Source organism: Gallinula chloropus (genome assembly GCF_964237585.1).
Source record: "Gallinula chloropus genome assembly, chromosome: 3".
In the NCBI taxonomy this organism is placed as follows: domain Eukaryota; kingdom Metazoa; phylum Chordata; class Aves; order Gruiformes; family Rallidae; genus Gallinula; species Gallinula chloropus.
Genome location: NC_140087.1, coordinates 22,791,796 through 23,080,153, shown reverse-complemented (window position 1 = coordinate 23,080,153; position 288,358 = coordinate 22,791,796). Strand labels below are relative to the sequence as shown.

Below are 288,358 nucleotides of genomic sequence, written 5' to 3'. Positions count from 1 at the left end.
AAAAGGAGGCTGCTATGGATCAGATGATTTTCCTCATCAGTGATCGGGGACGGACTTTGCATTCCTTCATTAGTGCCCTTCTGCACTTTTGGCTGGAACTCCACACCCACACACAAAAAAAAAAAGAAAAAAAAGGAAATCAACCCTCAAACCACACGCCACCAAAAATCACAGATAAAACCTTGCAGATTAGTTATTGTGGGTCATTCAGTTTTAAGTTTTAACATCTTGATCCCCTCTACAAACTTCCATCTCCATTTCCTTCCCCCCTTTGGGATCCATCCAGATGCCTACTCAAATACCTGCTGGCGCCAGAGGAAATTCTCCTGTAACAGATACCCTGTGATGTAAAACCAATATTTTGTTTCCAGGGTCATCCCTTTCACACCCCCACAGATCCTCTTGCTTCACCAACCTGCCTCTTGGTCAAGCCAAAACATGAGAAATTGTGAATCCGAAGGGTGGGATTTCGGAGCAGTTTAATAGGCTTGGTGATTGCTAACCCCCACATTTCCTCAGCTTCCTCCTCCTGTTGTGGTAGCCTCATCCAATAATTTATGTCTGATTAACAGGCTGCTGGGCAGACCCTTCTGCTCACAGTTCAGCAAAGTGAGAGAAAGAGTAATTTAACCTGACCTAAAGTGTTCGTGGTGATCAGATTGGTGACACCTTTTAAGATAGGCTAATACCCAGTACGAAGGTCTAATAAACTGAAGAATCCTCTTTCAGGGCTACAGTGCGAGTGAGTGCATCAGAATCCAGTCCTAGGTAAAGTTAATTAAAAAGTAGGTTTTGGTATTGCTCATGTGCGAACAAAAAAGCAGAAACATTTCATTTGTGATGGCATCTCATTGCTTCTTTAAGGAATCATGTTGAGAATAATAAATGAGTCAGTGTTTGGAACTGGATCAAGAACTTTTTGGTTGGGGTCTTTGTCCCGTTCTACTTCTGTTTTCTATGTGCTCTCTGACTGTTCATACACTTTATATGATTATCAGCAAATTGCTTTATATTAATGTATTGCAATATAATGAGCTTTGTTATTCGGCATATGGGATGCATGAGAAGGAGGTCTTTGGAGAGGACCAAAAATAAGCACTCTATTAAAGTGACATTTTATGTGCTCATTTCCATTTTTAACCTAATAATACATAATGTCGGCAGTATCTCCAGGTTGATAGTTGAAAAAAACAGTTAAGACTATTTATATAAATTCGATAATCCTAGATCTATGTAAGTTTAATGAAGCTAAGTGCAAGGATAATATAACAAGTGCTCATTTCAGGTCCCTGTAATTGGATTGCAAATGAATTTTATTCAAGAAACTTAGTCTTTTAAAATTTTCCTCATGAAGGACGCAAACAGAATAGCTGACTTTTTTCTCCTTTCAATCTTTTTAAATAAAAAATAAAAATAATATACCAAGAATTGCCAGCAACTGAAAAAAAAAAGAACCCATACAAAATGGCTGCATGTAAGACTTTGCTGTGGAGTGAGCAATTTATTGTGTGAGAAATTTGTCATCCAAAATCCTGCAGAATATGCCAGAATGCTTGTCCACTTCTTTAAAAAGTCTCTTCCATTCTGACATAATATATTGCATAAAGTGCAGGAGAACAAGAGTAAAAATGTGTTTTTTTAATGATTAAGGACTGATCTTGTTCCAATTGAGTCAGTGGCAAAACTCCATGGATTTGAGCTGAATATATGGGTGTAGATAAGATGTTGTTTACTGTGCTCTTGCTTTTTCTGAGAGCAAAATGTAAATGAAATATATTTCTTGCACAAATTATATTATCCCGAGTCATCTGCTGACTCCTACTTAAAACAGAGCAGAGGGGGCTCTACACATTCTCCAGGAGCTGCAGGCCCTTGTATCTGTGCAGCCTTAAGGACACTCTTGCCACTGTGTGAACTGCCTGTTGCACTGAAAAGGAGTTAACACAGTCATGGAACAAGAGCTCATCAGGTTTTGCTTGTATTTATACGTGAGTGTAACATTAGTAAGTTCTCCCTGCCTTCTTTCAGCCGCAGTTGCAATTTTTTAAAAATTATTTTTTATTTTTAAAAAGTAACTGTGTGGTCTTGCTTGGTTTTAACAGGCAGGGGAAGCGCAAGGTTTTCCTCCATGCACCACTTTTGATCTGGGAAATGAGCAGAGGGAGCTGAGCTATCATCGACTGAGCTGCAGCTCGCTCCTCAGCAACTGGGTGGGCACCAGCCAAAAAGAAAAAAAGAGCTAGAGAAATAAACAGCCTTGAGTCAGGTTGTGCTCGCATCAGCCAGGTGATGCACGTGGTAGAGATGGACAGAGCTGGTGCCAGTGGTGGAAATTATTCCTTCCAAGGAAGAGAACAGGAGCTGAGAAAGCACTGTGTCTCTGCAAGTCCTCAATTTTCATTAAAAAACCCACCTCTTTGGGAGGTAAAACTTCCAGTTTGCACGTCTTAGACTCGAGACTCAGCCAGTCCCTTGTAAGATGGAAAGCCAGAATTTGTGGAGAGGGCTCTCATTTTTTTTTAACAAAACCTTTGGAAGGCAAACAAACCATCTGACATTGTTGACTGCTTCAGTGGCACCTAAGAGCTTCAGTGGCACGAAACGTTAGTCAGCTTGTATAGTGTTTTACCAGCAGAGACGGATCTGCATTAACACAATAATTACCCCTGAAACAGGAGGTCGGGAACAGTGCTGCAATTGCTGTAGAGCAATGTTATTAGGAAGTGTGAAGGAGTACAAGGGAGTTGTTTATGATAACCTGAGCAAATTATTCCTAAATTGTTGGGAGTACGATTTGTCAGCCCACCAGGTAAAAAGTGCAAGGCAAAGTGAATCAACGCGGTTGCCCCCTTCCCTCTCTGGCCCATCCTGGGGGGTGATAGAGCATAACAGTGTTGGCTTTGACATTATTAGGTTATCCTGAAAATAAATCACTTTTGAAAAGGTGAATAATTGGATGGAGCTTAGTGCTGACAAGCAAAAGGTTGGAGGCGGGGGGGATGGTGGTAAGGGGGAGAGGGCAGGGGGGCTGTGGTGTCAGAGATGAAAACCCATTCCAGGAGGCCACCAGCATGTGAGGAGCTGGAGGTCTCATTCTGGTTTGTGCTTTGGCACATGAGTGCAGGTTTTTTCGGTCTGATAAGTATCAAACTGCATTTATGGTTTCTGAAACTATTTTTGATCCAGCAGAGAAATGAGACATACCTTCTCATGTAATCTAAACTGTGAAAGGTATACCTCTGCCCAATAAAATTAAAAGGTAGTAAATTTTGTCCCTATAAAAGGAAATCCCCACTTTTCCCAACATTTAGCTAATCTGTGGATTTCACTGCCATAACTGGTCATCAAGATAATATATTGTGGCTGGACTTTTTAAAGAGCTAGATAATTTTATGACCATCAGCAACATCTGTAACGATGCAAGCAAAGATCATGATAATGGTAATCTGACCTCATACTTTACTGCATAGAATAACCCACTTTTGAGACACAGGAAAGACAGGATAATTGGATAGTTATCCAGTGGGTGGGTTTATACCTTCTTCTGATACCTAAGAGACAGGGCACCATTAGACACAAGGTACCAGACTATTTGCTTGTATCTACTCCCACCAAAGACAATGGCAATATTTCAAGTGTTTGATGTGAACTTGAACTTCATGTAGACATGTCTGAAGGTTCGATGCCAATAATGGGCTGTATTTTGTTATTTTTGTGATGAAAATGTAATAAGGTCAATCTGTCATTCCTGGAAGGTTTTCTGAATGCGAGTGCTGTGGTTCTGGCTCTGTGTTGGCATTTAAAATATAGTTTCTCATCCTAATGTCCAGACATTTGCGATGTGATCATGAGGAAATCACGTATAGCTGCATTACACATTAGCTTCCCCTCTCAAAATGAGTGTTAGAATAGGTTTTCTTTCATCCAGTGGCTTTCTGTCCCATCAATTCCATCTTAGCTTGGTTAGATGAGGACTCTTACAGCAATTTATACAGTATCTAACATAAAGACAGAGCTTTCATCCTGAATTTGTTTGGGGCTTACTCATGAAAACTCTCCATTGCAATCAATGGATTTAATTTTGATCTTCACAACTTTCAGAGGTATGCCCAGTGGGTTTGTGGTACTAATCTACTCTATATCTTCACTGCTTAGGGAATACACTATGTTTGGGGATTGAAATAGTGGAAAGGATCCTGAAAATGCAGTTCCAAGCAGTGTAAAAATCCATCTCCTTTTTTCTTATTATCTTCTATCAGGTACTTAAGGGACATTTAGAAATTTTTCTTCCAAGACTTCCCTTCCCAAGTACCCTCATAAATGTCACAGTTCTTCACTGTGCACGCCAGTGTTTGTAGAGATGGGAACACAACGGGCAGAGTAACAGGGGATGTCGGGGAGTTGAGTGAAACATCCATGTCTTTTCCCAGCCTTTATAACATTTCTGAGCAAGTCCTTCTCATTCAGAAAACGCATGACAGGGAATTTATGACAGGAAAACACCAACAGATGAATGGGCCATATGCCATCAGCTTTTAAGGCTCCACAGAAGTCCACAATGAGCCCTCCACTGGTGAAACCCTTATAAAGCAGTGCACTTTGCAACCCTGTACAAGCTTCTTCCTCATGCCAAACCCTGTGGTGGCAGACCCACTCAAAGAGATCCTCACCACCCTCTTCACAGCTTCGTTCTGTCTTCCTCCCTGCAGCTCAGGAGTACAGGGTCTGCTCTGCTGTGATGGGTCAACTGTTTGGGTGGCTGTGCACCCAACCAGATTTGTCACAGCGCCTGCTTTCAAAACAGCGGAGAAAGATAATCTCTTTTCTTGATTTTTTTTTGTTGTTTTGTTTTGTTTTCACAGAATCACAGAATTGTAGGGGTTGGAAGGTTTTTTTGTTTTGGTTCGGTTTGGGTTTTTTTGTTTTTAAAATCAGACCATTCCCCGTGTCTGGTTTGGAGTTCAGCCACCCCAGCTGTCAAATGGGCATGACTGAGGGGAGGTAACCCCTGTCAAGAAAAGAAGGAGTCCCTTAATGCTTCTCTGCTTTTAAACATTCTGTGCCCTGGAAAAACACCCTCTTGTTAGATAAGGAGCAGCCCAGAAAAGTACCATCCAGGAAAAAGGGAGGGATATTTCAGGCTAGGCTGCTATTCTCATAGAGCTATTCAAATTCATTATCACTCCATGATACAATCAGTCCTATATAGTTATCAGGATTGGGGCTGTTTTCCTTTTCTGCCGCTGACAAATAGGCCAAAGTAAACCAGATCACTGATAAGACAGACCCCTGGGAAGATGTTTTGCCACACTTGATGCATGGATTTTTGTTCATCACTCAGATGATTTTGTCTTGCAGCATCTGTTTATTTTCCATCGTCTTCAATTGCCCTAGTTTGAAAGCAGCCTGTAATAGAATAGGATTTATGCTATGATTTGCAAACACTGAACTTTTTATTTAAGCAGACTTGAAGACTATAAGGCCAAGAGAGGCCTTTGGTATCCTCTTGTCTGACCTCTGCTACAACCCAGCCCATTAGCTCTCTCTGACTTAATTCTTGTTTGGTCTATCTACTGGAAAAACATCCAGTCCCAATTTAAGAATGGTCAGTGGTGGAGAGAATTCATCACAACTCTCCATGAACTGTTCTTATGGTCAATTACCCCGTCTGTTAGAAAATTTCCATCGTACTTTGGTTTAGATTCGCTGAGCTTCAACTCCCAGCCGCTGGCTCTCATCCTTGCTGTGCCTTTGTAACCCTAGGCTTCCATCAAGAGCCAGCTCAGAGAATGGGGTGGTAATTAGGCACGTATGTATCACCCAGAGATATTTTTAGTCGGCTTGCCTCCTGAGCAGGAATGGGGCCTGAACAGAGAGTCATGTAAAGGTTTTCTGAGGAATGGATTATAAATTGCTATCATTCTGTGTTTACATCTGTTGCCATCTGAATTACAGGCATATGATTTTCCAGTACCTGTGGAAATGTATCTCCCGCTAGATGGTTTTCAAGGATTACTGGGTAAATATTTAAATGAAAAAGGCCTGTTACCCAAAACTGCAGATGAACCACATTTACCATTGTTGTTAACGGAATTAAACCAAAATATTTTATTTGCAAAGAGAATTCAGCAACTAAGAGAGGCCAAGTGAATTCAGTTACCTTACTATTGATGTTGCGAACTTAAGAATTAGAGTTGACAAAAGGATTTTAGGTCTGTTTCTGAAAGGTGTTTTCATGATATTACAGGATGCTTCTCTGACATGATGACTGCTTTCCTGAAGATGCCTCACAATTTGCCTTTTTAATTCTACTCTTTGACAGTATTATGTAACTTTGCCCTTCTGGGGTAACATCCATTAGCACCATATGACATTTGCTTCAGATGATGCTTTCTGATCTGATTACATGTAGTATTTTCATTTTCTGGTTACATATAATGTTTTCATTTCCCAGTTATTGTCGCAATCCCTGGACTTTGGATTCGCAGTGAAGCATAACTCTATAATCCTTTATAGCATTACCTCTTCTTTTGGTCTGTTTTCCTAGTTCAAAAAGCCAACAGTTTTGTGAGGGCCAGGGTAAGAACAAAAGAGCTGTCAGGGATTGGTTGCCTTGCTCTGGTTGCCATGGGGACATGGTGTACAGGGTAGATATGATGTTTCTTATCAGATCCAGGGGTGGGCATTCAGACCTCTTTACTCTCATGCATAGCTGTCCCCAGGTGCGAAGAACTGCTTTCCTCATAGCGCTTTTGTGTCACTTAGTCCTGCTAGCTCATGAGGCCAGGACAGACCGGGAGTTGGATCCAGGAAGCTTTCCCCAGTGGATTATGCCATCAGTCAGTGAAGAATTGGTAAGGCATGAGAAAATGCCCTGTGTCATGTGTCTTCTCCCACACAGAGTAAGGAGAGTAGCTGACCGAGGAGGGAGCTGTGCTGGGTTGACGCCAACGGGGAGTTTCCCTTTGCAGACAGTGAATTTTCAGTAGCTATTTATGATCAGCCCACATTGGGGTTGGGAAGAGGAGAACCTGGCCTGTAGGTTGATCATGCTGAGACTTCCATGAAGATAAACTGGGTACTCCAGAGGCAATCCACCAGCATAACTGAGCAGACAGCTTGGTGTGAGAGACTAAATCTGCATCCAAGTGAAGACAGCAGTAAAAGCCTTTTGTCACCTTTAGGACTCAGTTGTAGTCCTACTGTTCTAACCACTAGCACAGTTTTTCCTTTCAGTGACACTTGAAAACAGCCTGGTGCTGGGGATGAAAACATTTAAATAGAAAGCTAATATGAATTTAGCTAATTTGCAATGTAACCCAGTAGAGGTTCCAGCTAATGATGTTAGATCATTCACTGAGAATCCCTGTGTTTCCATCTGTGTGATGGAGATGCAAGAACAGTTTACTTTTTAAAGTCACAATGGGATGGTTTGGGTTTGTTTTTTGTCAGTCAAGTTGATGCAGTAGGAGTTAATACTACATGTGAATGAACAATAATTATTATGTTCTGCAGTTATATGTTCCAGTGTTTTTTGTTTGTTTAATAATTTTCTGGAATAGTTCACAGACATTGGCTCCCGTTGTCCAAATATTTCATTTAGATTCAACTTTATAGCTGTCCTGAAATGTAACTGGTCATCTGGCCGAAACCAGAATGCAGCCAATTAAATTCACAGGAAAACATTAATCTGAGATGAAGAATTCAGAGCACATGTGTGCAATCATTCCTCCTTTTACGTATGCGTTCTGTTCTTCCCCTGCTTCTGCTCTCCCAGCTCCCACCTCCTGCTTCTTGTTTCACCGGTCGAAGGAGAGCGTGCCAACTCTAACAGCACTGTCCGAGGGAAAGGAAAATTAACACCAGCTTTGCTTTTTGTGCATTCAGGACCCAGTCCAAAAAGGCCACTAGAGTGAATGTGAGTTTTTCTCCTGCTTTTACCAGGCCTGGGATCTGGCCCAAGTGTTGCATTGCTAACATGTATCAGTGCAGGGTGTGAGGATAGAGGGGGCAGGAGTAGGGGCGTGTGTGGCAATGAATGAGCTGTGGGCTGGAAGGGGAGAACGAAATGGAGAGGGAAGGCTCACAGGAACTGGTGGGGAGGAGAGGGGAAGTTGGACAAGCTGGGAGCAGGGGTCTGGGACCATGAGGACATGCTCTGTTGGGTTGGGGGGTGAGGCTGGTCTCTCTGCTGTCTGTAACACTGACAATATGTATTTCTTGTCTCCTTGTCCCTTCTGTCTCATTCTGCAAAAATTGTCACAGCTCTGCTGCAAACTTCAGCCAAGGAGAGATATGTACTGTGGCTGCAAGGGTGTTAGGCTCTTCTAGCAAATCAAGTTGGGGTCACCCTGCTTCCATGTCCTGGCATCTTAGGACAGGAATGGAGGTGATGCTTTTCCAAAGAAGGGATTGCATAAAAAAAACAAACAGAGTTATGTCAGAAGGGCATCCGGGTGACAAAGATAAGCATTTACCATCCAGGAAATACCATAAAGAGTGGTACTTGCACTCTCATGTTGAATGATAGTTGTGCAGTGCAGGATGGGGTAATCTCCAGGATTTAGGCATAGCAAAAGGTTGTAAATGGGTAATAAATAATGTGTTGGAGTCTAATGCCTAGTTAAAGTTCATTGAAAAAGATATTTCATCCACTGACTGTACCACAATGCTTCTAAGTCATGCTGGGTCCTAGGTTTCCAAAATCAAGAATCTAGCTGTTAAACAGATACTTATGTATTTGCCCCCCTTTTCTAGGGTGCATGGTTCCTAGGCTGGACTTGCAAAAGCACAGAAGTCTCAGCAAGAGTCTTGGCATTATTTGAGCTTAAGAGGCATTATAAAAATGGAATTTGCATTGGCAAAGCAGATCCTGGGGTTTTTTTGTGAGGCCTGACACCCTCTGGGCGTTTGGTTTCTCATCTTTAACTGTGAGTAGTTACATTGCTGACCTAGGGGTGAAGTTCCACAGTATGACATTTCAGTGACTCTCGGGGTCAGAAGTGATCTGTACATGCATGGAAAGCTGTTTGAGTGTAATAAAGTGCACAGATTTATATACACTTTTAAATGTGTACATATGTGCCTATGCCATATATAGTATTCATGAATGTATAGAAAGGCTATACTATCCCATCCATAAGGCTCTATGTGAAATGAGGCACTCTTCCATAATAATACCATGATCACATTCGGCACTTTTTATAACACCCTTATTGATGCACACAAAGAAATGAGGTTGAATGGGGAAATAGATTATCTTCTCAACACCAGAGGGAGCCCATCTGGGATATCATCCACTTGTTGGCAAAGCGAGCATGCTTTATTGTGAATATAACCTCCAAATATTTCTCTTTCTCTCTCTCTCTCTGCATTTGTGTGTGTGTCTGCATGCACACACTTATGCACACACACATATGTGCACACTGAGGTTCTATCAATCACTACAGATCTACACCAGTTACACACCCACGTGTGTGTGTGTGTGTATATGTATGTGTATAACCAAAGCTGCACGATGTAGTGTGGTTTATGCTTTTTGTTTTGATTTGGTTATTTAATTCATAATTCAGTTGAGATCTGAGATACAAATGCTAAGTAGTTTTTTGGCTTGATGTCATACAAAGTTTTAACACAATGCTTTTGCTTATGGCCTCCAGCCAATGTGTATGCCTTGCACGTCATTTCTGGATGCTTTCAGGAAAGAATGTGCAGAATTGCATTTATTTTTTGGCATTATGGGCTGTATGAAAGCTACTTTAATGCTTATTCTAGGCCAGCTATTCAAAAAAATGTAATACTACTTGAATTTTATAAACAAGAGTTTAAACAGGGCTGGTTTATGTTATTGTTACTTAAATTTTACAATGAAGAGGCAACATACTGACTATCAGAAGTCAAACTCAGCTTTTGTTTCCTAGAAAATATGTAAGTTACAGGTATGTTGAAAGCTTTTCTTCCTGTTGAGCCCAATAATTTCTGGCAGAAAGCATACAAGTTATGAGCAGTATGCAACTCTCATTTAGTTAGAAGTTTTGCGGTTGGTTTCAAAGGAAGACAAAATGTGAAGGACTATTCATAGGACAAAGCTACTTAGACTGTAGAAGTAAGCATCTGAGGCACATGGTCTTCATTTTCACATCTCTACAGATGTGAAATGCCTATCAGTAAAAGCTTTCTGACTGGTCCTCTCTGCAGTATGACAAGAAAAGTATGGTTTTAGTAACTACATACAAAATTGAATGTTCCAGCAGCAAAAAAGAGAGATGACTGGGGGGTAAATGCCTTGGCATGAAACAAAGTTGATCCATATTCAGTACCTGAAAACTAGTGTCTAGGAGCTGGGATGTGGACCTCAGTCTGGACATACCTTCTCCATTTCAGAAGCTTCTCCAAAACTGCATCGTAGCTGCTGACCTTTTCCTATAGTCATAGTTTCCGTCACAGTTGATGGCACCATGAGTACAATCATTTCAGAGAAATGTCACAGCAGATGCTAAAACTGGAGGGTATTTGGGGATGAAAGTTGTGAATGTTCAACCAGTTGGCCTTCACAGCTTTGTCCTGGCAAACCTCTTGTCTCGAAAGAAGGAAGGAAAAAAATTCCTCAGGATCTTTGGATTAAAACTCTATGATGCCCCTCTACTCTCAACCCAAAGTGAGCAGCATCTTCTCATCTTCAGGTTTTGGCTTGCTTAAAGGAACATTCCTGTAAAATACAACAGACAGGGTCTGCTCTAACTTACAGCTGTCTGCAGGCTTCTTAGCAACCAGCAGGCCGGACTGCTAGCTTTCCCATATGTGTTCATTCTTCCTTCAATCCAGCCCTTGGCAGAAACTAAGGCTCAAAGGAAAGAAAAGCAATGGCTTGAAGTGATCCTATTCAGAGTAAGTTTGTTCTCCTTCAAGCAGCCTAGGGAGCCCACAGCAGAAAGGAAGGCTAGTAAGAGTCCCAGCTTGGTCTGGTGACATAGATAGGGTGAATCATAGAGTATACCGAGTTGGATCCCATAAGGATCATCAGCTCCACACAGGGCCAGCCAAGTCAGAGCACGTGACTGAGTGCATCATCTAGATGATTTTTGAACTCAGACAAGCTCAGTGCTGTGACCACTTCCCTGGGGAACCTGTTCCAGTGCCTGACCACCCTCTCAGTAAAGAACATCTTCCTAATATCCAGCCTAAACCTCCCCTGTCGCAGCTTCATACTGTTTCCTCAGGTTCTATCACTGGCCACCAAAGACAGGATATCGGCGCCTGCCCTTTCACTCCCCCCATCAAGAAGCCACCGACCACGAGATCTCCCTTCTGTCTCCTTTTCTCCAGGCTGAACAAGCCAAGGGACTTCACCTTCTCCTTGTAAGACTTCCCCTCCAGACCCTTCACCATCCTGCAATGTGGCAATAAATATTAAAAGCCAAGAAATTCAGTGAATGATGTTGTATGAAGTGAAGAGTCCTTCGGACGTAAGGAGTGATGAAAAGCATTGGAATAGTGTGGACCATTTGGTTGGGAGAGGGACAGGTCATGCTAAAATATTTATTAAACATAAGCTCTAGTAACAGCTTTAAAATGCCAGCTATTCAATTGATATTGCAGTGACTTTCAAGTGTGAATATAATTAGCTTTGCAAGAAAAAAAAATGAGGTAAGCAAACATTATGCTTAAGTACATCCTTCAGTGATTATGGGTCAGGATAGCTGTGCTAACTCAAGTTTATTGATTTAGAAAAAAATACTGACATTTTAAAATTTTCCTGTGAACAGGTGAAAAAATCAGCTGGAATAACATCACATACACATATAAGTCAGAACACAGTATGTTTAGTTATACCAGTTGAAGAAACGATTGGAATAGTTTTGCGTAGTGTGAAAAGGACCAAGAGCTCCTCCTTTGCCTTAAAAAGTTCCCAAATCCAGGAACTTTAGTTTTTGATTAAACCAGATTAAGTATTTTTTCTTATAGTTGAATGTGAAGATTGCAGGAAGAAATATAATGGGAATGTTTGTTACTGTCTGATCCAAAAAGTACTATTAATCAGAAAGGTTTGGAGTCAAATGAACAGCTTTGTGTGCTTCCTCTGAATTTCCAAGCTGGATATGCTTGACATTTTATAGAATATTATTACTCTGATTTTTTGAATGTTTGATGATTTTACAGTTTCTTAGCTTCCTGTCCTCTCAACTTATTTTCTAAGCTGCTATTGCTGCTCCCTGTCTACCTCCACACTAACTTTGAGGTAACAACTCTAAATCTCAAAATTGCAAGGGAGTTGGACTAAATGATCTTCAGAGGTCTCTTCCATCCCCTGTGAGTCTGTCAATCTCTGTTGAATTCAGCACTAACCACTTCATAATCTATTTCAGGAAAAGGAGAGACTTCTGTTGAAAGAAGACTGGGGGATCCTCATCAGTGATGGCTTTTAGGGACCTGTTGAGCAAGCCAGTGTCTGGAATGTAATTGAACCTGTACTTAGGCAGGGGAGTGTTGCAGATTCTCTCCAGTGAACCCTTTGATTCTTGAAATACTGTCTATCATTTGAAATATAAAGAAATAGTTAAATTTCCCCCCTTTTTTTTTTGTAAAATGTCACAATTTCTGTGTCTTGGAAGCACAGCTAAAAATCTGTTTGGTGACGCATCATTCTGCTACACTGCAAGTTTTTCTTTTTTTGGAATAGCTGCTGAAGAAAATTTTCACTTGATGTTTTTGTATAATGATGCTGTTGCTGACTTCATTAAATCCTCTGACACTTTGCCAAAGGATTAACCTTTGGTAATCAAACAGAAAATAGCAGAGATCTTGCTCTCACTCAGGCTGGCTGCTCCTTATCAGGTGCGTGCAAGACGGACAGCATGGCAATACAGTCTGAGAAGGTCTGAAAGTCTCGCAATCCTGGATGCATAAGCAGCACTAAAATACAATTTGAGTAGAATTTTTATGTACCATAATAGCAATTCAAGCACATAAACAGCCTTTAAGGCTTTGTGTGAGAGTTCAAGTCATATCAAATCTGGGCAGGCCAGCAAGAGGGGATGCACTGGCCATTAGCAAAAGGGAGTTAACAAGTGATGAAGTCAGGAATGTGCTGATGTCTTTAAGCTGAACGAGGAGGATAAAATGTGGGAAGTCACAGCTTTGTAGAGATGAAGACACTTGTTGGGTTAATTTATTGGGGTGGGGTGTCTGCACATTGAGGGGAGGAAAGGAGCTTCATTCAGTACACAGCTAAGGTTTGAGCAGCAGCTACAAAGGATTGTGGAGCTAGGAGAAGGACAGACCAACGTGAGGTGCAGCTCAAACTGGCAGGGAGCCAGAGAAACCTGTCAGATATTTGTGAAAATAGGCTGCAGCTGCTAGTGCTAGCAGTGCTTCACCATGTAAGCAGCACTCTGGGCCTGAGTGAGACCTCACACTGGCCGTCCTCACAATGTCTGACAGGGCTCTGTCTGCCACAGGTCTCACATGTGGGCCTTGCTTTCAATATCATAGAATGCTGTGCAACAGGCTTCTCACAGTGTAGCATCTCCCCTGGCCTGACAATGGCAGGTGAAAGGACTTGATGCAATTTCTCTTGAGGCCCTAAATGCCTGTTCCTGCTCACAGAATTAGAATAAAGCTCTTCTCCCTGACTTTTGGCTCTGCAGCAGTTAATTACACCGTAAGTTACATGCACTGATATTAAGGTGTAGAGATGACTGCTTTGTTTGACCAAGTAATGGCCATTCACCTTATGCTCAAGCAGAATTTAAAAATTGTGATTGTTCTTTTTTTCAGTCCAATACTGTTTCTCCTTCCACCTCTTTCCTGATTTCCTTTAAAACAGTTGGAAACATTATACTGATAACCTTATCCCGGAGCTTAATTTTCCAGATAAATTTGGGGGAGGAAAAGAGTTTTCAAAACCAGTTTCTCTGGAAATCTGACTGCTTAAATATGTATTTCAAAATTAACCCATCCACAGGATTGCTTGGCTTAACAAACCTAGATTTAAGATCCACCTTCAGGAAGGATAATCTTATATTTGGGGAAAAACGATAAGTTTGGGAGACAAGATAAGAAGTCATCATGATTTGGTTCAGATTGCACAGTAACATCTGGAAAGCAAAAGACTTACAGGTGATTTGATTTTGACTTTTAACTTTTATTATATTTTAAAACTGTTATTACCTGGTAATATTTAAACTATTAATGTCCATTATTTTATAATTTTAGATGCTTTAAAATTAAAATACTCTGAGGAAGTTCCAACATATCATTGTGACCTCAGGTAAGCACCACTAAAGCACAAGTTTTATCGTGCCTTCTCTCAAAAATGCCTGTTTGTTTTCAAGAGGAAGAAAGGAGAGTAAGCATCATGGGTTATTTGTTGTTTTGCTTCTTAACTTAGTCCAAAATATTAAGATAAAGCATCATCTAGACTTACAAAAACTTAAGCGTCTGTATGCAACATTACTTTTTGTGCAAGCCTGGATACAGCAAGTGTTCAGCACGGATGGCTCTGCCCATCCTAAGAGTTTCCATCTCTCGGTTGCCCCTGGGATGAATTTGATAGTTACTTACCCTGGGAAGGAAGAACAAAGCATGCTGAAGGTAAAGGCAAGGATTCTTATTTTAAAATTCAAAGTTAGGAAATAAGTCAAAGAGGGGTTGCATTTCACTGTTATTCAGTGGTCACGTATTGCAGCTATTTATGAACATTTTATAATACCCTAATAAAAGTCAGGAGCTTTACAGACTGTGGAGATGAGTCCTGGCATTGAAGCCTCAGCTGGGATGTATCATAATACCTGATTTACACTAGCTGAAAGTCCCTAGTTTTGGATGAGGCTCAGATGTTTCACCTCAACCCTATGTCAGGCCCTAAGAGCTACTTTGTACATTTATAAACTTATCTAAATGTGACTAATGACATTTCCACATGCCCATCATTGAATGTGTTCCCTCTCTCTTTCAAACTCTCTCAAGGTGGAGGAGGGGAAAATACAGGAGAGGGCTTCTTGCCTTTTTTTTTTGGTGTAGGCTGCCAGAGGGCATGGTCACGAAAACGTGGCTGGAGCTCCTCTGCCCAGTTTTAGAGTGGAAAATAAAGGGGAATCTGGATGCAGAAGCATAAGAAGGTGAAATGCTTCCTTTGGTTTCTTCTTGTGGTTTGGGGGGGGAGTGGTGGTGGGGTTTTTTTTTTCCCTTTTAAGCATCTAGTCTCCTTGAACTGAAGGACTGATGTTTTTATCTCCATTTTTCCCTCCACTCCATCATGCAAAGAGTTATTCCAAAATCACTTGGCAGCCTCAAGACAAGCTATTTCCTAACCCTCAAAATAACTCTTGTTTTGAATAGTTCCTAACTCCTTAAAAATGCATGCGAGTGTATGTATGTTTTGCATGGGAAAGAGAACTTACAGTAGAAATACGGTTATTGACTCTTAAATTCCTGCCACAATCATTATTAAATTTGGACTAGTTCTGTGTGCAGAATCCTAGACATGAATCAGTATGTATTTGAGGTAGAAACTGTGCAAGCACTAAGGAAATGAGCAGTCCTACTACAAAATTTCTGTCAACTAGGCAGAAAGGGTGAGTCTGTTAGATCCCCAAGTGTAAGCAGGGAAGAGAGTATTTTTCCTCACTACACACTGAAAAGGCCTTTTAAACCCTTTTGGCTGTCAGCCACATAAACAGAAACACCAAGGCTGACCTACACAATTAAAAATCAAATCATGGGGGTGCAGTTTGCCTGGTTTTGCTTGACAGCTTTGTTTCACTAAGGTCAGTGCGTGTTGTTGAGCTCTTCCAGTACCTTTCATCTGCTTGTGAACTGCTTGAGCACGGACTTGCTGGGAGGTTTCTTCCTAGCATTGGTCAGTAGTAAGCTTGGTAGCTTCATTTACACTATTTTTAGTGTACATTTGTACACATTTGTAGCCGCTGTCTGCTGCTTTTCCTGAAAATGGAAACAACTTTGGTATTCATTTCTGAAAACTCACCAGAGGCATTACAGCAGAAGAAATGGTACCAGTGAAGCAGACCTTGGAAAGAAATGCATGATGAAATCTGTGCATTAGCAAATAAGGCTGGCTTTTTCTAGATCTATATAGAGCATTTCTTGTTTTTTCCAAAGAATAATATATCTGGATAACCCTACCAACACTTGCATAATAAAAAATATCTCCTCTCTTTAGGGCAGTAAGTGGAGAGATTCACTGCTAGAGAATGATGGCATGATAATAACATTCAGAAATTGAATATTTCTCAACTGGTTATTGTCTACTTCTTAACCTAACTCCTTCTACTTGGAGACAGCCTGGGGATTCCCAGCCTGCCTTCCCTGGAGGGAGCTCTGAAAAGCTCTCATTGCTTTTCTTCATCTAAGCTTTTTACTGTCTGAGTCCATTCACCCTGTTCTCCTTTGTGAATCCTGAAGAACTTGGAAGACCTCCACACGGCTTCAGAAGAGACAGGCTTCCACGTGTGTTAGGGTGCTTTACAAAAGCACATTTAAAAATTAGCCTTATTGCTGCTTTTAGCAGATCTCCAGCCTACAGATTGTGTATGTCTAATCAGCTGCTTTGAATTCACTGATGAATAAAATGTACTTGTGTTATGCAAATGCTAATGACATGCTAAGGCCAGTTCAGATTTTAAAAATCAATAGAAGGTAGAGCCAACTAAGTAAAAGAAAAGGACAGGAAAAGCAGCAAGTGATAAGCAAGTATTTGACTGTGATACATCACATCACTGGACTGGAAAAGTTGAACCCTTTGACCTCTGGAAGTCTGTTCCAACCTGAATTATCCTAAAAATATTTGGCTTTCTCATCCTGCAGGATTTCCTCCTAAGTAAAATGCTCGTTTAATTTCTTCATTTTGTCTTTCTGTAGTTCTCAAAAGCCAGCACCTCTGCTTGCTCTTGGCTTGCCTTGCTTTCCAGCACTGCAAGTACAGCAGTAAAACCATTCCCCTCTCTGTACATAACTTGGGCAAGGATTGGATACTTAAAGTAGATAACAGATTTGATGAAGAAATTCAGAAACACAAAACTGACAAATGAAATAAACAAGTTTATCTTATTTCCTGCATGGAAGCACATAGAGGAAAGTTTCAAAGGAAACAACTTTCAAGCAGCAGATCATGCAAGAACATGTGATTTAAATGAGTTTACAAAGTAAGATTTAAATATAGGGTTTTAAGTGGGCCGGATGACATCTACTCAGTTCTTTAAAGGTTCTGGACCATTTTGTTTAATGACAGAAATTATTTAACTTAATAACTTTGTTTTGTTAAACCAACTGAAATATAATAAAGTTTAAAAGAACAAAAAACAAAATCCCAACAAATTAAATCCATCAACACCCAGCAAAGAAGTCCCAGACTATTAGTCAGTCTGGGCCATTTAAACTAACATAAAAATAAATTAGGAATTAAGCAATGGAGATATCAAATCAAGACCAGGCCAATTATTAGTCTCCCTTCTTTGAACTCTGTTCTGATTATGATGATTTTACCTCCTGGAACCACATCGAGCAGTGGCATTACACAATGGATGGCAGAACAGCACTCTTGATGAGCAGAAGCTGTATTTTCAGAACTCTGTGGATTATTTACACAAGCCATAAACCAGGTCCTATTTCAGTTCTTCTTAACTTGTGGAGTATATCTTACAGATAGAGGACCAAGAAACTCAAAAGCATCATGAGAAGGCAACAGCACGGTGTGAGTGAGGAGCAGGCTGAGCTGTCTCTAGTGAATGCTTAGGATGGTTTAAAATCGAGGCATCATCCAGCCATGGATGTAGGTCTTTTTCAGTTCCAGCTATCTTAAAGGAGATGGGATCTGCCCTTGCAGCTCACCACCATTTTCTGCTAAAAGGTATGCTTCCTTCAGGTCTTTTTTTGGCCCATTTTGTGTGAGCACTTCCTATATATGTGAAACTTATCAGTTTTATTTTGGCTGTCCTAAGTAGTTCTGAGTGAGGACAGTTCAGTGAACAGCCTGCCATCTCCTGTGTAGGACTGAGCACTGGTTGCAGTGGAGCGATGGCAAGGATTTGGGAATAGGTTGGAACTGTCATCCCTGTAGGGAACAGCTGAAGCTGTTCTGAAGCTGAAGGAGGAGTGTCTATGGCGGTATTTGTTGTGATAGGGACTTCGACTGACCCTCATACAGACCTGCAGCAATTCCACAACAAAAATTTAAGTATTTAAAAGACTGGGAGATTTCACAGTGAGAGATAAATCAACAACTAAAAAGAAATCCAGAAGACAAAACAAAAAGGAAGGAAAAATATGCAGTTCATGAACTCTGGCTTTCACAGCAGTTGAGATTTTTCCTGGAGCTGTGTTCAAAAAAGGGACAATGCAGGCACGTCCCTTCTAGTAGTGGACCCACCACAAGTGAAGAAAGATTGGGCAGCTGTTGGCACATCTCAAACTTCTTTTCCCCGGGATACCCATGGAGAGTTTGAGTGATAGTAGTGTTCCTCAGCTGAAGGGCTTCTTGGCCTCTCCCTGGTCTTTACAAAGAACTTTCAGTGTACTTGATTGGATCTTTCTGAAGAGCTATGGACAAATCAGTTCCAGCAGGACAACGTGGGAGCTATACAACTTCATCTGTTTGGGTTCAAATGTGGCTTCCTTTGTTATTGCCTATTTTGAGCAAATTCCTACTGAACCAAAACTGGAAGATTTCTCTCTTTATATCATAACATACATGTCTGTGATCTTCCCCTCCAAGTAGCAAACATGTAGACACTGAACAACCGCATTCCTGAAGGAGCCAAGATGGTTTTATCTGAGTGACAAGCTCCAGGGATGATAGCACACTGCCAGGTTATGTAAGGTCCAGTTCACATATCCAATTAAAAAGAAGGCTTTTTTCAACAACTGACCACTTAACGTTCATTTATCAGCAAAGATAAAAGTCAGCGACCCAGAGAGCTGACAATCATCTTTCCATTTGGAAGGCAGCATTGCATCAGACAGACAATCTTCTGGAGTCTTTCTCAGTACAGAAATGCTACTTTAAATTTTCTAAGATGAAATGCAGTTAAAGAAGTAAATTTATCTCACCCTGGTGTATTACTGCTCTCACCATGCGTAATGTTCATTTCCTCTCCTGGAATCCTGATGTGCAGCAGCAGGTTATACAGCCCTGGCTTCTGTGAACCCATTGGCTTCACTTAGGATACACATCTTCATTTTCAACAATGTTGTCATGTTCCTTCCTAATCCAGGCCACTGTGTCTGCTTACTAACTAATAGGAGGTATTTCCTTAGGACAGTTCTTGTCTTCATTAGTATGTTTGCTGGTTTATCTCAGACCTGCCAAAATAAAGAATGCATAATAAATTTCAGAATAAAAGCCCTGGACTTTATAAACCTTCATCCTTACAATGAAGAAGTAATATCTTGGGTTTTGACCTCTTACGTTCTCTTTTGGAGGCACAGTTTGAACTTGCCAAGAACCGGAACCTAAGCATTCGTTAACTAATTAAGATTTAGTATCATCAGACAACAAATGAGCTCAAATCATTACTTGTCCCTTTGCCCCTCTTGTGCCTGTCTTCCCCTCCAGGTGCCATGCTTCTGCTGTGAATCCAATGACTGAATGGGTCAGGCCACACTTTAGCCCTTAGCAATCTCCTTAAAGGATTCACTGCAGAGACCTGGGTGGATAACACGATAGGTAGCATTTGTCCTCTGGAACGCAAAAGCTGGTACAGTCACAGTGTGTAGTAAAAAAGCACTGTTAAAATAAACTAAGAAACCTTGATGATAACACCAATAGCAACTGGGACACATGGAGTTTTAATGAGGAAACGCTAAAATAGGCTGTGACAGCTCGGTCCTGTAGTCCTGTGCTAAAAGGCACTCATCTCACAGCCAACGGAAATGTTACCTGATGGAGGACTGTGCGCTCCAGTATGACATCAACAGCGTTCTTGATATTTATAGTCCTGTAAATTATGGATACGCAGTCATTTATCTTTCCTGGAGCAGATTCAAACCTGGCGTAAGCTCGCTAGGCTTGCAGCTGGGTAGACTTGGCCCTCTTTCTCTTACACAGATCCTACTCCAGGAAAGCACTTAACTCTTAAGGATGAGAATAATCTGATTATTTTTGCTGGAACCTGCACATTTGATTCTAGGCATGTATTAGACCTAAATGGCCCTTGTCAAAGATGTGAGCATTCAGTTAACCCTTACTGATAAATAAAAATATAATTATTCCTAATTGCATCTGGAACTTTCGGCTTTGGATGCAACCATTTTCTTTTTTCTTCACACTGATACTAGCACACAAAAGCAGCTAGATGTCTCACTAGAACAAACTCTGAAAAACCTTTCTTGACTAAGATCAGTTAGAGAGTCTTTGTTACTAAATACATTTTCCCCCAATTCACAGCTTAAAGCTTCAGAATATTAAAAAAGAAAATTAAAAAATCACCAAGAAACTTGTCGGGGTAGAAAATCAGTGTTACTGTCCTATTTCAATGTAGACTGTTCTGAAGTATGTAGGGAAAAATCACCTATTGTCATTTGGATTGTTTTACTGCTCCAGTCCATTCTGTACAGCATGTAACACAAGGAAGTGAAAATCTCTCTGAAAAGAGCAGTTACTGTTTTATGTGAAGCTCCGTGCACTCACAATTGTACTCAGAAATCTCCACCGAAGGAGGACTTTAGCTTTCCATCTTTCTATTGACTGCAATCAGTATTGCATCAGGTTTTAAACAATGGGTACAATTATGCTACTCCTTTACTAGCTAGCCAGCTTGCTCTTATTGACCTTTAAGAAATAAATACGCGGTCATTAAACAACCTAACAGCTCTGAGAAGTGGTTTCACCCCCAGAGTCATGCTTTAGGATGGCTAATGAATAAAGAGCTTATCAGAATCTTTGTAACATATTAGAAACATTCTCCAGAATACCTATAAAATTCATTAGAGACTAATGACCTGTGCTGAAGCCTGATAAGACAGAAGCTTAGGAAGGGGTTGAGAAAAGCATGATCCATCAGAGTAATGGAAATCAAGGGTTTGGAGTAGAAGAGTACTGAGTATGCAGATAGGGAGCATTTATATTTGGAAAACCAGTGAAAGGGAAAGAAAAAAAAGAGTTTCTCATGAGCTACAGAAAAAAAAACTTAGAATTTTTAATGCTGCAAGAGAGCTTCAGCACTGAATTGTATAGTCTTTAGGCTGTATCTTTATTGTTAAGTAAAAGAGGGTCAGGAATCTAAGCAGTATGCACAAACCGGTGTCTGCCCAGCTCAGGGCTCGTTCGCTCTGTGTAAGATGGACAACATCCACACAACATAAAAGTTCTGTGGGTCCCCTATGGCCCTGATATACAAATGTCCATTTTGTATATGTTTTTACATTTTAGGAGTCCCAAACATAGTGATGGCCACCTGGCTAGTGCTTTAGAGCATGAAGGGGCAGGCAGGAAGGCAGGCAGGCAGGGTATACCCTGAGACATTTAGAAGTGGGTCCTGGAGGCTGACACAACTGTACTGGCAGAACCCTGGAGTGAGCTTTCACTGGAACCATCTAAAACCAAAACTAGAGATTGAGCAGTTAAATCGTGTGGCCTGCGCTCATCTTACCTGCTGGCCATCAGAGACCAGTCACAGCTGAGTGTCCTGCAATAAACTATAACCCTAGCTATGTAACTCAGTAAGAATGAAATCTGGTGGGTTTCTTTTGGGGTTTTTTTTTGTGCATAGCATAATGATGCCTCTCTGGAAAGGGAGCATGTGCATTCATAAGCCCATGAGTGGGATTGCACTGACTGATATGAATGCAGCCTTTTTACACCGAATATTAGGTGTGGATCTAAACCTTAGGCAGAAGGTCAAGGCAGAGGGCAACCTATAAAGCCTCCTTAAAATAAGGGAACAGAGGTGGTTCATAGGTCTTTGCCTGTCTCTCTGTATGGGAATTAACTACCTTTCTTTGCTGCCAATGGAAGAAGAAAGATTTATTAGCATTGGTGTATGTCTGAAAGTAGATAGAAATGCCAAGAATGAAAGCTTAAAATTGTAAGATGCATGAAAATGTGGAAAGTGAGGCGAGATCATTAAAAGCACATAGTTTGTGTGTATATATAAAACTGTAAAATAAACATAAACAATGTCTAATCAATAGCGTTTACGGGGATAAACAGCAAATGAAGAGTAATTTTTCTACTCCACTTTTAAATTAGGAAGAAAATACAGCTTGGAATCACTAGTAGTTTTCTGATTCACTGTATTTTTTATTTTTTTGTATTTTGTATTTATCTGCTACTATAACTAGGTGACATTGCCTTACATGCTTTGAGGTCTCCAAGATTCAAAGGTACAATTGGCTTACAAATTACTCTTTGCTACTATAAGAATTATTCTGGTTAGTGTTAATGAGAGCTGTTCTTATTGTAAGCTATCTCTAGAAGTGGTTTCTTGATAGCAGTGCCAAACTTCACAAGTAGTGAAAACACCAGGTTGGCACCATTAAGAAGCGATGAAATTACACAGAGCTGAGATCCAGATGCAATTTCAAAGCCAAGTGGGGGTTGTGGTTTTGAAAACTGAAACTAAACAAACCCTCAACTAATCAAGATTTTAATTACACCCTGTTGCCCCTGCTGTTTCCTATGTTTCTATCAGTGGTGCTGACTAGACATAGAGGTGCAGTGACTTCCCTCTGAGATTCATGTCCATCAGCAGTCTTGCTACTGTCAGTACAAACAATCAAACTTTATTTCTGTGTTTTCCATTTTCCGTGCAGAGAGAGTGAGCCCTTCAGATATTAATGATTTTCTTGATTTCTAGATGTAATTTTTTTCTTCCCTAAGTAAAACCTTTCCCACAGAAATACCAATTTTGAGAATACCCTGCAGGCACTGTGACATCAAGAGATTTCAGTCTGGCGTAACAGAGGTTCTAGCTGCATGTACACCAAACCAAAATAATGCAGAACTACCAGGGAAGCCAGCAGTGCTGCCCCTGCTGCTTGACTAAAAAAATTAAAACAGTGTAATTTGGTTGGATTTCTGTTGGTACAAAAAGTGAAGGTGAGGGAGTAGAACAGGACTGGTATATTTTCAGCTGTGACCTCAGCTAACGTGGCTCAAAACATTAAAGTGAACATAAAGCAAAGGCCTCAGAAGAGGTTTTAGCTTGTTCCGTTAGAAACCAAATCCTGAGTATAGTGGGAGTTCAAAACAATAACTTGTGCCAGTTGGGCCCTTCCCCCTCCTCCCCCTTTAGTGTCACAAAGACATTCATTAAACGAAAGGACACACTTACACTGCCAGTTTTCAGTTATGATTAAATCTTCATGCAGCCATCCAGGACCTGTTTCTGAGAACATGAAGTAAACAACATTTGCCCCGGTGTGTTGCAAAGGGAAGTGGTTAATGCATTAAAGAAATGACTGTGGGGTTTGAATTGATTTTGACTTTCTTCTCCACAAACAGATACCTGTAACACAGTACAGGCACTGGCCACTAAGTGCAGAGGTGTCTTTGGTGAGATTTGTGATGCCATGGCATTTCTTTTAAGGAATATGTAAGGTGTGAATATGAATTCTTGACAAGCAGCATTTGAAGTGGTGATCAATTTTCATTAGTAAAGTTCCCTACTATGTCACATGCTATTTCATTTATTTAATCAGCTTGATTGGCTAAATTCATACCTCTGACATAAATTCTAGCTATGAAAAGAGGTATTGGCTCATTGATTTTATGTTCCTTAGGCTGCTCAGGTTTTGGTTTGGAAAACATGTTTTTCGATGTTTAAAGCAACAAAATTCATAAATTGCAGTTCCTGTCTGATTCTTGTTTTGGCATAAACAACACTAAGAGTATATGCTGGCCAAGCCATGTGACTGACTGTCTTAAGCTGAAATATGTTCCTTGTGTGAATCCTTCTCCACTAACACAAATGGTAAGAATCTTTTGACTAGAAGAGAGCCAAAATTTATTCCTGACCTTTTTATATGATTATTGCTATAAATAGATTAAATGTGATTTTTTTTTCTGTGTTTTAATTATCAGGATATTGAAACTGCAATTTTTGAATCTGCTTTGTGTCCAGATGCCTGGAAGAGCCTGAATCCTGCTGAAACTTCATGGCCCATGAATGCAGATAGCAAAGGGCCAGGATCACAGCCCCAGGGTTCAGTTTGTGCAGCAGCTAATCCCACCCACAGCTGTACTGACACCAGCAGTAAGGGTTGCAAACCTTCATCTGAAAGTTTTCTGGATATTTTGTGGGAATTAATTAATTTGATCCTCCCATTTCTCTCCTTTCTTTCTTTCTTTCTTTCTCTTTCTTTCTTTCTTTCTTTCTTTCTTTCTCTTTCTTTCTTTCTTTCTTTCTTTTCTTTCTTTCTTTCTTTCTTTCTTTCTTTCTTTCTTTTCTTTCTTTCTTTCTTTCTTTCTTTCTCTTTTCTTTCTTCTTTCTTTCTTTTCTTTCTTCTTTCTCTCTTTCTCTCTTCTTCTTCTCTCTTTCTTTCTTCTTTCTCTCTTTCTCTCTTTCTCTCTTTCTCTCTTTCTCTCTTTCTCTCTTTCTCTCTTTCTCTCTTTTCTCTCTTTCTCTCTCTCTCTCTTTCTCTCTTTCTCTTTCTCTCTTTCTCTCTCTCTCTCTTTCTCTCTTTCTCTCTCTCTCTCTTTCTCTCTTTCTCTCTCTCTCTCTCTCTTCTCTCTCTCTCTCTTTCTCTCTCTCTCTCTCTCTTCTTTCTCTCTTTCTCTCTTTCTCTCTTTCTTCTTCTCTCTCTTTCTCTTTCTTTCTCTCTTTCTTTCTCTCTTTCTTTCTCTCTTTCTCTCTTTCTTTCTTTCTTTCTTTATTGTGCTCAATTAACTTAAAAAAAAGTCTGTGTTCTTGAAATTCTGTTTATATTTGAAGTCTTTCAAAAAACTGCAGAACCCAAAACTCTCTCATACCACAGCTGGGTACACTGCGTAGCAATCCAGCCTGCTTCCAAGTTGAGGGTGTAATGATAAATTCCATTTTTCTAGAAGAGAACCTCACTTTCCCCAGTACCTCTGATATTCATTCATGATGACAGAGGGATGCAGACCAGCTTCAAACCCACTTTGCTCTCATTTATTGGAGCCAACTTCTTGGGATTTGTACAGATAGTCTTTGGGCATGATTTTATTAAGAATATTTGAGGTCCAAATCCACCAGGAGAAGCAAGGGAGTGCTTTTAGCCATTGCTGAAATCTAGTGAGCTCTTTTCTGGGCATCTTTATACCAGGTGCTGCAGAACCAGCTGATGCAGCTGGCTACAGAGAGACATGTTAGATTACTTTGAGCAGTACAACTTGGTGTAATCACACTAGGTGGGGTCCCCAGACAGTATGTTTAACCACGATCTATTTAGCTGTGCTTCAAATGGTGTAGCTGAACAGCTTACATTTCTGGAGCTAGTACGGTCAGCTCTAGGGCATCTCTGTATTGACTGCAACAGGAGGATATGTCCTTAACTGCTTTCTTTTATTAAATATAAAGCAAATTATAAACAGTGAAGGAATATTGAGATACTTTTATAAGAGAGAAATTAAATAGTCACAAGAGTAGAGCCAGAGGAGTCGCTGAGTCCTGACAAGTATGAACATTACTCCCTGCAACCTGCTGCCCATGCAGCACAGCTGTTCGGTCCAGTCTATCATGAGTACATGCTTAAGTCTAAGAAACAGCAAACTCTGGATTGCAAATTGTTTAGTTGCATGTCACAGGAGCTGCAAAGTAATGATTTAGTAGAATGACTTTGCTATTCATTTGTGATCTCTCTAAAAAGGCATTTCCTAGCCTCTGTCCCTTGAAGGGCACAACCTTACCCAAGCCTGAAGTCATGCATGCTCTGCCATGTGAGAACTTATTGGTAAGCCCAGCACAAAAATCAGACAAAAGTATAATCTTTTTTAAAAAATCTACCCATATCTTGGTCTAGAGATTTTCTAGTAACCCACTCTTAGGTGCAATTGCAAGCATGAGATTGACAGCAGAGATTTGACTGACATCCCAGCCGTATGTAAAGGTTTCTGTGAGTCCTTTCCAATAGGTCATGAACTATCCTCTCCTGTCACATCTACTCATCCACAGGACAGTATACCAATACAAGTAATTTCAAATTAAGACTCCCAGTCTTTTCTGGCTGTATAGCTTAAGTTCCAATGCAAAATGTACAGAACACCCACGTAACCCATGGCTTTTAGATCTCAAAGTAAATGTTTTCACATAATCATGGATTGCATCCAAGCAAATGTCTGTAAGATGACATTTCTGGAAGCTTTTGCATCTTTACATTATATTTAGTTTACACAATATACTGTACAACTGGAAAAAATGGCCATATGAGCCAGACCAACATTTGACCTCTTGTAGAGTGCCTTTGAGAACAGGCTATTTCTCTACCCTCCTCTACACTAACACCTTTTACATCAGACAATTTCCAAATCAGGAATTTCTTTGAAGTTTCTGGTCTTTCTTCCATAGTTTACTTTTCAAAACATCACAAGGCCAGTGGAATTCTTGTATTCATGTGCTGGGGGCCCCCATGCAATCCAGCCTAGATCAGAGTTTCCTTCTCTTCTTTATGTCCACCTTATTTTCCTTTCTCTCTAAGGCAGTCCTGTTGTAGCTTGGGTTTCTGGGAGTCCACAGAGTTTCTGGGTGGAGTCAAAGTTTGGACCTTCTGGCCCTACCATCAGGCAGCCTTTTTCCTGGAGGCACCATCCACTGTGTTTCTCAACAGAGCTCAGCACGGCCATCGCGTTGGAGCACCCTCAGTGTAAAGGGAGAGGGGATGCTCATCCCTGTAAAGGCCCCCAGTTCCACATGAAATTGATCCAAAAACATTTAGGGGAAGGGAACCAACACATTTCTACTGGAAATGTATCAAAGGGCAAAATTCAGCGCCTTCTATCATCTGGCTTTCTAATACTATACATGCTGTTTCCAGGGCTTCTGTCAAAACAGGCAGCGAGCTGTGTTCTTTGTGGGAACTGCTGTTAGGAGGGCATGACAGAGGAAAATAATTTCCTTTTGAGTGCTTTCGAGTATCACATGGAGCCTGATCCAGAGCCCACTCCAGGCATTGGCAGTCCTGCCAGAGGGACTTTAATGCTCTTTGTATCAGGCTTCAGCCTACTCACACATCAGCAAAATGATTTTTTTTCCTGTCACTAGTTTTACAGAAACTGCTGTGGTGCCATCTGGGTACAAGAAGAGAGTATATCCATTTCCTGAGCACAGGTAAAGGGATGTTTTTTTTTTTTTTTTCTTATTTGTTTTTAGATGCTGTGAAATCCAAAGATGCAAGAAGACCCAGTTCTCACTCCGCTCAGATATATGAAAGCACAGTTTATCCTTAATTTTTATAACTTGTTTTTAATTTTTTCCTATGTTTCTCAAATATATTGTTTAGTAAGAAGAATCAGACAGATGGGGCAGAGATCACTGTCATTTTCAGATTACCTTTTTTTCCTGCCATGCAGCACTCCCTGGCTTGCACGAGATGAGATGTCTTTCTGATGGGAACTGTGACTTACCTTGGTCAAAGGAAGAGCAGCAAGGAGAAGTAGAAGAGTTGGATGAGACAGCAAGGAGCAGATACGAGAAGGTGAGTAACAAGTAAAGAAGTTAGCTTTCCAAGAAATTAATTTACTATAGTGCTTCTCAGAATAAGGTGGTGAGTGCTTTTTTACTTGGTTTCTACATCAGATTTGCACATACATCCATGCTTGCAAACTGATAATTCTTGAAATGAATGTTACCTTCCATGGTTGGTCCTTGTTTTATCCTCTGTCTCTTCATTACCAGACTCAACTACTCCTTACAGAGAGGCTGGTGGGACAAGGTCCCAGGACAAGGTATCAGTTGTCCACATCTCTGCGTGAGACACATCAGCACAGGGTCCCTAAAGCCAGCTGATCCAGGTGCATCATCCCAAGCAAACGATCAAGTACTTTACACCTCGGGATGAACTCAGGACGGGTGGGTAAGTGAAGCTCTGTGCTTTGCGTGATGCAGTAGCACAGTCTGGATGCTGATGGCATCCAGGCCTAACCTAGCACCACAGTGTGGCCGTAGTAATCTGTGACCCACTTGTGCAGGGAAGTAAATTGGTAGCAATGAAGCAAATTATATTGAAATACACCCCTCTGTCTCCAGCAGGACAAAGCAGGTGAAGGGGACACTTGTGCTGCTTCTATACATGCTCCAGCTGTTCAGATAGAGAAGACCCAGGAGTGGCTGAGAGAGGATTTGTGTTGTCAAGTGGGTTCTTCAATGTCCCGTGAGAGACAAGGTCAGGTGTCTGAATTCTCCTCAGGAGTTGCATAATGCCATTTCTTTTCTCTACCTAATCAACTATTTCATGAAACTTGAATATTTTTGAGTTTTTGGTCCCTGTGCTGCTGCTGCTGCTCAGTAAATGTTGATTAAAATTGGTAAAGGGTTTAACAGGTAAGGACATGGGGTCAGGCAGAGAGGCACACATGCTTGCGTGTGCACATACACAGAAAAACAATATATGGTATAAAGTTATAAACCTCTTCTTAGAAAGACTGGCAAAAATGGATTTCACTTCCTGAAGCTAGAGATCCAATATTGCTCACAGCAAATAAGCTCGCTCCAGCAAGGAGGCAAGAGTAAAACAATAATTATGCTATGATTCCTCTCCAGTAAACATGCAAATTAAAAATTTCTTTGAAATTTTTAAAAAAGTAAAACTAGCAGGCCTCTTGAAGAGAACACAAGGAAGAGACAGTGTTAGAGACACCAGTTGTAGTCAAGACAGGGCTTTTAGGGAGATGGAGTATTTATAAACTGCCCTATAAACTGATAAGACTGTATGCTCTTTGCTACATCCCAGGGACCACAAAGGGTAACATGAAGTTTCCCACTGAGCTATTTGTCAGTGTAAGCGAATGTTTAACAGGAAAATAAAATAGCTATCAACCTTTAAAATAGGCTTAAAAACTTTAAAGTAATGGGTGCCTTTAAAAACTTCAGGAGTGGGTTCTTTATGGGAAACTCAGAATTAAAAAAAAATGTTTGGAGTAAAGTCAAAATGTTATGAGCAGTGCTCTGCAGTAATGACACATATCAGCAGTATTTGTAACCAGAAGAACAATGTGATAAATTTTAATCGCAAGGGACCAGGCTTTGTGGGAAGTGCCTAATACACAGACATCCTTTATAGGTTTCCAGTTATGACCTATGTCTAAAAGACATTTTAATGATAACTAAAGAAAGTAGATGGATTGTCTTCCCAGAGTGTTGAAGGTCCTGTTTGTTGTCATCCGCAGCTTCTATAAAGACCAGAGATTTTCAAAGGTACTCTTCTGTCCTGCTATCAGCATGCAATACCGCAAGGATGGGACTATCTAAGATAAAACATGCCAGAGACATGTACTCCTCAGGATTTCCTGTGGGAGTCTGACCAAAAGAAGGCAATATTAATAAATATAAATTCTGGAACACTATTATCACCAGAACCGTGTCATGTAGTTTACCCTTGAATTCTTATAACCCCTCTAGTTTTCTCAGGCAGTTCAGGCATTTAACTGCAACTGGTCAGAGTGTTAGACCTCCCCACTGGGACAATTGTTTTCAATTACATTAAAGGCTCAAAGACTTTGATAGACATGCCAAAGCAAGGAGTTCAGCTTGCTGAATGTTTTAACTCTTTGAACTAATGTGGGATCTGGGAGTCCCCCTACTCTTGGGCCTTGAAAATACATAAAAAATAGATGCAATCTGGAAGCAGATTAGTGCCAAAAATATGTAATAGTCCTCCCTTTGAGGATGCTGTTGCCCTTTTTATTTTCACTTTCTTGGAAGTGGTAGTTAGAGGGAGCATAACAAACATTGTTTTTCTTGAGGAGGATGAACTAGGCCTGTGAATAAAATGCCAGTCAAGTACAACCTTCATCAAATATCTAAAGTTAATTTGCCTGTTTTTCAGATCTTCAGAGCTATCTTTTGTTTCTGTGGTCCTCATCAGGGGCATTTCTTAGAAGAGAAGTGAAAATACCAGTGCTTGGTGGCTGGTTTGTTGCTCCTAGAAGGAAAAAGAAACAGAGAGCAAGAAAAAAAAGTACCTTAAAATATGTTGATCTCATGGGATTTTTTGGGCACAGCCTGGTACAGCACGCAGCATAGTGTATAATACTGTTCTGCTCACAGGAACCTCCAGGACACCTTCTCTTTAAGGTTTATTTTTCAGAAATTTCTCTAAATTGCTCAGATTACACAACCATTTGGGCACTCTCTGCCTCTACAGACTAACACTCAGTTTTGTCTAAACAGGCAGTTGTTTCAGAAACACAGGCAGGCATTATTTCTGTAACAGTCCTGCTTTATGCTGAGTTCTTACTAACACAGGGGCAGTGGCAGCACTTCGATCTCGCGTGCTTTGGGATTGTCTCTGCTGGCTCCTGCTAGCTCTGCTTCCTTTCCAACACAGGGCATACCACTGAAAGTCAATAGCAAAAGGCAGTTCACATCAAGTCATACTAACTCCATGGATCAGTAGTTTCTAGGCAGGAAACATGGTTTAAAAGGCAGCTGTGAGTGGGTGGATCACACTCCAATATTGTATCTCAGCTTTTTTGAGAATATCTTTCTTCATAATTTACTAGGAAAGAGGTGATTAAATCTCTGCAGAAGTACATTTGCAATAGACTTTGTCCTACTCATTCCAAAGGAAAACTAGAGCCTGCCTTTCAGGCAACATGATATTTTTGCCGATCAAATCAGAGTGTGCTATTCCTTTTGATGAAAAGAGCAGTGGAAAGCAACTAAAAGCCTAGCCCTAAATAAATGTAATACACATAAATGCTTTCAGAAAGGAGCTTTCATGATTTTTGCTTTTACAAAGATCCTACGAACTCGGTGAAACATAAACAATACCTCATAATGAAACACTGCTATTACAAAGCTGACATCACATCTGACTCAAAGCATGACTTTTTGATTGGGATTAAATTAGTTTATTTGAGGGTTTTAGTATAACTCTTCAGTTATCGAGAACAAAAGATAAACATAACAAACATAACATTTATCTTGCAACTAAAAATGCTGATAAGTATCATTTAGAGAGTTAAGAAATCTCTCTTTTTCTTAAATTATTTGTATGATACATTGAGAGCATTGTGTGTATTGAAAGTTGACTGCTATATATGTTAAGGAGATCAGCCGTCCCTTGTTGTTTATATGGGGCTTTGTACAGTGCAGAGAGGGGAAAAATAATTTTAAAAAATAAATAAATCATGCTCACATGCCTAAAAATCCACAAGTCAGGACCTGGGCATGAGAAATTTATTTTTGCATTAACTAGCTTTCAGACTAATTTGAGAACATTCAATTTAGGCTGCTGAGAATAGTGATGGACTCTTACAAAAGCTTCAGGTACGCTGATGGTTGAAAACGTGCGAATCCCCCAACAGCAATTTATGGTTAGAGCTCAGTCCAGTCAGTAGCTCTGGCTATGTTATTAGAGTCCTGGTTATATTCATATCTGTATTTGCTCTGCAAGTTAAGTGTTGCGGTGGGCAAAAACGACCTTTCATAAGTCACGTGTTAAGCAAACGAATGAATCTTTACCCAGTGAGGAGATCAAACTTACAATCCTGGTGCCAAGACTGCACTTCTGGATTCATTCAATGCTTCTGAAACTGTGCTAGGGAGTCCTAGCATTGTCAAAATACAAAAATAGAGGTATGCTCTCAGATTATAAAACCCAGAAAATTTGCTTCCTGAGTTGTGATTGCATGAACCCTGCACCCAAAAATGAATCACTTTCAGGGGTGGAGTGACTCAGTGGTAAAGATTTCCAAATTATGCAACTACCTAAGAGTTCCCTTAAGTATATAGGATCAGTTTTAATACTCATATCCCAGGAAACCTTGCCTCTAATTACTCAAATGTTATGAATCAAATGCAGGTATCTAATGTGCTTGCTGAACGACTAATAAGATCCTTACAAGAAAGGAAGAATTATATGAGATGCGGTCAATGCTTTGTATCAATGTGTGAAATGCTCACTTCTCTGTCCTTTAATTTGGAGAGACCACAGTATGACTAAAACTTATTAAACCCAGGATTTCTTCAAATAACCTTTTAAATGGTTCCTCCCAAGAAAGAGCCTAACCGAACTAATTTTCCTGGTGGATGATCCAAAAGGAGAAAAATCTCTGAAATCTATTGTCCAATTATATTATAATTGCTTTTTATAATTATTTGCTACCTTTAAAATCTGTAACACAAAGAAAGAAGGGCAGAAATTTGTAAGCAAGTAAAGCACCTGAGGTGAAATTGAATTAAAGGTAAACTCAAGCAGCCAAATCTGCAATTAAGTTCTCCTGGCTTTGAGGGAGTCGTCAGCCTGAGGACAAACACTGGCTAGCTTGGTGCATAGTGCTTATCCTAGTGCGTCAGATCTAAGGTGATGTTTGTTTATGTCCAAATAGGCTGGCTGTTATTTTAGCCTATCCATACTAAAAATATGAGAGAAAATATCTTAAATGTTCAAAATACTAAGAAAAACTGGTAATTTGGGTAAGGTTGCCCATAGTAGACATAGATTTCTATCTTCTTTGCTGTATATGCTGAAACATGGAACTACACAATGAGGGGTTAAATAGTAGTGGTGCAGATGCAGCTGGGTCATGTTATGCTAAAAGGACCAGCTGATGGGCATAAAAGGATTTAGAAAAAGGAAAAGGAAATAGATGAAATTGTATTGAGTGCTGGTAGGGAGGGTCTGGATTTTTGTTTAGGGGGAATTTTGTTTAGGCTTTTGTAGGGACTTCAGATAGCAGAGGGAGTTTACATTTTTTGGCTGCTCACTGTGCTGATATTTTTAATTGGCTTTAAATTCTAGAAATCTGTAAGAGCTAGTGTTGTGAAGATGCATTTGCAATTGTATACTTAGGTGTGCAAGCATGATGATAAACTTTTATAGGTAGAGTTTTCTTGTTCATAGGTGAGAGTGATAGTGGGGTAATCTGATCTAGGATTGTAGTAGTATGGGGCTGACATGTCCAGAAAAATGATGAGGAAAGAAAATGGAAGATATCAAGGAAAAGTCTCCAGAGTTGGTCTTGGAGGAGTTTCTAGCTCTTACTTTCTCTTCTGTGAGCTTCCTTATGCCATAGAGGACCTGGTAGGGGTTTTAACAGCATGTAGATAATAATCTACCTCTTAAGCTACCTATCTTCTCCTGGACTGTTAGGGGTAAACTTAGAGAGCTGTGTAATTGAGAACCTCTGAGTTACCTTCTCCTTTTCCTCACGAAGGAAGAAGCCTGCTGGGAACACTGAGTCACGTATTTTTGTTTGGTTTGGGAAGATGGGAGGAGAAGTGGGGAGCAAGTCAACATCTGTATAAATAAATATGCTGTCATGGTCTGCTCATCCAAAGTGTAGCTATGCTCATTCTTCGAAGGGTTAACTGGTTCGATAAAACCCAGAGCTTCTGAGGGATATGAATACTGCAGTGGGATGGAGATGCTCTTGACTTAGTTTAATACAGGTTAATTCAAGCCCTGCTAGCTGTTCACAAATGGACTAGTCACAGCTTCCAAGTGTTGCTTTGCAGCTCATATCAAGCTTTATGCCATCAGAGCTCTTCATTAGATCAGCATCTCTGTGCTAAGCTAACAGAGAGCATTGCCCTGCCTGAGCAGCATGTTTCTCTTAACCTAATTCTTGGTTTGTGTATTTAACTGGACTAGGTGGCTGGAGGGAGCTAGTCTTAGAGTCAGCCTAGAGGTGGTACAGTAGGGGTACTGGGCTATAGCGTTCTTGCCCATCCTGCTGTCCCTCAGCTTTAAAGTAATGCTGTGAGGGGGTGGTTTTGTTTTGTTGTTTTTTTAAGATAGCCTTGTACCAGAGTCACCAGTCAGAAAGATTTTCAGATGGTTAAAAAAACCCAAATGACCCCAAACCACAAAAACAATACCCCCCACAAAACCCCTGCAGATCAAGTTTTTGCTCTTGCCTTATGTCTTTCAGCAAAGAGACAGAGTGTCCTCTCTGTTCTTGCTGAAGTTCGTCTTGTCTTCAGACCAGGATTCATAATGCCCTCTCTCCTAAAGAGTCTCTGACTACACCTGAGCTGATAGTTTGTATGTGGGAAAAACAAACATACTGCTGGACAAAACAGGCTTCTCCTTCCAGAAGAGGGCCATGAAGATGATCAAAGGGGTGAAGCACCTCTCCTGTGAAGACAGGCTCTGAGAATTGGGCTTGTTCAGCCTGGAGAAGAGAAAGTGACCCAATTCCAGTGTACGGATACTTAAAAGGGTCTTAAAAGAAAGTTGGAGAGGGATTGTTTGCCAGGGAGTGTAGTGATAGAACAAGGGACAGCGGCTTTAAGCTGAAAGAGAGTAAGTTTAGATTAGACGTTAGGAAGAAATTCTTTACTATGAGGGTAGTGAGGCCCTGCCTAGAGAGGTTGTGGAAGCCCCATCCCTTGAGATGTTTAAGGCCAGGTTAGATGGGGCTTTGGGCAACCTGGTCTAGTGAGGGCGTCCCTGCCCATGGCAGGGGTGTTGGAGATAAATGATCTTTGAGGTCTCTTCCAACCCAAAGCGTTCTATGATTCTATGAAAACCCACTCCTTGGCATGCAATGGGGACAACAGGGAACACTGGGATGGCTGAACTCCCTTACGCCATTGCAGGGTAGCTGGGAGTGGTCTCTGGCATACCCATGCCTGAGAGGAGAGGGGTATTTTTAGCTGGGTCAGGGCCTGCAAATGGCCAGGAGCATCTCTAACAACAGCTTGGCTGACCAGACTTGTGTCTGCAGGAACTGTCCTTGGCTTTAATTTGCTAATGTAGATATGTCCATGTAATTAAGGGCACAGACTGTAGGGTCGTCGTGAGCTTTGTGTGGCTCTGGTAGTCCATACTCCTGCACAGCTGTGTAACTTGGGGCAAGCAAGCTCATTGTAAATGAGGCTGACTTGCTTTAGCATCTCCCTTGCAGCAGAAGCAGTGTCTGACACTACATTATGCTGCTTAATTCTGCATTTACAGATGCTGTCTTTGGCAGGGACATGGAGATTGAAGGGACTGAGACAGACAAAGTGTTTGCAGGCAGCTACCTGCTTGTGGAATGCTGACATCAACAGTTACAGTTGACATATCCTGGACCCAGATTCAATGAAATGCACATTGGCTTATTACAAAGTTTGTGAGAGGTTAGAGTCATGACCCTGTGCTTTAAATCCATCTGGAGCATATATCCAAATTCCTTCTTGCTCTGATAACTCAGTATTTATTACAGTCCTAATAGACCTCCTGTTCTGTGGCTTCTTCCTTCAAGATCATGAGCCTATGTAACGGTGCTGCCAGGGGGATGTTCTCCTCTACCTCTGTTACTCTTAGCCCTTTTTCAGCTCACTCTTTGGGACTGCACTTACTGTTTTCCCACAGGACAGCGTTTAATTGCTCCTTGACTGACCTTCTGCCTTGTCCCAACAACTTTGCCCCCGAGGTCATTTCACCAATTCATTATTCTCAGTGGAAGAGAAAAAAGTCCTTCCTAACGCCTCAGCTTTTCTCCCTATTATTGCAGAGTTGAATACAGAGAATGGCATAGTTATTTATCATCACCTTTTAAATATCAGGTAGCAAAGTGTTCCTTGGAAATAATGACTTGAGAAACCTTCCACCACACTATACTTAGAAACTCTCTCTCTCTCATGTACAGGAATAGGTTAAACTTGATATTTTGCACAGGCCTAAATATTGTGCTGTGTCATTCAGTGTTTTCCTTTTCCCCATTGCATCATTTGCTTTAAAAGGAACAGGACAGTACAGCCAATTCAAATCTCCGTTCTTCAGAGGAAAAATAACAGTACTTTGCAAAGCGATGTATTTTTAAAGGTTCACAAGCCTACTGGTTCATCACGCAGATGATGTGTGTAGTACTCTCCTGAAATCAGGTGATGCTGTCCATGTTTCTTAGCAAACCATTAAGGAAAAAAGCAAATAGTCCTGGCCATAGAAATTGTTTAACCATTTCTACAGGAGCACTTCTCCATAAGATCAGAGTCACGTACCTTCCCTTCTCACCAGCAATGTTAATGTGTTTTACGTGCAGCCTGTTTTGCCTAGCACTAGGTTCATTTGTGTGGTGGGATGGCATCAGTTCGCTCTTTTGAGGGAATTTCCTTTCTAACTTTGCTCATTTGTGCAGCTTTCCTTTTACAAATACATCACTCACTGGAAGTTTCAAGGCAATATTTGTAAAAGGTCTTCAAAATAATGATGAATGACTCAAATGAGCATTAAAAAATAAATAAATTCAGTAACAATTCATCAAGATTACCAACTAGAAGTGTATTTCATCCAGCTAATATGTGGAACACGTCACCCTGGCATAGATAAATCACGAATCAGCCAAGGGGTTAGTTAGGGCTTTCAGTTTCTGATAGGCCAGCTTACTAAATGCTGGCTTTCTGAAGAAGTAAGGATCGAGGGGTTATTTCTTTTTTAAATCATAATAATTGACTCTGGGGTGAATATAGTATCAGGGAAAGTATAGTTTTCTTTCTATCACAATGAAAGAGGACCTGAAACTGTTCTTACACAGTATTTTTCTTTCTTTTGGTGAGAAAAAAAGAAGACCCAGAATAAGAATGCAATGAAGATCTCTCTCAAGTGCAGGGCTATGATCTGTAAGAAAAAGCTCTTCCTGTGGGCAAGTGAAGGGGATGGAGATTTACACTAAAATAAACACCGAAGTAGGGTCTTGTGTTGGACGTATTGACAGGGCTGTGGGCACTGGCTTTAAAATGTTTCATCCTGAGTATCCAGTGTCTCCCAGAAGGACGTGCACTAGGAGGAAGTGTGAGGTTAAGAATTCATTGAGATTGGACAGATAATCGAAAGGCTTGGGTAGACAGCCTGAAATTCATTATGAGAGCATATCCCGGGGGTCACCAGAAACATCCTATAAACACCAGTGAACTTTTCTGCAGTCCAGAGCTACGGGAGCGAGCGTGGTGAGTCATGAGACATCTTCTCCTCTATGCGCTCACACCAAGGGGGAGAAAGAGGAAGATAATGATGGGTGGTCTCTGAAGTGGTTAGAAATGTAGGTTCCCAACCTTTTTTAAAATGTCTCCAAACTGACTATCTAATATGATCTGATTTCCCAAATAGAAAATCAAGCATTCTTGAAATTATGCCTCCATTAAATCAGGTTCATGAGTACCTTTCAAGTTGAATAATCAAAATTCCTCAAATTTCCACCCATTTCTTAGCAGTCTAGCAAAAACCACACACTTATGCACGTGTACACCAATACCCTTTTAATGATTAGGAATGAAGGAAACCACATGAATACAGAGAAATAGAAAACCTGGAGTGAAAGAAGGGTCATAGGATGGTGATGTAAAAATCAAAGCAAAATTATTTTGTATTTCAGTCAATGCTTTGATTTCCATGTCCTATCCTGTTCTGAGTGACTCACTGAAAAAGGAATTAAGTGCCTTAAGATCTTAGGAATCTTGTCCAGTAGTGTAAGCAGACATCATCTTGAGTAACAGAGCTTATGTGCAAATCCTGGACCAAGCATCTGTGATGCCTTTGATTCTGAACACCCGCCTCAGCTTCCTTTCGAAGAGTTTTGTGTGTTTCAACTTTGTCTTGCCATTGTTTGTAACGCTTTTTCATTTGCATAAGTGTGTTGTGAGTTAAAAAAACAATTATGCCTCAGTGCTGTAGTGGCATAGGAAATAGCAATGGAAGAAATCTATTCTAAGAAGTGAAATGACTGTTCTGTAGTCTGGGTGGCACATAATCTTCAAATCACCTGAGCTTTGATCTTGAAGGCTCCTCGTACAACTGTAATTCTGCTGGATGCTGTGGAACAGCTTTATTTCTGAATATAGTGTAAAATGTTAAGCATGTGCAGAAGTGTTTGTAGGAGTCAGGTCTAATATCAGAAAGCACTTTTGCAACCACAAACCTGAAAAAGTGCAATGGAAAATAAATTCACATCACATTTGTTCAGGTCTGAATCACATGCCACTTAGATTGTTCCTTTTGCAACCATCTGCCAATTTTGTGTCATCTTGTACAGGCTTTTCATCTGAAAGTTCAGTTTTGCAAGTACAAGATGTGGGAGCTAAGATGATATATTGAGGCATATAAGTAATCAGGAAAAAATGCAGTTCAGCCCATGTATTCTTTGGAAATATGTATAAATATTTACAAATTATAGAGTTAAATCCAACTCATTTTGTAAATGAAGGGATATTCTGCTTTTTTTTATGGGAAACTTCAAAATCCAGGAAGCATGGGAGAATGAAATCTTTTCCAAGGGACATTCATAAACTCTCATAAAATCGAACATCATGCAGACTTCAACCTTTCTCCTATTTTCATTGTGTGCACGCCTACGCATCCGTGCGTTTGGGGAAGCAACTTTCATACAAGAACCTTGTTTTTTTCTTCTTTTTCGCATTTACCAATTGCTTTGTAAACAACTTAAAGAGACTGGTGAGGGACTGCTCCGTAGATATGATAGCACATCTGCAGCACAGGCAGTTAAAGTCAACAATTAATTAATTGTTAAGGTCTCTGTTCATCCAAACGTTTGGCTCTGTATTTACTGCATGATTCATGGCTTATGATCCCTGGTTTCCAGAGAACTCAAAAGTCTGGTCCTCCATTTCAACCCTGCCCCTGCTTCCCATTTTACCCTTCCCTTCCCGCACCCAACTGCAGAGGCGCACAACTGCCTAACGGTGCTTTATGGCAAACGGCCCACCCATGCGACCCGCACACCCGCTCAGCACGCTTGGCAAATGCAGGCAATGCTCTGCCAAAGTCTCTGAGACAGAAAGCCCTCCTTGCCTGGTGCCTGTAATTCACTGGCAGACAAGTATTTACCAAACAAACGAGGCGCACACAGAAGCACATGCGATCATCTTTTGTGTTGCTGGATTTCGGTAGATTAGGCTTTAAGCCCTCGGCGTAAAACAGTGGCTGTCGGTTGTAGAAAACAAGTTTTATATCAACCTGTATGAATTTCCTCGGTCCTCTGGTCAAGGGAGGCTCTGACAGTCCGGGAGGCACTTAGTGTCCCGGTTTGATTCCAAGCATCCAGATAAGAAATGTCATAGTGATGTGCTCCAGTTGCCTCCCAGGGAAAGATCTGCTATCTTCCCGCGTATAGAGGATAAAGAGAGATCATTACATTTACAGGGAACCAAATTTATAATATATATGCACCAAAACCTGTAGTCTTAGGTAAATTCTTAAAGAAAGCTGTTCTTTCAATAAGGTGTGTCAACAAATTGCAGCATCAATAGCTAGAGTTAAAGCGTTATTTGTGCATTAATATTTTTATTATTACTAACTTGTAAGGCTCCCTTGGAGTCTAACAGCAGAACATTAGAAGTGTCTAGCAAAATAACAAGTGCCTATCACTGAATAATTAAAGTCATCACTAAAGAAACAAAATGTAAAACCATAAACAAGCCTTGAACAAACAAGAAATAATCAACGCACGATGATAAAGGGAACCAAAACATCTGGCTTCTCTGCCAGAAAGCTTCTACAGATGTGTTCTGATGTATGATAAGAAGAAATAACATTTCAGAGTCGCAGGCCCTCAGTGAGGTTCCCGCCTTCCTCTGTGGTTAAGTCACGGGGAGGTGCAGCCAGCTTTGCTCTTGCTGTTGATCTCAACAGCCCTCCTAGTGAATTGCTCAGATTTTTGAGGGTTATTTTTGGTGTGTGGGGCTGAATCTGTTGTGGCTTCATGCATGAAGTGACAGAGGAAACTGTGCTGTTTGGTGCTTCCTTGGGGCACTCCCTTCATTTCCAGGTCCAGGCTGCTTCTAAAAGCAGCCATATAACAAAGCCCAAACTTTGCCAGAGTAATCCAGTTTTGATGTCGCAGATGGGGAAAGGCTAATTGTTTTGGTATATCTTTTTGTCTTGAATTTCTGTATCTGAAAGGGACAAAGAGTTTAGTAAAAAAACTACTTAATACTATTTCATAGATAGAAAGGTTCTCCTCACCTTATCCTCAGATACATACTTTCAGGCTCAGCTTGCAATTTACAAGTAGTTTCCAGATGACAAACTTCAGTAACCTGCATATCCAGCTGCCATTCATCCAGGCATTCTATTGGAGGTTCCCATGAGTTAGTAACAGTAACTTCATAAGGTGTTACCTGAATTAAAAAATATAATTGCTTCAGAATCAGGTGGCAGGTTGGTAGATGAAGATTCACTGCAATGATATTTAAAAAAAAATCAGAAAAAAAGGTAAGACATCTTGTTTTATTCATAAGAAATTAATAGAGCTGACTGTGGATGCTCTACCTTTTCTGCTGTATCTGCACAGTTTTGCTTATGGCAGGACACACAAGAAGTTGCTTTAAAGTAAAAAAAATACCTGGCTGACTGCTGCAAAGATCATTTGTCAAGAGAAGAATGCTGTGGAGGGAAACTCTGACCTCTAAACCTGCAGCAACAACAAAAGCTAGTGTTTTAAAAAGTTATTTTGAAGCCTAAATAAACCTTGACAGAATCCCCTTAAACTTCTTTTTCAGTGATTAATTTCCAACTAGGGAAATATTGACTCTGAGAGAAAATGAAAATATTTCCATCTTCTTTCTCTTTAACACTGCATTATAAGATCATTTGACCTACTAGATAGAGTGGAAAATCACTATCGGTCTTGATGTTATTAGATGGATCAGGTTTCACATCTCTCTCCCTGTTCTCCTTTGCTTCCCTGGTATCAGCGTGTCATCTTCCCCGCTCCCTCCCCTTCAGTCTGGCTGGAGGAGGCAGAGCCCTTGGTGCTTGCATTGCCTGGAAGGGCAAGGGAGGGCTGTCCTTTTTCGGGGATGATTGTGAAGATACAGGGGCTGATCAGAGGAAGGCCATAAGGAAAAAATGCGCCTTGCCCAAGATATTAAATGTGCACGGTTACGGTTACTCACCTTTGCACTGGCTATATTCCCTGTGGGGTGGAATGGTCCGTTTCAAGAATCACAGCCACTTGTCCCATCACACACACTCCCTCCCTGTTTCCCCGTAGATCTCTGCTTGTGGGCTTCACTAGATGCTACACATGCCACAGGAATCTTCCAGAGGGTTTTTGATCACATAATGCCTGTGCATACCTGTATACATCACCCTCAGATTTAATAGGAAGGTAAATATACCACAATTACTAGCCCAAATTATCCATTTTTACCTGCCATTCATACCTTTGGATGCAACAGGTGCCTACAGAGTTGCACAGCAGGACTGCCTCTATCCCCTACGCAGTGCTTTGAAGTGCACTTACTGCCCCCTGAAAGGTGAAGGAGTGAGGAGAGGAGGTGACCAGCTGGAGAGAGACAGGGACTTCCTGGCAGAGGAGCCAGCTTGAACACAAAATCTCTGTGATTTATTATTGAAAGTCTTCTTCAGAAGGTAACCCACACTAAATTTCCTAGAATGGCTACAGCCATTGCTCAAAAAAATAATGGTCACAGCCTCTGTGTATATCCTATTACTTATTTGGCTTCAGAGACATATGGGAGACAGAGCATCTTCTATAGAGAATGTATGTTTGATCCTTGCAGTTTCCAACAGCATTAGCCAATTCAAATAAGATGAAGAACAATTTAAAAAAATAAAAAGGTTTCTAAATCAGATCTCTGTGTCAAAAGACACATAGAGAAAACATCAATGAACCCCAAGGAATGTCCTCCCAACTGTCCTTGGAAGGATATCATCCATAGTTTGTTGCTTTAGTAAAGGTGGTTGTAAACTACTGTGTGACACTGCCCTGAGGATTTGCCTCACCATCTGCCCTTCCTGCAGTAGCCTTCTGAAGGAAAGAATTGTTTGGTTTTGTATGAATCAGAAGAAGAGCTGAAGTTAAGGATTCTTGTAAAGGCAGGAGAAACTAGTGATCACCAGATACTAACTGCTTAATACATTCAGTCCTCCACAACACACACTGTGGCCATCCAGCTGAATTCATGTGTAGATAAGTACATAGAAAAATAAATATTCTGTTACAGAATATTGGAGTGAGGATGAGCCACTGAGTTCCTTTCATGGCTATCAACCAAAGCAAGTCTTCCCAGTGCTCACTTCTTCCCAGACTTGGGTCATTAAGATAGGGTACAATTTATGAAATCTTTCATTTGGAGGACTTTTTGATTAGCCTCCCATCCATCAGCCTGTTCCTAGGCACTTGCATTCGACGTATAGATGTTAAAATTGCACATTTCTGGCTCTTTTAGAATATTTTCATGTTACTTTTTACAGATTATAACATCACTCTTACCATATCTCTGTTTCTCATGGGTTATGATTGTTAGCTGAGTAACAATCTTGACCATTTCAAGAATAAAGGAGAGTTTGATGGAGTTTACTGTGCAGTAGGCATCAGAAGTTTGAAATGTTAACTACTCACTGGAAGGAGAACAGTCAAATCCTGCATTACTGAGAGCTTCCCAGCTTAGCTCCATTGATTCCAAGGCTGGAGTGCCAACTTACAGACCATAGTGCAAAGGTGCCAAATCTGTTAAATAAAAGCTGGATCAAATTAAAAGTTTGCACTTTCCTGACATATATAAATGTATGCTAAAAATAGAGCTCTTTTTCATTTTATCAGTCTCCAGCCAACAGCTTCTGGTGATTTGGCTGTACGCTGCATAAGGATACATACATGAAGAGTTAATGAACTTGACAAGACTGAATAAATATTTGTTTAGACTTGCACATAGGCCCCAACTGAAGTTTTTTTTAGGCCTATTAGCCAGCCTAAGTCCAGAGCAGAGACTTTTAGTGGGACTGTATTTCTTTACTCTCATCCCTCCACTTCCACTGTGCTCACCCCTCTCCCGCACTTCAGGGTTCCCAGAGGGTGTTTCAGAAGAAGATTCTCTTTTCTTTTGACTTCTTATAGGATACAGGTGGCAACTTCCATTGTTTCCCTTTGAAGGCAGTCAGCCCTCAAAGAAAGCATTACCAGGGCTAAGATCTGGCCAACCTCCACAAGCAGCAGCAGACACAATCCCTTATTCAGGCAGCTGTCACTCCACCAGCTTTCAGTGTTTGATATTTGGAATGAATGCAACCTTCTAAAACGTTCCATTAACCAGACACTGCAAGACCTTTTCAGCTCACATCTTGATTCACTTCAAAGCTTTCCCATTCACATTTATAAGCGTAAATAGGTTTTTTTTTTTTTTTCTTTTTTTATCAACGAGTTTTCCCCTTTTCTCTGTAAGGGACCAGTCCTTCTACAGGACAACGGGCTAGCAGCCACTGCTCTGCAATGGACCCTCTCAGTGTGCTTCAGTTTTGCCCTGACAAGAATTAGTAAGGGGAAGAAATGTTTTACCCAAAACAAATTACTCTAGTCCCCTCTGTTTCCCAGAATAAGGTTTCCCCATAACATATGAAACTGCCTGGCAACACTGTGCCTTAGTGGGGGTTTCAAGATGAGACAGAGATGAATGAGGGCAGGGTAGTCCTGCCAGACTGTACGGGAATCTGAAAGGAAAAGAAGGAGTTTCCTTTGCGATAAGGAAATCAGAGCATGCCCAATGCAACTTATCATTCTGCCTAGTTAGAGAGGGGAGCAAGGGATGGTCAAACCAGATGGAACAATGCATATGAGGAAATACTCGGAGCCGGATGCTGAGCTGGCAGGAACCAATATAGGTCCACTGGAGGAAACCAGTTGATTTATATCAGGCCTGGATGCAGAATTAGGATGGGGTATTCAGAGCTGAGATTTACTATTGAAAATTGACAGTTTTGTGGGGGCAGGAGAAGAAGTCCTGCCAAATAATTCACAGAAGAAGATTGGGATAACTTGTGCTCTGAGTAAAGCCAAACTACACACATGTTCTGCAGTTTCAGATGTGCCAAATTCTGGAGCTCTGTATCTCCCATTTGCAAATGTCAAAATGCAGCAATGATGTTTTTTCTTAAATAGCTACTTAGATGTTAAAAGCATTTGACAACTGATTTATCCTCACAATGGCTGTTGGGTTCATTATCTTCCTACCTCAAAACCTGACATTTTGGTAAAATAGTAGATTACCTGATGGGACCACACAGCAAGATGGATATTCTTGTTTGCCAACAGGATGTTTCTTCTTCTGGGCCCAATGTACCAGACCATTTTTTTAATGAAGATATCACACTTATGCATAAGCTCTGCTATGTGCATGAATTGTTAACACAGCCATAGCAGCTGCAGTAAGCACCTGAGGGGGGAAAGCAAGGGTAGCCACCTCTCATGTACATCTATTGCCATTGCATGTTTATTGAAATAATCTTCATTGCTTGCTTCTATAAAAGTTAAGCACATTTTACTGGAAGAAGTAGTATTTTTCATTAGATTGCTATAAAAGGAGCTCCTGTAGCTGGAGAAAACAGAAAAGCTCTTCAAGATAGCAGCTTCAGCAGTGCTGCAACTGTTTTTTTGAGACAGACACAGCAGACTCCAAGCTACATACAGGCTGGGAGTTACTGCCCTACCTTCTGAGAGTTAAAACTTGCTGCATGCTTTCCCTCTTCATCCCATATCTCCCTTCTAATCTGTTCTCCTGTCTTTACTGCTTCTCCACTACCTATTCTTCACAGCCAGCTGACTTGCCTTGTCCACCTTTGTTTCATGTATGTAGATGAGGCACACTGGAGCAAGTGTGATTTCCCTTAGGAAACACGGTACTGCAGTGGTTGCAGCCTACAGGGTATTTTATGTCTGAGAGTAAAGCTTAGTTCCTCTTTCTGCCTCTTTCATAGGGAGCTTGGCTTTCAGAGGGTGACCTCATTGCATCTTCATGTCTGCACCTGTAGAAGCAGCTGAAACTCAGAAGATACTATACATTTTCAAGCCAGTTTATCCCAAATCCCTTGCAAAGACTTATGCAGTTTGTGCACTCTGGATTTTTTTAGTTTGTTATTTTATTACTGCTATTGGTAGTATTACAGGTATTGTACTATTGTATTGTTGCATCCCAGGACTCCAAACCAAAGTAAGTTGTTTCTTGGGTTGGGTTTTTTTTTCAGTAGACATTGTGTAAATAAAAATCAAAAAGGCTGTTGCAAAAGCAAAATACTGTAACTCCTTCATCTACTCAGTAACAAGAATAGTAACAAAGCAAATTACTTTTTAATAAGTTATAGTAATTGCCCTTCTTTTTCTGATCACTCCTGTTGAGATATGTAAGCATTCTGCCATGAATGAGAATGAGGAAGGATTTACTAAAGAAAACCTCAAGCTGTTAAAAGAGATGCGGGGTATGTAGAAGGCAAGATAAACAACAGTGCAGCCAGCTTCATGTGTTTGTGGTGCTACTAAACTTGCCTAAAGAGACTGTGTTGACAAAAATAAAAATAAAAATAAAAAGAGAGGGAAAAAAAGAACTTATTTTTTCTCTCATTTGCTTATAATTTAAAATGAATCCTAACAGGGATGGAAGAGTTGAGGTCCAACCAAACAGTGACAACATCTTGTGTTGTCAAGGGCACATCTCCAGTCTGGAGCTGAGGATATTCTTTGTCACAGCAACAGGTCATCCCAGATAGGGCAACAAAAGGCCTAAATGACAAGACAAAATGGGAGGAGAAAGTGTATCACTGAGGTGTATCCTGACCACCCCTCTGCTTAGAAGAGGAGGTTGCATGTCATGGAGAAAGACAAGGGGAGGGTGAGTAGAGGAAGATGGGTTTCTCCTCCTTCCACTAGTAGGGGTAGTGCAGGGGAAAGCAGAATCAGCATACATACAAGAGGCAGAAGCTGGGGGATGTGGCATAAAGTTACAAATGGGACAGATTTAAAAAAAAAGAAACTGAGCCCCTTAAATCCAACAGGCTTAAGAAGGAGTCCATTACCCTGGCACAGGGGTGAGCCCACAGTCATCGGTGTATTCTTCTCCTCTGAAGCAGCTTCTCCGGCAAGGCCTTTATTTACTACTTTCTAAAACCATAAGGAACCTGAACTATGTCATTTCTACTTGCTAATTTAACCACACTAAGTTCACAGAAAGCATTTTGTACGAGGGACATGACCTGGCTTGTTAGCACCACATGTTGTAAGATACAGAAAAGGATCTTTCATACTTCAGAAGTCTTGTTTCTCAATTGCCGGTCTCTTACTTTTTAACTTCTTTGCCGTTTTGAATGGATTTCAAAACAAATCAACAGACACATAGAGTCTTTGGTTATTTTTGGCCAGAATTGGATAAATGAATAGTCCGGAAAGTTTCTGACATTGTGCCAAATGTCTATGTGCCTAAAGTTTGAGAGTCATGTTTTCCAGGAAACCTTGAAGTTTGCCGAGATTTATGTTTTTGATATTGTCATCCATTACTGTATTCAAAGGAGTTGTCTGCATAAAGGTTGATAGAGGGCAGTCAAACCTTTTGCACTGAACAAATTATATCATTAGGTGTCTGCCTGTGGGTCAACTTGTTCTCAAGCCCCAAAAACTAAACACAGCTGAGATCTAAATCCCCTGACAAATGAAGCCTGTGAGCAAGGATCATGAATAACATATGGCAAATGGAATTTCCAAACACCGCGCTGCCATACAATATACACCTGATAAATGGTTGTCTACAGTGATGCTGTTGAAAAAGGCACTTGATGCAAGCCTCATGCATGGCAGAGAAATATTAACAGAATTTTACAAGACATTTCAAAGTTAGCAAGGCATCTATCCAAATGTGTTGTCTGGTCCTCCCTTTCACAAGTAAGGGCACCATCCTTGTTTTCTTCAGGATGGGAATGAAGAGAAGTATTGATTTGACTTGTCACACCAGAAGCTGGTTGGGGTAAGGAGTGTTCAAATAAGAATACAAGTTATAGTAGGGACAAGAAAGAAAAGGGGAAGATGAAGGACAGCAAAATATTACACAAGATTAACTTCTGTGTGCATTTGAGGCCACAAAAATGTAAAGATTACATGCACTATCTTAGAGAAACAGTAAACAATTTTGTCTGGTTAAATAAAAATATGAACACACAAACCACTTTCCCTGGTCATCTAAAATGCAGCAAACTCTGGGGCAAACCCAAAGATGGACAGCACACAAACCAACTGATTTTGGTAAAAAAAAGCATGGGATGCCGCATCTAACCCCATCTGGGCAGCAATAGTCCCAAAATCAGAACTTGTCACATGGAATTTAGCCAGGACCTAGAGCAGTGCTCAGAAAGTGACAAGGAAATCTTTTGACCAGAGGCAGGTTTAAATGGATAGTATGTTTTTTTTTGTCGCTGGGTTGGTGTTTTTTTCTGTTTGGTTTGGTTTGGGTTTGGCTTTCATTTGCTTGCTTGCTTGCTTGTTTGTTTTGGTAATGATTTCTGAAGTTGTTAGTAACCATGGTATCCTTTGCAAATTTATCTCTCTGACCAGTAAGAGAGAGCTTCTCCTCAGAGTAACCTCTTAAGCCATCTCCACCCTAACTAAACATATGGACGTGCACAAATATATGTGTTTGTTACTGCTCTCTTAAGATGCTACATGAGATCCAGACAAATAACATCAACAACAGGTTATTTTTAGAAAAGATGTCCAAAGAATTAATGGGTTTTTATTGAATTAAAATAATATTTTTAGCTAAGAACAGAAATTGTGGGATGATTGGGATGTTCCATTTTCAAAATTCTGTGTTTGCGGCACTTTGTCTGGAAAGAATTTATTTTCAAACATGAACTAAAGATAATAATTAGGAAGAGATTAAATAGTGCCAGGGAGTGAAAGCACACCTACTGAAATTATTTTTTTTCAGTTGCAAATAATTTTCAGTTTTTCATTACAGTGATAAAAGTGGAAAATAGGAATTCTTTTTGTTTTGACTCCAAATTATCATTTTCTGAATGTACCGATTCCCCTTTAAGAAGGTCTCTCCCTTCTATTAATAGAAGAGGAAAATAGATTAATATGTTTCTAAGCCTCATCCAGTTCATTTTATAACCCTGTAAGCAGTTTGTAAGCACCAAAGAGGAAGTGGCACAAGGCAGAAGTGTTGGGAGAGAACAGCTTTTCCTTAAGCCAAAATTGCCACCAAGAATGCTGGAAAAGGAACCGTGAATCCATGGGTTGCCTCTGCCAGCTTGAACTGGCCACTTAACTAAGGTTAATGGGTTAAAGCTGCGGTCATGTAGTAAGAATCACCATCACTGTGAGACCAAAGTTACAAGTAAGTCTGGCTGTTAGGTGTCAAGTTCAGCTCTCACAGATTGCCCAGTGTGGTCTGAGAGCCAAATTTTCAGATGTTCGTCCGCACACAGAATAATGCACATGTCACTCAGGGTCTGTGCTTGCTCAGACAACACCTCCATTAAGGCTTCAGAAGAGAGATTTTCCTGCCTAGGGGTCATGTGGAGTCTGTAGCGGGGCTGGTGTGTAGTTCGGGGCACGGCTAAGCACAGCACCATTCACAAAAGGCAATGTGTTAAGAAGGTAACAGTTTAAGACTCACTAATTGCATGAACCTAATTCTAATACTCACACTTGTTGCTGCTACTCATTTTTGCTGTTTGACCCGAAATGCACGGGTGTGCGGGTCAGGATTGCTTGGAGAAATCCTACAGTCAGTCTGCATTATGTAGGAAGTCAGACGAGATGATTGTAACACTTCTTTCAAGACAGAAAAATTCATGACGCTATTAGATCTTTTGTTGAACTGAAGTCTAAGTGATAAGCAAAATTAATAGATTTCTGGATTTCTCTGGGTGGTCCATCCATAACATGGGAATATATGTGCTTCTCCGCTCTGATCCTCTGATCTGCTTGTACATGCGACATATATGTGTGTGTGGACCTTATGCCAATAAATAAATATCTTTAGTCTCAGTCTGATTGTTTAAAAACTCCATAGAAGAGTGAGGGAATATGCTTTATGTATTAATTTTGTACATGAAAGTAGTTCTTAATCAAATTAGCCATTCTAGAGAAAAAAGCACCCCTTTGCATTTCAGACGGAGACATTTCCATGAGTTCATGAAATTCATCTCTGAAATGTTGCTCAGAGTTGCAAAGAAGCTGAGTGCTGAACATGTCTTCTGTGCATGTTTCTTTTTAGCTTGTTCCTGGCTCTATACCATCACGTTTTCTTCGCAGGAAACATCTATGCTAAACATCACTGTCAATTCTAAGACAAGAGACACATTCAAAAGCACATGGAAGCTTTTTTGTTACCATAAGTTGCCCGCAGAGGGTCCATTCATTCTGTTTGCTTGTTCCACTGTGTAATAGCTCAACTCAAGTATCAACAAGATAAGCTTTTAAAAGCAGAATATTCCCAGCTGTTGCGGTCAGGCAGCAGCAGCAGGTTCCTATCTGAGGACAGCAGAACAATCCAGTGCACCCGCAGCGATGGCAGTGTCGAGGGGAAGCATGTGTTCTCTGTACACAGTAGCGAAGGGTCCAATAGACAGCAATTAGCACCAGCAGAATGAAGATGAACGGTCATATACATAACCTTAATAAAAATGTCACAGAAGAGAAATCTCACACCATATGGATCCATGCTGAACTTTTTTTTTTCCTTTTTTTTTTTTTTTTTTGGTTTTTAGGAGCAAGACAGCTCCATTTCTTTATAGTCTTTTGCATTAATTTCTCTCCCTGTTTTTTGCAGCTTTCTTCCTACTTAAGCAGAACGGGGCTGCTGTTTCACACAATAAAACAATGGAAAATAAGGTTTTCATTTCTGTATTTTTATATACCCACTCAGTCTCAGATTTCCAACAAAAGTGTCTCCGACTCAATGTCAGCTGCCCAAGTAGATTATTTTGAAAATCATTAGACCTCATTTCCAATCACTTTTGAAAACGGCTACACCAGAATTTGCAAGACTTTATTCCTGCCAAATTAGCTTGTTCTCAGGTCTGCTCTGTGTATTTTGGAGAAGGCAAATAATATATATTTCATTATTGTAAATATCATAGTTACAATGATATTAAATGGCCTTTAAATTACTTTAGCAAAAAGGGTTTGAAGTAAGCAGCTGCTTTAAGGACATCTTGGTGATGTCATGTCCATTTTTTCACTGCAAAATATAAAATCTCAAGATGGGGAAGAAAAATTATAATGGGATGCTGGAGCAGGAAGAAAATCCTTCCCAAAAGAGTTTTGCGCTTATTCTTTCCAAGTCGTTTTTTCATCTTTCACTAATCAAAAAAAGGACATTATTGAGACTTTACAAGCTCCATTCGAGGTCTGAAAGCAATCGGGTTTGTTTTTTTCTGACTTTTCTCGGCTCACAGTAGTAATTCTCCTGCCCTCAGAACGTAGCTGTGAATTTGTTGATTACATTAATAGAAAGTAGAGCTGGAGAGGACCTCTTGAGGTCTTCTAACCACACCCTTGCCATACACAGGATTGGCTATTCATAGCTGTGGACTTTGGCAGAAGGCCTTCAGTGAAGGAGATTTCACCATCTCCATCCTTCTCCAGGCAAGAAAGCTCACCGGTCTCTTATTTCTAAAACTAGAAAGTTATTCAAATGTTAAGGAAAATGCATCACCCATTTTGCGAGTAAGGCTCGTCTCTTTTTCTTATATGCACACAGGAAACAGATTCTTTCCCTCTTTGTGATAGCCCCTTACATACTTGCAGACTGTTGTCATGTCTCCCTCTCTCTTCTCTAGATTAGACAGAATTCTTCTGTGCCACCTCCATATCTTCTGCATCCATAGCGATGTTTTTCAGACTTCTGACTATTCTACTTGCTCAACTCTGGACTCTGTTTTTATAGCTTTCTTGAGGTATCTTGCCCAGGGCTGGAGGCAGTACTCCAGCTGAGACTGTATCGGTGCTGAGGTAGGACAGAAGGATTATTTTCCATGTCTTGCAGACTACATTTTTGCAGATGCATCCTATCTTTTTTTTTTTTTTCAATAGAAAAGAGCCAATTTGCTGTCTCCTAACTCCTTTGGTTCTCCAAGGAAGAGACTGACATGCCAATAAAATGACAGGCCATGACTTGAAAACACACACAAGACAGAGATCTTGCAGAAAATGCGACCATTTTGCACAGGATCCAGTCCTTCCAACACTGAAGTTATGCGAACCATTTTACTCATGGGAGAATTCCCACTGAAATCAGCGATCATTCTCATGCATGCAAACTTTGGTCACATAACTAATGCTTGGGGGATTGGGACCAGGCTATTTCAGAGAAAACACAATGAGATAATGAGCCTGAAATTCTCCTGCCTCTCGTGCCGCCCATTTTCTGCTAATCCCGCTTAGTATTTCTAAGGACAGGGACATGAGTGGACAGGGAGGCCTTGGAAAAGTTACTGAAAAATTTCTTCCAGGAAAGCAAATTTAATAAATCTTAATTTTAAGAACAAAAATATTATTATCTCAAGGAACAAAGCAGAGTACAGAAATACCTGCAGGAGTATAGACAAATGCTAGTATGAAATCCCATCTTCCCCTTAGTCCCCCTGGTTTAGCTTTAGTGATGACAGCAATCCACTTACAGCATGCACTAAGCTGTGACTATCTTCTTTTAACTGCAGTCATACTGCCATATACCTCTCTAAACAGAAGGGAAACGGATGCATGCTTACAAAAATTGTCTTTGACAATTTTAAATGGAATGAATAATGAATCAGTCTGGCTCAAAAGCCATAGAAGTCTCTCTCACTTCCCCAACCCTTTACTACACACTCCCTCCGTGATCTGAACATTAACTCTTAGGGACTATTGACTTAGCATGATTCAGGGGTGGCTGGTTTGCATCAATATTTCTAAAATCCCTCTTATTATCTTGCATATGTCAAAGTTTGATAAGAAGGAAGAAGGATGAAGCTATTTATAATTCAGAATGACTGTTACCAAAAGGTATTTAAAACCAAGTCACAGCAAGTCAGAGTTTACTTTTAAATGAGCTTAAACAAAAGACACAGTTTGAAAACAATTAGTAAATCTGACAAAATTAACTTTGACCTTACAATCTTAGAAATGCCAACACATCTTTTCTTCCAGTGTCAGCGTGCATGCGTGTCTTGTGTGTGTGTATTTTCAGCGGTGCGGTAATTTCACAGCACGGAGTCATACTGAGATTTAACCCTCTGGCAAGAATCATGCTTCACTGCTCAGGAGCTCTCCTTTGGGGGGATGTGCTATTTCATTGCCCTGTTATGCTGGAAATCCATCTGTATGGACAAGCCAGATTAGTGTTTTGTTATTTTCATTGCTTCTGGTAATCAGGCGTGGCCTCCCATCCCAGCCTTTTGGTAATTCTCTCCTCAGCTCACAGAGGAGTGCCTTTTCAGGTTTCTTACTAATTTCTCTTAGTCTTCCTCAAAAAGCCAAAACCCACCTAGGTGAAAATGTAAACTCTTTACCTTCCACTCAGACTGCCAAAAGGAAATTTTAATGCTTTGGTAGGCACAGAAAGATGTGTGAATGTGTCAGCCTGTTAAGCCAGGTGGCAATTTCCTTTCTCTCTGAATTTACCAGTCCAGCCATTGATACATCCTTCCCAACTGGTACCTGTGCTTTCCTCTTCTTGTCCAGATGCCTGCAGCTTTCCCTGGTGAGAGCACTTTGCGTGTCCTCCCTCCAGCAGGAGACAGTCCTTCCCATAATCTGAGCAGACCCAGCAGCCAGGTCTTCAGCTGGGCTGAGACAGCTCCAAGGAGCAGGTGGGACCAGAGTCTTCCTAAGTTCCTTTCCTTCCTAAGCGATCCTGTGACATCTACAGAGCAGCCTCTGCAGCCAAACTGCCATTAGTCTGGGGGATCTGAGGGAACAGCTGGAATGTCTCTTCTGGTCATCATAGTCTGGGGATCTTCCTTGCCATCTTCCTCAGCAGACTGACTGGCTGCATCCTGAGCAGGCACACACTACCTCCATGGCCTCTTTATTGGGATATTCCCTTTCTCATGCAATGTTTCAGTCAGTCATGCTGGGTAGGCTTCAGTTCTCACCACTGCCTTAACTGATAGAGGCTGGAAACATACTGTTTAGCTTTGGCTTACTAGGGTGAAGGATCTGTAAACATGGTCCCCAGAGCTGTAGAATCACAGAATCAGAGATTGGTTTAGGTTGGAAGGGACCTTCAAAGGTCATCCAGTTCCAACCATGGGCAGGGGGACATCTTCCACTAGGTCAAGCTGCTCAAAGCTCCATCCAACCTGGCCTTAAACACATCCAGTGATGGAGCATCCACAGCTTCTCAGGGAAAATTGTTCCAGTGCCTCAACACCTTCAACATAATTTTTTGCCCCTTGGCCTATCACTACAGTCTCAGATAAACACTCCCTCCCCAGCTGCTCTGTAGCCCCGCTTTAAGTACTGGAAGGTTGCTATAAGGTTTCCCTGGAGCCTTCTCTACAGGCTAAACAAGTAGTTTTTTACTGAGGGTAGCACAGACTTGAATAACTTTTTGTCATGCAGAAGAACCCACCACCCACCTTCCTAGACTTTCACATATTCCCTCTTTCCACACTGAAGGATACCAGGCATCTGCCAGCTGAGCTGTCTGCCATCTGTCCCCAGCCATCTTTATCAGCCTGCTCATCACATTTTGAAGTATATTCCTTGATCATTGTCCTTCCCTGGACATGTTAGTGAGATTGCAGTGGGTGTGTGGACCTAGTTTGTTCATTGCTGGCTAGCAAAAGGTAAGTGCCTCAGATCCATTACTCTGAGAGCTTAATTTCTGAATACAGTATGCAATTAATGTAATCTATGAAAATCAATTGCCAGCTTTCATTTGTAATTGCTTTAAAACATGCCATTTATATATGTTGCTTTAGTCTTGATGGCAACTGTAGTTCTGATCTTTTGAGATAGAAAATGAACTTTCATGTAGGCTTTAGAAAAATCCAGTGTGCAGCCTGGTTGTGAAGGTTAGTAATCAATTTAAAGATTAACCTATTAATTCCAAATTAATTAGACTTTGCATTCAGTCCAAAACTACATTTATCCATGTAGTGATACTCACTTGTTAATGTCTCTGTTGAAAAGTACTATCCCACCTGGCTCTACTTATCTTCAGAAGACAGTTTTGGAATATGGGCTTTCATTAAAAAAAGAAAAAGAAAAGAAGTCACCCTTTATGGCACTGAAAATGATTCTGAGAACCTGAATGAAAGTATGACAGCTTGCCTTCCACAGCCTGGAGACACTGTAAAGCTATAGCCATGCTGCACGAACCGCTTCATTCATCTCTGCCTTTGCTTTGACTCACTCATTTGTTATTTATTTACACACTATAGGCCAGACGCTCTCCTGTGCCAGGGTTGCACTCAGTGCTGTTTGGGAATGGGTCATAAGGAAGTCATTACGGCTCTCCCCGGTTCCGTGAGCGCTCCTGGCCGCCACACGGTGTGCCTGGTTGCCAGGCATCCTGCGCTAGACCTCGAGCCAGGGTCTTAATGCTGCATTAACTTCAGTGAGCCTTAGGGATAGATATGCCAAAACTGTGGGACATGATTCTTTTCCTTTGAGCATGCAACCTTGAATGAAGGTGGCCTCGTTTTGTAAAGCTGAGCTTTCTGAGCCTTCCTGGTGCTTGATATAGGAAAATTCAGGCTGGTTTTGATGAAGATATTTAATCCAAATACCAATGCAGAATTATACGTAGCTGCCTGTGATGGAAAATAATTCACAGCTCCGTTTCACAGAATCACAGAATCACACAAAAAGACCTTTGAAGATCATCAAGTCCAACCATTCCCATCCTATGCTAAACCATACCCCTAAGTACCTCATCAACCCTTTTTTTGAACACATCCAGGGAAGGTGACTCAACCCCCTCCCTGGGCAGCCTGTTCCAGGCCCTGACAACTCTTTCAGTAAAAATTTTTTTTTCTAATAGCCAATCTGAACCTGCCCTGGCACAGCTTCATGCCATTTCCCCTTGTTCCATCTCCTGTCACCTGGCTGAAGAGACCATCACCCACCTCTCTACAACCTCCCTTCAGGTAGTTGTAGGTGGTGATAAGGTCTCCCCTCAGCCTCCTCTTCTCCAGGCTAAACACCCCCAGCTCCGTCAGCCATCCCTTATATGTTTTGCCCTCCAGCCTCTTCACCAGCCTGGTTGCCCTTCTCTGCACTTGCTCAAGGACCTCAATGTCCTTTTTATGGTGGGGAGCCCAGAACTGCACACAGTACTCAAGGTGTGGCCTCACCAATGCCGAGTACAGGGGCACAATTACCTCCTTAGACATACTGGCCACACTGTTTTTGATACAAGACAAGATGCCATTGGCCTTCTTGGCTGCCTGGGCACACTGCTGACTCATATTCATCCTGCGGTCAACCAACACCCCCAGGTCCTTCTCTTCCTGACAGCTCTCCAGCCAGTCTCCCCAAGCCTGCAGCGCTGCATGGGGTTGTTATGTCCCATGTGCAGCACTCTACACTTGGCCATGTTAAACTTCATCCCATTGGTCTCAGGCCATTGGTCCAGTCTGTTCAGATCCCTCTGAAGAGCCTCCCTATCCTCTGGCAGATCAACATTTCCTCCTAGTTTAGGGTCATCTGCAAACTTACTGAGGGAGCATTCAATCCCTCCATCGAGGTCATTGATAAAGATGTTGAATAAGTCTGGACCCAGGACTGAGTCCTGGGGGACGCCACTCATGACCGGCCTCCAGCTGGATTTAGTTCCGTTCACCACCACCCTTTGGGCCCAGCCATCCACCCAGGTTTTAACCCCAGCTGAGGGTCCACCTGTCAAGGCCAGTGGCAGCCAGTTTCTCAGTCAGAATGATGTGAGAAACCGTGTCAAAGGCTTTACTGAAGTCCAGGGAGACCCCATCCACAGCCTTCCCCTTGTCCATTAAGTGGGGCACCTTGTCATAGAAGGTGATCAGGTTAGTTTGACAGGATCTGCCTTCTGTAAACCCATGTTGACCAGGCCTGATCTCCTGGCCATCACTCATGTGCTGCATGATGGCTCCCAAGATGACCCTCTCCATGATCTTCCCCGGGACTGAGGTCAGACTGACAGGCCTGTAGCTCCCCGGATCCTCCTTCCGGCCCTTCTTATATATGGGGGTTTGTTCAATGCTTGGCACAACCGAGCCGAGGGCTTTCAGGTAATTCTGTAATATAAATACCACTTGTACAAAAATGGCATTGGAAGACTCTTCCCAAGATAAAGGTTAAAAGTTATATCAGGACAGATACCACTGCTGGAAACTCTTTCTTCCTCCCTCTTGTTTGGGAGCGAGCACCACTGCTCATGCTTTTTCTGTACAGCTGTGGGGCGTTAGAAGAAGAGCCTGGAGAGCTGCTGCTACAATCTGAGCTTGTCCCACCCTCTTCTGACACTCTAGGACAGTGCCTGGTCACCATGGGATCCTTCTTTAGTTGGAGGAGAAGTATATCTCAAGATAGCAACTCCAGCCACTTGAGTTCATCACTTACTTTAAAGGGAGCTGAAAAGAGCTTGGATCCTAACATATGGGATTCTGTGAAGTGTCTAAGGTTAAGTGAATAGGCTTTTTAACTATTTATCTACATGTCTGAATACCCTGAATACTCTTACAGAAAGATAGTGATGAATTTCCCCCTGTGACTTTCTTTGTGAACTAACTTAAATGTTTATTTTCCTGATTGTTTATTGTCCCACAAATGTTAAATTATTCTTACAGCACACCTGGTCAGTGGCAGGACCTACTGGACAGGCAGGGAACTGAGGCCCCAGGGATCGAAACTCATGAGTTTCCACTCATCTTCAGGGCCCAGTGTGAAATACCCAAGTCCTGATTTTTCTGGTTGGTTCTTCTTTCTTTTTTATTCCTTTCACAATGAGTCAGAAATCGCTCAGCTCACCTGTAGAGAGACCTTTGGTGTCTCCTCAAGCATCCATGGCAGCAATCGTGGCAGAAGCCATATGGTCACATGCTACCACAAAATGTGTGTGAAGCTAATTATCTCAGCTGTACTGTCCCTCAGTCAAGTATAGCTCATAAGCCAAGGGACCAGGGAAGTACTGGTTAATGATGTCATTCACCTGCATAGATGGATGTACATGCAAACACGCATGCGCAGGTATGTAGTGCTTACTCACCAGTCTCATTTACTCAGAAAGCATGTATTTACCAACCTGCTGCAAGGTACAAACACAGGGGAACCTAACTGAAGTTTCACAGACCACCTTACTTCTAGCATTTTCTACTGTCTGGCTGCTGGGTGGGTACAGTGACAGTTTTACATGTATTTTTGTGAAGTTCAAGTGCAGAGGCATCCCTACTTCACATTGCAAAACCTCTGAAGTACCAAGCTGAGACTAATATAGTTTGATGTGTGTCTGCTTTTTGGAGACTACTTTCACTGTGTATACTTGAGCTATTTGTGTTAGCAGAGGAACCGACATAACTCGTTGCTTTTTATTTTCCTTTTGGACTACTATTAGCAGAGGGTGAGATAAGTGCCTTGCCAGTGGGTTTCAGAAATATTTATCTAAGGCAGTAGGATAGTAAACCTCCATTCAATTCGGTTCCACCCCAGCTTCTGAAGTCCTTTCTCTTCTCAGTTTCTTTGCTTAAATAGTCCTTATGCATTCTATCAGCCCCCTGTTTCCCCTACAGCACCAACCTTTCTTTCTGTTCATTGATTCTCAGGCTACATTTCCAAGATCTTTATCCAGTCTTCCTGCCACAGTGAGAGCCTGAGACAGAGTGTGTCATGGATCCCACCTGGAGCTCAGGCCACACCATGCATGGAGCAGCATTGCTGAGCAGCTTACTAGTGTTATTGGGCAAGGTGCATGGGTCAGCTGCATTCATGGGTTGTGTAGAGGTCAAAATACATAGTGAGGATTGATTTTGAGAAAATTTTAGCTGCTAAAATCAAACTGTGTATTCAGTGCACTTAACCTGCTTTTTCAAAGCAACAGAATCAGGTTAGATTTGAGTCAAAGCAGAAAATAGTACCTACGTGATTAGCACAAACAACCCCTTCCCTGTTAAGTTGGAAGTGTCTTCTGGAAAGCATGGGACCATTTGGAGAAGAAGTTGCCAACATTAAAAAAGAGAAAGAAAGACTGAAACAATACATGCTTTTCCCCCAGTGCCTGGCTCAGAAATGTCTGAAGTGTTTTGCTGCATTGAGCAAATAAAGATCAGCTTTAGGCATAATAAGAGTACAGTGAGTTACAGTCTGACAAGCTATAAGCAACCAGAGACAGAATTAGAGATCTCAGTAACATTCACGGGAGATGCACAGCTTCACGTCTGATAACAGGTCCTGTGATGAACATGATGATGCTTCCCTTAACATCAGCAAACAGGTGGGCTGTGCCCACAGGAGACAGCAAGTTCCAGATGTGTCTCAATGCAGGTGTCACTTGCTGCTGTGCAGTGACAATACACATGGTGTCAGTGCATGCTGGCTCATGGCCAGTAGGGATCCATCAGGCTCTTCACACAGAGTGGAGGCACAGATTGAATCATAGAACCAGAGAATGCGTTAGGTTGGAAGGGACCTTTGAAGGTCATCTAGTCCAAACCCCCTGCAATAAGCAGAGACATCTTCACTAGATCAGATTGCTGAGAGCCTCATTAAGCCTGACCTTTAATATCTTCAGGGATGGGGCCACCACTGCCTCTCTGGGCAACCTGTTCCAGTGATCCACCACCCTCATAATGAAGAACTTTTTCCTAATATACAACCTAAATCTTCCCTTTTTGAGTTTAAAGCCATTATCCTTCATCCTGTTGCCACATGCCCTCATGGAGATTTCTTCACCAGCTTTCTTATAGGCATCTTTCAGGTATTGAAAGGTTCATGTAAGGTCCCTCCAGAGCCTGCTCTTCTCCAAGCTGGACAAGCCCAACTCTCTCAGCCTGTCTTCATAGGAGAGGTGCTCCAGCCCTTTGATGAATTTTGTGGCCCTCCTCTGGACAAGCTCCAAGAGGTCTATGTCCTTCTTGTGGTGAGGGCTCCAAAGCTGGACACAGTACTACAGGTGAGGTCTTACCAGAGTAGAGGGGCAGAATCACCTCTCCCTATCTGCTGGCCACACTTCTTTTGATGTAACCCAGGATGTGGTTGGCCTTCTAGGCTGCAGATGCACATTGGTGGCTCATGTCCAGATTGCTTCTCATCTTCCTCAGCCTTCCTCCCCCAGGAGACTTGATGTAATGTTATCATTAGTAGAATTTCAGAGAGAAGAAACTGCACACTCTTGGTCTCTCTTGGAAAGGCACTGAAGTCCAAGACGATCCATTCTCACTGCTTTAAGCTTTCTGAATCAAAAGTCCATCTCATCCTGGGATGAAACTCAGAACCACGTCAGAGACGATGGCCCTAAGATGTCTCACAACCTCACAGCAGATCAGTAATACAGAACTTGTGTTCATGTGCTTCCACCTTATTTTAACCGTCTCTCCTGGATGCTTATTTCTGTAGCCAAAGAGGAGAAGTGAGCTCCTCCAGAAAGTCATTCAGCCCAACTCAGGCAAGCAAACCAGCTAATCCCTCAGCACAGGCAGTCCTGCCTTTACCTCTCACTGAGACCTGAGCCAGGTACATTTCTTTTTGTGGCCACACCTGTCTTAGAAACTTCAGTAAAGAGAACCGATTGCAAAATGTTTCTCAGGTTTAGTTTTTCTGAAGGAGGCATTTGTACCTAGCAGAGCTCCTGCCATGGAAGGTGTGCCAGTCTCCACCAGCACTGTACCACTGATTATACCAGCCCTGCCTGGCTGGGCCATCCTGCAGGTATCATTAATATTTCTGAAGAATTGTTTCCTACGGTGGGAGCGAAACACATTTGTTGCCTCGGGTGGCTCCCAGAATGTAAATCATATGGTAACCCCACGTAAATGCCTTATAGAGCTTTTAATGAACTGTATCCCATAGGTGAAAGCCAACAGCAATATTAGAAATGGTGTTTATTTTATAGCCTAGAAACTGCATTTTAAATGCTAGTATAGGTTTATATGACAGTTCTATTAAATATAAAATTACCCATAACAAAGAAAGCCCTTTACATCTACTTTTATCTGTGCCTAAATGGCATGGCCAGCTCTGCAGTTCCTCAAATGAGACATTTTTAGAACTTTATTTATGTTACAGCCATAACAAACTAGCAACTAGAAAACTATAATGGGCACAAACTGCTAATAAAAATGAGATTGTTGAAAAATACTTCTTAATAGCAATTTACAAAAGATCCTGATAAAACAGAACTGAGGATCTGTTTCCCTGGACGCTTGCCACTGCTGTAATCACAGCCATTTGGCAACAGGTACTCCCCCTCTTCCATCTTCTGTGACCATTTCCCTCTGAGCCTGCTGAAAGCCAAGTACCTTGAGGTTATTCCCTTTCCCTGCCATTAAGCTGTTGGTGCCTACTAAGGTGCCAGATGCACCCGCAGGGTGTCCCCTTCTCTCCCCTCCTGAAGAAGGAGGCATCTCAAAGACTTTATCACTTGCACAGTGAGGAGCAGAGTCTGTTGCAGACGTGCAGAGGGTGCCCAGGTTCCTCCTGAAACCTGCATCACTTCTCTGAGACGCTGATCTGTTTACACAAGCCAGCTAAGATGAGCAGGTCAAGCTCTCTGTTTACAGACAGAAAACTATTTTGCCCTGAGCTCAGTAACAGCTCCCCAGGAGAAAGTTTGGGAGTTGAACTCATTTCTTCCTCAGGACAACTTTTGTGGGGTTTTGACACTGCCATGTGGCCACTTGTGTGATGTCAGGGGGAAACTTCCTACCACCCAAGGAAAAGAGGCTTTCTTCCAGATGTGCACTTGTTTGCAATGGATGTACTCGCTATCCAAGGGAGGCAAGGGCAAGGCAACACATTCAAGTAAAGGTCAAAGTCCTTGATCTGATCTTTTTGCAGGTAGTGATGAATATCCTTGAAAATGGATTGATGTCTTAGCCAGCATTGTATCTACCTAAGGAGGAAAAACCCCTGCTTATGAGCTGTCATAACCCATGGAAAACAATCAAGTTTTAGAAAAAAATAGAAGTTTTTAGAAAGGAATCAGCAAGGGCTGAAAACTCCATTCAACGTATTGGAAAGAAGATGGTGATAGCGAGAGGACAGAATAAATCGCAGTGTCACTTAAGACATGCACTGGAAGTTAGGTGTTCATGACGCTGCTTTAGGTTTATAGAGTGAGAGATGATCCAATCTCCATAAAAAGCAAGATTTAAAACAGTGTGGGAAGCCACTTACCCAGCCTCCTCAAGGAGGCTGCCAGAAGCACTAGAAACAATACCCATGTGCCAGGAGTCTCAACCCAGATCCCTCCTGACCGGACTCACAGCTTTCTGCGATCTTACACTCCAACTCATCCATCATCTTGGCTCCTAGTTCTCTTTGCAATTGCCTTTACAAATGCAATGCATTATGTCCTCCAGTTTATTATTATTATTATTATTATTATTATTATTATTATTATTATTATTATTATTATTATTATTATTATTATTATTATTAACAACAAACAGATTTGGCAGCATAGCCTGACTATTTGGAAGAGAGTGTACAGAGGTTGAGGAAGAGCTTTGGCAGTACAGGTACAGGTAGACGTGGAGGTGCACACACAGATTCAAGTATAAATACAAGTGACGGCTTTTCAGTGCGCTGCAAGGCTGTATCAGTGCTGGGATTTGAAAAAGGCTCAGTTCATTGTACCTTTACAGCTGTCAGCATAAAGGGGTACCCTTCAGATAGACGACTGGCTGGCTTTTGCACCAAAAATGAAAAATTTGGCCAAAGAGTAAAGAAAAGAGACAAAAAAAATATATATTAAACTCCAAACAAAATTATGACAGTGAAAGTGGCAGGAACTGCAGAGGCAGCATCTGTTCAGGGCTGGGTCAATCACAGTGTGCCAATTAGCCTGGCTGGTGGGTAGCAAGGCTTCCTCTGTAAATGCAGACAAACATTTCTCCTTTTCTTGTTTCTGCACTGAGAGAACCAAGGAAAATAACTCAAGCATTTCCCCTGAAAAAGTTTAGCTTGCTTGAACATTAGCATGGTTTCACAGCCTGTTAAGTGATCCAGTAACAGAGGACCCTAGTTTATTTGAGCTGATCCTAAGGGAATTGGCAAAAGAGAAAGAGTAAGCAAAATTTGGGTTGCTTTAATCTCAGAGGTAGTCAATAAGAATACTTGTGTGAGAAAGACAAGTAAAATCTGACCCAAAGAAAATACATTTGGCAAATTCATGTAAACCGGAAAGTCAGTAGCAGCTATTGAGAAATCATAGTCATATTTTTAAGTCGTCCTGCTGAGGATTGCCTTTAACCACATCTCCCCTCCCCTTTCTCTCTCCCCCTTCTCCCAGACTTTTGTACCAAGTACTTAATTGTGAGTAAAATATTTGTACTGGGAAGACATCAAAGGCACTGATTTTAGAAATTCAATTTTATATAATGCAAGACCCCTGAACTTTAAAGAAAGTTCATTTCATCAGCTATCACTAATCATCTGTGAGTCTGGTTCTCTACCAACTAAAACATCGTATTATGAATAATGGATTTTCCCCACATCTGAAGTGTAAGAATAATTACAAATATGAATACGAGCAATGATAATGCTTTGTGTGACTGTTTTCTGATTTGGCAATGAAGTGCAGAAATAAAGCAATAGTTTTGCTTTAAAAAATTGGGTACAGCAAAAATGTGTAAAACAAGTACTCGGTGAGTTTTTTGGACATCTGTTCTAGCTGTTATTTCTTTGAATCTTCCTCCTCCACTGCTTTTCACCTCCGATGTCTCACCTGAAGTGTGGCGTAGGAAAGTGTGTAGGTCCCGCTGGCAGAGATGAAAGGCCCTCTACTCCCACCTCCCTGGGCGCAAGGTTGTGAACACTTCAGGAAATGAGCCTCTCGTGTGATTACAGCAGCTTCATCTTTACCTGAAGTGATGTGGTTAGAACATGGGAGGGTCACCCTGAACTGAGACCTGCTGTGTTCCTGCTGCCTTCAGGGAAAGGAAATGGTCTTGGAAACATCCGTCACTGACAGAAGAAGAGAGCTTTCCTCCTTCTTTTCCAGGAGAAGAAACAGAGAGATACATGCCATGCATACACGCTGAGCATGATCCTTCACTGGCTGATAAAATTGCATTTAGGTCAAGAGTAGCCAGGTCCAACATGTCTCAAAATAGATACAATAGAGACCAGAAAAAGCAATTTAAAATTAATAGGACTGTATACTTTATGTAATGAAAGGATGGTTATACAAGACTTCTCAAAAAGGAACAGAAGGGATTTAAAATACAACCTTGATCAAAAGCTGGAGTTATATTTTCTACATGTAAAGAGTAATCTCTTTCTTGGATGACAGAAATAAGAAAAATCAGTAGTGCAAGAAGGAAAATGAGTCAATACTGCAGAAAGGAGCATATTGCTCCCTTCTCATCTGCGGCAAGCTGGTTTTCAAATGAAAACCAAACGACAGCTGCTCCCAGAGATGTAAAAGCGTAATTTGCAGTAAAATCAAAGGAACATTCCTATATCTCCTGGAGATACCCCATGCACAGCAGAAATGAACAGCAAAATTAGGTACTCCCCATTCTATGTGATGATGGCAAACCTGCTGCTGTAAGAACTGGCATTTCATTGGTCACCGAGTGCACTGATTCTGTCGTATATATTTTCAGATCTCTCTAGTCATATAAATCTGTTTTTTATCATTAACATCAGCCAGAATGGGAAACTACAGGAAGAAAATTGCACTCTCCATTCATCTCCCAAATCAGAATTGTGTTGATATTGTTTTCCCGGCCAGCTCTGGACCATGTATTTGGTTGTCTTCTACAACTTCAGAGATCTCCGTTATAAAATCCCACTTCAAAGTAACAGACACGAGTGAGAGATTTTCTGTTAACATTTGTGGCCTTTGTTTTACAATGCTTTTATATTCTGAAGGTACTCAGGTAGTGTGCACATCAATATTTTCAATGCTCTCCAGTTTGTGGACCCCTGAAAGTTTTCATGTGGAAATATGGATAACTGCATAGACTACTTAAGCTATTCATATTTGGCTATAGGGGTTATTTTTCATAGCTACCTTTTGCAGATCTCACAGTAACCTTCTATTCCATGGATCTTCAAGAGTTTTCTGACCTCATGTTAAAACTCAGGTCCTACACTGGTAATGAACAAACACCAAAAGATTCAGGTTGCATTAATTTAAGCACATTGAATCTGAATATGTTGCAGAGCCCTGTGTGTCTGGAGGTTCTGAAGAAAGAATAAGTCGTCACTTTTAAATTGGTTAACAAACATTAGGGAAAACACTATCAGTCATTTTTTGTAACTACAAAATACAGTAAGAAATATTTCTCTGGCACTTGCAGACCATGGAAGTTTACAAAGACTGAGTTATCCTGTCTTGCACTTCAGAATGACGTCTAGTTGCATTATTTTTAGAAACTAGACCAAAAATAAGAAGAATATTATCATATGTATACAACAACTTAGACAAACCCTCCTCCCCTTTTTAAGCTTTTTAGAGAGTTAGACATGAAGATCTTAGGTTAAGCATTAAGAGGATTAAGGATTAATCCAAGTCATTCTCAAATCCTTTTTCAAAACCAAGAATGAGCAGATCGGAGTGAATTTTATTCTAAACACTTAAAGAGGATGCCCGTTGTAACCACTGCAAGTGATACAGAATGAAGAAGGTCAGCTACAAGGTATCTCTAAGTTCTTCCTTCTTCAGAAACTGCACTTGTATTGAAAATGTATAAACATATATTGTGTTTATACAGTCAAATGGCTTCTCTCCTAGGAGATCATGGCTTATTTAAGGCCAGGAAGAAGTTATTAGGGAAAGAAAAAAAAAAAAAAAAGAAAAGAAAAGAGCAAATCTCTTGACCTGGTAGCACATTTAAGCAGCTAAGACTAGATTTCAGCCATCACGATTCAAAGCACTGTTTCTTAACTCCTAGATTGTACCAAAAGGGTGCATTAGTCATATTGTGGCACTGTAACCAGATGAAATCACAAAAGTTGTGTGACAAGGATGACCCTAAAGGCTGGGCCTTTAGAGCTGCATGGTTAAGTCCTAAAAACAATTTGTTTGAAAGATCTGGCTTTCTGGAACATGCATAAGCTTTCTTAGAAGTGCCTGGTAGCAGTCTTCCTTTTCTAGATCTACAGAGGAACAATCTGATGATATTTAAAAAATTTTAGCTTAGTTTTCTGCTAACTTGTATCTGAACCCCCCAATGCAAAATTACATAGATGGACAGGACCTGAGGACCAGCAGAATGCTTGTGGGCTCTTGCTGCCACGTGTTTCACCTTTGTCAAACGTCTCATGTCTATTTGTCTTTTACACAACCCAGCCAGATGCTCCATTGCTGTCCCTGCAGGGTAGCTGTGTCCCTGGCTGAGGCTCACAGCCTGGCTGACAGCGTGGGCTTTATCAGCATCTCCTCCTTCTCACCACTCCACTTTTTAACTAATGGTTAAAAAACAGGGGAGGAAAAAAAAATAAAAGCCTTAGTAACTAGCTGGGGAAGCTAATAAAGGTCTGAACTATTACCTCTCCTCCCAAAAGATGCAAACTAAACCACCCATTGATCTGGGAGGAACTCATTAGAAAGCCAAAACCAAGAGCAACAAATCATGGAAAACATCTGCAAGTGACTTCAGCTGAAATACACAATGGGAGGGTTTTCTGTGTCCCACATAGCCCAGAGTTCAACTTTAACCAAAAGCAGGGATTGCTCCTGGGCGAAGACCACCACCTCTGCTTCAGTGCCTTGAAGCATTGGGGGTTCAGGGCTCATGCATCAACGCGTCATTCTCAGCACGCGCAAAAAAATCCTGCTATCTACTGGGTCACCGAGGAATATTCTCTCAGTAGTGAGGGGCTGCTTTCTGCAAGAGTATTTTTAGAATTGCAGAAAGAAAAGTTGAAGGTAAGATGGCTGTGTACAGGGAAAGATTATATTCCAATAATCACTTCAAAGAGAATGGAGGGGGAAGGCATGTTTCTAATTTCTATACAAAAACAAAGGAAGTAATTTCTTTCAAGGTTTTTTATTTGTTTTTCAAATTGCACTGTGCTCAACTTTTAAAATAATAATCATTCTTGACAGCCATTTAATAATTGTTAGTGATCTATAGCTTTATTATAAAGTACTCATCTAATGATGTATTTCCTTTACCCTAAGGGCCAAGTACAAAGCGGGGAAATTATCTCGGTGATACTTTTAATAACTTCCTGTGGGATTGCAAACTCTAGCTGAAGCTGTCTCTGCAAAAGAGTTAATCATGTAATTTCACAGATTAGACAACACAGGGTTACTAATGAGAAACTTCAGTTCAGTGATAAACTCTTTTTTTTTTTTTTCCAAGAATATTTTGAGAGGCCTGTAACCTTTGGCTGACACCCAACGAGGCTATTAGTTTAACCATGGGATGCACTACCAAATGTACAAGAGTCAGCAGAACTTTTCCTTCTGAAAATTGCTCGTAACCCTCTGTGAAGAAACCTTTGAAAACCCTGAAGGGATAGATGTAAGGGAAAAAACAGGCAAAAAGGGGCTGGCTTATCGGCTTCCGATAATTGGCACAGCTTCAGCTTCCAGTTTCTTTTCAACAACGTCCGCTCACTATAGCAACCCCGGATCCCATTTAAATGTCATGCTGCCCTCTGTTCTATAAACATGTATCATCCATCACTAAATATTTAGATCTGAATTGTTGGAGCTGAGTTCTGTGCCAGGGGTAAGGGGATTAATTCCTTTCAAGGCCCTCACATGATGGATTTTTCACTGAAGTAAACATCCGAGAAGAGCTCACACTACGGCCATAAAATATATAAATAAAGTTTAAAGTTTAATTAAGTCAACATTATTTAAAGTGGTTGTCATATTTTATGGTGAACTCTTCATGTTTATTTTGTATGACTCCTCATAAATAGTCTCTCCCCTTCAGACGAAAGGCATGGCTGGGTTAAAGTTAAGGGTCCCATGTGTGGTACGGGAAGGAGGATCTCCTGGGCTTGGGGGGATCTGAAATGCTCCGTATCGGGCCTTCTGCTATCTTGTGTCTTCCTAATGAGCTGAGATGTTGTGCAGACACAGGAAAAGCATGGTGAAGTTTACAACAGACGTGACACAGGGAAGTCTTTTGAGTGGCTATCTGGGTTTGGCAGAGAGAGGGACACATCCTGCCTGCTCCTAAGGCTGCTGATGCCAGGTTGGCAGGCACTGGGGAAGGAGACAGGGCTCAGAGGCAGCAGGTTGACACAGGCAATCCCTCCAGTCTCTGTCAGCACGTGCATTGCACTGATCACTGGGAGAGATCTGGTGCTGCCCCTACTCATCTCACATCCCTTCCTTCTCCCTAAACAAGTTGCCCAACCCAATGAGATGTACTGTTGAGAGGAAAATGACATGATGTCATTATGTAGCCTAATCCTTTGCAACAGCAAGAGTAATTTTAAAAGTGAAAAAAAAAATAATCAAAGAGATTGCTAATCAACAGTTCCTGTAGGGAGGTTTTGCAATGCCCTGATAAAGACTTCTGGATAATTAGGTAAGTGCCTGAGCAAGGAAGAGTGAACCAAATGCTAGAGCTCCGGGTCAAACCCGGAGAAAACTTGCATTCAGCTTCTGCACTCCCTCAGCTGCGGTGGGCAGCTCCAGCCCACGCTCTGCCTCCACTCCCCCACTGCACATCAATGGTGGGTAACATCTCAGTTAAGGGGCTGGTTATTGGGGAGAACATAAAACTGTTGTGAGGTGCTCATGTTGTTGCAGGATGTGTGCTGTGTAATACTGAGGCTTCTTTTTTTCTCTCCTTCTCATGATTTTCTATGCCCATGAAAGGGGACCAGAAGTGTTGCCAGGACAGTAGAGCTCAAAGACAGGATCAGGAGCAGAGGTATTAGCTGTGATAAGAGTTTGTCACAGATCTCCTATGTGACTGAGAACAAGACATATTTCATATTTCTTTTCCTTACCGATAAAACTGGAGTAACGGCTTTTTATCGTATTCAACCTGTTTCAAACATAAAGTTCCTGCAGCAGGGTGGGTCTTTTACACTGTGTACACAGTGCTTACACCAAAAATGTCCAGTCTCTGGAAATAGTCATCTATAGCTGTTACCATGTTGCAAACACTGAAGCAGGAGTAGAGTGTATTCCCCCATTTGGTTCGAGTTACCCTTCTTTGAACAGCTTTTTCTGCAAACATGTGAGAAGAGCCAGAAGAAACATAGGTGGACACTTCTCCTGAAGCTACTCATGCTCATTCGTTGTGTGTCTATTTACAAAGTAAACATATATGTGTGTATGCTCGTCTGTATACACACACACACACACACACACACACACACACACTCTTTACTGATTCTCAAGTATCTGAGAGAATATATATATATATATGTATATATTTAATCTATGAGCACGGACACATTTGTTCAAGTTCAGAAGTGTCAGGCATGCGATCTGTTCATGAGGGAAAGCACGAGGCATGTTTGTCCAGACAGGGCACATACTGAAACTCAAACCAGACTGAACAGAATTTACCAGACAGTAAATTCTCTTTCTAGAAAACGAAGCCACAGCCATACGATGAAAGATCCCTCTGCTTTCACTCTGTATCAGTACTGATTATGTTGCACCCAAATCTTTAGCATTAGGTAACACGATCATTCTGAAGGTAGCATGAAGTTTAATGAGGTCTTAATCTACATGACAGGTTAAAAGCTATGAGAGTTTCTAAGGCTCTATGTGGTATAAATGGAGTGCAAGCTAATATTATTCGATAAGATAGGAAGAGGCCCAGCTGAAGGGAAAGCATTTTCCTACAGGCTCTGGACTTTGGTTAGAAATGAAACTGTTAAAACTAAAATCACAGAAGACAGACAGACAGGAAAGAAGAAGGAAGAAGGGAGGGAGGAAGGAAGGAAGGAAGGAAGGAAGGAAGGAAGGAAGGAAGGAAGGAAGGAAGGAAGGAAGGAAGGAAGGAAGGAAGGAAGGAAGGAAGGAAGGAAGGAAGGAAGGAAGGAAGGAAGGAAGGAAGGAAGGAAGGAAGGAAGGAAGGAAGGAAGGAAGGAAGGAAGGAAGGAAGGAAGGAAGGAAGGAAGGAAGGAAGGAAGGAAGGAAGGAAGGAAGGAAGGAAGGAAGGGAGGGAGGGAGGGAGGGAGGGAGGGAGGGAGGGAGGGAGGGAAGGCAGCTCCATCATTCCAGAGAAATAGAACAGTTTTGAAAAAACTAGAGAAGGAAAAACATTTAGTTTGAACTCATTCACAAACAGTAATAATTTGTCAAAAATCAGTTAAGAAGTGACACCTATATGGGGTTATAGGTGGTCAAATGTCACCAGTGATACTTTTAATGACATGGAGTGAAATTCAGCCTGTGCAAAGAGCTAGCACTAAGCTTGTTCATCTCGTAAGCCCTGTCCCTTCTGTTTGCCATCCAGCAAAAGCTGCTTGTGGGGTTCCAGACTTCCTTTCTGAGCTGCCAGAACTGGGAAATGGCAGACAGGTCTGACTGCAGTGCTATTTCACATGCCAAGGAAGTATGGCAATGGGCAACGAGATTCATGTCTCATAACAGCTTCTTCTGCACTTCCCTTGTGGGGGTTCCCACCTTCAGGGCCACAAAATCATCACCCTCACCATCCAGGGACTCACGTGCTGGAAATGCCCCGCAGAAAGGACTAAGCAGGACTGGCATGTGGGCATTGCTTTAAGCCTCGCTTCCTGATGTGGGGATGGACTCAGCTCCCAAGCCTCTGGCCACACTTCTGACAAGTTGTGTTTTACTCAATCATGCTGCCTTCCAAAGGCCAGCCAGATAAGCCATCCATAATATATACTATTAGTGTTATATTCCCCTCTTCTCATCTCTTTTCACTGCCTAAGTTTTCACATGCTTTGGCTAGCAGCACAGCAGAGGCATGGTGTTTCTCCTGCTGTTGGTTTTATGTTTATGCATGAAAAAATTTGGTTGCTTAGTTTGTATCCTCAGGTACCATCAAAGCTGAGTGCTTAATGAAGTATTAATTCAATTTCTGAAATAGTAGAGGTGGGAAGAAAATACCTCAGAAGTTATTGATACAGACAATGTAAAAGCAAAACAATGTACTATTTCACTAGTATTTTTATTAGTATTGGGAGGGGAGGCATGTGGAATTTACAAGAAAATTAATATCCTAACTCAATGCCATTTCTGATCAGTCAAAAGTTTTCCCCACTGCTCCTTTGGTGGCAGGCATTGGATAAGCCAATGCCTTGTTCAATCAGGAACAACAGTGCCTGTTAAGAGAACAATCCCCTGGAAGGGAGGATGGGCTCAAGTAATTGCTTTTCCTGACAGGAACACAAAGCTACCAGATGGGGAAGTGATGATTAGATAGTCTCTTTGCCCAATTAATATTGAATTTATAGAACTGTGTGAAATAGCTCCAGGAAGGGAGACTGATGACGACTTAGAGCCCTCAGTTTGGCATAAATGCTTGTTGGCTGTGCTGTGGACTTTAGCTTTCTCTTTTTCCTTAACCAGAAATGTGATCATTGTCAAACACGCTGTATGTATTTGTGCAGAAATTTTTAGTTTTGACAGATCAACAGTTTTTAACAACAAAATAAAACAAAAAAGCATTTTCACTGGCAAATTCTTGAGCAGCCCTAGCAGCCAATGCTCCCAGAATTGCCTTTAAACAGCCAAATCATTCCCACAAGTATGAATGTGCAGTTCCAGCTACTTTAATGGAATTTGCATGTGTATATCAAGGGGCAGAATTTGGCTCTTGGTCTGAAACACGTTGAGCACTTTTTAAAGAGAAACTCATTTAGCAGTGATGTAAGTCTTTGCAGTTTCCTTGTTTTGTCTATGCAAGATTCCAGTTTTATAAAATGGTATGAATACATGAAATGTATTTACATTTGGCTCTTATAGCAGTATGCAACTGTCTAACAAGTCAGTTGAGAACATCTCGGTTAATTTATGTTTACCAAAACAGTTACCCATCAATTGTAATCCTTTTATTCCAGTAAAAATTATTATGATTCTCTGTACTCCCCTTTTTTTTCTGATTTCACTGCTTTCATGCCAAGGGAATTCCAGTGCTTTCAGTAAAGCTACCCTGGCATACAACTGATGAAATGAAATAGTAAATCAGACACTGTGGAAGAAATCCTAGACCATTGAACTTAGTGGGAATTTTACCTTGATTTCAAGGGAGCAACATTTTCATTGTAGCTCTTTAAAATAGTAGGTGTAAAATAAAATTAATATCTCAGTCATAGTAGCCAGATACGCACAGTAAAATTATTGCTTCATTTCTCCGAATACAGAAATAACACGGAACTTTTAATCCTGATTTTTCTTCTAATTCTTGCTGCTAGGTATAATTTGGGCTACAAATACTTCTGGAGAGATCGTTCAAAAAGGTATAAACAAGGTAGCTTGAGCATGAGCCTTATGCAAGGCATCCTGAAGTCAGTTTGGTGTAGTTGACCTAGATATTTCTTCAAGAGGAGTGAAAATAAACAGTGACGTGAAGTGTTTGGGTTTTACTTGTTTTTTGGCAAACAACCTGGCCCTGATTCACCTCTCACTTAATTGTGTAAGTGCTATAAACGATAAAGTCAGATCTCATCATCTGGAAATAATAGAAGAATTAAAAAAAAATACTTTGGAAATTGTAATGGGGTCTTGACCACGAGAATGCAACCTTGTAGTTCATCGGCTGAAGTATTTCTGGTAGGAACTGGCTTTCTCCAAGGTAGTGGCAGGAGTTTGTCTGGTGTCCTTTGACCTCATCTATTTTTGACTACCTGTGACCAGACTCACATGCAGGGGAGAAGACCAGAGAAAAGCTTATGGAGGGATTAAGAGCTCACTGAACAGGCCTATCAAAGGGTGCACAGCGGATCCTGTCTTAGAAGACACCAGAAGACCTTGGCATGGTTCAGCAATACAAAGAAATCTGAGGGAGGACAAGGTTACCTTACACAAATAGATGAAGGAAGAAAGGAAAAAACACTAGAAAGAGGACAAGTTTAAACAGATGAAAAATATTGACACAAGGAGTCCAGGAATCAATTCAGGCTTGAAGGCAGAAGGTGGCTTCTGGGTCAGGTTTCCATGTAGACAGCAGATTAAAAATGGGAAGGTTCAAGGTGAAGCCTAGTGTGTGCACTGACTGTAGAAGATGGAGCATGTGAGAATGGGGATTCAGTCTGTGGCACAGGAGTACCCTTTTAGTCCCAAATCCCTCTGCTCTAAATGAGGAGTAGTTCTGCTGAAGACCCCATTTCCCAAGGCTGGTAATAAGGAAGGGTGTATCATCTCCTCCTGTATGAAAAATCACTTCAGTGACTTTGGTCTTGTATCTGGGTAGTCTCAGAAAACCTGTCTGTCACCAGAGGGTGAGCAATTCATAAGGGAACAGGTATGTCCACCCGCATGCATGGTCCGCTCCTCTTTGTATCTGGGATGCCTCATATAAAAAGTGTTGACAGCTCCAGTAGGGATTTTACAAGAGATTGCCATTCATATTCCACTCGGACCAGAAGATCCACATGGGAATATTTAATATAAACAGTAATAGTTTCCCACATCTTTGTTTAGAGAATAGTCTGAGGATTTCTAAACTTTAGGATCATATTCATTCCAGAAGAATGGTTTCATTTATAGCAGTATAAATCTTTCCTTTACTTAAATAATGATTTTTTTTTGCTTATATCTGAATACTTAAACACAATATTCAGGTAGTCAGAATGCAGTGGGAAGTGCAGGTAATACCCACCTCATCTAGTTTTACTTTACAGCGAAAGATGAGATCTGCAGGGATGTTAGCAATCTATGATTATAGTGTGAGACCTGCCAGACTTCCAGGAAACACATCGGGATTTGGGTTTGTTTGGTTCTTTTTAATAAAGCAAATTAAGAAAAGATTTCCCTTTGATTTCAAGATTGGACTGCAAAGAAATCCAGGGCTGAAAAATTAAAGTGCTACTTCCAGCTGATCTGGGCTCCCTATCACAGAGAGCTTGGTACTCTTGAAAATCCAGCCTTGGCACTAAGTGCTCAGGAAGGAGCTGTTAGATCCCGAGCTGTTTGAAGCATCTGCTCCGAAGTGTCCAAAAGACCATTTCTCTTAGCTTGCCTTTGGGGTATTTTAAATGCCTTTTTGGCCTACTTAGCACTTTTAAACATTCCTAACCTCCTCAATAAAGCCTACCGCTATATCACGCTTGTCACTACTAGCCACAATCTGATATGGCACATGCAACCTCTCTCTTGGAATTGCTAAATGGAGGGGAGGGAAGGAGAAGCTTTCTTTCTGTTAAGAGATAGCCATACACTGTTGCTGACTTCCAGTATTCACGCGTCAGGCTCACAGATTACTGTGAGCCTGGAATACCTTTATATCCTCCCGCTTGCCTGCTGATGTCTGAGATTCTGATGTTCATACATGTCAGCTCTTCTCTGCAGCCGTGTGGGCTTGAGTGCACCAGAAACGAACAGTTGCTGGATAGGGGAGTGCTGTGTACGAGCTGCTGTTCATGAATCATTTCCCCACTCGCACGTATCTGTATTCCGAGTTGCTATTCCTATATCCATGCACTCAGGGTAAGTTTAAGCAATGCTGACGCTCTCTCCTGGCACATGGCTTGGACGTTTGTGGCCCATTGAGTTCCTGGAAATAGCAAGGATGGATGAAAAATAGAGGTCACAAGCCACCGCAAAAAGCAGAGCCCGTTCTTTCACAGCTATAGTTAATCCTTCAGAAAATAACTGCTACCTGGAGCTAATGGCGGGAAATTTTGCTAAAATTTCCAGCCAGTGAGTTCTGAAGAGAAAATGAACTCAGGGAAAATGTCAAACAAAATTGAAACATCATAACCTTAACAGCTGTATGCGCCTTGGCAGGGGCTTTTTAACGCATAGTGTTCCTCACATTCATTTATCACTCTTTTAAGAAATGAATGATGACATAGACTGTACTACAAACCAATTGTTCCAAAGTGGTAAGTGTACACGGTCATCCAGTGTAAGAGAGAAAGTCAGGAGCAGGAGAAGAGCCAAACACTCTTCTATCTGTACATCATAAAATTATGAAAAGGGAACCTCTTGTTCAGAAGACTGAGGGAGAAGGCTCTCTTACATGCTTTCTGGAAGGTTTCTTTCTGGGAGTTAACAGAAATACACTTTCATCTCTTAGTTTTCTGCTACTGGATTGGTCTTTGATGTCAGGAGGAAGGGACCAGAGGCATTAGGACATAAAGAGCCTCTTCTTTTGCCAGGTAAACTACAGAAACTAGGATAGATACACAAAGGGAAACAGCTCAGGATGACTGACTGGTGTCTTCCCTCACTAGTGCAGTCATGAAAGAGAACTAAATTTAAAGTACGTTACTTCTACTTCACATTAAATAGTTCATTCTTTACAAAGAAAGCATCAGATCTTGTAAAAGGATGTTTTACATGAAAGGGACCAGAAATATTTTCTTGAGCATACAAGGTTGAGTTATCTGATTTATCCATTTCCTGGAATTGATGAAAGATGGAATAATACAGCTTTGTGATATTTTGTAAGAACTAAAAAAAACCCAAAAATCCCCAATAAGTAAACTAAGTCTATTCAGTTAGGTGATTAGACTTATTACATAATGTCAGAGCTGGAGTAAAAGAGTTAACTGCCAATTAATTAATATCATTAATATTTACTTTTTCAGTAATCAAGTGTGTTGTTGGTGCCAAGGGCAAAAAGCCAAAGTAGAAGGAAGCGTTCACCAAAGGAGCTACTTTATGAAGTTTGGTTAGTATCAGAATTGACTGGTGTCAAACTTCCTTTCTGAAGAGCATCACGGCAATTATATTCCCTTTCTGTACTTGTTTCACCATCTGAAACTGTTGTTTTATTGTAGTTTGCAGTGAGTAAAGTATCTCTGTATTCAGAAACTCTTTCTCTTGATCATGGGCTTGATAAGTTTTCATAACGGGGCTTAGCCAGTCTGTTTGGTTTTATGCTTCCCTTCTGCAGCCTCTCCCCTTACTCTCTGCTCTGGCCTCTTAACAACTTTTACTCCGAGCACACCAGTATTTATGGTGTGCCCTAAAGGACAGTGCCCCTTAAAAATATATTCATAAAAGTTAGTACAATCCTCAAGTACAACGAGTTCAAAAGAAAAACAGTCTGGAAATGAGCTTCGAGATGAATGCTTTAGAGTCATTATCTGAGGTACACTGGCAGTCTCTAATGAGACATTTGTAATTTAATTTTGTCATGGAGAGGCTATAAATTTCCCCCGGAGCCCACATCCAAGTTGTTTTTATAATGAAGATAAAGTAACACACATACCAAAAAATCTTTTGAATACACTATAACTTCTTCCAAAAAGATAAAGAGGGCCTATATCCTATTTATGTCACTATGCTCGGTTGCGTAACAGAGCTTACAACAAGTAGGATAGAGGGCAAGAGTCAGTCTATGATCATTTAATACTGCATAATTCTTTACATTTCTCTTTTAATCATATGATAATTTTGGGGCGACCAGTTCATAACAGTCCTAGAAAAGAAGAAGAAAAATAACAGGATTGTGAAGGGTTGTTCTACAGAATCTTTATATGGGATTATGTTGCATTTGATGTTTCCCCTGAGAAAGAAAATGTTCTAATACTGAATGACTAAGCCACTCCTGGGTCAGATAGAGAATGGTAAAGACTTGTGTGCCTCAGTCAATCCCAAAGTGCTGCCTACTTGCTCCAATTTCCTAAATAAATTAGGACAAGCATGGTTTTCAGATATAGAAATAAGATTGTGCAATACCCTATATTGATGATGCCCAGTGAACCCTCCGGATCCTACAGCAGGAGTGGTGTATTTATGTCACTTGGAGATTTAAGCAGGTTTTTTTGTGCTGTAGTTGTGCCATTGAATTGTGCTGGACATAATCTCCAATGAAGAGAGAGGAGAACTTACTATTCTTATTGGAGAACTTTCTCATTTTGAAAATTATTTAAAATGAAAGCAGCTTTTGAAATAAAACTTACACAGATATGTAAGCATTCATTATGCAAAAGTAGAACATATTAACTGATAATGGGAGACACTTTCTGCCCTAGGAAGGTGAATATTTTTATCCATAAACAGCAATTTTTTGTTTAACCAAAGAAAAAAAACCACAATGACCATCGAAAATATTTATTTTATCAAAAATGTGGTTTAGTGAGATCCTTTCCAAGCTCCATAGACAGCATGATAATATTTATTACGTAACTAATTTGCTATTCCAGAAAGTACATACAGATTACTGTAAGGCACTACTGAAACCTGAAACAAGAGATAATGAAGTCATTCTGCACAGGGCTACATGAAAACTGATCAGGAAAGATTGACCATTTTGGTCTGATTCTTCATTGCCTAATGCCTTCTGGAGTCATTTGCAGGCACGTATGGGGAATACGAAACTGAGGAATGCAATCGTGACCGCTGTATTTCATATTAACTTTTAGCAAAAATAGAGGAATAGACATCCTAGTCAGTGCAATGTATTAGGCCTCACATTGCAGTAGCTGAACGAAATTTTATGGCTTTAATTTTACAGGAAGTTAGGCGAGACAATGCAATTGCTTCTTCAGGCCTTAAAAGTCCAGGAACCATGAAGTAAATGACTGCATTGGGTCCAAGTCAATGGCAAGTGAAGTTCTACTGCAGCTGGAAGGGATAGGAATTTGCAGGAAATACAGTACAGTATACACCAGAAAAGGAATGGGTTGTTTCAAATAAAAAGTTGTGTGACTTGTTGCTAATTCCAAAGGAAGACATAACAGCTTGCAGATGAGGCACGGGCTGTAAACTATTCAGGATGACTTTCTTGCTCAGAGGGTATAATTAAAAGTATGAAGCAAACTGCCAAAGTCTACAATAGAAATTAATAGCGTACATCAGGTCAAAAGGGATCTGGACTTATTCTGGGAGAAGAGACAGTGCACAGCTGTTAGCTTGATTTTTTAAGGATGAAGATAATCAGTTACTATATGAAATGACTGATATTTCCTGGGCATGTTCTGCTAGGATTTAAAGTCTTCTCCTGGACCTTCATGTATCATTGTTTCATTCTGGCAGCTGCATCCATCCAGGAGCAAATGTCTTCCATTGACTGGAAATGTGTATTGTAGAGTAAAACTCCTGTAGTTACCAGAGAAAATACCTCGGTGTGAAGGAATTTTTGCATTTTTATAATGACATAATTCAGAGCAGGCAGAAAAAAGGACCACCACTGGGAGACTTGTCCCCTCTTTAATCATCATGACAGCGCCTAGATCTGGGAGCATGTATCTACACACGTCCATGCAAATAATACCCAAACAATTACATACACCTTTCAAGTCTCACCAGCTATATGGTCTCTGTAGTGTAATGTATCATGTAAAAACTCAGAAGTCAAGGGGACAGGGCTGGGGGTAATCTGATCAAACCGTACCACAACTGGCCATGAATCTCACCTCAGGAAGTCACCCAGCCAAGCCTGAAAGCACAGTCATCTGATGGGCTTAGAGGCAGGCACAGGTAAAACTGAAGGGCTTCAGAAAATCTGAGGCTCACAAACTTTTTGAATGCTGTAATCCTCCCAGTCATACAGTACCACTCAGACATTTCATTATCTGTAAAGGAGAGGATTACCACTTCTGTGACAATTATGAAATCACCAGAACAACCGATGTGACTTTGAGGAGTGTATTTCCACGCTGCTGCTACAGGAGACCATATGCTCTAAAGGAGGAAGTACTAGGGTGAGAAGAGATTATAAGCATTTGGGTTTACTGGAATAATTGTTGGAGCCCTCTGTATTAGGCTGAGCTCCCTTTTCTTTTGGGCTGCAAATAGCTCCTGTGCCCCTTCAGCAAGGCTCTCTTCATGCAACATGAGCAATGGGCACGGAGGAATTTGTGAGGCTGGATTGCACCCACTCTTTCCACCCTCAGTAACATGGAGCACTTCCAAACCAGGGAGGCCCAGTCTGGAAGCTGAAGCTTTTTTAGATCTTGGAGAAGTTACCTGGGACACTGACTGTGGTCTGACATGAAACCTGCTTTCCCTAGAGCAGCAGCACAAAGATGGTCCAAGGTTTTCTCGGAGCTTAGATCCAGTGCAAAGAGGCAGTAGCTACTTCTGGCTTAGCCCCAAATTTACAGGGCCCTGGGAAAAGAAAAGTAGCATGCGGACACAGCTCCTGTGGCTAATCCTGGTGCCATGCAGCCACTCTATTTGATACCTCTTTACTCAGAGGAGTTTGTAAAATTTAGGTCGAATCAGTATCCTACCTATATATGGAAAAGAACCATGGATAACCAGTTTTGCTCCTAGGCTTTTTTCAGCATAGTCTGAGTCACCCTCATTAGATGTAGGAGCAACAGAAATAGAAATTCTCCCTGAAATAGACCCAGGGAAGTTATCATAGCGTCAGCCTTCTCTCCACTCCCTCCCAAGTTTTTCTAGGTACTGCATAAATTCAGCAGGAGATTATCCATACCTCAAAGGGTTTTTAATCTAAATATTATCAGAGATTTAATAGCAGTTCAAATGTTCCACAGTTTTCCAGCTTCGCATACCACATGCATTACTTGTGGTGCAGGCCTGTTTAGAGCAACTTGAAATGCACAGGTGAAGAAGCCTATGAGGCTGGCTAGCTTGTACAGCCACTCGATGCTCATGGGGACTGATTTTTAAGGGACTTCCTGACGTGTGTGATGTGCTTCTGTCCCTATTTTTAACATCTGCTCACCAGTTCTTCGAATACACCATATCTGATTGGAAGAAGCCACCTCAAAGGGGCAAACAGCAAAAACGACAAAGTGTGTTGTCAGTTTTTGGGTGGGTGGCTGATCTGTGGCTGTTACTGATGAGCACACCTACACTGGCTTTTAGTGAACATGGTTGGCTCGGATCAATCACCCTTACAATCCTTGCCCTTCCTATCCTTGCTCTGTTCTCAGAATGTCACTTGTACACGTGACACCAAGCAGTGTGTGTGTTCCCCTGATTTCCATTTGTCATTCTTCATTTCCACGGTGCTCAGCGAATTATCTTGTATAGTTCAGGACTGACCCCTCCTGAGACAGGTAAGATCTAGATTTCCTTCGGAAAGTCTGGCAAGCTTTCCACTAACTTGAACAGATCTGGGATCAATTTCTCATTGCTGGGATTTTGAGGGGATTGTGGTTTATTTCTTTGGTTGGCAACAAAATATTGAACATTATTTATGTTATATTTCCTGTTCATTACGTATTTATGGAACATCTTCATAGAAAATAATGCCTTAGGATGAATTTTTTCAATAAACTTTGGTGCTTTCTTCAATATACTGTTCCTTGTTTTGAGGGACATCTTCAATGGAAATTGTGCAAGCCTTTCTTCTGCACTGAATTTGCCAAATCAACGAACAAAAACCCAGAAAAACTTGAAAAGGGATACTAAAGTACTGCAAAAACAATGAATGTTTCCCTGGTCTTGCTCCTGTTTCGGCTCCAAACACTTTGGCAAATCCTGTATCTTAAACACCTGGCCCACTGCCTTGGCTGAAGAGAGATGTTTTTGTGTATGAGGCCTCCAGGTTTCAAAATTTTTGTCTCAGCACCAGCTGGTCTTGGTGGTTCATTGATCACACATCAGTAAAGATCCTACCAAGTCCTCTAGTACTTTAGAAAACCTTGCAGTGAGAGATTTCTCCAGATGTGGTTAATGCTCCCAAATGATCAGAGGGAACATCAGTCCTGTTTTATGGAGTTGGTCTTGTGTGACAGTAGAACTTCACTTGCAGAGACTAAATTACATGTATTAAACCTAACTTGGAAATACTTGATTTTGGTATTCTGATATTTGGGTTTGCAGTTCTTTTAAAACAGGATTTTGGATATGTAATTTTTATTTTCTTTTTACAAAACTTCTATGGTTATTTTGTCCCATTGTGCTAGTTTATGGACAGCACAGAAAAGTGGAATAATTCTGTAAAAGCAGTCCTGGGACCATAGTCCAACAGGGCAGGGCTCTGAGACTGTGATATCCACTAGAATGCTCTCATCTGTCTTTTCTTCTGAAAGGGTGATGCCCATCCTCTTTCAATTTACAGGGCTATCTTTCCTCATCCATTTTAAGCATAATTGGGGCTCCTATATTCCTACCTGAGACTTTTCAGCCTAGAAATATGCTTCTCCCAGGAGATGTCTGATCTGCAGATAGAGTACACACATTCACTAAATCAAAGGCTTTTAACGTATGTCAGACTATGAGCATCTCTCATGTGAGGAAAGGCTAAGAGCGCTGGGTCTGTTTAGCCTGGAGAAGACTGAGAAGGGATCTGATCAATGCTTATAAATACTTAAAGGGTAGCTGTCAAGAGGATAGGCTCAGACTCATCTCAGTGGTGCCCAGCGACTTGACAAGGGGCAACGCGCACAAACAGGAAGGCAAAAGTTCCATCTCAAGAGGACTGGTGCATTTGCTCTACTCCTGCACTTCCCAGGAGGCTCGGGGCTCTGAAGCATGAAGCAGTAAGGTAGGGAGCACAGAGCTGCTTCCCTTGGCCTGCCAGATGCTCAGGAATCTTGAACAAATCTAACATCCCCTACTATTCTTCCTAAACAAGATTTCTGAGTGGTAAGACATTTTTCATGGTGATTCTGCCCACTGCAGTGCTCCGAGCCTGCTTGCTGGGCTGACATTTTTGGGGAGTTGTTGGGCTGTGCCTCAGCTCCTTGGCTCCTCCTGCATGACTGGGGCTTGCAGGTTTCTGATCCTGTGGTACAAAAGCCACTGAAGCTCCTGGTAGCTTTCTAGTTGCTTCTCTGGGGTGGGCATTATGCTGGTTGTCAGCAGCATGGGAGTTTGTCCATTTGCCAAGAGCGCAGGAAGGCTGCAGGAGGAAGAAAGCAGAGCTAATGTGCATTGCTCTGTTTCTATGTTTCTTCCACATGATTGCTGGCAGATGTGACCCGTGACAAATCTTTGAAATATGGCTGTGCGGACAGAGATGGGATAGATCCAAGGGTAAAAAGCCTGTGCTCGGGAGATGCTGCAGTGTGACAGATTGCATGAGTTCAGATGTATCTCTCTCCCATCTCATGTTTGCCATTGCTTACTTAGAGGAAAGCAGAACTGCTGAGGAGGTGGGCTAGGCAGGGCTTATTTCCTTGCTCCTGAAATCTATGGAGTGGGGAAACACATGCTAGTCCAAACACCAAGGCTCTCCTAACAATATGGATCATTTGAGACTGAGAAGTGGAGCTGAAATGACAGAGATAGTTTGTGCCAGAAGTGCATTTTTTGTGAATGCTGGAATCCTGACATTCCTGGCTAGCCCAGTATAAATATGGCCACCCAAGTGCTGTGGCATTATTTGAGTTCATCTGCTGAATAGCTGTTATGTGGTTTCTTTGGCAGCCCAGTGATTCCCTGAACTTACAGAAACCCGTGGCCCCGCTCTCAATGGCTGCTGCATGGGGGCCAGTGCTACAAAAAACCCCAAACATGCCCTGCCAAAGCATACGGGGCCGCGCATCCCCTTCTATGTGCAGCTCAGTAACAGGGCTTGAAGGAAAGCTTGTGCGTGCACCCCGTGCCAGAGCTGGCCTCCCTCCTCCCTGCCTGCGTGGCTGCAGCGAGGCCCAACCTGGGAATCGATTTCTCCATCCTCGCTCTTAAAACACAAGCAATTTCTCACAACTGCAACCAGAGGAAGAGGCAGCACATTTGTATTAAGTTGGCACTTGGTGTGCTTATGCTTTGTTTCTGAAAATGACACTGGGCACATTAGTAGTGCGGGACAAAGTTCAGTTTGCATGATGCAAAGAGGGCTGTGGGGGATGGTGACCTGGAGGTCGATACTGAGGCTCCTCCCTGGGAATTTTTTTCTTTTAATATTTGAAGCTTGTTGTAATCTGGTCCCTCCCAAGGGAAATAATTTGCTCTGCTCAATGCATTTTATAAGGTCCTAAAGGAAGCTTTTGCTTTGCTGGAACAACAGAGAGGAGGAACTGCAATATCCCACAACAGTAAAGAAAACGTCATTGCTTTCCCTTCAGATACAAGGCAGGATTTCTCTAGAAGGGAAGGAGGAAGCCTCTTTTCTAGCAAGCTATGGAAAAAAAAATAACAAAAAAATCACCAGAAATGCAGTGGAAGCACCGTACAAGGAGCACACAGGCCCTAGCCCTCCTTCAGATGCTTGCCCAAGGTTTTTGCAGCACTCAGGAGCATTTTAGTCTCTCTAGCCATAATATACGAGTCAAATATCAACCCACACTGTTCTTTTGGTTTGTGGATTGCATTACCACACTGTCACACACACACACACACAGGTTTTATATAGCTTAAAGCAGCGTAGAAACACGGGAGCAAAGGAAGCAGGGAGTTTCACTGTCTCAGATGAAAATTTCCAAACTATCAAAATGATTTAGAAATGTAACTCCCATTTACTTTGGGCCAAGTCAATTAACCTGAAAGGACCAATGTGTCCTTGAGACTAAACCACTTCAGGCACCCAAAGAAAGATCATTTAACCCTAGTTTTGGGGTCAGCACTGCAGCATGCCCTTCAGAGGCACCCGCTTTTGTGCATCAGGCTTGTATTTGTGAGTTGCTTGGGCACAAATGAATCCTGTTACTCAGCCAGTCTTTAGCTGGGGTGGGGGGTATATAATGTCCCGTGTTAAAGCCTCCACATGCAGGAGGGGATGCTAGCAGGGAGCTGTGACAGCTCTTGTGTCCATTCTCACAGTTCCCCTGGCTGGAGCAGGGCCAGCCTTTCTCACCGCCCATTACCTTGCTCAGTCCAATCCCGCAGCACTTTCTGTTTGTTTAACACTGTCCAGCAGCGTTGAGATAACAGGGATGTTGCTGAAGAGAACGGGGCCAGCTTGGGGCCGGCCTTGCAGGTTTCCAGTGCCAAATGAATCACAGCCCAGGGGTACTTCAAACACTCTGGATTCCCAAGTGGCTCGAGTTGTCCAACACTGGTGGGTCAGGACACAACTGCAGGTTGCTTTTGGAGCTCTGGGATGCCTGCTCATCACCTAGCCATTAGCAAAGTCTAGACTGATTTCATCTCAGGGCTGTGCTGGCCACCGAAATCCCAGTCAGTGTAGAAAATGCTCTCCTGCTCAACGGGAATCAAAATGAGCATGTCAAAAATACCACATGTGTGCACGCATGCTTGCACGTATGTAAGGACGTGTATAAACTTTCCCTCTGGGAGCTGTGTTGGGGATGGAAAGGTTTGCAGGCCCTGCAACAGAGCAGTGCCGTCAGGCAAGAATAAAATAGGAAAGTGCAGCAGCTGCAAATCCTCATACAACATCTCACTTAAAATGTCATGTGTGCTACTTGGTTTAAATTGTCACCCCTCCAGCAACCACAAACAATGCAGAAACAGCAGATGTGTTTTCTATTTAGAATTAAACAGTTTATCTCAACCACTGTCATTGTTACAGAGGGAAAATAAATAAATATCCATGTTAATGTAAACTTCAAAAGGTACTTTCTGGCATGAATGGCTATTCCGAATCCAGATTTTACTGAGAAAAGTAGGATTTGACCACAGATATTTTTTATTTTTTTTCCCCAATAAGGATGCTGGCAGCTCAGCATGTAGTAAAACTTAGACTGGTCAAAAAGATTTTTTGGCCAGATATAGCATCCAATAACTCATGTCATTTAGACTTAATGGTCCAGAAAATTTAAGTAAACATCATAAATGTCTTTTGTTATTCAACTTTCCATTCAAACATTTTGTTTAACTCTTTCTTAATGGAGAGTAAAGATGACACTTCAGGCACATATTTACCTACGTGATATTTACCCCGCAGCACCTCCTTCACCAGAACCCAGCCGTGTAAAACTACGACATAACCCTAGAACCACCTCGTTGAGATTTAAAGATTTGTCACAGTCGCAGCCTAGGCAGGAAGAATAATAGCTGGTCTGAGCATGTTCTCTGGAGAAGTAAGCTAATGCTGAATTTGACCTTTAGAGGTCAAGGTCAATTTATTGTACAACTCTTAGTTTTATAAGTCTATCACTTTGTACTTTGTAGGGGCAAGCACCATCTTCAGTAAGACTGAATATTGGAATCTTTTTTGTTTTTAAGAGCAGACGCTATTTGTAAAGGGTGCTGTTGAGTGAAGTGGTTGGGGTAGGTCTTAGGAAAATACAGTCTTTTTTTTTTACAAAAAGCAAAAGTACAGCTTCATTCAGTCATCGGTGCCCTTTTACATTGATGCTTACATTTAAGATACAAAAACAAAGCAGAACTCTGTCTAGTTGCAAGGATATTTTGGCTAAACGAAGCTTGATTTGTTTCCACAGCCCAAGGAAGGTTGCAAAGCTGAATATGACTGCGTTCTTCTTTGTGTGTGACATGGCCTTCACCAATACCTTTCCTGTGTTTGATTTGCAGCCAGTATTTTAAGGCCTCACCAGCCAGCTTATTTCCAGATTTTATATTTTTACAAAGATTTTTTTGTCTTTAGGCAAACAAGCACATAAATGCTCCTGTAATTCTTCCTGCCTGCAATGGGCAGAAGGGTACACATGACCAGCAATAACCTGTAAAGCCTTAATTACCCGTAGTTAATTTATGGTCCTGTAACATGTTCAATTCAGCACTTGTGTCTCCACAACTGTCCTACAGAGTCTTGTAACTCTGCAGCACTTCTCTGTGGCTAACTAGATGTCTGCAGATGACTCAGTCACTGGGACAGGCCCCAGGTCAGTGTTAGCATTTTAGAATGGCTACGAGCTGAAGAGGATACTCTGCCACACCCATTCTCCAAGTCTCTCTAAGAAAGGAGCATTTTGAGAACTGCATAGAAGGGATCATTAATTCATCTGGGTTTGATGGTCCAAGGGTTTGACAAGCAGCGCACAATCAAGATTCATCAGTGTGAAATCTTAGCACCCCTTTTCACACCACAGAGCTGATATAGTTCTGCTGCCCTGTCTTCAGACAAGATCACTCTCTAATGTTTGGAGAGAAGGAACAGGAAGCTCTCCCTCTGGATAAGATGACAGGCAACTGGGACTAGTTGAGTGTTGCGTGGGGATTCCCTCATTGCCTCTCTATGCAATTGCCTCTAAATGTGAGATTAAATTACAGCCCTTAATTAAATTAATACAATGGTCAATGTAATTTCTGTGTGTGAGGTACAAGCACTTTAGCTTTTCATCTGACTCTGTTAGTTATCCTGAGGAGAAGTAACATGTAAGTAGGAGAGGACAGAGCTGGTTCACAGAATCACAGAATCACAGAGCGTTAGGAATTGAAAGGGACCTAGAAAAGATCCCCCCTGCCAGAGCTGGAACATCTAGACTACGGAATTCCAAGGAATCATAGTTCTGATCTCATCTCTGGTACACAGTCATCGGGTTGACTCGGTGGAAATCCTTTGGAATTACATCATCAAGGCTGAGACTGGCACTGGACATCTCTGTTAATGATTTTCTGCCAGCTGAGCCGATGTGGGCATTACAGTTCTGTCTGTCTTGACTCCTCTTCTGGTTTATGTGGCTTGAATGTAGATCAGAAGGACTTTTCCAAATGTAGCATTGCACCTAAACAGTTTTCTGGAGCAGCAATTTTGGATCAACATTCCTGAATAATCCGTAAGCAAACACTTTTAATGTGCAATAACAATATCTATGTGGGGAGTTACACAGAAATAGTTACTGTGTTTAGTTTCCCACCTGCATTTATGGAAAGCTAATTTTCAAGTGGAGATGATCCCCAGGAGGTTATGTATTTATCTGGAAGAGGAAACACATTCCTTTATTATAAGACTGAACTTGTGTAATTGAAGGAACATGTAATACTAATGGAATGGATGGAAATGTCTTACTAAATGGGACCTGGAGAGCTTAATTAAGCTCATCATTGAACAAGTAAGGCCTTTAGTTCTTAATATAGCTTGGAGTGTTCATACCCGCTGAACATCCATACAGTCTCCCAGCAACTGGGTTACATATTTGCATATATAACCTGTTACTCTGAGCTATAGCTTGGAAATACTTTTATACTTTTCCCCCATACATATTAATATTATTCTGCCTCTCAAACTTTATTTATTGACTAAATATAGCATGCAAACACTTTCTTTCAGACTTATATTAATATTATACTGCCTCCCAGCCTTTATTTATTGACTACAGTGTGAGTGAAAGCAGAGTGTGGAAATTACAACTGAAGAGACAATTTTTTAATGTTTTTTAAAATGCTTCTTCAGAATTTTAAATCAATTTGCAGTAACCTGGACACTTGAATTTTAAGCCAGTATAATTTTCTTGCTGCTTGCTCTTATTTTCAGACAGCCTTATTTGAAATAATTTTAGGCCATTACTGGTCAGGGATCTTGAGGTCAGACCAAGAAACTTTCTAAAGCAATAAGAATTTTGTACTAAAACAATGCTATCAGATAGGAAAAGTAATTGCTAATATTATCTACGTGTCAGGGAGCATGGATAAGTTCTTACAACATTGCTTTGGCAAAATGGATTTGCTTCCTTACCATGGGAATCATACAATGATTTCTGTATTTAGAAACACAACCAGATTCTGACTCAACTGTTTTTGTTTAATAAAGGGAAAACACCTTTTAAGAGCTAGAGAATATGTAACAGCAAATTATCTGATTTGATTCTTCTACTTTATGTGAGCTGCCTATAAATACAAATTATTTGCCGAGGCTACTTTATTTTCTTAGAGTGTTTGCTACATCAAAATATGCAATTATTTATGCCTCATATAGAGCTTATTTGAAGTATTTAAGCTGTGTTGATAACATTGATTGAATGAATACTGTTCATATTCCTGGTTTCCAAGACTGATACAATCAAACACGCAGTGTGGTTCATTATTCTCTGACATCAAATAACACATCTACTATTGCTTTTATATCCTCTTCCCTCCAAGCATGGATGGTAGCAAATTTATTCAACAGAAAAAACATGACCATAAAGGTATCCAAACTTCATCTCAAGTTAATTCAGTTTTATTTAAGTGTCTACACAAACAAAATAATTGGTAGTGAGCCTGTAGCTCCAGGAAGTACTCCCTGTGTCCCAGCACAGGGCATATTCCTCTATGCAGGTCACTCATGTTTTGTTGAAGTCATGACAAATAGCTAAAGCTACCCGTGAGGCAGACTTTAGGGGCAAATCTTCATTATTCAATTTAATATTATTTATTTTGTTTTTAATAATTTTGCCTATATCTTAAAGTAGATTTAAGTATTAGGATTCCCAAAATGCCTTCTCTAAACTATTTTCTTTCCAGTGACTGACCGTCTTACGGTAAGGCCAAGAACTGCTTCACCAGTGCATTGTTATTTCTCAGCAATCACAGGTGCTTCCCACTGGGGAAGACAAGCTCTGCAGCCTCATGCCAGTAATGAAATAACTGCTTAAAATTCTGGTTTCTTCTGAATCCTGCACCCTGCCTGACTCATCTTGCAGCCTTGTCCCCGGTTTCAGCTCTCAGTATGTCCCATTCAGGGACTATAAACATCCTTCTTGTACAGGGCTGACAACAGCCACTGCTCTCCTTGCTAGTGTCTCATAGCCAAAGGCATTTTGTTCAGGAAAATAAACTTCCCTTACATTGGAGCGGCTGCTCAGCCAAGGCAGAGAGAGTGGAGCCCTGCGCACTTCTGAGCAGTAGAAATGTGGCAGGACAGCAGGTGGTCAGAAGCAGCATCACAATTTAACAGCACACTGGGTATCTACTCCCTCCTCCTAAAAGAAAAACAAACCCTCAACAGGGAACATAATTTCATTCTGATTTCCTGTACAGACAATTTAAAATAAATTAATCCAGAGATTTTCAGAGCTCCTTTTCCTCAGCCAGTGATGAGAAAAAAAAAGGGTTGTGACCATCTCATCTAGCCACTTGCCCTTATGACAGTAAAATTGCTGGGTTCACAATGGAGGAAAAGGTTCTTTTGGAGAAAAGGGAAGATGAAAGAACTCAGTGGAGGTGAAGGTAGGGAAGGAGAGGAAAGAAGAAAAGAGAGACTTTGAAGACTAGTGTTAAAAAAATACTTCACTGTCAGAGATGAAAACCAGGGACAATGCACATGGTGATGCTGCTTGCCACCCTAAGAATGATATATGGTAATCAAATGATCAAATCGTATCAAATGATTGGATGGACTAAACCAGCACAGCACAAGGACACCACTGGGCTGGCTGTCATTTATGACTGGCAGCTCAGGGGCATTAAGAAACCTAAGACAACACTGACACTTTCCTGAGTTAATTCAGTGATAAGCAAATTCTAACTTGACTGCTTAGATTGAAAATAAAATAATTATTGTCAAGATTAAACAGTCAAGTGTCTCAGAACAAAGGTAACCTTCACGTGAATTTCCTTCAAAGTACAGATGGGAAAGGAAGGAATCTCTGGCTGTGAACAGCGAAGAATGGAGCTGCCTCAGATCTCAGTCAAGAGAGGAACAAGTTTCCTTTGCCACCTTGGCTTTTTTTTGTGTCTGTTGCAGGTGAGCAGGGGAAGGTGGTTTATTTGACAATACCTGCTGGTAGTTTGCCCTGGGGTTTTCTCACTGATTTGTCATTCCCAAACCTTTTAAGGGCCTCTTCTGGCTGATGCACTCGGCACATACTTACGGATGCAGTTACATTTAAGAGATGACAACAGCAGCATATGTAACTAGTGCAGCCACGGAAAATAGTTTTTCTCAGCTTACTGTATGGTCTGGCCATCCTTTTGCTCCTCAGCACCTGGCAAAGCCATCGCCACTGTGGGAAACATTAGCAACAGCCACAGGAGCCATGAGAGTTTAGGTGCAGTGTTAGCATGATGTTCTCTGTCTCTGATTTACACAGGAAGGTTGGTCTCAAACTGTATTTAGAAGTATATGCAACTAATGAGCATGACGATGGAATGAAATATTTAGGGTGGCTGTCCTGACTGGAATGTTTTCCATAATGAAATGAATATCTGTAGTTGTTCTTTTCATCTATGTGGTTCAAATTTTCATGGTTGAAGTTATCAACCATCCCATCCAAGGTACGGCCATGAGCCTCAGTATATTTTTGGCTGGGGTATTGTGCAACGGACTGTGGGGTACCCAGTCTCTACAAACCAAGAGCCAAGTCTAAGTATGGATGACTTCTCTGGGACATTGTCCTAGTCTGAGAGATGTTGCCTGTTCCTGTTTTTTACGTACAGGTGCTCTCATTAGAGACAGTAAAATCTTGGAAGAGTGAAAGAACTGTTAATTCCCATCCTGATTGCCTCTTCAGCTTTAACCTGGAGCACTCCAGCTGGGGTGAAAGGCCTGTTCAGTGTCCTGCCTTCAGAGCTTACTGGAACCTGTTCAGTTTTTGAAAAGCTCAGGAAAAAATACTGTCTCATTGCAAACTAGACCATTGAGGGACACAAAAATTATAAGATGAGCTGACTTTGACTGAACTTGGAATACTTATCTCCCACTTACTTACTAATTTCCACATGCTACTATTAATTTCACCATTCCTTTACATACATAGTGTAGAACACTAAGTGGCATCATTAAGTAAAAGCTAACGAAGCCAATGACATTGCATACTCTGCACACAATTACCTGCGTAAGAATGACTTGTTATTTCTCTGTGCTTATGAAATACAAATCATCTTTCCATCTGGGTAAAGCAGTCTGGGACTCAAGAGTACAGAGCTCCTTGAATTGGCATGGAAAATAAAAAGGAAGGGGAGAGAGGCCAGAGGAAGTAGTCCAGTGCTGTTTAGTCACAGCGGCAGCAGCCATCCCACAGGAAGTATCTCCAGCCAAAAGAGAGAGGGGTGGTCCCCCTTCCACTACTCTGACCCTTGCAGTGTTGCAGACCTGTCTTGCAGGGTGTTAGAGCCAAGGAATATGCTGCTGAAGAAAGCCTGAGACGTTGGAGCGAAGCAGTGAATCACACACTGCGATTGCATTTGCACTGGGCAGCGGTCCGGCAGGCTTGGTGTGCTGCCTTCGAGGGGGCTGACACGGTGCAGATGGGCAGCAAGCACACACCTTTCAAAACCCCGATCACAGCCAGCACGGCAAACTTCGCTGCTCCTTCAGCACACCATGATTTCTTCACTGCAGCCTCCCTTCTGGTTCAATCAGACACAGTATGCTAACCAAGTGAAGCATTTCCACTCATCACGTACTAACACAGCCAGCGTTAGACACAACAGTCGGCCAGATACAGATGGCCACTTCCAACCGAACTCGACCATGGGCTTTGTCCCGCGCTTAGAAGGAGGAGGATTCTTCAGAAGTGTAGCAGGGCCAAACTAAGCCAGTGTTTGGTTTTTAAAAGGAAAGCAAAATTATGCAGATGTAGAATTTTGGGAGGCCAGATGGATTGTATCTGGAAGTGTTTATCATTTTTAATATTTTGAAACCAGATGTTGATGCGCAGACATTGCTGGTTGGAGCCATAGGAAGCTGTGTTAGAAGGACACTCTCTAACCTTTGTTAAGAAATTACAATGTTTTGATCCAGTTAAGATCAACTATTAGTACAAAACTGGCCAACCACTGCTGAAAGCCGTTAAAAAAATAGGAAACAGATGCTCAATAGAAAGAAAGCTATCAGCCAGAGCATTCCTGATCTTTTTATAAAATGTAAACTTAAATACTTTATGTGTCCTTTAATGAACTGCTATGGAACAACTTTAGTAGTCAAAACATTTCACAAGATTACACAAATGCAATTTGTCATTTATTAATATTTCCACAGAAGTGGTGTCCCTGGGGGAAAGGGCACAAAGGTGGCACAAGCCAGGTGATAAATGTAAAGCGTTTCTGTGACAAGAACTCAACGCAGATCTGATACTCGTAAGACTGATGGCATTTTGATTGGAAGAAAGCAACAGCTTTTATCCCTCAAATAGACTGTGGCTGTGGGGGAAGGAACAGCTATATCTACACTATGTGGCAACATCTATAAATATTAACAAGTATATGATAATTGATCATATTTGCGGGAAGGACAACCACAGCAGTGCTCAGAAACTGGGCAGAGCAGAGATTTTCCTGTTGAAGCCCATTGTGTCATTAACACTGAAGGATTAACTCTGCTTTGCAGGGTTTTTTTTCACTCCCTTGCAAAGCTGAGCAATCTGGTCCTGCCCTGTTTTCTTAGCTGAGAGTGGTGATGAGTGGCAGATTCATACTAGTCCAGTGCCTGCTGCCCTCCTCAGAGCTGTGACTTCTGTGTCAGAGAAAGAATGGAAATGGACCAAGACCCCGGAGTAAGTAAATTGTCTGACAACCAAGTCTTCCTTTCTTTCTGTAAAATGAGGATAATAATGGTTCCTATCTCACACTATGTTGTTGCTTTAATGCAGACTAATAAAGGCAATCATTGCCAAGTGACTTTGAAATTCAGTGGAGCCAGAAAAGCATCCTTTCCTTCAAACCACATTACTGATTGACTTGCTACTTCGAGCAGTTTGGACAGCTGGATCCTACCCTCATGAGGACAATACAAGCAAGTTAAAAATGGAAAGACATCTTGAAGTTATTTCTTAATGTGCTCTGGAAACCGGGGCAGAATGATCCTTCCTTACAGCATGGCTCGTTTGCAAAACACTTTTAGAGAACATTCACATTGCTGCCTGTCCTGCCCACCTTGCGGCTCTGCCCCTGCTCTCTAGGGTGGGACAACAGTTGCAAGCAATCCATGGGATAGAGGAGGTAACCTGATCTACGTGGTCCTTCTGGGTTTCCTTCGTCATCTAAATGACCCTGGGGAAAGGTAAACTCAACAGTCATAGACACATAGACTGAACAAAGTACAAAGTGATTTGAGACAAATTTAGATTGAGTAGAAGAGCGTTCAGAATAAGATTATTTAGTCTCTTCCTTGGGCACACAGGCTGGGCTCAGTGACCCTAGTCCTTGGCCGTCTGTACCTTAGGTAATGAGTCCCGAGGTAACTCAGACCCTCCATCCTATGGCATAATCATGGGAGGAACTGACCACCTAACGGAGGGTTTCTTAGAGCTGCTCTCTTGTTCTGAATTGTTCCGGTTGATTCACATTTAAAAAATGCAGTTTCTCAAACACAGCAGCAGTAGTTTGTTAAAACATTGGACTCAATTGCTGCACAACCAACATAACGCTCCCCAAGTTCTCCTTTCCATTTAGCATGGCCTTTAGTGTTTACCACATGAATACAGCGCAACCACAAACTGGATTATATTTTTCCTTTGCCTTTTCCCCAGATTAGATGCGATTTGCACATGGGGCAAAGGGATGGGATACCTCCTTTGCGTGTATTTTAGCAACCAAATGGTTTAGTCTTTTGTTCACAAACAAGCTGCTGCTTCTCTTCTCCCGGTCCTTGTTTTTGGAGGCTATCCCACATTTCAGCTCATGCTAACCAGAACTATATTACATCTGGCACTGTCCCTGTGATTGCTCAGGCAGCTGGAACAAGTTAGATTGCATTGTTTCCTATGACTTCCCCTTGCATATCAGTTGCCATTACTCCACCTCTGCTGGAGCACTTTTCCATCTATGTTCTCTCCTTCTGTTCTCTGCAAACTGCCAGAAGATTTCACTCTTCCTTCATTTCCACTGTGAAGTACATAGCAGGCCAAATATCCAAAAGCAGATGCTAAGGAAAATGTAGTATAGCTTTTGGAGCAAAGCAATACAGATTATAGTAAACGCTACTGTACAGCTGCATTTGGGCCCGTCCCTGTTAAATATGGGCACTTCTCTTTCCTGAGGGAGGACAATGTGAGATGCTCTTCAGTCATTCTTTCTTTAGTTTACAAATCTGAACACTTCCAAACAGTGGCATAACCCCCCAGATCCACTGCTCGTGTAAAGCAAAAGTGATGTTAGCAGGAAGGCTTTGGCAGACAATAACTGTGAGGGGAAGCTCCCCAAGATCCCTTTCCTTATATGAAGTGCTCTTTATCTAAGGACTGCTGATGTGAAGATATATCCCTGTACATCCAGCCTGGGTAAGCCAACTTCTCTCTCCTCTCTGAGACCTGGGAATGAACGAGACAACTGGTCCCATTTCTGTGATGAGACACAGCCTCATGTTTCCCTTGTGCCATCACAAGCAGCTCACTCCTTCCCTGCCAGGTGTGCCTGCTGGCACCAGGCTGGGACCCAACCCTGGTGGGCTTTGCAGCCGGTGCTGCCACAGTTCAAGTTACTGTTGCCCTGCAGCACCCGTCTAAAAGCCACTTCATCACCCCAATCCACGCCTCTGGATTATGGCATGGAGCTGCCACATAGGATGGTGTTTTTTCCTGGCAACCTTGTGAGCTGTGGGCTGGCAGATGGAATTTCTAATCACAAACATTTATGATTACAAAAGAAAGAAGTCCAATATAGCATTTGATGTAGCATGGGTAATGTGGAAGACATATACATTTTTCATAGAGTACAGATATGCTCAACCATTAATGTCTGGTCCAGATTTGGATTACTATTGTTTATTTGTTAAGTGCCAACAATGTGCTCAGAGCTGTAGAAGACTCAAAATGAAGACAATCCCAGCTCTAAAGAACTTGGATCTGAAAGTCTCCAAAAGTCAGAATAGGGTTTAGATCAGGTGTTCCAGTTCAGGCTCATCCCCATTATGAAGTGGTGATGAAAAAATCCAGATGCTTAATAAATAATTGCTGCGTTTTCTTGTAAAAAAGTAACATTTATTGTAAGTGACTAATTTTTCTAATGAATATTTTGGAAGTGACGTTCATGTGGAGAAACTATAAACTGCAATAAATTGCACAGGGGTTGCCTGATGTTTCTGGGGGCTAAAGAGAATGGAAACTCTTGGCCAAGATGATGAAAAACTTTAAGACAAGCCAAGGAGTGAGTGCCGACATGGTGTAATCTTAGGCATCCATTAAAGGTTTCAGGCTACATTATCTGTGTAAGTGCTGGACAGATGTGGACTGAAGCACCAGAGCCTGTTACAACAAATAAAAGTTAAGGCTGTGAGAACAGCAGAATGAATGTTTTTATATACATTGAGAACTGAAGATCTCTCTCTCTCTCTAGCCATTCTTCCTGAAAAAAAAGAGAAAAAAAAAAAAAAGAAAAAAGAAGATGCACAAGAAGGGTGACCTACTCTTTCCAAGGGAAGTACAGAGGAATTTCAGGTAGGAAGGGGTTAATTTTCTGGTGGGTATGGTTGGGCTTTAAAGGCTCAGTTCTTTGCCCAAAGCGCATCAAGGCTGTGTACTGCATTGCTCATGTATGAGATGAAATACGCAGCCATGGAAGAGTGTCACACCGTGTGTGTGTGTGTATCTGTGTGTGTATGCACACACATACACATGCACAGGCAGCTTTTACCTTCCCCTAAACTTGCACCTCTTTTCCTGTGGGACTCTGGGCCTCAAGCACCTTGCATTTAACATAGAAAACACTCACAGTAGTTGACAGGAGGGGCTCATTTATTAGTTGTGTAACCTGCTTCAACCAGAAGCAAAGCCCTAGGTTTTCCAGCCTTAAACATTCTCCTCCTTTTTACTACTCCCATGACAAATAAATCCAACTGACACACGTGGCACGATCCGACGCCCAGGGAAAGTTCCCATTGATTTCCTTACCCTTTAGATCAAACTATCACCAGATAGAGAATGACTTAAATTGAAGTAAGAATTATTGTTAAAACCCCAAATCCATCACTGTTTTCTGCGTGTCAGGGGAGAAAGCAAACACCTGTTCTCCATAATTTTATTCCAAGTCTGTGTGAACATTTTGTTCAGCTTGTTTTTCCTCCCATATTCCCTTCTCTCCACGTCTCCCCAAACTGGTCACCTCTGACGTTGCATTAACATAACTAATCTCTGGGTGGAAAAATTACATTCCATCGCGGATGTCTCCAGCCCCAAAGCAAGGGTGAGTGACACACCTGTGTACTAGACCTACTGGGTTGTTTAGCGCAGATAATAAATGAATGGACACGATTTGTTCAAGGAATGTGTACAATTACAGGCAAATACTGTAAACTACTCAAAAGCCTTTCTACCGGGACGGATCCTCCTGTCTTTACTCAGACAAAATTCCCACCACTTTCCTGTCTAAACACGACCTTATTTGCAGAGCAGGTTTATCGTAGGCAGTCGGAAGGGAAAAGGGGAAGGGGAGAGGTGTTGCTGGTGCTGTTGCGCCGAGAAGCCGGGCTGAGGTGGAGATAAAGACCGGGATGACCCCTGGTGCTGCCGCGGGGAATTGCCGGCCCTCCGCCCCGCTCCCAGCTCCGCTTCCACCGGCGTCCCGCAGGCGGCCCGGTGCGCCGGAGCAGCGGCGGGCGCGGGGGGTTCAGGCACGGGCAGAGCGCAGAGGGGCTTTTTGGGGCCTCTTGCCCGAATTCACTTGGAAAAAAAAGTGAGAGCATTTGCAAGCTCTGGTTTTCTCGAAGTGGAGCGGCATTTTTACCAGCTAAATGTAAAGTTGCGTGAATTTTTGCCAACTGCCAGCACGTATTGGGGTTGGTTTAGAGGAGAAAATGATGCCATTGCGTCCTTTAAATGCCCTCCTCCTCCAGGAAAGAGATCCAAGTGAGCGCTTAGAGGGTGCAGGCTGGAAGAAACGCAGGAAATTTTCTGATTCCTGTCTACCTTGCTGTTAATGGTGGTGCCTGGTATGGCCTGTGATAGCCTACTCAGTTTTCAGCAACAAGTCTTTTTGCATGTCTCCCAAGACCCCTGTTCCACTTGAGTTTGTCTCCCTGCATCACATCCGTCTCGCTGTGCTTTTACATCATCGCGTGACCGCCTGGGCAGCCCGGAGCATGACCCACTCCCGCTGGATGCTTGGCAGCATGCGGCCAGTTCTCCAACCCCCCCCTTATAACCCAAACGTGAGCGTGAATCACCCCTGGGACCCCAGGTACATCAGCCCTTCGCCGCGCTGCATCCGCGGGAGATGCGGGTACAGAGCGCCGCGCCCGTCAGCGCGGTGTCGGGAGATGGCAGTGTCTCCCCGACGACGGCTGCCCCCCGGCACAAACCGCAGCCACAGCCAGCGTTCATCTTGCTGTCCCTCGCAATACGCTCAGCTACGCGCTTGTACAGCCTCTGCTCGATAAGCTGGCGCTGGGAGGGAAACTTGGTGGCTGGAGGCTGGAGAGCAGCAGCACGTCCAGCCTGCGGCACTTGCTGAGCTAGAGTGACGAGTCGGCTTTGCCACGCAAAAGAGCATCATCGCTCCCTCTTCCACCGCCTTCAGGCTGCCTGCACACCCTGCTGCCTCTGCCCATGGGATGGGGATGAGTCAGGACCTACACAGGCCAAAGACAGGCTGGAATAGCTCCTCTGCACTGGTGACACCAGTCTGCTCATGGTATCCATTGTCAGACCAACACAGAAAGCTTTGGAAGTTCCCTTCAGGTGGTGGTTAGCTGAAGGCAGCAATTGCTGCTGCCCAGGGTACAGAGGAAGGAGAAGCTGGCACAAGGCAGGCACACGAGCAGCACCTCCTGCCTTTCGCAGCAGGCAAAATGCAACTGGTGTAACAAGGTAAATGCTTGAGCAGCACGAGGTTCACGTTCCCACCCAAACTTTCCCATAGTTCAGGTGCTGAGAATCACAGTGTGAGCAGCCGCAGAAATCTCTGCTTCCCACACATACATGAAAAAAGGGGGAAATAAGGATAAATAGCATACTGGAAATATTCATGGGCCTCACTTTTATAGGCAAGAACAATGGCATAGCTGTTGACCTCTCACCCATCATGGCTTATCTCTGCTACCAGGGGCTGAGTGATACAAGAGATAACTCGTGTCTCTCAGAGGGTGTTCAGTGTGAGGCAGAAAGGGAGGCTGGCATTCTTCATCTCAACACCAGTCCATGGATGAAGACTTTCCAGCAGCACAGCAGTTCAGGAACAGCTCCTATGCTGAATGCCACTGCAATAGATGTCTCCCAAGACCCCTGTCCCAGCTTCTCCTATCCCAGTTTTATTCCAAGAGCTCTTTGTGCACCTGATTTGATTAGGCAGTGAGAAGAGGCCATACTTCCCAACATCTTCTCCTTTAGCATCTCTCCTCTCTTAGCTGGTCCCCTGTCTTATGCCCTCCCCTACATCCCATAGGTCCCAGGGACTTAAAAGGTGAAGGGGCAAGGGTCCCTGGGACCCTCTAGTTTATTTTTTCTTTAACAAGGACAATAAAAAACTTTCTGCAAAGGTCTTTCCTTCCTCCCTGGAATTATTTTTCAAAATCAGGAAATTTATCTCTGGATTTGTCTTTTTTTAGTCCATATTGTCTCCCCAGACTTTTCAGGACTCTTATATAGATAGTCCAAATCACCTTTGAGAAAAAGAACTGGTATTTTCTGTCCAACATTAGTAACACTCGTCTGTCTGAGACTAATAGTCTGCCCAGAAGGAGAATGGGTGCAGTAGCCAGTGCTTACATTCATGGTTTTTCTGGTGTCTGAGATGGTGTGAAGCATTTCACAAAACCCTGTGCAGCATTATGTTATTAAGATCAGTTCTACTTCCAAAATGAAAAGCTGTAACCTGTTTGTCATTCGTGTCAGCTTGTTTGTGCCAGGGGCTGAACTGTGGGACCCATAAAACATCCATCCCAAACCCGTACGGGTGTCTTCCATTGGGGCAGTTGTTGAGAAGTCTGTTACATCCTACGGATGCAAACTCTAGTCTATGTTTTAGAAATCTAGGTTTCTGCTTTTATCACTAAGTTTCAGTTAACTCCTGGAATAAATTGGACAATGGGAAAACATGGCAACAATTATGAATTTTTGGAAGGAACTCTGGATGGATTTGCAACACTACATCCCGCATTGGTTTGCTGTTCTTTCTACCAGTTTTATCAAAATGCTGAGTAGTGATAAAGTCTTCAAGAAGTCACTATAGCTAGAAAACTTTGAAGAGAGGCATTTTGTACTACTCTGTTTTTCAGGAAATGAGTATATGTAGCTTCACATCTTTCCTCAGCCCAACAGATGCTCTCAATCAATTAAACTGGTTATGCTGAAAGATGTAATGGCACTGGCAAAGCCTTTTGGAGACCATCAACTACTGTGAATAATGCGATGATTAACCCTACTATTTGAATGGCTGAGGTCCAAGGAATTTGAGGGTATCAGATACCTATGAGTTTGGCCCATCAGCTCCATTTCACTTCTCCTAGAATGAATCAATACAGAGAGAATTTGTGACCTCAAATAGGTATCTAAAAGAAGACAGTGTCACAGCTTGCTTAAGGTTGCCAGCATTTTGTTTTGCACAGAGATGAAGGGCATGGGAACGCTGGTTCTTTTTTTAAGCCAGGGAGTCTGCAAGAACATTTTGCAGATAGCTAAATTAGCCACTCTCAGTATGCTATGATCTCAGTAGAAAGGAAACTCATTCACTGAAAATACCGTGTTTTTCTCCTGGCTTCTTTGAAAATCCAGTCCTGGCTCCAGAGATCTCATGGAATATCTTCTGGGAATGTCTCTATGGCCAACTCATTGCCTTGTTAAGCACGGGGTGATAAAGTTACAGAGATCCCAATCTGCCCATTTATCTCTGCCTGTTCTAACATGTTGAGAGACGGAAAAGCCCCACACGCTGCAGTGCAAACTCTTTGGACCACGCTCCTGTCACCTCTGAAAGCTCTTCTGTAGGCAACAATAGGTCTGGTCTGTTTTGCTGATAAATTACATGATTTTCCTGAAACATAAATTTGGCTTACAGCAGAAGCATTTGCCTGGCTGAGAGGTGTACTGTAACAGCAAATGTGCTTATTGGATTGTCTAACATCTCTGAAGTCATCGTCTTCCGGCCGAGGCCAAAAGTTATGGTGCACATGTCTCCCCTCATCTCTCAAGCAAATCACAAGACTGCTTACACAACTCTGAGAAAACTTCCCTGCAGATAGCATGCTACGGAGCTGACACTTCTGTAATGTTACACATATGTGATCTCAGTTTATTGGATGACCGTCAGCTTTTGAGATAGCAATTCCAGGAGGTTTTCTCAAGTAACTCTCTCAGACACTGGCTACCTCTCAGTAATGGGCCATGCAGTGTAATCGTCTTTTCAAGTGGCCTCTAAAACATTATTGCCACATCCCAGGGAAATGTCCGAGTAGTCCCAAAGGTCAACTAGTTCTGAGGTGAAATGAATTTTTAATCCCTCACCCCCTCCCCCCACAACTTGCTCAACCATTGTGAAAAGGTTATTCTTTGGCATCCCTCAGACTTAGACTGTAAGGGCCATCGTCAGACAGCTGGAATTCTGTTTAAATCCCTGGATCCAATGTTCTTTATTGACTGGAAGGAACTAGCACACACATCAGTTGAAAGAAGTGGCTAGCATTGCTTTTAAAGAGAAAATAGTAATCTTGAGATAATACAAGTGCTTGATTAGAATTAAATAGAAGAAAGACCATTTTAAAATGCACAATATTTTCAAAACAGTCTAGAAAAGTGTGTTAGGGATTAGCAACGAAATAAATTGCAAAAATACTGTATGAATGGAGATGCACCATCAGGAAGGGGTGAGAAGCAGCACAATATCTAAATGTCATTTCAATTATCCCAGGCATCTTTGCTGAATGCACAGCTATGTGCTACAGGGTGCGCAAGATAATTAACCACGTGAAAGGTGGGAGAAGGTAGCATGGGCCAGAAAAAATATGGTGTTATTGCCAAGTATCTCTACCCTTTTCTGACATACTGTGGCCACTTGACTGAAGTAGGCAATAATTATTATTATTTTACTTTCCCTATATAACACAGTTCTTCCCCACAATATTGTGCAGGCAATACCAAATAAAATTAGAGAACAAATTCATAAACAGAAAGGTAGATGTTTTCAAAACAGTTATAGCTGACCTGTAATTTTGACTGCCAAGTAGAGTTTTGAGGGAAAAAGCATAGTAAGTTTCAGAACAGATTGGGGGTTTAGATAATGAATAATAATGCCATCAATTACATCAGTGCAGGTAGTTAGTTATACAAGTTCCCATACCTTTCTTAAATCAGAAGCTGCTGAAAGACTGGAAGAAACTTGTTCACAGAGCATGGCCTCTTCACCTTTCCTGAAAGTTTTTTTGCCTTTTACTCATCTCATGCTTTGTGTCTCATTAGAGATAGTTTCTCAGTGGACAACTGATGTAATGATTTCTGTGTTTTAAAGAGAACAGCAGAAGAAGTCTTTTGCAGGTGAGATCAGTTTATCTGAAGAGATGGCTGCAAGTAAGCAAGTGGAGAGTGGCCATTCCCACAACTACAGGTTTGGGACTGACGATGGTGTCCCAAGCATCTGCTTACATCCATAAAAAACAAGACAACCTTTTTTTTTTTTTTTTGGTCAGCCTTATTACACTTAAGAAGCTAAAAATACATGACCAAGCATGGCTTTTCCAAACTAGGCATTAACGTTATCTAGCAGTCGGTGGCTGTGAAAGGGGAGTTATGTGATCAGCCGTGGAAAGGTAAGCTGGACCATGAGAAAAAGCTCCACATTGGGAAATAATCTACACCCTGAAAATCACTGAGGAACTTTGCACTAAGTACAAAGGTGGAAAAACAGGAAAGAAGGGTGTTGGCCAGGAGGACATTACAGAGTCTGCATGCTCTGTCGTTCAGTTTGCTGGTTTTAACCAAGAAAATATCAACATATCTGTTTTATTGCTGACAGTTCTAATAAGTCCCAAAAGTGTGACAAGAGTTCTGGCTTCTTCTCTTCATTACGTTATCCTGAAATCCACCATGATAAAAGCCCTGAAACCATTGTTTCACCAAATACAAAAGGCACCATGCAGACAGACTGTCACTTTTCTCCTGTGAGAGTCAAGACAGAAATTTCAAAAAAAGACTTCCAGTTACAAGGCTGGGAGTATAAGGTGATGATGTATCAGGGCAAAATTTATCAGAGATGAAGAAGTTCACCCTCTTTTAATTCAGATATATGCCAAAACTACCTCATCCTCTTAAAGCTGTTTTAAAGGACCTGTTGTCACAGTGTCCAATGGCTGCTTTCTATAGCCAGATACTTTGTGATGTGCTGTTATATCACCTCAGAGATCACTGCTATAGCATCACGGCAGGGATCACTATCACTGAGTCTTCATATCAGAGATAAGATTCCTTTATTACCTCAGCAGTCAGTTTGAGTGTCAAGTGTCTGTACCTTTGCATATCTGGACACAGGGGCTGCCAGCTCTGAGATCTACAGATGCAAGAAAAGACATTAGGCTCAGGATTATAAAGGGAGTTACAAGGAAGCTTGAAATTACCCAGCAGCAATGACATCCAGATGAAGTGAAAGACAACATGTTCTCCATATGTTTTCTAGCAATAATCACGGAGTTGATTCTGATGGTGGTTCAGCAGCAGGGGAGACAGGAGATGGCTACCAATTACACAGCTGACAACACCAAGCTGTGTGGTGCAGTCGACACACTGGAGGGAAGGGGTGCCATCCAGAGGGACCTCGACAGGCTTGAGACATGGGCCTGTGTGAACTTCATAAAGTCAAATAAGGCCAAGGGAAAGGTCCTATAGTCAAGGCAATCCCAAGCACACTGCAGGCTGGGAGGAGAATGGATCGACAGCAGTGCTGAGAAGGGCTTGGGAGCATTGGTGAATGAGAAGCTCCATTTTGGATTTAGCACCAAGTAAAATGAGGTTAACCTGGGCCATGTGATTCATATCCTGTCATGCTGTGCCACCATAGATCACTTCGTTCCTCAGTTAACTATATGTTAGAACAAAGTAACAGTGCCTTTCCACAGGGTAGAAGCGAGCTGTGCCTCTCTCCCTGAAAGCTTTCCTTAGGCTTCCTCAGCAGCAGAGCACCACATGTCGGGGGACCTCATTGCAGCCTTCCAGTATCTGAACAGACCATATAAACTGTAGGGGAATCAACTTTTTAAAAGGGTAGACAATGTCAGGACAAGGGGGAATGGATTAAAGCTAAAGGAGGGAAGGTTTAGATTAGATATTAGGGGGAAGTTCTTTACAGAGAGAGTGGTAACGTGCTGGCACAGGCTGCCCGGAGAGGCGGTGGATGCCCCATCCCTGGAGATGTTCAAGGCCAGGTTGGGCAACCTTGTGTAGCTCCAGGCCTGGAGGTTGGTGTCCCTGCCTGTGGCAGGGGGGTTGGAGCTCTGTGATCCTTGGGGTCCCTTCCAACCCAGACCTTTCTATGATTCTATGATGTCTTGATGGGGAGTCCCATGAAGGGCTTCAGCTTGTTGGGAAACTGCATGATTCCCTTTTTAGGGTAATTTAATACACAGGGAAAGAAAAGAAAGGAAAATTTCTGTTTGTTAAATACCAACCAGTCAGATTCTACCTGCCTACTCTGACTGCTGTTTTCTGCAGGATTTGTGAGAATAACCATGCTGGGACCCAGCACTGAGCAAATGTGCCAGCAGAAGGCTAAGATCAACCATCTCATCAACACCTCTGAGCAAACCTCTGTGAACACAGTGATGGGGGTTGGTGTATTTCAGAGTGTGGGAACCAGCAAACTGTAGGAAGTTAAACTTTCTGCTTCCAGCTTTTTGCAGCAGCACAAAAAGGACCAGTGGCACAAAAGGGACCAGCAGCACTTCTGTGGTGGTACCGCTGGTGTGAATGGGATTTGGTTGAACAGTACAAGGGACCTGTAGCAGTGGTACCCACCTGCCAAGGGTTCCCTTTCTCTATCCATGCTGCCACGTGCCTGGGGGCTGACTCTTTCCCTGCGTGTGCCCCACTGCCACAGCTGCCAGCAGCAAGGGGGAAAGCTGCTGTGAAATGTGATTTATGGTGAATTTGGACTTACTGTTGCATGGCATTCCAGCAGCTAGACTCCACAGCATCTTGTGGAGAGATTTCTGCGTGATGAATAGAGTGAGAAAGGCCAGGAAAATGGTATTATTATAACACTACATAAATATGTTTTTTTTCATTTAACATTAAACCACCTGATTTCCTTTAACATTGTAAACATGTCACTTTATTAGGTCTGGGAGAGCTGATGAATTTAAAGTAATTTTCAGCAAACAAGTGGCAGCCTTTCTGCTTTTTAAATGGAGGTGAAGGAAGGAAACCTCTATCATGAAAATATATGGAGGAATAAAAGGGACGGGAAAAAGCTGTCACCTGCTCTGAAGTTTCCTGTAGAGAGGGGAAGAGCCACCCAGGTGATATTGGTGGAAAACAGTTAAAAAATTGGGGAAATACGGGATATAATCTCCTTGAAACAGTTGGCACAGTCTCTATGTTTTGTAGCTAATAAATTTAGCTTTCAGGAGGAAATTCAAATAAGCTGCATTTGCTATTTTTTAAGAATGAAAGTGAATGCATTAATTACATACAATGTTACCATCTGCTAAACAAGGCAATTTTGGCCAGGGCTTGGCAATTTCTTCCTGGACATGAAGTTTAAAAACAAGGCTTTTCAACCATAAAATTACTGCCTTGTAAAAGGACAGATAAATGTCTAAGCAAGCATCTCATTACTGTCAGAGCAATGATTTGTTGTTTCATTTTACTGTTGTGCTTTCCTGGTTATTAGAGTGACGGTTGAGTCAGCCTTTCCATTATAAATACAAACTGCTTTTAAGGAACGGGAGTTTAAACAGTGAAGAAAACTCTCTCTGAGCATTTAGGTAAAGTGAAAAAAAAAGAATAAAAACACGAACAAGTGCTTGGATAACTTGTGGGCTGAGCAGTTCTTGACTTCTTGAGGACTCAAATTAGGTGTTGGGTTTTTTTCTCTGTGAATTGGTTCCTCCCAGCTAGAACCCCTATTCCACTAAAAGGCAATGTAGTCTAAGAAGAGCATAAAACCAACTCAGAGATAATCAGCAAAGTACAAGGAGTTGTACTCCTTGCTCCCTGGGGCCTCACCCCAGGTGTGATGCTGCCCAGGATATTGCCCTCTTCCCATGGAGATGGTGGCAAGTGAGCCTGTGGTGGGCAAGACGAGGGGCCAGGTGGGATGGGTGGGCAGCCACCTTGACAAGGGGCCTGGGCAGGCTTGGCTCTTTCCCTTCTTAAGTGGCCCTGCGGGAGGGGTGATTACATGGCCCTCGTTTTAGCCACCAAGAAGTTCAGTGTTAAATATGAGTATGTCCTTCATCAAGACTATTCAGGGCTTGTGATAAACCCCTCATTTTAGCTCCCAGTGAGTAATAGGAGAAGTTGGGATTTGCTAATTACTTTACCTCCATCAGCTGCCATGTGTCAGTGGCCTGTGGTGACTGCTGAGAACAGGATTGCATTTCATAAATCAGTGTCCATATGCTGTTTGAGAGGAGTACCCCTCCATGTTTGGCTTCATTCTCCTCCCTCTCTCATTTTTTTTCTCCTTGTTTTGTTTTGCTTTAAGTATGAGTGATCAGGAGGCACAGATGTCATTAAGGGTTTGTGGTAAATGCCCCTTTGCATGGGCTGCAGAAGTGTAACACATGGCCCAGTCATGGCTCCTACCATAAACCCATATCAAACTAAAAGATTTCCATGGGAGAAAGAGCATTTGAAGCTGATGAGCTCTTGCAAAGTTAGCATTATAGGCTGCTCAAGGGATGTGCTGGTGCCACCCACGGCACCAAACCTCCCCAGCACACAGATGTGCAGCCTTGCTCTGACAGAGGAACTGCTCCCGTGCATAGCGGCAAGGGTGGCAAGGACAGCCTGTGAAGACCTTGTCCTCCTTGAACAGGGGTTTGGAATAAAGGGGATAGGATCAGGTACTGCAGGGATACACCAAGCTACACCAGAAGCTCCTACACCCTGTGGCTAAAGCAGTAGCTAAAACGCATTTCAGTGGTGCTCTCTTGTTTCTGGGCAGCAGGAATGAGTTGGGTTTGGAGAGACTAAGCTGGCAGCTTGACCAGCACCTCCAGTTGTGTTTGAAACCTTTCCTATGCAAAACACAGCTTGAAGGTGACAGGTCAGGACTGTCTGAAGGAGTTGGCACAGACAGACCCATGCAAGTCCAGGAGACATCGTGCCTCTAGAAGCAAGTTTTTCAGCTGAAACAAGTCTCACGGGGCAATATGCAGGCGTTTGTCACCGGGACAGCACTCTGTGTGAGTGAAACAGAATGTGCATACGCTGTTAAATACCACACTCAGAAGACACCCATTTCAGTCTTTGTTCACTACTTCCCATTCCCTCCAAATAAACTGTTTATTCCAGGAGAAAAATAATATATATATACACACTGATAAATAAATGAAAACCATCTTCTTAGCCCATTAGTGTGTTGCAATGGTGATGGATGAAATCAGCCGCAGCTGATTGTTACTGAGGTTTCTCTGTAACAGCTAACTATTTCCTGGAGAATTAATTTATTTAACTGTCTACATGAGGCTGTGAGCTGCCATGCCCTCATGGATTGCTAAAAGCAAACAGCTCAGCTGCCAAATGGCTGGGATGGCTTTTATGTGCTTGGGTGGTACTTTTCAGAAGGCTTGCTAGGTTCTCTGATAAACACTCACATCCTGGTACCTCACATGAGGAGGAGGATCTTGGGCATGTGGGCAATCTTGATGGGACCTCAGGTGGGCCTGGTGTCTTGGGGCAAATGAGGTGCTCCTCTGCAAACTGGTTACAAAGGGGCTGGGAAGTGGATGTGAGATGGTGCTGGGGTGGGAAATGGAGATGGGATGTTGCTGGAGTGGGGGATGGAGATGGGATGGTGCTGGGGTTTGGGCTGTGGAATGGAGACAAGGTTGGGGCAGTTTTCCAGGAGCCATGCAAGATAGGCAGGAGGTGAAAAGATATGGCCCTGCCTGTCTCAGCCAGAGATCAGGAGTTAGACCTGCTGAGACCTAATCTAGCAGTTCTTCAGCAGCAGCTTTCAGATTTCCTGGGGTCTTTTTCTAGGCTCTGGGTAATATGGGCGGCAGAAGAAAATGCTGTGTCTCCCTATGCTTTTCTACTTGCAGTTAGATCTGTGTGTCTCCTCCTGCTAAAACTTGTCCTCTTCCAGAGGCCTTCTACCATCAATTAAAACCACACATAACTAGAGATTTGATATTGTGTCAGAGATTTTTGGGATACACTCACCTTTTCACCCTATTTTGGGTGCAGGGTGGTCTCTCTGAGGAGTGGCTGGGGCTGCCTGCTGCTGGATACAGCTGGTTCTAGCCAGCTCCAACCTACCTGCTGACAAGATGACGATGCCTCTAGGAAAGTGTGTGCAAGGAAGGGCAGAGAACACCACACAGGTGGAGTAGAAGGAAAAAAAAATAGTGAGAAGCAGCAGAGGGAAAGCCAAGGCTGGGTGAGGTAGAGGAAGATCTCCATGGTGGAAAAGATATACACACTACAGCCCATGGAGGACCCCATGGCAGAGCAGGTAGGCATTCCCTGAAGGAACCATGGCCTGTGGAGAGGAGCCCACATTGAGCAGAGGAGGAGCATGAGGAGGAAGCAGCAGCAGAGGGGAACTGCTTTGTGTGGTTGAGGGGATGTAAAGGAGTCGGCAGTGAAGGAGTGAAAGCTGGGCATGGGAATGGGGGGAGGAAAGGTGCTGGTTTAATGTTTGCCTTTTTGTTTCCCAATACCCAATGCAGTGATGAAGTGTTTATTTTTGAGGGCAATAAATGAATTTTTTCCAAGTGGAATCTGTTTTCCCTGTGACGGTAATTGCTAAGCCATCTCCCCGTCTTCTCCACCCACGAGCTTTCTCATTACTCTTCTTCCTATTACCCCTGTCCCAGTGAGGGGAGGAGCGAGTGAGCGGCTGGCTGGGTGTTTGGCTGCCAGCCAAGGTTATCCCACCATGTTGTCCCAAAAAAACCCCTTCAAAGAAGTCCTTCTATGTTCCAGGAGTTTGCTCAACTGTCTTGGAGGCTTACAATACTAGGCACAATCTCCTTACACTAACCTGGCATGCTGTACTCAGTACATCCCCCGTTCCATGAAGGGACACATCCATTCTGTGTGCTTCTTCCTTACGTTTATTTTTCTGCACTAGCCTTTGCTGCCAGTTGTCTGCTTCTGCTCCCAGCCTGGCAGGACAACTCTCCTTGACTTGTTGTATCCTGCCTCTCTGTGAAAGCATGTGGCATCTCCTGACTACCTGCTCTGACAAGAACGGCAGTCGCTCTGTCACGCTGGTTGCCCACAGTGGCAGAGGGAAGGGTTTTCAGCCATGCCCACCAAAGGGAAGTGGCATGTCTGGCTGGTACCATGCATGGATCTCGCTGTCCTGCAGCCCCCAGTATTCCACGTGGGCAGGGCAGCAGGGCAGCAGGGACTCACCTCTGTGGTCTGTGTAGCACAATAGCACCGGAGCCTTCCTCTTCCTGTGAACGCTGTGAAGAGCTGCTACTCTTGAGAGGCTATTTTTGATCCTAGCAAATTCACAGGCAGCAAAGAGCTGCAGCTGCAATGAGGTGACAGAAAGGTGTAAAACCAGAGGGAAACGAGGAAGCAAAGTGAAAACCCATTGACTGCAGTTGGTGGGACAGTTGGGGGGAGCTGTATGGAGTAGGAGTTCAGAGCACAAATAACACCAAGGAGGGGCTGTGCTGTAAAACAGGAGAGACACGCACTGTCCAGGGAAAATGCCTTTTCTGGGTGCCGGTGTTTTCCCATATGCTGTCAGCTCACCCACACCATGCAGCCAACTGACCAACTATCCACAGATTCTCAGTTGCTAAATCCTTTCTGGGAAAGTTTCTTTTTCCAGAATCCTTCACAGTGGACATTGTGGTTTTAGGGCTGGGTAAGGAGGGAGGTGGTTTGTTTTTTTTTTTAAATTTCTTCTTCCCCTATCTTTCACTCTCTTTTTTTTTTTTTTCTTTTTTTTTTTTTTTTCTGATTTCAGAAACATTTCTCTTCACTATTGGGACTGTTGTATGACCTTTTTGAGTCAGAAAGCTAGAAACCAAGATCCTAACCCAGAGAAGTTGAAAACAAAGAACTGGCATTTGTTTCACCAGCTGAGAGCCATGGTCACCAGACTCCTGCAATGGCTCAGACTTTTTTTCTCACTGATCTGATGGGCTCCTGATTCACTCTTTCTCTAAACAGGACTAGGAATGTTCCATTCATTGACGCTGGTGTGTGCAGTCCCAAAAACCGTTTTGGTTTCAGTGAGTCAACAATTTATAATATTTTCCAAATAGGTCCAGTTGTGGGTTTGTTGGGCTTTATTTAATGTAGAAAAAGTGTGCTTCTTGGTGAAGGACACAGTAGGTTGTATAGTAGCCCAGGAAACATGAATCACTTTTCATTTGCTGCTCTTCTGTAGCACTTCATTTTCCCAGATGCTGAGAGCACAGCAGAAAAATCAAGTCTAATTAACCTCCATTTTCAGCCTGATTCCTTGATATGATACAGTTCATTTAAATGTTTTCCTTCATGCTTCTCTGCTCTCTTCCTTGATGCTTATTGAAGTGCATGTATGAATTTCTAAATTTCTAATAACCCATGTTTAGATGGATGTTTGATGGCTAATTCACCCATCAAATTGAGAAATGGTGCTTTGTGCAACAAGGGATTTTCTTTGCTTGTCCATTTAAAAATCAATCTGTGAAACTCTCTGGTGTTTTCTACCTTTTCTTCTCCCTCCGCAAAAGAAGAGCAACCCCCCCCCAAAAAAAAAAAACAACAAACCCAAACAACCCCAACCCAAAACCAAAATAACCAAAAAAACAACCCTTCTTAATTTTTTATTAGTGGTTTCAAATCAGAAACTCGGTTCCTGGAAAATCCAGCCCTGAAACTGGTGTAGAAACTGACATTCAAAACCAAACTATTGAGATGTTTGGACTTCCTAAGCATTCCCTCTACAGTCTGGGCTTTTGAAAACTGAAACAATTCCCCTGAGTTTATAAACATTTGCAAAATGTTTTTGCATCCATTATTTGTTTGGAAAAAAAAGAAAAGGGATCAAAGAACTCTACCCTAAACACATGTGCCCTGGAGATAATGCTGCACTGGCAAACAATGGACAAGAGACATAGCAAATAATTCCATTCTGAGTTTCTGCTGGGGATTCATTATAGGTAATTGATAAAGAGGAAGAGGTATTTCTTCACCCATAAATGTTCTCAGTATAATGTTTTTACTTTAGTTCGGTGTTGTGTGTTGTCAACACCCGAGTTTCTTAGCAATGAGAAATAAAACTAAGGCTGTGACAAAGCCCAGACAAAAGCTTTTAAGTAAAAGCCCCTAATACCTTAGCTCCTAATTTTTATTCTGATGTGACAAGGGAAAAGTTATGAAATGTTCCACAGTTTTAATGGGAGAAAACTATTTTTCTGACTTCCTATTATCTCACTCTCTTTAAATGGTACCGAGTATTGGTTCCTCTTTTGCAGAGTCACAGGCAAACCCATCTGGAAGACACAATGTTGAAATTACTGTTCCCTATAGGTCAGTCTGCTTAGTTGATAGGCCTTCCCTGATTTTTGTTCACCCTATATTTGATATATCTTTTTGTTCCTAGAATTTGAGTACAAACAGAACAGTTGTTGATTCAACAAGGCTCAGTGCTGAATCCTGCACTTGAGTCACAACAACTCCAGGCAATGCTACAGGCTTGGGGAAGAGTAGCTGCAAAGATACCTAGTGGAAAAGGACCTGGGGATGCTGGTTGACAGCTAAACATGACAGGACAGGGAGGTGATTCAAGACAGCCAGCATGGCTTGACTAGGGGCAAGTACTGCCTGACCAATCTAATGGCTTTCTACAATGGAGTAACTGCATCAGTGGACAGGGAAGAGCTACGGATGTCATCTGTCTGGATTTCTGTAAGGCCTTTGACACAGTCCACCACAACATCCTCCTCTCTAAGTTGGAGAGACATGGATTTGATGGGTGGGCTGTTCAGTGGATTGGGGATTGGATGGAGAGTTGCATTTGTGCTTGAGGACATGGTCTAGAGGTGTACTAGGCAGGGTTAGCCTGTGGTTGAACTCAATGATCTTAAAGGTCTCTTCCAACCTAAGTGATTCTATGATTCTATGATCCAGAGGGTGGTGGTCAATGGCTCGATGTCCAGGTGGAAGACAGTGACAAACGGTGTCCCTCAAGGGGCTGTACTGGGACCAGCACTATTTAATATCTTTATTAATGATACTGAAAATGGGATTGAGTGCACCCTCAGCAAGTTTGCTGATGACACCAAGCTGGGTGGTGAGGTTAATGTGCCAGAGGGATGAGATGCCATCCAATGGGACCTAGACAGGCTGGAGAAGTGACCCTCATGAGGTTCAACAAGACAAGTGCAGGGTCCTTCATCTGGGTGAGGACATCCCTCATTATTCATACCGGTTAGGATCTGCTGGAAAGCAGCCCTGAAGAAAAGGACTTGGGAGTACTTGTGAATGAGAAGCTGGACATGAGACACCAATGTGCATCTGCAGCCCAGGTGGCCAACCACATCCTGGAATGCATCAAAAGAAGTGTGGCCAGCAGGTGATTCTGCCCCTCTACTCTCCTCTGGTGAAACCTCACCTGGAGTGCTGGGTCCAGCCTTGGAGCCCTTGCCACAAAGGATGTGGACCTGTTGGAGCGTGTCCAGAGGAGGGCCACAGAAATGATCAAGGGGCTGGAGCACCTCTCCTGTGAAGACAGGTTGAGAGAGTTGGGCTTGTCCAGCTTGGAGAAGAGAAGGCTCCAGGGAGACCTTATAGCTGCCTTCCAGTACCTTAAAGGTGCCTATAAGAAAGCTGGGGAGGAACTGTTCATGAGACCGTGTAGCAATAGGACAGGGGGTGATGGTTTTACACTGGAAAAGGGGAAATTTAGGCTGGATATTAGGAAAAAGTTCTTCACTATGAGGGTGGTGGATCACTGGAACAGGTTGCCTGTGGAGGTAGTAGAGATATTCAAGGTCAGGTTTGATGGGGTTCTGAGAAACCTTTAAAGGTCCCTTCCAACCTTACACATTCTATGGTTCCATGCGCCAGCAGTGTGCCCAGGTGTCCAAGAAGGCCTAGACCATCCTGGCTTGTATCAGGAATAGCGCAGCCAGCACGAGTAGGGAAGTGATCATTCCCCTGTACTCAACTCTGGTGAGGCCGCATCTTGAGTACTGTGTTCAGTTTTGGGCCCCTCACAAGACAGATACTGAGGTGCTGAGGCATGTCCAAAGAAGGGCAAGGAAGCTGGTGAATGGTCCAGAGCACAGGTCTTATGAGGAGCAGCTGAGAGAGCTGGGGTTGTTTAGCCTGGAGAAGGGGAGGCTGACGAGAGACCTTATTCCTCTCTACAGCTACCTGAAAGGAGGTTGTAGTGCGGCGGGGGGGTTGGTCTCTTCTCCCAAGTTAAAAGTGATAGGACAAGAGGGAATGGCTTCAAGTTGCACCAGGGGAGGTTTAGATTGGACATTAGGAAAAGTTTTTTTACCGAAAGGGTTGTCAATAATTGGAACAGACTGCCCTGAGAAGTGGTTGAGTTGCAATCCCTGCAGGTTTAAAAAGACATGTACATGTGGTGCTGAGGGACATGGTTTAGTGTTGGATTCAGCTGTGCTACATTAATAGTTGGATTTGATGATCTTGAGTCTTTTCCAACCTTAATGATCATCTGATTCTAAGATCTTTGTAACAGACATGCATTAATCTAACTCCTGGGGGAAAAAAAAATCCATTATTTACAAGCTGTCTCTTGTGGATGAAGCGCTTTGGTTACCAAGGCTCTGCCACTTGCTGTATATTATCCATGATCATAGTATCACATCTATGTGTGCTGATAGTCCTGCAGTCCACCTTTTGGTTAAAGCTTGTGCAAGCTTTAACTTTGCAACTGCTTCCTCCAAGCCAAGGTCAGCACCACATGTAGCACTGCTCCCAGAGACATGTACAAAACTCCACGAGGCTTGGCTTCAACTGGAATGGCTGCATCCCTCCAGTACCCTGGCTTGTCTCCTCAACAACCCATGTCCATAAGAAAAATATTAGCATAACATTAGTAAGTGAATTGTTAAGTGAATTTAAATGAAGACACTATATGTCTAGACCATCACATCGTTTTGTTCTGTATTTTGTCCCAAGGACACTGCAACGAAGGTGCTAATAGTTTCTCAGGTCTTGGTGAGGAACTGAAGGAGGTTCCTTCTAGTGGGCCCACCCTGAAAACAGTAGGCAGGTGAACCAGTCACACCAGACCACATGGGCACAGTGTTGCTCCAGTCATGAAGCACGAAGGCAGTATGGACATACTTAAAAAGAGTCCAAGGTCATGCTTAATTCCCCAAAGAGACATTGTGTAGAGGGTTTCAGCCATAAACCAAACATCTTACAACATGGTATAGTGCAGAAAATGACATTTCCAAGTGTATTTATTGAGAAATAGTAAAGATGTACATAATTTTACAAGCTTTTAATTTTAATTTACATTTTCTTAAATTATGTAGGCCCTAATAAACTATAATCTCTAATACATGACAGAGACCCTTGGCTTCAATTATATCTCCAAAATGCTGCTATTGCTGGGATTTTGGCTCATGTCACTTCAGCTCCTTTTCAGAGATACTAAATACCATATTCATTTAAAGCATATGCCTGGTATCGGTCCTGTAAAGTAGAGATGACTTTTGAACCAAAACCCTTGATCTGGATACAACCTCACAGCTAAATTCTAGTCTATCATGGGCCAAATCCCTATTTTCCATAAACTCTGCAATGCTGACGGGCTGCAGGATTTCATCTGCCCCAAGACAAAGTGGGCTTGTGTACAGGATTTTGATTTGGCCTCATCTCCCTTGCCAGTGCTTACACTGGAGCATACTCCACATCTGCTTTGGACGCAAACACTGCTGCTCACAGTGGTTTCTAGTGAAAACAGATCTGGGAGCTGGCTGCCGCCTATATCTTTGCGCACAATCTCCATAAGCATCTAAAAAGAAGCATCATTTGCAGTTTGTCCTGTTCTCTTTCACCGAAACACTGAACTGCAGGGAGTTCTATCTGGTTAAGACACCACCTTGTGACTGCAGCCATGCCGCATCTGTACTCTGCAAGCTGACTATTCAAACGCTGAGTGACCATTCACGATCCGTTCCGTACTGACCCAGAACTGCCGGAGTATCAGCAAAAGGCATTATTACATCCTGTACCTCGCCTGCCCCAAATACTTGCCAACATGACGTTGTGCTCAGTATTGGTTGCTGAGGAGAGGCTGAAGGGAAGGCAGTGTCTGATTAATACGCTGTTGAATTAAAATGCACTCAGTGTCAAAATGACCAGTTTAATCTGCCCAGGCCCGTCTGGAACAGCCTGGCATGACTACGTGTCTGCCTTGGTTATTTTCTCCTCTGTACTGTTCATGCAGGAAAATATATCAGAGTAATTTCTCTCTACAAGGCAGCTGTGTGCTACACATTGTTATTTAAAGATGCATCACCATTTTTACTTAGCAAGAGACTATTTAATCTCTGCAATTTTGCTTCAGAACTTGAGCATTGCAAAGGCTTTTGAGCTAAATCCTCAGACTTTCTTTGGATTTTTGTGGATAATTTATTATTAAAATTAACTTTTGCTATGGTAGTGCACAGAATCAAAGTTAAAATCAGAACTTTGTCAAGCTCTGTAAAACTTCCCTCTTTTTGCCTCCACCTCCTCTCTAGAAGTCCAATATATTAATTGAGCCACACCTCCCACAGACAGCAAAGCACAACTCCAACAAAGGCACTGCAAACCTTTTAGAAGAACCAACGGTTGTTGCTGGGCTATTATTTGTTCTTACATCTTGTTAGGAAAAGAACACTGAAAAGCTGAACAAATAACTTGTGAAATAATATTGCTTCATGCATTTAAATAACACTATGACTTGTCCAAAAAAAAAAAAAAAGAAAAGAAAAAGAAAAAAAAGCTAGTTCACCATACAAATTTTTTGGTTTATAAAGGCTTTTATATTGAGATTCTCGTGCCATGTTATTCTGGAACTGGAGAAGGCCTTTGAACAACTTTCCTATTGCTGTAGAAACACCTTTTTTTCCCTACCTGAAAAATTACAAAAGGGAAGTACTACAGCTTTTTATGAAAAATGTACTTCCAGGCCAAATTTGATGAGACAGGTACTATAAGTATACAGGAACTATGCATCATTCTTTCTTTTTGACACAAGAATCTATCACCAAAGTAGCTAGTGATTTCATATGTGGCAAGTATCATGGGATGGCTTTAAACTGCCCAGTGGTAAGAAATGATGATTAGTTTTGTGTCTGGTGACTTGTATATCCAATGCCAACACAGCAAAGAAATACTATTTTAATGGATTTATAGAGGAGTTTTGCCTTGGACTTTTAGTGGCTCCAGGCTTTCACCTACCAACTAACTTTCACATAACCTACAAAATTTAAATCAACAAAGTTACTACTACTGGTAACTAGACATATGGTCGCTTCATAGCACAGAGAAAGGAAGATCTTCACCTCTGTCCTGACTACTGCGCTTGTGTAGGCATCCTGGAGTGTACATTTAACATCTTCTCTTGCATTCATCTCTTCACACAGTCAGAGCACAGCAACCTCAAGTGTCTCCACGCATGGTGTTAGAAATCAAAAAGCAGTTTCCATCTTCTCCCACCAGAGACAGACCACTTGTTTCAGAGTGCTCAAGCTGCACAAGGAGCACTGGGGACCCTGTGTGCAATATGGGCTTGCCTGTTTTCCAAAGCGGAAAGGTAGCATGTTCAAAACTCACATGGTACTTCTCACTGTATGGACCGTAATTATTATGAAATTAAGGTGATCTATTGCTCAATGTTTCTTCATAAAAAAAAAAAAAAAATCATCCCCTCCTTATTCTCTTCTCAGATGCCTGACATGCTATTGAATTTTCTGGTTCAAAAACTGGGTGAGGAAAATCATGTTGACCCAAACCAGAAGACACATTAACGTGGAACAGAATGGAAAAGCTACCAAAATGCCGTTGTATTTAACAAGTGCACCGTGCTCCTGAAATGGCCAGTGTCATCATGCGAGCAATTCCACAGCTTGTGTTGATCCTGAATATGCTAAATGCAGCATTAGTTCTGCACCTGACTGGTAAGAGATTCTCTAGTAATTTTTTTTGATCTTAACGACTTTGTGCTTTATTCCCCAACGGGGCCTAACTCCACATTTTCACCTTTCAGTAATGCCACATGCACACTTTGCCTGCTGGGTGGGAATTTGTTCTTTTATACACAGCAGATGCACTCTCTGTATGGCTTTCTGTGGACTAAGTAATTCATGAATATGGCTCTTAGTTCTCTTACTGGAGAATCAAGAAATGATGCTGAAGGTGTTAAACACTTTTTTTTTTTTTTAATCTTTTGAAGTAGCGGTCCCCAGTATCAGCCTCCCAACATACCTTTAACTTTCCTCAAACAATCAGTGGAATTATTCAGAATCCAAATAAAAACACAAACTTTCCTTTATTATTTTTTCTCACTGCAACAAATACTTAAATGCTTTGGTGCAGCCCTGCTCTTTGATTTCTTTGAATTTCAAATTTGGTCATGTCAAAAATTATCACAAATTTTTTTTTTGTTTATCTACATAGTTTTTAACCAAAATTACATTATAACACACAAACACAGTCTTCTCTTTAAGGCACAACACATCATTATGCACATTCTGTTTGCCAAACTTATAAAAGAGACAATATTATATAACCCTCTCCCTCCCTTGCCCCCACCCCCCAAGAAAGAAAAATTGCATCCACTTCCAAAATCAGCTGCTAACAAAGTCACAGTAAATTATTTTCATCAATAATTTACACAAATTACAGGTCTAGACAGGATTGTCATTATACAGTCTGAGTGCATTCCAATTCAGATTTTCTGGGTTAGGTAGGCTAAAGTCTGGTTCAAACCTCAGTGCTGAGAAAATATCCCATTTTGAGGAATGTTGTTGAACACCACCTTGTCGGCTGGAAAACGCATGTTGGTGCTTTGCCAGTTTGAGTCCTTTGTTCACTCCTGTCAGGGCTCACTTGGTGTGTACCAGCAACCTCCACAGTTTTAATTCATTTAAAAATGTTGCATATATAAGACCATAGAGCTTCCTTACGTAGCGCTAATGTTTTAACTCCATTCAGTAACCTGAATTCTTCAATTTGGAATTTTTAATTCCAAGTATTTCTTCCCTTCTTAAGACAATTCATATGTGTAAAGCCAGAGGCATTGAATCACACATAAAAATTCAGTGTACTTGAAATATATATATATTTATATATATATATCAAAGGGATCGCCAACTTTAGAACACAGTTACAAATATTCTAGTTCCAGTGCTTGATGGAGAGCCAAGAGGTCCGAATGACTGGATATCCTCCAGAAAGGCATGTTGTGCTGTGTTTGTTAAAGGGGGGGAAAAGGTCAGGAAAGATGAACACTGTGACACAGGGCGGTACATGACACACCAGGCGAGTCAGGATACCGCCACGTATTTTACACTGCTTTGTTTCTGGATTGATTTTTGCTAGCAAAGTACTGACAAAAATCAGACCAAAATAGATCTGAGCTTAATAGTTCAGCTGAAGGTAAAATGATTCGATAGTCTTTCTTAAGAGTTTCTTTGGGAAGATAAAGGCTATTTGCTTATTGCTAGGAGCGTTAGTAGGAAAACCCTTTAGACCTTGCACAATTCTAAAAGATCAGTGAAAGGGCTGTAAGACTTTCATTAAAAGAGGCTTCACACACAACACTTTGAAATAAGAGTTGAATTAAGTTTTTCTCCATCTAGGGGGGAGAAGGAAATCTCTTGGGATAAGAAAATAATATGTTTCTGGTTTAAAAAAGATCATGTGTGTTGCAGTAAGCATCGGTGTCTGTGAGAGATGCAGAAATATGCACTGTTGTCCATTAGCAATTTGTCAGACAGGAAAAAAGCCCCCACTTTCATGTTGTGTTCAGATCTATTTGTAATGTGCTGTATTCATCCATCTCTCTGAATTATCTATCTATGCATGCAATATAGCCAACGTTAAGAAAAAAGCATGCCAAACTGCAAAGTACACAATCCAACCACCTTTATTTAGCACAAAGTATGAAAGACCCATCACCAGTACTGTACCTATATTAAGGAACCATTTGGAATGAGCATTTCTGTTCTTTGTGTTTTGCTTCCACACAAAAAGGGAGCTTTACTTTGCTGCTCCTAGGCTGCTCCTAGCACAACGGCAGTTACATCGCTTGTCCTGTGCGGACATCGCGAGGCAAAAGTTTTCAGCTTCTGCACACTTCCAAGGTTATACTGGGAAGTGTGGTGCAAATCACTGATCTGATCTGTTTCTGAACAATGAAATCTTATCTGGTAAAATTTAGACTTCAATTATTATCATGAGAAAATTTAATATGTCTAAAGGCACATTTTTTTTAGAAATAGCTTTGGTGCACAATCTTTATGTTGTGTTCTTTTTCTTTTTGCACATAGGTCTTTCTTAAAGCAAATGACAGATTTACCACATTTGCTACAGTAAACTACAGATCTTCATACATGTTAGCAAAGAATTTGCACAGACCTTTAGATTTTCTTCCACATTCTCTGTAACACTTTGCTTGAAACCTCCCTCATGTCACCATTTAAAGAAAACCACCACCCAACCATCATGCCATAGCCCTTTCTGTCTCTTCTGTTCATCTCTAATTTGCTTGAAGCTAGTTGGACATTCTTGCTGCAATCAATTGTTCATTTATTTTTAAAATGCTTCCACATTTTTCTCTTCCCAAACTGAAGTGAAGCAAATGCTAGAATCCAAATGGTTCATTTTACTCTAAGTTTTGATCTCATCATGCTCTTGTTGCCTTGCATCTGTGGATTGAAAGTCATTCTGCCACTGTGCAACACTGACAGAAATGCAAACAGAAAGGCTTGCATTAGTAGCTATGTATCACACCAACATTTCAGGAGACAGGTTACCTTTTTTGCTGCCTGTTCTTCTTCTACACCATCCCCAATTACAACATATACTACTTTTCTGCCAAACCTTTGCATTATTCGTTCAAAGCAACTTTCTTTTCCTGGAAGATAAATGAGATAAGAGTTCAGAATGAAGTTACCTGATTAGCTGCATGTTCCTCATCTCGGCCATCTCCAATCACAACATAAGTTATGTTAGTGCCAAATCTGGACACTATACGCTCAAAACAGCTCTCTTTGCCTGAAAAACAATGCACTACTTATTCAAGCTATCATGTGAGTTATGGCAAAGCCCTAAAAAGGATAATTGCAGAGGTAAGACATTCTTACTGCTACTTTTTATAAAGTTCCCAGCCTTGGGATTTAGAGCTAAAACTGGTGAGAAACAATTCTCTTAGTGACATTAGGCTTCTCCAGGTAGAACTAAATCTCCAGTGACAGGAAAGGCACCAAGATAAAGGAATTAGCAGTGCTGGAAAAAGGAGTAGGTCAGTAAATTAACGACTGAATTTGAACATTTCTCTATTGTTGTATTTTTTTTTTCCCAAAGAAAGCAGCCATTTTAATTCTAGTGTATCTGCAGCAACAGGTGATGCAGCACTGGAAAATGCACTCAGAGAACAATGGATGAGCAAATAGACAACAGGTTCCTGGGAGAACTTCCATGAAGCATTTGGCTTTTCTGGAAAAATGTGGAAGCAAGCAGGCTATGCCAGTACAGCAGTAAAAAGGTCTGAAAGGGAACAAGCAAATATTATCCACCCATCTGCTCATTATACTGTGGGTTCTGTCCTCGTATGGCGATTTCACTGCTTCCACAGGCAATCTCCATGTTTAATGAGCCCTTTACATAAAGAAGCTTCTCTTTGGCATGCAACCTACACAGGCCCTATTGCAAAGAAATCATTGCTTATTGTCCTATCTCCCATCAACACAGAGAAAGATTACTTCTTTCCACTTCTTTCCACTTCTACAATTGCTTTTCCCCTTGTTTGTTGGGTCTATCCCCACCCTAGGTTTTTCAGTCTCTTTTCTCAAGCCTATGTTTTCTAGACTGCTGATCCTTACTGCTCTCCCCTGAGCTGGCCCACGAAAAAGTGCTTATGATTCAGAAAAGCATCAAGAGTATTAACTGTTGAGTGAGGACGAGATTTCAGTATGCGCAAGCAACAGCTGCGATTACAGCCCTGGGCTCAGCACAGTGCAGAGATCGTTGTGATGAAAAGTAGAGAGAGATCTTGTACCCAAGAGAGTTTGCTGTGCTCCTGGCAGGGGTGTAACAGTGGCCACGCTGTTCCCAGAAGGAATTCCTGGTGCAGAATTACTTTGAAAGAGCCCCCAGAGACTGTGCTTCACTTCACCACCCCCTTCTGTGCTGTCGGCACTATTTCTTAATGGTCCTTCCTTTGGTCCAAGTGCAATCTCAGTGACTGAATCCAGCATGTACAGCCCGTATGACAGACAACCTTCATTCCAAATGCTTCTCAGGTCTATGTGGCATTTGGGATGCATAGTGCCCTGAACGCAGTTTTTGAAGCATTTGAGGTATTTCTCTCTAGAGGACAGATACATCTAATTAAAGGATGACTGAGGTAGGTAAGAGTTTTTCCTGGCACTGTGGGAATATGCATTATATTTTCACGCATGGAGATAATTTAGGAAATATATTGTACTGCTTTTGTCAATGAAGTGTCACACTCCATGTGTCATAGGTATAGAAAATGAGCATTCTGGAATTAATAATTGGTAAATCATGAATCCTCCTGAGTTATCAGTCATTGTAAGTTGTGTCAGATTTCACAGCAACAACTTGTCTTGATTTACAATAAAATTTTGTCTGCGATTTCCAAAACTCATAGATTTCCAAACTGTTCATGCATGAGAGGTGCCCTTGTGGCATCCATCAACACAGCTTCTGCTGGTAACAGTTGTCATTACCATCACTGATGTACTGTGCTTCCAGAAAAAGCTTGTGAAGTGATGGCCTAGCTTACGTGGAGCTGGAGGTCAGAGACGAGACTATTTTAGCAGAAGTTCTGCTTAGATTGGAATTCACAGAACACTTTTCTTCATTCTTTTCTTCACCTTTTGTGTTTTCTGCACCACATTGTGGAGTTTCTGAGGCCATTAATCAGTATGGGGACCTTTATTCCTTCAGGCATCAATGAAAATAAGCTGAATTTGGAATTTTTTGACATAAACACATCCAAACATATGCCTTAAAACGCTCTAAGTGTCAGGGAAGTGGCTTGGAATCCACCTTTTATGGGCAAAAATATATTGGTAATACAGTGAGGTCAGAATAGATGAAAGAATAATTTTCTTACCTATTTTTGTTGCACTGTAAATATTTTCAATAGGAAAAGCTCCTCCTAAGCTGTATAGCAGAACTTTTGCAAGTGCTGGGATAAGCTGGGTTGTTGTTACCAATACATTTACACAGTTACTCCTAAAATGAGAGAAACAGTTTAAGTTTAAATAGTCTAAAACCATTGCCCAGATGCTGGTGAGGTGAACTAGCTGTGGATAATGTATTCAAGATTCTTCAACATTTATTTTTACTCACACAGCAGTGTTGCTCTGCACCATCAATTCCAGAAAAATGTACATAAAACTTTTGGAAAAATTCCTTTAAAAGTATGCAGGCCTAATTGTATGAAATATTCCACAGTGGTTCATATAAAATGGATTGTTGAAGATGGCTTCACTAAAATACAGGCACTTAAGACAACCAACTGCCTCCAAAAATAGCCATTCTAATGCTTTGGAAGCTACCAGCCAAATAAAAGTGTTAGGAGAAATCAAAACTGTCATTTGTTACTCCTGTCATGAAGGGAAATGACCAGCCAATACACGTTTCTGCACAATTGCATCGCTTTCTTCATGCTCCAAGAGTAAGAAGAATGTTTCTGAGGAGAGGGAGAGAGAGGAATCATTATGTCAATGAACTAGCTCTGAGTGGTGAGGGTGAAAACTTGAATGGAGCAGTTGGTACGAGCAGTTGCACAACAGAAAACTCAGAGCCAGGCTACTTTACTGTTGGATATTTACCAACAGCAAATATCCATGTTTTTTCCTCCTGGTTCTTCCACAAAATAGTCCTTAGGCTTCTATTTCTGCCTTAATGTATCTCAATTTCCTGCCAGTCACACAGAGGTGATGTTCAGCTGCCTCACTGGTAGCTTCTGAAGATTTAGAGCCGTATGATTCTTTGAAGACAAGACGAAGGAACATTATTTAACATAACTGAGGAGCTGCTACGTTTTCCAGACTCATCCTCCAGTGCTCTACTGGCCTTCATTACCTGATGTCTTTTTGAAGACTAGTGATTCGCAAAGAAATGCAGAGCTAAATGCAATGGTTTACACAAATTTTTTTAAAACTTTTTTTAATCTCAAGATGCTTAAGAGACTATTAAATAAGTATCAATTAGGAGATAAATATATTGCAGGAGATGTTACATTTAAAGTTTTTCACATCTTTCCAAGTTTGTTTTTTCCACTTGACACTGAGTCTTTTCCCAGATGCGTTCAGAAGGTAAGATGGATTAACAGTGCTCTAATTTTGTGGTTTAAAACCAGAGTTTTTTTAAGATTTCTGATGAGATACACATTGCACGGCTGACTAAGCAGCAGCAGTGTTCACAGTTTTATTATTTCAAGGGAACAATACATTTTATGTCTCATTACTGGGAACCCAGACTTTTATCTCAGTTAAAACAGAGTTTTGCTTTTCTGAAAACTTCAGATATATCCTGAAGGATACTGACTTGTCTGAAAGGACAGAAGGAAAATGCTTTTGTGTTCTGAAATCTATAGAGTATTTAGGTGAAGAGGCAAAACCAATGAAGGACAGAACAGAGAGATGTGGATTTCAGAGGAAGCTGTCTAGAAGATAGTAAATTAAAGGCTGGCTCAGAATTCTACAATCCTCTTTCAGTGTACAGAGTGATATTTATCACATTTCATAAGACACTTCATACTCTCTTTCATAAATGCTGAAATCACTGAATAGGAAATCACTTCCTATGGAATTTTTCTTATGTCCTACTCAAAAGTCATACAAGACCTGTTGTGTTCTTCAGAGGCACAAAATTATTATAACCTAAAAAGTAAAAAAATAGCCACCACAAGTCCAAAACTAGAAACATTTTTTTAGAGTAGACTCGGATACATACCTTGTGCTGATAATTGATAATGATTTAAGTGCATTTGTTAGCCAGGAGTCTGTTAGAGCTTCAATCTCTGCTCTTAATTGCAACCATGCATCTCTTTTAGCAGGACCCAGGAGGCCTTTCATGTAAAAAAAAAAAGAAAAGAAAATCAAATTAAATTCTGTATTAGCTGGCTTGTGTATATTTTATGGTCAGTGTTTCTAAACTGATCACAAATTGTCAAAATCTATTGTCTTCAAAGCCCAGTAAATTACTCTCTGGTTTTATTTGCACTCTACTATATCAAGCAATGTCAGAGTATCGTAGATACTAATATTCACCTGAATTTTTTGTCTATTCATCTTACTTTAGTACGTTTCAAGTATATCTTTCAGGAATACACGTTTTTTAAACTAACTCCTCACATACATCTTGCTCTGTAATCATTAGAGGCGGTGACAAGGAGACCCATGCCATTGACAGAGAGGCAGATGAAGAGTCTTTAGAATAAACTTGCCTTTACATTCTATTCGTGCAGTATTTGCACGTTTAAAATTGCCCTGCTTGTGACTGTGTACAGAGGAGAACCTCAGGTTACACATATGGAAATACATTTGTCTGTTGATGGCTTACTCGTCATGTCCTGTTGTACTTTGCAATGACAGCTGCTTTTATAGCATTTACAGCCCCGAAACAGCTGTATGTCTTACATTCTCACAGCTTGGTTAGTCCTTAAAAGCACCTTTTGGACATGAATGATCAGATTTTTAAAAATACCCAGCTTGTTGAATGTTGAGACATGAGTTCTTTGGAATCAAGCTATTTTAAACTTAGATTTGGTGCTGGAAGAGCAGGGAAACAGGCTTCACAACCTTTAGTATCCCTCTTCTCTTTCACACCCTGTGTTCCCAAGAAGTGGTGATGACTGCCTTCAAAAATCTGAAATGAAGCAACCTAAAAATACCTAGTTAGACCTAGCCTTCTGTTGCCTCCAACAGCTAGTTTGAAATAGAGAGAAACATATGATAAAAAGATGATTAAAAAACTAAGAAGTAGAGGATGGACGTCCACTAAGGATGGAGTATGTTTCAGAAGCAGGATTTACAGGAAAGAATAAAAACCTTAATACAATGCACCGCATACCTGCACTCTGCCTTTGCAGTAATTGCTCCTCCTAGCGCGTTTTCCTACTCTGTGCTCTTGGACTTTTGATCGTACTAATGTTAAAGGATTTATCAAATGGAACAGCTTTAGAATCTTAGGAGATACCAAATAAACATTTGGATAATACTGTTTCAAGTATTCTTAATGTATAAAAACTCCATTCATGACACAAATGAAGGGCAAGACAGCCAGCCATTTACTATCACCATTTGCTTCTAGTGCTTCATCCTTCATCCTCTGATCTTCTAAGAGAAAATATGTATTTCAGGTTTACACAGTTTGGAAAATGCTTAAGGTAATGACTAATCCACTGTCCATGTTAGCAGTAGTATCTCCCAGAGAGACTGAAGTGAATAGAAGAGTGTTCACTTTGACTCCTTCCTGGTTGGGTTGGCCTCATCTTGTTCTCAACTGTGGCTGTAGTAATGCCTGAAGACTTGCAAGTGTTCCCTGTCATCTCAGTCTCCTCTTGAGGGAGCCAATTGACATACTCCCCTCCTCAGAAGAGGGCTGGCTGCATCTGCAGGTCGGACAGGACTCTCCAGAACGGAGTCTGTCAGTTCTGCTGCTTGGTTTCCTACAAGCCCACTGGCATGCATGTGAGCAAGTCCATGAATGAAAACAGTAACGGGAAAGCCCTCAGTCCAGATGAGACTTGGATTTCCTGCTAATACAATTAACTCTGTAAGCTGCAGGGTAAAGACAAGGGACTAGAGGTGTGTCACTGCTGCAGTTTTCTTGCACTGACTGATGAAAATAGATGAGCAGGTACCCAGCAGAGAGTTTGGCAGACAGTGTGCTGTCACCAACCCCATCACGAAAATGGAAGGTGGAAACCAATTTGTGCTGCAGAAAATATACAACCTCTAACCTAGAATAGCAACCTATCTGAGGTAAATGACTTAGCCAATGAGTAAGGAAGGTACAGGCGAGCTGGGTCTGAAGAAGAAAAATTGGCTCTGTGGAAGCTAAATGGAAGCCTGCTCAGATTCTCCATCTCTGGCTCTCCTGCACAGCAGCACAATGTTGGCTCTGCCATTACAGCCAGTAGTTTTCAATAGCCCAAAGTCCTGTCACACCACTTTCCATTCACTCTGTGGCTTCAGAGGCACATTCCCAGCGTGGGAGCTCATTGCCATGCAGTTTATCCTGACCAGCATTCTAAATTGGTTTTGACAATTAAACTCACCTCCTATGTTGTTCTTGTAAGTATTATACAACTCTTTTACTCTTCTGTAACGGAAAGCCAGCTTCCTCATCCAGTCAACCCCTCCTCTTACACCTGTTGGCAGACAAAGGTTTGCACTACTTGCAGCTGCATGGAAGCCATCAGTTGCAAAACTGTAGGTACTGCAAACACCCAAAATACAGTAAAAATAAATACAATGTATTCCTGTAAATGCTCAATTTATTTAATCTTTGAATTAAAAAAAAAGAAAAAAAAATGTATCTCACCTTAGGTCTTGTCCATTATCATCAGAAGAAACATCATCTATATGAACTTGATCACACTCCTGTTGGAAGAAAATAATAAATCAAATTATAAATTATCTAATAAGAGAGTATGCTCACCATAAGCTTAGTGCAGCTGTTGAAATGATTGGTGCGGGCCACTAACCGCACCAGGAGATGGCAGCATACGTACACCTACAGCTTCCTACCGTTCCTTACAATAATAGCCCCTCCAACTCCTTCTAGCGTATCAATATTCCAAAATCACCTAAACCTTCTTTCCCCACATCCTAAAAGCTAGTGATGCTCAACCTCAACAGGCACATAACTTCTGTTCAGTCACTTGGAGTTTGGATGCTTATCAGATTCTTTCCTTGATTTATCCAAATGCCTTTGGCTGGAAAACGACTGATAATTGGGCAGCCTTGGAGAACTTCGTTATTTCCTGGTTTCGGAAGGGATGGAAGTAACTCCAGGGAACTGAGGTACACTGGAAAACTGACTCCCTTCCAAGCTGTTTTTATAGTTGGATAGCAATCAAATATCCCTTTCTGCACAGTGGTTGCAGCAGAAAGATAGGAAAAAGTAGGGGATGCACAAATAACTAAGTCCAGCCATTCTGCAACAGTAGAGATGAAGGGGAGTTACATTACTGTAGTTGCTAGACTGACTTAACATATTAACCCAAGACACGCCTGAAATTTGGTCTCCAGAGACTTTACTTTTCTACTGTATTTAAAATAGCTGTTGCTAACATAGTGTATTTTATGAAAAGGTTCAAGGACTTACTTAAAAATGAATCCCCACCTAACGTTTTCAAATAGTTTATTCTCATTATCAAGACAAAATGAGGCAGAGCTTTCAAAATGCTGAGTTCTGTGCTTCAAACTAGGAGTTACCCGAGTCATCTACTTCAAATAAAGCTGCTGACAATTCAGACTCTCTGTGACATGCAGAAGTAGGCAGTTCTAAGTCTCCAATCTCAGTCTCGTACCAGTGCTAATTCGTCCAGATAAATCTGAACAGGGGAGTGATTTCCAGTGTGTATGTCACGAGTCCTAGCATGTGAATCTGGGGAATTGCCATTTCAAATTTCTGTTTTGTTTGCTTTGCACTGAACTAAAACTTAATAGAATTTTATCCACATGGAGCAAGCTGTTAAAAATATAAATAAAATATATATAACTTCATTTTCAAATACATAACTTCATTTCATGACAGAAGCAATCATAATTTGAAATTTTGTTTCAAGACTAAAAGAATGAGTGGCCAAACTGTTCTTCTGCCTTAATCCATTAAGACAGGCACAAAAAAGCTATGGTCAAGGAACAGAAATGAAGTGTTCTTCCCACTGGAAAAACTATTTTTTTTTAGTTCTGCCTGAGATTATTCTAAACTGTAGAATATTTGAAAGAAGCTGCTTTTGGATGTAAATAGCAGATGAAAAGAGAAAGAAAAGGAGAAGTAGCAGCTGAAATAAAAGATTAATATCTTTATCCTTATTTATTATTTACACTCAAGCTAAAATAAAGAAAAAAGAGAAAGCAACTATACTCCACCCAGAGCAGGACAGAAACTCAAAAATCAGACAAAGTGCCCCACTGGGACAAATTCTAACTCTGTATTTTGCAATATCTGAGCAACATCTGGCTTCCTAATTACCTACACAGATTTCCCTGGAACTCGTCAAATGTAAGATAATTTAAAAAGTTTAAAAAATTGGTCCTGTGGATTTGGAGGTGCAGTAATTAAATGGAGGGCACACAGAAGCCCTGATGCATAAGGAGTGTCTGCTGCTGCTTGTAGGTGGCAAGGGCTCAGCTCCTTACTCTTATGTATTTATCTCACAGTTTGTTCATTGACTCGGGGACAGGACATGTGTGAAGCACCCAGTTTTCTGATTCCTTGCCCCTTTTTCCTGCAAGAAGGTTTCCAGCCACATAAGAGGAACAAACCAAATAGCAGCACTCCAGCTTCCTCCTTTCCCCCTTCCTCTCTCTTCTCCTCTGGGACCTATGGCTCACCTTCTTGCCCTACTAGCAGTGAGCATTTACTGACCAGCATGAAACTCAGCACTCCTTGCTTCATTTTACTTTGTTTTCTTATTTACTCATCTACTAAAAATAAAATGCTTACATTTTAGAAGTTCACTTATATGGTGTGAAAGAAAACTTCTGGAAGAAAAGAAAAAGCAGACAGTTTGAGCTGATTTGAGATCGTTCTCTACTGTTCCCTGGAGAAAGGGGAAACTGGTGGCACAGCCCTGGATCCGAGTTTGCTTGTAAAAGAGACCAAATGGTTAGTGAGCAAGCTGCCTGTCACTTTAAATGTTAAGGTGAAATACTTCTCACATCTGCCACAGTGCTGGCTACACTCAAGCCACAGTGGCTCACTGTCAGTGCAAGGTCAAAACTAAGAGAGATAAAGTGTATGTCCTACTACTGACACTACAGTAAAGGAATCTAGGTACAATAACTGGCTTTTGCTGGAAGCAATACTCATTTAAATTATATCTGGGTGCTGTTAATTGTTTGCAGCAATTTTTAAAGCCTGAAAATTTGAGAGTACAGAATCAACAAATCATCCATAAAAATAATCATTCTGGAATGGACAGTAATTTCATTATCCAGTAAAAACACTGACTCACCACAATGAATACAAGAATGTTAGCACTGAGGGCACATTCAGCACTATGCTTTCTCAGGCTACACAAAACACTCCTTTTTATGTATATGCTTCAGTCTCTGTTAAAAATAAGTTGACCTGCCTCTCACATTCTGAGACTTACTTAAATCCTATTTTTTTTATTTCTCATTTTCATTTATACTGAGGAAAAAAAAAGACAAAATCTTATTTAAAATATTGTTTGTCATAATGATGGAAACGTAGTTCGGGTTGTTTGAAATAACTATTCATCTCTTCATTGTTCTGAGAGTGGAGGGGGATAACAGAGTTGAAAGATTCATGTCCAAATTCCTGCCTGCAATTTGTAGAAAGCGGGTCTTTTGCATGGATAGGATGCCCTACCAACATTTTTAAGAGCTGTCTTCAAACTAATTCTGAGATAGGGTGAACAGCTTCCTATTTTTCCTTACCTGGGTGACAACAGAATGCATTAACCTGGATGCTATTACAGAACAAAGTCCCATCTCCAAGCATTGTTTAGGTACGTGAACTTTCTAGAGCACCAGACTCTATTTTCATGGCAAAACACCAACTGCCCTCCCAAGCGATACTTCTCAAGCTAACTAAAATTTATACACTGAGAATGAAATAGCTGGAGGACAGCCTAGCCTGAAATAAAAATGCAGCTTGGCTGATTAGAACATGGGTTACTGGGTCAGCGGGGAATGTCTCAGCAGATCGGAATTTCTGCATCAGCACTCGCTGCAGTGAGACAGGTTTGCATAGAGGAAGGAAAACTTTATTTCTGTATCTGATAGCTTTCAGTAACCGGGCTGTTATTACTAGACACTAGCATGTGGTATTTGCAGGTAAGAGAGGGAAGTAAGAGAGCTTAAAGGATGCGGTGACTGGAGTCAGTATTACATGAATATAGGTTCATTAGTGTATTACCATCGTCATGTCCGGAGCCAGGAGGTTTACTGTGGGGTGAAGATGAAAGCAAGACAGTAGGTATGGGACCTGATGGCTCAGCATTAAAAAAGTGAGATGATGAAAGGATAAGTAATCTGCCTAGTGAATAAAGACCGATCTTACTTCCTCTGATAAGAACTGAAGGTCTTTTGTCTTGATGGCCATGACCATCAGCAGCTTGGCACTCACCTTCCCTCTCCTGGGGGAGGATGGAGAGTGGAAGGCAGAGAAAGAGAGATGGAGTGAGAAAGGGACCGCAAGTCAGAAGTGGGGAATTCTCAGAAGTCGTAACACAATCATCATGCAGATGTGCATGTTCTTTGCAAACATGCAGACAGATTATTCATCTGCATATTAAAGGATGCCTCTCTCTAGTTTGGCACAAGATGCCATGCAATTACGCCTTATTTGCTAAGAAAACAGAAAATTGTTGATTGCCTTGAACATGTCCAAATGTGTGCATACAGCTCATTTGAGAACAAGGAGTTCGGAATTTTGGTCATGTTATAAGAGAGTTGGTTTTGAAAGAAAGATGAATTCTACGTTACAAGACGCTTAATTGCACATAGAAACTGGTTTTAATCAAAACAGATTGACTGAGTCATGAGATTCTCTAAGGAAGTCCCCAAGAAGTATTTTTTAAATTTTATCTAAAACTGAAATCTGTTTGGATATTTTTCAGTCTCTGGAATGAGCTGGAGTATGAACTTTTGGACAGGATACTAAAACCACCTTATGAAGCATAAACCAAATGTGATGGTTCTCCTATGACAACTGAGCCTGTGACTGACAAAACATAAATTACAAGAGAGAAGCTTCAATGGCCATCAGCAAGAATAAAGAGGTATAGAAAGAGAGCAAAGCTCCATTTTGCTGAATTCTTCCACTTGAACTCGACACAAGATTGAAGAAAACTGGGAATATGCTACCAAATGGCTTTAAGTTCATTGGGTGTCAAATAAAATCTGAACACACAGGGGCAAAGGACTGCTAAAAACCAAATTGAAGTGATGCTTTGGAAAATTTATTTGGACTATCCCTGGTATGGGGCACCAGAAGGAGAACATTCACCAAAAGCACTTGCATTGTCAAATGATAACTCACGAGGACTGCAATAAAAATTGGACTAGCAAAGGCATGTCCAGAGCTTGACTTCCTTATGTTTCTGCTGCTGAGGCAGATCCCAGTTTCTTGACTTAGAAAGAGCTAAGAATAAATGAGGTCTGCAAGGAATAACAAAGACAACTGCAGCGTGGTACATTCTGCTTTTCTTATTGCCTACAGAAGACAAAGGAACAAAAGAAATACACCCTAGAAAAATCAGCCTCCCAGCAAATGGAAAAAAATAATTTTCAGAGAACTTTTTCTGGCACTTTAAACAAAATTCCAACTGCTATTAATGGCGAAATGGAGTGAACTCTGGGATACATTCCGAGTAACAAAACAACTGACTTAGTCCAGTGGAAAGTCTGAAAAGCCCATAGTTTGACAATTGTTTTTCACACCCCCATCTCTTGACACACTTGGTTGTGAGACTGTCACTTCCACATTAAGAGATCTGGACAATCCCACAGTCCAGATAGGCAGAACATGTCACACACAACAGACACTAATGCACAGAAAAACCACTATGTTAAAAACCCAGGCCTAATGGTGTTTATGTTCCTTTGATTCTTACCTCTAAATCATTAAAAAATAAATGTGTGTCAGCAAGATTAAAAATCATTTCTTCCATTCGCAGTCCAAGGGTCACTGCCATTGGTGGATCCTTAAAAAACAGAAAGCAAGGTTAATTACTCAAATAACTTTAAGTTATATCAGAACTGCTTTTAAAACTGCTGCATACAAAATGTTTTGAAAAATTAACACTGCAACAAATTTCTCAAAATCCTTTCAGTATTAAGCTATTTTAGTACAACACTACAAGAAGAAACTACTCAACCTGTGTGAGAACTTTTGGGGAGCTGAGGATGTTGAAACATCAAGGTTTTTGAAAGTCAAAGCATTTGTAACCTGGCTAAACTGACAGAGGAAAAACTGGTGGCAACACCTGAACCTGCATAAAGAAGGCTGTAAACAGGGAAGGAAATTCTCACCAAAGGCATATATAAGAAAACCAACATTTATTATAATAACAAGAATACATGACGTTTTTCTTCCCTGAGCCTTTTCTAAAAATTTCGAAGTATCTTCCCTGTCAATTTATGGGCATAAAAAAGCTGAGTAAGCAATTATCCTATAGCATAATAGGAAGATGTGTTTTAACAGGCCTTTTTCATTTCTAATGTCTCTGCTTTACAGAAATACAAAAAGGTAATGTGAACCCATGCCTGCTTCCACATATTGAGGTTCATGTTGGATAAATCATCACTGTCTTTCCTATGCTTAGGTCTGTATAATTTATTTTCCCACACTTTCTGCTGCTCCAGCATTTATCCTTAAACCTTGCACTTTGTCCTTCTCCATTTCAGCATCTACCTCTCTTCCATGCAGGCCCTTGCTGATGATTTCCTGGGCTCTGCTTTATGATTTTATTGCAGGTATTAATTCAACAAGGTTCCTGTAAGTGTTGTTCTAAGTGCTTGCTGTGCCTACAACCTATGGCACAATTCTTTAGGTGGTCCACAGGAATGGAAAAGCATATGTAGATTTCTTTGTTTTCTACAGATCATCCCTTAATTTTTGATGGAATTCAGGATTCCTGTCCCTGGGTGAGAGTCTTTCAAAACGTTGCATCTGCTTGTAGATCAGCTTCTACACTGTCATGTCAAATCACTCTACCTCAGCAAGACACCACAAATCTACTGATTTGCAATGGCAGTTTGTCTTAAGAGCATGCAGTGTACAGTAACTATGAGATAATTAACTTTTCTAGGTTTGCTATGAAAGAGGCTAAGCCAATTTGCATCCCCTTACTTTTATTTTAGAGTAAGAATGCACACAGACATTTCCTGATGCTTAGCAGACACCTTGTAACTAGTTTGATCATTGCCTTAATCATCTGCCCGAGCTTGTGGGGTTAACTGTTTTAATGTTCAACTGACTTTTAAAATAGACATGATCCTCTTCTCATGAAAACAGAAAAAAACCCTGTATTTCATCATTTAAATTCTGATAGACACTAGCAAGTTTTCTGAAATCCTTTCTTAAATACCTTGAGATTAAAAGTCTAAAAGTTTACCAGCATCTGGCAACAAAATCACAGAAAACCTCAAATGATCATTTGTTAGTATTAGGATCAAAGGCTTCCCAATCAGGATCAGACGTCCGCTGCTCCGGGGCTTTGCAACGACAGAATAAAAGATGGCTTCTGCCCTCAAGCACTTAAAAGCTAATGGTAAAATCTGAAACATAGACATATTTTGACCCTTGCTCATGAAAAAGTCAGACTTGAAGGGGAGAACAGCGTACCAGAAATTGTAATGATCCAAAGTTAGATGCAATCCTCTGGCAGTGAAAGGAAATATTTTTATGTTGACCCTTGAACTGGTCTAGACTACCTTTCAGAAGTAGAAAACAAATGCAGTGCCTAGTAACATAACTTCGTCTCCTACGTCTTCTGCGGTGACAGTCACTGGATCTGAAAGTCACGTGGCTGAAGGCAGCAGCAAGTGCAAAGGTCAGTGTTCCAAGGGGATGATTAAGGAACACACGTTAACAGATTTGCAAAAACTCATGTAAGATGCTTGGCACACAAACCATGAAAATACTCTGGACTCATAAGATTCCTCATCAAGCCATAATGCTTTTATCAAAATGTCATCACATGCAAACATGTGTTTCTCTCTCCTTTCTCTTGTGGTTTTTTCCTGTGCACAGTAAATTATAAATTTTTCTTCCTAGATACAATAGAATAAAGAGCATTTGCAATATGCTTCTTTACCTCAATCCTATGAACATTAAGGTATGTGCATAACTTTATGCACAGGTGGTAACTCATTATTATTTATGTGAGCTAAGTTATTCGCTGGAGTGCTTCCAAGACTGGAATCTCAGACTTTTTGATTCTCGGCCTCTTTTTTCCCCTTCCTGGGTAGAAGCAGCCTTAAATGCGGAAATTTGCTATAACATATTCCATTATAATCCAATTTATTTTTACAGAAACTACCAACTATGTATCACAATTTCCTGCCTTGCCTAGGACGTAAATGCGACAAAGCTTTTATGATTTTCTTATTAGTAGTAGTTTTGTAACCAACCAGGCCTGACTTTATTACTGTTAAAATAAGATTTCCTGTATTCCTGTTTTGACAAAGGCACGTATAGGATATTGCAAGGTACTATATGTAAAATAAAATAAAGCAAAGAGAATTAATTTCAGCGTAGCATGGAATCAGTCTGGGATCTCCCCGTTACAACTTCTGCTCAGAAGAGTCACTGGAATTGAATTCTCAAGACATGAACAAGTCTTCCTTTAATAAACTGGCCAAAGCTTGCACTGCAACTGTTTAACAAGAATTAAACATCACGTTCAGCTCATCTTAAGTTCACTCCTTCACATATGAAAATGGAGAAAGTAAATTTGTCAGGGTCTTGTGGTTTTATAATGTTTGCATAATGTGGAAGAAGATCCCAGTGATCGTTTTACTGTCTTTCAACTCGAAGCAGAAGTTGCAGACTGACTCAAGTGGCACAAAGAACTGAGTGTTGAAAAGAAGGCAAGAAGCATGTGCAGCTGATAGAGATTTGAGCACGGCAAATTGAGACACTGAATAAAAGGCCGACTGAGCTTCTGCCAAAATGCTATTTTGTGCTACTCTGCACAGGCCTATAAAGAACAATAATTTAAAAAAACCCCAAACTGGATGTTTTCTCCACAGAATTTGCAGAATGACAAAGCACAACTGTTTGCCCCTCAGAGGCATGACTTTAGCCAGATATCATGAGCGTGCAAAAGAGTCAGGACCAGCTACAGCACTTCCGTATACCAAAATACAAAAGGCTGTAGTTATGTTAGTATGAAGGCACTAAGCTGGAGCCAGGCTGTCTGATGGTGGACTTCTGTACTAGACTGGTCCATCCACTGGTATGCCTCCTGGGAGACTTGGAAAATTATCCCAGGAGGATCAATATTTAAAATTTTGACCAAGAGGAAAATGATCGGAGTAAAGCCCTAAAATCTTGGTATCCATTAGTGGAAGAGAACCATTTAATATTGTCTTGTAAGGTCTGTTTTCAGCACACTATGTTAAAAATAATTTAATAGCATAGAAAATTTTTTCAAACATACCAAACTCTTTTATATAAAATCTCAGAAGGCAAACAGACCAACAGACTGTCCGGTAGATTCATTATGACAGGAATTTGCATGCATGAAGACTTAAAAATAATTAAGAAAACAAGCAAAATACATTAATAATATTCTAAGAATAGATTTCCAATGGGTGGCTGTCCTGAATAGACTTAAACTAAAACCAATCTCTGGACAAAGTGGAAATGCTTAAGTTAATTACCAATATTTTTGGCTTAAGGACACTTCCCTATGTTACACAGGAATCTCAGATTTAAGTTCAGCTCTCGCTCTCATAGGGGACACTTGTTCCCAGGAAAGCTTCCTGTGGGTGGCAAGGGAGGAAGAGAATACATCTCTTCTTAACAACCATATCTGGTGTCTGCTGAAGGAAAACTCACGTACTCCATAGGGAGTTTCTGTTCCATGCTCTTTAGAAGGTGGTAGGAAAATGGACTCGGAGGTCTCAGACAGTGAGGGAGTCAATGGAGAGGGCAACTGGAGGTCATGAGAGACACACTATTAATACAGGTGGACAAAAGCATATTTATGAGTGAATTTGGGAATGTCATTGTGGGTACTAATGGAGACAAATGTTTAATGACTGGACAAGCAGTGAGTGATCCATAAAAAGCTTCTGAGCCCTTTCCAGAGAAGTTTACAAGTTTAATGTGACCTCCCTGACATCTTTCTGTCACTGGCCATGCCATCAAAAATGTCAAAATGTGATCATCGATGTGGATCTGATTTGATTTTTACAATTGGAAATCACATTCTCCCTCTTCTAAGATCAAAAGGGACTTTCATTCTTTTTTAAGCACTTGCACCTTGAATCACAGCATTTAACTGGGCATCCCTGCCTTCTGGATTGACTGGGGAGAAATGAATGAAGTATAAAGCTCAGAGGTAGACAAAACTCCAGCTTAAGCAGCCTTAAATCAGCAAGAATAACTGGAATGCAATGGAACAAAGAATACACACTGTTCACAGGGAGTAAGAATGTACCTCATAAACTTTTAACAGATGATGACATCTCCTAACACATGTCCTGTCACATCAACAAATCCTCACTTAAGACCTCAGCACTGTAGAAAACTGTATCTGCCAACTGGTGCTCAGCTGCAAAAACCATCATCAGCCACACAAGTCATAACATAACAGCTCATATGCCAATGTTCATAATTTGCTAATGCAGTAAATAATTAAAAATAGAAATGTACTAGTTTTATGAAGTACGAAGCAGATGAGCAAAGGAGCTGAGCACTGAGAGGCACTCTTACTGCTGGGAGGCAGCAGAGTGTCCCTGAAAAATAACAGAGCTGCAGTGCAGTTTTTGTTCTCTTTTTATGGTAGCTCTGATCAGCCCAATAAAATAACCACTACACCAAAAGTTAGACAGAAATCATAGCACCATAGAAGGGTCTGGGTTGGAAGGGACCACAAGGATTATAGAGTTCCAAAATATCCACAGGTAGAAAACAGCAAGCCACAGAATATTCCTCTGTGTAAGTTTGATGTTATAACTATCAGAATGATGCACTGACCAACCTCTGGCCAAATCTCGCCCACTTCAGCAGAGTTTAACTGGCGCCCAGATAAGGAACAGTGATTTGCCTTGTGTTTTAAATGAGATGTTTACATCTGCATCCAGCAAGTTAAATTTTTCAGGAAATCCCTAGTTTTTGTTTTAACATGGTTATTATCACAAACCTATATAGATGTGAAATCAGGCCATTGTCACACCATGCAAAGTGCTGGACAAGTATATACCAAGGAGAGTGACTATCCTCAGGCATGTGTCTGAAATCTGTTGTTCTCTTGACAAACACATGACCTGAAACTTGCCTACTGGACCCAGGCCTTCTCACATATTCTCTGCCGACAAATGCTCCCACTGCCTAAGGTTTGCCTTTTGCTTTTCTCTTTTACCCCAACCTCTTGTTAAACTGTAGAAATGCTTTGAAAGAGAAACTGTCTCCTGGTACCACTGCAGCACTTGAGTGGTCCTGCTCTCATACCTTGGTCCCTCTGCCTGGCCATGAGTGTGGTGGACACCTCCACAAGCTGCACCTCCACTCACCGCATGCCCCATGAAGCCTAAATTGCAGCAGAGATGAAAGACTAAAAGACTAATTTCTGGATATTTTGTTTTCTCCCAGTTACTGCAAGAAATGTGGTAAAGAGCTAGAGGAAAAGGGGTATGGAAGTTTAAATCTCAAGGAGCAGATGGGAAAGAACTGAAGGTGAATATCCTTGCATGTCTGTGTATTCACACTAGCTCTAAACACAGCATCACTCTCCTTGAAAATACGAAGTGAGCACACTTGGTAAAAAAAGATACCTTCCCTTAAAGCAATGTACACATTACAGCCTCACTAATCTAATTTACAATATTTAAATATGGGGGAAGGCAAAAACTCTGCTTTTCTGGCGAGGGTTTGTTTTGTTGGGTTTGTTGGGTTGGGCTTTTTTTGTGGTTTCTTTTTTGGGAGGAACCTGATTACATTATCCAAAATGAGCTCACAAAATACATATGGAAGAACACAGAGTGCACAGCTGAGCATCTGTGTGACATTACATGCTTTTATTTTTTTTTTTAAATCAGATAGCAAATCACCACAATTAAATCATTTACTATCAGCATAATCTTACACCACCCTGAAATTTTTTGCATCGTGAATTAACAATTTTTTACCACCTCTCCAGGATAAACAGCACTCTCAACGCTTTTGAAAGATCTATGTGTTTACAAGACTTCTGATGAAAACCTCACAATTCAAAGACTATTTACTCTCATAGCAACCCAACTCTCATAACAATCCAGACTTCAGTCTGGAGCTACACCTTGTTTACAGATGGAAATCATATGCAGAAAAGATAAGGGCCACATCTGTTACAGAGGTCGTGCACCAGAGAATGACTGAGGTCCAGCTGTGCTCTCTTTCCCTTCTCCCATGTCTAACCTCTTAGCACTTAGGCTCAGACACATCCCAACTTAAGTTTAGGCAACACTTCAATGGCATGCAAAAGTTAAAGCCTGCTCATGATAAACTCTCCCTGTATTCCCTTTCCTAGTGCTCTAACCAACCTGCAGTCAAGGAGTTTCATAGGTAATTACTCATTATGTGAGTTTCATTTTCCAACAAGCTCTCTATAAATATGGCAACGGAAGTCACTACAAAAGGGAAAGGTCTACTACTTTTATTTTACAGTCTCTGAAAATTAACACATTTCCCTACTTGTGTGGATGCTACCTATCAGTCAAAAAAAAAGGAAAAAAGAGGGAAAAAAATAAGAAAAAATAAAAAAAAGAAGAAAAAAGAAAGAAGAGGATTTTACTTAAGAATTCCTCTCCTTTTACTTCATGTTGTTCATGACATTTGTTTACTGATGTTGATCTCAGCAGTATAACGGCATTAATTTCACTTGTCCTTAAGATACTCTTGGTTTATACAAGCCAACTTTATCTGCTGTCAGTACTAGCGGCTGTTAATATGCCATTACTATTTCTATGGAATTTTTATGGAGAGTCAATCGGAGCAGCAGATGTATTCATAAAGAACAGTGGTACTGGGTTTTTTTCAAATATCCCTACTCAGAAAAATGGGGAACCAAGAGGAATGACGTTTCTGTTCCTGTATCTAAAACAGTTTTCAAAGGTTTCCGTAGATCTTTGTGAGCTACAAGATTTGCTCTGGTTTTTAAAACTTTGCATTAAAGTTGACTAAGACTTTACTCATGTATTGTATGAGATGGCACATGAGATGTAAACACCCTAAAGGCAGAGTCAAAGAAGGGATGAAAGGAATGACTGCATTACTGGGGCAATTCAACACGTTCTGTGGCATGGGCTGCACTCTAAATGTTCTCGTTCAGCTCCGTTTCTCTCTTGTTTTGTTAAGTATAAGTTAGAAACGGTTCTGACAAAGTCACTGTTGTTACACTGTTTGAAAAACAGGAGAAAAGGAGTTTTTGACAGAGTACTGAAATGCATGCTGATTTGGCACTGTGAAGCTGCAAAACAAGCAAGGCTGTTTTGTACAAGCCATGAGTAACTACCCTTATCTCTGCATTCCAGAAATTCAGATTTTTGTCTGGGCCTGTGAGCTTTCCTCGTAACTTTCTCTTTTAATAACCACAAAAGCCTGCTGCAAAACACAGAAGACTGTCCCATCTGTGCTTATAATAATCCACAGGTTCTGGTTTAGGACATTTCTAACCCACTGGCTGGGGAGGTGGGTCTGGAGAGCATATTCTATGTTTCTCACATCCTTTTCTTAAACATCTGATTCTGGCTGGGATAAAGGGGAAGGAAACAGGCTTAACAAGCCCTCCATCTGACATGGGATCAACATGGTTATGTTCTTAAAAAGAAATATCTTTCTATTAATTTCATTTGAATGGCACAACACCTAGAAATCAACCTATGTACACAGAAACATTCCCCTTGCCCATTTTCTTCCTTCCATATATTTGCCCTAATTTTTTGTTTTACCCAAGCTTTTATCTCTACCCTTCCAGGCAATCTGCTCCTGCTGCTCCTCCTGGTGTTCCCACCCATCCCTTCTGCTTTTGCTCCAGAGGCCATGCCCTGGGCTTCCACCTTCAGCCCAGCTGGGGCTGCTGACTTAGCAGGGAAGCCTCTGCTCCCTCAGTCTTTGTTTGCCTCTCTCTGCTCTCCTGCTTGCTTATCCATGGCCTGAACTGATTTTGGGTCTCATTGGAGGGGAGAGGATGAGTTACAACCATCTGCCTGGGAAAGGGATTCACTCCCTGGCATTACTCATCCCAGAGCCAGCCAAGGGAACCTAAGATTCACTGGAAAAGCTGGGGAGTCAAAGAAGAACATTTGCAGTTGCTGTTGAAACTGGTCTGTCTATTAGTTGCTCATTCCGATCCATCTATTTCCCCATAAATTCAGCCATTGCTCCAGTTTATTTCTTATTTCTTCCTCTACGCACCCAAATAGTCAGTTATTTGCATTTGCCCACCACCTCTGTTATCTCTCTGCTATGCCTCTTCCAGCATACCTCAGGAACTCATCCTTGCTCCTCTATGAACTCTTCCCTCATTTGCAGCATCTGCTTCAGACCTGCTTCATATGCTGTGCTTAGGGTCTGTCTCTCGCTTCTCTCCTTAAGTTTTCCACATTAAACCTCTGAAAACAGGGTTTACTCTACACTTTCCCTTCAACCTTCACCTAAGCCATGATGAACATCGTAGGTGAAAAACACGTACACGTGCAGGCCAGGTAGCTCTGACACAGAGAACTGACACAAAATTCACAGCTCACATACCTTGCCATACTTCTGTGCGTAGGATCCTGTAAGCAGCGAATGAAAGACTATGATTGTTTCATCCAAATCCCAAACAAATACACGCTGAAAACAGAAATGGGGATAAAATTATTAAGCAAGTAACATCAAAGTCCCAGCACCATCCCACCCAGGGGCCCTAAAAGTCACCTGAATCCTAAAATTTAACCAGTCACTTAACTGAGAAGGTTTTCTCTGAAAATCAGTGAGAACAGTGTATCATGCATGGGAAAAAGGCAAAAGAAGAAGAACTTGTGAACTCTTCAACCATTTCTTATTTGTCCTCTAAAAAGCTTTTAAAAAAAGCTGTATAACACAGATTTCACAAACATGATAGGGGTCAAACATAACTGTTAACTTCAGGATAAGAAGTACTCTCAGGTAGTTCTCTGAAAGTCTTATTGATTCAAAGTTCTTTATTTCTTCTCTACAGCTAAAATTAAATCTTGGGTAACAGCGCTCTATGCCATATATAATGTCACACAGGATTTAAATAATATTGTAGGATAAAATGGGTTATTCTAACTCCAAAAAAGGGAAAGAAACTCATTATATTGATAAGGGATTCATTTTCGCTGGTAAACTAAAAAGTGACAGGAAAAATAAAGTCACAGAGTCTTTTCACTGGAAAAGTTAAATCCTTTGGAAAGCAAAAAATCCTCCAACATGTAAGCTTCTGTATAAGAGCAATGGCGTTTACATTCAGTGCCTAGCACTGCAGCCCATCCTGCCAGGCAGGAGCGGCTGTGTGGGCGGCCAGGTCCCAGCAGGAGGCTTGCTCTCTGCTGTGCCCAGAGCTGGTCAGTGAAGACAGAGCAGCGGTGCTGGCCAGGGCTGCTCACTCCCAGCGCTGTGCTGGTGGCAGCAGGGGACACACCGCACCGGCGGGCAGCACCTTCCCCGGCTGACTGAGCTGGAGTGTGTCACACACACACACAGGCACCCCGCTTCCTCCTTCTCCTCCTCCTCCTGTCACTGTAAGGCAGCACACTGCTAACACAGGAGTAATAAGACTATAATTACTCCGCTGCTAAGAGGTCACCTGTGTTTTAAATCATCACCCCATATATTAGGCAGATAGATTTCTTCACTAAGGCACTGATCTTGCACATGCTTAAGTGCAGCTGTAACTTCACTGATGTAAGCTGCCCCGTTGACATCCTCTGACATTACTTACAAGCACAAGGACAAACCTGTGCCTAAGTTTCTGAATGGCCATGGCCAGATGAGCCTGGGTATTTGTACTGCTTGCATAAATACATGCAATTAAGATGAGCAAAATATTTGAGGTTCCCGTTCGATAAACTAAAAGAAAATGTGACAATTCTGAACACAGAAACATCTCGTAGTTTTGCGGTTCTATTGGGTGGAAAACTGAAAGGCAAACAATCTTAGAGCTAAGAAAGTACAAGGCTGAATCACATTTACTTTTCTGCACTGTCATAAAGAACAGAAATGTCTCACTGTACATGTATGTTAAAAGAGCAACTAATATCTGTTATATTCAGTTAGTGAGACCGAGTCCATGACGCCTTCTAAAATGCCTCAAGCTATTTGCACAGCTGTAGTTTTCAAAATTTACTTTTCATCAGAAGAAACCTTCACATCACCATTCATCAGTTATCACAGGCATACCTCCAAGTCACTGTCTGGTGGGGGTGATGGATTATTCTTCCGCCCTCTACCTCGAGACTTTGACCCAGAACTCCTACATGTTCTCTCATCAAGATCTTTGATTGGCGTGGAAGGGCTCTGCACTGTGTCAAACTCCCCTGTAAAGTCATGGCAAAATTAGTGCTGGATTTTTAAATAATAAACTTTTTTTTTCCTCATAGAAATGAGAATGTCTGTATGCAAACTCAACCACAAGATGCACCTAAAGAGTTGTATAAAATGAGTGGTAACATGGTTTATCTTACGTAGCTGGAATCTGCAGATGTCACATTATAAACCTTAGCAAAATAAGAGAAACATTAAAATGACACGTATGCATGTGCAGACATATAAATACATACAAGTACACATAAGCACATGCAAACTATTGATATTTTGGAAGGAAGATGTATTTTAAAAGTCACGCTCATGACTTCTCAAACCATGGGAAGTCTTTTAGTTCACAGAATCACATACTGGTGTGGGTTGGAAGGGACATCAAAGATCATCTAGTTCCACTGCCCTGCCATGGGCTGGGACACCTTCCGCCAGACCAGGCTGCCCAAACCCCCATCCAACCTGGCCTTGGACCCTGCCAGGTAAGGGACAGCCACAGCCTCTCCGGGCAACCTGTGCCAGGGCCTCTCCACCCTCAGAGTGAAGAATTTTTTCCTTATATCTAACTTAAATCTACCCTCTTCTAGTTTAAAATTTTCCTATCACTACTTGCCCTTTTAAACAGTTCCTGTCTTTCCTGTAGGGCATTTTAGCTACTGGAAGGCCACTAAAAGGTCTCCCTGGAGCCTTCTCTTCTCCAGGCTGAACAAACCCAACTCTCTCAGCCTGTCTTCATAGTAGAGGTGCTCCAGCCCTCTGACCATCTTCATCGCCCTCCTCTGGACTTGGACTTGCTCCAGCAGCATAATGTTCTTCTTGTGCTGGTGCTCCCAGATCTGGATGCAGTACTCCAGGTGGGTCTCACCAAAGCAAGGGGCAGAATCCCTTCCCTTGACCTGCTGGTCATCCTTCTTTTGATGCAGCCCAGAATACAGTTGGCTTTCTAGGCTTTAAGCACGTCCACCAACACCCCCAAAAAAGTAAAAGTTAAAGTAATGAATTTCCCATTTGGAATTCATCTGGACTTATTTCCACGTTCTGCATTACTTTTACCAGAACACCCTCTGACACTCAGCCCTGCAACAGAAAAGTCAGTCATCTTCCTGCTTCATCTCTTCCTCCCATGTCACCTGTTTTTTAGCAGAGTTCACTTTTTTCTCACCTTACGCAGTATTCCAGTTACTACCAGAACGACAGTGAAGTCATACTTGCATTCTGACCAGCTTTCTCTAAGTTTCAGCTATTGCCTACTGTCAGAGACAAGTGTCAGAAGGACCTCTGGTCTGGCATGGCGTAGTTGCTGTTGACACTGAGGCTTATCCCTGACTTACCCTTTTAAACTACTTTGCCTCTGCCAGTAACAAAAGGCTTTAGAGGTGATCACAAACCAGCAGCTAAGGCAGACAGACAGACTGAAGATGCTTTATAAAGCATTTCTATGCCAGGCATCAGTAAACAGAAAATATCCTTTTCTTCATATCACTTCAGCACCCCTTTTGCTATGTTCCCAAGTGCTAAATGACATAAATCCTCCTTCACCATCTATCCTGTTAACAATTTGATCTTTCTTCCTTAAAAAAAGGAAAGGATACAGCCTAGATCTGACATCTATTACAGAGTTTGACTCAAGGGAGTCCTTGTGCTACATTTAATAGTGTGTTTCTGGGCCAGTTCAGTAATATTTGTTAAAAGTGCTCATGACAGTACAGTTGCAGCATAAATTAACACTTAGTACAAACATTTCCTGGGAATGATCTTTGATACATCTGATTCTGAGCTAGAATCTGAACACTGTTCATTTTTATAAAGGAGCATCATTGTGGTCACTAAGGTCCACCAGGCAACAGAGAAAGTGGCCAGCAGATCAAGAGGAGTGATTTTTCTGCTCTGTTCTGAACTTGCAAGAACACGTCTGGAAAAATGTCTAGTTTGGGGCCCTCATAAAACAAGAGAGATACTGACAAACTGGAGCTGGTCCAGGTGGGGGCCACCAAGACTGAAGTAGTGGAGCACACAGGAGGAAAGGCTGAATGACTCTTCACAGAGGTATACAGAGAAAGGACAAGAAACAACAGAAATCACAGCAAGGGCTATTCCTGTTAGATATAACATAAAAATCCTTCACTTTGAGAGTGGTCAGGCCCTGGGACAGGTGCCCAGAGAGGCTGTGCATTCTCTGCCTTAGGAGATACTCAAAACTTAATTGGACACAGTCCTGAGCAACATGATCTAAGCTGACTTGTCCACAAGTAGGTTGGACCACAAGACTCACAGAGGTCCCTTCCAATGCAAATGATTGAATGTTTCTGTGATCTTCTCTGAGTCATTCACCTCATTCCCCCTCCACAACAAAGAAAAGAATTCTAGTCTAGCAGGCTAGAAGAAGAAAAAACAGACTGCAGTCTCAATTAAGAACCTGTGCATAATGTAACACAATAGTTAAATTCTTTATTTCTTCCATAATTTATTTATACCTTACAGTGAATCACATACAGAAGATTATTAAAATAAATACACCGGGAAGATATATTTATATATCTTGATTGGAAAAATACTGTTGTAGTTCTTGGAAGAATAAGATGTAAACTCAAAATGTCACATTCCTGAACAGGAGCTCTGGACATTGTGAGGAAAGAATTCAAGATTCAAGGAAAAGGGAGAACAAGAAATTTAGTTCCTGAACTGAATGGACAATTACCTGGAGAAGGATATATCTAAGTTACACTGCCTTCTCTAGGGGGTCGTTGGTTTATTTGACTGAATGACTGACATATATGAAGTATAAAGACACATTTTCATGGCTCAGAATCCACATCCCTATGCCCCTAATTAGTAGGAGATGAATCTTCCATACAATAGGAGGAAATCAAGTGTCTCTCTCTGTCTTCCTGGCAAAGTACTCAAATTATTCTGCTATCACCTGGAAGATGTTACTATATTTTTCTCAAACTAGATGATGAGTGGTTTAATGTTGCAAAAGCAATGTGCTTCTCTGCTGGTGCAGAGCAGAGCCAAATTTTCTGGTAGTAGCTAAGAAGAGATTTTTACAACTGTAATTTCATAATTTATTCCAGATATCATTTTGAGTAGGTCTTCCCTAATTTGGATACATGCATATAACATGCATTCCATAGTATTTCCTCTTTCAGCTAAAACCCTCGTTTGCCAAGAAATGACAGGAAAATTGAGCAGCAATAATAATAGCTAGTGAATAATGTTCCCATGCTGTTTTCACTTTGTCCCTACAGAACGGAGAGAGAGTTCTTGTTGACTAATCATTTCTATTCCCAGCATGGTATTGATGTCAGTAAGGGCACTGCGGGTAGTGGAGCGATCAATAAGGTCACATTATCTTCGCTCTTTCTCCCTAAGCAGAATAGCAAAATGCACTTTGGTAAGTGTACAAAAGGTACAAAAAAGATGCCTCATAACTAGGATTCTTGTGCAGCAAAACCCTACACTGGCTTCAAAAGCAGTTCCAAGAGTGTAAGAGTTCTGTACGAAAATATAATTTCCTAGATTTTTCTGACAGTGTGGAAAAAATATCCCAACCCAAAACCCCTGAAATGAAAAGGCCAAAAAATTAACTAAGTGAAGATAAATGTTTAGATTCTTACCACAGAAGTCTTCATATTTATAAATTTCAACATTTTACAACAAAACCAAGACTCATTTCTGCAGTAATGTATTAAAACATCTGTTCTCAATGACTCTGTTTATTCTAATCGACCAAAAATAAAATATATTAAAAAGCCCCGTTCTAAATCTCTGAAAGTATGCAACGAATGAAGTAAGCAACTTCAATTTTCATTTAGCATTAGCCATTAGCAGTTGCCCCCAGGCTTCTGTTTGGGTCAACGCTGTACATGATTGCTTAATTATCCATTAATAGGTACTGCGACTTATCACCGTACCTTCTAAGTTCTAGATATTTAAGGCCAACTTTATTTCATTACTGTAATCTCTAAATCAGAATGAGCAGCTGTCTCTTATTTGAACGCAAGGTATGCATCTATTTTAAAACTGCAGAAGTCAGTAGTGCATGTTTTTTTCAACAACTGTAGGTTTAATTGCCTGATTTGTTTTGTACAAACAGAAGGCTAAAGAAGCAACTGCATTTTCTTAGCCTCCATATGCTTTAGAAACAAGGTAAAGGATGATAAAAGGAAAACTTATTAAAAATTCAGTCATGTAACATAAAAGCATGTGAGAAATTCTAGTACCAAAGATTACCAAAAACCTTATGACGAGTTCCTACTGCTGCTCATATTAGACAGTAATTGCTATTGCAATGTTTGAAATTTTTTAGCTTTTCCAATATTTAACACCCAACTAATAAATATAACTCATATCCTTCTCCCACTGGAACTGTGAGCAGCATCAGAGATCCAATAAATCACAAGGAAAATCTTAAAACCAGAACATGGAACAACCTCTTTGTCACCCATGTTCATACACATACTCATGCACTGGTTCACATCCTCCATGCTGTGAAGACCTTGCAGCAGCACTAGTTCAATGACAGGGAGCTACTGCACCACTGTTACAAAAGGAGGCATTCTTTCACATCCAGAACATTGTTTCCCACCTCTAGTTCGATGTGAACATCCGCCCCACTTTGTCAAAACACAGTTGTGCCACCTAACCAGGAGAAAAGAGGTGTGGGCACAGTCTGCATATAGAATTTGGTGCAGTTTTTTGTAATGCCATCTTCTAGTGAAGCTGAAAGGGTGACTTTACTGTCACCCACAATTACCACTGAATTCACCAAATTAAGAGAGACCCAGCTCTGCTGCAGTAGCCAGACTGGAGCTAAGAACCTGTGATATCACTTTGCCTGACCCCAGACATATGAACGTGAGGTGCCGAAACATGAAGCTTTTACCCAGGCCCTCTACAAACCTATTTCCTCTGCTAAAATTTTATCCACCCTGGATTAAATCTACTCAGGCACTCATTGAATACACTCAGATGTATACCTCTCCTGAGGCAGAATCCCTGAACGGTTCTCCTGACATATCCTGATATAAGGTGAAGTGCCCGTGGAGCACACAGATCTTTGTCTCACAGTTACCCTGTGGTGACAAACGCATTTTGAACAATCTTAATGCAAGGAAGGCACAATGCAAACACAGAGGAGAAGTCCATGGGAAGGGCAAGGACCTGAGTCTTGCGCAGATGTGGGACGAATGAACTCCCAAGTGCCTTCATGCTCACTTTATGGATTGACTTTTGTTACATATTCTTAGCAGAAAGACCAGCCAGAAGATGGCATTATAAGCCTCTTTCTTTCCTGATTTGTAGTGTGTTACTACTTGTTATGAGTAGCACAAAGAGTAAAGTCCGTCTCAATTTTAATCTCATTTTCTTATACTTGGTCAATAAATGAAGTTGTAACTGATATTAACTCTTGATCTGATGGGGCTTTATCATGGAAACAAGAAATCCTCTGTCTCTGTGTGTGTGTGTGTGTGTGTGTGTGTCTGTGCGTGTGTGTGTAGAGTACTAGAGGCTTTGATTAGTTATGTGAATTAATAGCTAGCAGAGACTGCAGACAAGTGAAGTGCCTTGCAGTGTTGAATCGTGGGCTTTAGTTGGAGTAAGTCAGTCTTAAGGACGGAGCCATAAAGGCTTGTCAGCCCATGAACATGGTGAGTGCAGAAGCTCTGCGGCACGACCTGCTGCATCTGAAGTGATCTCCAAGACTCTGCGCCTCCCTGACGGAGATTTATTTTTACAGTGGCACAGAAGGCCAGAGGCATGTCATGTATTCGCACAGTGGGTGTTGCACTCTCAGCAGAGGGTCGCATGATCAGTGCAGCACTTCACAGAAATAAGGAGTGCGTGGGCAGATTTGTAAGTTCAGATGGCACAGCCTGCTTAACAGGAAAACAAATTCATATGCTTTAACAACCCACAAACAAGAAACATCCTTAGTGTTTCATAGATATGAAGCCTTCAGTATTTTTCCAACCTGTCCAAGCTACCTAAGATTCCTTTTTTTCTCAATGCTATTCGATATCAGGGAGTTTGTCATACACGATCAATTTACACAGAATTCATAGGACAAAGAGATACACAAGGGAGAGACAACATGGGAAGCACTGCCTGGTTTTCTCAAATAAAAATACAGAGAAATAACAAAGAAACAAGTACACTGAACGTGCCCAATGACCAGAACATCAGCTGTGAGAACTCTTCACACTCATTTAAAACACCTATGATCTGTGCCTGTAATGGATATGATGCAACTGTTGAAATTTCACCTGATTTCAAGTTACTTCCTAGCTTCTTCTTCCTAAATTTGCATTCAGAGACTACTGAGTGATTTTTTACACTTTCATCAGAATCCAAGGGAACGTGTATCTCCCCATATCCGTTCCATACCACATCACAAACATGCATGTACACACATGTGGGCATGCTGCAGCACATGCACACACACATGAACTTTAAAAATCAGCCTGAGGAAAAAGCTGGCAAGGAAAAATTTCAATGCATGCAACTAAAATTCCAATGTTTTTAGTAAATCTAAGCAGCTTGTATGAAGTATGAGGCCTTGCTTATACTTTTCTACACAGTGTTTCCCCTCCTTTGTACAAGATGATTATTACACTACTTCAGTTTTTCTATTTTACTTTTCAGTGAGATGTTGCAGTTGTTAGGATGAGAATGGGGAAGATTTATAAAATGAGTTGATATTATGATTAAAGCCCATTTCCTCCCTACTGAGAGCCTAACCCAAACCCCAGTTTGCTAGTCTTTCTGTAAGTGCTCACAGTCTGTGGGTGAGGCAGGCACTGCCCACGCTGTTGAGTGATGCCAGGGTCCCTGGAAGAGACTGATGTAGCAACACTGAGCCAAGCAGCTGCCAATCAATAACCTCTCCCTTAGACGCTATGCACTGCCTTAGCAAGCTGCTTAGGTTATGAGTATCATGACACAATACTGAACTACATCTTAAAGAACTTCCTATATGATAGAAACAATACAGACAAGTGAACATGAACAAGCAAGCTCTGTTCACCCAGTAAAGATACCAAGCTTGTCTGAGTGTGGTTGTGAATTCCTAAACTAGCCTACGAAGACCCTCACAGCATTGCACTATACTATCCATCATTTCAAATATGTAGTTTTAACTTTTCTTTACTTTAGTCCCATTTATATATTAAACGGGGGAAAATAAAGTGGTGCGATGTTCAGGAGCTTAGAAACGTAGCACAAAAAAGAATAAAGAAGAAAGAAATCTTTGTTAACATTCGTGTTTGTAGAATGCACAGAGTGGAGCTGATAAATGACCGTGAACTGGGTTTTGTTGATAATAAGAAAAATTGAAGAGCTGCCATTATCGAGCTGCGGTGCCCCAAGAACAGACCCGTGTGAACAAAACACTGTGTTGTGGTTGATGTGCACGAGAGGGCAGAGTTGGGCAGGCAAAGTCAGTCTCCTCGTGTCTCCTGAGAGCGTCCTTTTTGCAACTTCAACCACTTCCACACTATTTTCTAAAAAAGAGACTTGTGCTAATAACTGACTGCTCTATTCTTAGTTACCCAGGCTGGAGAATTAGCAAGCACAGCTTGCGTGTACTTGAATAAACCCCAGGTAGTCTTGCTAGCACGAGTGGAGCATATTTAAATGAACACTAGTATCTCATTTTAAATACTTTTCCAGCAATACTTCAGAACATATAGGTGGATACGGGATTGTTCCACTGTCAGTAAGAGGAGAGCCCATTCAACTTTTATTTCAAAATCTGCTAAAGGTTTGTTACCATATGGTTGTTTTCGGCACTAACAGATGCCTACCAGACTGCTGTAACTTTTTTCAGACCTTCTACTACAGTCAACCATCTCAGTCTGTGAAGATATTTATTTACTAACAAACAAACTCGACAGGTTTCCTAACTAAACTAAGAAAAACCCATCAACTTTATTTTGGCTGGTTTGCATGATAAAGTTTTCTCAAAGGCATGATCTTAAAACGTCAGTATTCAAACAAGCCAGGTATGGAAATCTTGTCTTTATGCAAGTACAGAATAAAATACAAAATTGTTTTCACCTGAATGTAGATCTGTACCTGGTTGACTAGTCAGGCCAGAGAGAGAGTCCTGTAACTGGTAGGTTGATGATGATGAAGTGCCATCAGCCGTGTTGTTTGAGGTCATATATGCACCATACGTTGATGCTGAGTAATACTGTGCATATTGATTTTGGCCAAAAGCTGTGTATGATGGATAATCCTAAAACAGCAAATGCAGCAGAGTACTTAATTAAGTGGAATAATAAGTGATTTTTCCATTAATTATTTCTAAGTGTGCAATCATACGACTTCTGCAAGAGTTTTGGGCATTTAGTTTAGCTATTTATTTAAGGATATTTAATATTTTTAAAATTTAAGGATATTTACTAAAAGACTATAGGGAGGTTGTTGAAGCATTTAAGTGCCAAATGATGCAAGTAGGCTTCCACTGGGATTTTGATTGCTTTCCACAGAAAACAGCCTTGAACCCACAGAAAACAGCACTGAACCACGGTGAGTCTAACTCAACACAACAGATCGAAATCAAAATAACATGCTATCACTGGAGTTATATAAATCCTCTTGTAACTGATGAATAAAAATGTTAATATTCATACCTGTTGTGAACTACTGAAGTTTGTAGAATTTGAAACAGAATTGTTTGCATAAATAGTAGACGATGGTGTAAAACTAGAACCTAAAATTAGAAAAATACAATTAACAATGAGAAATTTCTTGTGAAAATTCTAAATACATGCTTCCATGTTAAGATATGGACAAATCAGAAGAACAAACAACTTTTATTTTCTGTTCAAACTGTACGATGTGGTAATGAAACCTAACAAGAGATGAAATACTACTTCCATGCATACAGACATACATTTCTCTTCACACCACGAGGAAGATATTGGCATCACATTGATGGAGAAAGCATTTTTCAATTTATTGCAGTGCCTCACCTCTCCTCAAATATTGCTTTTCTCTTTTGCCTTCATTCCTAAATTCTGATGCTTTAGTGTATGTTCATTTATGAGACAAGAAAACTTTTCAAATAATTTTTTAATGATCCATGTGGTTTTAATTGATCTGTAATGAGGTATGTCCTTGTTTTCAACAATCAGATGATTCATATTGTAGTTTTTAATATTTAAAAGATTAATTGTTGCATAAGAAGCTTTAAAGTTATGCAAATTAAACAGCTTATCAATGATCAAAGGGTAATATGTGAATTAATAATGGAATAAACAACAAAAGAATAAATATTAATTAAGGAGTAATTCTAAAAATTTATGTTAGTTCAAAGAGAGACAAGTATCAAATTACATCATACACAGATACATGGAAACAAGGAAAAGGGAGTTGCGTTTGCTAATAAATTCAACAAATGCTTCCAGTCCTGCCATGCAATTTCACCCCATAAAAACATGAAGGTGGAAATAGGGACTTCATTGCACGACCAGATCTAAATTAACAGGAGCCCAAAATGAATGCATACATGCATATAGGTTCTGAAAAAAAAAACCCAACTTAGCTTCAAATTTTAGAGCTAAAGGTAGCTGCCAATGATAAGTGTGCTTGCCGGAGTTCACAAAAATGAATGGAAAACCTATCGTCACTACGAGGGGAAAGGGGGCTGCTGGCAGCACTGGGATGGGACGAGCCCTGACGGTGGTGGCTACTCACCTGGCATCTGGTAAGAGTAGGGTGTTTGGCCTGGCTGTGGGGTGGAAAACCCTGGGCTGTAACTGAGGCACCCGCTCTGCAGTGGTGATTGGGTCTGCGAGAGCCCACTTTCCGTCTTGATGCCTGGCAACATTACACCCAAATCTGTATAAGAAATTAATTTTCAACTGATTCTTTAAAATATTTTCTTACAGTTGGGAAGAAAACATAAAAAAAAAATATCAAAAACATTCACGTCAGCATTGCTCTTACTTCTACATAAGGTGCAGTAATAAGAAGCCAAATACCGTAAGTGGGTAAGCTGTAGGGCTGTCCCGTCTGTGAGTAGGCTGTATAGACCGCTGGTTGCTGCATTCCTGAATACTGGGTCTGTCCGGCATAGGCAGACATTGTTTGAGCTGCTGGTGTAGAAAGAATGTGTGGATAGGGCCTAAATATCAGGAAAAATAGCATTACTGTGGCAATAAATACTTTGTATGTTGATTCAAGCAATAAAGTAAAGAAAAAGTTTTAAAGATATCCAAAGGCATCTTTATTCTGCCAAACTTCATTATTCTACCAACTGTTCCTCTTCTGGGATTTGTTCCATCACCCACTGAAATGAGCTGAAAAACACTGGCTCACAGTCCCCTGGACGTGGTGAATATTCTGTGCTTTCCCATCACTACAATTTAATTCTCAAGCTACTGTGCCCAGCTCTAAGTGGAATGTAGCACCACTATACAGCTTCATATGGATTTGACCCCTCTGAGCCAAGATTAACCTGCTTAAATCAGAAAAGCCCTCACGCTTTTTTAATCCAGTAGAAGAATAAAGGAAATACAGAGGTGAACATCAAACCTACAACATGCAGCCGTTCTCTGTGTACAGTTCTGCCTCAACAGACATCGAGCCTCTGGCTCCAATGGGAGACGGATCGCGCTCCTTGAGAGCGGCATGAAAAATATTGACGGCAATACTTTGGCAACTAGATGGGCTTTAAACATTTGGAAAATATGGGCTAGGAAAATAGAATGGAAAATAAAAGTGGTCTTTTATTTATAAATACTGGGGTTTTATGGAGAGATTGAATAAAGTCAAGTTTAAAATTTTTGCCCTCCAGAGTTGCAAAAACATACAGAGAAACATTTGTCTTGGATTGTTTGTAAGTCAAATAAGACTTTATGGACCAAAAGTTGAATAAACACTCTCTGCAGAATTACGCTAACTGAAACCTGACCATTAAAAGCCATGACTAAATTTCAGATTCTCTTTTTTAATTTTTTCTTTCTAATTAGTTCAGTACAGTTGGCAGGAGTTACTATCAGAAAAGGATTACTCATTAATTTAGATGCCAATAAATTATTACAGTAGATTAAAAATTCTATTAAAACTTGTAATGCATTTAGCCAAAAGTATCAGACACAGTTTGCCAAAACCTGTTTTAATTGGAGTAATGTGGACTGTTCTTAGTGCAGGCACCTACCTTCTGTATCAATAAACACTGGCTATCATGATATGAATCCAAATTTGTTAAAGAAACTGGAAAAAGCCTAATCAGCTACAGTTTCAATGTTTTCTCTGTATCAGAGTCACAGAGGTAGTTGTATCAAATACATGGGAACAAATAGATGGCATGCTAGAATAAAGTACGCTTGTGCACAACTGCCGGTGGTAGGACAAGCGAAATAACAGCCTCCCAACTGCAGCAGTTTCATATAACATATTTGATGCTTTCTCGTAAAGTTCCCACTTCTGGGATGCCACGGCCCAAAAGTCCGTTTTCCTCAAAAAAAAAAAAATTCTATTCCTAACGATGCCGAAAAATAAGAAAGAAAGAAAAAAGAGAGATCATAGGCTAATCCAATTTATTTGATTTTTAAATCTTATGGTACCAGAGAAGGAGGAGGAAAGGGTGGTTCGTGACTGAGGAATGTTTGGAAGCCTTTGGCAACACTGGTGCTGGGAGGGTCTGCAGCAGGGTACGCATCTTGCACTTGCAATTGTGATTTCTAAATATAAACTGTCTTCTTCAAAATATGTCTGTATACATTGCCAGCACTGTTATGATCCTGATGCCCTAGAATGTAACAGTCTGTTTTTTTCCTTTCTGCTGTGTGCAGATATTCATGTGTATTTCTTGTGCAGCAATACCATACTGCATGGAGCGGGGTCTTACTCTGCAGCCATGTGGGGGAAAAAAACATTGGAGAGAGAGCTACTACGGAGCCAGCACTGAGGCTTAGATATTTTCCTTTCTCTCTGTTTCTTCTGCTGATGAGCACTTGTTTGCAACAAATCACAGAACTGCCTACAGCCAAGGTCAATTCCCTGTTAAAGTCTAGAAGAGGTGCAGACACTAACTTGGAGGGATAGATCTGCGGAGAGTACTGGTGCGCTGATCTTGGGCTGTAGCCACTACTTGTTATTACTGCAAAACAGAAAACAAGAGTACAGCAGTCAGAAACATCAGGAGACCAACACCGCCCAACAGACCAAATACTAATGCAGTGACATTAGTGGAGAAGCTTATTGAAGTGGGCATCTTTTCAACCAAGTAGGTGTCACCTGAACTGCAACAACATCTTAATGGAAAAAATTAGAAAACTCCAAACCCATTCGTTGTTGTGTAGAACTCTCTAGCTGGTACGGGTACGTCATGCTTTTTCAGCTTGACTGACATGTTTCTGAATATACTGCAGAGGCCATTTCATACCTAATCTGATCCACGCACCACGGATCTTTCAGATTTGCAAGTTGTATTAAAACAGGTAGTTAAAAAGAATCTTGTGATTTAACATACAGCATTGCACAGGATGGAAGTAACATACACGTATTTCTAAAGTCTCACTTTAACAGGCTTAGTAATATCAATACTGGGTAGGAAAAAATACGTTTGATATGGGTGTGGTTAATTGTACTCATTTTAGGTGATGGAAAGACACCAGACTGACTACTAGAAAACACATACCATTCCTTAACAGGCAGACTAGAACATAGCCACTAACAATGTTTTTATTCCCAAAGTAAGCATAAACAGTCTTGGTTAGTAGCCATCAAAATTGCGTATGTCTATACTATTCACAGCTGCATTCTTCCAGGGAAGCTAACAGAACAATAGTCACATCCCATTAAAATTTCATTCAGAAGCGGTGCTCACACTGGATTAATTCCAAGTGTTTGGAAGTTTCTCTTTCCTTTAGCCATCTGTCTTGACTAAGACAGATGTATTCCAAATATATGTACTCTAAAGTGTTGAACCAATCCCTTCAGAGCAAATCCATACTGGGCAAACATACAGAGTGTCTTTATTAGGCCATCTGCTGTTCATTCACTTTTCAAAAGATTAAAGTAGTACACAATGAAGCACTGGAATTTCTTTAGTCTAATCAATCATAGTTGTACTTCAAAGTGTACCCTCTTCCTGAGCTGTTCGTAATGGTAGTAGAAATGAACTTTCAGAATTATAGAAGTGACAAATAGGCTTAGGTTCCTAACTATTTTATGAAACATGATGTATTTCTACATCCAGGCCTAATTAACGTCTATTGCTTTGAACACATGCAGAACTTCATATTTTTAAAGCTGGTTTAAATGCATCTAGAGCATGTAGGACTTAAAAGAAAAATACAGTAGAAGAAAACAATTAGTTTCTTTTTTAAATGTGCAGCTGAGTATGGCTTGAAAATAAAAATTGGATAATAATTTTTTTGAAAATGTGCCACCAGGTTTCATAGGTAGACAGGTATAAGAGTTGCTGATTTAAAAGACATTGAGTGTTTGCCTGTGACAGATGTATGCTGAATTTAATTTTGTGTGGATTTTTTTGTGGTTTACACTCTATCTGCAGAGTGATCCACTAGATGCATTCCCCATGCTAGAAGAACCTATAGCTGTATATACCAACAGTCCATAGAACTCTAAAAAAGGTTCTCAGTTATTTAAGGCTTGAGGAGCAATTATTCTTCCTTGTTGTATCTCTGTGACCTTTTTAAAGACAAGCAAGATCTAACAGAGTGACCTTGGTGGTTGTCAGGGCAAGGAACTTTCGTGATCCATTATCAGCTTATCGATCTTTTTTCGCCTGTACTTCTCCACTTCTTGTCTCATCATCTGCTGGATGACAGCTCACTTGATTAATCAGTTTAGTTAAAGCACATTTATTATTCCACCACACCTGATGTAAACTACAGAAAATGAATGAATGTTCACTTAAATCACTGGACCCATGAAAACCTGATGTTTTTCAGCAAAAAACTGTCCTGCCTTCTTTTTTGTTATTTCTGCATATACCTTATTTTACAAATTCAGAAAATAATTTGATTCATACTTCCTTTTTTTCTTTTTTTCTTCAATTTCCCTGATGATACTAGTAGTTGCAGGGAAGAGAGAGAAAAAGGGGTGAGTGCCCCCAAAGTAAACTGTGTATCTTTCAAACTAAGAAGCCCATTCCTTTCACTCTTTCTCCAGTAGCTTGTCCCACTGATTTATGAACTACATTTTAGACCCTGAGATGTTTGAGAAACAGGGGGTATAAGACCTATCATAAGACAATACTATGGCTGAGTAGACCTGGTGGAATATGCCTCTATCTCAGAGATCAGATTTGCAATTCTATGAAATTTCGACAACTTCCACTTCTGGATAGCCTCCTACCCCTGCTTCTGAGAGCTGTCAGCAGTGGAGGAGATGGTGGAAGCAGGTTGTTATGGTATTTGTAACCGTACCACTTTAAGTAGCCTTTCACATGAGCAGGGCTAAACACTTGCTTATATTAAAAACAAAATATTTTTTTTTTCTTCTCAGAAAAAATCAACTTGTTGTAATCTTCCCTGCTTGGATTTACCAGAGGAATGTTCTTCGGGGCAGGTATAAGGCCCTTGATTTCTTAAGTCTCACTACGGTGCTGAATGGCATATTCCAGACCCCACTAACACTGATTCACAGAGGGGATGAGAAGCTGACAGCCAACTCACTCCAGTTACCCTAATACTTCAACCTACGAAGGTGGCTCAGTGTATCAACACAGGCCAGAATTTTGGATTTTTTCATTACACATCTGGAAAATTCTGCGCAAAGAGTTTAGGTTGAAAGGATCTCATTTAAATAACAAATCAGAATGTCTACACACAAGGGGACCAAATGTAGGTTATACAGCAGCAGCGTTCTAGCTTTGCCTTTATAGCTTTCAGAAATTGTTTTCTGTATCCTTTTCTGTGTGCAATAAATACTAAGTAAAAAGGATGATGAGAACTTCAAATGTCTCTCTCTGCTCCATCAAAATGATAAACAGTTCCCAAATTAATCCAGCATTGTAAGCAATATGAACACAAGAATGCATGCACTCGCAGTACAGCAGCTGCAGCAAATTCGTGGAGCATGAAAATGCTCAGTTCAAGGCTGTCCAGCTCTCCACATCCTGTGAATACCCACTCCGATGGGAGGCTACTCCAGAGGCACAAAGCTTCAAATCCAGTACTACAATATAATTACCAACTCATTCTTGGGAGGAGGAGGAGGAGGGTCTCTCAGTGTGACTCTCCACCCAGCTAACCCTTGCTCACGCATGGTTTCTCCCAGGGAAAGCTCTGCAGGATGGAGGAACTGGAGCCCTGCGCTTGAGCTGCAATACACGAATTGCAGCGCAGCCCTAAGCACGAGCTCACCCTATGACCTGGGAAAGGCCACTGTGGCAACTGTTGTGTTACAAGAGATGGATGAGCTTTGTTTTTCAACTTTTCAGTCAAAAGTTGAGGTTCACCACAGTTACCTGTGAAGCCTAGTCTTTGTCTTGTGCCCTACACCTCATACAGTCTGTCTGACCATCCCTTTATGTGTTAAAGCTGATCATTAGGGATGGAGCTGGCTACTTCACACAGGGCTTGTTCATGTGTGCCCTGGTAGCTACGAGGGCCAATGGGATCCTGGGGTGCATTGAAAGGAGTGTGACCAGCAGATCAAAGGAGGTGATCCTCCCCCTGTACTCTGACCTGGTCAGACCCTACCTGGAGTACTGTATGTAGTTCTGGACTCCCCGGTAAAAAAAAAAGACAGGGATCTCCTGGAGAGTCCAGAGGAGGCTGCAAAGATGATTAAGGGCCTGGATCATCTTCCCTATGAGGATAGGCTGAATGAACTGGGGCTGTTCAGCCTTGAGAAGAGAAGACTAAGAGGGGATCTTACTAATGTTCATAAATACCTGAAGTGTGGGACACGGGGGGAAATGGCCAGCCCCTTTTCAGTGGTCTCTGGACACAGGACAAGGGGCAAGGGCAATAGCCTCAAGTTGAAGCACAGGAAGTTCCACACCAACATGTGGAAGAACTTTTTCACAGTGAGGGTGACAGAGCCCTGGGACAGGCTGCCCAGGGGGGTGTGGAGTCTTCTTCTCTGGAGATATTCAAGACCCGTCTGGACGCCTCCCTGTGCGACCTCTCCTAGGGGACCTGCTTTGGCAGGGGGGTTGGACTTGATGATCTCTTGAGGTCCCTTCCAACCCCTAAAATTCTGTGATTCTGTGATTCATCCTTCTGCTCAGCTTCAGGACACATCATGGGTTTTGACTGCCCTTGGAGCATGGAAATCAATTTTAATGGGTAGAATATTTGAAGGAGAGGACTTATGCATAGCAGACTCTCAAATGGATCTCAGCACAAGGATTTCTTTTTTCACTCATGTCTCATTTCATAAAATATTTACTAACATACGTAAATCCTTCCCTACTCAACAAAGGATGCTTGAGTCCTTCTGACCCATACTTGTAAGAGACAGAGTAGGTGATAACCCTGTATGTCTAGGCATCCTCAAGAAATGAGCTCACAGGTGCTCTGAAAGCTTCAGGAATGTACCAGCATTATCACCTTGTCACAGTTGAGAATAACACACGTATGTAACTGATTATTAGGAAGAAAAACCTGTTCAGTGTCAGGCTTTGTTATGAATTATTTTTTCTATTGCAGATGGTTTGCTTGAAATTACATCTTTGTACTTAGTGAGTATTTACTGTCTTTGGCAACACATTAAAGTTCCCAAACAACCAGTTAGGTTAAAAAAGACAAAGAAATATTTTTTCTGGTGAGTTTTTATTGTTCTCTAGCACTTCTTCCACAAAACCAAGCCAAGCAAATTGTCCAATTTGCAGGTACCAGTAAAAAAGCAATTGTGAAAGTAACAGATTTAGTCTCCATGAAAGGCTCAGCATGTTTTCAAGGCAGCTCGGCCTCTCGCTCTGATGATGAAGAGTGCACATCACCCAGACAGGCAGACTATCAGTTTCCCACTGAGAATGACCATTCCCATTTAATACTTGAGTCTGTGGCCTAAGCTGAGAATAAGGTTTGTATTTCTTTTGAGTATGCAGGTGGCTAGCAGACAAAAATTATTGTGGAAGGCTCAAATTCCTGCCTTTTTTTGGAGGCACCGATTGTTTCCAAACCTCCAAAGTGTAGAGATCTCAATACTTCTTTTGAAGTCAGTGGAAGTTAACGGGTGAGTGGCACCTGGGGAAATCAAGCTGTTACTTAGCTATCTAAACCTGAACTGGAGGCTGCAATTTTTGGCACCCTTTCATGAAAATGTAGCCTTAGCCATGTTTTACACATAGAATTCAACTCAGATGTCTTAAATGTATTTCAGAACCTGATAAAATTTCACCAGTAATGAGAAAATCATATATATGGTTGGATATTTTATAATCTGTAATCATTACTAATACAATTTTAGGAGAGAGTAACAAGGGAGTGAAAAATTAAAGCTAATTTTCAGCATAGACTCTTAATTTTTTTATGTGAGCTGTTAAGACTTTAAGGTGCTGGGGTTCCTTTCAGGGTAATCTTAATGAGAAGAATGTTTCTGGTTTTTTCTAACCAGAAAAAGTATATATAAGCTTGCTTTACATCTCACAAAAGACCTTTTTATCAGGAACGAAATTTGTTATAAACACTACTTCAAATAAGCACCTTCAGAGTATATCTGCATTTGCTAAAAAATAGCCCAAAACAATTCCAGAAACAGGAAGGTAATTCCTATAGCATTTTCATTACATTGTGATTTCCCAATAGGGTTTGACTACCTACGTCTCCCAAAGTATCAGTGAGGAGTGGTGATTCCTGGACTCAGTGACATTTCAGTCAGGCCATCACTGAACTGGTACTTTCAGATGGAAAATTTATTCTGCCTCATCTCCTTATTAATATTATTATTATTAGTGGGATTCAGCTGAATGATTGGAAGACAGATTATCTGTTCTTTTTCACAGCTATTCATCTTTCAATAATTTATAGGATTTGACTTTAAAATTGCTGTTTGTTTGAATTTTTTAAGAAGAAGCAACTGGAACTTATGATTATTTAAAGTACAGACTGTGTTTTCATGAAAAGAAGGTAGTTTATAGCAATCTTGTCAGTGTTTAAACTAACACACTGCTCATAGGAAAAAAAAATAGCACTGAAATACAATCCTTAAGTTTTAAAATTCTAGAAATTCAAAAGGCTGTTACAAATGCAATCCATTTTGTTTCTTCCTAAAATCACAAGGTGAACACTGAGAAAAATCTACAGTCCACGAATAAAATTATTACTGTGCTATTTTTGCATACATTAATCATCTTAGTCATCATTAAAGCTTTTCTAAGATCATGGCTTATAACAACTGTAGATTTTCATTTAAATAATAAGAACAACAATAATTATCATTATTATTTATTAAATGTATTATATATTAAAATGTTACTTTATTGTAGTTTTTAAAGAGCATTTCCATGCAGTGAAATGTTAATTAGTGGAGGTTATTAAATGCTATACTAATGCTCATCTAACAATAGGTGATCTTATTATGGCTTTACCTGACCCAGTAAAAGTGTCAAGCGATCCATCTCCAGTTGTTGTTGTTGTCTCACTGCTGTTCATGGGTTCTGTTTTGACTGCAAGAAGAGACACTACATAGAAGAATAAGTAGACATGAGATTTTACTTCTAAATTTATACTGGAGTCTTCATGCCAGTCTCACTAGAGGTAGTCCAGCTCAAACAAGCATGCGGTGCAACAGCTTTGACCTTCACTCTCCAACCACACCGAGATAATCTACACTTGCTCTGTCTGGAGTGGCCGTCCATCTACACAGCTTGTTACCTGTGCATTCATCTATCTATTGGTTTCAGCAATGGGAATATCTTCTGGGGAGTTTTCAATTGAAACCTAATTGATTCTAACAATTCCCTGAATGTAGCTGAGAGGAAGGAAACGTTAGTTGTCAAGGGATGTAGCACGTAACAAAACCAGTTTTGCCTGACAAGTGAAACAATAATAATAATATGGTTTCATGCTCATATAGAAGCAAATTACATTCACAGTGCCAGCACTCTACCTTTCCCATTCCCTTTTTACAGAGTCTGTGGGGGGCTTTTTGAGCTAGGTCACCAGAAAGCTATTTTCCATAAATAGAGAGGTTTAACAGAAAAAAAAACCAACAAAAGAACTAGAGTAGGACACAAACAACAGCCATGACAAGTCAGCTTCTAACTCAGAGGTTACCAAACATTTGGGTCCACTCTGAACTCAAGTTATTTCTTATGGATCATCATGCACTCTTACCATCCAAGCTGTAACTGAAAGTACCACAGAGGCAATCTAGATCTTACAGTTTAATATGTTACCTGAAGAGACCGACCAGCAAGGACTTTAATAACAGAGTTTGGGAGTCACCCTTCTAATTGGTGGGGTAAGAAACAGCAGAACCGAACACACTGCAGCTTTTTTTAGACGTTTGACTGACAATGTGGAAACCATCAACATATTATCACAATTAACTTGCAGAAGTCAGTCAGGTGTGCACCTGAGCATTTATCACATGTGGTATCAGCAACTTGCTTGCAGATACCACAGGGCTGGTTGCTGCCCAGAAGTGCAGAGCGAAGTGGCAATGGTGACCTGCATGGGCCACTACTACAGCCATATGCCATGTATGGAAATTCCAAGGTTACAGTATGGGATTTTTGGAGAAGCTTTTGCTGTGGCATCCAGGCTGGCCGTCAGCAGGTCTAACACATGCAAGGAAAGATGTTTTCTGCCAGCTAGTTACTAAGCTGAGCAAAGCTCTTGTCTGTCATCATCACTGCATCCATGGTTGACTTCACTGGTAACAGTAAGTGGGGGGGGGGAGTTTCATGGTCTGAGCCAGCAATGTATTTACAGACTGGAGCTCAGATTCAAGTGACCTAACTTAAGCACATAGAAGAGGTGAATACTAATCCCCCTTTATGTCCAGTTTAGAAAGAGAGGAACTTCCAGAGGGTGATTCAGTCCAAATACGGCCTGAGCTGCCTTCAAATTCCTCATCCCTCTTATGGTCTGCAGATGAGCTAAATAAAGGATTTGGTTTTCTCAAGGCAAAACACCACCTACAGAACCATACCACTGTTCCTGACAGCGTCTGTGAGCACGATGAGGAGCCCACTGAGAAGTGCAGAGCTATCAGTATGGATGCCTGTGACAGGCCCTACATGAGTTACCTCTCCTACGGTATCACACCTAATTTCTGTTCACCCTGCTTAGGGGATCCTACCTACATCAGTAAATCCCCTGGGATGCTGCAGACGCCTACAAGTGCACAAGTGACCTACACTGAATTCAAAGAGGCACCTGTCAAGTCAGGGACATTTGAAAAATGGGGAAGTATTTGTCTCCATGACAGAGAGAGTGTCACTGGTGCCCCAGTGCTAAGGAAAAGAAGCAGCAGTTTCTTACACAAGTTACATGACTGTACATTTCCGTTTACTGTGAGACATTAAAAAATCTTTAAATGTGAGTCTTTTAAATGTAGACTTCTTTTCATTATCACTTCTCTTTAATAAAACTGCCACACCCACAAATTCTGTCTGCAAGCATAAATTCAGTATGAAATGATCAGAGAAGAATTTTAGCAACATTTTTCAAGCTGCTATGCACTCCTTGTCATTTGGCAGACTATTATCTTCAAAGTTTTAAAAAAAAATTAGAAAAAGAGTAATCAACAATTCCCATTTCTCTATTTAGAAGAGAAAGGTTTTATTTTCATCAGATTAGTACACTATACATCAAGAAAAAGCTTAAAGGACATTTGTCACAAAACAATTGCCTCCACTGAACTTCAGGGCTCTTGGTAATATGGAACATGTATTGTTGCCTGAAGCATGAAAAGTAGCTGAATGAATTTGTTTTCTGATTACTATATGCAGGTAAAATTTCCATTTACTTCAGGAGAAGAATGAAAAAACCCATACTACGTTGGAAAGACATGTATTTTCCCATCTTAAGAGCTATGGTCATATTTTACTTTGTAAGATGCATGTCTCTTCTCTGCAGAGTATGGACATTTACCTACATGAAAAAGCCCATACTTTTTCGTACCTTTATCTGTCTCTACTCAAGATGGTATTCCACCATTACCCATATGAAGCTACAAACCTATGTCCAGTATTGCACCCAGAAAGACACTCCAGTATGTGCCAATATTGTTTCATTAAAAATTGAACCTGGATATTAATATCCAATGTTGTTTTATTAAAAAAAAAGAAAGAACTTGCGTAATAAATTGAAATGTTTACTTTAGAGTTGTGCCTAGTTCTGGTTAATGCCAGCTGCAGTGCACTTCCATCAGCATCAACAGTCACCATCTTTTTCTCTCCCTGTCAAGCAGTAAAGGATCTAAACCGAAAGAAACTCTCTCATGTACTTAGTTTGAAGAAAAACATCTAATTGGCACTGTGTTTTGTTGAGAAATACATGTAGAAAGTATTTTATAGTGCTTGTCTTAAAACAGTTCTACATCATTACATTCAGATTTAATCAGAGTCAGGAATTCATCAAGGTATTTCCTCAGTGGAGCTAGACATTTACCGGTCTTTATGCTGCACGCTATTAAACTAAGAGGGGAAAACCCACTAAGCTAACTAGAAAAACAACAACAACAAACCCCAACCCCTTCCCATTCCCCCCCCCCCCTCCCCTGCAAAACCCCAATTCTAACAATGGATCAAAACCCTGGGGATATTTAAGCTGAAATGAAATAAAAGCTGACACAATTAAAACCACAGAATCACCCCAATGCTTCACACATGCAAGACAAAGCATGGTTCTGATGCTACTGTGACAACTGCTCTAGACATAATGCAAAGACTAAGAGTTTGAATAAGCATTTCGGATTAATAATTTGAAGACTATACATTTAATAGTCTATTCTTTAAAGCGTGGATTAATTATTTTTAAATACTGAAAAGAGTAAACACATGCTGGAAATACTCTTGAGTGGGGCTAACAGTGAAGACTGCACACGCTAACACAGTAGAGCTACCACTATGGTCAGGGGCTGGAGCATATGATGTACAAGGAGGAGAAGGCTGAGGGGAGAGCTAATTGCTGCCAGCAGCTATCTAATGGGAAGGTTCAGAGATGAGAGTACAAAGCCACACACTTCTCAAAGGGCACCCTGTGAAATGACAGGAGGCAACAGACACAAGCTGCAGTGAGAGAAAAATCCAATTAGCAGTAAGAGGAAAATTCTTTGCTGCAAAAGTAGTCAGGCCCTGGGCCAGGTGCCCAGAGAGGCTGTTTCAGCTCCACCTTAGAGATATTCAACACTCAGCAAGATGCTGACTTGAGCAACATGATCTAACAGCAAAGCTGGCCCTGCTCTGAGCAGGGGTTGGCCCAGGTGACCTGCAGAGAACCCTTCCAGACTTAATTATTCCAGGACATACTCAGAATACTGCTCCCACTAGGCAACAGCTTCTCCAATATAAGTTCTTCACTTGATGAAAGGACTTAGCAGTCCAGCACTACTACTCTGCCAACCTTTTGTTTTTTTCCCTAAAGAAACTCTATATTAAGGACTGAAAATGAACAGTTTTAGGAGCAAGAGATGCTGCTGCTATACATGAAGCAGGGCAAGTGCAATAGCTATCAGAGCAAACAAGTCTGACTAAAAGCTCATGAAAAACAGAGCTTGTCATATGAATGATTTTCCTCTTTCTTTTATCAAGCCTTAAGGCTATTCCTAGGAATATACTCAACTAGAAGCACAGATGTAAACATTCTACTGCCTACGGAAAATTAGATTTATATACAAGGACTTTCACATTACACTTCCTCACTACTGATAATTAGTACTCTAAGTTATTACCTTCCACATTTATCTGAACATGTGAAACAGTTAACTGAGGTGACAGTTATGTTAGCTATGTTAGTTCAGTCCATCCTTAAACTTAAATTCTTGTAACTGAGCAGGAGCACTCATATGGAATTACTTATTTTAGTGCAAACATTCTTTTGTTCTCCAGCCTGAAGTTTTTTGGTGGTAGATTCTCTCTGGATATGTGGCAATCTAATTCTGAGGGTTTTGGTAAAAGGAAGTTTTTTGAGATATTCCTAATATCTGTCCAAACGTGCACAGCTTGATCACCTCTGTAATGGCTTGTAGAGGGCCACAGGGATGCATGTTTACACCTATGATGAATCCCATATGTACTGCAACAGTGTCAGGTATGTAATTATCATTAATCATTATTACTCATCACAATTAATAATACATGAGAGGAAAATCATAAATGAAAACAACAGATTGAAAAATATGGCCAAATGTTTATAAAGGGGCACATTACATGCAGTAGCACACTGGACATAAAGCTTTAATTAACAATGAAAGTAGTAGTAGGAGTAGCAACAATAATGTCAACCTTGGTTTGTGCTCAGGTAATCATGCAATGTGGTACCTAAAAATAAAACAAATGGACATTCTGTGGAAAATCCAGTGGTCTGAATTCCAGCAATGCTGACGACTGGTAGTTCCCAGCAATGATGCTCACTGCGGGGCTCTCCCAGTCTCTCAGGGCACGTAGGTGGTTAAGATAATTTTAAGCAGGTTAAATTCTCCTTGGTCATCAAAGTATGGTAAGGTAACTATTTATTGCAACTTCCTACCAGTTTTCTGGCTGAGGGAAAGGCCTCTGAGAAGAAGTGGAAAAGAAAAGGATGGGGGGGGGGGGGGGTGGTAACTCCATAAAACTGTTCAGATCACGTAAGGAAAGAACAGAGCAAATCAGGAGAGATGTTACACAGCAGTCCCGGGGACACACCACCACACGCATGCACGGTACCAGGCTCTCTCATACTTGTTGCAGAGGAGGGAGTACTGCAACTCAGCAACCAGTCTGCAGTATTTAACACAGTCATGTTGTCTCCTGAGAACAGGAATGGTATAATGGTTCATTGTCACGAATGTCTGCTCAGGGTACATGAACAGTCTTCAGGGCAAGTAAGTGTTTTTGCAATTTAAGCCAAGTCTTTTAACTGCACCATATTGTTTTTATGAGTATTATTTTAACTGGTTTATTTATGCAAGTATAATATAGAAGCACCTAGTTATTAGTGTTCTTTAATGGTATGTTTTAGGTTTTCCCTTCTTTACGCTGGAATAAGGATCCTATTTAAAAATATAAATAGGTTGAACCTTTATGGTTGAGCCCTTCCCTGCGGAGTTCTGTTACCCTTACATGCACACACGCTTTTTATTGACATTGACAGATATATTTTTTTCAATAGGTATAATTGAATAAAATGCTTTACATTTTGGCCAGAAAGAACAAATAAAAAAAAAAAAAAAATCCCGGTGCCAACTGTTAAAATAGACAGCAACACATAAACTCCAAAAGAGAGGGCTGAAACTCTAGCCTGACTCATAGCCACGGTGTCACTCTGATGGACGCTAATTGGAACAGGACTCGTGGGACCGTGCCTCCCACTGCTCCAGTGCAGCTACGGCAGAATCTCTTATTCGAAAGCACTGGATCATTTGTGTGGTAGCTGCATGGTACTGCTGTCCCTACAGTAATACATACAACAGTAATAACCGCTTACTTTTGAGGAAAATATATAAATATATTTATGACTAACTTTTGTTACCTGCCAAGAAATGGAATTAGCATGTTCATCATGAAAAATAAAAAAAAATTACCTGAGTCTAATTTTGATGCTTTTCTTTCAATAGAGATTTTAACTCACCCTAAATGTGCATAGCCCAGGGTGTAAGAGTTAATTATTACTCAGGAATGAAGTATGATGCAGAAAATGCAATCTATTTCAAATTATCAACAGGCATAACCAAACCTTTAACACTTTGTTCAAATCAATCATTGCAAGATTTTCCTTGTTTCGCCTTTGCCCAGTTCTGCCTCTTACTCCAACTGGTGCAAATTGAAGAAAATGCTGTTGGAATAATCAGATTTACCCTGTCACAACTGCTATTTTGTTCATAATTCCTGCTGAGTTTATAACTGGTTTTATGTTCATCACTGAAATTACATTAAAAATGTATATTAGTAAAAACTAGCCAGAAACTTTGTTTGTGCCAGCAGTATCTTATACTTGCCTCCTGTTCCATTTGTTGTAACTGATGTGCTACTGAGATTTGGTTTATCCAGTTTGGAACTGCCCGGTGCATCACTGCTTCCAACAAGGTTATGAGGACTGGCTAAATCTTGCATTTCCATAGACCTATTAAAGAAGGAGGTGACAGTAAATGCATTGCAATACTATGTATAATAATCTACTTTTTCAATAGCAACTTTTTTTTTTTACACAGAGAGTTTGTAATGCAGCCTGATGAACAAACCAATACAGGTTCCTTTCAGATCTTTGCTTTTTACCGAACCTAAGAAAATAGCTAATAATTTCATGTTAACAGCAACAAAGACAGTCTTTTTCATTTTATCTTTAGGTAACGTGAGACAACACAGGCTTATGAAACTGCTGAAAGAGCCTGTAAAAGATGTGCATAGGACAGTGTGTATATATGGCTGACAGACGGAGGGATAAATGCAAGTAAATAGTTATTTCTTGGAGGAAAACAGAGAAATCAAGTGAAAAGTCAGTCATTACACAAAAAGTCAGAAGAGGAACTTCTGCCTCACATTATCTGTATTCCAACCACCAGCAGTTGCTGCCTCACACTAAATCACAGGAACAGATCAGACAGGTGAATGAACAGAACCTCCACATACATCTGGAAGATGTTTCACTCGTACAAATGTGTATAGTCTTACTACCTCAACTGATTTTTTTTTTTTACCCCTTCTGAGTAATTTCTCAGAAACTTGTGATATTTCAAGTAGATTTAGACTGCAATGGGTTTTAGCATCATAACTGTACTGGGGGACTGCGAATGTCTTTCATTCTCTGACAACAGATCTGCCTTTCTCAGACAAAGCAGACATGGAACATTTCTTGTAAAACTGGTAATTGCAATCCAATTTGCAGTGTGTGTTTGCCTTTTGCTTGCTTCATTTATAAATTAATCACACAGATTTTTTTTGCCAAAGAAACTGTTTTGGGATGTATAAGAAATGTTGCCAGCCCGTCTGTGACCAGAAAACCATTTACCACATGTATACTACAAAGGCCAACAGAAAGATTGTCTTACAGAGTTGTGAAAGCCTAACTGTGTTGTAGGAGACTGAAATGACATGGAAAGAGATCGACAGTCAGGCTCTTTCAGTAAGAGTAACTGCTTGATATTCTGGGGAAGAAGAGCAGTGGCAAATTGTTAAGGCAACACCAGCATCTGAAGCCTTTATTGCAAGTTTCATTCTGAAATTGTCTGTGAAACTCCGTGCTCTGTGAATATTGTGGGGAAAAAAAAAACCCCACAACAAACCAAACAAAAACATGCCCTCTTTCCATCAAATATAGGTCTGCTGCTTGATTCTATCTTTTTTTTCTCCATGATAAGGAAAAGGAAAAAAAAACCCACAACCACAGATCAAAATTGTCTCCTGTTTCATATTCCTAATTCTGTGGATCTCCCAGGTGCTTTAGCTTGTCTCTCACTGCATTCAAGTCACGGCAGAGATTTAGAGCTCTCTTCTCTTGAGTATCTTCCAGGATATTTAGGAAATACTACATCTCAGCTGGAAAAAAGCACCAAGACCTGACCTAAAGGCATGTGAAACCCCGGTAAAGAATCTCATTTACTCCAGCGAATGCTTGAACCAAGCCTGAAAGGCCCGAACGCTCACTGGCAGGGCAGCCTCCTCGGCAGCAGCCTGATGAGCAGGGGAAAACTGATACTGCAAGAGGCCACGCATCAGCAGGTAACAATTTTGCAACCATATTCAAGGAAATGCGAAGGCATAAACTGAGATTTGAACTGTGCTGACCCGTATTTCTTCATCTAATTGTATATACATTTCTACACATCTGTCAGCAGTGCATTGTATTTACTGTCTACTGGAAATGTGATCAGCACTAGATGAAATAAAATGAACTCAAGTGATTTACTAGCCTGTCTATTTTTGCTTCATAGTTTCTGTGCAGCTAAAGTTTTAGGAAAGTCTGCAAGTTTCCATCTTGTATGTATTTAAGGGAGTAGGAGAATGCTACACAAAATAAACACCGTGTCTCACTGCATATACAGTGTAATGCTCCCCACGTGTTCACTTGGCGGTTTGTGTGTTATGATTTCCTGTTGAAGTACGATCAGCCTAGAGATGCCTAATAGGCAGATCTAGCTTAGAAAGTTTACATGTGCTTTTTTTCTTCTTCAGCATGGAAATCAGAATAATTTCTTTTCAGGCAAGCACAGATTGTGGCCACGGATGCAAGTACTTCAGCAATATTTTGTAAGCAAAATAATTGATTTACCAATCTAGTGCATCTAAGAGGTATCCAGCTTAAGCACTTTTCACTCTCCTATGAATCAGATTTTCTTAATCGAATAGGGTCTTCTTAATCAGAAAACTAACACCTCAGATTTCTATTTGCTTCGTGAAGAATATAAACAATCAAACTTTGTACAAGGAATAGTTTTTATTCCATACCAGTATGAAACCTTTTACGCAGAAAAATATTTTATTTGCCTTATAGCAAATGGCATCCTGTTTCACAGACACGGCAAGCTAATTAACTAATACTATTTTAAAAGTAGTACGTTTATAAATAGACATTTTCTTTGCATGAGTAAAAGCACTTGCAGTTACTGGTAGTCCATTAAGGATAAAAAGGATATCCAAACCAATAAAACGTTTCACAAAACCATGTGTATACATTATACTTATCCTGGGTGCTCTACCTTGTGTGAACAAGTAAGGGGATTATTTTAATATATCCCTATGTAATTTATTTGTTCAACTGCACGTTACCTTCTGTGTAACAGATGTCATTCGGTTCACCTTTCTGGATGCATTTAGTTTACCTTTAGCCTAAAAAAACCTGTCAGGAAGATGTAACAGACTTACTAAAACCTTACCGTTTCAGTGAATAAAGGATTCAGGAAAAATGCTTAAAAAATGGATGAAATAATTCCAACATCTTGAATTCATTTTGTCAAACTAAATGTTTATCAGAGTCCTGCTTTCACTGACTTAATCAGAAGCAGGTTTGAGTTCACTATGTGTTTTCCTGCACTAAAAATGTAAAAAAGAGTAATCTCCAAAGGTCCAATTAATACTTTTAAGTGCATGCAGTTATTTATTAAAGACTGTTTTCTAGTAAATGCAGCGTGGTTCAATTTAGACAGAATAAACTGTAGTGTTAAAGCTGTTAAAAAACCTACATTGTACAACTTTATTTTCCATTCTTTGTTTCTCTTGCCAGGCATGTAACTATTCGAGCTTCACTCTTCCCCCTCTTGCATTGTCTCAGACTACTTTTCACTGTAATTAAGTAAAATGCTAAATTGTATCAAAAGATAATTTTTTTGAGAGGGAACAGATCACTTGGTGAGAAGATGTGTTCATTTTCTCTGGACTGTTTGAAGAAACTGAGCATGGTTGCAAGCTCCAGAAAGAAAAGCTGAGAACTGGCAAGATGGATTTGCCTTTTACTCTGCTTTGGCTTATGCTTTATGTCTTTGAAAATTGGTATTTGCACATGCTTAGTGGATCATTTCAGAGGCTTACTGGAAAAGCCTCTAAAACATCCCATTTGCACAGCGCAGCCTCCCAGATCCCTGCAGGCTGTAACTCCTCTACGCCGGCAACCTCAACAAACCGAGGTGGGTTTCTACTGAAAAGATGTCTGTGTGTGGAAGATCCTGGACCTTCCACGGTTTGTTCCCTGGCTTGAAGTGACATCTTTTCAAGGGTCAACCTACGTTCACAAACTGGTTAAGGAAGAGCATCCGAAGCAAGAAACCCTCCCCTCTCCCTCTACAAGGGCAGCCGAACAGAACTCTTTGATGCATCCCAGACCCGTTGAGCGCAGAGCCCAGCATTGTAACCCAGCCTTGGGTAGGAAGGTTGAAGTATGGCTAATTGTGGTTGCCCAGTTTGACAACTGCATCACTGTATTTCTGTATAGCTTTTGTTTGTATTATTATAAAGGTAAAAAGTTCGAGCCTTGCTTCTAGGGCTGTGCTTTTTAAAGTCCTGTATTTTTTTCCTCTCACTACAATTACATATCCATTTGTGCACTGCTTTTCTTCGGCCAACTGAAATTCTATTTCCAGAAAAATCTGAGTTGTTGTAACTCTGTTATCCATTTGCATTTCCAATTAGAATACTATAAATGTGGAGTATGAGCTGGGTCGTTCCACAACTCAAAACTCCATTGACTATTACTGAATTCTGCAAGTAGATCATATTTAGAGGATATTCTACTTTGAAAAGATCATGTCTTAACAGGTAAACCTTTTAGCTACATAAGCTACTTTTACTGTATTTCAAACTTCTTTTCTACCAAGTTTGAAAATGCAAAATTATTTTTAATGATTTACAGAAGAATAAATATTCCAATGTGAAAAAAACCTTTAAATTCTAGTCTAGACAGAGTATTTTACAAATATTAATTTCTCACCTTGCAGTATTTTTTCAATAAATCCAAAACAAAAGAGAACTGAAAGAAGGGTTAGCTGAAGGTTATTTAATGCTGAGTAATTTAATTTAGTTTATAAGTTAGTCAGAAAAAAATTCTTTACAAGCATTTAAAAGGATTTTTCTTTTTAAAATTCCTTAAAAGCAAATTATCTACATGATTTTCTTTAGTGGAATGTACTAAACTTTAAATTATCTGGGGTTTCTGGTTGGGTTTTGTTTGGTTGGTTTTCTGCTGCTTTTCTTACATCCCTCCTGTTGTAACTCCAGCTCTTACATATCCCAAACTTTCTCACAGAAACCTGGAGCCTTGTCCAATTAAGATGTCAGATACCTTGGAGCTTCTGAAATTAAACAAACAGGGAATTTCCTTTTATTTAGAAATTAACTTTTAGAGCAATATGAAAGTTGGGTAACAGATCTGTTCAGACTCAGCTAAATCTATCTCCTACTTCTGTCAGCACAGCTCTCTGACTGACTATACAGTTTTGAAGAAAAGTGGGGTGGGGGTTTTGTTTGGTTTTTTTACCCCACAGAGATTTTTTTAGCCAGATCTTCCAGCCATGTTCTGGACATGACCACTGAGCCCGCCTCTCTTCCATATGCAGCCTAGCTCATGCAAAGCCTTCTACTCTGATAAATCAGAATGGATGCACATACACAAATGTCATTAGCTCAATAAAATCTACATAAAATCTGCAACAAATTTTAAAGCAACCAATAACAATAGATATGTCATATTTATAGAGGGTTTTCCTAGGTGTTTTAAAACAAAACAGAAAAACCCCAAAACAACAAACCCCATATTTTACATGTTATTTTTACATTTAGGCCAGAGATTTTTCATGTTTACTTGCACCTAAACAAATTGTAAATAATACAATTAAAAAGAAGTAACACCAATGCTTTAAAAAAGTCCACAGCAAGCAATACCACAGAAGGTGGAGAGAAGGATTCTGGATGACAGGTTTCCTGGGAATACACACATGCATACAAACATCATGTACACCAACCCACAGCTGCATGCAGACTTTTAATAATTCTTTGGTGCTAAATATCCACACAGACCTATGTGTAAGTGTATAAATATGCACCAAAAAGCTTTCCAACATCTTTCGCCAAAGACTCACACAGATGTTGTAATGTAACACACAGCCCAACTTTCCTCAAATGAGCAACATTACAATCACTACACCAGCCCTAAATATACAGGTTTGTAATGTTTTCTATTACAGGTGCTTCTACCCTGAGCACAGCAGCCTTTGCTATTTTTTGCCACTGTAAAATATAATGAAGAAGCAGCTAAATGGATGAGACAAATTTCCTCCCTTGAGATGACTGTCCGTCTTGCACTGCCAGGCTCATCAGCCCCTGCTCTGTATCTCCTGAAGATTAGTAGGTGGCCAAAGCAGCAGATCTTTTGCTACTCTGGCCACGATCTTGCAAGTTAATCTCACAAAAAAAAAAAACCCAAAACCTCCATCATGTGAGTTCCTGGAGCCTGCCAGCAAGTGAAAAACAACTAATACTGCTGGACACTAGCAAGACCTGCTTTCCGCTCTCCTTGAGGCCTCTTTTCTTGTAAAGTGATCTGATACAGCGCTAAGAAGCAGCACAGACATGTCATGGCATAGGGATAAAATCAGCAAATGCTCTTCAGAGTTTTCTTAATTTTATTTTTTTTAAAATCTAGAAAACAAGTGTTCAACTTTTTGCAGCCATTTACGAGAAGGTGGATTCTAGCTATGTAATTTCTATTTCTCATGGTTTTGTAAGTAGGGTGTCAACTTCCATATCAAAACAGTAAGAGGAAGAAGCAAAACTAGCGCCACATTAATATATCAAAAATAAAAAAAAGCAGCTTCTCCTCTGTCAGTCTATGAACAATGTCAGGCAGAGGGTATCCCAGGGAGGAAACCTTAGCCAAACAAAGTACTGCAACTTTAAGAGTTTTCTGCCTTGTTTATAAACACCAGAGAGTTGACAAATAATAGAAATATAATGAAGGTCAGCTTTGGAGAACTGTACCCTAAGAACTACAGTAAAGTTCTTACAAACACGGATTATTGATTACAAACCTGAATATCATCACAAATGGCTTTCCAGTTAGTGAGTTCAAGCTCACAGGGAAACAGCCCCTACCCAGGGACTGCAATAATGGCAACTGGGAGAGAGGATCCTTCCAGCACAAAGCAACAATAATTTCAGGAAAACTCAAACCTGCCCGATTTTGTTTAATGGCTTTTTAGATCTCAACTATACTGCTTATCTTGCAGAGGATGGGACTTCATAGGCAATCCTTTGGGATGTAAAGTGGCACTGATTGTGACCGTATCTCAGTTTTCCTTTCATGCCTATTGTCTTTCAATTCAAGCTCTAATTCCAGGAGAAAAAAGCTCCTCATGCAGACAGTATTACTTTACAGAGGCTGCCTGACAGGCAGCCTGTGTCTGCGCTTGGGATGCACTTGGTGGGGAGGGAGAACAGGCAGGTTCCGTGACAACAACCAGCACTGCAGGCTGGCTGCCTCTTTGTGCCATTCTCAGCTAGAGAAAAAGGACTACTTTGGTTTTGCTTCTTTTAACAGCACTGCTGCATCTTCCCCAAGCCCTTTCCCACTTGTCCAGTTGAACTTTTGCTACGACACGCTCTTTTTGACCCTGTGCCACCTTGAGATTTTTTGTGCTTCCTGACAGCTAGATGTCGTGGTACTTTTTTCCCTTCATTAAATCTACTCTTCCCTCTTTTCTCACTGCATGAGCAAACACCAAAGGCCATAGCTTTGGTTAATCTAGCACTAAATTACTGTTACAGTAATAAGCAGATACTGCTTTACTGAAACGGATTTCTTCTTCAGGGGTCTAATGAGAAAATGCAACCAAGTATTGTGAAAAATAATTGCTTACAAATTCAAGTTTATTCCCGTTGGAAAAGAAAACTCTGATTTTCTTTTCCTGCCTGAAAAATAAAACGAAGGTGAAATGCTTAGGTTTTTCTCTGGTGATGACTAAACACAGCAATAAATTTCAAAGGCTTGGATTGTCATGCTGTATAATTGCTGAAAACTATTATTTGCTTAAAAGTCAGCGACTGTATGGTTTCCCTGGTTTCTGATTGACTGAGACATTTTATTTCAGTTTAATGTCATTTAATGCGGTTTCCAGAAAACCACAGAAAGTCATCTATTCTAGAGCAGTTCAGTTGCACACAAATTCACATTAAGTTATTTTCTCACTGCTTTCTGACTTTTATTGGGAGTGAATGTCATTTCCCTGACACAATTAAAAGAGAATATAAAATTACTTTGCATTTCCACACTCATAGATAAAACACAGAATAATTTCGAGGAACCATTCTGGATTCTCCCACTGGACAATTAATTTCTCCATTTGTCCAAGGCCAACAAGTATTAAAACAAATAGGTAAAAAGTAAGAGAAATCAGGAGCAGAGGTGGGGACAAACGTACTAGATTATTTACCTTGGCATAAACTCACCCTCTCTATGCTCGGGATATTTCTTCAGTTACAAAACGCAGGTCTGTGCTAGTGAAATGGGCAGCCTGTCACAGAAAAGGGAGGTAATGGGAAGCCTTTTTTTCTGCATGGCTCCCTCCCCACCTCCTGTCCTCAGTTTGCAGTTTGGGAGTGGTTTGATTTGACAAAGAATGATGGTTTTATATGCGAAACGATTATATTCTGATGTAATAAAGTGATGCACACACAAAAACCAAAGCTACACAAAGCAATGCCAGCTTTTGAGATCTTTCTTCTGGGCTCTCCAAATGTGACAGCCACAGGCTTGAGGTATGATTTTAGTTCAGGGTTTACGCTCCAGGCACTGGAAGAGGTATCTGGAAAGAGGCAATGTGATGTCTGAGCAGGTATTTCCCGTCTTCTCAAAGAAACAGGCAGCTGGTTGGAGAAAAACACTCCAGGAGCCAGACAGACCACGTCTAACCTAACAAGCAGTGAGGACCAAGAGCTGATGGAATAGCAGAGAGAACGGAGCTCAGTTCTCTCGGTCCATGGCCACAAGCTCAACACACAGTCCACGGGCTGCATTCTGCGTTTCCTAGCCCCTGGTGTGCACAGAAAACACGTTTCCAGGAGGTTAAACTCATGTTTAACCTGCTACTTAAAACAAGGTGACTCAAGTAGGTTTTTTAATCATTATGTGAGCATTTAAATAAATCAAAAGTGATAATGACACTGCAGTTCCACGGGGAGCTGTCAAGTATCCAACTTACATGAAATAAAGACTACCGGTTTACAGATACGCAAGATCTAAATGCAGGTCTTTGGATCACAGGGCCACATTTTCAAAGAGCAGTTTGCCCAGCAGCTCCCATTTCCCCTTCTGATCACTTCCAGATGTGATCGGCACTTGCAAATTCTGTGGTTCTTATAACACGATGAGCTCTGTCATAAACAAATAACAAACACTTCTGTGGGGATGGCTGGAACGCCAACAGCAAGGCTGTGGCCTTCCCTCCCACACCGGCAACTTCTGCACAACTGTTGAGAGTCCTATCCACAAATCTGCTGGGAATTTCAGAGTCCTTTCTGCATCTCTGACAGCCGACCTGGTTGGAGGTAAGGAACAGGTAGCAAACCTATTGACTGAGGAATCTTGCTCTTTCTTTGGTGTTTAAGGCTAATTTGCGCAACAAAGATTACTTCTCATACATAGAGTAAAAGGTGGAGATGATCAGCTCTGGCAGTTCCTAGCCTGCTGCTAATCCATCCTTTGTAAGACACAGCCTTCAAAGCCACGCTGCTTACTGCATGGAATTTCAGAGCACCGCAGGGAAAACACAAGGCAGTGCTCCTTGTGACATGAAGTCTGATTTTAGGTAAAACGACAAAAGGAGTTTTGAAAGGTCTGTTTAGAGCCATGATTTCCTGTGGACAATGAGTAGGGGGGTGCTCTGGCATCTTCACTCTTTAATGAGGAAATGCTGTCTTCCAAACCACGTGTTAATGGCAGACTTGAGATGGAAAGAAGCGTCAAAGCACAGAAGGTCCTCCAAATCCACCTAAGAAAGAGGAATTTCTAGGGATAATTTCATCGCTATGTTATTGTCCAACTACCTTTCTTGGATAGCACTCCTCATAAGCTTTCCTAGGGTGCTGGAGACCTGCGTCTGCAATAGGGTAGTTCTTCCATTTAGATCTGATGGACCTCTCAAGCACCCTTCATTCTGGGCTCGTCTGTTCAGTAGCTTGATGGGGAGTGTACTTAATTTCCTTGACCTGTTGCATAAACATCACCACCAGTGGCAATGGGACAGCTGGCACAACAAGGCCCAGACCATGGTGCCTGATCCACACCTGCATTTACTGATTATAAATGTCAGCTTTATTCATGTAAGATAATATTTAAGCAAATCAAAAATTGAGAAATCAAGGATGAAAGGCTGGGAATTTTGCTGTTGGCTTCAATGGAGCCTGGGTTGTATGATGTAACTGTGAATTCACATTTTCGTTACAAGAGACAGAGGGTGGGTTGTGTCTGACTTACTCTGAATTGAAATGTCTATTAAATTTCAAACTAGTTATTGAAACGTGGTTCTTCCTCATCAGGGGTTACTCAAGGGAAAAGAAGCTCTTTCAGGTGTGCGATATTGGAGCCATCATACTTCATTTCAATGTAATTTCTTTAGCCACCACTACAGGGCCCTGCAAGGACTTCATCCATCTCCAGAAAGGATGAGTTATGATGACAGATTGGGCAGAATACAGGAGTTGCCAAAAACTTGTAGTTCTCATGCTCCATTCAAACTTAGTGTTTTAATGCAAACAGTCTGAGTCTTTTCTGTTGTTTGTTTTTTGAGTTTGGGTGGTTTTTTTGCAAATATGAAAGACAGAGAGTAACTGGCAAGCAGTCATAACATGGGAAACGTTAATGCATGTCACTTTCAACAATGAAGTTCCCCTTAGATGTTAAACCTGATCTTTACCTTGGCTCCCCAGACAAATATTCCGTAGTTTACCTCATGTGGAGCACATTATGGTTGGCTCCAAAGCAGTTTGTGTCAAAAGCAATTATTTCTGTTCTCTAATCGCAGTCACAATAACCCAGCTAGGTTTAGAATGTAAAATAAATACATGCAACTCTCTGACTGCCTGATGCTTTAACTGCTTCGGCATTTAATCATTCCTGTTAACTAATAAGGTATAGCTGGGCATAACCACTCGGGATGGCAAGGTATGTTAGAAGTGCTGCAGACATCACTTTTTGTTTTGTCCAAGAGACTTTACCCATGCCCCTGAAAGAATGGGGAGATTATTGCATTTACTTTTAATAACAAAGTACATTCAAAACAATTCCTGCTATTCTGAGGCAAGAGAGAGAATGATGCCCTGATAAATGTACTCATGCTGGCCAAGCTTTACAACTGGTATCAAATGATTACATTTAATTTTGCTTTGCTGTTTGATTTCCCCAAGTCACTTTATAATTTGAAACTTAAAGCATACACACAGGTTTTATGTACCTTTTTAATTTGGGATGAAGTAGGTGATTTTCCTAAGAGTCAATAAATAAGTGTTGCTGAGGCCTCAAGGGCACAATTTCCTCCTTAACCCCCACCCCTGCCACCCCAAATTATGCACCTGAGCCACACGAAGGGGCAGGTACCAGCTGCAAATGTGCAACACCTCTAGTTTCAGCCCAGCCTGCACGACAACACCCTGGCCATGGTGGGGCAATACCCGTCTGCCCCAGGGCAGAGCCACGGCCCTGGACCCTCACTGCCCCCACACAACACACACAAAACCAGTCCCTCTGGTGGAAACTGTCCTTGAGATCTCCCTCTACTCAAAATCCAGCTTGGTTTGACCTCCCCATGACTTCTGACAGACCTCCTAGCCTTTAAAAATCACTACATGTCCACTTCCATCAAGGTCACGAGGAAAAAGCAGGGCAGGAGGAACCAACCCTAAAGCCTTGTGGGTTTTTGAAGTTCACTCACATCTACACTGCAGGCTGTCGACTGCAGCTTCACCGTACTGGGCACTGGTTCCCCTGTGCTTAAGAACCTGGTTTGCAATTCAGGGCACTAAGGCATTAGGTGACAGCTTTTTATAATTTAGTTATTTTTATTTCTCAGCAAATGTTAAAATATTACTGCTGTAAAAGATGGCATAATAATGAAATGCTAAGGGAGGTGTATATCCTTCTCTAGCACTATTTTGAGAAAGTCACGAAAAGCACTGCATCTTTGAGAGCACAGGGTGGGTTTTTTCTGTTTAATCTACATAATTAGAAGGAAAATAAGACATAAGCCTGAAATAACACAGGAATAAAACATGATCTTATGTCTAGTCACCTGCCAATTACTTCTACACTGAAAAGCAAATAAAATCCAAAAAAACCCTTAATATTAAAGTGACTGAGATTCAGTTGTAAACTGAAACAGAACTAAACCAAAATCTACCAGACGGGATGTTCTCCCTCTTCTGCGCTTGCGACACACACTAGGTAATTCTTCTAAAAAGTCAATCCATGGAATTCCTTTATTTATTTCGGTACCAGGTATGCCTTTCTCCATAGATACGCCAAATGTACCTTCCCGCAGACTTGCCACTTCAGTCCTGGGCCTCTCTCTTAAATGGCAGAGAAGAATCCCCTATGAATTAGATCGAGACCATCACACTCACTGTCACACTTAAACAAATGTAGAGTCGAACTTTGGTTTTCAAAGATGGGCGGCATAAAGTAATTCCCAAAGAAATTTGACAATAATGCGGACTCAGATCACAGTAAATTATATCACTTGGCAGCTAAACTGGAGAACGAAGTCCAGAATTGCCAAGAAAACTCAAGACACACATTTGGATATATGGAAAGCTTTGCAACTTCTAACAGAAAGGAGTCTGCACAGGCATCTTATGAGACCCATAAAGAACCTTATCAGCTGTAAAGGAGTGTGTAAATTCTAAGGATCAGATGAAAGTTTTTTGCCTTTTTTTTTTTAAAAAAAAAAAGCATTCAAAAGGAGAAGATAGAACAGACAGACCATCTGCAATATAACCACATAAAAGACCCCTGGGCAAATCCGATCCCATTAGCAGAAGTGCCTGACAAATCTGCCAAAGAGCCAGATGCTGCTTGTGGAGGAGTCTCTTTCCCTACTTGTCATCTGTATCCTCAGACTTCTGTTCCCAGAGGAGGACGACGATGACTGGTGCTCAGACTAAGCTACGTGTGGAGAGAGCTGGAGCACAGAATCACACTCTGATAACGCTTCCTTAACATAAAGAGAGGAGACCAAGTCTGAAATGCTAACAGTTTTAACTCACGTGTGTGCATAACACGTGGAAGATGCAGATGTTAGAAAACTGCAAACTCGCAAAAAGTTTATTTGCATGTGGTCTCTTTTTATAGGGACTTTTTGTGTCCATTCTTTTCTTCTGCCCTACTTTTCTTTTTTCTAAAGACTGGCCAGGGTACACTAGGATGGCAAAAATGTGCTTTTTGGCATGTTTAATACTAGCACAGCATACCAACTGCAAGGGGCTAGTTAAACGCTTACCGAGTACATGGGCTGACTCACGGTATTTAAAATGTGTCTGAATAGGCTGTGAAATACCTAGCCAAGAACTTACTCTTAAAAGTGATTAATTTAAAAAGTAACCTGTACCAGTCTTGGAATAGGGGGATTTGGACATAAATGGCCCGTTAACTTTTAATGTCTGCATTCTTCTAGGACTCTTTTGAACTGGATTTGAAGTGCAAAGTAGGTGGAACCAAATACTTTGACTATTCAGTCTCACCAACGGTAAAATATATTTGGAGTATCCAAGAGGTCAAAGACACTGGAACAGACTCTGAATTAGTTCTCCTGTGTACTGCTGTAATGTGATATGACAGAGCAAAAAATAGACCGAGGGAGAAAGAAAGAAACAAGAGCTCCTTCTCATTGTGATTGCATGTGCTGCACTTGAAGAAGCAACACTGTCTTTTTATGGCTCAAAATCCAATTCATGTCTAGGATGAGGTGCTAAGAACCCCCTGGATTAAGTAAAAATACTTGCAGGTATAATCTTAGGTTATCTTCATTCACGCAAAGTAATATTTGCCCCATCCCAAGACACTCCTCAAGGTTCAGAAAAGTTGGATTCTGATCGCTACATTATTTGATACAGAATTACATGGACATCTTTTACTTCTCTTTAAAATCCAGGAAGACTAGTGCACTTTGAAAGTACCATGACTTAGGGGATCACCAGATTCAGTATAAATGAGTCAAAATGTGGGGGTGGGTAGGGAGAAAGAACAGAGAGGGGAAGGGGGGGTATCGTGAATGCTGGCTCTGAGAGTCAGTGCCAACCTTCAAAAGGCCAATTGCTCAGACCTTGCCCACCCGCTTTGCTGAGCAGCAACATACTCACTTGACACAGAAATTCATTTCAGCTAGGCCAGTGACTGCCAGACTGATGTGTGCTAACCCAAACCCACTTTGCTGTGAGCTAATCAGCACTGGCTGGTCTATGATGCAGCGTGAAGAACATGCATAAACGTGAACTTAAATACCATCTATCTATGCAACTGGCTACAGCTTAAGGCTGTATGTTGGACTACCAGTGCCCACACTGTGACCTGACAGAAGCAAGCCATCAACATGCAGTGGAGAGGACGCTGGGCCGCTCACCTACACGGGTATCCAATTGTCCAAAATAGATGAGTAGCAACCATGTGCCCACTAAGCCCCTGGGATGGCTTCAGTCCTGCTCCCTCCATACACATGCAGCATCAGCTCAAGAAAGCAGATGGGGATAATGACAGCATCCTTGCAAATGGCCTCAAGACTACACTCACCCTCTGCCATCAGCAGATGCATTACATTGCATCACCTGTTCACCCAGTAGTAAAGGCAGTAGGACATACAGTGCTATCATTTCTGCCGGGTGGCAGCATGTGGTTGCCAAGTTATACTGTACAACATCACTCCCGTATTAAAGGGGTGACAAAGGGGCTGGGAGACAGCGACGGAAGAACTGCACTGCATGCTGCTGTACCTGTGCTGGTAAGAAATTGTTCTGAAATGATGACTGCTGGATTACATCAATTATTTCAGTGTGCTTTCAGGAATCTTTGATTTTAATATTCATGTTAAATTGTCAGTGTGCATTTTTGTCTATGGGTTGCCAATCCTGATTTAAAGTTATTACTATGAGGAAGTTGTTTTCAACGTGCTTCTTACAGATGAAATTCCGGAAGCTTTTGCTGCCCTCTATTCAGTTCTTCAGTAGTCCCTTTTCTGGTTTTAGGTGTTGGGAGTGACTTTGGCTCTTAACTGCCATTAATACTTAGTTATTGATACAGCTGCAGAGCTTAATTTATGCCAGCTTTTCCCAGCATTTTCCCATTTAGGTTGAAGGGCCCTCACCATCCCATTGCCTATCATGGCAAAATACATGTAAGAGTAGTTCAGCATGTGTGAGGGTAGTTTGGTGTCTGGGGGCTGCTAAATAACTTGCACTCTTGGGTTGGTTCAAAAATCACAGGGAACTTTGTCAAAACTATTAATTATACAAATATATGGGGTGGTTCCAGTCCTCCTCACAGTGAACCACAAACATTCACATTAAATCGTTCTCTGAGGAAGGGCATATGGAAGGAAGAATGATGAGAAGACTCTGAAACAGATGTGGACACAGAAGTATCCTGGGAGTCACCACCATTGTTCATGTAACAGCAGTGTATAAAGTAGGAATTACTCAAGCTGATGGAAAATTTTCTCACCAACTAGTCCAGGAGAGCAAAAGGGACTAGATTTTTGTGTGCTGGTTACAGGATACTGTGGTTCAAATCCCCACTCAAGGAAATATGTAATACTTGTACCAAGTGGAATAGCTCTCATTCAACAGCCTAATGTTTAGGATATGTTTAAGGTATGTAAGATAGAAGTTATATACAAGGAATAAATATGTGTAAAATACCAACTGCATTTTAATGCATGTATTTGTTGAGTGAAAACAGAAAAAATAAGCAGTCGTGAAGTATTTTAAGAGTTGGTGGTTCAAGCCATTATTCAATTGGATTTTATCCACTTTAAAAATATACCTAAACAAACAGGAATGACAGCGTGTTTCTAGCAAGACAACCAATAAAATAGATGTTTAAAATTTAAATTATTCCATTGCAGCATGCACTACACAGCATTTTATGTTATCTCCTCTATCTCATAAATAGGGCATATTCCTGCCAACAGTTAACAATAAACTCAGACCTGTTACAACAGCATGCTTCCCTCTTTCTCAGAGATGTTACCTGATTTCCAGATGTATTAGATTTTCTCTATTTTTAAAATAGGATTTTAATCATTAGTGGTGGTTTGTTCTTGCATTCCAGAAGCACAAATTCATACTAGAAAGCTCTTATCTTTTATATTATGTGACATCAGACAAAAAGATTATGCACTTGCACTTATGGGTAGCTTCAAAATCTCCCAATTACTTCTACTAAAACACTGAAATCTTCTCTATCCTTTTTTTTTTCAATAAGGTGATATAATTTTCCAAAAAGTGCTTGGTTTTGTTGCGTTTGTTTATTCTAAAGTCTGACTCACTACTGATTCATGTTAATTGAAGTCTTAACTCTGACATGATGTGGCATTGGGATCACCCAGAGAAAGTAGTATTAATATAGTAGAAAATATTTTATGCCCAATTAAAAAACCCAACAAAAACAATTAAAAAAATCCACAGGAATTTGTAACAGACTTGAAATATAAAAAAATACATTAATTTTATTGTTAAAGCCACAGGGTATGTTAATATGAACCATTCGAATACTTCCCTGTGATGTCATCAGTTACCATGTGTTTGCACTCTAAATAGATGATTGTAATTTCTGTAAACATATTGAATATATTTTTAGAACTCTTTGGGGGCTTGATCCAGAGCCAACAAAAACCAACGGGCAGACAGTGACCAGCTTCAGTAGGCCCCGGGTAATCAGAAGACTGAATTTCTAAAGTTAACGAATGAGAACATCAGCACAGAGAGGGCAGAGCGACACCACACAGCCTGCTCTAAAAATAGGAGAGACTTGCACTGCCCAAGAAGACAACATCCACAGCAAGGCAACACACTTCTTGTGGCGACTGTTGTGCGACGGCCATGGATGCTGTGTGTCACTCAGTCACACGTATCTGCACAGCCATCTCACTAACGGCATTATTTTGATTGACTCAAACCACCACGCAGCAGGCAGACTAAGTATGTGCACCAAACCTTTAATAAGCAACAGATTTGTATAAGACATTCTCTAGAACGTGGCCTTTATGGGAAATCTTATTCCCCACTGTAGCTATTTTAGAATTGGAAAATTGTGCTAAGCTTTTTTTGCCAGCCACTGCCTTGACTGAGAAGTCTGGGTGTCATCCTGCTCAGGATTTCTCTCAGGTGAAGTGTTTATAACTACAGTGGCCTCACTGACAGGAATGCTGTATTCTGACAGACATATACTCCCTCCTGTTGACTGGATTTTTTCTTCCATTTTCTTAAAGTTACTTGTGGCAATCTTTCAATTTCAACTTTATTTATTCTGTCTTTTCAGAATTTTGTGTTTCAGTATGTGTTCTTTATAGTGTGCCCCAAACCCAAGAAATGCTAGCAGCTAGTTACAATATATTTTCTTCCTGGCTAAAGAATCATTTTATTATTGCATGTATTGCCTTCTGGAACTGAACAGTTCTGGAGAAAAGCAGAATCTGTACAATCAAAATAAACGCTTTTGTTTCCTTTGCTTATGTTGTGTATCTAGCTGGTCTTCCTGTAATAAATCAGCAGTGCAACAGGGGATTGCTGGTTGAGTCTGCATGATTGCTCGGGTGAAGAGCGACACAGTAAGCCGTTTTCACAGTCAATAGAAAGATCAGATGCATGGCATCTCAGAAGCGCCTACCTTACGTATCTACTTCAGGGTGAGATGAATCTCACCTTCAGTGCCTAAGTCAGAGTCCTCTCAGTATCTCATGTCCTCAAGTGAAGCCCATTCATCACATCATTATGATCAGTCAGTGTGAGATACAGTGGAGCTACACCACTCCTGATTCAGAAAAGCATTTGCATTACCCTCTAGCCAAGATAAGCTACATACGATTCCCAAACAATGCTTACCTTCTAAAAAAAGCTTCTAAGACATGGATGAGACGTACATGAGGGAGCATAACGTGGCTTAAAAACACATACTAAAGCTCGGTAGTTTGACCTTGCCCGTTTTTAATACACAAACAGGACTAATTTTTTCTATTTATAATTGCTTAAACCTAAGTGACAATTTCCATAGCTATTGCTGGCTTTTCTTGCCTGGCAACTCAAACATAAAGCTCCTCATCACCATGCAACAATAAACATTTGTTGTTCATCTCCTGAACTGCGAATGAATGAACTGCTGGTCTCACTCTCCCAGGAATGGGTATGCAGTGGGTCATCTGTCTTCAAGCAGTCATGGGAAAGGCATGACAGCTTCATCGCAGAACCTGTCAGATGCCTGTAAACCTTGGGTTTGGGTTGAGGAGTTCTCAATGTTAGATCTGGTAAACCATGATCTGGTAAAAATGGAATATTGCATGCTATTAAAATAAAGCCAATATACAACTGAGAGAATCAACCATCATCATCATCCCGAGATAAGACTGTGAAGGTCTCGTTGAGGGAATTAGTGAAAGAGACGTATTTTACATAGTCTGAACTGCTGAGATCAAAAAACTTTTGATGATCTGGTTGTCTAGAAGGTTGTGTAGAAGACACACCTTATTCTCCTTTTCATTTTTGTTAAATATATGGATGCCCATGGAAACATTGCTCAGTCATGCACTCATGCAGTATTAGCACAGCTCAGGTACAGTATGAATAGTGATCATCACATTCGCAACAGTGCCCCTGAATTGCAGAGACAACAGACCTTGTTCCAGTGAACTGAATGTAAAAGCTGTGGTAGTTCTCACTGCATTTAATGTCATCTATTTGCTTACAAATACATTAAAAACATGTATGCACACTCTATATCCTCTCCAATGAAAAACTGTAAGTAGGCATCAAAATGGGAAAATACAAAAACACATTCAGAAGTTTTAAGAGAGACTTTTAAGATGGAGGAACAGACTCAGGAATTCGTATCACTAAAATCATACTCTGTAGTGCGCTGTGAAGAAGTGTGGGTGTGGAAGAACAGAACAGCGATCATCTGATGAACAGCTGCAATCTACGCTACGGGCCTCCCTGAAACCCCTATTGAATTGAAATATCGGAGACCTCTTTTCAACACATGAAAAAAAAAATCCCACTGTCCTTTCCTGGATGGCTTGCTTATCTGGCATATGATATGCAACTGTGCATATGATTCAGTATTTACCTGTGATCATCACTGGTGAATTTGTAGTTGAGTAATACATACGAACAGCCTTTGTCTAGCTGGTGCTAACACAACAGCTATAATGTAATGTTCTTACAGCATCTGACAAAGTTTTGGGGGGTTTGCTTAAGAGTGGTTTCTTTTCTCTTTCTTTTGATTTGAGAAATAATAAAAGGAGAGTATATAAAGGAAAAGCCAAGTCAGGAAGACTGTATATAGCTTGAGATATTAGATCCACAGGCTTGCAGTAACAGTTATACAACAAGAAAACAAGAATGGAGTGCTTCTTAGTCCACAGGACTTGGCTTTAACTTACCAAAGCGAAGATCCATTGCCCTTCCATGAATACACAAGTGATGTCTTTTTGACACCACAATGTATTTTCACAAGTTAATTTGTCTGCTAACTTTCATCCCTAGCTTACAAAACTAATTGTTAAAATCTTTGAGTTCTCTCTTTCTTCTCCCACAGATAACATCTTCACAATGTAAAGATGACAGTTTAATGAGGAAAAGTATACAAAATATATGGCCATTTTCCATTACCCTTCCAGGAAAAAAAAAGAAAATGTGTGTTAGCTGTCAGAAAAAAACCCTCATTCCTCTTCAGACTCCTACCCTCTCCAGAGAGTAAAAAGCACGATTTTTTTTCCTATAATCAGTGCACTTTGAGGAAGCAGCAGATGACCCAGATAAATTTCCACTTGCAAGGACTTTCTCTCCCTCCCCTCATTTCTCCCCTCCTGATTTAATTTTATCGCCTAGAAACCCCAGTATTTGTTGTCAGTTCTCAATTCCTTTGATCTAAGAGCTTTGGGGGGTAGCAGAGATGTGTCCATCAAGCAGTCTGTAGTCTCAAAGAAAGATGCTGCCCTGAGATGAGCAGCCAATCCAAACGTGCTGCACAGTATTAGTGCGAGCAGGGGTCTGGGACTCGGTATTTATCATTTTACCAGACTTCAGAATCACATATATTTTGGTCTTTTACACATTTCCACAGCAAGGTCTTGGAGTATGAGGCTGTGTGTGTTAGATGATTTTCTTTTTTTTTTTTTTCCAGTCCATGTTTAGTCTGTTCTGCCCATGACACTAATTGCAGGGTGATCTCTCTCTGCCCTTATCTTGACTCCTAAGCCTCTCAATATCTATTTTCTCCCCTGTCCAGCTGAAAAGGGAAGTGATAGAGTGACTTTGGTGAGCATCTGGCCTCCAGACAGGGTCAAGCCACCACAACATTGAATTCAATGTAGGAGCTGTTCAGCACACTTATGATTGGTACTATTTTAAAGTATACCTGTCATATAAGAAAACTAAGAGCAATGCATGTTTATAAGCTCTGAATACAAGAACATTTCTTCCTAAGCTTGCTAGTGAATTTGATACAGGGCCAGAGTGCCAGAGTTGTCACACATGCATGTCACTCCTATCTCGTTCAGACCTGTAGCACGATGGTTAGCTAGTTCCAACTGTGTACTGCCTCCGTCTCACACACCAGCAGCTCCAGAAGGCTGTAAGCATTTCTTATTACTGGATGGCTCTCCAGATTTGCAGGGTGAATTTAATTTTTATTAAAAAATTAGGAAGAAAAAATGCCATAATATTGGTGCAGCCACGACACTACCAGGATTAGGTATAATACCACCATTTAGGTATAGTATCCAAATGCTTGGGGATAAAAGGAAGTGTTCATAACCAGCTCACAGGGAATTGGCAGGATAATTCCCAAGAAACTTTGACAAAATTTGTAAGACAAAGTCATTTGTGAATCAAAATCTGTGGCAGAGATACTGAAGAGTCATGCGTGTTCCCTTTTGTGTTTACAGTTCACCCATCCACGCCATGACTTCAGTTCTTAACTACTGTTCCCTTTCCGTCTATGCAGCTTACCTGTCTGTCAAGATCACAACCATTTTCTATAAATAAATGCTGGCAATAGTCCATTTTTACCAGATACTTCTGGAAAGCATTTTTTGTGATACGCTGCATAGGTTAGTAAATTCCCTTCAAAAAATTTACTAGTCACATCTGCAGTTTGAATGTTTCTTACTAAAAGACAAACCAAGGCCAAGCAAGACAAAGAATCTGCTGATACACACATGTCACTCCAAGAATTCTCCTGACAAAGTTCCCACACCCAATTTAATTACTTCCCTACTGTAAAAACACTTTCCATCTGCATTTATTGTAATAGTTTCAAATCCAAAACCAACAGACTATAAAGCTAGCTAAATAAATGAATGATATTGGCCTTAGGTCCCAAGCCAGGAGCTATTCTGCAAGGCTGTGTGTCTCCAGCATTCATTTTTATGCTGATGTTTCACTTTACGTGCAATGTTTTCACTTAAGCCTTGTTTAGAGAAGAATTACCTTGCTCCAGGCTTTAAAAGTTTTATGTGCCGCGCGGTGCCCTCTAGCGCTACTCCAGCCAAAGCTCTGCCAGAGATTCCCCTGCGAGACCCAGTCGCATCACAAATCCAGACCTGACCAACAAAACCCTACTCCAGGCTGTCTACACAGCGTCGCACATGCTCAGGCCAAGAGCTTTACTCCCAACTGTAGCTGATATATCCTCAAACTGAGGCTATGGAGATCAAAATGAAAAGCATTCTTCTTTGAAAATGCACCTTACAAAAAACAAAGTACCAGATTTAGCCTCCAGACTGACTGTTTGTAACATGGGTTCCCTCGCGCGCTTGGGGGAAAAAAAAAAGGTATCCTGTTCCTCAGATTTGGTATGAAGAGCTACAGCTCACAAAAACGTGCCCTCACGTGACAAGGTGATAGCAGTACATTGTATTCTGGGTCCTCAGGTTTGTTGGGACATCGCAGTCTAATGAACCTACTATGGACTATGGACTTCATCTTACAAATCTCATTTGGGGAAGCAAGACACTTTAAACTACAGACTTCCCTAAGCTAAGTTGGGATTCTCCGGGTCATCCAAGTGCTTGGAAAGACAGTGACTGTTATAATAAATTTTTATCCAAAGCAGCAACACAACAGATACATTTTTTCTTTTAGAAGTTATTAAATGAAGACCAAAGGGCAAAACATGCCTCTGCTGAAGTCCAGGGCAAAACTGCTACTGAATTAACTGGAATCGTCTTTGGACATCATATTTTGTATACCCTTACATACATTCAGTTCTTACTGAACCAAATGAAAGGATGCATTAGCAACTGATGTGAAAAAACAAAAAAGAAATCCAGATGTTGCACATCGTGGCTCAAGCCACAGGCTATTACACTGGCCTTTGATGTTGCAGGTGATGTTCAGAGGATCCTGCTGCAACAGCAGCACAAAGACAGTTAAGGATGGGATTTGTGAGCCCGCCTTGAATGACTTTGCTTTTCTTAGTTTTAATCACAATATTTTGTGGCTCTCCCCTCCCAGTTAAAGCTCCTGAACTTTTGTGAAACTGAAATAGGTCATCTAAATAGAATCAAGACAAAGACAAAAGCACTTCAAGCCACAAAACTTGAAGAAAATCATCCACTGTTGCTCAAGATCTTACTAATCAGCAGGAAGAAGGACACTTGATGACACATCTAAAAAAATTACTACTCTGCCTGCTCAAATTTATACATACTTGTACATATACATGCAAAACATGGAAAGTAAATCCAGTTGTTCCTGTCCATGAAATTACCAGACTAATTGGAAAAGTTTCTTTATGAAGAATGTATGGCCTATCCAATGTAGGAACACAATGGCATGTTTTTTATGAGTGAGAACAAAGCCATTTTGATAAAGGTGAATTTCCCCAAATGAGCTGTATTATCAGTTAAATTCTAGACTCTGGTATGTAGAAAAAGAATGAACAAAGAAAATGTAATTTGTTTACAGATATTTCCCTACAGTAATTAATAGAATTTTAATTTTTTTTTTTAATTGAGGATGACAGTTCAGCATTATTGCACCATCTAAACTCAACAACTTAGATGCTAGCTCGCATCTTTAACTGGGAAAAGGGAAAATAAAACCCCAAAGCCCTTCCAAATGGAAACCCATAAAAAGCGATCCAACCATTCGCTCTTCGCTAGAGAGGTCTCTCGCGCTCTGACGCTACGCCTCCGCCTCGCGCCCCGCCACCGCCCTGCCGTCAGTCAGCACATGCTCTCCGGTACCATACCTGGGATTCTGCGGCTCTGAACCATCTGACTCTGTACACGGTTTCTTTACCTGCAAAAGCAAACGAGGGCCTGTTACTCTCACTTGAAACACAACTTCCTCGCTCACGGTTCACGCACTTAGAGAGCTTAAAGTGGATCCAGCTCTGCTCACCATGATCGCTATAAAATACTTCCCGCATTTTACAGCAGCAGTATGCAGTACTAAACAGTGTGTTTCATTATTATCCCACGAACAGCTGCCAACTGCACTTCCCCAGGCTCCATTAGTATGTAAAATGTTCGGCTAAAATAGCTTGGGAGTAGCCTAACGAGGAACAAAGAAACCAAAGAGCCAGGTTCCCCACTTCGAAACCAGAAAGCTATGCTGTTCTCAGCTCGATAAAGGAAAGTTTTCCCAATTGATACTGCTTCTGTTTCCTGCTAAAGCTCACAATAATAAACACCAGATTCTGGGGCAAAGCGAAACAATTCATATGTTAATTTTCATTTTGTGAATTTGCTAACTGTATGTTAACTGTATTTTCTAATGCATCAAAGAACACATACACCATTTCCACATACCTGCAATATATAACTACATAAAAAGTATTTCAACTTTCATATTAATCTCTGCAATACATCACTGTTAGGTAATTAAAAGTGGGAAAAATCCATAATTTTCAAATAAAAATAGAAAACTGTTCCCTTGCATACTAGGTATCTCCTTGGGATAGTCAGGATTTCCTCCAAAAATTTAATTGTACCTTCTGGTAATCTAAATTTCTTGTACTTGCAGGAGAGAAAAAAATATTTTGCTTGGTTGTGTGCTAATGGAGAATCCAGGGCTTTGTGGGAGGCTTCAAAACTCCATTCGTAAAGCCACCTAAAAACATCATAGTCACTCAGCCTCGCTTGCTGTGACTGACACAGTACAAAGAGCATTCCTATTACAACCAGCCAGTGTTCAGTGACAGGCTTTCAGAGTGCGTTGCATCAAGAGATTCTTTTATACATTTTTGGTACATAAAAGCATTTCTACTGAAGTTATTGGCAAAACAGTCACCAATTCCAACAGAAAAAGGATTAGGCTAACACTAAATATTTTTCCTAACCACCTCAACTGAATGCCGTGCAATGTAACACACAGGTGTCTTCAGCTGCCCTCTAGATACTGGAAACACAATGCAGTTGCATACATGGTCATTCACAGAAACCAGTTTTCAGCAGCAATAATGAAAATTTCCCAATGATGATAACTTAAAGCAATCTTTACTATTGCAATGGGTATTATCCAAAACACTAAGAGATGCAGCAAATGCAAAGGATCTTGCTTGATTTTTACTAAAAAAACTTTCCTCAACTTATACAGTCATTCAGTTTCATCACTGTTAATTTATCTCCTTTCTCTTGTACTGCTTCTTCACCATTCTTACTGTGATGCTCCATGGACATGGTAGTTGCAGAGTTGCACAGAGACATATGACCACACACAGAATCACAGAATAGAATAGTAGGGGTTGGAAGGGACCTCAAGAGATCATTGGGTCCAACCCCCCTGCCAAAGCAGGTTCCTTAGGACAGATCACAAAGGTAGGCATCCAGACAGATCTTGAATATCTCCAGAGAAGGAGACTCCACAACCCCGCTGGGCAGCCTGTCCCAGGGCTCCCTCACCCTCACTGTGAAAAAGTTCTTCCACATGTTGGTGCGGAACTTCCTGTGCTCCAACTTGAGGCCATTGCCCCTTGTCCTGTCTCCACAGACCACTGAAAAGAGTCTAGCTATTTCCCCCTGTGTCCCACACTTGAGATATTTATAAACATTAAAAAGATCCCCTCTTAGTTTTCTTTTCTCAAGGTTAAACAGCCCCAGTTCATTCAGCCTATCCTCATAGGGGAGATGCTCCACTCCTTTAATCATCTTCATAGTGGGTTAATCAGCTTGATAGTGGAGAAACTCAGTGTGAGAGACAGTGATGGTTCACGTTAACCCAAAGCTCTGAGGGACTAACTCATAAGCATGCATATGCAAACATCACTGCTATACCTTTATGCACACTACATAGTTATTGAATTAACAGTGCAATGCAGTGGCAATTTTACTGCAATACAGTGTGCGTTAACTTATGAGCAGGAGAAAGGTTCATTCAAATGAATGTACTGAGTGCCAACATCACAGGCAGTTGTTCAAAAGACAAACTCAAAACCATTCAAAGACACTGAAAGTGACACAGCCCTTCCTTTGGCCCTACTTTCAGAAGCAGACTGTCTCAACTGAGTTATGCATGGACTTGGACAGAAAGAGCGTATTTTTATTTTATATATAAAATGTAATTTAAAATAATAAAAATCTAATTTATTTAAACCTAAAAATTGAATTATAAAATATAAAATATAACATAACATCATTTAAATGAATTAAAAGTTTAAATGCATCTAATTTATTTAGAACCTAATAAAGCTCCTTTTCACTTGTCCCTTTAGTGTACTCTCTCTTCCCAGCAATTCTTCTATCTCCTTGCTGTTAAATTCTCTGCTATTTATAGATTCCTTTCCAATTCCTTTGCTGTTTGTGTGGTTGCCACCAGCAGCCCTGTCTGTCACATCTGCCCAGGTCAGGAAAGTCGAACCAGTGACTTTAATCAGTTGCTGAAGGGTCTGACAGTCACCCAGCACATCCCAACACCCTGGTCTTGCAAAGTGATGGCAGGTCCCTCAGTGGACAATTACCACAGAAGTCCAGTATTAATTCACACATATATCAACGCTATCTAAGCACTTTTAACATACACAATGTAGTAGGAGCACTGATTTTCCTGGACAGGGATGAGAAATGATGCTTCTCTCAGCGAAGGAGTTGTCCCACCCTTGCTTACACTACTACTGCATCTGGCTTTGACCAACACTATCAAGTAAATGGAACGACTGAAAGATTATGCTCTGTATAGTTTTTATATATATAAACCCCCTAACAACAACAAAAAAGACAAATTCTGGTGTAACTTAAAAGGGAGTAGCAGAAAAGTCACGGACCAATTGTATAAAAAAAGATTCACTCCCTAGGAGATTGAACAGACTTGCCAGAAAAAAGGTATTTTGTATGCAAGAATACTGCAGTGAAAAAATCTTTTTAAAAACAAGAATATTTTGGATTTTTAGCTTGGTATATAGAAGATGCAGTTAGCCTGCTATCAGTCTCTGAGGAAATGTGCAGTGCAAGCATGCGGTATAGACTTGTCTTTTCCTTCGAGACTAAATGTAAACTTCACTGTGTATCTTTAGGGTTCCCCTTTGAGAGAAAAGGTTTAATACACAGAAACGTTATTTCTTAAAGGAGGAGCAGGTATGTGATTTTCTTTCAAGTGGTCATATGGAATGAACACCACTTCTCTTTAGGGCTACTGAAGTAGCAAAACACATTTTGTTATTTATAAAATTATGCCACCCTTGAATGTGAGCAGAAAAACACTGTGAGAACTTTTGATCAAAGACTAAATATCGTTTCCTTTGTCTTCAGCCGCACCGTTTTTCTCTTTAATCTGCCCTGATGTTTTCAAAATAATTAACTTTCACTAACACCACACTTACATTCTCATGTATTAAATTCTACAAAAAGAACCTTTTTCTTTACTACTTGTCTGTTTTCCTTTTTTCTCCCCTTGTTTACACAGGTTTTCTCACCTCTTTTTTAGTACTAGGCATGTTGAGAATCATTCACAAGAATGGTAAGACACATTTCAGTTGCAAGCTGCGCTACAATCTCCTTCCCTGGCTGCCTACTACAAAATGTTTGAAATGCTTATAACGTTTATAAGCTTCTAAAATCCCTGTTTTCACACTGTTAGTGGAGTCCTATTGTAGTCTGGCTCCTATATGTGTTGAAGACTCTCCATTTCAAAGATGTTGACCCTGAGTAAGACAGGATTACTTTTCCTGAGGGCCATAAGCTCCCAAGGCATCAAGAAAGGGACTGATACTAGCAAAACTGTTGTGCTTTGCTCTGCTAGTCCCTCCTCCCACCTTGCAGGTTCCCAGGCAATATCCTGAAACAGAAAACCCCTCTAGACTCAAATATGGGGAGGAACAGACAAAAATTAGGAACAAGGAGAGGGAATGGAAACTGGGGGACAAAAGAATGTTATCTGCAAGGGACAAAATTAGAGGAGGGCAGAAGACAGGTGAAAAAGAAAATAAATGTGCCAGACCTGGGTATGGGGTATAGATGGTGGACTGGGGTTGGCTGGGATGGAGCAGCACAGCACAGTTTGCTCTCCTTTCCTCTAATGGGATGTGGGACTAAGACCATAAGTAAGCTTGAGCATTCATCAAGTATGTGAGAAAGTCACTAGAAAAAGCTTTAGTGACCAGTCTAGCCGAGTAACAGGCTAGCTCTGACACACCATCTGCACTGTACACCTAATTAATGACCCAAGCTGGGAAACTATACTTTGAACTTACAGGATGGTTTACAAATGCTATGTTTATCCAGAAAAATGAAGGTCTGATTTGACTCAAGACTGGGGAAAAAACAGTCCATATTTTATGCAGTATCTGCCTTCACCTCTGCCCTGGTTCAGCAGATTTCAAATACAAATGCTGTTTTAAGTGTCTGATACGATGAGGGCACAGCGAAAAAGAGATGCACTTACTAAACACTAAAGTTCTTAATGTATATGAGAAATATTTACATGAAAAATTATTTTACATTAAGGATGAACTCTGGATGCTTCAGGTTTCATAAATATAAACCAAGGAACAAAAAAAGAAAAACCTAACCACAAGTTCACCGAGAAAAAGAGACATCCCCAGGAAAGCCGTATATGTCACGTAATAAGAGCTGCACCATAACGCATCAGAGACTTGATTTCCACAGGTCATATTAATTCTGGCATTTCCTTGCTTCTGATGTTTTCCTTTGGAACATTAACATCCTTTTAACATGATTTTATTGGACCTCATTACACTAGATGTTAAACCATGAACCGGTCCTGGTCTATGAGGTGTTCTCACACACACACTCACGGCATTAAACTCATAATGCAACACAGGTGAGAAATCCTTTCTAACACTTATAATAAGCACAGCTGAAAAATCTTGTAACATCAGCAGTAAATTGTTCTGGCAGTGCATCTGGGGAGCTGCCTCATCCACTGCATCCAAGTATAGCCTTGAGCATCGCTTCCAAATTGGTGGGTGTGCAAGCAGGCTTAGCAGTGCTTGCAGTGCCTTGGTTCTGGAGGAAGAAGCTCTGCATGGTGGAGCAATGGAAGCTCTAACACAAGGACACAAGAACGATGAGGGAAAAGTGCTCTCTGCAGACCTACAGACATCTCAAAGTGCATGTATGCACTGGCTCAGCCTGTGCTAATGTCACTCTGTCTGCCCTGGAGTGTAGGCAGAGCAAGCCTACACTCCAGCATAGTAAAGAGAAGTAGCTTCTCCTTCAGGTATGCTTTAGATACTGACTTTGAGACTGGTTACATGTAGTTTTATAACCATCTTGACAACAAAGCCCTTAGCACAGAGGCTGTCTGTACAGTGCCAAGTATAAGAATGCTTGCTACCACAAGATCCTGCATTGCTTCCATAAAACAAATGATGACATTATCTTGACACAAAAAACAGGGCAAGGGGTAGCTTAAAGATACGGTGCAGGGATTTAGTAACAAATTGTAGCCATTCTGAAAATATACATGCCTTCAAACTGATTAAAAAATATACAAATATTACAAAGAATGAAGTCGTATATGATGGCTAAATTCAAATACTACTAAGGATATGTATGTCTCATGAAGACAAAATCTCAGTGAAGCTTCTGCAGAAACAAACAAATGCTGAAGATGCCTAGAGAATGATCTGAAAAGAATTCCAACTGATCACAAATTCTCAACTGAATTTTTTACAGTAAAACACTGTTATGCTAAACTTCCATAGGTCTCACAAGGGTTTCAGATGCTTAGGCCTAATAATATGCTTACATAACATAAACAAACAGTTTGTATGGAAGTGTAATAAAACATGAAATGAAAATGTACATAAAAATGTAATACTATATAGTTATTCATCATCATGTTTTAAGTAGGTTTCTGACAGTTAAAAACTCAAACACTGTTGAGTGACAGACCTCAAAGTAATAGAAAGTTGATTTTTTTCCCCCCACAATTTTTCACAGTGCAGGCACTGTACATATCTGTATTTTAACTGAATCACATCCTGAAGTAGATTTGTCAAATCTCAGCAGATCTGAAAGTAGCTCTAATCGCAATGGAAGAATGAGGAAGACTGTGCTTTAGGAATCAATTTCAAGCAGAAATCAACAGGAATTCACTAGAGTGAAGTTAGTTTGCTATTAAAGGTCTTGGGGTTTTTTTTCAATTAAAGGCTCTATGAGCTAGTCCCCAGTGAAAACAAGTTTTCAGCTCATCTCCTAAACTAGATTAAGCTACTGAAAAGTCTCTTCCATTCTCCTAGTAATTAATATGTTATGCCATCAACTAAAATTGACACCTCCAATCAAAACAGATCGAGTTTTAAATGCACTGAACTATATATATATATTTTTTTTTTAAATGAAAGCAAAGTCCAAATTCCTTAGAAGGTTTGAGTATGGAAGCAGACTGCTGCAGCTGCCATTCATAATTTATGTAGCACAGTAGACGAGACTTCACATTTCAAGGCATGAGATGTTTACATGTCGGTGAGAGGAATAAGAACACTGTGGATGTTGAGTGGGAGCTTCAAACATGTAGCACAGTGCAGGGCTGAGAGGAAGGGATGGGACCAGGAGAAGCCACTGCTGTCCCACCATGGCTTCTTTGTATGTCCATGCAAACCTTTTCTAAGATAGACATGTTCATGATGAAAAGTATCATTGCTACCCTTCTGTCTTCCCCAGCTCCCCCTTACTAGTACAGTACTAACTTTGGTCTGAAACACTATGTGGTGTACATCTAACTTGCAGTGAGAAATAATCCAGAGGGGACACATCTATTATCAAATACCTGCACTTTAAGCATCTAAATCTATCTATCATTATCACTGCAGGATTTCCATACATCTAACACACAGATACAGATAGATTTCACCTGACCTAATGCAGTCATTTATTTCAGAAAGAGAGGGATTATGCCAAGATGAGTTGTGAATAATGGTCACTACTCTCCATGGGCTGCTGGAGTGGTAGTCTACCAGTACCACACACCAGTGTCCTGCCTCCTGGAGAGGTACTGGGAAGAGCACTGAGGAAATGGAACAGTGCACTGGTCAGAGCGTGAGGGAGTGCCCACTGTCCCCACAGAGGTTGTGTGTTGCATCACATCTTCCATGAAATCTTCTCAGTCTGCAACACCGACTACAGGTCGGGTGAATGAAGAGGGATGACTCCTGCTAAAGTTTCATGCCTTAGAGCCCCAGCTTCTTTGAACCAGTCACTTTAAGAAGAAGCTGTCACTTACAAGGCATATACTAATTTTCTAAATGCTTCTTATTTTTGAGATGATACTCTTAATCACTGCTACAGCATCTTAAAATTTTCCTTATAAACAGTTCACCGTGGATGAAACTTCATCAGGAACCATCCTACAGACAGTCCAAGGTGCTGTGAAGCGGCAGTGTGCTTCCGAGAGGCTGGGATGGTGAGTAGTGACACGCTTGAGCCCTTGTTAGGGTACACAGTACATAGAAAGTAAAGCAAAAAGGGATTTAATCAATCCAGGTGAATGTTTTTTTTCATATGTGTAAGCAGACCATAATCCTTGTTTCTTTCAGGAACATTGCACAAGTCTTAGCATCGACACAAGCATTTGTGCTACTAAATCCGAAAGATTTATCCAATATAAAACTGTGTTTCTATTGAAAAGCTTTACAGAAGGAGGTCTCTCATTGATAAAATCCAAGACAACCTTAACTCCCCCGTTTTCTCATTTGCAGGCTATCTTCGGGGTCAAAACCTCCCTTCCTTGGTACTTTCTTACTAGCCAAAGGATTTCCTTCGTGTTTGTTTATGCAGCCCGATTAATGGGTTCGCTCAGTTCAGAGCTGTAAGCTTCTTTCAAGTCTTCTATACCTGCAGACATTTTTAAAACACATTTTACATTGCCTTTGGCACAGGCGCACTTCAAAAAAGTATCAGAGCATGTGAAGGTCAAGTCATAATTTAAGCGATCCCAACCTCTCAAGTCCCGTCTTCTGCATTTTGAGATGCATTTTTACATGCACTGGGGGGGGGGGGGGGAAGGCTTTTTTTTCTTTTTTCTTTTTGTTTGCTTGTGTTAGATGGAAGAAGGAAATATGCCTTCCCTTAACTGGTGGGGCAGGCAGGGCAAATGCCACACCACAATAGCAGTTTTTGTTTCAGCCCCGGTTACCTAATAGCTGGGAGCTCACAGAGCACTTTCCCCCCTGCCCTGTTGGGAGGATGGGCCATCAGGCTGGCTCCCTTCCCAGAAAGAAAAAAAAAAAAAAAAAAAAAGAGTAGAAGGAGCTAGCTCCCCATTCAGCAGTTGCAAAGGTGGGGAAGCTCCACCAGCCTGGAGCTGGGAGCAGCTCCTTCATTGTCCAAGGCTCCTTCATTGCACTGGATATATCTCGCTCTCATTTCGTTCCCACAGGGTCTTTTTCTCTCTTTCACTCCCTTTCTCTCTGTCTCACTCTATTTAAAAAATACTGAAGACAGACCTGTGGTCTTTTTTGCCTTTTCAGATCATCAGCACGTGTCATTGCAGCTGAATCTGCAAGTATACTCTCGGTGCCTACCTGGTAACTCCAAACTGGGTATCAGCTAGAAGGTACTGTTCTTAATCTAGATATGGAAAAAAGCTTCCGTTTTGATTCCATTTATGGTCCCATGATGTCCCCATATTTGTTGTGAACACACCATTTTTATTAGTTTTAAGTGCTTGCTTTCAGTACTCCCAGATACCGCTGACCACTCTTCAGGAGAAAAATGTACTGAGATGCAGGAAGAGAGCCAGGTTGTGCACTGCTTTCCAGATCTAATCTTCTAATTCCTCAACTCCACGGAAATATCGTAAGCGAATTAGGTGTATCAAAGCTGCTTTGGAGTCATCGTTTAATATTCAAAGGAATAGCAATCATCTCCCATTATATGCATACGATTCAGTGCCCCCTCAGAAAACCTGCACTTATTTTCTTTCCTCCCGCTTTTCAAAACTAACCAGGGCCAACAAATGCAAAGGAAAAAAAAAAAGTAAACTTTGAAGCTGAAATTTAAAGCAATGAAAGTCAGGAAGTTCAAAAGTTAATGTTCCTATGGCTATGTTAACTTGGCCATGTTGCAAATACATCATGCAAATACTTCAAGCTATTTTGTTAAAGGCATATAGTGCTGTGCCATAAAGCGTAATAAAACATGCTGTTTTCTTTTCATGTGGAAACCATCTTGTATGAGCAACACTGCAGTGTATTTCTCCTGCTAATGCTGACTATTCTACCACTAGTCAAGTATCCCAGCCACAAGGCGCCTCTGCTCTGGGGGTGCTGGTGCCTCGCTGGGACCCAGCCTTCCCTTAGCTCACCAAGAGCTTACATACTGACCTCCCCAGTAACAAAGGTCAAATCCTCTCCCGACTCTTTTGCCTTACCAGAAGATAATCTGTCTTTCCCTTTAAGATCAAAGAACACTTGCCACAGCTTCTCCATCCCTCTACTTTGAGAAATTTAAACAAGTGGCCTTGTCGATCATCTTCTTTCTGCTCTTCACTCCTGGTTTCTGCCCAGGAGCTTATCAATACCAAATTGCAGCAAACGACATGCCCACACATCTATCAAATATCCTCACCACATGACAAAACATATATACATAAAATACTCTGTTTTAGCAGAGAAGTCCCTTTTCTGTCCCTGTACTCTTTTGTTTGTCTTTTGTATTTTTAATGCAAGAATTACTATATGCTAAGGTTGAACGAGATCAGCCTCCAAATACTTGTCTTACTCTTGGTCAGCAAGTCCCAGTTTCTTAGCTCCACTAAGAGTTCACTTGCAGGTGCTAGGTCAGCCATCAGGAAGAAATATCCACCAAACCACCAGCTTCTCTGTCCTCTCTGTCTTAGAGGAGTGCACTCATGAGTTGTATTCTCCACCCCAGAGCTAAAGGGACTTCAAAAGGAAATGTGGTTTTGAACCATACTCAAAACGTTCAGGAAATATAAAAAAAAAGAAAAGAAAAAAAAATGACGGATCTAACGTGTTCACCTGACTTTATGTGAGTTTTGTTCCAAATATTTTTCAAAGCATCTAAGTCTTCATAAAATTCCAGCCCACATAATAATGAATTAATAACTGACTCTTATCATGGTCAGACAGAACAGGATGGAACTTTCTTTGAATCATTGATAAAACAAGTTGCTGTGTAGCTGAATCAACCATCCAAACAAAGTTCCTACACTGAAACTTGAACTATTCAAGATGTAGTAGACACAAGCTCTTGAACTGTAGCCACTTGTTCACCAGTACCACTTTTCTTCTTGCTCAGACACACTTTTGGCAAACTTTTTCTTCACTGTTGGTCTCCTTGCAAGCATATAGATGAGCCAGATGTAATGGCAGGAGATCAGCATACTACCTGCAGTGTCCGAGAACCCTGCTGTGTGACTAGTCCAGCACATAAATGTCATACAGAATCAGAAGAAATGCCAGTCCTTGTAGATGCCTTTCAGAAAAGGAGGAAAAGCAGTGCAGCACTAGATTTTCATAACAATTTTTAACATGTAACTCTTAAGAAGGACTCAACTCACTTCTGTGTCTTCTGCATCCATCTTCATCTCTCAAGAGATTGACTGCACTCAGTAGACTGTCATATGTGACAAGAGAGTATCAAAAAGATGAGAAAATGTAACTGACCACTACTCACAGATAAAAAAAAGATCATCTGACTTGTTTATTAATGCAATTCAGTTCCACATTCTGACCTGAATTCAGACTGTACACACTCTAAAATGTCTCCTTGAATTAAACGCTCTTTCAGCTGGCCACTAGTCAGTTTCACTGTGATCAGGGTTAGGGAAAGGGAGGCTTGAATGTACCTGCATGCAAGAATAATTCCAGAGCCTTGGCTGCTTCTTCAGCTCCAGCTGAACTCCAGCATATTTCACAGAAAGAAGGAAAATTCCTGCTCTGAATGTTGTCAGGACAATTTTATCCTTTCTGACTAAAGTAATCAACAGTTACTGATTATAAGAAGTTGTCCACTGCTCTCTCCTTCATGACACTGAAAGGAAAGACTGAGATGCGGGAATGCGAACAGGCTGCTCCTGAATGACTGCAGTAACCACAGAAAGTGACTCAGTCCTGACTAGGCCTGCATGGGCTTGCACTGCAGCCTCGTGCAGATTTTGTCTGGGATACAGTTAATTTTCTTCACAGTAGCTAGTATGGGTCTGTGTTTTGGATTTGTGCTGGAAAAAGTGTTGCTAACACAGGGATGTTCTCGTTACTGCTGAGCAGTGCTGACACAGAGCCAAGGCCTTTGCTGCTCTTCATCCCACCACACCAGCAAGGAGGCTTGGGGTGCACAAGGAGTTGGGAGGGGGCATACTGGGACAGCTGACCACAACTGATGGTTGGACTTGATTATCTTGAAGGTCTTTTCCAACCATGATGATTCTATGAGTCTATGACCAAAGGGATATTCCATACCATATGGCATCATGTTCAGCATATAAAGCTGGGGAAGAAGAAGGAAAAGGGGGACATTTAGAGTGACGGCCCTTCTCTTCCCAGGCAACCATCATGAGTGATGGGGCTCTGCTTTCCTGGAGATGGCTGAACACCTGCCTGCCCATTGGAAGTTGGGAATAAATTCCTGGCTTTGCTTTGCTTGCATGTGCAGCTTTTGCTTTACGTATTAAACTGCCTTTATCTCAACCCACGGGTTTTCTCTCTTTTAGCCTTTTGATTCTCTCCCCCATCCTGCTAAGGGGAAGTGAGCAAGCAGCTGCGTGAGGGAGGCTCAGCTGCTCAGTGAAACCATGACATCATGCCTTCACCTTGCATCAAGAGCAGCGAGGGTAGCAGCAACGGCTAACCGAGACTGTTGTATTCAGTACTTTAGCAAAAGGCATTCCCCAAGCTTAAGAGTTGTCAAGCCTAGGGCAAGCAAACAAAGATTTAAGCTTAAATCTAAACAGGAATTTGGTGGTTAGGCCCATTATCTTCAACAAAATGATCCAGAATAAGGCAGATAAGTATGTGAATATGCTTTTGTAGTGTGAGAGGCTCAATTAATGCCAGAAAGCAACAGGTGGATGGAGCAAGAAGACAGGTTGTAAGGAGGATGAACAAGGTAATATGAGCAGGTAATATGAACACGATTTTAGCTCAGCACCTGCCTAGCCATTATCAGCTGGCAGAGTCCTGTAGGCATCGTGGAAGATGGGAATTAGACAGGGACCATATTAAAACAGTACTAAAATAAAATAAAATTTAAGAACAAAACAAACAACCCCCCAACAAAAAGCCTTGTCCTGCTATTCCATGGTAGTTTTTCTCCTAGTAGTATATCAAAGGTATCCAGTCACAAATATCTTACTTTTCCACAGATAGTATCTATGAATCTGAACATGAACAAATAATGCAGTCTATGAAAACAGCCCAAGCTGAAGTCATCAGCTAACTGTACAACACTAGAATTATTTTTTTTTACAATGCACTGAGGCTACTCCAATTAAAAACAGCTACTGAAAATGCATACCAATGACCATGTCACAAATTAAAACCAAAAGTGTATTTAAACCAGAAAAAAGTCAATGTCAAAGTAGAAGGCAATAGCACATCACATTCCACCTTGAAAATTACCAAGTAAATCGCCTGCACATTTACAGTGAACAGCTGTCCTTTTTCTTCAGTTTCATACATTTCTGTTCTTCCTCATTACTGAAGCTAATTTGTTTAGCATTGTAGCATTAATTCCTAGCAGCTGTTGTAACATTAATAAACAACATCAGATAACCGAAAACTTTGGCAACCTACTTATGTGAGAGTAAGGATGCATAGAATTCTTTGTAGCTCAAACTACTTGCTGGTCAAAATAAAATAATCTGTTCTTCATAGCCCATATGTTGTCTAAGTCTTAAAAAAATAATCTGTTAGAGGAAAGATAAAATGACACACGATGTTGCAATATAAAAGTTCACAAACAAGTAGACATAATCTGAAGATGTGTTCACATGGATTTGTATTTTCATGCAACCAAATTTAGTTTGTTTCTGGTTTAGTTTTGAATGACTCTAGAACATTTCAATAAGTGAAGAAAATGCTGCTAAGAAATGTGTCTTTTTTCTAAAGGTTAGGAAAATAAAAGAATAGTAATTTATGAGGTGAACCACAGATAAAACACTTTCTAATAAATGCATAGGGAAATATAATACATGTAATGTACACAGTCTCTGTATATGCTAGTAAGCAGCACAGAAGCAAAATCCTATTTAGTGACACTACCTTATACACACATATAAATATGATTTACATTTCATTATTCATTAACAGGTAAACCCCAGGAACATTTACAACACAACATTCATAAAAAATCCTATTAATGTCACAGTGTTAAATGTCATTCAGGGAAATTAATAGTAAAAGTATAAATTATTCATTTTATCTACACAGAGGGTTACAACATGTGTTTGCTTCTATACTAGAAAGAAAACAGTCACAGTTAGAAAGCACCCTATTTACCAATCTTTTTTTCATTTGCTTTATGCTACAGGGCTTTACACAAAATAGAATAGCTGTATTTACAGTATAAAGCATGTAAATAAATCTCAAACCATCATCTAATACTATATTTTTCCTTATTAGTCAATAAGGACAACATCAGAGCAAGTATAGCTCTTAAAATGCCATAAGAAAGAACCACTTGATAGATCATATTTCAGCTCACATATAAGTCAATTTGGACCCTTTTTTCAGGATTGAAAGTTTGACTGGTTATATCCCAGTATACTACTTTAACATAGCCAAATATTTTTTTCAGATGTTTTACTTACTACTGATACATTAAAATATATACATTTTAAAATATTTAAAAGTATGTTTTTCTTTTTAAAATGTTCTGTAAAGAAAATGATTGTTAGCTTTCCAGAAGCAATTAATTAACCATTTGTTTTGTGGTTTGTTTGGGGTTTTTGTTCAAATTCCTACCATTTTGTTTACATTTGCAGTCCTCCAGACCACTCTTTAACAGGCAATGACTTGGAATAAGGAGTTCTTCCAATGTATTTTGGATGGTTTTACATACACACATCTCGAGCATGAAGTAAAAAACCTCTTCACTTTAGGAAAGTCTACCAACCAAGACTCTCTGAACTCTGAATGCATTCAAAACGAAAAGTAAAACGAGACAGCTTCATAGTGAAGGATGAATTTCATCTCCCAAGGTCAACAGTCAGAAATAACAATGCAGTATACTGCAGTGCATCTGCAGGACTTTCTCCCACAAGAGTCTGTGTGTTCACCCGTCTCAGACAAACAAGCAAGTGTCCTTTGTCTCCAGCGTTAAAGTGCCAAGTCTCCCGCATCTTTCGACCTCCCCCCTCCTTCTCGCCTGGCTCCCCAACCTGATCCTGGAATGTTTTGGCCACGAGGTTAAGAAAGATTCCCCCATTTATCACAACCTGCCAAGCACAACAGGGTCATGGTCCCAGCCCCAGTCCTACTGCTGAACTAATCCGGCCTCGGCACAGGCATGAAACTTCAAAGATTTTTTTGCCACAGGCAAAAATTAGTCCTTATTTGCTTTAAAATCCAAGTATCAATCAAGCTAAACTGCGCTTCAGTGGAGCCAGCAGCTTGGATGTTGAGAGTAGCGCGTACATGCAGTGGGGTCTTTGCTGTGCCTCTAATTGAATGCAGAACTCACCTGGAACAGCAACATGAATGCTTAAAGTACAACAAAAACCAAGTAATGAGATAATTCCGGTTATCCAGAAAAAAACCTTTGATAAAAAGAGCTGTTCGGACATGCATGGAAACACAGGAGAAAGGTTTTGTGCATGTGTGCAAATAAATATAATACACACAGGGTAGCTGTTTGTGTGAAATCACTTCAGATTGTTTCACCCTCCAAAGGTTTTATTATCAGTTATACCAGATGATCAGACACAGTTCTATAATTGTAAAGCTCAGTCAATGACCTCTAAATACTCCTGAAATTAATTCTGAAGAACGGTTACTGATTTACTGTGAGAACACATAGAGAACTTCGCTTCGATATTTAGGAAGCAAATCTTCAATTAAGTCTAGATAAAACAATACATAAATTCTACTACCCTGGGATACTGCCTACCACTTTCTGTTCAATCCAATGCAAACAATAAAATAATTACACTTTGTAAATCAATCCAGGTTCTTCAATATGTGTATTTTTTAAGTGCACCTTTTGAGGCTAAAATGGGATTAATTTTAAAATTTGCTTTTCATTTTTAAAAAAAATCTTTATAATGGAATATTGTTTAACTGTGTGTTAACTTGGAACATTGTTTAAATATTGCATCAAGTAGAGAAAGAAGCCACATATGATATTAAGATATTATATTTTCTATTAAACTATAACAGAATTAATTTTTACTATTGTTCCAGCAGTATAATTGAAAATAGTGTTCAGCAAAAAGTAAATAAGTAGCATAATAACTAGAGCATTAAATTCTACAAAATACTCACATACTTTTGATACATAAATGTTATACTACCAATGGTCTACTTCTATTTTAAAACATGGAAATATGTTAAAATTTTATTCCCTTTTAAATAATGTTTACTAAATAAATTTTAAAGTTCAAAATTTAAAATTGAATGAAGTGCTATTTATTTCCTATATCCTCCCTACGTAAATGTAACTTCAATAAAATCTAAGTATAGCCACTAGCAAAGAAAACGACAGAAAACAAAAGATTAAGACGACAGGTAAGCATTTGAATGAGACAGCATGCAGTGTGGTTTTTCACTTGCTGCTTCTATCTTTCGGTATATTCAGACATTTTATCACATAGTAACCATTTTAATTTTAGAAAATAACCTGAAGTTCTAATTTCTGTAACAGAGGAATGAACTTCCGTGTATACACACTCTAACGTGCGTACGCATGCTTGCACGACCTCACAATCATACAGGTATTTCCCCAAAGCCAAATTCAATTTCTTTCACTTGGTATTATCCACATTCATAGGAGGTTACGCTAGTTGGTTTGCTGTACCATTTAACAAGCTATACTAAGCACTTTAATATATCTAAAATTACATTGGAGGAGTGTTTTGGCAAGTGCTGCATTTTTAATTCAGGAATTTAAGATATTACTTGCTTTATCTACCTTTTTTGAATTCACACTTGATTTACTTCGGCAGATAAAGGAATTAACCTGGCACAAAAGGTAGCGAAGAAGACAGTTAAAAGCTGCCTAGTTGAAATGCGCTTCAGAAAACAGTGAAGAGCCCAAGAAAACATGTAACTGGATCCTGCTGCTTGCTGCTCACCAGACCCCAGGCACAAAATCGAAGAACTTACTGGCTGCAATAATTTATCATACCTTTCTTCCAAACAGGTTCCCTACATACCACGGCTCCCTAGAGCAGTAAAGCGCTGCTTACAGACGAACCAGACTGGGTTGCTGTGTCTTCCCTGGGACTTTTGCTTGCTGCAGTAGGAGAATAAAACAGTGCTCCCGGAGTAAACCCCTCCCGCGTTTCCCTGAATGAAGCGGACATTTAAGAAGCAGTAGTCATCATGCCAGCTCCCACCGTGGCCCTCTGCATGCAGCACGACAGCGGCACCGCTGCGCTCGCCTGCTGCACGGACTCCAAGGTACACAAAAGCATCTGAACACAACAGCAGCAGCAACATGCTGCCCGAAAAAATGAGGTTTTATTCAGAATTTATTCTAAAAAAAAATAATCCCAAAAGAGTCTGTGCAACTGCGAAATGCATTAAATGGCTTGAAACAAATTTAACGGTGGAGTCGGACCCAAACACCAACTCTTAGTGCCAACAGTCAGACAACATTACAAAGTCAGAGTGAACTCTGAGGGAGCAGGAGCGATGCTTTAGCGTAACTACACTTTAGTGTTGTTTGTTCCAAACGAATGCCTCGTCAACTCAGAAATGGACTAAATGGACTTGAAAGAAGTATTAGTAAATACAATTCACGTCATTTGAATCCACAGTATCTGTAGTTTAGGAGCTAATTAATTTGAACTCAACTTACAGCTAGACACCTGTCTCAGCATACTGGCCTCTAAGTATTTCTTACAATAATGCACTGAATTACACACCAATGAACTGCTCACAGATTTGACAAAATGTGCGATTCACAGTGTATTATAGAAGGAAACAAATTATTTCTTACAGAACTTAACAAGTAACACCCTGTCACAAGAAAAAGCTGCTCCTGAAAGACTGTGATGGATTCAGCACTATAACCTACCTAAACTCCTACTCTAGAGCCACTACGAACAAATATGTTGTTCCAAAACTGTTTGAAACTGTGACTACAGAAATGAAAATGAAACCTCCCTTTCAGAACAGAAGCTGACTGTGCAACTGATACCCACTTTTATTTCCCATTTTACCACTAAACAACATTTCCATCAGAATTGGAAATTAAAATCCATCAGAACCTTACCTCAGTTCTCTCCACAGAATAAAAACAAATTCCTCAAATGTGCGGTCAGTTTCCAGGACCAAAAAAAACCATAAAAAAAAGGTATCTGCTATTGTTAGCACTAATTAACCTCTGCTGTGCAGCAGCTAAGGTATTCAGACAGATTTCCAGGACCAAAAATCTTCTGCACTGGGCAGCTAGGATTTTTTAAACTCGGAAATACCGAAGACACTTTGTTCTTCCTTGAACTGTCACACCAAGCCTAGCACCATCCAGTTACTTAAGTTAACTAAGAGGAGATCTGGATAGTAAACAAGCTTGGCTCTGTCCAATGGCTTTCCACACCCTTCTGTTTATAGTAAGATGACTTGCATTCAGAGGTCACCCCATCAACAGCTCCTGTCTTTCAGTGGGTATCTAATGTGCTGCATTTATCCCAAGGCTCTTTTAATGAAACCACCTTTCTGGTCCCTGCTTGCCTGCTGTCGCTATGACACATCTGCTCCTTATTGTCCAAAGTCCTATTAAGTGTTAAAATACAGAAAAGTCATACTTGAGCATATATTCTGCAAGTAATACGGATTTTATGGGCACAAACCTTGTCTGTGAATATTGACAAAATAAAGTATTTTTAAAGATCAGACAGAATTTTGCCATCAACAAATAAAAGAAGTAAAGGAGGAAGGAAGATGGATGCCACTGTTTGATCTAGACTTTAAAACTTTTGCAAATACTCCCCCAAAGAATAATGCATGTGCCTGTGCCAGATAATATTTACTTTAATATGTTAACACGCTGGAAACAAGAGATGAGGAGCGTCCTCGAGCCGTGCTGCAAAATGACGCAGAGCCAAGAAAAACAAGGGTCAAGTGCCAGGACCCCAGTGCAAACAGCAAGTCGGTTCTGGGCCGAAAGAATACATGGAATTGATGGCTCTTACAAAACTCCATAAATACGCTGTGGCGTACGGACCCTGAGCTCTCGGTTTGTACTACTGGTTACAAGGGGTTTGCGACCCAACTGGCAGTTGTTATTTTCCGCATACAGCGTTGCTAACCAAAAGGACAAAGCCCAGCCTTACGCTTCTTTAGTCTACTGGAAATTGCTCATCACAACAGACATTTCTAAATTAACTGTATCTTAAAACAAGAACGTGGTGTTTAGCATTCTTCTCCTCTGAAGTCCAAAGCCTTATAAAAATACAAGTTGAGAACCTTTTCTTCATTTCTGATGATTTTTTTTTCCTCGCTTCTTTGCCGTCGGCTGCACTAGAAAGTTCAGACATGTTTCACGGGGAGACGTGAAACTGAAGATGGCACTCTCTCCCCATGCAAATGTAAACTTGACTGCTGCTCAGAAATGCTCTTTGAGTGAAAGTTACACCTGCAGCACATTTTCGGCACCAGTTTTTGTCACCACTACAGCACCGAAATGACAGATAGCAGCTTGGCTCTGTTAGAGCTAATAAAACATGATTGATGAACTGGGCTAGAAAGCCATGTCAGTTCAGATTAGGATATTTGTGCCATCATTTGACAGGTCTCACACTTTATTATTAGAATATCCTCTCAGGACTGTAAGGGCCACTAATCCATCCGTCTGTCCATCCATCCATCCATCCATCCATCCATCCATCCATCCATCCATCCATCCATCCATCCAAGTTCCCCGATGCCTTTTTTCGGTACTTACACCTATTTAGGAGGTTTAAGTACAATTTTAAGTACAATTTTTTTTTTTTTCCCATATGAAATCTTGCTTAATTGTCACAAAATATTTGCGCTTAGGAATACAATATACCTCCTTAAACAGGTGCCTGTCACCTGCTATTATATCATGCACTGAAATCCAAGTAATCCTCATCTTACTGCATTATGTGCATAATAAAGGCCCCCCTCTCCAACAATGAAAAACCACTGGAGCATATATAAAGTACTGGGGAGAGCATAATGAGCTTTCAGATGGTTTTTTTGACATTAACATTGGGAACAACCTCATTCTCAACTGCTGAAACAACTAATATGTCAGATGTGGAAGACTGCTAATGCAAGACTGTTGGCAAGCAATCTTTCTTCACCACCCAAGAAAAAAAAAGAAAAAAGGAAAAGGAGAAAGGTATAATGGAAAACGCTGGTGAAAACCATGGGACATACACAAACAGTGATCTCTAAGGCTCAAATCCTCAAGACACTGCTCAATAAATGGCAGAGAGAACAAAATTTGTCTCTTCTGCTACCACGCATGAGGCAGAGGAAAACCAGCCTGGGTTTATCTCCCACAAGCAGTTAAGGAGCACACCACCAACCCCCTTGCACACCTCCATACACAGGCGGTCTCCACACAGCAGCTCTAAACCAGAGTAGATTCAATCGCCAGCACCCTACCACCACTTCCCCTCTGTCCTCCCGTCATCTGCCACAGACTAACACATCCCTGCTCACAGGAACACGAGGCCCAAGCAAACAACCGTCAGCCTTCCTCCTTTTGCCAGCAATGCCAGACAGGTTTATCACTTCTCAGGCCCGGACAGCCAGAGGCAGAGTACGATCCCATACACTTTTAAAGGTGTTTAGCTCACAGTGGCGATAAAAAAAAATTCTACAGCCTAATTCTGTGCCCACAGCAGTAGTGTCAAGAGATGATCAGAGAAAGTTATTACATCTGCAGCACGAGCTCCTTTCTCAGGTTGACAGGGGGAACCACTGTCCCAGTGTGACCGATGAACTGCTCTGTCTGCCAGCTGAGATTACCAAGGGAGAGAGGCTTGCTGTGGACACATAAATCAGAAGTTTCTTCACGCCCTTTACTGACACCACTGCCCAAAGTACACACATACAACAGAAAATTGCAGACCCCAGCGAATAACAATTGTACTCATTCAAGAAAATATGAAAGCATAAAATGTTATATATTGTGAATTTCTCAGTCTGTTCTGCAACCAGGAGTGTTTGGTTTAGTGCCACAGTGGAGAAAACTACTTCAGATACTTTTTTTCCCCCCATTCTATGGTTTGTTTTATATGCTGTTCACTGTCTGCTGGCAAACCAACAAGAAAAGCTTACCAGCACACCTTTACGTTTTAAGTGTGGCCACCAACAAAATATGCAGGAGCATGTAAATTGCTGTCAGAGCTGTAAGTTGCTGTCAGAGCTGCAACTTTGCAGACTCCTAAGAACAGTGGTGGAGATACGGAAGGTTTCTCTTTTTTTTTTCTCTTTTTTTTTTTATCCTCTAGGTGGAGAAATTAGAGAGAAGGAAAATGCTCTATTTATATGAGCTGTAATCTCTTTATAGGATGCTAATGGCAACACAAGCTTCCCCTGAATGCATTTTTGCAGTTGCTGGTTTTTTTACTAGCCCTTCAGATTTTATCATATGACATGCAGTACTTCCCAAGGTACATCAGAGGGAAAAACAGGCAGCAGCAGATTTTGTTACTACCGAGCAACCTTGCCTAATATGTCTGGAGTGCCACCACAACCGTTCTGCATTCTAAGTCAGTGAGGGGTTTTAAGGAAGACAGTGATTAAACTGACCAAAAAGGGGGAAGTTGAAACAGAGACACTTTTTGATAAAGGGCTGCCTCTGAGATTTTAGGTTGGTCAAGAGTTTTATAACTGCAGATCAAATTCAACACCAAATAAATATTTTATTGGACTCTGATCTTGCATTCAAAGATGGTTTGAAGGTGCTTTGACCAAGGGGACCTCAGCAGCCCCTGGCTCCCTCCCCTATGGGACTTCACCTTTCCCTGGCTCCTGACATGCTCTGGCAGGTCCCAGTTGGCCCTGAGGTTACCAACCTTCATCTGTATCATGGATAATGGTATAGTGGTGGCTCCAACCCACCCAGCTTTGCAAAAAGAAAAAAAAACCTCACTCAATTCCTTTTACCTTTTTTTTTTAGGTTGTCTCTTTAGATACAAAACTGTCAGAAAGAATTCCCAGATCCAAACTGCTGTGTTTTTCAAGAGATTTAAATGACATTTAAGAGCACAGTCCCCTGTAAGACAGCTGTGTATTTTTTGGTTTGTATTGCTTGCTTGTTTTCCCTGAGCTGTAACTGTGACAATCCCATATAATATATAAGAATACAAATTTTGAATTCGTTTCAATTTCACTTCATGAAAGTGAAAGCCATGCTCCGTGGCTTGTCTGTAAGATCAAGGGAGTGAGACAAATAAAGTAATTGGTATTATAATACCTCTACTGGTATGTAATACTGTATTTATTAGACCTTCCAGGCACCGTGTGGCATGTTCTACCTGGGCACTCACCAGCATGCAGGTCCTTATAGCAAATTGTGCGGTTTCATCACTGTCCCCATCACCTTCCCTCTCCTTATTCCCATCAGCCTTGCAGAGATTAAATCTCCCGAATAAAGTCAAAAAATAAATGGAAGTTAGCTAAATTCTGAGTTCAAAGAAAAAAAACAACCCAGGCATCTGAGTATACTGGGTTTTTGAACAGTGATAATAGAAAGTTTGTGAACATAAATAATTCTGTATTGTAAATAAAACCTAATAACAAGAAGCCACCACATTCCTGAAAGAGCTGTAAAATACCACTTTTTCAATAAAAGTTGTGAGGTTTTCTAAAATTCCTCTATGTTTCCTCAGCACTGTCGTTCTCCAGTTTATTTCTGCAGCTTTACATGTAACTCTCTAAAATCCAAGGATTCATCTTCATGCTTTAGCTTTTGAAATATTTAGCCTTTAACTTGAAAAATTAATGCCATAAACACAAATATGACATGCAATTGTCATAACCGGCAGCACGGTATTTTCTGCCCCAACACCTCCATCTCAATTTCTTCCACTGGTTAATACTTTCTTTCCAAAAAGTATTACTTTACATCTCAGTCCCATCTGCCATTTTGTGTGCCTCTGATATTAATTCTGATTTAAAATAAATAAATAAAATCAGGAACTTTTCAAAATGCATGTCAAGCTCAAGATACAAACTTTGTGAAATTTCTACTGAAAGGAAGCTGTCATTTAACACCTTATCTTTCAAAGGAGTTATCCTATCAAGTTAAAACTAATCTATAAGCCCCTACAAATTATTATGTAGTTTTATTACATTTTCAGGGTTCCAATCAAGATGAGTTATGTGCTAGTGATCAGTGCTGGGCAGAAGTATGATATCAACACGGAAAGCTTAACATTTAGTTTTTCTTATTGCTCCAGAGAGTCACCTCTAGTATTGTTTTCCAGGTTTATTTTATGACCAAATTAAAAAAAAAAAAAAGGTGCAGGAGAGAATTCCAGTCATGTGAAAGTTGGGAAGGAGCTCAAATTTTTAACAGACCTTGTAAGTTGTAAGGGAAATAAAAGGTCAAACTGTTGGGAGTTTTTGACGTGAAGTTCTGATCATCAGACAACATTTTCAACCATTTTTACCCCTATGCGTTCAAAGACACGTGGAGTGTTTGAGTGTCTGACTGCTCCAAGCTATGCCTCCAGTTTTAGGTAACATCTAGTCTGAGCAAACAAAACACCATCCATTAATCTCTCTCATTCTTTCGCATGGGCACAATACTCTTCACTGCTTGCACAGAGCAGTTGTTTTGGCTTTTGTTCTACATCTGTGGCAGGACCAGCTCTCCTCCCTCTTCTCCCTCCTTCAGCACACACATGGCTCCTTCATTGCTCGTACTCAGAAATGATGGTGTGAGGAATGGCATGACAGATATTTTTTTCTCATGTAAAGGGGCTCTATCTTGGCTTTAACTTGCTGTTTATTTTGAAAGCTGCCACTTCAAGGCGGCACTTCCATGCTGGGGGCAGGCAAAACTGGGAGCAGCGGACACAGACCCTGACCTTTCTGGGCGCAGCGCTGGGACTCACACTGTTTATTTGTGCCTGGAGCAAAGCCTGGCGTGGTAGGGGAAGTGCTTTTCACATGGAGGAAAAGATGGTGTTTAGGTTCTGGCTTGGGAGACGTGGGAATTAAGGAATGGCTGACTCACCCTGGAAAAGCAAATGCTCTCTTTTAGGCTATCACTTCAAGGGATTCACAAAACCAGCAGTTTAACTGAGGTCACCTCCCTTACTAAGATTGATTCTGAAGTATGGAAGAAAAATTCCATTGTCCTTTTCATTAAATATAAACTTTCAGTGCAAGGTGATACATATTACATGCATTAAAAGTAAAACGCTACAAATAAAAAATTACAAAATAAAAATAATTCCAAAGCCTGTAATTTTGGGGGTTTTTCTGTAATTTTCTAATTGTCTGTACAATTATTCTCTCAAACAAAACTAAATCGAAAGCTCTGGTTGTGAGTGAATAACTCTTATCTTTCATAAATTTACAGAAGCCAGCTACTTTATCCAGACATGGTGTTCACTGTACAAAAGCCTTGAGAGGGAGTCTGAAGTAAAAATTAATGGCATCCATGAGCTACAAAGGATATTACAGTGAAAGTTCTTGGGCTCCTCTATGTCTAGCTATGGACGTTTCGGGGAAATTAACTGGTCCAGTTAACTTTGTCTTCACTGGAAACAGCTATTCTCAGGGAGGTATGAGACAGTCTCTTAAAAATGTCCTTTAAAAATTTGGACAAAAAATTAAATAGCTTAGTTTCGAGTGCAAAGGTTTTATAGCTCTTTCTGTACAATTACATTTACACTTAAATTCACCAATATGTTAATAAAGAACCCATATTCTGAAAGTACCACTGAGACATACCTACTCTTCATCTCTCCATCTTTTCATCTAAAGAGACTAGCAGCTGGTTAACAAAAAGCCCTCAGGTATCACACCAAAATGAACATATTTGAGCCAGCTTTCCCCCGAAAGTTAGATATCACAGTAGCTGCTAAGCAAGTGTTAGCATTCCACATTTTTTAGGAATGCATCTGTTGATAAAATCATTCCTTGGAAACACAATTCATTATTACATTTCTTATATGCTTTCTTGATTTGGATGAGCTCTCTGTCCTTTTTCTCCAGTGTTTACAAAAAGTTTGTATCAAACACGCTGCTGATATATTTGTTTCTTTGAATGTATGTATACGTTCCTCTATGCATCAAAGGAGGACTTGCATGGAAGTTTCCATTTTTTCCCTTTGTTTGTGTTGGCAGCTTTACCAGCGGGAATTACAAAGAATTTCACAGCCTGGCAAAGGGAGGAAGTGACATCTCTATATCCCCAAATCATCCAGCTTTCAGCAGCTCACTGCTTTTTCTGCTGTGCTACATTATAGGCTTTTATTCCCTTTTCCTCCAGTGACAGCTTACTGCTTAACTAAAATACAATCCTCCCTCTTTGTAATCTTATTAAATCCACCCTTTGCTTTAAGCCAATGCATCCCAAAGCCCAAATTAAGTTCTTACTCCTCTGCAGCACTGAAAAACAGAAAAACATAGGGACTTATTCTGTTCTCTAAAGGTGTTCATCAATTTTGTGTGGAATGCACCACAATCATCAAGAGCAGAATGGGCTTTTTGACTTACACAGACAGCTTTTGCCAAAATATCGCTGTCTTAAACTGATCACTCACTAAACCCTACAAGCCTGTGAAACTTTTAAAACACATTTATAATTATACGTTGCTTCATATGCAAGAATCCTCCAGTATTTTTCAAACATGCAAATTTACAAGTGGAAATACGATGGTATTAAAGTCCTCTTATGACAACACTCTCCTTTACTGCAGCGTCAACCCAAAACTATCGATGATCTACTAGTAAAATTTGGCCCTTGCTGTATTTTTAACCTAATATTTCTATGTGTCAAGAATTCATTTTCTATGTATAAAGTCTGCATCCGGTTTTCTTCTCATCATCGCACTTGCAATTCCACTGCAGTCAATGGGCTTGCTCTGTTGTAAAGTGAGAGCAAAATTTGGATCAGGATACAGATTTCAACACCAGCCTACTCAAATATATAGTGTTTCAGAGTTTCTACCTCAACTTCAAAGGTGGATCATCTTACAAGTGACTAGTGATGGATAGAAAAGATCCTCCGTCCTCATAACCAATTTCTCACCATCAGCACAAGCATTGGGAAGAATGACATGGTTTATACATTGTGCTCTCTATTTCAGCACACAAGTACAGAAAGGCAGATAAGGTGTTTTTATATGCTATTTAAATTTACATATATAAATGAAGAATAAAATGTTGCAAATCATGGTACTTGGTAACATGATTCAGAAGACTTAATAAAATCAGGCTTTCTGTCATGAAACACTATTCATACAGTGTTTCAAAACTGATAACAAAAAAGCAGTAATTTTAAAAGCCTCTAGTGAGGTTTTTCTCTTGTACACATTCTAACTTATTTTCCTAAACCAGAGCTCTAAAACTTTACTTTATGGCTTAAATAGAGAACTTTGTATTCTGCTTCTCCAGCTGGGCTTTTGATTTCCAGTAATCAAACAGTATGTTTTCAAGACTGAGAATAAAATGTAGAAGCTGCAATGTTTTGTTGTTTTTTTTTTTTTTCCTGTGGAGAAAGAAGCGAATGGAAATACACACAAAATGAAAGAAGAAAACCTAGTAACTTTTGCAGGTAAACAAAATTTCTGACTGAACTGGAAACCAAGCACCAAACCCTAATGGAATACAGACAAAAAAAAAAAAAATCAATGGCATTTCCTTGTAATATGCCAAAGTGATTTCTTTCAGCTTCGAAAATAATGTGGTGATTCTGGTCATTGGCCCAACAAAGAAAGTACAGATAAACCTTCCTCCTCTCAGGAACGACTATATTCTGATAGTTTTTAGGATACAAGTAAGTGGTTCAGAGACACACGTTCAAGCAAGGTATTTTCTTCAAAACACTATTTTCTACGCCTATAAATGTGTTCAACATAACCTATGCAAGAGCATATGCATGTGCTTATTCACATGTGAATCACCATGTTTCGCTGGATTTAGTAAGTGTTTAATTCACAGCCTGCAATCAGACATACATGCAGATCACCACACGAACGGAACCTGAATTGAAAAAGTGTTGCTAAGTCTCTGCCAGGGATTGCAGGTCTCTTCCCCTTTCCAGATGTGCAGTACTTCATTTTTTTAATGAAGAAGACATCACACTGTAGTACACACAATCAGACACGAGACTTACTCCTCACACATATTTCGGGAGATCTACAAACACCTTGAGATATTACTGAAAGAATTACACAGAGCATGAAAATATTGCTTCAGAGGTTTGTAGCAATTCAAGCATGCATATATTAATTCAAAAATAATCCGCTCTAAATATCTTCAGTTTTAGCAAGAGTCCAAGGGAATACTGAAAAATACTAAGGAATATTTTAAGAACCTTTGAGGTGCACAGCAGAGAGAGGAGATATACAAATTGGTAACTAAAATATCTAGCTAAAATAAAGCACAACTATTTCACTACAAGAAAAAAAAAGTGTCACGTATTCAGAGTGCACGGCATTACTATCCAGCAAAACCATGCATGCAGGTTTTATGCTGATATGGCCCCAAACTGTCACAGCTGGAGAGAGGCAGGGCCCAACCCCAACTAGCACCCTTTTATTACTATATGTAAGTGCAGTTCTGCTTCCTGTCCCTGCTACGAGCACCTGAGCACGGCATTAAAAGCATTGAGGGATAAAAGGAAACTTCAAACAAGCTCACAAGTGTAACTAAAAAAATTAAATGAATGTCTGGCTACACCTGTACGGAAGGACAGGGTAGAAAGAGAGTTGAAGTGAAGACCTTCTGATGAAAGTGCCTGTCTGGGAGCAGAGACCACTGGCAGCAGAAGAGGGAATGATGTTTTCTTTTTTTCCCTGGTGAGCATTCCACTCCACTCTAGAGCTGGCTGAGAGCTCAGTTCAGAAGATATCAACCATGGTATCTCTGCCTTCAGTCTCTGTTACAAATTAGATTACCAGATTAGGTCTTTGGTTTATACAGAATACAATAACATATTTATGAAAGTGGACATTATCGATGTTTCTTAAAGTAGATGCAAGAGTCACTCCAGTGTCCAGTGAGGTTATGGAACAACCTTCCAGGACAGTTGTTCAGTCTTACCTCTGTACTATATGATTATAGTTTGTGTTTGAAATGCAAAGACTTATATCTGACCAAAGCAAAACTACTTTTTATTTGTGGATGGTCTTATTTTTCATGAAATAATTTCAGTCGTACAGTTATCTCATGTTCTCCAGTGACACTGAATTCCAAATTCTACGTCTGGACTCGATGATCTCAAAGGTCTTTTCCAACCTAGTGATTCTGCAGTGATTCTGTGAAATCTTTATTATGTGTTGGTAGAAAAATATTCCTTTTATTAGTTTGAAATATGTTCCAATTTCTCCTCATACTCGCTAAATTGCAGCACTTGACTTACAGTCTCTATCCTAGTCTCTATTGCATATGCATTACTGCACTCATCTGTCAGCTACATTTGTCACAGTCCATAAAGGAGGGCTGAGGTTTTGAATGTCTTTATTAATTTCCATTTCCCGTATCTGAATTCTGTAATTCTTCATAGCAGGTTGAGCAAACAGAACTGAATGCAGAGCACAGCTTTCCCTCCCCTCGTGCTTTCCTGTGGCAGCACAGAAAGATTTAGAAAGACTCAAAACTGACACTGGATAGCCTCACTGCAGATTCTGTGTGAGGTTATCTATGCTGTCCTCTGGTTAAGGAAAGTTACCAACACTCCTTACCATCTAACTAGGATCAGGGAAGGCGAGTGGCAGGGCAGAGGGGTCTACTCACGTTTTCAGGAACTACAGTACGACTCCACTCCACCAAGTTTTCTGAATACCTTGCTTCCCAGTTCAGTCCTGAGACTCTTCCAATGTGAGACTCTGCAAACCAATACCCCAATTCACTACTGCAGAGGCCACGTTCATCAGGTGACTTCTATCCTGGGCTCCTCCAAGAGCACTTACAATTACGTTGGGTGACCTGGAATTTCGATTCACTAAATACCTACATAAGGTTAGATGCCTGAAGAAGTTATGTGAACTCCCCTTTCATCACACTTAAACAAACAGCTTCGTAGTGTAACCAAAGATTTCGCTTTAGTGAAAAAGAAATGCAACATTGGGAACCTTAATGCTGACACATTAGTTTTTGTTAAACAAATTCTAAACTTCTTGTTTCTATTATAAGACTTACCATATAGACAAAAAGGGAGTAACAACCACAGATTACTAGGTTACTTTTGCAAGCTGAGAGGGACACAATGTCTCAGTCGATTATTGGGAAAGGAATACAAATAGGACCCGGAGGTGCACCAAGTTTAAGAATAAATTAAACAGCTCAAAGAGGAATTCTGGGGCGTAAGTAGCTTGAAACAGCTACCAGCTCAACAAAATGTAGGAAATTAGTTATGAAAAAGAGCTGATGGACTGTCTGAGAAGAACATGTGTGAATGAACAATCAACCTTGAGCATTTGGAAAACATTATCTAATGCCTTCCGTTTGACACTACTTAAAAGATCACATAGCTTCCTACTGCATGAAACAAACTGTGTCTTGTTTTTTCTGAAGCTTTATCACATGAACCTCATCAGCTTACCAGCACAAAGATGAAATCAGGGGTCCTTAGGGTTGGAGACGGAAAATGGAGATTTTCATTACATGTCTATCGTTACGATAAAATATTAAATGGATTCCTAAATTTCCATACAATTCGTAAATGTCAGTACATCAGCTGAGCAGTTCTTCAACAAAATTAAGTTAAACAGAAGCCATTTTCTGAAGGTCAGAGAGCAAATTCAGGTGGCTAACTAAACTCAACAAGAATTCAAAATGAGAATTAATATAAACAGGATCTGTGCTAACAGTAAAAAGGCAGAAAATAGGTATTACCAAAATGTTCTAGTCCGCAAGATTTTAAAAAAATTTGCCTAGGAATTTTGGGCACTGAATCATGCAGTTTTCCAAAGTTTGTCTACTAAGGCAGAGTTTTGACAGTCACTACTAAGTTAAATACAAGGCCATACAATTAACTTCACATACATGAAGAATTAGCACTGTAGAGAGCGGCTTAAAAAATGAAGATTAAATGTTTTGATATAATACAATTAAAATTCACTGAGCTTGAGCATAAATCTGCATAATCATTATGACATACAACTGGTTACACAGAGGCATCTTTCAGATTTTCTCTGGATCTTTAGGTTGTACAAGGTTTGAAAGCTACCAAGGTAGGTAGCTGATCCGTGCACTGACTGATGTGATTCAGTGCCCATCAAATTTTAAGAGGACAGTCTACCAGACTAAGTAAGACTGAAAACTCTGCAGGGGCGGAAAGGGAGGCCTGATATCACTCATGTAAACCACCCAAAAGTGTCATGTCTATGGATATCTCTCTGCAAGATCATCTTCCTAAAGAGATGACAGCTTCTTTACAGTGCTACTATAGTATCTGATACGATGCATTTTAACAGACTGGTATTTCTACTATCTAAATAATTTATATTGAATTTTAAGCATTTTAAAGTTATATTTCTGATTACAGAATTCTATACTAACACCAAAATGTTACAGAATTATAGCCAACAGGATTTTTTAAAAATCATATTATTGAGTCATCATTAAATGCCTAAGTAAGAACTTCTATTTTAATCTTAGACATAAATAGGAAGAACAGCTTACTGTAACTCAAGATTAGAAAGTAAACTAAAAAATCACACTATTTACAATATACAATGGATACAATGTTGGCAATTATGTGTTTTTCAGATAAATGTTTTGCTTTCATCCACACACAAATTGGTTTTCCCAGACATTTTAAGTTCCAGTTTTCTTATCAAGGGAAATCAATTTTCTCTTTTCCAATCCATATAGCAAATTAAACAATTGAAGCTGAGTTTTAATAGTGAAAATAATTTTCAAAGGTTTCTGGTACATGGAACTGCAAAGGTGCCTAAGCAGGAAGAAAGCAAATTGTCAATTCAAGCTCATTTTTTCAGAGGTCAGTAATTAATTTCATCTGTAATATGAAAATCCTTCTGTATACCTTTCAACACCTTTATGTATCCAGACAACTTTGAAAATCTCTCCCCCAGTGTGACAGCTTGTTCGCTCAGTAACTGTGATTAAGAATTCTCTTGTGTAAAAAATCATCTAGACATGCATGAAAGTATTTATGTTATGTGTTCAAATTATTTAAGGCTTGTTTATTTCAATAAAAATATTAAATATTTTTAGGTGAAAATCATTTAGACATGCATGAAAGTATTTATGTTATGTGTTCAAATTATTTAAGGCTTGTTTATTTCAATAAAAATACTAAATAATTTTTAGGTGAAATTCTGATTTGCATCCAAAATGCAAGTTGATCCAAATGATGAGTTCAAATTTCAATTCCTACAAAGTAACAAATATGGTATTTTTATTTTTAACAAAATATAAACTGAGATTCAGGAGTAAGACCATGAAATTGATTTTTAAAATCACTTGTTTCCCTAAATGCTTGTTTTTCAGTCAGGACAGGCCTTAAGATGCTCATTCACAAATTATACATTACATCTTTATATGTATTACCTCTGCACTTGAATTCTTATAAAAGTGTTACTACTACACTGAATGGTCAGGAGAGAGGCTAAGCAGGTAATGCAACTAAAAGGAGCGCGCATTAGTAAGTTAATTATCCATTCCTATAGTAACTTACACCTTCTTCTGGCACTTTGGTATGCAAATTAAAGTGACCGAAACCAATTTACATTCACGTGTATACATCAGAAAGTAGGTGGAAATCTAGATTGGCTGAACTTACAAATTCGAATTTCTTGGCAAGTTAGATATCTCGCCCAAAATCTCCTTATCCATTTATACATAAGGAAATGTGGACAAACCAATTATGGAACGGACACAGATCCAATGAGATCAAAAGCAGATCAGTATGCAAGGGTGATAAGCCTAATGAAAACATGGTTTCAAATGGCATATTTTAAACTCAGTGGGAGACAACTGGGACTTAGGAACATGGAAAAACGTATACGGGGACAAGTCCAAATGCACAGAGTTTACATCCATCTAGAAACAGTGGGGAGCAGATACTTCTCAGCAGTTAAGGAAAAGCTAAGTTAAGAGCCTGTGGGTTGTTTTGACTTAGAGCCAAGGCAATTAGTGGAGTGCACAATATTACAGCTGTCCTGCCCAAGAAGACTACCAGAATGTTCTACAGAGCTGCTGTCTTCCAAGTAGATCATGTCCAACTGGACAAGGTTTCATTTTGCAGCTTAACAATGATACTACACATTTGTCCAGCTCTCAGTATGTTCTTGAAGAAACAATGGGATGGAGTGTTAAATATATAAAGACCAGCCAGTATTACCCTCAAATCTGTCATCTATTGGATGCATCTGGGAGAAGCTGGACAGAAAATTAAAACCTTCAAAACAAATCCACAGATCACTGAAATCTTGCAGTAATGAGAGCTAGAAATTAATTGGATCAGCAGACAACTTTGCAAATATGGGTGCACACCCACCCTCAAAAACAGACTTTCTAACAACTGCCAGGCCACCACGCCAGAAGTGAGTTTTCTCTTTTCTGACTGGATAGTATTATTTTTTATGTGCAGCTGTTGAACTAAATATTCTCCACAGCCCTTGGATAATAAATCCTTTGAACACAGCTAAGTGTGTGTGTGTGTGTGTGCGCACATGCGCATGTGAAATGGTGACTCTTCTTTGAATATTTCCAGCCTGCATTATTAATACTCAGGTTATTCCAAAGCCTACAGCAGTTACTTGGAAGACTCCTCTAAGCGTCAGAGCACTTTGGATCAGCTCCTGGAGAAACTTAAGGTTTGATTGTAATGCAGAGATGTATGTAGGAACCCACCAAATGCAGAAGAAACCTGGCTGCTAACACACGGTGGAACATCCTGCAGTTTAGCAGAACAGAGTGACACAAGGGCTGACTGGCTAGCACGCGAGAGATGACAGCTCTGAGTACGGCACAAGGTACTCTGGAGGCACATGTAGATCCCAAATGCATATGTGCTGTGCTAGCAGAGTAGGTTACACTGCATTCCTCGATTGTGTGACCTTCCTGCAGTCGCCTGGGAGATCACACTATCGCAGTATGTGCAGTGAGCCTCTCAGACATGTACACTTTTCTACGGTCAACAATGCATCTTAATTTTCTAACCAAATGTCTGGAAACAAGAAGTTACAATACTGATGCAGAAGTTGGGATATTAATTTCTGTGCAAGCCAAAAGGGAAAGCATGACCTTTTGTTCTGGTGTTAAAAATAATTATGACCATGCTGCCACAAATGGATGCTCAGCCATTTGCAAGTCTTTGTTTAAGAACGTAAGAAGATCTATTCAAGATAAAAAAAGAAAAGCTTAAAAAGCTCAGTAGATACTGAAAATATTAAGAACAGGGAAATCACGTAGTGATACTTGTTCAAACTGCTCTCCAATCCTGCAGCGACTGCTTGACCACATTAGCTGAAGGACACTAAGTAGTCGACTTCAGCTAATAAAAGGATCTTTAAATGTTAATTTTCTTAATTGTTGTTAAAAACCCCCCACCAACAAAGTAATTTCTTCCTTGATGTAATCCTACTCCTTTTGATTATTTTATTCCTTGTTTCCTATCTTCTAACTTTGTCCATGTGAGAACCTACCCTCTCCTTCCAAGCCTGAATGTTCACAGAAGCGTTCCATGCAGAACTTCTGTGCTTTTTAGAAATGTATGACCAGCTGCTCAGGCAGATTTCCACCTCTTGAGAGAATTCTAAAACAACAGTGAAGCATGCTAAGCCTTTCCTGTCTTGCTTGCCATTGTATAAAAGAGGAATTGGGGGGTGAGGAGGGGTTTGCTAAGACCCATACTGAATGAAACGTTCATTCTGAATTATGTATACCAAGTAGGTACTGTAGTCACATATACTGAGAAATTGGTAATATTATGATAGGTTAAATGTCAATCTTCTGATTTTAGTAAAAAAAAGGAAGAAAGGAAATGTATCAAGCCAACTTGGGATGGCTTCAGAAGAAGGAATCTCCTCAACCTTGACAGAGGGGTCTGTCCACAGGCTTACTCATCCTCTCATCTAAAGAGGCCCAGATGCGGGCTGTGCTATCTGGCCAACAGGCTAATGGTTGCCTACAAACATTGCATTCATTCAGGAACTTGGCAGGTTATTACTGATACACCTCTGCATGAACAGCTCCCATTCTAATCTTCGTCTTACTATTCTCTTAGAAGTAAAATGATTTTTCAACCAGAGACAATGAAGTGAAAACAAATATCCATGGAATGCTGGAACCCAAAACAAATACAGATGGCAGGTAATGTGCACAGCCCAGGAGGCCAAAGATCAGCTCTGGCCTTGTGGAGCCAGTCTGCATTTGGCAAGCGAGAGCACAGAGATGTCCTGCTTGTTAATGGAGGTAAAGGCAAAAGGGTTCACTCCTCATGTAAGACAATTGTGACAAGGCTCACGAGTGTTTGTGGATGGTGCCCACAGGGACCATCTCTCCTATGCCAGCCATCCTTCCCAGATAAACTTCTGTTATGGCCAAGCAACAAAAGTCCTCACAGGCAGCATTCATTATACAAAAACTAATGTAATCCACCTGAAAATGCACATTACATCAGAGTGACATGTTGACATGATGGTATTTTAGTTGACATGGTGGCATTGGCCTGACAGTTAGCCATGAGGATGTTACAGGTCTTTCCTAACATTAAAGATTCTATGAATGTGGGAGAAGCTTCAGGAGTGTGAGCACACGTAGTCATATAAACACAGGTGCGATAACACAGACGAGCACAAAGCATTGCACACTCTGGGTACAGCCTCGATAAGTTATACACACATTACTTAGCTCTAAAATACACTTATGATAATTAACTACTATGGATGAAAACAAAACCACAAATTATTTCTGAAATAATAATGAAGGTGACTGATTATATAATGACTGAACCAAATGAAATACTGGAACAGCAGCAGTTACTCAATAATAAAAATAGGGCTAATATTCTGTCTTAAAGTTCAAAACAGAAACCAAAGTAAAAAAACAAAAAACCCCCTCAAAAAAAAACCCCAGAGATTGTGATAGTACAAAAAACCCAACACAGCTTTGTGAAAAGCACTGCTCTTCTAAAGTAGGTCCTTTCTTAGAAACAGAGCAGACACAGCTTCCATTTATTATTTATGGTGCCTTGTGCCCATGTCATCTCCTGATTAATAATTAAAATTAATCTCATTAAGGCAGATTTCATTACAGGATAATTTAATTAAATGATGAATTGGTTCCCAGATGTCACCATTTATGCCATCTTTTAAAAGATGCTGATGATGACACAGATTTACAAGGTTTTACCTGAAAAACTGCATTATTTAACAGATTTATAGCAATTTTTCACAAGCAAGGCACATAACCTGCAATATAATCCAGATATGGGGAGATAAGCATATCCAAGTATAAACAAAGGTATATGTGTGTTTCTGTATGGCGTGAGGAAGGATGAGGTCAGCTTCAAGTCTGTTAAAAAGAACTCAACTTCAGTACTTGAGAGAATCCTATATATCAGTAGTTAAAGCAGATTCTTCCTTGTAGCACAAAGTGGCTGAGACAGCTGAAAAAAAAAGATATTTCTGACAGGTTTATGGAAACCTATTTTGAATTTCCAAAAGAGACAGATGAATGGAATGAAGAAATGTCACTGGTAGCAGGAGATGAACCTGGCTGTACCATACTTTCCACTACCCTCTGCATGATGCTATGCAAGTTTTCTCTTGCGAGTTAACTAAAAAAAAAAAAAGAAACAAAGAAAACTACAGATGAATACTGGCTGCTAGTGAATCAGCACTATCAGAACAGGCCAGGAAGAAAGAGCTAATGAGGGTGTTTCATGAGCTGTGGAGCAAACAAAACAAAGAGCAGAGATGCCAAGCAGTGACATAAAACACTGTTAAAAAAAAAAAATCCATAATAGTGGGAAGGCATTTTCTCTAACATTTCCCCCATGTACAATGTCTCACAGGGACGGGTTGCATGCCACAAAACCTGACTGACCTTTTTAAGAGGCCTCAGCTCAAAGAAAAATGAAAAAAGTAGTAAGCTGAATTCTAAGAGAGGTCCATGGTAATGTGTGCATTTGCAGGCTTAATGGTGCTGAGTTTCAGCAGCTACACTTAAGTAAGGTATAACCAGCAGCCAACTGGTAACAAGCAAGGTAGCTGTTCTGATCACCAGATAATCTTACTCAACTGCTAGCAGTGTTAGCAAAACTCTAACCAACCAATCACCAGGGGTGAAATGTAGAAGAACAGATTTAGTTATTTAGAACTAAGTAGAATCTCAAGTCCTAGTTTACTTTTTGGCCTCCACATACAATAATTACACAGAGGGAGAAAGGCACTGTCAAAGAAGTCAGCACGCTGTCATCGCCTGCCTGGCAGGAAATGCTGAGCAGACAAAATGAAGGGTTAGGCTGGAAGGGACCTTTAAAGGTCATCTAGTCCAACCCCCCGTGCAGTAAGCAGGGACACCTTTAACTAGATCAGGTTGCTCAGAGCTTTATCAAGCCTGACCTTAAATGTCTCCAGAGATGGGGCCTCCACCACCTCTTGGGGCGTCCACCACCTCTCTGAGCAACCTATTCCAATGTCTCACCACCCTCATAGTAAAGAACTTAAATGGGCTTGGTTGTGAACCTGCTATTTACCAATTAAATCAGTGATCCACCACTCTGCCCCGGAGCTCAGCTTCTCAGCTACGAGCCACGTGGCTCAGTTAGGTGCCTAGGCAAGGCCGGCCTTTCTTTTTCTTATTGACTGGGAGGGTGTTCTCCAATAGACATGTGTATTTAAATTCTCAATCTGTCTGATATGCAGCAAAAAATTTAACATGAAGGGTACTCAATTCCCAGAGTAATGGAAAAACCCCAAGGACAGATGCACACTCAGGCATACCCCCAGCTGTCTTAACTCCTTATGTCCCATGAAGTCATACAAGACCTTACATACAAGAAACATGTTGGGGGTAATATGCAAAAGTCAAAGAGGCATGTGATACTGCAGTAGTATATGTCAACCTCTAAAATTGCACTTCTCAAAACCCTTGCTTATTAGCTGCAATGCTTTGGCATAAAGTCAGGAATGCTTTATATTGAAAGACTGACAACTCTTATCTCTTGTTTTATCTTCATGGACCATCATGGAATAGTGCATCCTTGGTATTCTTGCAAATTTATAAATAGTTTTGTAGAAAATATGTAATTTTTTTTCCAAGTAACAACATTAACTGTGCAATTTAGGAAACTGCTTATATGTATGTAATCTTTTAATTCATAAAATATCTGTTTGAATTTTTAAAGCATTCATATATAATTTATATTTAAAAACTACAGAAATAAACACAGTTGTTCTGTAAATCTGTTCTAACCCTCTCTTACCATCTGCAAAATTAGTATGTCAGTCCTTCAACAGCATATGACTAGGCTTCGAGCCACAAACACTACCTGAAATGTGAAAGACAGAAAGTCGCTGTTTATTCTTAGTCCCATGGTTCCACAGAATATTGTAACGTCTTCTTTTCCTTTAGCTACATTTTAATTATCATGAAAAATTGGTTTCACTTATATTATCTAAGTTAGGTAACAGCTCATCATCAAAAACATCTATTTTACAATGAGTTTAGAACAGCTGTAATTTAGTTGTATGTGTATATATGTATACATGCTTTAAGGGACGATTCAACAGTACTTCCATGCATATAAACTAAGATTTATCTCTGATTTAGCAGCAGTGCTGGTTATATACATCTACAGGAAGAAACTTAACTCCCCTAATGTCTGCCCTGCCTCTGGTCTCTCCATCAGTCAGGCGTGAGGGCAGGAGGGAAAGAGGAACAGCCGTGTCCTTCAGTAGTTGTTTTGCTCTGCTTCCAAACGTATGAGGATTATCAGAAAAAATATAGTCAAAAAAGCTAACTGGTTTATACCTTTTTAAGAGAGATGTGGGCTATGTGGGTAAAAATGTACCAGGTCAGGCTGTAATTCAGAATTTGAGTATCATACAGAAGCTACATTCTTTCATTGCTTTTCTATCTTGATCTGTGATTTTGGGGAAACGACAGTCCCCCCAAAATATGCTAAAAAGTAACATGTTATTTTAATGCTATTAGGGAAAATTTCCAAAAAGCAGGACTTCCCACTTGAAAACCTTCCTCAAGACAGTTACGGTCTTAGTAACCCATCACCTTTTGAACAGTATAGTATGTACCTCCTTATCAAAATTAGAATGTCTCTTCTGAAAGTAACTATCCAAAAAAAAAAAAGACAAAAAGTCAGATATTTTTGGGAACTCCATGGCTCTATTCCTCTGAAAAATGAGAGGGGAGAAATATCCCTCTTAACTGTTCTTTTGGTTTCAGTATTTTTATTGACAATTTCATTAGTAGCTTTATAGAAAAAACATGTCATTTTCCGGTCTTTCACCCTTGCCATTTACCTGGTGGTAAAAGCTGCTGCTTAGTGTCTACAGTTTCCCATTCCACCTACCTTGCACACAGCGTACCAGGCTGGGCTCAGCTTCACGCTTCCAATCTGTTAACTAGCATAGACACCACTGTGTATTCCCACTCCGCAGCACTGCATGGTGCAAGCGTGTCCAGTTCTTCCACAACTTAAATCTTTCCAGACAAAGTATAATTCCAAGGGATTGGAGGGAGAGGGGGGAAGGAGGGGGAAGTCAAAACAAAACTGACATTCTGGGCTGACAGCAAACCCAGACAGAAAAAAAAAAATATATTACTGAGCAGTTGAAAATAAAGGGGGGAGTGTGTGTGTGTCTATATATACATATATATATATATATATATATATATATATATATGAAATGGTGACGGGGAGGTTTAGCTTGGATGTTAGGAAGAGGTTCTGTACTGAGAGGGTGGTAGGGCACTGGAACAGGCTCACCAGGCAAGTGGTCACAGCACTGAACTGGGCTGAGTTCAAGAAGCATCTGGATGATGCACCTAGTCCCATGTTCTGACTTGGCTGGCCCCATGCGGAGCCAGGAGTTGAATTTGATGATCCTTATGGGTCCCTTCCAGCTCAGGATATTGTATGATTCTATGATATATAACTGCACGGGTAAGTGATTTTCTACATCTTTTTGATGCTAACATTACATACCAGTGAGCAGATTAAATGCGATTCTTTCTTCTCTTTCTTAAAGAAGCCTTTAGCAAAGTTCTTTTGTACTTGCCAGACCACACACAACCTCTGGCTTTCCTCAGGCACAGTAGGAAAAACAAATTTAAGTGTGATGTATAGTTGGGTACTCAGTGCTCTCTCTTCCTATTTTCTTGAAGAATTGTGGAGTGTTCCCTCTGGTGACCATCACCTTACATGTGAAAACTGAGAAAATATTCTGAGGAACTATCATGGAATTTTAAATACCATGATGATTACACTCCAACTTAACTGCCATATGAGTATGGGAAAATGCATTAATCCCATTGACTTGAGCCTGCATGTATCAGTGATGGATTTCGCTTACCATCTCTAGAACTATGTACTGGTGGTTTACAAAAACAGCAACTATGAATTTAGCCAATTCCACTCTTACTCTGGATTAAAATGGATGTACATCATTAATGTAACTGCCTATCAGAAATGATGCTTTGGTCACTAAACTAAGGTGGAGAAGGGCTGAATTTGCTCCCACACATACTTCCACCTACACTTGTTTTCTAATGGAAAAGCCTTTCCTCCACCAAGAAACGAGTGCAACTGAACACATGCAGAAAGTATGCAAAGACATGGGGAGATCCAGAGAGCCCTGAATCACGCTACCTTCAAATAGGTAACTGCAATTACTGCTGTCTTTTGCACAGAAGCCATTTTATAATCACAGGAAAAAAATCAAAAGGAAGAGAGATACCATGTCTTAGTGGTCAGATGCCATACCTGAGTGGCTTCTTGGACCAGTGAGAACAGGAAAACAGTAGCTGATGTAGCATTCAGGCTGTTTTACCTAAATAACTTCGCTTTCTTACTCATTCCCTGCCCATGTACCCTTTGAGGCAAGAGACCAGTGATGTCAAACAATGCTCTCACAGAAATGAGATACACAACTGCTTTCCACAGGTTTATTGCCAGGCCAATTAACACAGAAGGACAGAAGTGGAAGGGCAAAAATACTGGAGTAGGAAGGGGAAGTATTTCCTTCCATAATTTTGCCCTGGGCTCTCAAACCCCTGTCTATTAAAAAAAATAAAGCTTATTTCACTGATGTTAGGAGCCTTCCATCTACCAAGGACATGGATTACAATTGCTTTTGATTGGCTTCCTGTAGTATATTTTATTTTATACTATATATATTTATGGGAACAGCACAGAAAAATAGACTGGCTACCAATATAGCTTTGAATGACCTTCCTGAAGTTTAACAATTCAGCAAATAAATGAATTTATCCTAGTACAAATTATAACCTCATAGAGTTGTACAAACTACCTTAATTCATTAGCAGACCAAGAAGGTTAGTAGACATTTACTATATTTGATGTTTCATCTTACAAGCAGAACATGGCCCAGCATCTATTTGATATAAAATGAGATTATATTTTCCCTTCTAAATGCACTTTTTCTTGCATCCATTAAATAATAAGCCCATCAACAGACTTCCTGTTACTTATTCAGCAATGTTCTACAATGGATATGAAAAACTTAATTATGAATGAAAAATTGGAAATACATTGGAGTGACACAGATAATCCAAACACTTAAAAAATAAGGATGAATATTTTTATTTCACAATCTTTTAGTAAAATATATGCTGCCCGAAATATGTCTCACTTTCCAAAGATGAACTTATAGAACAGCAAGCCTGAAAATTCAAGAATCACTACCATTCTTTGGGAATTTTCTTCCTAAAAATGCAGCTTGCAGTCAAGTTCTTTCCAGCAAACCTTTGCCAATTTTACAGGAGCTTAAGTGAAGAGACAAGGCTTTTCCCATTTTTTGCTCAGCTGGGAACTTAGGCTTCTCCATTACCACAGTTTGATTCTAAAGCTACTTTAATTCTTAATGCCTTAATCACTCGTGCTTATTAAATTATTTAAAGTGTGCTCCAAGCAACAAAGAAAAAGGAGGATCTTCCCTTCCAGCTAATGAAGCAAAGGAAAGTTCTGGTTTCGCAGAACCTGCAGGGTTGACTGGGCAGCTGAGGAAAGATGCCCTTGAAATTTTATCACTTTTGCCTTATTTTTCTACTTAAACAGGTGAGAGAATAGCAGTGGAGCTGCCATCTAATTATAAATTTCTTCCCAACATGAAATCATTTTTTCCTGGTTCTGTTCATTCATACTGTCTCATGAACATCTTCATATTCAGTACTTCTTGCACCTCAAGATATAGGTTGCGAAACGTTGTATAGGAAATCTGCATCTTCTCTACAGTTACCTCCTCGTGAAAAGCTGCAAGACAGGCAACAGGTGGAAATACCATAAAAAGGAAAGAATCCTAAGCCTTTTCTTTGATAACAGGTACATGAGCTACAAAAAAACCCTGTCATGTCTAGCAAGGGATGACTGTAAATATGAAAAGAAAAGGTCAGTGACTGCACAGGGGTGGTACATAGGCATGGCAGGTGGGCCTGGTGATTGTGTCAACCCTTCGAACAAGATGTTCTCCATGAGACTGGAAAGCAGTGTCCAAACTTAAAGGTTAACAGCTGCCCAAAATGCTCCTTGACTAGACTAAACACAAAGATGGTAATGTTCAACCAACCTTCACAAAGAATGTCCCATAGAATCACAGAATCATAGGGGTTGGAAGGGACCTCGAGAGCTCATCGGGTCCAATACCCCTGCCAAAGCAGCTCCCCAGCTCTTATTGCACAGGGAGGCGTCCAGACGGGGCTGGAATATCTCCAGAGAAGCAGACTCCACCACCTTCCCTGTGCAGCCTGTCCCAGGGCTCCCTCACCCTCACTGGGTAGAAGTTCTTCCCCATGTTGGTGCGGAACTTCCTGTGCTCCAACTTGCAGCCATTGCCCCTTGTCCTGTCTCCACAGACCACTGAAAAGGGGCTGGCCATTTCCCCCTGCATCCCATACTTAGGATATTTATAAACATTAATAAGGTCTGCCCTCAGTCTTCTTTTCTCCAGGCTGAACAGTCCCAGCTCACTCAGCCTTTCCTCACAGGGGAGATGCTCCAGGCCCTTAATCTGTAGCCCTTCTCTGGACTCTCTCCAGGAGATCCCGGTCTTTTTTATCCCAGGGAGCCCAGAACTGGACACAATACTCCAGGTGGGGTCTGACCAGGGCAGAGTAGAGGGGGAGGCTCACCTCCTTCAACCTGCTGGCCATCCATCCATGTTATCACACAGAACACAGGGGCCTGGGAGTGGGCTTTTGGTCACTCTCCTTTTTATATACTTCCTTTCTGCTCGTAGGCTAAGTTTCTCTCCTAAGAGAACTGCTTTAGCAAGCTTTGTGAAGTATTAAGCGTTCTTCAAGAAGAAAAAATAAAAACAAGCTCACAATGTTAAGATGTCTGCCCAAGCAATGCACTAGTTAAAAAGACTAACTGCAACCAAAAGACAGTTTGGAAGAAATGAGACAACTATGAAATGAGCATAACCACAAAAGACCACAGAACAGCTTAAAAAAAAAAACCAAACCCAACAAAAAAGTCAAATGACTCTACCAAAATAAAGCCTTTTTTTCACTCATCCAAAGATCCTTTTTGATATATGTATTTTGCAATATTTTATTACACTGCCAAGTACAAAGAATATTCTGCGCTTGTGTGAATAGAGACAAAGATTCTTGATTCCTGTGCATTTTTTTCTACTAAATACACAATAGAGAGCTCAAAGGAAACACTGGAACCTAGCAGAAATCTCAAGAGCGATAAATAACATGCAAACTGCGGAGTTTATGTTATTTGAACAACCTCCCAAAACTAGACACCAAACAAATCTTCAAACTTATTTGAATTTTATTTATCTACAACTACTTAGGTGCAGTAAATATAACAAAATTTGTGATTTTATGATTTGCAACCTTTTTTTATCTTTAGTAGAGAGGCAACAACACTAAATCAGCAATACATTATTACTACACATTATAGAAATTATCAAGGGTGAAACCAAATTTATTGCAGCTGTAACACTTCCAGAAGAGAACAGGAATCTGGGACTGTGCCAAAGAACACACTTTGGGCAGTCGATCACATGATCTTCAAAATAAGTAAATTCATTTTGCTGTAAAAATAAAAAGCTAAACCCCACTGAACATCAAAACCAACAGGTACAAAGGTTATTTCCAGATTGAGAAGAAGGCTCTCTTTTAATTTCTCTCACAGCTGCCATGGCATCTAGCTTTCTCACATGAAATGCAAATATACTTTCTATCAATTACAACCTGTATTTATGCAAAACAAGGGGATTTGAGTGATTAATACCATAAATACAAAGCCTGACTCAGCTCACAAATGAGCACGCCTTATCAAAAACTGAAATCATCCAGAGCAGTAGGAGACTTCCAGAAAGCAGGAAAAGCAGAAAAAAAAACACCCCAGTTTGTCCTCTAATATCCACCCCCAGAATGTCCCAGGTGGGAGATTACAGCCCACATGCCAGTTACTTGTACGGGCCCCAATTCCAAAAAGCATACCTATTCAGGAAAGCACTTAATTAAGCACATGCTTATATGCTTTTCTGGATCAGGTCCGTGGTACCATAGGAAATGGGTATAACAGACATGAAATGCATGAGTAAAAGTAACTGAGAACATAGTTCCACAACATAAGCTTTCATTTATATGCTTTGGTATTTTTAAGATATGATGCTCTGCTTAAAACGTAGCACAGTTAAGCACACTCTACTGCAAAATGCAGCCTTGCCAAAAGGAGACCTGAATATAACCATATTTCAGGACTCACAATCTCAGATGCCTAGTCCACTGCAAAAAGTGCTGCAAAGGAGGAGAGTACCCTTTTTTGTGTGTGTGCTATTTTCAAGTGGATGGGCAGCTTTGTGAATCCTAGTATAATGGCCGGTGGCAAGAGAGCTGTTTGTCAAAATGGTTGGGAGCTACTGATATGTACCGAGTTAGAGTTAGCAAGAAACAGGGAGTGGGGAAGGAAAGACCTCTGTACATGTTAATATGGCACAAAAAGGATGAGTTCAGGAAGGTCATACTTTTCCTCTCACTTAGCAGCAGTGCAGAGCGAAAATTCTGTATTTTCACTTCCATTCCGTGGTGCTTTCTATGAGAAACCTGATGCTGAAAGGAAGGTAGCCACCAGCAAGCAAGGTTGCCCAGCCGCTGCTGCGAGGAAAGCAGGAAGCTGACTAAGGGCACACATGGGCCAGATGGATTAAGAGCCACCGGCAAGGTCTGAAAAATGCTGAGTTTTGATATGCTGTCATATCTGCATGTAATTATCAGCCAGCAGGAAAACCCTGTGGTCTGCACTGGAGAAAACCAAGTCTAAGAATGGTAATTATGTGGATGTATGGGAATACCAGACTCCTTATTTAGTTTCAAGTAACTGCTTTACTATAAAAGGTTACTTTTTTCACCTAGTTCACATTGATGTGCTATTACTTAAAAATACAAAGCTGACTAAAGGTATGTAATAGCAGAACCTTTCAGAACATGACACTGAGAAGCACAAAGTTTAAAAATACTCTGGTGCCCATAAAAGCTTTCATCAAAGAATGAAAGCTAGTTTTGGAATGTCCCTCACTGCAAGGTAAGTATAATTTTAATATAGGAAAATGAAATTAAAATCTGCAGTTTTATTCCTTGCAATTTCTATTAACACTGGAAATCAGCAGAAACCAAGTACTGGCCACTGTAAAAGTGGATTTAACAAACCAGAAGCTGTGCAAACCCTCACAACATTACTAACATATCTTGCAATCAACCAGTCTGTCAAAATGCAGAGGCTTTTGTATAATTCAATTACAGAGCTATTAAAGGTAGCTCTGTGAAATAATCTTGAAAGCTACAACAGACAGGCTAACGCAATATTATTTTCTACTTACACTTAGGAAAACATAACCTCATGCAATTAAACCACAGGAACGGTTTTCGAATAGGCGGCATTCATAACCTGGGAACCTGCTGGCCAACCCAACCCCGTGTAATGTAAAGGCATGCATGACCTGAGGGTACTAACAGGGCTGCAGGGGCACCTCACAGAGGGAAGCGAGGTTCTTTTCAAGTCGTGGCAACAGGGAAAATAAGTCTGTACGACAGGCAGCGTAGGGCTGCAAATTCTGTACGCCCATTAAGGCGTTGCTACCGTAGACTGACTTACCGTTTCCAAAGGCTTTGCTTTTCAACATGCAAGAACCAGTGAAGGATTTCTAAGGTATCACACATCAAAGCCCAAACCAACGCAATCACACAGCTGTTTCTTTACAGAGTGCTACGGGTTTGTCGAGTAAGGATGCAGGAGTTCCTCTTCTTTGAATATGAAGATGAAATACTCTTATCATGGGCTGTTTCTTTCCACAGCCCTCAAAACCCATCACCTCCTACAGCTATACTAATTACAAACACTCTACACAATTATCTGGGTTGGACTGCATTTTTTCTTCCTGATTCTCTGTAACTAATTCTTTGGTTCTGTTTTTCTTAATAGCTAACATAGATACATAGCAGGAATTTACAAATATGTGCTGGGCACACACCTCCCCCCCACCCCACTTACAACTCAAATAAGCGTGACCAAATCTCAAAAAACTTGCCAGATTTCCTCTCATCCTCAGACTGAATTTGATCAAGGGACAAACATTTCCAGTATGAATTACAAAACACTAACATATAAGGTGCACATATAAAGTGGTACTCTAGGACTTGTTTTGGTTACCACGTGTTTTCTTTGTTTACTGATATTTTAGAAGCTAGGATTTTTTTGCTGAATTAGCTAATATTTACTGGCTTATCAAAGGTCAGTATTTAAAATATTAACATAATTCAGTATTTGAAAAGTGACTTTTTGCTGGAGATGTAATAGGTGTTTAAACCAATTCATTAAAAAAAAAATCTTCAAACCATTTCCACTGAATTTTATGCACTAAAATATTAACACTGACAGCAACTGTGGAAAGCATATTTCTTCACACAACACAGGGATTTTTTAATTCTCAAACCATCTCTTTCCTTGCTTACAAGCAAACAATGTTAAGTGGCATGTAAGTGGAGCAGACCACTCCAAGACAGGGCAGGATCCAGTGTAGAACTGTGGTGGCCCTAATTTTAATCTATGATTTCTTTCCTTCATTGAGTTCGCAAATTACTGAAGTCCCAGGGAAGCAATAGCTCTTAAGCCAAAATCCACCGTAATGTTCTTAGGCACTTAGTCTGCTGTTCAATATATACAGTAAAAACATTTTAATAAAGATGACTACAACTATTCAAAAGAGTCTAGTGTCATATGGATGAGGGAGGTCTTTAACTGCTGGTGAAACTGTATAAAGTATTTCTTTCTAAAGCCATACAATCAGTTCAAATTGTTTACATTGCATAATAAGTTGGATAGTTTTAAACACTACAAGCTTAACTATTTAAAATGTACAATACCATATTAGGCAGCGTAAAATGCTTAGTAATATATGGCAAATTATATAAGCAATGAATGTCACTGCCGCCACAACTGAAAGACCTCTGCTGGCATGACAGTTACGCTTCCCACTTAATACACATTGTCTGCTAAATGTAAATGTTCAGTGTGTTCATATTCAGTACATGTATAGATTTAGTAATTTATCCATAATTATAAAAAGAGGGCATTGTGTATTTGAATAAAAAGTAAGTCTTTATAGCATCTAAATGTTGTCACAATTCCAGGATTCGATTCCTTATGAGGACAGAAATTGGATGTCATGGTCTAGTGGAATAATACTATAAATTTCTTAATAGTAAGACAGATGTTGGATGTTTTTTCAACATGTACCAGCTGGAGACAGGATCCAGAATATGAAGGTATACAATAAGACTACTAATGAACTTTGGACTGCTATTCATTATAAACTAGACTCTAGAAAAATTTTTGCCTTCTCCCAAAAGATTTACTCAAATGTATTTCAAGCAACGTGTGCTTGTACTGAACAAAGAAACACAAAAAATAAACCAAAAGACTGTTTAAACACAACATCCCCACTAGCCTAATTGCACTACTAAAGAAATTAACTTTTTTCTTCTACATAGATGACTTTTTTCTATTGTCTTAAGGTAGATGGGGATAGAAAGAAGGTTGGCTGGAATAGACACAGTATTTCCCATGCTTTCTTACTGTATCACATACAACAGCGTTAGAATAGAATAGAAATTATTTAGGTTGGAAAACACCCTTAAGATCATGAAGTCCAATTGTTAAACTAGCACTGCCAAGTCCAACATTAAGCCACGTCCCTCACTACAGCATCTGCATGTCTTATAAACATTTCCAGGGACGGTGACTCCACCACTTCCCTGTGTAGCCTGTTGCAATGATTGACAACCCTTTCAGAAAAGAAACATTTCCTAATATCCAACCTAAATCTCTCCCAGTGCAACTGGAAGTCATTTCCTATCGTTTGTTACTTGGCAGAAGAGACCAACACCCACTTCACTACAACCTTCTTTCAGATACCTGTAGAGAGGGACAAGACCACCCTCAGTCTTCCCCTTCTCCAGGCTAAACAACCCCAGGTCCCTTAGCTGCTCCTCATAAGACTTGTGCTCCAGGTCCTTCACCAGCTTCATTGCCCTTCCATTTTTCTGCACGTCTCCTTTGTTACACGTAGCAGTGTGAGTACTGGGTAAAGCAAGCACAGCAGTTATCTCCTATGTTCTAGCACATTTCACAATTAAAACAATTCGTAATTACTAGCTTCCTGAGAGCAGCTAAGAGAAGTGCAAGAAGCACAAAAAGGGATGGTTGCAAGCCCACACAGCATCTACCCAGTTACATACCCGGCAAGTGGAAGGCAGTGCCACACATCACAGACTGCAATACCTTTACTACACTTCTAGCATTCCCTTTTTACTAATGCAAAGAAGTCTTTTCAGCTCCAAAAATGAGAGAATGATTTATTCTGCCATTTTCTTTCTATCTGAAAGGCAGCTTCAGTTTTTCTTTATTTCTAAGATGAATCTTTTCTCTATTTCCCCCTTTTAATCTGACATCATTAAGTTTACAGCTTACAGGGCATTAGAACCTCACAGTACGTATGATATGATGTCAAATGGGAAGTCCTGGGAATGAAGCCAAGTTCCAGCAGAGCTTATGGATGTCAAACTCATGTGAATAGCTGAGTTTAGCCTTGAGTAATTCATTCTTTCTGTTTGGAGGCATTTTCTTCTGGGAAAGCAGAAGTCACACATGCAAATTTACCAGGTGACATTACAAACCTTTACAGATAAGAAGACAGCTTAGTCTTTTTCCCCAGCTGGGCTGAGCTTACCAGTTGACCAAGAAATGGAAGACAATGGCAGAAACATTTTTTTGGTCTTCACCTTCACATTAACCCCTTTATGGAGTCAAAGGTAAAGGTCTCACCACTGTAGCAATAGTCATAACAGAGACAAGATTCCTCCATAGATCTTCATCACCATCAGAAAAATCTTATGGCCAGATTTATACACAAACCTGTGCTGCCTGCTTTGTACTGTGGTATTTTCCAAAAACCCTTTTCCAAACCAAATTTCAAGGGAAACTATTTACAACTGCTGAGAGATAAGATTCTTATAAACTACAAGGAGGGATAGGAAAATAAAATAAAATAAAATAAAATAAAATAAAATAAAATAAAATAAAATAAAATAAAATAAAATAAAATAAAATAAAATAAAATAAAATAAAATAAAATAAAATAAAATAAAATTTGGAGATACTCCCTGCAGAGTCTAATTTGTCTGTGCCTCTAATGAGCTTCAAGATTTTTACAGTGGTCTGATGTGGCTTTCACAACCTCTCTGGGCAACCTGTTCTGGTGGCGAGGCATTGGAACTAGAACAGTTTGCCCAGGGAGGTTGTGGAAGCCGCATCCCTGGAAGTGTCAAAGGCCAGGCTGGATGAGGAGGCTTTGGGAAACCTGGTCCAGTGAAGGGTGTTCCTGCCCATGGCAGGGGAGTTGGAACTAGATGATCTTTGAAGTCCCTTCCAACCCAAAGCATTTTTTGTTAACATTAAGCTCAAAAGCCACCACTGAGCAGCAGCAGCGACTGCTTCTATCATTCTCTCCCCGCAGACAGTAGTAAAGGATGGATGAATACTGGAAACAAACCAGCCTGGCTCCAAAGATCAGAGGACATTCCATGAACCTCCCCTAGACACTGTTGATTTCATTTTTTAAGTAGGGCTCAGTCATGGCACTTTGATGTTTCATTACAGCAGCAGCACTGAAAAGTATAAAACATGAGAGTAAACATTGCTGCTTAGAGAAATCAACAGCCAAAGAGCTATGTCTGAACACTTCAACTGGATTACTGACCCCAGCAGGCAGCCACCCTGCATTTCACATGCCTTCGTTACTGTATATACTTGGTTAAGGTATCCTCACAGTCGTCATTTACATAGTTGGTTACTCTTTTGCCCCATGGATGCTATTTTTAATATTTTGCTCTATTTCAGTATTACATTTTTTCAAGAAAAAACCCCACTCATATACATTACTATTTATAGTCAATTGAAAATGTCTTCAGTGAAAATGTAATTATTTCAAAAACAACTGACCTAGGTATTTGTCCTCTTTTCTGCAGGGATAACATTCATTCTCTTCCTAGCAGTGGGTACAATGCTGTGTTTGGGATTTAGGATGACAGCAATATTGATAACCCATTGATGGTTTTAGTTGTTGCCAGGCAGTCAAGGACTTTTCAGCTTCTCACTCCACTCCACCAGCAAGTAGGCTGGAGATGCCCAAGGAGCTGAGAGGAAACCGGCAGGACAGCTGACCCAAGCTAGCCAAAGAGATACTCCATACCATATGATGTCATGCTCTGTATGTAACTGAAGGGTGGGCCATGACTTGGGGCAGCTTGGAGTCTTCAGGAGCATCAACTTCAGGTGGTGAGAAATTATCTCCACCAATGTGTTTTGGGGTTTTTTTTCTTTTCTATTTTCAATTCTCTCCCTATCCCACTGGGAGTGGGGGCAGTGAGCGAATGTCTGTGTGGTTGTTTTAGCTGTCAGTGGGGTTAAACCACAACAGTATTAGAGATAGTATGAATATTGTATGTTTAAAAAAAACTGAGAAAAAGGTTCACCTTCCACCTATGTTACTTTTCCACATTCTGCGTCTGTATGGAATCCATGACGAAACAACACCATGTCTTAACAGTACAGTGTACAGAGTATTTGTCATACACAAATGGAGGTATGGACAGCACTTTACACACCTCCTGTATGTTGAGAAAAACCCTCCAAGTGAAACTGTCACCACTAGTGTCATTCTTCTGCATTTCAGACATTGTCTCTCATCTATGCGCTGCAATCCTTCTCTTCACAGGAATTAACATGTGTCACTGCTCCTAGAGCTTTGCTGCTAAAGCAGTGAGAAAAAGGTACATAAATCCAAAGTTGTCATGCTATTTCAGTAAAATAAATAACCTTGTTGACATTTCCTATCTTATCTGAGAACTACAGGACAGCTTTGCCTAGAAAGAATTTTAAAATTACAGTGCTTAAGCAGTGATGGCTCCAGTTAAATCCTTCCAGTCTCCAAGGGCCCAGGTAACTAGCACTGCTCAGACACAGAAAGGAAACCATGCAAACCATACCCAGCCAAAACTCACAAACTGGGTCTCTTCAACTGGACAATAGTTTAAAATACTACTCACAAAGAAAAATAAACTTCGCTGTCTTTTCTTCCGCTCACTACCCAGGGAACAGCTCAGCAGGACGACAAAGAAAGTCTGCTGGAAGGATACTGGCTACTACTAATGGCAATAAAGTTTCAAACTCCAAAAAGGTTTCAAACTGCAAAAAAGAAAATTTCCATTTCCATAGAATAATAAAGAGGAGACTTCCAGTGGGGTTTATCAGCTGTGTCATTTCTGTTCTTTCTTTCATTTTTTCCTTTTCCTGAGTGTTACGCTGTACTCATCATGTCTTTAAAAATACACTCTTGATTACAGAGGATTGTGTATGTTGATATTTTCTCTCACCTTTTTCTAAAACAATTCTAGAAGCAATTAGAAGTTTTGACCACTGTGAAGCACTTCATTCACTCAAGACCTCAAGAGCATCCCTTGAGACTGCTGGAAATCAGAGGACAGCTAGTAGGTCAGCTCCTGCTCTGAGGACATGCCAGATGGGTTTCTGCAACTGGTGATTTTACAGAAGCCACACTCCAGCCCTTTTACAAACAGCTGGAATCCTTTCTCTTCAATGAACATCATGTTAAGTGAACCCAGACAGCAGAGAGTAAAGCACTGTCGGTTTGATAATTAGTTATTCATTAGCTCCACACTTTTACAGGTAGACTGGCTGTATTTTGCAGCACAATCTGCAGATCCACAATCATGTCATACCTGCAGCACTGACTATTACTGCAAGATCAGTTATAAATGGAAGTAGACTTAAATGTAAAATTTTACAGAGGTCTTTTTGATGCACAGTAGACTCTTCCTAAACATGAGAAATTCATTCATCCATGAAGGAATATGTAGTACAAGCTCGCTGAATATTGCAGCCTGCTTTTTATCATTATGTATTTTAGCAGGTAGACCACACCAAGATCTCCTTGTCTGAAAAAAATATACAACTTCCCATACACCATGGAAGATGAAAGTAGCAATTACAGTAATATAAACATACCTCTTTTTCTCCTTTTTTTTTTTTTTCTGGGTTTTTTTAAGTGCTCACATAAGCTCTTTGCACAGTAGGTCTGCTTGACACCATACTGACAGTCTTTCCACAACTGGTGAATTTTGAAGCTGCATGACGCAAAAATAATGCTGGGATAAGGCTCTATATACGTGTTCAATTTTTGAAGGCACAAAAAAGAAACATCAACTGTTTCTGTAGCTGCAGAATGTGTAAAATGCCAATATTCTAAGTAATTTTAAGTCTTTTATCAATACACAGGCATCTAGATAAAAATGGAAAGCAGGTTTGCAAACTTTCCAAACCTATCAATTGCAGACAAATAAGTCACTTCTTCAAACCAAGTTATATTTGGCAGGATGTCCTGTCAGAGAGTTATTCAGAGTCTTATCACAGCTCAACACCAGGACTTTTAACAAAACTCTTGATAAGGCTAATATACAAAGGACAAGATATCCAACAGCATCAAAAAAACATCTGAAGTACAACACTATTGTAATACATCTACTACCACAGACGTATCCTAAAATTAGATACTATTTCAACCTGGAAAGTTCAGGCCAATGTTGAAATCTTATCAGCATATGTTTGCTTTTGTCAAAATAAAGTACTATTGAACTCTTGTACTAGCAAGAAAGAAGTAAAGAGTTTATGAACAATCAACCCATGATGCATATAACTGTCCTTGGTCCTACAAAGACTCCTTCCTCTCCTGCTAATTTTAATCTCAAGATTAAATCCAGCACCTTGCGAGAAAAATGTAAAAATTTCCTTTAATTAAACTCTGGATTTCTTGTCTTAAAAGCAAGTCATGCATGAAACTCAGTATGGTATCAGCTCCTTGGAAGCCTATATTTAAAGCCTATGCTTTTAAAGCATGCCCACAAGAGTATGCTTTCAATTGCCATTTACCATGTTTATTAATAAACGTGTTAATGGATTCTATCTGAAACAATAAACTGGTGATATGAGGCTCCTCACACCAAAAATATGGGTAAAGGGATAAAATTAGCTTCTTCTAGATACAGGTGCCAAATACAGAGGCTACAAGCTAATCCTTACTTTCATAATCAAATACTAAAAAACCATGAAATCTCATTATCAAAGCTTTAGCAATGTATTCAAGAACATGACAGACAAGCAGTTACGTGATAAGATAAACAGCACCATGTCCGTAGCCCATCAAAGCTCTAGTACCCCTAAAGAACCACTATAACTACATGGAAGAGAAAGTGCAGAGAAAGAAAAAAAGACAGCTCCTCTGTAGTAGAGAATCATAGAATCATTAAGGTTGGAAAAGACCTTATCAAGTCCTACAATCAACCCAACACCACCATGCCCATCAAACCATGTCCCAAAGTGCCACATTTACACATTTTTTGAACATGTCCAGGGATGATGACTCAACCATTTATTTCCCTGGGAAGCCTGTTCCAATGCTTTATCACTTCTTTAGTAAAGAAGTTATTCTTCCTAATATCTAATCTAAACTTCCCCTGGCAAAACCTGGGGCCATTTCTTCTCATCCCATCTCTAGTTACTTGGGAGAAGAGACCAACTCCCACCTTACTAATGACCGGCGCTTAAAACTTTTAGTCTGAGCAAGTAATCACTTGAAGAGTAGATAGCAGATTAAGAATGGAAGATTATAACCAGTCACTCAGTATACAAGAAACGGATTAAATCTATGTAAAGGGAAACTGTGGTTGGACTTGAGCTTCTGATCAGTTAGTCCAGACACATGATCTGACTGACAGCACACAGTACTCACTCTTGCTATCTGCTGTAGCCCGCTCAGAACAGAGACTCCTGTGTCCAATGCAGTGAAGGCTGAGTGAATCTGGTTCCTGGAATACCTGACATTAAAAGCATCCTGGAAAAGCCCATGGCAAACAGCAGGTAAGCAAGTGAAGTTCAGATGCCCATAGTGAGTCAGGACCCCTCAGGGCCAACACTTGCCAGGCTGTTCAAATAAATGCAATTTATTTGGCTCATGTAAAACACAGGATAAAAAGATAAATGAATATAGGGCACATTGCTCCCTCTGATGATAAAACCCACTGAAAGGATAGAAATACTCCACAGATTTCATTGCAGAATTATTTTGAATTATTTCAAAAACTGCCATACTATCAAGTATACTTCGTGTCAGAAATAAAACAAGCTAAAAAGGAGGAGAGGAAATGACACAGCCCATTCCACTCAAGCAAACGCCTGAACTGCTGGGAGGCAACATGCTCAAGGCACAGGGTACTGGAAGAACTTTAACAGCAGAGTAAAAATCTTTCAATGTGGGAAAAAGAGCAAATAGAGGTTCTTCTAACTGCTGGAGAGCCACTATCAGCATCACCATTTAGTGAACAAGTTCTTTCTCCCACTTAATCCTACCCGCACAAATGCTATTTACTCAGAGTCAGTAAAAAGAATTCCTAAAACCAGCTTAAGCACAAATTACTCACTGCTGGTTCCTGAACTGCAGTCACAGTTTGACTTTTTTAAAGAAGCAGTTTAGCATCTACAATGCTGTTGTCTAGCAACATGAGGTTCCCAAGTTGTTGGTGTTAATTATGTAAACCTCAGGTGGTACCCCAATGCATTTCAGACCCACATAGAAGATGAATGCACAAAAAGCTGATACTAGAAAGCTTGTGCTAACTTTTAACAGCTTTACTAAATGAAGTAAGAAAAACATTGTTTTTCATTTCAGAAATAAGAGAGATTTGCTTTAGCTCCTTATACTTTGATTGAATCACATAACCAAAAATTCTGTGTGGTCCAGAACCAAAGACTGTCATGTGCCGTGCCATGCCTTCCCCCCCCCCTTTTTTTCAATCTCTTTTGCTTGATTGACTTTGGTTTGGTTGGAGGGGGCGGGGGGGGGGGGGGGGGGGGGGCAAGAGGGGTTGCTTTTGTTTTATGTAATGCATCTGGAAAATGGAAAAACTTCTTGACAGCACTGAAGCACCAAAACTGTACTCCAAATGGCCTAGCTTTTCCAGGGTAAGTATGTTTTCTGTAAAAAAACCCTTCATTTCAGATACATGTTCTTAAACACTAGAGGACTATAGACCATTTCCGAGTATTTCTCAGCTCTACTGTTAGCTGGCAAATGACAAACACTCAGCTTATCAATGGCTCTGTTCAATAACATTCTGGTCTAATTTTGCCTCAAAAATCATGAAACGAGGGTCAGGACACAGTTAACATATATGGACAGAGAAAGAGAGAAATAAACTTAGTCTCTCACCTAGAAGTTGCCTTCATAAGAGTAACACTCCAACACAAAACTCGTGTACCTGCTCCACCTTTGGGTGGGTGGATGGATCTCTCTGGCTAAAGCATGGCCACTGCCAAAGTCTTGGTGCTGGCACGCTGCACAGCATGCTACAGCAACAGTGTTCTCACCTGTCATCGAGTGCTGCTTTCAGGAGCAAGGAGGATGAACTAATCTTAAACCAAGTTATTTTACTAATTAGTAAATAATAAAATTCGGGGTTGGACCCGATGATCTCTCGAGGTCCCTTCCAACCCTTATAATTCTGTGAAAATAGACAAGTGCTGCATTGTTTCTTCAATGCAATCCCCTGGGACCAGTTTTGCCTTAAGTCATACTACAACAAAACTTTTTCCATTTAGGGTAGCTGTAACATTTCAACACTTTTAACTTTTCCTCCTTTAAGCTGCTACAGATTTCACCAAATATAAAAAAAGGATAAGGATGTGACTGTAGTTTAATGGATCCACGTGTGCTCAATGTGTTTAAGACGTGCATTATAAAATAAATAATTATATTGTTCATCTAGTGTCGTTTTATTGTTTTAAATTGTAACACTTCTCCCTGTCATTTTTCTCTTTTTTAATAGGAATTGACTTGCGAGTCAACCACTGGGATATTGAGGTAGAGCTGAGAGAAAAGTTACTACAGGGAGAAGAAAGAAACCATGACGGTTATATGATGCTGAACAAATATTAGCCATAGCCACAAATCATTCAGAAGCATTTGCTAATAAAATATTTCTGAAATTATTGCTTTTATTCTGTACTGTATTTCCAAGTCCTCTCCAGAAAAGTATTTGAGCACATGCCTAACTTAAAGCACATGAGAAGTCCCATTGATTTCAGTGGGCTTAATCACATCCCTTAAGTCACACACATTCTTCAGCACACTGCTCCATCTGGACTTTCTACAATAATCAAAGGAGAATAAACCAACTATATGTTCAGTGTAATCCATACCTTTTACATGAAAATGTAGACATAGTCATTTAACAGACGTGAAAGCACAGGGCTTTCAGCCTTAAAAAATTGAAAAGGCTAGAGAAAATTGATTTGCTGTCATATTGTCAAATATTTTGTGTGCGCTACAAAAGTCTGGCCCCTTTTTTACTGAAGACTATTTCTGTACATGTAACATCACTTGGACACTGTCTAAATCAAAAGCCTAAGCAGATGCACAATCGTTGTCCTAAGAAAATTATTAAATTTTCATTTTGCATTCACAAGATAGGACTGACATGGACATCCTTGGAAATTTTGTGAGTGATTCTAAAATAAGGTACAATATTAAAATCAATTGAAAGTATAGCATTTAATAATTCTGGCATTTTAAATGTTTGCACAAGTATACCTTATAAGCAAAGTCCATCTGGAGAGCTTAAATGTGTCTGTCAGATTCTGATGATTCAATATAAAGATGCACTGTTCACAGGGAGAAGGAATACCTTTTATTTTTAGGCTGAATTATACGTTCCAAGTCTTATATATACATGTATACACACAAACCTTTTCTTAGGCGAGTAAGCCCTTGTTGAAGCTCCAAAGACGGTCTAAGTCAATCCAGTTTTCAGGCCTTGAAAAGAAGCTTTTGTACCTGCAGGGTTTTTTACCTTTTTTTCCCTAGTGGTGTTATCTGTTACAATATAATAGAAGTCACTTTTGCTATCCCTGGTATAAGAACTATGACATCACTATTAATACAGAATTCCAAACTCCAGGAACCCCAGAGCCCTCGGTGCAGAAGACAGTATCTACCTTGAAAGCAAAGTTCATGCAGCTTACAGCAGTAGCAATTTTCCCAAGTAGTTTTATCCCTAGAATTCCAGTCTGGGGCCTCTCTGGAGCCAGGAATACCAGCCATAACAAGCTATATTGTAGTTACGTGTCAGTCCTTGTCAGCGCTCCAAGGACAGTATGTGACAACAGAACATACTTCTTTTATTGGTTTCCCTTGTTATTAAACACAGCTCATACAATGCCTTTCCATTTAAACCTCTGATACTAAGTCACATCTTCCAGGAGACAGGTGGAGAGCTGAACCAGAGGATACGTGACAGTGCCGATGATGGGGACGTGTCAGTGCGTTTGCCCACGCAAACCCATCTTGCAAGGTTACAAGCCACAAACATTATTCTGTCTCACTCTCCTGGGTATTTCTTTAAGAGATTATCTGTTCAGCTTTTAAAGAAAAGGGGCTTCAGATCATAATTTTAATTAGCTCAGAAAGAAATGGACATTTCTATTATGCGTGTGTCAACAGTGACCATTTGTATCTTCAACCAACATCGAAATTGGGTTTTCTCTGAGGATATGCAGTTCTTACCAACACGTGCCTCAGCACAGTGTATTCCACATCTCAAAACGCACTATCCGCTTCTGAGTTTTGTCTCATTTGGTCTGTCCTGTTTGGTAACCAGGTAAAACAAAACACACGCACACAACCAGGAAGGTACTTTGGAAAAAGCACTTTCAAATTTGTCACTGGTGGATTATGGTACAGAAGTGACAGGATGCTGAAGTGGTATAGAACAAAGTAATCAGAAAAAACAGTATTTATGTGTTTGCAGAGGTTGTTATGTCATTATGTGAAGGTTTTGCAGCAGGGAGAGAACAGCAGCGATGTTTCGACATCAAATTTGTTGGGATGTGAACATTTCAGTCCTGTCAATTTTCTGTGCTTTCCAATTAGATGGCAGACAAGGAATGATGGTATTACACTGTATTCTCAATCCACTGTAATTCAAAGTGGGTGATAATTTTAGATCATCTACGGCAAGGTATCTTTCTGTGTCTATACCTCAGCAACTCTCAGAAATGCTCTGAAATATACCTTGGAAAAGATTTGTTGATTTTCTTCTACCTCAACTGACTACAAGCTATGGTGTTTTTTTTCAGAGACTGTTTTTAGTTAAAAGTGGGTAATCACTCATTAAGGCAAGTATTTTTTGCTTGCTAAAACCATAATTTCTTCAGAAGGTACTCACTTACTGATATTTAACATAGCTCATTGCTTTCATAACTGAATTGTTTGTGCATGCTGCCTGTATTTCATGACCAGAAGTGAGACTAGATAACTTACAGAGGTCTCTTTCAACCAACATCACTAATTTGACAAGATTAATTGCCTGTGGTATTCCAAGCCCTACAAAAATTGTTATCACAGAGGGAAGAGCCACAGCGTGCTATGCTGCCATAGAGAACAGACTGACACTGAAAACTCAATAAAAAGAGTTTAAACTTTTTTTCATTTCATTGAAATGAGCTTCAACCAAGGGCCCCGGGGCGCAAGCAGGCTGCCCACCCCAGAGCGGGGAAGACTAAGTGCAGCGAGCGCTGCGCTCGTGCAACAGAGAAGCAGCTACCACTAAAAACGGAGCTGCAAAGGGATCACATCTGACACCTCCACATGTTAAAACCAAACAAAAACAGGGAAAAAAACACTGTCTGAAAAGGGTGCCAGGGATTGCCCAGCTGCAAGTAGGGCACAAATGCAAGTAACAGATATGACAGTCTGTATAATCTCAATGAAAAACAAGTTAACTTACCCAGGCCGCAGTGGGGATGGTTGTCCAAATGTCACAGAAATGAAAACCTGTTCAGTCAGGTTTAGCCTCACATCTGCTAGTGTCCTGTCCTACAGCACTGCGATCTATTGTTTAATTCTAGGTTAAAATGAAGTAATCTAAATATGCACGCTGTTATATAAAAGGGACAGGGGATGAAATTACACCAGTTTCTAATAAGGCCCTTTGAAATCCTAAACTAGTAAGTTAGCAGCCAAATTATTTTTCTTCTACTAATACAGATTGAACAGCAAATAATGACTAGAAAAAACTAGCGTAAAACTTCTGAGGTTCTCAAAAGCCTGTGTTTGTTCGCTTTGCCAAGGCACAGCAGAGGACTACGTAGGTGCTAAATATTTATCATTTCATTAACCATCCCCAAGATCAGTCTTAAAAAACTTTTGCCTCCTGATTGCTACATTCTTCATAAATACAAGATCTGTAATGTTTATTTGTCTCCCATTTCAAAACTAAATAGAAGAAATTTTAACATGCATCCTTTGAAAAAGTATTTCTTGTTAGAATTTAGTAAAAATCAGCATTTTTATTTTGGACTACAGTAACAGTAGTACTATGAAATCTAATGTGTTCCATTAGATCTTCTACTTTTTTAATCTAGTGTGTATAAAATTTCTGACAATCACAGTTATTAAAACTACATTTTTGCCTAGCTACTCCTGTCCGAATAAAACCAATTTCTGTGGCTTTAGTTATTCTTTTACTTGATAAGAGGCAGCCTGCACATGGTGACAAACATCACACCAGAATATAAAAAAGACGAGTTATTTTCTTCTGCCTGTGAAATACCTGTGCTACTATTTTCTTCTAATTCTTTCAGAATACTCATGAACAAATTTCCTTCCTATGCAGGATGTATTGAGCATATATTCTGCATCTGAATTGGGAAAGAAAAAGAGAGTTGTAAGCTCTTTTGGACACAACCCACCCCCTCAATTGTACAGTACCACAGATGAGCCCCAGTCCATCCCAGTCCATGCTGGCTGCAGGAACTCCCCAGATCTCAGCAGCACCTGATAGAGCCCAGCTCTCCTCCATGGCAGGCAGTAACTTGCATCTTCAAAAGACAGTTATTTGCCTGTGCCATTGTGTGCAAAGACAGGAAAACCAAAGCATAATAAACTCCACTCAGAGTTCGACCCTTTTGATGCAGATTAAAACTGGATTTCCCCACCTCTGCCATGTGGTACTGGGAGCAAGACAGCAGAGGAAAGCAAGAACAACAGATTTCTCAGCACAGAGGCTCTATGGTAAGACAAGCAGGCAAGAAGACTGACTTCTGGTCAGCCAACGCATAAGGGTTTAAAATATAGCAGGGGCAGGGAATTAACTACAAATAAAAACAGGGTAAAATAAACAAATTAGTGGCATAATGCAATAAACTGTGTGTATATTACACCTAATCAAGCCAGCATCTCAGAAAACACAGCAGCTGCTCAATTCAGTCAAACATACTTCTTTAGAGGCTCAGAGAGCAGGGGTGCACTTAGATTTCTGAAGCAGTATGTGGTCATGCAGCCCCTGATCCAAGTAAACATGAAAGAATTTATTTGTTGTACAGCACCAGTGATGCTATAGCTATGATCATATCAGTTTCACCTGTCTGTGATGTTGTGTAAAGTTCAGGATTCATAGAAGCAATCATATCCTACTAGTGTATTTTGAAAGAATGGAAAACAGAATAAACAACAAAAATTCCAGTTAGAACAACAGCAGGGATCTCACTTGACATTATGGAGAAGACTGTCACAGTAAAAGCTACACTACATCATACTTCAGGAGGATGACCTACTTGGAGAAATTAGCATAATTTCCTTTCTTTAAAATAAAGCTTGAAAATTAAGCCCATTAACTAACCCAAGTAAATGTGCCTGGCCTCTTTTCCCAAGGGTGAAAGGCTCTTAACAGACTGCCCAGGGAAATTAATCCAATAAAGGAATCTCTCTATTCAGAAAATTCAACTGTCCATCAAAGCAGCTATCCAACAGCAAGCACCTTCTGACCCATCTCGGTTGCAGAGACAGGCAGTCTTTCAAGTAACTGAGGGCTAGAATATTTGGGGCAAGGTGCCAGCACAACTTTGAGCACAGGTTTTGCATTCATGCTTATTCACACAGCCTAACGCGCTCGCAGCACTGGCGGGCTACTCAGGCTCCCTAAATTTCCATGACCTAAATCTTATGCATCCGGCTCCCAGAGAGGAATCCTTAAGCCAGAATGAAGCACCAAGGCTCCCTGAACACGTCAAGAACCTGAAATCCTGCAAGATGAGCAGGAACTGCCTAGAGCTGACCTGTACAAAACGCAGTAACCACCACAAAGCACCAGGACAATACAAGCAGGAGGGGCATAGGATATACATGTGAGAGTTTCCTGGAGCTTAAACCACCAAAGCCTTGGATAAAGAACACTCCCTTCTACCTGGCATCTCTAGCCTACAGTCCTGCCCTGCAGTTTTTTTAAAAAAAGAAGCCAGAAACGCTATTTTCTTTTTAAAAACTTGTTTTTAAACAAGAACTTAGGCCTGAGTGCACAACCAGATCCAGGGAGTCATGAAAGGGGACTCCTCCCACCCATTACACTGACCTTCTGCCACTGCTCAGCAAAGAGTAAGAACAAACTCTTGTCTTCTAGCACACTTTTCTGTGACACTAACAATGGTGTAAGGACAGCACATCCTCTCTCCACATACAACATCTCACTTTGTAATCTGCAGACCTGTTCTCACAGATTAGCATAAAGCTATGCAGTAACTATGAAAAATACGGCAGAAACTAGACTACACTAAGGTAGTAAAATGGCTACTACAGTATGCATTTATCAGGCATCCAGCAGTGCAAAAGCAATTTTACTACTATGAATACACGGTTTTGCATGAAGCTAAATTGGTGCATCTACTTCCTATTAATAACCATAGTGTGCATACTGAGCAGAATAATTGTTGCACAGACTTATGAGAGAAGAGTTCTTCCTTAATCTTTTATGACCTTCATAAAAGTTTATTAAAATATGAATCAATGTAGCTTTTACATGCTCTGAAGTTTTAGTTGGGAACAGTCTAAATATGTAAATATGTGCAGATGTCTTAAGTAGTGCCACCATGGTGACTTAAGACACTATTAAGACTTTCCAGTTCTGTACTATTTTATGTCAGCAATAAAACTCTAATCCAAGATAGTCTCAGATAGGAGCTATCCAATCAGCAGCAAAGTACTCCTTATTAAACTACTGACATTTTAAAAATACATGCAAGCACTTCTTGGTTCCTTGCAACTGTGCTACCTATAAAGCCTCTGCTATTTAAAAAAAAAAAACCTCTTAAAAACTAGTTTATTATGCGGGTAACCTCGTTCAGTATGTCAGAAGTAGAAATATGAAATCCCTTTATTGATCTTTAGTACACTGAGCCCAAGCTGAGATTCGTGGGGATCATGGTACTCACAAAAATCTGCCAGCACTGTGACCACTAGAAATTAAGACGTTAAAAACAAAGCCAATGCTTTGGTTGGCAAGCTCAGCCAACTTCAAATTTTATCAGAGCATGCTGCCTCCTCAGAACTGCAGGCTGGTGGTAATGAAGTCTGGAGAGCACAACTTTAAGGGAAAGAAAAAATTAGAAAGGCAAAAGGAGAAGAAATGTCAACCCTGTTTGTCCCAGCTACTTCATCAATGACAAAGGGAATCTCCCTTTAATATAGGGTGGTGATACATACTGCCAATTCTCACATCCCCCTTGAAACAATTCATGTACATCATCTGCCACAGCCGGACCATCTGAAATTTCTTGTTTGCATTTTTGGTACCTCTTGCTTTGGCAAAACTGACAGACTATTATGGATATACATTTTGATACAATTATTTGAACGAAGACATGCCACCGTGCATGTGCCGTGTACTTTAATTATACCCATCTGCCCTCCAACTATTCTAATTCTGCAAAACCCTATATAACAATCCTGTATATGTTCCACAGGTAAAAATAAAGATTAAAACCACTCAATTAATGTATGAACTAGGAAAAGGTTTGAATCTAAAAGCTCAGAAGCGTTCCCCGGATCTTACCACAATCCTCAAATCTAAAGTAAAATCCTTTTAAAGACAGTTTGAACAGAATTCCATTCATTCTATTCAGTTTAGTAACATTGGTACTTACTGACTGTTCACTTAGATCCTGAGAGTCTTCCATGGAGGTTATTCACCTTTCTTTCCCCCACAAGCAGAAATTATCTTCCCTTCAATTTACAGCTCAGTAGTCTAAATTAAAAATAAGAGAAAAAAATAACATGTTAGTGTGTGGTCCTCACTCCTCCAGTAAATCTGCAATAAACAAACACCCTAACTGAGGCTGTGGTTTCACAAAAATCTGCAGCATAGTTGCCAATGACTTCTATGAAGCTTAATTTCAAATAGAATGTTTCAATAATGCCAGAATTATTTTTCAAAGATATATGAAATACACCAATAGAAACAGGAACACACCTAAGTACTAATTCTTCAACCCCTGCAAGAAAAAGTGGTTTGAAAACAAACCAATAAAACAGTTTAAATGTTTTAAAACAGGGCAGCTGTTTATGTAGACAACAAAAGATAACCCTTGGGAGAATACAGTAGAAAGACAATTATGGATTGCTAAACAAAACCCCTTGCTACACATTTAATGATAACCTCTTAGTCATTAAGTGTCTGGCGGAAAAAGGTTATTATGCAATTACCAGCATGAAGTCCCCTCTCTAAGGTCCATTAAATTCCTTTAGGATTAAATAAAATACACGAAGTGGTTTATAACAAGCAGCTCCAGACAAAGTGCTAAATGACAGATATTACCCTAATTATCTGCTGTGTCTATGCCTTCTCTCACCCCTCTCATCAAGCATTGAGAACATCAGTAGGAAAATCCTATTTTCTAAGAGTTCTGCATACGAATGATTACGGTAACGTAACCATAAAGCCACACGATTATATTACAGTCTCCATTCTCAGAAAAGATCCACTTTGGAGTTATGCAAATCTGCCTAATTTAGAACAAAACAAATGCTAGGGCTATTTTATGTATACAGTGAACATAACAGTACTAACCAAAGCTAGGGTTACATTTACAATAAAATAAAATATGTAAACACATCAATTAAGCAACCCAAACAACCCAGATTTATCAACAAGGCACCCCAAGAAACCATTACTCAGGAGTATGTACAATATCGTAAACATATTGTGGATCTTTGTTTTTAAGTTTTGGGCAGCAACCACTTATACCTTATGCTTACCTCCAACCCACATAAATGTAACCACTACTCAACTGAGGTTAATGTATATGTATAGCTCTGTTGGCACTTGTGGAACGTGTGAAGGGAACCACAGCTACAAGCCCCTGCACCCACACAGCCCCATCCACTGCCTCACGTTGCCCTGTGAGTACCTCCTCTCTTCTCTGAAGCGCCACCTACTTGCCATACCTCCATTTACTCCCCAAAATGTAACTCCCAAAATTTCCTTGTGTTTTACATTAGGTATTTCCCAGAACATACACACATTTACAGCCCCAGCTTTCCAGTCTCACCTGTATTTCGCCTCTTTCCTGCCATCAGATTACATCCTCCTGTTTTCCTTCCCTCTTCTCTAAGTTCCAGGAAGATTTTCACTCACATTTCATTAGGCTTTGCCATGATGTTACATAAGGAAAAGACCAATTGCAAGCAAATTGTGGTGAGTGTATTTCACCTTCTCAGAAAGCTGAAAATAATCCCTATTTTCCAAAACAGCTTCAGTCTCCTCTAGATTTCAGAGGGATCCAAGACACTGACATCTTCACCCTTGATGCCTTCACCAGTAAACAGCTCCCACATTGGGTTTTTTTGGTCAATATGGAGCCAACACCCTTGGGTTTCTAAAAATGTTCTGCAGTCTTTGTCCAATGGAGACAAAAGGGGAACACAACATCTTCTTTAAAACACCCTCTACAGGCAAATTTCAGAGAGAAGCCTACCAAGAACAATGGGCATTTTGAGAGAAAGCTGCTCTACGCAGCATTTCCCGTGGCAGCCTCTGCCAAAGAAGGCAATTCCAAACACAAAAGGTGAATTTTCACAACCAATCCTGAAATATTCCATTAATAACTTCAACACAAAATCTGCTTTAATTTAATTAAGAGTTCGAAGTGTGTGCATGTTATTCCATTAGTAAGATTGCCTGCAGAAAGAAATGGTCAAGCACTCATTAGTAAAATAAAAGACTGGGAACAAACTGACTAGTTTCTAACTTTACTGACTGAAAGTTGGTACTTGGCTTGCATTCACAGAATCACAGAAGAAGCTGGAAGAGACCTCAAAAGATCATCTAGTCCAACCCCCCTGCCAGAGCAGGATCACCTAGACTAAATCGCAGAGGAACGCATCCAGGAGGGTTCTGAATGTCTCCAGAGAAGGAGATTCCACAGCCTCTATGGGCAGTCTGTTCCAGTCCTCCATCACCCTCACAGTGAAAAAGTTCCTCCTTATACTCACATGGAACTTCCTATGCTCCAGCTTGCACCCGTTGTCCCTTGTCCTGTCGCTGGCCATCACTGAGAAGAGCCAGGCTCTGTCCTCCTGACCCCTGCCCTTTACATATTTATAAACATTAATATGTCTCAGTCTCCTCCAAGCTAAAGAGGCCCAGATCCCTCAACCTGTCCTCATAAGGAAGGTGTTCCACTCCCTTAATCATCTTGGTGGCCCTGCACTGGACTCTTTCAAGGAGTTCTTGAACTGAGGGGCCCAGAACTGGACGCAGTATTCCAGGTGCAGTCTCACCAGGGCAGAGGAGAGGGGGAGAATGACCTCTCTTGACCTCCTAACTACACCACCTTCAAATACACCCCAGGATGCCATTGGCTTTCATAGCCACAAGGGCACATTGCTGGGCCATGGTCACCCTGCTGTCCGCCAGGACCCCCAGGTCCCTCTCATCTGTCCTGCTCTCCAACAGGCCTGTCCCCAGCCTATACTGGTACCTGGGGCTGTTCTTCCCTAGATGCAAGACCCTAAAACTTGCCCTTGTTAAATCTCATTCTTCCCGCCCAACTTCTCCCAGCCCAACTCTCCAGCCTAAGTCCTGCTGAATAGCAGCACAGCCCTCTGGTGTGTCAGCCACTCCTCCCAGTTTTGTGTTGTCAGCACACTTGCTGACTGTACACTCTATTCAAACATTAAACGCTCTAATTCTGTCAGTCACTTGAAGGATGACGGATCCCTCACTTTCTGCACGACACTCAACTGCAACCCACCCTACGGAGCCATACGGTAACAGATAGACCCATATTCATACTTCTTTCCATACTGATCACGATCTTAACCAAAGCACACTGAAATCCAAGATGGATGTCACATTTTACCTTAAAAAAATAAAAGCACATCAATTTTTTAAACACATCCTGAGCATTTAAGTCCACCAGGAGTTTTACTATTACGAACTCTCTATGACTGACCCACGATGCATGTTTTGCACCCCAAAATTCAGGTAGATGAATCCACTGGAAGGCATCATGAAATACACCACGTGCATTAGTCACCTTCTGAAAAAGATTGACCTTCATGAATTTTTGAACTCACTTTACTGAATTGCAAGACAAAGACAAGCTTGTTTAATCTTTGCACAATCACACAATGCGTTAAATGCATCCTTTGCACTAACGTGCTATAAGAGTTTCTAGGGCTCTGTTGTTCATCTTCACACTGCCTCGAAATTCGAATAGTCTTACTGGAAATGGAGCCTTTTAAAATAAAAATCAGAATTAATATTTTATCAGTATTCTACCTACCAACAGCTAAACCCTGCTATATTCTGAGCCCAGTTAAAGCAGCTGATTATAACCAACTGCTAACACAATGATTTTTATAATGGCAGTTATGCCAATTGCACTTAGACCAAATCCTTTAGGGTTTAGTTTTATAAATTTGTAAAAGAGGAGAAAAACCATTAGAGAACTCAGTGATTTAAATAAGACCAACATTACTCCCTAATAAAGATATAAAATTAAAGGATAATAGTAACCTCGTGCTGTTTTATGAGGCAATAATCCAGTTACCAATTCAACCTTGTAGTTTATCCCATCAAGAGAACCAGATTAAAAACAGAGGGAAGGGAGGGCACTCTTATCCCTATTATATTGCAAGTGTTTCTATACTGGGTTTAAATATTTTTAAAACTGTTGTTAAAAGTCTTAAACTCACAGACAAGCCAGAATGAAGAAAAATGCTTGTTTCTGCCCTTGATCCAGTCTTTGCAGATGTGGCTTTAAAACTGATGAAGTGTTTTATGCTCCCAGATAAAAATTTTACCTTTCTAAGAAATGTCTTAATTAGGAGGATTCCTGACTTTCCTCATCAACAAACGCATTTAAATCTAATTTTTTATTTATTTATTTTTATCTGGGGGAATAAAACACTTCATCAAATTTAAACTGCAACTTCCAGGACTCGATTGTGAGGAGAAACATGTGTTTCCTCCCAGAGATACACTCATAAGTTTAAAAAAAAAAAAACAAACTACTTACTTGAGGATCTGCTGCATACTACTTTGTAAATGATTGAAAATGTAAGATAGCATAATCTCTTCCCTTTCAATGATTTCTTCAGAAAATAAGGATTGCAACAAATAAACAACTGACTGAGGCAGTTTCATTTACTATGTGATAGCTAGTGGGATCCTGTGCTGCAATTTTAAGAAGCTCTATACAGAATGTGAAGCTTGGAGATCCACAGGTAAGAAACCAACCATAAAGCACCTGACAAGAGTATTTCAGAGGCTGCCTCAGACAGCCAGATGGAGAGATGGAGCTCCCTGGAGCTCCATCATCTGGAAAAGGAGTATGATCATCAGTCAAAACTTTTCCACCCTTTCACTGTAACCCAAAAATGGAGGAAAGAAAGTCCTCTCTTGGTCCACTAGGATTTGGTTACAGTAAACAAAATTACTGAGGCAGGTAGTCCTTACTTTTGACCACAACTTTTTTTTTTTTTTGGACATGTGAATCCCCCTGGGCACATGTCAGTCAGAAGTCTAGAGAATAAACAGAAAGGATGCTGCTGTAGTTCACACAATTAACCCACAGCCACAAGGAACTCATGTCTATGACAGCCACAGTTAGAGAGTGAGAAGTAGTCACAAACAAAACAATTTCTCATGTTCTAGTGCTCCACCTCAGAAACCTGCAATAGTAGAAGTACTTTAGTGCTTACAACTGAACATACACGGGATGTGTAGCAGTAAGTTGCCAACAAAAAAGTGGAGCCTCCGAGGTCTGAACTCCTCCAGCCTTGGGCAAGGGTTTGCACCCTTCCTACAGACCATCTGAGGAAAGCAAAGCACATTTAAGGCATGAAAGGTTATGTGGGGCAGATAATGAGAATCTGTGTTCATATGCACTGCAATCTCACTAAATGAGATGATTTCATGCTAGTTGTTTCCCATGAAACTCACATTATTTGAAGGAACCGAAGAAAGGGTCCGGGCAATAACAAACTGGCACTGCCTAACGTGCAATCATTTCATACTTAGGAAAACATTCCCCTAGCTCCCTGCATGTGTATCGCCTGTGGTTTCATGGAAAAAAAGATACAATATAAACTAAATTAAAATAAAAGGAAACCAAATGCTGATTAATTACAATTTCAACTTAATCTACATCTATATGCAATCAAAACCTGTATTTTGAACAGTAAAACATATTGTTCTCTCACCCTCTATCAGTATCACAGCTGGAAAATATGAAAGATCCTTGCCGCAACTGAGGAATGAGATTGATGTGCTTCATAAGATAGCTTTCTTCAAAACTCAAGACAAACTACTAGCAGACAAGTCAAAAGGGAAAAAAAAATATACTAATTTAATAGTTTCAAAATAACAAAAATTTAAACCACAGGCCTTGTCTTGATGGAAAAAAGATGACAAGCTTTTTTTATCTTATGTTGAAAGGCAAAATGAAAATTAATCTCTTAACATAACCTCAGAAAAGCTATTGCTTGATATATTTCTCATGGTTAATTAATTCTAGTTTTGTAGGATTTTGTGTTTTCTCCTATACAAATGCTGTGTTTTCTTGAGAGGATCGTCAACCCTAATACAAACTATTATTCTTCAGCAGAAGAAACAGTAAGAAGCATTATTATATACATCTAACTTCAAGGGAGAGCAAGTAACTAACGATTTTTAGATTTCATAAACATAAGACAGTTAAAAAGGCAAGCAAAGGCATCCTGACAGTATGGTCTAGTGAAGGACATGTACTGCTTTCCTAAGGAAAATTGACAGGTGGAGAGAAGACACAGGGTTTTTTTTTTTCACTCTCAGTTTTTCTTTTTGTATTCCTTTTAATCAGAAGGATTCTTAAAGGAAGTAGAAGTGGCTTGGAAATCTTGTATGCTTATTTGGTCTTAAATGGGGTGACTGTTCTCCACCTCCTGATATCAAGGCAAGTGAAATGAGCCTCCTGAAAAGCTCACACTGCACTGTAGAAACAAATCTGGCTCCACAGACTAGAGAATTAAGGAAAATACAGAATGTCTATCTTCCTCTTCCTCCTCATCTAAAAGCTTCCTTTTCCTTCAGGCCCTCATCTCTAGAGGGTTAGTGTCTAATCCTCTCTTTGGATTGGTTTGGTTACAGTACACCTTTAGCTTGTTAAAGAAGAGAATTTGACCTTTATAGAAGCTTTTGAGCTTTCGGGAACCCTTTGTAGCACATCCAGGACCCACTACTCCATCTCACATCTGTGACTTCCAAAATGCTGAGCTCCTTCCTGACCCTGGGCCCTTGATCTGCAGCTGAGAGGACAGCACACCATGCCATCGTCTTCAGCGTAGGTTTTATTTTAGCTCTGAGCATGTCCAGCGGCCTCAGTGGAGGCAAAACCTTTTGGCTGGGTTTTGTGCCCTGCTGAGCATCTGCCTACATCATTTTGCATTTGCAGATGGATTACTTAAACAGAGCAGGGACATTATTCCTATTTTCAATGTCTACAATTATTCTAGGAGTTCACACAACTCATGTAACTTCCCTAGGCTTCTGTGCACGGGCAAATTTCCTGCTTCTAAAACCACCCACACTGTCCCCACACTGTCCTGATACAGGGAGGGAAAAGAGAAAGAATCTCTGGGATAGAGTGAAAAGCAAATGATGCAGCTGCTTCCTCTATGACCAAGAGCCATTGCTCTCACACCAAAGCACATGGGTGACAGTGTACCAGCTAGCTGGAGAGGGTTGCACAGGGCACCCTTCAGAACCAGCACAAGTGTTCCTAAGAACACACATGTATCTAAACTGGGAACACAGCATATATTCTGATATATATGCTGGCTATATAATATATAATCTCATGTATATAGAAGCCATGCTTCTGAAATGACTAAGTCTCGAGGTGCAATGCCAGATGCTATCAGCACAAAAACCAAATTCCTGGTATTCCATCATCGGGCAGACCACTGATAACCCCAAAGCTCAGATTCACAGATGATTTGATGTCTGCCAGTTATTCCAGCTGGACACATAAGAATGTTTGTTCCCAGTCATAAAACTCAGCCACTTCCACGACAACAGAATTATCCATACTGGGTTATCACGTATGGTAAGAACAGGGAAGGGGTCTTTAAAAGCCATCAGGCATTTATAGTTCTGTGGTGATCTGATTTCCTTTTACCTTCTCCCTCCCCTTAAACATTACACATCTATAACTGGGACATAATTTGTTATTTCCATCTTCCCTTCCAAGCATGTGAATTCATGTCAGACATCAAATAGAGCAATCAAAACAAACACGATTCATGCGACCAAACTGTAACACACTGAAAACTTCTCAAAATTGACGTTAAGTAATTGGCTTTCATGCCAGTCACTATACATTTGTTACACACGGTCTTGCAAATTCTGCATGGTCTTTGGTGAACACTTGTATAATTGTCACTGTAGTGCAGTTTGCTTCCTTGAACTGGTTTTCCTGAGGGATGGCATTGCTTGCGCGGTATCTGTGGGCATTTTACTCAAGAAAAACTACGATGATATTCCCACTCTGCACTGGGTCCTCCTAACTTAGAAGCAAGTCACAGCACCACAAAACCATTTGGTGCTAGTCAAAAGTAGGCATCAAGACAAAAAAGCAGAGCAGCGGAGAACATGAGGTCTCTGCATCAGTGAGGAACATAAAACAGGTAAGAAAGGAAAGGGTCTATGCCAAGAGGTCTGCATGCTGTCCCATTATGATCACATAACAAAACAAATGGGAAAACAGGAAAACAGAAAGACTTCCTGGCCAATGCTAAACAACTGCAAACACTGTACCTCATTCACTTCAGGCAAAATAGTATTTCAGCACAGCATTTTTTTCTTGGCAAAACTGAGTACCAAAACAGGCACCCAAATACAGGTAAAACTGACTCTCCTGCTCTTCTTATCACTCCCATCCAGTACCTCTGCAACAAGTAAGAAGGATTAGCTTTATAAGAATTTCAGAGTACAGAATTGTAAGTGCAGCAATTCCTCCCTTCTCCCCACATTGCACCATATGCCATGAAATTGCTGAGATTGAAACCAGAGCTGCAACTTCACGGATGCTTGGGGGCTTCCCAACTGCGAGAGACCTCTTCACTCACGCTTAGATAAGGCACAGACTTCTTCTGACTCATTCCAGATTAATCAATTACAGATTATTCCAGATAGAAATAAATAAAGCAAATGCTGAGACTGTTTCTGGCCTGATTTTGTAAATAAATGTAATCTAGAATCCCTCTGCATACCTCTAAAAATAAAGGGAAATTGATTAGCAAAGAAGTTAAACCCACACGATTCATACCAAAAGACAGACAGCTCACAGGGGAAACCAGTAATGCAAAGATGCCACAGAGAGAAGCACATTCTTTTATAACTTTAATAAAAATTTTAGTTTTATTTTTTTACTAGATGGACATTTCAATGTTTTGAACAACTAGGGCTTCTTAGGGGGAAGAATTTTGATTTTTACTACACAGCATATTTTGGTTAATTTCTGAGATATTTCCCCTCTGTCTTATGTAGAAAATAGCTGAAAACAACCCAAATAAAACATTTCATTTCTTTATAAACAAGCCACTGAAAACAGAAAAAACAAAAAAAAAAGGCTATGCTTGGTTAGCCAGAATATTTAAAGTGACACTGTCAACTTGAATATATTAATTACTATTTCCATTCCCCAAAAGACATTTCAAACTTACCTTTCACACATTTAAAAAAAAATAAAAATCACCTTGTGACACAAAAATAGCATAAGGTGACTCTAAAGGTTATTTCCAAAACATTAACCCATTTTAGAATTTAGGAGAACTTAGAAATGAGTACATCCTCCAGGTAAAAGTAAACTGCAATTTTATAAAGCCAGATAAATTAACCTAAAATATCCAACCACATGTTAAAATGAAAGCTGTGGCAGTGTAGCATCTACATATCTCATTAGTTTTAAATCTCATGCCACAGTTTCCAGAGTGTATTTAGCAGTATGAGTATGCAATGACAGTTACTGAAGAAGTTCAAATACTCGCTAAGATTCCTAGAAACATTGTGATGAAGGAGGAAGCTCGCAACTTGCCCTTCCTTTTCAGCTGTCAGCTTCACTGCCCACCCCTGGCTGGCAGCTGCCATTCCTGTTACTGCAAGTGTTTCACATACAGTTCTCGAACAGGCCACTTTGAAATGCCAGAAATAAATACAAAAGTAAAGCCACCAAAAATAACCTGGGTACTTTGGTTCTGGGCTGGTAGCAGAATTACAACCTTATTCTTAATTAAAGCTGACAGTAATGCCTATAGATCGCATTTGGGAAAGTGTTGCCGTTCTCAAGGAACTACTGGCCAACGGGCAACACTAAATGCAAAACTGCCTCAGCGTAAGGCAGTCCTGCCAGTGCCAGCACCCAGCTCAGGCGCTTTCTGACAGAAAGGAAGGACAATTACTACCCATGCAACTTAACACTGCTGCACCGCAGCCCTCAAGTTAAGCCAAACCCATCAGAACACAACTAATGAAAAGCCGCCTTTGCACAGCACAAAGACAATGCTAAACCCCCTGTTAGAAGTGCTGTGTGGTCTACAGTTTTTATGCCGTTGATCCTCCCAAGAGCTGTCTGTGTTCATTTCAGTTCCTGGCCTATCAGCAGCAGCCCCACACACAACTGAACTGTTGTGATGTCCCTGAACAGGCCACCATTCCACAGGCGAGTCTCTTCTACTAAGAGTACCAAGTGTGCAACGCAAACTAACTGTGAATCACAGGTATTATCAGATTTTAATGACAACTGTTTTGACGATGGATCCTTTACGGGATTTCTTTTCCCCCACCTAGGTATTTCTTAGCAGTGATCAAACCATGATACCTTCTCCTTCAGTGACTACACTCTGCTCTTTCACTGGAAGGCGTGTTTTCCAATTGTTTAACTACTTGGGCTTACATCTCAAACTTTTCGATTTTTCCAGTAGAAAAAAGCTAAAATCGGTCACACCTTTCCAGTAGAAGCTGCACCCATACTACCTACACAGGTAATGTAACCTCTCTTACTCTGCCTAGTACTTTGTTTAAATAATTACTGCTCCTTTTTTGGCTGTGATACCATCCTGATCATCTGCTATGGCCTCCAGTTGTGGGTTGTTTTTTTTTAATAAACCGCTGGCTTGTAGTGAAGTATTGGTTACTTGTTCTCAGCTCACTGAACGAGACAGACTAGTTTTAGCAATCTGCTTGCTTCATTATTTATTCTCCCCTCTGTGTAGTAGCAGTACTGTAGTCATGACAATCTTATGACAGAAACATATGAAGCTTTGTAAGAATAAAGTTCTCTTATAAGGTCCGCAATTGATCTCATCAAAGGTATTACTTCTTGTAGAACTTACCAATCTTTGCGTTCATAGTTAAAATGATAGGTTTTGATTTGATGACTAATCCCTAAAAGATTCTGTGTAATAATGTCTCCTTTACGACTCACCAGGCAGTATTTTTGAAATCTCTGGGTTTGTTTGCTGTTAATCTATTTTGTTTGTACCAAGTTGATTTTGTATCCTTAAAGTTTATTCATCAAAATGTTACATCAGCTCAAAACCCTTGCAGAGCTTTATCACATCACTACTCCTATCTCTAGAAATCAAACTTGTACTCAACATCAAAAATACTATCGCTGGTTTGGCATGATAGAGCACTCATAAACCCGTGAGTGGTATAGTGCACATATTTCAGTGTTATATGGGAATGTACAAAAGGCATTTGGAACATGACTGTGTGTAAGTTAATACTTTGTGACAGTGGAGGCTTAATAAAAAATAGTTCCATAAATTAAGCACTTGTCCACCGTGACAGCTAAATACTGGCCACTTTTGAGAAATTACCCAACTTCTTTCCAAAGGTACTGTGGTAGAAGATTGCAGCCTGTCACGAGCTCGGCAGCCCTTGGTGATGATGTTCTCCCCCTAGAGCAGTGACGCTCTGCCTGTCTCCTGTGAGGATAGCTTCTGGACAGCAGTGTTCAGGCCTATAAAGGTTCTGTCGTCTGGTATCACACCTGAACTCCTGCCGCCTTCTGTGAACATCACATTAAACATCCAAAAGTACCATAATTTTCCCTATTGTTTTAACCTGTATGTATATCTTCGAATCATTTGCAGTGACTTTAGTTTTAGTTAAAAAATCCCACAACCCATGTCAACAAATCCTTTCGGTTAAACGCTAAGGGATGGGTTTTTGTAGACCATGTTTTCAGTCTGAAAAATTCCACTTATTCCATAGACTTGACCCTGCACTTCAGTTAATAGAGGTGGCAGATTAGGTGACGGAGACTGTGGTTCCGCAGCTATTTGTGCGGCGCCAGTGCCAGGCTGAGCGGCCCTCGTGCTGCCACTCAACCCGACCTTTGCCTCCTGCCAGCACAGCTGTTGAACGTTTGTGAACCACAGCAAGGAACAGACCCAGCTTCAGCAAGTGATCGGCAAAGGAGGAGTAAAGGGACGATTAAGAAGCACTGCCACCAAATGTGAAATCATAGCTTCGCACTCGCTCTTCTGCCCTCAGCCACAGAAAACAGACATATGTAGGGACTTCAGACTCAGCTGGTTACACACGGCAACAAGTCACAGGCAGATTACTGCTACTACTGCTTGTATAAACTGCTTTGAGAAAACTATGTAAAAAACAGAGCAAAATAACGTCACTCTTCCTAAAGATCTTACATTCAAACTGCTGCAGGCTTGCCCTGATCTGACAGCGTCTCTTGAGCTGCAGTCCTCATCTTGGACTTGCTCAGTCCCGAGCTAAGCAGGACCCCCAAAAGCTTCATAGTTGGCCAACTATCAAGGAGTAACTCCCTTGATTCCATTTTTCTTAAGCCAAAAATCTGACTACTCAGATAGCCCTTGGAGAAATTAAGGCTGTAGTTTAATCAAAATGTTGGAAAACAAGCTGAATCACCACAATACAGCTACCAAAAATGACTACAGAAGACCTCAGCCGGCCATTTTAGCTTAAAGACCCCAGTCCTCTTGCTGCAGGTGACAGCCTGGCCATACTGCTGTACAGCGAGCTCAGCCCACAGACTGTGCTATGAACACAAAAACTGCTTCTCCAAAGGGGTGATCAGCTGAATTAATGCGAGCATTACACCAGCTCCTTCTATCACACCAGACTGGAATAAACATAAAAATAGGTGGTCAGGTGGAAAAGTACTTTAATCTTTCCACCTGGGAAGCTTACCATAGTTCCAAATCTTGCCTTAGGGTAACCTGAAAACTTTATTTGTAGACCCTTTCCCAGAACATAATTATTGTGTTTGTAAAACTTTTGTACCACTCGGCTCTACTAGTTTCCAGCTACCTAGTTCTCTGCATTAAGAAGAACAGAACAGGAACATGAGGCTGAGCTGCACTGCTAGAAATTGGCAGAGGAAATGTGCATAATCTCCCTGAGCTGTGCCTGGTTTTCTGAAACCACGTCTACACTATGACACTTGGGAGAGCTGGAAGAAAGACCTCACATACAGCATGATGTCAGGATGCATAAACCGAGAGTAGAGGCTGGTTCAGCTGCTCTTCCTTGGGAGTAAAGTAACCTTCATTTTCAGTGATTTTCTGGGAAAATACTTCAGTAAATAAAAAGGAGCATCCAGGTGGGATTTAACCTGGTAAACTGATTTCACACTTTTCATTAAATAGACTTGGAATTCACCAAATGCCCCCAAGTAAATGCAACCTGGCTACTCAGAGCAACAATGCTGCCTCAAAGGAATGAAAAGAACATAGTGAATTAACAGTGTTTCTAACTGCATCATTTTCAGGAATACAATTGTTGTATTGGCATTCCTGTGGTCATCAATACAGTGCCATAAAAAAATAAAATATATATTCTAATACCAGAGTATGAAAATCTCTTTAAATGGAAGAAAACATGAATATATTATTTGGGCATTTATACTTAACCCTCTGTTACCTCAAAGTATTGCAGGATCACTCCTCTGTGCATGTGCGTATATATGTGCATAGTATACTACAAGACTTTCCCAAAAATACAGACTGTTCTAAGAATAGAGGACTAGATACTCATCTGGCATAACACAAGGCCACTCCAGTAATTTCAACATTCCTACTCCAATTTGCAACAGCTAAAGATCTGGCACAAAACATCACGTTAAGTTTCCAATTACCTCATGCACCAGCATTGATTTCAATAGTTATATACACAGAGTCATAGAGGAGAATTATTTGAAAAGTTGCAAACTCAGCTCTGTATTTCTTTTTTACTTCTGTGGTCTAAATCAGACCCTCCATGGTATTTTAATGTAGGCTTTTGCGGTTTAATTATATATGTGTCAAGAGTAGAATAGTTACTTGCTGCGTCTACCCAGTTGAAAAAAGAAAAAAGGCAGCAGTAATTCTTTACACTTCTGACAATGTCAACTTCTTCTGGGTCATGTCACGATAATAGTAAGTTTAATGTTGCCAAAAAATCTAGTATGCGTTAACTTAAATATGCAAGTAAAAAGTTATCACCTATATGAAAATAAGCCTTCCACATACAAATATTTTGCAGGGTGCCTTGGGAGGTCTTTTTTGCATTTTGCTGCTTCAAATTCATCAAATTGCATAGTCCAGCCACAACAGGAGGCAACCCTGGTGTAAAGGCAGAGTACTCTGTCAGTCCAGAGAGACTGGCTTCTTCAGGAACAGCACGTAAATTACGTACAACAGCCCTACACATAGTCCTGCAACATTACTCACTACACTGCACTCCTGCGAACAGCAGCTTAATGAAAAATCACCATCATTTTATTTATTTTTTTGAATTCTAGGAAATGGACACAGACCCCCCAAAGGAATTTAGCACAGAAATCCTCCAAAAGCCTGTTTTCCAAATCCATGGTAATTACAGTCTGACTCCAAAATTTAGTGTCTAGTATTAGAGCCTAATAGCTTCAGACCAAATAAAGACTAGTCTCACTGGTACACGGACTTGCAGAAGTTCTCAAGACAGTCAGTCCTCACTATAAACTTCCCTTATCATACAGAAATTTTAAAAGAATTGAAAATAAAATGCTTAAACTTCAGTATTCCTCAGACAGCCATTAGCATTTGACATTGTGCTCAGAAGTCTGACAACTAGCCTATATACAATCCTGTTAGTGAGACTGCCCAGTGAAGCATTTTGATACAGGATCATCAATCATCAAAGTAATTTTACTGTTTAACATTAAAGCTGAAGATGGGACAGCTGTTTGACACGTTTCTCAGGCTTAAAAACAAAAAGGAGAAAGTGCTTTAAAATAGTTTTCACCAGGGTCCTGTATTACAGGCATCCCAAAAGGAATCCTTCTGGCAGCATTACAACCTATAATGTAGACTAAAAATGTAAGTTTTATTGCCTTTTCAAATAAATTTTATTCTTTACTTGACAGATAAGCACTTTTCATATCTGAGCTTTCACACTGCAAAGTGCATCCAAGTTCCTTTAAGCACTTCTGATTTAATGACAGATTTAATAACATTGCAACACAGAAGTGAGGACTTGGCCAAAAAACTTATTTCATAAAAAAATCTGATTTCTGTACAGCAACATCTAAAATGTCACCTAATATGCGCGAGTAAAGTAGAAAGTTTTAATGTATATCGTAAAGCCTGGGGCTTCGATAGGTAAAACATCTACTGACTTTAAAAGACCATAAAGATAATTTATTTTTAATAACTGCTTTTATTTAATTTTAAAAAGAGTAGCAGCTTATGCCTTCAGTAGAACCATGCCCTGAAATCTCAGGGGTGATTAAAGCGCCATGCCAAAGCTGCAAGGTTTCAAATATCAAACTATACTATTATGTCAGGGCCAGCAAGATCAATTAGCGCTTTTCAATGACAGAAAAGGTTAAGTTGGACACACATTTACACAATATTTAAATCCAAAAAAGAAAAAATAGCACATAGAAAGTTAATACCACATGTCAAAAGTTTACTTAGAAACCTCTCGATCGATGACCAAGTATCAAAACTCTCCTTCCACTTGCACGACATACACACTGCTTTTCTAACAAAATGGCAAGACGACAGATACATTAGATAGTAGAAATAACATTGGGTTTTCAAGTACAAACTAAAAAAAAAGACATCCAAATGTTTCTGCTACCAGACCTGTTTCAGTCTTTTTTTTTTCCAAAAAGCTTTAAAAAGACCTGACAGATGTCACTTAGTCTGGTGCCCCTATGTTTGTGTTCTTCTTGCAAATCCCGACAATACTAAAAATTAACGATAATGAGTAAGTAACCCCGTTCCCGTGTTCAACTGGAAGACAAATAGAGAACCACCATACAACAACAAAACACAAATTAAAAATGCTATCCTGTAAATTATTTCATCTTAAACATAGAAAAAAAGGAAAGGTACACCTCCTGCAAAGAAAAGCCATAGGGAAACACGCACGGCAGGAAGCAAGGGCAGTTACTTTTCAGTTCTTCGTATCAGAAGAATACTCACTGGAAGTACAGGTATGTTAGAATTTAACTCGATACCTGTTAACATAAGTGTCGCCGCGGTAAACATAGCCCGAACAAGGTACTGTGTCATGCCATTAAGGAAAGTCAGTATGAAATCACAACAAAAGTGTAGAAGATGAGGAAAACTGAAGGAAAAAGCACACTGTTGAAACCAGTGATTTAGATTATAACTCCATTATTTTGAGTAAAAGCAAAGTGAGATTGCTTTTGTTCAATGATATATTTCAAAACGTCTCTTTTGTCTCTTTAAAGCCCACTTCTCTATTTATTTCTTCAAGGAGTGATTTGAAATATTTACTACCAGACAGTACCTAATTTTAGTTTTTAAGTGCTTTAACAGCTCTATGAAATATGATCAGCAGCTGCAATATAGAAGTATGCTGAATAAACTCTCCTTATAAAAAGGGAGACCTGTTTTACCCTGAGTTCATAAAATCCTTCTTTCAAGAGAAGAAAAAGATAACACAGAAAAAAATTAGTAGTTGTGTCCTAGAGCATTTGACAGAAATTCCTGAAATTTCTTTTCTTCATTCTAATTTAACGTTCATACTTAGTAGAGGAAAAAGCAGTTTGAATTTTAATACTGGAAGATTGTATTGAACATCATACAACACCACAAAGGAAACAGACGGGCACCTTTGCCTACCAAAGGCCAGTGTTGAACACGGATTAATTCTAGAACTCCAAGGTAAAAGTTTCATAAAGTTTACAGAGTAGCTCTCAAAGCTTGCATCAGAGGCTAAAAATATGCAACAGGATACTATCTATAGCCATATTTCTAGTCGCCTTGTTTGAAACATTTGAACTGGGAACTGCAGTTAACCAGGAACCCACTGGTTTTCTCCTCGTTAAATTCCTCGGTTAGAATTTATCTATCCCATTGCAGCAGAACAAATTGCTGCTGCAGCGTGTCGTGAAGCCATTAATGAATACAAACCCCACTAAGAACAACCTTCAACTAAATTTATTAGCAGTACAGCCATATATACGCAGCAACTGACTAGTTGCTTATGAATTATCTGAACAAAGGTACAGAAGCGATTGGCCAACATCCTCCTCCCCCGGTTTTATTAAATTTGATTGAAGAATATTTGGGAATGTAAATACCAGAATTTCAGGAAGAGAACAAGAAGAGCTGTCTCGGGTGCAGTCCGGCTACTGTCAGCTGTCAAACACACAGGAAGACAGAGGAGTGTCAGTCTGTACTTCCACTTCCCTCAGAGTACGTATGATACACGTTGTAGGTACGCAAACATTCGGTACTCGGCAGCGCTTTCAGGAATACCAGGAGAAACAGTCAAACCCACAGTAACTTCACAAAGCCTCTCTTTTGAGTGCTAAGGGAATGAAACGACAACATAACCTGAGCTTTAAGGCAAAGCACGCTCTTCAAATAACAAATACGCACTGAGGTCGGTCCTCAGCCTAAAAATATTTACACACAACCCCCCCCCCCAAAAAAAAAAAACCCCAACATTTACCACGCAGAAAAGATGCTCCCTTTGCAGGCTTCACACCCAGGCTGCTCACAGCGGATCTTCCACACGCTTCCTCGCCTCAGCACGTGAAACACACGAACCGAAACCCGGAGAAGTGAAAATAGTGGATTCTTACAGCTCCGGCATGACTTCGTGCTTAAAACCCGTCCGGGCCGAGGCGCTCCCGCGCCCGGTACGGCGTGCCTCCCGGGACCTCTGCGAGCAACCGGCCCCCTCGCACCGCCGCTCGCGGGGCGGCGACCCCCCTGTGCTCCGCTTTAAATCCTGCCCACGGGATAACGGGAAGGCAGCACCGTACCTCCTTGGCTCGTCGCGGCGGTTTCATAAACGTAAATGAAACTTTAGCTGCCAATTACCGATTGGCAGCGGCGCGGCCGCAGGGTCCCGCTCTCGCTTCTCGGTGGAGAGCGCCGTGGGGCTGCTCCCCCGCGGGTGGGTAGGTGAGTGGGTGTCGGGCGGCGGCCCCAGGACACCCCCGCTCCGGCGCCCGGGCACGGCGCGGAGACCCCGTGGCTCGGGGAGAACCGCCGCCGGAGCGCTGTGAAACCCAGCCGGCGGTTTGCCGCGGGTATCTGATTTTAGAAGTGTCTGTAATGACAGCCGGAGAGGCAAATTAATGGCCAACAGCCCACTGGGTTTGAACACGGAGAATCCTGTTACCTCCTCACGGATCAAGTACACACACACACACACACACAGAGGCTTCCCCACGTGGAAACGCTTTCAAACCAAAACACAAGACCCCGCACCGCTGGCGGAAAGGGCGGCCGGACCCCCGCGCCCGGGCTTTCCTGTACCTCTGTCCGCCAGCGCAGCGGGGACCCGCGGCGGGGGCGGGGGTGAGGCGGGACAGCCCGAAAACGCACCGGTTTGTCTTTAAACCACAAGACAAACAAGCCGGCGCGGGGGAGGGGAAGGGCAGGAGGGATCCCTCCGGGAGAGGAAACGGCCAGGAACAAAAACAACGGGCGGCTCGGTTCCCGCTCCCCTCGGGCACCGGGAAAACCGGTTGCAGAAGCCCCGGTGGCGGCTGCCGGCCGGGAGGCAGCCTGCCCCACGCGCCGACCCCTAAGCGCCGCTCGCCCAAAGCGCCCCGCACTGAGGAAGGCAGCGGGGGAGACCCCCGAGCGCTGCCCGGCGGCAGGGGCAGAGCGGGGACCGAGGGAGGGTGGCGGAGCTCATCTCCTGCCGCCGCTGCCCGTGGCTGCGGGTCCCGGTCGCGCCGCCTGAACCGCCCATTTGCCCCCGCGCTAGCCAAGCCCTAGGCTCGTTAGCAGAAACGGGTGTTTCGGGAAGGGGCTCGCTTCCATCCCCGCGTGATTTCATGCCGCTGTGGCCGGAGAGGCTCCCCCGCCGCTTCAAAACTTGTTTCCTCCCACTCTCGGGTCGAGCCGCCGCCGGCCCCGGCCCTCACAGGCGCGGTCGGTGAACAGGGCGACCCGGCGGCCAGCAGAGCCCTCCCGCCCGGCCTGCCTCCCGCCTCGTCCGGGCGGGCCGGCACCCCCCACGGCTGCTCGCGGGGCGCAGCCCGGGCCCCCCGTTTCCGCCGCTACAGGGGTGGGCGGGAGGCGCAAGCGGGGAACAATGCGGTGGCAGTCGGCACAGCTTGCGCCTGCCTCGGGGCTTACCCCAGCGGCCGCGGTAACAGCCAGTCGAAGAGGGGTGAGGGTGAAACGGCAGCGACCATCACCCGGACAGAGGCAGAAAGTCCGACCGGGCGGGCAAAAAGTTACCCCCGTCCGCACCGGAGACCAGGTCTTTTGCCACTAAACTCGCGTGGGGCCGGGGTCGAAAGCCCGTCTCTGCCCCGCGACGAACGGCTCCGCTGCTCGCTGCCATCACGTTTGCTGTACAGCAACTATTTTTTTTATTTAGTTAGTTTTTTCCATCGGACGAACGCGAAAACAATGCTAAATAAACCTGGAACACGAAGGCAAGCACACGCACCCATCTCCACGGACACATACATGCACATGCGACAGGGAACCGGTCTCCTCCACCTCTGAGCAGAAGGGGTGGAAAGGAGACCCGGGCACGGGGAAGTCAGAGAGACACTCACCTTCTCGCTGCCGGGCTATGCCGCTACCTTTAAGAGCTGCTCCTTATTTATTTATTCTCGTCCCTTCTCCGAGTCGGGGTTCCCCTTTTGCACTGTTCCTCTGGCAAAAACAGGACATCCCCTCTACAAGTCGTCGTCGTCCCCGTTTCCCCCCCCCCACCTCCCCCCTTCTCCACACACAAATAAAGCGCAACTCGGAGCAAGACGGGAGGGGAGACTTGGGGGGGGGGGGGGGTCGATGGAGGAGGAGGCTGGTACGGGATAAGCCAAACACTCCTCGAACTTCAGCGAGTACAACTAGTTGCTTCTCAGGCACAGGCACGTACAAACTTTCCCTGACAAGGGACGGGACTTGCTAAGAAAAGGTAACCCCCTCTCGCCCGAAAAGGTCGTCCCGGGAGCGGGGAGGTGAGGCGCGCAGGGCCGCTTTGCACTTGTGCCGGGGAGGTGCCGCCGGGGCTGCGCCCTGTGCCGGCCCCTGCTCGGCTCGGGAGCCTGGCTGCCCCCGCCGCCCGCCTGCTGCCTCCCCGGCCGCCCCGCTCAGCACGCCTGCGCTGCCAGCCCCCCGCCACCGCGCACCCCTAAGAATCCCTGCTTGCCCGCCAGCCGCCCGTCCCGCTGCCCCCGGCCTCACCTTCGCTGCTCCCGGGCAGCTACAGCCAAGTAGTGATGGGAGCAAAGAAGGAGAGGGGGCCCTGAAGGGCATGGGTCACAAGTCCCTCTGCGGTTGACTAACGCTAATGTACTCGAGAACAGGTACCAAAGTCTGCACTTCACTTTTTTTTATTGTGGTTCTTCTACACTAATTCAACACTGTAGAGTAATCACAACTTTTGGGGAAGGTTGGGAGTATATAACTGACCAAGTAAGATGAAATGCGACATGACAGGACCTGTTGCTCGACCCTTTCATAGGATGCATTTGTGCCCTTTTTCCCAAGCTGGTCCATGTGGATGCAAAGTCCTTTCCTGATTTGAAACTGAACACACTTTTCTGCTAGAAATTCTGCAGCTGTGTTTGATCTTCTTTGCTATGTGATGTGGGGAAAGCAGAAGAAAATCCCTAACTGGTTGGTCACATTTCATATTCTTACCCTTCACCTTGTATTATCTCCTGAGTGTTATACCACTGAATGGATTGGGTGGCTTTTGTTCAACCAGCAGCATCGCCATCTTTCTATCAACTGCACTCTTCAAGGGGTAGTAAGTCAAAAATTCAGGAGGAGGCAAAAGTTAGGCTGTATAGCTGAAGAGAGATGTGAGGGAAGTCTTGGTTTTCAGAAGCATTGAATGTAAAAAGCTTCTGAGGTCAGCAAGTAACACGAAATGGGGGGGGGTGGGGGGAAGTATGGGTTTGTGAAGATTTTTTCCTACCTGCCTTCTATTTGTTTACTTTGCACTTGGTGTTGCTATTTAAAGTATAACTTCACTCAAGCTGCCTGCCTTTGAATTTTGTAATTTACATTGAATGAATTGTACTAACATAGTCATCTTTTGCCTAAATAATTTCAGACTTAACATGACTAAATCTTCATGAAAACAAGTCTATAAAAACCTTGTATTTGCTGTCTTGGGAGAGTCGCCACTCAGAAAGAGAACAGACTTGGAAAACTCTTTTGACCTACACAAATACAGCTAGAAAAACATTTCCACTAAAAAGCCCCCAAAAGCCAGCCTTCAAATTGACATAGTGTAGGACAAGCCAGAAATATGAAGTGAATTTTGAAATGAGAGTTTAGGGAGTAACTGACAGGGGGGAAAACTCAGATTTGCAGGAAATAATTGCGATTGACAACCTTGCTGCAGAATAACAGTCGTGACTAACACCAGCACCCATCTTGCTAACAGGCTCCGTCTGTAGGGAAACATGCTAACAACTCCTTCCCTTTGAGAGGACTTCTGTGAACAGCAGCGGTCTAACACCAAGTGCACGAACACAATAATGAAGATTTTCTGAAGTCTGTTTTCCTTCCACTTCAGTGAAGCAAATTCCTGTTTACAGGGAATAGTCCCCTAGTAACATGGCTTGTTTTAATAGACATATCACTTTAAAGCAAGCTTTTGACCATCTGTCACACTCTCTCTTAAAATGTAAGGTACAGCTGACTTAAAAGATTATGTATGATCTTTGTTCGATATAACTTGTTTGGAGTTGAGGAGGACCAGGAGAATCACACTGCGAATCACATGGTGCGGACCCAAGGCAAGTCTCCCATTAAGAGGCCTGGCCCTTCTGTCATTGAACCGCATCGCCATTTTGCTATTGATTTCAGTGAGAGTGGGCAGGATCATGCACAAAACTAATGGGCCTTTGGCCTGGGTCATGTGTAGCAAAAGAAGTCCTACAGAAACTGATCTCAGAACTAAACGCTAATATTTCACAGGGATTCCTTGTAAGGATGACTTTCGTGGGTAGGGATGAAATCGTGATTTTGGTTAAATAGGTGTCTTTGGGGTGAAGTAAATGCCGGTGAGCTCAGTGGAAGTGATTTCAGAAGGCGGCAAATCCAAAATCTAGTGCAATGTACTGAGTCATATGAATGACTCGGTGTGACCATACAGAGGCCTGCATGGAGAAGGTCATGCTAGAAATAGTCCTAACCAAGCCCAAGGAAGGGCTGTAGGATCCACTTTTACACGAGAATAGAAGAATAATACCTTATCCATTTAAAGCAACAGCGGAATGTAAGTAGGCAGGATGTAATTATCTAGATTGGTATTTGGCCAGGCACTCCTACACTAGCAAAAACTACCATAGGGTGTTTAATGACCACAAGTGCTCGGTATCCTTGGTTTTACCTCTTATATAAAGACAGCACTTGTGATCATAGACTTTGCGCTGGTTCAATACTGAGTCAGCAAAAGAATGTTGCCCTGCACAAACACCAGTTCATACAGTAACTTGGAAATGCCTCAGAGGTCTTCCATGCAAATACTATAGACCCAACCCTACTTCCCTTGTGAAATCTTTTGAGATTGCAACCATAAGTAGTAGGGTGCCAGAAAATCATGTTGGTATATGTTACTACAAACAATACAGGCTTTAGAATCTTTATAAATAACTTTGAACCAGCATCTCAGTGACAGAAAGGGGTTTTCTGTTGTCATTTAAGCAAAGGGTTTATACTTACTTATTCTGAGAAAAATCTAATGACAGCGACTATTTTGGCAATGCGTGTATTACGGTGTATTGAAGTGCCTACCATATGCCACATCCAACCTAGATACCTGCTGTACATTTTCTTTTACAAAAGCAAGGCTTTGACTTACGGTTTCTTGTTTTCAGGTTCAAGTATGAAATCCAAAAGTGTGTTAATTGGGCAAAGTTTGTTGATCTGTATACTTAAGGTTATTATTGGTACTTCATGGCTGTATAGTCACAAAAAGAAAGAATGAATGGGGGTTCTTTTGCCCTGGCTATCAGATTTCAGGTTTAAAAAGAAGGTGACCCGCCCTTTTCAGTAATTCAACATGCAGGGTTCTGCTGCGGGTTCAAAAGCAGGTTACAACTGGCTAGTCATTGTGAACGTGAAGTGCCAACTGTGCCTTTAAGCATGTTATATAACCTATTTTTTGGTGTCAGCTTTCAAGTATGCCATCATTTCAGTGTTACTTAGATTTCCATATATTTTTCTAATCCCCGAAAAATCTGACCCCAATCATAAGGTTCTGTGGCTCCAAATAGCTGAGCTTTTCTAATATTTTATTTTGAGTGCCGACGTTCAATACTTCATCACATAGATATGTGCTGTGGGCAGTGCCAATCGCGGTGCCAGGGGTGTCCTCAATCATCATCAGTGCTCACCAGGAGAGGGCTCTGTTCTGCATCCCATTCCATCCCATCCCCAGGCAAAAGTCCCACTGAAATTAGCGTGAGTTTTGTCTTCAAAGCTTGCTCGAAGCGAAGCTGGCCAAGTTGTGAAGGGAAACCTGCCTTTTTTCAGCTGGCTGTGCAGGCAGAATGAGGTGTGCTTGATCATTTTAATTTGCATCCTGCCGTCGTACCAGGATCTTTCTTTCCTTCTGGGCAAGACCAGGTCTGCTTTTAGCAAGATGCCATTTCTTCATGATTCATGGAAGTTGCATGAAGTTTCATTCAAGGGGTGAATGGACCCTACCCAGAGCAAGTGCAGGCCCCCACTATTTCTTCTTTTATGAATCATGTCTTCCCTGTGAGATGCAAAAACTGTCTCCAGTGAGCGAGGCTAGCACACAGATCTGTCAGCTTGCTTCTTGGCATGGGCTTGCTCTCACCACTTAGTATTCTTCTAAAAAAACCCCATGGTGACGCTGAGAGCCTGGTATGGTCCTTTGTCTGGTCCTGCCATCCCATCTTGTGTTGGAGAAAAAGAGTTATAGCCTTACAAAAAGCAGACGGATGGCCCCAGGGCAAAGGAGCGATCTACAGACAATTTCCTAGTGCAGATGCAGCCTGAAGGCCTCCTGAGACCTGTTCCAGAGACAACACTGTGTCAGGTTGTTGGCGAGGTGGGAGGGATGTCAGGGCTGGCGTTACCTCACCTCCAGAGCCTCTGGCACTGAAGGAAGGCTGAGGGTGTGCCCCACGTCCATCCGTGTTTATTCTGGCAGTAGAGCCTTCTTTCAGATTTCATTTCATCACAAATAAAATCCTTGGATGATTTCTAAAAATGAGAACGTTTTAATCTGTTTCATTAAATAGTGGTTCTGCTGCTTAGTGTAATTCCCTTGTACTTGCTTTTTAATCAGTTTCACATTAAATGTAGTTTCATGACTTTCTGATTACTTCTAGGAACTTCAGCCATCTTTTAAAACTTCTCTCTGCTTATTTTTATCCATTTACAACATTCTTCAACTCAGTAACTTTGAGATAGGCACCATGCTACTTTTCTAAATCTATTTAAAGTGTCCTCAAATTCTGTGAGATATAAAACCCAGCATTTTGAAAACAGTTTTGGTTACATATATAGGTAGCATAAACCAAAGTTATGATATAATCATTTTACTGTCACTTTCAGAAATGGTCTGTGTGAAAGGCTACATGCGTTTATTAGTCAACTATCAGGCATGTTGAGGTTTCCAGTGAAATCAATGGCAGAGCATTCATCAGTGTGGTTCTCAGCAGGATTGAGCTCGTTATGCAATAAACTCAAATACAGATTCATGCCAAGAACATTTTACTACACTGTAACATCATATTGTTGCTGTATTGCATTATAATATAACAACATATATTCAGTAAAGAATAATTGTTCGTGAGCTTTTTCATGTCTTTTATAGAAGTAAAAATGTCATTGCCAAATGGCCCTACAAATGGCAAACTTGGTTTCTTCCAGAAGCATGATTGAATTTGATTCTCCTAGTAGTATAAGATTAAATGAAGCTCAGGCAATTTCACTCATTTATTTGCAGGTGGTGTGCAGCAGAGGAAGGAAACAGGGAAAAGCTACAAAACGAAAAGCAGAGATTCCAGAAAATTATGTCAAAGAGTGCTTTCAGAAAACCTGTTTTATTTCAAAGTACAAGTTCCTTTCTCCTCTTAAAATGTTCTATTCGAAGACTTTAGACATTTCTAAACTTGTAAATTACAACTCCAAAAGTATATACAGATTTAAGCTGTGAGTTTTGTTGCAGCACTGTAAATATGGTAATAGGCAGAAAGCCGGGCACGGCATTTAGGGACCATTATCCTTCATTTTCAGAAGGTATTGCAATGTCATCCAGCATTGGGATATTCCTGACCAGGCTCTTCAGGTGTTAGTGTCTGTGAGGACCTCATCCTGAATCTCAGAGATACTGAGTAGGAGTAAACTGTTTAGGTTACTTTAAGGACATTTAAACAGCAGTTGCAGAGGTCTGTTTTATACATGGCTGCGAGTTAATCCTGAGGGCAAGCTCCTTGTTAAGCCATTCTTTGTGCACTGACATCTTAAGGCATCCAGCAAGAGGGAAGTTTGTTCCTTTCTGTCTGTGAAGCACTAAGTGCACTCTTACTGATGTTCATGGCTTCTGCATTCTTCCAACAGGCCCAGCCTGTGTATGCAATGTATTCTTAGTTATTATTGTAGTTACTACATTTATGTTGGATTGCTTATTAGTGTTTACTCATAATGCATCCATTCTGCCTGGAGGTCTTTCTGCACTCTGTATTCACAGCGACAGGCAGGGTCCCTGCTCCGGGACCCTTACAAGCTATCCCCGTGTAAACCACACAAAAGATGTGTTGCGATTTATTCCCAGCCAGCAGCTGAGCACCACGTGCTGCTTGCTTGCTTCCCCCCCCCAGGGGAAAAAACACAAGCAGGGGGAGATTAAAAAAAAGGGAAGACAGTGACAAACCTCATGGTTTTGGATAACAACAGTTTACTGGGACAGCAGAGAAAGAGAGAGAGATATAACAGTAACAGGACTTTAGCAGAGTACACAAACTGGTGATACACACCACACTTTCTCACCAAACAGCAAAACTCAGGCCGTACAGCTCAGAGCTGTCCCAAAGCTGGACCATCCCCAAACCCTGCATCCTGGAGCTGTGCTCTCCTGCCCCCAACCTCCCCCTTTATGCTGAGCATGATGTCATTGGTATCAAGTAGCCCCTTTGGCCAGTTTGGGTCAGCTGTCCTGTCTGTGTCCCCTCCCAGCTTCCTGGGTGTCCTCTGCCTTCTCGTCAGCGGGGAAATGCGAACAACTGAAAAGTCCTGACTGCTCAGCAACAACTAAAAGCATCCATGTGTTATTAGCGCTGCTCTCATCCTGAGTCCCAGACATGGCACTGCACCCACTGCTAGGAAGAAAACTATCCTAGCCAAACCTAGGACAAGATGTTAATAACATCGTTTCCTCTGGCACGGCCATCCACCAGTTGAAGTCAATGGAAAGAAGCCCTTTAGTTTTAGCATTGACTGGAACATGGGTTGGTGCCTATGCGTAGCTTTCGTGTGAGCATCACACAGGACAGCATACATGATGGGTCAGGCCTTTGGTAGAGGAGCAGCTAACCATTTGATGTATGTTCTGAAACTACCAGCTCCAAAATACATGCAAGATAGGAAGATGCTACTGTGAAACTGTTTAAGGCCATAGAGCCCTGTTTCAGCTAACTGAACAACACTGATACATCAAGAGCCATGAGAACTATCTGGGCAGCAGGCAGCTGATTGTCCCAAATCAGACAAGTAGACATGATGCGCCTTCTCAGTTTCATCTTTTGGGGAGGTGAGCTTGTCATACAGATCGCTCTGTGTGACTGAATATCAGTGCAATGGTACATGCACATCTTTCTCTTTGGTGGTTTGAAGTTGGGCCACAGTTCTGGGGCACGAAAAGAACATTTTTGACTGGTCTCCAGAGCAACCCCAAGTAGGTTAAAACAAGAGGCAGAGATGGTCATAAAAATAAATGTGCTCTCCTGAACTTCTATCCTTTCTCACCCATCGTATTATTTTTTTTCCTACGAACAAATGGGGGGGTGGGGGGGGTGGTGTTTGGGTTTTTCGGTTGGTTGGTTTATTTTTTTTAAAGAACTAAACCCAAATGGTGTAGGTTTTGCCTCAGGTCCTAAGTTGTTCTGAGACCTACAGGTGGTTACTTCAGCTCTGGTTTCAGAGCATCTTTCCTATTACAGTGAAAAAGAGAGGATGCAGGAAAAGGACACAAGGGGAGTGGACCACAGATGAGAACAAAGCAGTTAATGCAGCTCTCCAGTCCTCCCCTGTGGTGGACCTCCTCATTAAAAGACAGACATAGTTCTCTTCCTCTTCACCCTGAGCATTGCTTGACTGCACTTGGGATTGGCTGTGAATGTGAGTACCATATTAGTATTTGAATGACCTGTACTGCCATGTAAATGAAACTGAGTATTGAACTTCATGTCAGAAGAAAAAAAAAATCCTAAAAGGTGGCAGCCTGTGTTTCATTTTCCCTGCCCCATATCCTGTTCTGGGAAAACTTTTCTCCACTTCTGACTTAATAAAAGCATGTACACACTCCAAGCTTTTTTTCAATATATATTTTTATTATTCACACTTTTGAAGCACTGAGAGGGACCAATTTTAAGGGCCTAAAATCTGGGGAGAGTTTTGCTCTGGAAACAATTATTTTTTGCTGAGGACTATTGATGAGGTGATTACCTAAGAATTCAGTGGTAGGAAATTGAAGAGGAGGCAATTTCTGAGTTTTGAAAGATCATCAATAACAAGTGAAAACAAGTCAGGTTTCTCCATGGGTTGTTTATACAAGAGTGGTTGTTGATAAATTAACTTCAGATTGGATATTAGAGCTACATAGTGTGCAACATGTAATAACAGTTTTACTGCTCAGAGCTTGTGAAGACTGAGTAATTTACAGGCATTTACTCAATCTTTGCAAACAAACAGTAAAATCCTTAGAGTAATCTTCATCCTCGTATATCCTGTTAATAAAGTTTTTCCCTTCTTTTTTTTTTAAAGTTTATCAATTTTCCTTAAGCTTTGTTTTTGCAACAGGCTACGATTTTGAAAATAATTTCTCTCTATTACAGATGGAGTTTTAACATTACCTACCTGTGGAGAGCAGGGAGGGAGAGGAATTAATAAACTAATTGTTCCATGTCCTAGGTAACATAAGCCACAGTTAGGACTCTCTGATATGTGGTATCATGGCTTTGCTCTAACAGTGTAGTAGTTAAAGTTTGATCAGCAGCAAGAGGAGATGCTGCGTTAGTTATGCAAAGTCAGAGATTAATTGACTGGTAATGAGAGGGGTGGGAAGCACTGGAGCTCTTTCTTCCCTCTGCCAAAATCAGTGTACCTTCCTCGTGATGTGGCAGAGACGTTTTCCCACATTCCTTGCAGGTGCCTTCACTTCTGAAGATGAATGGTAATGGCATTTATATCACAGTGCCAGGAGAAAACAGGAATATTCTTGTGTCAGATTTGTTTGCACCTATTTGAATGTTTAAAATACGTTTTGTCATGGTGAAAGAGTGTCAGGAGGAAAAGATTAGCAGTAAATTAGTTTGCTTGGCATGCAGGAACCTTCATACTTGTCGTGTTTGATATAAAACTCCAACAATTTCTGGAAGGGAGAGACACTGCAAAGTAATTAATGCTTTGTTAAAAGGCAGAAAGGTTGAAGTCGGAAGAAGCAAGGCAGCATTTCCCCAACATAGAGCCAAGAGACAGCCAGGAAGGGTGAGTGCAGCTAGTTCCCTATAGAGGAGGTAGATTTCCTCCATCAGAAAAAAGAACCACAAAAATATCTTTCTCAGCCTGTACAGGTAGAAATGTGGGTTGGTTATTTTTACCCCTAATGTCACTAATACCTTGATGAAGATGAGAGGGAGGAAACATAATCTCTGTAATTCTAATTCTGGGAAGTACTTGGCAATTAGAATTCTTACACATTGTAAAGATGGAGAAACAGGCCTAGCAAACAAACTTACATAAGATTTTCAGTAGGAGGGACTTCTTGGTCTGAGTTCTTCTGAGGTTCTGCAGTAGTTTCAGTCTCTATTGTTATCTGCAAGAAATGTCCATGGAAGGAGGAATTACACTCTTGTAACAGCTGAGTTTGGTGACATTTATAATGTTGAGATAACAAGGTGTTGACATTGGCCTGTATTAGTCCCCCTTGTGATCATATTATATTTGAAGTGACTCAGTATGCATCATATTTGTATTGCATATACCGCAACTGCAGTTTGTACACAAATGCTTGAGAGCTTTATTATCCATGTCATATTTAATTTACAGAATTAAATATGTATATATTTACAGTAAAAGTAGAAGTTTGAGACAGTTTTGGTAAAGATTAATAGATAGCTTAATAATGCTTCATATTTAGTTAGAATTTCATTTAAGATTAAGGCACCATTCTCTTGAGAACTGCCAATTCATTTTCTCTCACACTTCTCTGGACTTTTTTTTTAGATTTAATTCTGGCATCTTCCACTCAAGTTGTAAAATAATTCCATTAGTAATGTTGTAATATAGAAGCTGCAGTTTATTAATAGAATACTTAATGGGTTTTTTGAGATTTCCCTGGCATTTAGTCATACATCAGTGACATAGAGTTTACTCCATGTAATGTGCATAAATATTTCTAACACTGTTTTACAGAAGACAAGAAAATAAAGTATGAATAATTCTTTTCAGGGAACTGCACAAAGTCTGACAGGCCTTGCAGGGTTACAGAACTTTAGTTACCCAGGTACCTCATGTCATGATGCTGTAAGCAAATTCTCTGTCTACAGAAGCAGCAGGTGGTGGATGTTGCCAGCAAGACTTCTTCCACTGCCACAGGAATCCTAAACCTGGATTTGTTCTAGTGCTTGGGCAAGTTGTAAATACAACATATATGAAAAAGCACACATGCCAAAAGTCAGGAAAAGAGGAAGAAGAAAGCCACAGGTATGTCAAAGAAAAGAATCTTTCAAACTCCTGCAGGTTTAGTGGTTGTTTCATTCTATGTGTTAATTACAGTTACACTAAAATTGCTGTAAAAGAAAGGTAAGTTTGCAGCACTGGAAGTCTGTAATTTAAAAAAAAAAACCACAACAACTTCCATCAATTGTAATACTGGCTTCATGACCTCATGGTGGTTATCACCTGACAGTGTATTCTGGAAACCGGTAATTGATTGCTACCCTCAGGTCCCATCTCACATGCCCTGTAGTAGCTGGGGTTGGGGAACCTGTGGGAAGAATACACTGCTGTCACTCAGCAGTGCTCCTTTTGGCTAATTAAAGAGGAGCACTGTCAAGCTCTGAAAAGAATCCTGTCAACCCCCATCATTTAGAACAATGCCACGTATTACAAGAGTCCTGAGGAAAGGTCTTTAAAGAAAGAAAAGCAAAGGAGGGTAAGTTAGTCCCCACAGGGATAATGGGATGATCCTGCAGAGGCAGCTAAAGTGATGCTAAACATGTTGCTGGTTTTCCCTGGCTTCCATATCAAAGCTTCATATGTACCACAGAGATTTATCCAACTCAAATTAACAGTGCTGTGGGAAAACAGTAGAGACATCCAAATTTGGTTTTGCTTTGGGAAATAAAATGCCTATCAGTCCGGGGTGGGGCGGGCTCTGTTATATTGGGTGTTATATGACCATCTAATGAAAAGGAAAGAACCTTCCTGCAGAGCTTCGAATTTAAAGGTGTAGGAAAACAAACATAGACTATTTAAAGTACTTCCCCAGAGTAAAACAATCTCAGTACCAGTAGCTGGAACAGAATCTGTGCCTCCTGTCAAACTATATTGACCCTGTGGTACATCCTGCACCTTACGTATGAGAAGTATAAGTAGGAATTTTCATTCTCCAATTACTAAGTTATTTTATTTTTTCTAATTTTCAGAGTTATAGAATAATCTGGACACTTCCTCCCCACTCCCTTCCCAAATGCAAAATTAGTTTCTGTTCTGTATTTCTCTTTTAAAGCGTCAGGGCCCTCCAGCACTACCAACTTGCCCAAGACTCTCAAAAGGTCAAGACAGCTTGTAAAGTCAGTAGTGTGCAAGAGGCTTGAGCTGGTGAGAACTGGCTCCTCAGCCCAACTGGCAAGGTACCTATTTGCCTTGTTGAAGTAGAAGACTGCCTGCAGTGTAATTTTAATTCACGCATCTGGAACATAACTGTACCACCCTGCTAGAAAGCTTGTCAAAATAGCTGTCTCTACTGAAAATCTTGGCTGGAGTCTTTAGTTATACTGTCCCTTCATCTCGGTTATTGCTGGCACCAGATTATTTTTCTCCAATACTGATGTTTTTCTGATTAAAAATTAATTTGGTATCCCAGTCATCCCAGTTCTTAGAATCTAGACTGCACTAGACACGTGCAATATGTGATGTTTTGGTACATCTTCTAATCTTCATACTGAAGCTGAGTTTTCTACCATTACAGTTGCCTTAAACAGTCTCATTAAAAAATCCTTTTAAAGCCAGCATCACATAATTTTTAATGTGGAAAAAACTCCACCCAAACCTCTTGAAAGCATACAGTTCTAAGTGTTACTATAATCTAATTTTTCATGTGGTAAATTAATAATCTGTAATTTTTATCAAATGGTGGGGACTTTTTCTCTCCATGAGAGTCTTAATTTTGTGTTTATGAAATACAGCAAATATGATTTGCTACAAGGGCTGTTCAGCCTTTTGTTTTCTTTCTGTTCTCATCACACCTTTTTATATTGCCCTCTGACACAAAAAGCTGTTTAATTTCCATCAAGTCACTGAGAAGTTGAACTGGAAAAGACTTCTATAAATTCTTGAGCTTCTCCTCCCATTTTGCTCGCTTACATTTCACTTTTATGTAAAAACTGTGTGCCATCTTTAAACAACTGAGAACTTGAAAGTAAGAACTTGCTTAGTGAGGATAATGTAAATAGTTGTGTACAAGGTTGCAGTCAGCAACGAACCATGGAAGGATACAGACAGAAAAGTCTCCTGTTTAACCATCTGCCTCTGGTATTGTTCTTGTATTGATAATCTCACTATTCACTTTATGTTTTGGCATTTTTTCTGAGGAAAAATAAAAAGAGCCCAAAGGCAAGGGATTTGTTTGATAAGGCATAATAATGGAGGCAGGATCTTTAAAATAATACTTGAATGCATAGTAAACTGTTTCTCAAACACTTCTATAGTGTAGGAAAGGGTGGTCCTTTTATTTGCCTGAGTAAATGTAGCAAAATAAAATGTGTGTTGTTAAAAGCATGAGTGCATTAAGAACCTGTTTTAGATAACTTTCTTAGCTCAGTAAGTGATTTGGTAAAAATTTTGCCTAAGCAATGCCCTCCTCATGTTCAGCTCTCCTGAAATTAGATTGCTTTCATCTTTTATCACAGTGGTCCTTGCCCTGTGGCCCAGCATATGTTTTCTGTCCCCAGCAGCTACCTTCACCAGTCCCTGGGATGCAAGAGGAGTATTGCTGGCAGAACATTTGGCAAGATTAGGAGGTATGGTACCTTTTCTGGAGTGAGGGACAGAGCTACTGCCCTGATAATCATACCAAGACATCCATTCATCTTTTGCTAGCTATTTCAAGAAGAGGATACTCAGGACCTACAAATTGACAGTGGACTGTGTGTTTGGAAGGTGAGCAGATGCTGATCAATAAGGCAGCCTGATCTATCAAAACCTGGTCTGGACAGATGGATCGCTTTAGCTATGTTTGCTCCTTTTCTGTGAAGATTTCAGTGGGTCTCCTTAGACTGTAGAATCTTCTTATAGAAGCATAGCAGAATCTGGCACAGGAGTTTCTTTTAAATTGCCACTTTTTTCCTAGATTCTTTTCTTCTTGCAGGACTACCATACTACGGGGAGCTTCATGCCATGATGGAACTGTGAAGAAAAACTCCAAAGGTATAGCCTTAGTGTTGCAAAGGTTCACCACTAATGGGTTGCTCTTTTCTCTGTCAAGTGAGCAACTCTGAAACTGCTATGGGTTGCAAAGGGAGATAGATTGTATGTTGGAAAACAGCACTGAAGTTGTGAAGACAAGTGTCAGAGACAATATTTGGTAATTTCGTTAGTGTGTACTTGGCAAAGGGAGACTAGAATGTCCCAGCACAGAAGGGAACACCTATTTCTGAAGTTTCCCTAAGACTGGTCAAAACTGAGTTTATGGAAGAAACTAATGTTTTAAATAATGATGTTTTCCCCCACTATGTGTGATCTATAACACTCAGAATTTAAACAACAAAAGCCAGAATTACTTATCAGCAATCATCTGAGAGATTGAAGTAGTGTAACACAGCAGCTCTGAATAAAAGAGGGAAACACATTTAGAAACACAAGAAGCCATATAAAAATCAAAGGCAGAAATCTCATTGACTTCTGTCCGGTCAGAATTTCACTCAGTGAGAACTTTAAGTAAGTAAAACTAAATTTTCTATATGTTAGCTAGGCTGAGACACTGTAATTTGATGCATAAGCGTATGTGTAATGCAAATTTGATATATATTTTAGTTAACATAGATATCTGTAGGTCCTTCCATGAATTATATATAAACTAAATCAAAGGCAAATGTAACTACAGCCAGAGCAGTTACATCTGCATGAACCATTTCTACAGCCTGAATTTGTTTCCATAGGACAGAAACCGGCTATACTCACCCAAAGCTTACCATGAATTATGTGGTCTCCAAAGAACTACAGAACTGCAGTATACATGTGGCTTTTGCACTAATGAACTGAGGAGTTTCATCCTCTTATGTGAGAGGCATGTTTGTAATCTGAAAGGCGAGTGACAGCTCAAAACCCATCTCATCATTGTGGGCTGTCTTAAGTACACTTCCATGGCAGGAGAAGTGAAGGAGGCACACTTACAACACATCACTCAGATCAGATGATGAAACACCTCAGTTTCATCATCTCAGAGGGCACCTCCACTTTGAGGAGGATCTCCTTCTCAAAAAGAACCTCTGCTTTGCCTGAAATGGAAGTTTACTTCAGATAGCCCACAATAATGACTGGTTTTGTAAGAAGTGGTAGCCAAGATCTCCACTGAGGCAACCATCAGTTTTGTCATCTCCTTTCAAGGAAAACATGTTTAACACAGGGCTGTGAAAAACACAAGAGTATAAAAATCCTAGCCATAAAATTGTTGGTATCTTATTGTGGTTGCCTATTAAAGTATTGTAACGTGCAAATATCTGAGCATTCTTTAACACCCAAACTACTGACTTGTAGCATATACTTGTTATGTTGCACAGAAATCCACTATCCATATAAAAATCCACTCTATATAAAACTGGTTTTAAACACACTGCTGTACAAATAAACCTATTAATGGAATGTATATAGTATAACCAATAGGCAAGTGACAGAAGAATGGAGCGAGTAAAAATGTGCCAGTTAACCAGCTCCTGCTTTGGCCAGATTTTGCATATGTTTTATCTGCTTGCAGAGCAGTCTGCAAATACTTTCCTGTGTGGGTACTTAGGAATTGTCAAGGTCTGCAGGCTAAGAGCCTTTGGCTGCGAACAGTTGGCAGGGGGTAGGCTTGGCTTTGGAGGCCATGAACTACCATGCAGGCTGCTGGTTCAGAATGTATCATAAACTCTGAAGGCTTCCTTTTCCTTCCCCAGGTTTGCCTATCCAGGGCTGTGACGTGTTTGCCACCCTTGTGTAAATGCAGCATGTAAGTGAGTACTGGACTAGCCTGTGAATTTATTAATTGCAACACAGAGCAAAAATTGGAGAAAAAGGGGGTTTTACAAATAAAATCACCATGAAGGACTTACCATCTATTAGAGGGACGCACATGGTGAACATTCTGCTGTATTTCAATACCGGTGTTGCATGTAGAGAACAATCACACTAATAGGAAACCCCATTAAAATATTTTCCCACCACACAACCCTCCAGCCGGAGACTGCTTCAGACAATGGTTTCACTTTTTTAGTAGGGATATTCTTAGCAGTACCGTAGTTCTAAACCAGTCCCACAGATATCTAATTTTTAGTAGGATAACACACATTATAACAACGAATCAGAATTTTTAACCAGAAAATTTCCCCCTGACTTAACAGACTTAAGGGCACTCTGTTGCCATATGTGCTCTCTTGCATTTTTCTGACTACTGTACTCTAGAACTAAACAAACTTTGTCACACCAGCCTTATCCGTGACAGATTTCCACTGCCTGGGGGTGTTTATGGACAAGGAATAAGCAGTCTGCTTTAACTCATCAGAAAGTGAGCCTAATGAATAGGCTTAAAGCCTCATCTGTTTACTAGTATTTTATTATTTGTTAAACTGACTCGTGGTCACTCTTACTGTAGCACTGCCATTCTCACCACTCTACTTTGCTAATGGCCTATCAACATTTCTATTAGGAACTCTTTTTGAGGAGTCCTTGACTGAGCTGTGAAAATTTACAATAGTGGTGCTGGCCCAGAATACTGGTTCCCAGATGTGGTTTGAATATTTTTCATAGGTTTTTTGTTGGTTTTTTTTTTTAATATGAAGGCGTGTATATGAATGCTGGTGAGGAATGTTAATAGCCTTATTTAAACCAGATAGGCACTGCGCAAGTTTCAGCTCCCTGTGGCTTAGCTGGTGCACCTCCGGCTTCACAAGGCAACACCTCTATTATTTCGGTTGCCAGGTTCTTTTAAACAGCGAGGTGCCTTAAATCAAAAACCAGGGATCTACTATCCACTTGAAACCAGCCCAAGTATGCTCACAAGGTTCACAAACATCATGACGGGCCAATTCAGACAGCGCTGCCAAACTTGCAGCCGTTGGGGACTTCCTGATGTTTATTAGTCATATTCCAGTGCCATGCAGTGTGCAATATGAGCTGCTTCTTGCTGACTGCAAGCTCCAAAGTGGCGTCATGAGCCCTCCGGGGAACACAGACATCATTCGTTTTATTAAGGACCTGGCTGGGACCCATCACACATTCTGCCCACTTATTTAAGAAGAAATATCTATGTGCTCTTTCCTTTCCTCTTTCTTTAAAAATTAAGTACTCTAATCAGTTTTGAATACTTTCCTCCTACTACCAAAAACAGAGCCTGTCAGGAAACTTCTTCAACTTTTCTAGGAGCGGAAATGTTTAGGAAAATGATACTGAACAACAGCCACAATGATCCAGTCTGACTTGGAGGGCTGTACAGAGATATTACAGCGAGGACATCACAAAGAAGGGGCAGCTGGCACTAGCAGGAGTAGAAGAGTAAAACCCATTTGACATCCCTTCCCCAGGTCAATCTGCATCTACTGCACATTTCAGTGCAACCAAATGGTTTAGAAAATACAGGCTTTCATGAAACTGATGGAAAGCAGCTGTCCTAGGGATACCATAATGTTCTCCCCAAACATCCCCATATATAGTCCACACATGAGCTACCATGGTCAAAACCATGGGCAGTGAATTGCTTTAAACTAAAAGAGGATAGATTTAGATTAAAGGAAGAAATTCTTCCCTGTGAGGCTGGTGAGGTCCTGGCACAGGTTGCCCAGAGCAGCTGTGGCTGCCCCCTCCCTGGCAGTGTTCAAGGCCAGGTTGGATGGGGCTTTGGGTAACCTGGTCTAGTGGAGGGTGTCCCTGTCCATGGCAGGGAGTTCGGAACCAGATGGTCTTCGAGTCCCTTCCAATGCAAACCAGTCTGTGATTCTGTGACTGGCTGGGTAATGCTTACCCCTGTACTCGGCCAGTGCTTTATGCAGATGTAGCTGTTAAGCTCCAGCTCAGCGCCCGCTGAAACAAGGAGCACTGACTGATGTCTCGTGCAAAGAACGTGGGACCAGCTCCCAGGAGGTTGGCTTTGCTGAATTCCATAGGGCACTCAGACCCTCTCTGGGTGGCACCTTGTGAGTTTACTCTTAGAAGAGGCTTCATGGAAAGAATCACCTCCGCGCTGGGTTTTGATATATTGTTGAAAATGGCTTTGTCTGGTTTATACTACTTAAACTGTTTTTACCAAAATCCATGCCTGGGGACACTAAATATCATGGAGCCAAGCCCTCAGCGTAAAACAGTGTAAAACAAGTCAGTGTAAAACAAGATGCAATCATCTCTTTCTTGATATGTTTTCTATCATGTATACAATTTATGCTGCTTAATACAATTTGACATTTAAAAGACATAAAATGGGAGCAATCATTACATCTAAAGCAGATTAAAAACATATCAGCTTGCAGATAAATAATTAATTTGTATTATTTTTTTTTAGATGATACTGCTCTAAAATGAACTACCTCAAGCTCTTTGCTAATTTAAGAATGAGATTCAATCGTAGCATAAGGCTACATTCAGCTTTCTGGCTAACCTTCAGGCGAATATTCTGCATTACTGATAGTATTTACAGGCACTGAAAGATAGTCTAATGTTCTTATAGGTGCTCAGACTCCAGTTGCTATACAGTTGTGAAACAAAATATAAATAAGCACTGGAGTCAAAAAAGAAATAAAATTTCTGTTTCATGTAGTACTATTTCAATAAAGAACTAGCATTTTCTAAATTTTCCCAATAAAAAAAAAAATGCAACAACTTTCCAAATGAAATTTTGCTCTACATAACAGAAATTTCAATTTGAGAAATCAAATATTGGACTGTGAATTAAACTACTTCATTTTAGTACAAAATAAACTGAGAAATGATCCTAGAAGAGACTCCACGAAGTCACCTAATCCAGTAAGTGTAGACTCACATAAGTGCACATG

At 40.8% G+C, this 288,358-nt stretch overlaps 1 protein-coding gene across 1 annotated transcript; it reads right to left on the bottom strand.

Annotated features, from left to right (window-relative positions):
* Positions 1–116,068: 116,068 nt before the first annotated feature.
* EYA4 (EYA transcriptional coactivator and phosphatase 4) lies at positions 116,069–268,342 on the bottom strand. Its single transcript, XM_084262506.1, has 21 exons — positions 268,159–268,342; positions 250,820–250,920; positions 188,467–188,516; positions 165,530–165,654; positions 164,274–164,342; positions 163,839–163,874; positions 158,973–159,065; positions 152,495–152,561; positions 150,439–150,581; positions 150,152–150,295; positions 149,086–149,165; positions 148,508–148,688; positions 140,315–140,451; positions 138,662–138,745; positions 129,813–129,902; positions 124,541–124,599; positions 124,275–124,435; positions 121,946–122,060; positions 120,096–120,217; positions 117,769–117,869; positions 116,069–116,198 (listed from the first exon to the last, which is right to left on the bottom strand). Exons 2-21 carry the CDS (start codon positions 250,850–250,852, stop codon positions 116,118–116,120), a joined length of 1,971 nt encoding a protein of 656 aa, XP_084118632.1. The 5' UTR covers positions 250,853–250,920; positions 268,159–268,342; the 3' UTR covers positions 116,069–116,117.
* Between the last annotated feature and the right edge of the window lie 20,016 nt (positions 268,343–288,358).

Bases quoted from the DNA above. Each gene is read 5' to 3' on its own strand.
- EYA4 (XM_084262506.1), bottom strand. From the start codon at position 250,852: ATGGAAGACTCTCAGGATCTAAGTGAACAGTCA. The intron at 150,296-150,438 runs GTATTTGGCTTC...TTTCTTATACAG, and splicing joins CTACAGCTTACCCACTTACG to ATTTGGGTGTAATGTTGCCA. The intron at 122,061-124,274 runs GTGAGTTTAATT...TTTACATGAAAG, and splicing joins TTACAAGAACAACATAGGAG to GCCTCCTGGGTCCTGCTAAA.